At 39.3% G+C, this 288358-nt stretch overlaps 1 protein-coding gene across 2 annotated transcripts in view; it reads left to right on the top strand.

Annotated features, from left to right (window-relative positions):
• Mrpl39 (mitochondrial ribosomal protein L39) overlaps positions 1–8544 on the top strand; it is a 27482-nt gene extending 18938 nt beyond the window's left edge. For both annotated transcript variants that reach the window (XM_036203118.1, XM_036203119.1), the window contains exons 8-10: positions 5165–5318; positions 7333–7380; positions 8441–8544. In XM_036203118.1, the coding sequence (XP_036059011.1) occupies positions 5165–5318; positions 7333–7380; positions 8441–8491 (253 nt within the window). In that variant the 3' untranslated portion in view covers positions 8492–8544. The remainder of the gene's footprint in view (positions 1–5164; positions 5319–7332; positions 7381–8440) is intronic.
• Positions 8545–288358: the final 279814 nt, after the last annotated feature.

The raw sequence follows: 288358 nt of genomic DNA, 5'->3' as shown, positions 1-288358 counted from the left end.
TCTTATCAGTATACTTGGTCCAGACAGAGCTGACAGATTTAGGAAGCCTCTCTCTGGTCCAGATGGAAGCTCTGGGTGGGATGGGAGCTCTGGTCCAGATGAGAATGCTGGCCAGATAGGAGCTGGGGGGCTGGACTCTGAGTCTCAGGAAGTCCCTGGGGTCTCCTTATCTTGTCTAGATGGGAGCTTCCTCTTATCCAGATGGGAGTTCCGGGACAGGATGGAGGCTCTGGTCCAGATGAGAGTTCCGGGGTGGATGGTAGCTGGGGGCTCTCTGGTCCAGATGGGAGTTCTGGGGGGGGATGGGAGCTGGGGGCTGGTCTCTGAGTCTCTGGAAGTGGCTGGGTTCTCAGGTAGATGGGTGTGGGGGCAGAGTGTGGAGATTGCAGGGTCTGCCTGCAGTCTTGGAAAAGGGGAGCCTTCCCATAGGCCCGCCGAATGGCCGGAAACTGGGGCCAAGTTGGGCAGGTCCTCCCAGGAAGGTGCCCAGGGGTGGGACCCAGGGGCAGTTGCCTCTCTGTCTATAACCCCAGGCACTCACCTCTGGTCCAGATGGGAGTTCTGGGGCAGGATGGAAGCTGGGGGCTGGTTTCTAAGTCTCTGGTAGTGGCTGGGGTCTCCTGCAGATGGGTGTGGTGGCAGAGCGTGGAGGTTGTAGGGTTCACCAGAGGGTCTTGGAGAGGGGGAACCTTCCTGGTGGGAATGGGGGGTCCTGCCCTATGTCCAGAACCTGGGGCCCAGTTGGGCAGGTCTTCCCCAGAATGGCTGGTGCCCAGGGCTGGGACCTAGGTGCGGGCCTCTCTGGGTGTGCTTTTTTTTTTTTTTTTTTTTTAAACCTTTCTGTGTTCGCGTGAGACAGGGTCTCCTGTAAACTGGCCTCAAATATGTGATGCTCCTGCCTCAGCCTTGTGAGTGCTGGGATTAGACATATGCTACCACATGTGATTTTATGATTTATTTTTATTCAGTTGAAGATTTTTGATTTTGAAATTGGGCAAAACATTCAGATAGGAATTGGACCTGCTAGTTTTGTGCATAGAACCGTGAGTGCTAATTTGTTATTTATGATTCATGTAAATCAAATTGGACAGTATTCTTTGATGCAAAGATGAAGAAAATCTACTGCTTATGTTGATGGTTTCCCATGGCAAGCAGTTTGCAGAGTGGGATGAGGGGCGGGAAGGAAAGAGGAGAGAGGGAGACTAGAGGCCTGCAGCAGGAATCTTAAATGGCCTTATTAATAAAATCAAACCTGGAGCCAGTTATTGGGGTCAATTCTGGAAGATCAGAGAAGCAGAACAAGCCATAGCTACCTCACCTCGACAGTTCCTCAGCTGATGCTGTTTCCTCGGACTGGAAGCCTCTGAGTCCTCATCCAAATGAATCTCAGCTGAACTGCTGCTCAAAAGCCTAAAAGCTTAATCAGCTCTGTGTAGTTGGAGATTTCCTGCCTGGCCCAGTCAGGACAAATCTCTCTTACCCGCCAGTCCCACAGTCGCTCAGACCCAACCAAGAAAGCACACAGAGACTTACATTGTTTAGAAACTGTATGGCCATGGCAGGCTGCTTGTTATCTACTTCTTCTCTCTTAAATTAACCCATTTCTGTTAGTCTATACTTTGCCACATGGCTTGTGGCTTACCAGTGTCTTTACATGTTGCTTTTCATGGCTGCAGCTGGTGGTGTCTCCCACCAACCTTCTACTTCCCAGAATTCTCTTCTCTCTTGTCCCGCCTATACTTCCTGCCTGGCCACTGGCCAATCAGAACTTTATTTACACAGAGCGATCTCCACAGCACTTCCCCTTTTCTTTTTTTTTTTTTTTAAGGAAGGTTTTAACTTTTACATAGTACAATTACATATAACAAAACAATTATCAAGCAAGAATTACAGTTATAATATTAAAGAAGATATCCTATCTATCTTATATTTGTGTGTCTAAGGTTTTATATCTAACGTATCTTTTATCATAACTGAGGAAATTATAACTATCTAGTCTTCAACCACATCAAAGACCCCAGAAGGATATAATATCATCTGAGAACCGGGAGAAGGATGTAAGCATTTTTCAGGAGTCTTGCAAGAGTAGACAGAGACAGCTGGCAGCCTGGACAGTCACCTAATGTTCCTTTGTAAAGTTGGGGCATCTGTCTTCAGCCCACAAGGGCTAGAGTCTCTTGGTCACTTCTCTTAGGGTCCTGTAGAATGTCTGGCAGTTTCCTCTGGGAAGCAGGAACCTGAAGGACCATTTTGTCAAGCAAAGTTCAGTGGTCACCTTTCTATGGGTCCTGCATGTCCAGTTGATCGAGCAGTCCAGGCAAGAACAGTTTCTTGCCCAAATGGCTATTTTTGCCAAGGTGAAGATAAACTCCATATGAAGTGTCTTCAATGCCCATCCTCCTCTCTGAAGTAAATCGGTGCTGCCAGGAGCAGACATGTCTCATGATCCAGAAAGTCTAAATTTTAAAAATATTTTAAATGCCATATTCTGTAGGTCTTTGAAGTATTTGAAGATTACGTATCTATCTGAAATATCTCTATGTATATCTAGAAGACTTAACTAACATGGCTATGAGTATGATTATCATAGATGACTAATTATTAATCTATTTTTAATTATCCATTTCAATTTAAAATGAGCTATACAAACATAATACCTTAAACACGAGTAGAAATATGCACACAGTATAACAAAATTAACTTTAAGTTTGTATCAATAGACTAAAATCTATACCAATGTAAAACATTTTAAATGAGTTGTTGCTCTTTAGAAGTAAGTTCATTAGTCTACCCTTTCATCCTATCATATCTATATCATATCCCCTTTTTTCTTTAGAAAGAGATTGCATTTATAATCAACCTGTTTTAAATAAAATAGTGGTTTTTCTCTGTCCCATACCAGAGGGCTCTTCTGATTTGGGACACAAGAAACTCTTAACCTTTTCTTATAACAATGTGCCTGGGTTTAGAGAAGGAGTGAGCCAATTCCATCTCCAAAGCCAGCTGGGAATTTGGGCGTAGTTTCTCTTACTACTTCCTGCTGGAGGGGGGCGCTGTATCTTATGGGGACATAAAGAAAATTTTAGGATTATGGAGTAGTCCATGAGGGTGAACCTCTGAGCCAGTTGCCTTGAAACCATTCTGGATGTCAGATCATCTGGGCCATGGTGTCATCGGAGACCTTTCAGGTGGTCTTGGCTGATCAAACCTGATGTATCTTAATCTGGAACAAATCCACAGCCTCTGGCTTTCTGTGGAAACAAAAGCAGAGACTCTTTTCCAAAGCAACATATCCTTATATCCAAATTTTGAAGTCAAGGTACCTTTAAAATTTACATATTTGTTTAACTCAACAGCTTTTATGATCAAATCTTTTTCTGCAGTTAAAAATCCCAAAGACAACATAAACCAGATTCTCTGTGTAATATCTATCTTTGTAAGACTGAAACGCTGTTGTGGCTGCTGGCTCCGCCCACCTCTGCTTCCCAACATGGCCGTGGTACAGTTTACCGCCAGCTCTGGCTCTGGAGCCCTGTGTACCATCAACTATCAGAAGCAGTTCTATCAAAGCAGTGCATAGCCCAGAAATCTTTTTTTTTTTTTTTTTAAACTAGCAAAGGCTAAATCCACCACGCAGCAGAGTAAAGTGCCGCTTATAGATTCCTCATTCCTGCCACACTGCAGGTCAGACAATCACACCAGGAGCCCGCCATAGTAGCTCAAACCAGCAGGCTGCCGCTAACTTGAGAGAAACAATTAGGAAGCTCTTTTTAGCTCTGTTTTAGAATCTTTTTTCTCAGGTTTTAGGTGGAAATTCTTGCCAACACGTTGGACGCCATTTGTAGTTGGAGATTTCCTGCCTGGCCCAGTCAGGACAAATCTCTCTTACCCGCCAGTCCCACAGTCGCTCAGACCCAACCAAGAAAGCACACAGAGACTTACATTGTTTAGAAACTGTATGGCCATGGCAGGCTGCTTGTTATCTACTTCTTCTCTCTTAAATTAACCCATTTCTGTTAGTCTATACTTTGCCACATGGCTTGTGGCTTACCAGTGTCTTTACATGTTGCTTTTCATGGCTGCGGCTGGTGGTGTCTCCCACCAACCTTCTACTTCCCAGAATTCTCTTCTCTCTTGTCCCACCTATACTTCCTGCCTGGCCACTGGCCAATCAGAACTTTATTTACACAGAGCGATATCCACAGCAGCTCTGGTTCCTGGTCTTCATGTCTTATATACCTTTCTGCCTCCTGCCATCACTTCCTGGGATTAAAGGCGTGAGTCACCATGCCTGGCTGTTTCCAGTGTGGCTTTAAACTCACAGAGATCCAGATGGATCTCTGCCTCCAGAAGGCTAGGATTAAAGGTGTGAGTTCCATCATTTTCTAGCCTCTATGTCTATCTAGTGGCTGTTCTGTTCTCTGACCCCAAATAAGTTTATTAGGGTGCACAATATTTTGGGGAACACAATATCACCACAGAGGCACTCCTGGTGCAAACTCTTTCAGAGGTGGACACTGAGAGTCTTCTGTTGGTTGCTCTCTGCCTTGTCCCCTGAGAAAAGGCTCTTACTGAACAGGAAGCTTGTAGCTTCAGCTACACTGGCTAGCCAGTGCAGTCCTGGGATTATCTGTCCCTGCTCCTCATGTAACGGGAGTTAGAGGCATGTGTAGCTGTGCTTGGCTTTTGTGTAGGTGCTGAGTATCAAACTCAGGTCTTTAGGCTTGCACATCAAGTGCTCTTATAACTCTGAGCCTTTTCCCCAGTTCCAAAGTTCCAGGGTGTTTTTCCTTCTAGAGATAGTCCTTTTTTTCTGCATTCAGTCTTTCCTGCATACCGAATTTTAGACTTGGCTGTAGACAATAACTGGTGGGTTATTGTAAGATTGTAGGGTGTCAGTCTTAGACAAGTTGGATGTGCTTGATAGCATGATGTATTCCATAACTCTCAAAATCCTTTATATTTATATGAATCCTAGTTAAGAAAGAGATTTCTCTTCCAGTTTCCAGTTTCTTCTCTTGGCATTGTATGTCAGGGTTGTTACAGATAGATTGGGCAGATTGTTTTTGCATTGAGATCCAGCAGGAAGGAGAAGTTGATTCTTTTAGGCTACTGTGATCTGATATTAATGCTTTCTTATGTATTTCTTTTTGTATCAAACCAGAATTGGAGACTTCATTGATGTGAGTGAGGGCCCTCTCATCCCAAGAACTAGTATTTGTTTCCAGTACGAAGTGTCAGCGGTCCACAACCTTCACTCCTCGCAGCCGAACCTCATACGGAGGTTTCAGGGCCTGTCTTTACCCACCCACTTGAGAGTAAGTAAAGCCGAAGCGCCACAGCTTCTGGTTTGGGGATGGGCTGATTCTAGACTTTATTTTATATAAATTTGAAGAACACACAGTTTCATTTTCCTTGGGTTCTATTAATAATTTTGCAAGCTCCTTTATAATGTAAAACAGATTTGTTCAGGAGCAAGGTTCATTCAAGTTGAGTTAGTATTTTTAATTTTCCAAAGTAGCATTTTGTGGTAATGATAGTTATAAGAAATAATACATGTCATGCACCTGTGTCTGGTTTCTTCAGTGGTAATACAGGCAGGGTATGGACATGGCTATAGGAAAAATCTGCTGGGTGGGCTGCTTCTGGGGTTTCATTTCTGTTCCACTCATCACATGTACCCATCTCTCTTCCATACCCACAGTATTATTATTGTAGCTATAAATAGGCACCGAATAGGGTAGAATAATTTGTTCCATTTTATTGTTCTTTGTCAAAATTGCCTTTTTATTTTTAATTTTTTCAATATATTTGTTGTTTGTTTGAGGCAGGCTCTCTACATACCCCTGGATATTCTGGAACTCACTATGTAGACTAGGTTGGTCTTGATACTCACAGGTATCCACTTACTTCTGCCTCCAAAGTGCTGAGATTAAAGGCATGTGCCATGATACTTGCCAATATGTTTTTATTAATTAATGTTAGTAATATTTCATGTATACAATGTATTTTTGTCATATTCCCCCCCTCCCCTAAGTCTTCTCAGACCCATTATTTTCTACTCCTTTCCAACTCTGGCATCCTTTTTATATTTCCTACCGGGTCCAGTTTGTACCACCCGAGTTCTCATGGTCTGAGGTCATCCATTAGAGTGTGGTGGACTTACCAGGGCCCCACCCTGAAAGGAAACTGACTCTTCAGGTATCAGTCTCTCAGCTGGGGAAGAGGGGCTGTAAACACGTGATAGGAAGGAGAAGAGGGCAGGCATGGGAGGCTGGGGTAAGTGGGAGAGGGATGGCAGTGTAGGGTGTAGGAGGAAGTCGGAGGAACAGCTTACTCTAAGGACATTTGGAAGAGCCACATGGAATTCCTTTTATAAGCTGTGTGTGTGTGTATTCACATAAAAATTTATCTACTGTAATTCCTTTGCACATCATTTAACTTTAGTGTAATCTTTTTGGAATGATAGCAGGAATTTCTCTAAGCCTCTGTAGTAGTTTGGAAAGAATTGTTACCTTTAATATGTCTAGTTTTCTAATATATTAATATGGAATATTTTTTCATTTATTTAAATATTTTTTTATTTAAATTTTTTTTTTTAGCACATATAGCCTAAAGTTGAACTGAAGGGCAGAGGAATTACAATAGTTCAAACGGTTTTGGTCGATGGCAACATGGGAGGCATCGTCTTGACTTCACAGCCTGTTTGTTTGTTTCTACCTGCAGTAATCTAGACTGTGGTATAGTAAGGGCAGGGCAATAGGACAGAATCAGGAATCCACTCTCACCACTTTAGTCCTGCATATCTTCTTACTTGGTTTAAAAAGCTACAGAAAGGGACTGGAGAGATGACTCAGCAGGTAATAGTACACACTGCTCTTGCAGAGGACTAGAGTTTGGTTCTTAGCACCTCCACAGGGAGGCTCCAGCCACTTCTAATTCCGGCTGCAGCGGATCTGAGGCCTTCTTGGCCCCTCCACGTGCCCATGCCCATATATGGATATACACATACACATGACTTGAAAAAGCTAGGTAAAGATTGGAACTTCTACAGAACTTTCTTTGGGGGCTGGAGAGAGGGCTCAATAGTGAAGAGCACTTGTTCTTACTGAGGACCTGGGTTCAACTTACAGCTCCCATACGATGGCTCACAACAGTCCTTAACTCCAGTTCCAGGGATTTGATGCCCTGTCTGACCTCCACAGGCACCAGGCACAGATATGGTGCACATGTATACATGCAGGTGAAACACTTACACACATAAAAATAAAGTAAATCTAAAAACTCCAGCTTCCTTCTGCATGTCATTCATAGCAAATTTTTTTTTTTCAGGCACATTTTACAATATGGGAAAAGTTATTGGAAAGATCACGGAAAAAGGTAAGTTTTCATTGCAGGAATTTCCTTTTTAGAAATTAAGCAACAACGAAAAGCCAAACCAAAACAAAATAAAACAAAATACCAAAAAAACCAAAAGCCAACCAACCAAACAAAACCCCACCAAAACAGGGGTAGGGGCTGAAGAGAAGAGAAGCAGAGCAGAGAGTGATGATTTGTCTTGCTAGTAGTGGTTATCACCTGATGGTCTTCTGGCAGGAATAAAGCTATTATTTGCCTTTAAATTTGCCAGTAGCGTACAATGACACTATAGAACCGGAAGAGAAATGCTATGATAGTAATGGTTTTGTAGCTGTGTTAGCCCTAATTAAGTTCCCACCCCCCTTTAATTTTGTAAACTTAATGAGAGTTTGAAAAATGAAGGCTTATGCGATTTAAAGTTGCTGTGACTGTTAAATGTTGAGTACCCAGGAAAGCTCGATTGAAAACATGGCTCTAATGTTTAACCTGCACAAGTAGAGTGTCACATTTCTTGACCTGAGCACTTCCCGCTTTCACTCATGTTGTCTGGGAGCAGCCCTATGAGACCTGCCTCAGCTCTTCTGACTTACTCAGTCACTCTGTGCACAATAAAGGAAGGCTACCCAACAAACACCATAAGCACATGACCAGTTTATTTTCAAGTTGCATATTTCTTCATGACAGTTCTGTCCATGGAATAGGACCATGGGGTGTGCTGTACCTATTTTCAGTGGGTCTGTAACACAATCTGTTCCAAACAGAAATGTACCCACACAAGATACATTGAATAAGAATACTTTGTGTTTCACATCTGGTGATTTTTCTCAAAGTAATGCTTTTGTTCTACAGACAGAATAAGGTGAGAAACTTGGGAAGCCTACATTTAATATCTCTGATTACATAGTTGTAAGTGGGATACACTTGGAGATTTATATTGGCAACTTGTTTTTTAGATCTTTTTTTCTTGTTTAGCTTTTGTAATAATCACTGAAGGAAAGTGGGACAGGTTGGAGGGTTGAACTGTGGGTAAAGGGTGAACTGAAAGAGCTGTGAAGGAGTAAAGCTGTTGATGTCTTTACAGGTAACTGAAGATGCAATCAGACAGACGGAGAACACTGTATCTACCCAGTAGCCTTCTAAAATTTAAGTATGTATAGTAAATTAAAATAAAAGCTTTTAATATAATGTGTGTTCGCTTCTGCTCCGTGCATACTTCAGCAAGGTCCATGTCCACGACCTCCACGTGAAAATACACTATATGTGTTGCCAATTTTTGCTTTTTTAAACAGTGGTGTACTAAACATCCTTGTTCAAAATAATGTGTTTGTAGATGGAAGACACCGTTAACTATATAGTTACTGTGCACCAACATGCTAAGTCCCCCACAGAAAGCTTTTCTCCTGTTTTGTTTGAGACAAGGTCTCAGTTTATAGTTAAGCCTGGCCTGGAACTTGCTATCCAGTCCTCCTGCCTCAGCCTCCAGAGTGCTGGAATTAGGGTGTGAGCTTTTTATTTAGTTCTCACAACTTGGGACAGATTTTCCGTTCCATAAACAAGGAAACCATTTGAATGCAGTGATTTCACTCAGTCTGTTCTACTTTGTGCTGCCTGTCATTGGAGTGCCTGTATAGGGATGCAATTCTGGTAGTGGAGCTACTGTTAGGTGCTGCCAGATGCTAGCCTCCAAAGGTGTGTTTTTAAATACACACACACAAACACACGGAGGCCATGGAGTGTCACATCAGACTTTCATGCTTTAACTACTGAATATATTGGTATGCACTTAACTACCACTAAATGTGAAAAACCCATGACAGTATTAGAGCCAGAAAAGAAATTAGCTTTTCATAATTCATGTCTATTACTTGCATTCAGGTTTTGACAAGGGATGTTCTCAACAGTGACTGAAAATACCTGCTTCCTCACACCTTTGAGCAGACTTTGATTATTGATTTTTTTTTTTTTAGCAGCCTTTGCCAAAACAAAACGTTTTTCCTATTCTGAACACTTCTGGAACTGGTGCCGTCTTTGTCTGAAGACTGTTTTCCCTGTGTAATATCTATTCCCCTCCCCCAGTCTGGTGTCCATTTCATGCCCAACTTTCATTTTCCTGGAGTTGATCTTTCCAGTCCTTCCTACAGGAAAATCACTAAGGGACTTTTCTCTGTACTTACCTTTGAGCAGCTGCTTGGTTAGATACAGAATTCTATTTTGAAAAAGAGTTTCCTATCAGCACTCTTTCTGAGTCCAGTCGGCATCCAGCAAGTGGCCCTGCTGACAAGACTGTTCTTGTTGGATTTTGGAGCTGGAGCTCTGCACCCCCAGGCCCCGGCGCATCATGGACAGTGCTAGGACCTTGCTTTCTACAGCTGTGTCAGTCTCACGCAGTTTTTCTTGGGACTTAGTGGGTCTGCTTAACAAAATTTAACTGTATTTTATTTTTATGTGCCTGCATATTTTGCCTGCATATCAAGTTCCCCTTTCTCTTCCAGTCTCCCCGTTCTCTCAGGTACTGTCCATATATTTTCAGAAAATTTCTAGTATGTATGCCACATTTTCTTTGCCTCCTAGCTCCCTGTCCCCGCCTCCTCTGCTAGTATGTTTATGTAGTTGTTGATGGTGAGTAGGGAAAGCTTAGTTTCTAACTCAGCAAATGTCTGGGAGAGTGGCTGAGTGCCCAGCGGAGTCATTTGATGCCCTATATAATTTAGTGCTTTATTCACTTTAAGTCTTTTGGGTATAAAACTAGGTTGCTATTTCCTTCCTCAAACCCCAGAAAAGTGCCCTTCATTTAAATCAGCCACAGCCACATTAGCACACTCAACTTCCTCATTACTTACCTTCCTCTCCAAACACACCCAGCCTTGTTCATGCCCCAGGAATTTTTGGAATGACCGGAAATGTCGGTCAGGAATAATCCCATCTCTGATGAAGATTGGTCGACAAATAGCAGTCTAGGAGAGCTGGGCATCAGAGAAGACCCAGAATCTGGGCCACATCTGGGCTGTGTGGACTGTTACAGTGGGTTAGAGTTGGAGAGCTAGAGTGTTAGGGACATCTGCTGTGGTAGATCTCTTGACTTAGACAACAGAAATGGAAATGGTCAGGGTTTGTATTTAACAAGGCTGTAGACACCGTGCTCTATCCTGTGGTATTTCATCTAAGCCTACTATCTTTAAAAATAGACAAGTCATAGAGATACATACACTGATGGAGAAACTGAGGCTTGGGTCAAGTCACTTGCCTAGGCATGCAGTATAGCCCAGAGCTCTTCGAAGAAGGCATTAAAATGCCTTGTGATGTTGAGAACTTTTGCTTGGAACTTCAGGAAAGTAATGTAGAAAACCCAGTCCATTCCTAGCGTGCTGTGACTGTGGCTGTAGCAGCAAAAAGGATTTTAAAGAATTAAGACTCATAACAAGGAATCGTGAAGCTAGACAGTGGTGGATGAAATAACCATCCAAAGCAGCACCTAGAGCGTGATTCACCGCCACAGAACCTCTGGGGAGCACAGGGTCAATCCAAGGGTTAAGAGGAGGAATTTATCTTGGCAGCATACACTGCAGAAAGCAGTGGGGCCATGGGGGGCGGGGTGCCCTTCCACAGGAATACTGTGTCCTAGCAGGCAGGAACATTCTCCTCACCAACCTTATAACTTTTTCCATTGTCGTCTTTTTGTATAAATATCTTCTGAAATTACACTCTGTACTTTGCAAAAAACAAAACAAACAAACAAAACAAAACAAAACAAAAACCACACAAATGTATTCTAAGCCAACTAAAGACTCATGAAGTTTATTTGTCTATAGTAAAGTTGCTTGACAGAATGTTCAGGAAAACTATCAGAACAGGTATACATTAAATAATAAGAATACAACTGTCTATATATACTTTATAAGTGATACTGTGGAGAAAATGAAATTCAAATATTGTTTCTGTAAAACAAATCATTAACTATAACAAAGCATCAGGTAGAGTTTTAGATTAACTTTAAGAGACCATTAATGTGGTACTTTATTATCTTACAAATAGTTCTGTATCTCCAGTAAGCTGCACACCAACCTCGTAAAGTTTCACCCCTTTCAGTGCATGAAGAAATAGAAGAAAGTTTTACTGTGTGGCTCAGCTATTGAACTGGAACCTAGATTTGGGGTTTCATTTCAAATGAGATGTGTTCTAAGTTAAATTTTTGTGCCTTGTGAAGGAAATGCGGGGAGCTGTCAGGAAGCATTTATCATGTCGTTTTTTAATACTTTATTTTATCTTATTTTTATTTTTTTGAGAAGGGTTTTTTTTGCATAGTCCTGGCTGTTCTGGAACTCACTCTGTAGACCAGGCTGGCCTCGAACTCACAGAGATCAACCTGCCTCTGCCTCCCAAGTGCTGAGGTTAAAAGTGTACACCACTACCACCCAGCCAATACTTCTTTTTTAATACTTCATTTTAAAAGTCATTCAGTGTTGTCTCAATTATCCCTTAAAATAAAACACAAATTAAGAGTTATGAATCAAAGCTAAGAAATGGTAACATGGCAAAAAAAATGCCAACTCCAAGTCTTAAAAGAGGTATTTCCAGATAATCCTTGATGTCAGTGGAGGATGGTAGCCCTGAATTTAAACTACAGAGATACTATAGAAATGTATTTTATATGCAGTATATTCAGCCTGTATTTTGGTTGAATCATCGAAAGTGCTTGAGAGCATAATTTTGAATGAAAAATGATACAAGTTTCATTTTCCATTAAAGATAAAAATAAACATGTGGGCTTGAAGTTGAAATGTTGTTTGGGATACTGATGATAAATCTTTTAAATGACATTTATGTTAACACAGTGGAACATTCTAGTAACCAGATTATGATTAGTACACTAAGAAATGATCGAGTGAAGTCTGCACTCATCCAGCAGGGTGACTAATGGTCCTGTCATCCTCCGCAGCCGTTTGTTCCATGCGAAGGCTAGCAACAGGCATGGTATCCTGTTAATGCTAACATGTAGGAGTCAGTCAGAGGCAAAAACCCCTATCACGATTAGCATTAACAACATACAGCCTCCAGCATCCAGAGGATGAGGCACAGCAACTTAAACCACACGCTTCCCCATCCTGGGCTGCATCACCTGCAAAGAGAAAAAGAAATAGATGTGTATGCACATGCAGTTCTAAAGACGGACTGACTGACTATAAGTCCGAAGGCCAGGTAGACTTCAGCTTTGAAAGGAAAGAGCTGGCTAAAAGCTCGTGTTTTTGGAAAAATTCTGAAAAATTTGCCATTAAAAGGCTAACTTTAAAATTACATTATAAATTCTGTTCATAGGTGGGAATAATTTGTACACATGTATCATCTTTAAAACAAAACCACTGTTCACAGTTCCAAAATGCTAAACTTCAAAGGCATAGCTTTAGATCCAGTGTGGTGGTCTACTCTCTGATTTATATCCTCTGGATCCCTAGACAATTTGAGAAGACTGCCCAGATATTCAGAATAGCACTTTATGACGTAGGAGACTTAAAACTCAATGAACCCATTTTCATTCTATAATGAGTAATTGAGGTTTTCTCTTTCTCTCTCTTTTTTTTTTTTTTTTCCAACTAGTATGATATAGACAGCACAGGTCTGCCCTAAAAAACGTATCTGAAAATGTTCCTGTTGCTCTCAGGATTCCTCTGGGGAAAGTACAAGCCAGTGACTTCAGTCTGCTCGATGTCCAGGAAGTGTGACTTAGAGCACTGACTCAAGGGACCCGTCTCTAGCAAAGAGTCGAAAAAGAAAACGATGAATTTGCTGTTTCCTGTGAGAGTTGGATGTAACTCTCTCAGATAAAGTGACATTTCTCCCACAAGTTTCTGGTTTCGGTGTTACTGTAGGCGAACCTAGAAGTTAGACCATCATTCAAGGCTGTGGTTCCCTTCAGGACCGGAGGGGAACCACCTTCTCTTTTATTTAATAATGAAACCAGCTAGATGTAAAACTATGATTAAGTTCAAAAGAAATGTATTAAGTGAAAAATTCCCCAGTGAATATATTTTGACAGGGCAGAATATCGTGGCTTGGAAATTTCCAAACCAAGGAAATATATCATACTTACTGATAGTATTTTTTTTTTAAACTTTGCTGTTTTCTCAGATGAGTTGGTTTCATGATGAAAATCTTTGAATGAAACAGTTTCAATCCAGAATTTTATTTTACAGACATTCAGCCAAAACATGACTGTAATAATACTTTCCCCTTTGGTAGTGCACTGGGTATAGTAATTGCTTGGCAAATATATTAACATTTTATTGTTTGTTCTACTTCAAGCAATATTATTTGACCCATTAGGGAGAATACACAGATGTGCATGTACATGTGCATGTATGCGCACAATTCTATTACGTGAATAGCTTTGGTATCTGTAAGTCTTACTTTTTAAAGATAGCATCTGAATAGAGGAGTTAACATGAGTATATTTAGTATACGTAGCCAAGGCTGCCCTATGTAACCCAGGCTGGCCTTGAACTCAAGACCTTACACTTCAGTCTCCCAAATTCTGGGATTATAGCTGTACACCACCACATCTGGCATATTTTAGCAATAAAAAAGAAAAATATATGAAACCTAAAGTTCAATCCCCAAGTCCCACATTCACTGGACACTGTAGTGCAGGCCTATGATTCCAGGACTTAACAGGGACTCAGGGGGATCCTTAGTTCAAGATTATTATCAACTACTTAGCACCTTTGAGGTCAGCTTGGGCTACATGAGCTCTTGTCTCAACAAATAACAAAACATAACACTTGGACTGGCTACTCACCATTACTGAAAACAGCTCTTTTGACCTTGGATAGAAATCTAGACCAATGTTAAGCACTGAATAGTTCAGACAAATAATAATATCTGATAGCCTTCAGTGAGTGGCATATTACTCTTTCCCTGTAGTATGATCTAAACCTAAGGAACACTCCAGGAAACGTTAATTAGGCTTTTCTGCCTCATAATTTTTTGAGGTCTGAGGAAAGCATAGGATTTCACAATCTTTCTAGTCTTACCTTGATTTGCCAGGGATAATGTTATCAGCTAGTCTATTCAAAGAAGGATATGGCCTAGACTTGATTTTTTTTTTTTTATTTTCAGTAATTTCTATGTGGTAAAATGTATACACAAAGTTTGCTCTCATAACCAGCTTTAAGTTTCTGATTGAGTTATCCAAGCCATTTGTAAATGTTCTCCATTGCCACTGTTCTTCTCAAGTAGCTCCATTCATCTTGTGAAGGTCTCATTTTATAAAAAAAAAAAAACCCAAAAACATGAGTTCTAGGCCAGGTATGGTGCTACACACCCTTAATCTCAGCACACAGGAGACAGAGGCATGCAGATCTCTGGGAGTTCCAGGCCACCCTGGTTTATGTTGGGACAGACTTTGTCTCAGGGAAACATATAAGCAAGGTAGCAAGCAAACAAGAAAATCACGAGTTCTATTCTTCCACAATTATATATATTTTCATATTTTCTTGTTTTGCTCTTTATTCTCAGCACCAACCATTTAATAGTTATTACCAAAGAAACTGCATGTTAAAAAAAAATTTTTATAGGAAGCCAGTGGTTGCATTTATAACCAAAGTCATTATGGGACAGTCCTAGCTATTCAGTTTGACATATACAAATATTTAGAAACTGACTTTGATGTTCTGAAGTGAATGTACAGCCACTTCTATGGAAAGCCATGGTGATGTTTTGGTAGAGTAACACAAATTTTATTTCTGAAGCCACTAGGTGAAAACAAAGTCATGGTTTTGAAAATTAAAATGGTTTAGTTCAGATGACTTTACCTGACTAATTTCTCATGCTTTATTTATTTGTTTGCTTATTTATTACCTTTAGAAACACAAGGATGAAGATGGAATTCTGAGTTGAATCCTATATGGATTTACTTACTAAAATCAGCTGCATATAATTGCATCTGTGGCGTATCTGGCTTTCCCACCAGAATTTATCCTGAACTTAACTAAGTCTTCTGAAGCTACAGTTCTAGGTTAGATCAGGGAAGTAGGAAGTAAAGGTTAATGCAAATGTGTAAAAAAAAAAAAAAAAATCAAGAGCTCCTTAACTAATGTATTGGTTGCCTTTTGACCTAAGATGAAGATGACTGAACATAATTGATGTCTTCAGTGCTGAAGTTTTTCATCAGCCCTGGGCCTGGTTTCAGTTCTCAGTCTGAGTCTCCGACTGTCAGAACCTTCCTTCAGGGTGGGAGAACTGGGGGCTGGAAAGGCTTCAGGAATTAAGTTCCTAAACTGCAGTGAAGGAGGAGGGCTGGGCTGGGTTTAAGTCGTTGTCAACTTGCACATACTAGGCGAGTTAGCTCGTCCTGGTGCAAAGCAGAGGCTGCGCGCGGAGAAAGGACCCACATACTGGCAGATAAAGTTTGAATGGGAATAGAGAATGACTTGGACAAAGAGTTACAAATTAAACTTTTGAGTAGTATTATCTAAGCTTTGGTTCTCTGTATTTCAACCTCTCGGTATTTTAAACATCATGAGAACGTATTTCGATAATGTTTCATATAAAGACCAATTTTTTTTTTTTGTCTCAAGTAATATTTCAATTTCTGCTGTTATAAAGTGTGTTTATGTGAAGTTTGTGGCTTGTTTTCTGTAGGACATTATTATTTGGTATCACATTTCAGTAACTGATTTTAAGGATAGGTCTCCTCCTCTCTGAGGAAATGGAATAAATAGTATTCTATTTCCTCTTAAACCCATGAGTTCCATTATTAGAGGAGGATGTGTGGTGTGCATCTAAGGCACAAATGCATCTTCTAAAGGTAAAACGATTGCTTTATAGATCCTGAACTCAGGGTGAATTAGGTAAGATTACATTTCATTTCATTTTTTTTTTCATTTAGGAGGAAAAAATCCCTGTATAAGCCACTTCTGGGGGGGAATTATTAATTCCTCATATCATAATATTTTCTTTCATAAAATTCTTAATTCCTTCTCTGTTCTTATTTCTTATTAAGAGCTCTTTATTGAAAATGTCTAACTTTTCTAAATTAAGAGTTCCTTATTAAAAGGAGCTGCAAGGACGCTGAATAGCTTAAATATACATGCCTTTATGTATTTTGAGAATTTGCCAGTTAGATCAACATGTGCAAGCAAAAATATGGCATACATTTGAACTGTCTCAGAAGAATGCCAATGTGTTATCTTGGGAACACTATGGAAATATAATACTGAGAGAACATTTAATTATGAATGCAGAAAAGAGAAAGAATATGGGCCTTAGAAGATTCTGTCTTTCTCAGTTTTACAACTAGAATATTTTTATAAAATGACCCATGGAACTGAAGTAACCTTCCCAATAGTTTTATTATGGGGTCATAATTAATATCTTCACTCGTCAGATAAGGATGTGGAAAAACACAGGTTAGGATTTTTTCCCCCTAGAGTCTGGGAGTGGAGTAATAAGTAGCTAATGTTGAGTGGAGCTAGGCTGGGTCCAGCTTTCTCCCCACATCAGTGCATCCCAGGGAGGGACTGACTTCCTTACTTCAGTGACTACCTCACTGGCTTAGTGAAGGCCCAGAACACTGCTAAAATATGAAATAAACATGGGAAAAACAGAAGACAGGAAGGGGAGAGCTCATTGGTGAGATAAGCTATGGCCTTATTTATATTTATATATCCTTATGTCATATTTATGCAAAAGTTTGTACTGGCAATATTTGTAGTGCCATAACTCCAGTAAGAAGATTTGAATAACTATTTTCTTCTTTTTACTTACAATTTCTTTTGGTAACCTTACCTTTTTCTCCATCTTGGGAAAAGAAAATGTATGGCAGTTATTAATTCTATAGTATTTTATCACTCTTTAAGGGTCACCTCTTCATAAACTTCCTCTGAATACTTGGGTTCACATATTGTCAATAATTTTAATAAAATTCCCCATTGAAATCTATATGTTATCTATTAGTTATCACCACGTTTAAAACACCTTGATAAGTAACAGTTCATGTTTTTTCTCTTCCCATACACTCTAAGGGTTCCAAGTATGTAATAATTTATATAATAAGAATTATGTTAGGTTCTACAATAGAAGAATTTGCTTCTGTCTTGTTAAAAATTAGTTGTGTGAGGTGATTACTCTGAACTAAAAGGCAAAATCCATACCATTTACTTTATACATACTATAGCATTTTGCCAATGTTTTAATGAACCAAATGAGGATTATAGTTTTTGTTCTCCAAGATGTCACTATGAAACATTACTCACTTAGGCAGTAGATACATGTATTTCACATGCTCAAGTACAGACTTCCTCACCTTGCTCTTTTCATGGTCTCAAGTAGGACATTCCCAGAGGACAGCCTCTGCTTACTTCTTGATGTGACTATCCTGCCTTTTCCCAGGTGATTCCTTCTCCCTTGACCCTCTACCAGAGAACAGATTACATTGCTTGGTAATTGGTGTTTGCATTTCTGCTACTAACCAGGTTTGTATATGAGGGCAGAAACTGGGTCTCAGTGCTTGGTACAGAGCCACTCAGTCCACAGTAAACACTAGGCGCTCTTTAAAGGCATTTTTCCCTGCACAGTGGGCTTAGATCGACACTGCAACATTCCAATGGGATTTAAATAATAGGCATGTTCTTGAATTAGTGAGGTGGGAGCTTGTGGTGAAATATATTAATAAATTTGTTGGCATTCCAAATGAGAAATCAATTCTGTACTGGGATCTCAGTCCAGAGAGTAGTCATTATAGAGTAAAGCTGGAGAATCCCAGTAGATGTCACCATCTGACTGCTGAGTGAAAACTGAGTTCCATCTGGACTTGGGGAACCATACTTGAGTGCCATCATCCTGAGTTTTTGTTGTGGAGGATTATGCTGTTCTTCTTAGGGGATATGTCTTAAAGCATTTAGGGTGAGATGCCATGTGTGCCGGTAGCTATAGATACATGGAGATAGGGAGGTAGAGAGGAACAGGGAGATATTCAGCAAGTGGAACAAAAAGTCTACCTGAAAGGTCTAGGCGTGTTCATCATTCTGCGTGAAACTTGAGTTTCATCCATGACTTCACCAAAGCTGCCAGATCTTTGGTATTTGGCAAGCTTATTAACTTCTCTAAGCCTTAGCCTTTTCTTTAAAATCAGACAATGGTAGAGATTGCCAAAAAAAACTCATTGTGCATTTTAAGTGACATTAGTGTCAGTTTCCAGTCAGGGATCAAAGGCTATCAGCTGCTGTGCTGACGACACCAGCTATCTGAGCATTAATCTCATGCCAACAATGCCATTTCATTTTATATGGAGCTGGGGATTGAACCCATGGCTCATGCTTTCTAGTCAAGCCCTCTATCACTAAGCTATTCTTGAGAACTTGGAGACCTTTAGCCCTGATATTTTAAATGTACACATGCAAATATATTTACCACTGGATAGCTGAATCCTTATACCAGCTGTAGGTGACACAAAAACCTATCTAAAACAAATTTTAAAAAAATATTTTTTTGCTTTTCTTGATTTCTGAAGTTATAAAGTAGTTGTCAAAAGGTCAAAATATTGCCCCAGAAAAAGTTTTCTTAACTATTTTATTAGTTTTTCTTTTAAAGAGATGAATGAATTTTCCAACTGTTAAAAACTTTAACACTTAGTGATTTTGTTTTTTGTAACCATGTCAAGAAATTTTAGAGATCTCTTTGTACCTGTATTCCTTACAGCCCCAGACTCTATTTGCATCTTACTTTCCAAATTGGTTTGCTGAAATATACAGCTCATCCACTTATACATAATAACAGCGAGCACCCAGGCCTGCCTGTGTGGCCAGGACCCTTGTGATGGACAGTTTTACTCCTCACCACCTTGGGAATGAGCACCTCGCGTGTGTGCACAGGGGCATGAGGACAGGCAGCTTATCTGATTCATTTCATGTCAAACAGCTGTGATATGCACCTGGACAATCACTCACAGCCGTTCACTTGTCCACTCTTGGCCCATATGATGATGCACAAGCAAATAAATGACCACATCTCTGCGTTAAGACACCCAGGAAACAAAACTTAAACGGAACATCCTTATTTATGGAACAATGGCTGAAGTGCTATCCCAATGGCAGCTTCGCAGTTCCATTAAGTCAGAAGTCTGATATTCTTCCCACATCTTCGGTGCCAGTGTCTTAACCTTGTCCGTCTACGTGGGTCACTGTTTATCAGGGCCGGCATAAACGGTTACAATCTATGCTAAGCTACAGCTACTTAATGGATGTTAAGTCTCATTTTGGGGTGAGTGTGCCATTGTGTTCAAGGGTGGTAATTTCAGGAATCAAGTGTTCTTTCACATGGCCAAGAGCCTTGGGGTTGTAAGGATGCTGATGGTTACGACATATGTGCTAATGTGAAGGTAAATGTTCTTTTGAAGTGGTTTTCTTTGTGGTCTTGGATATTGTAAGTTCAAAGACACTGATGGACAGGCCTTTAAAGGTTTCATTATAGGTAAGAATTATAGAGCAGATATCAAATTGAAAGCATTGCTTTCCCTAAGAGTCTTAGAGAGAAGGGATGTATGTGTGCATGTTATGCTTTTTATCTCTAATATAGCTTTCATATGGAAATTGTAGCCAGTATATTGAGAATAAAAGGGGATTAAAAAGAGGTTCTGGGAAAAAAAAATATATTTTAGAGCCAAGAAGACCAAGAGAAAGACAAAGATGATTCGATAATGATGCATTCGATAATGGCTTCCATTAATGACCACTAGAACTCTTTGGACAGAAAGGATATGAATGTACTAAGCCTAGCTGTGTCTTAGGAGTTACACAAGTTAGACTTTGATGGTCTCCGTGGAATCGTTGAGTATCATGAGTTTAAGAGATTTCAGAACCAACTCAGTCCCAGCCACTTATCTGAGACACAGGGGAAATGAGGACAGGACTGTTATGTACAGGTGGCTCAAAGAACATTGGTGGGTCTTAAGCTCTTTCTCCACGTGGAGGGCTAATGCCCAAACAATAAAGCTGTTAAAATCAATAGCAATTGCTCAGGGCTCAGAAAACAGAAAGTCAGGACAGAGGTACCTAGTCAGAGTGAAGAATCCACAAGCCACTTTGCTCTGCTCAAGCCCTTTAGTCCTCCTAAGTCCAAAACCGGGACTATGTAAATGGACCACCCACGAGGATCATGCTGAGCACCACAGGAGCCTCAGGCTTGCTGATGTGAAGTACGGAACTACGTGTGGAACTCTCTGCCCCCCTTTTTTAATACTCATTGGAAGAAAGTCTGTACAATTTCTATGAGAATCCAAAAGATGTATAAAAGAAAAATGGGGCTTAAGGACTATTACTCTACCCTGAAAAAGACTTCTTTAAGTTGATCATTACATCTTGGTTACAACACAGATAACCAATGAGAAAACTCCAGAGGCTAAAACCTGGGTCTTTTAAAAATGGGCTTATTTAGAAGGCTCATTTGTTGACGTATGAGGACAAACATTACAGTTCTGTCACACTAACACATGGGAAGTAAAGACTGTCAGAATTCTCGGTGCACTCTCATTAGCTTGGGTGTTTAAGGTTACCAAAGTTGAAATCATATCAAATATCGTGTCAGGGTCCTATTAGCCTCTGTTTCCCCTTTGCAACCATGAGGGTGGTGCTGTGTCTATCTGGATCATTTGGGTCTCTGACATCAAGCACAATGTTGTGTCCTGCACTGCAGAATATAATTAAGAGCCATCCCAGAAAGAGAACATAGCATTTCTCTTTTATGGGGTAAATGAATAAATTATGGTCTGTACATGTTCAAGCTAAACCTATGGCAGGTATTTGGGCAATGACCATTGATCTTTCTGCCTTGTATCTCTTGGGAGTGTCACAGGGCTGATATTTTTCTCTCAACCTGTGTGGTCAGGAAGCTAGGTTCTGTGGCCATGGCCAGCTGACCTACTCTTGAAGGAAACTCTTTATTATAATCCCCTTGAGGAATCAGCCAAGGTACTTAAAATGTGCTTTGGTCCCTTGGCAACAAACTACCATGAAACTCACCCTGAGGATCAATAGCATGCTGCTTGCCTTCCAACCCTGTCACCACCCATCCCACATTTTACTCAACTGTAGACTCTGCTTTAAGGAATCTGTGATCTTACTAGAGAAAATCCAAATTCTGAGTCCTCATTGTCAAAAATCGAGATGATACTAGCTACCCTGCCAATCTCCTGTCATTGTCACTACCCAATTGGATGGTAGACGGGGAGTTACTCTGAAAATTAAATAGCATATATTACGGTTCACTTGAGCTACTTTACACACACCTACTTTAAAAGATGAATCCTAAGGTTATTACTTAGATTATCCACTGTGTTAGTTAAGAAAAGAGGTGGTACTTCTGAAGATGTAAGCTGAGGTACTAGTTACGTTTGCTTAGGAATACATGTATAACGTGCACTCCCCTTATCCACTTAACACAAAATGTAAATTACGATCATCCTCAGGTGCCTCTCGGCTCTTCAAATCACAGCTTGTCCTAGATCTGCTGTGTGATGCTGGAGAAGTAGCTTCACCTGTCTGGTCCTCTGCGTCCCATTTTTAACAGAGACTGGACTTAATTCTTATCAGCTTTGTGATTTACAAAGTAGGCTGTACTATTTATTAATCACCCTAATATCTCCGCCTTAGAGGGTACAAAACCCAAAAGACCATTTCCATTCCTGAAAGCTGAAAAACTACAGTTACAGGAGATTTCTGAGAGAGAGAGAGAGAGAGAGAGAGAGAGGGAGAGAGAGAGGGAGAGAGAGAGAGAGAGAAAGACAGACATCTAAGGTGCCTCAGGACAATCTTACCTCAGCCCGAGAGGAGCAAGCAGGCACAGCAGCTCAATGGGTTGGTGGGCCGGGCTTCCCTGGCTTACAAAACCATAGGTAGGACCCTAAAACTCTGTTCCCCTCGGATGGGTTATTTATCAGCTGAAGCCGATCCCCGTCCGACACCCTCCACTCACACACACACCCTAGCCGGCCTCGCTAAGCCGTCCCGGGCCAGCTCCCAGGTGGCTCCCCTGCAGCAGGTTTCCTGCTCCTCCTCCTCCTCCTCCGGCCACCCCGACCTCGGTCGGCCCAGGTCCCCCGGCGGCGGCGGCTGTCGGCGGGGCGGGCTCCCCGGCCACGTGCGCCGCCCGCCGGCTCCCGCTGGGACCCCGCCCGTCCCCCGCGTCCCCCGCGCCCCCCGCGCCCCCGGCTCGCCCTACCTGCGCAGCTGTCCCCCGGCCTCCGCGTCCCCCGCGCCCCCCGCGCCCCCCGCTCGCCCTACCTGCGCAGCTGTCCCCCGGCCTCCGCGGCCCTCGCGCTCCCTCCGTGTCCCCAGGCGCCCGCGGCGGGCCGCGCACAGGAAGCCGGCGCTCCGAACCGGCGACCCTTTTATAAGCCGCGCGTGACTCATAACCGACCAGCGCCGGCTGCAAAAGCCCCCGCCTCGCCCCCCTCCCGCCGGTTCTTGGAACCTACGGCTCGAAAAACTTTTTTTTTTTTTTTCTTTTTAAAGGAAAAGTCGAAAAAAAAAAAAAAGTCCAGCGCCGCGAGGACCCGGTGTTTCCCCTTTCCCTTCCTCGGTGGGGAGGTCACTGCGTGTTTTCTCTGACACGCTCCGTGTACTTTCCTGACCTGCTCCGCGGTGCTTTATTCTTAAAGGAAACGCATTCAAATGACGGCGGCCAGACTCGGCCCAGCCGGCTGGAGGGGAAGTTGCTAACTTCGGGCAGCAGGGTGGCAGGGCACACCACCCCAGACCCAGGTGGAAGGCTTCCCCAGCTCTCATCAGGACAGACAGGGCTACAGGGCACCCTGGCTTTGGCCCCTCCTTCCCTCCTGACCCTTCCAGACCCCGGACTCGGAATGTGCAACAGGTCTGAGAAAGTTTGTGCCTTGCTAAGTCCTGCATTTAACACTTTGGGGATCCAAATATCAACAACTTGGATAGTCTTTAATTTTGGCCTCACCAATACCTTCCTCCCTTCATTCCACTCACCCGCCCCCCCCCCCCCCAACCCCCGGCTTTATTCTTTACCCTCACCCTTCTTCACTCTACCAAAAAGAAAGCATGGTCTTAGAGCAAGCAGATCACGTGGTGGCTCCAGTGGAAATGAACAAAGGTCACCCTAGCAAGGTTATAGACTGCAGGCACGCATGAGGAACACCTCTATTCAACTGAGTTCGACTTAAGGGAAGAAGAAACAAAGGGAGCAGAGGATGGAGACAGAGCTAACCTCAGCATCATGGACATGTATATAATTAAAGATAAAGTGAGTCACTGCATTCCAGCATGAATGTCCAACACTTAGACCTTCCACGCGAAGGTCAGAAGGTCAGAAGGTTAGATTAGCGTGTGAGAGTCTTAGTTTCTAAACTGAATGAGTGCAGAGTTGGAAATTACAGTTAACTTACAGACTGCCCAGGTTGGTTAAGGAACTTGTGAGCATTTTTAAGAACCTCTAATTTGAAGGGCATAAAATTTCCCTCTTGTATATTTCAAAGAGTGACCATGTTGGTTATCACTCATATTTATAAAGCATTTGACACAAGTCAGGCCTTCCCCTAAAACTCCACATACGACTTTGCTCTTTTGGTCCTCAGGACATTCTGAGAGGAAGAAAATGAGAGATTAATAAAACCAATTTACATTAGCCCGTAGAGACGGAACAAGCTGAGGATGAAGTCCAGCTCCAGCCCAGGGAGTCTAGCTGTACAGTCTAGTCTCGCTGGATCTCTGTAGCATCCGGGAGCCCAGGAAGAACCAGGCTGCAGGACAAACTGGCCTGGGTATGCAGCAAGGAGGGCTGGACCGCACCCGGGCAGGCCACACCCTCTGCTAGGTAGAGACACCTGTGAGGCCTGCGGTTAGACTTAGGTGAACCCTCTTTCCATCTCTCAGGTAACGAGTTCATATCAGACTGTGTAACAGGGGCAGAGTTTGTATTTCTCAGTCCTCTCTCTCTCAGAGGAAAGAAGTCATCACCTGCAATCTCACCCTTCACCTCTGCTTTAGTTCCTAATAGGACCTCTCAGCTTGGCAGATGGAGAAATGGACTTCTGGGGTCAAAACCACTTGGATTTTATGCTAGTTCTGGTTATGGAGATTGAGAGTTAATTTCTCTACCTGCCTGTATCCTCATCTGTAATGAGGATAATGGGATGGTTATGAACAGAATTGTCTAATCCTAAAATATGAACACTGAAGGCTTCCTTTTACCACTCAGAGTTACTCTGTTTGAAGGTGGGGCCAGTAAGCAGCTGGATAAAGTTAAATAAGGTCCTAAAAGTGGATCTCAAAAGTGACATTACAGGAGGAAAGAGCACCAGATTTATTTCTCTCTCTTTCCTGTTCCTTCTCCCTCTCTACAGAGAGGATGCCACTCGAGTGATATGGTAGTTGCTTATAAGCCAGGGAGCAAGTCCTCCCTAGAAACCACACTTGCTGGACCCTGCTTGGGTTTTCTATCCTCCAAACATCAAAATTCTGTAAATCAATTTTCAGTTGCCCGGTGTATAGATATTTTATGCCAATACTAGCTGACCAAGAGAAGGATGATTATTGAACTCACCTTGATTGATACAGAGTAACTGTTCCAATGGCCACCTCCTTGCTGGAACATGTTTATCCCATGGACATGGTTGTGGGCATGAAATTTCCCTCTTGTATATTTCAAAGAGTGACCATGTTGGTTCTAACTCATATTCCCATCCATGTTAAAGCCCCAGTATGTATTCCTTGGGAATGTGACTCTATTTGGTAATAAGGTCTTAATGGTATAATTTGTTAAAATAACATCATTTAAGTAGGGTGTGCTCTGCATCCAACACACCTGGTGTCCTTGTGAAGAGGACATGGCATAAATGTGTGCCTAGAGCTCATTTGGCTCTGGTTTCTCCCCTTCCTCATGACTCCTTAATGCTACCCGTAGCCTCCCCGATAAAAGTGGTGATTGTTGATATTGCTTATTATAGATTGGATGAACCTACTCTAGATTATGGCGACTGGCCAGCTATCTAACAGTGAAGAATTCTTGCTAGAAATAGTCTAGCAAGTCCATGAAGTTCTGCAGAATTCATGATAATCATAGGAACAATTAGAAACCAGCCTCTTGTCTTCTTCCTCAAAAAAAAAAAAAATCTTTTAAGGTTAACTAAGTGCTAAAACTCAGGCCTGGTGATTACCAAACTCAACTTGCAAGTTGGCACTTTGGAAGGATATGAGAGGGACATTTCTCAGAGTGTATAATACATTTTAGACTGTGGGTGAAGAAACAGACCCGGGTGTCAGACTTGGCCAGTCTATTGAATGAAGCCCAAGATTTCAGCTCAGTGCTAACTCGGTTGGACAATAACATGGATATTATTAATTATTCTGTGGACTTGTAGATCCTCTCTGTCCCCCAGGATGAAGCAGGCTGAATCGGCTTCCTCTGGACTCCATCAGTGGAGCAACCATAATTGATGCCTGAAGCTAAAAATGTGGCCTTCATAAGATGTTCAGACTTAATGGTGTTCATTTTATTTGCCACAAACAAAGCATCGTGTTTATTTTCCTATCATAATTTAATTTTTCTTGCTTTCGCTGTTTATAACAGTTTGGATGCCCAAGTCTGAAGTCTAAAGTTTTATGTTTTTCAGCCACATTTCCCTTGTAAGTGGGTCACTGGTTTAGAGTAGTCTGTGACCCTCTTAGATTCTGGGGTACCTTCAGAGGATAAAGGGGTGGTCTTCTCTCCCCACCCCTGCTCTCTGTCCACCCAGTAGTTGAAGTTCACACATGAGGGAGCATTTATCTTTCAACCTTCTCTTTCCCATTCACCCCTCTTCAAACAATAACAGAATGGAGTCAGATTTCTACGAGGAGAGAGTACTTACTGCAAGGGGTTAGTTGTTGAACTAAGGTCTCTTAAGATCCTTCTGTGCATACACACCTCTGTAGACAGTTTCTTTGTAAACTTTATGTTTTGGCTTTATGGGGTGCAGAGTTTCTACTTTTGTTTGGCGCAAGGCATCTTTTTAAAGTCTTGGGAAGCCAGGTTGTCACAGTGTTAAGGAAATTTTCCTGCACTGAAGGAAGAGTGCAGCTCTGGGAAGCGAGACTGAAATTCTCCGGACATTTTGGTTCATGAGCACCATGGGAAGGGAAGTGTTCTTGCCTTAGGCTCTGTCATGACAACATACAGAGCAAATTCCTCTGCGTGCCCCCCCTCCCCAACTTATTCAGTGTCTGACCCCGTCACACTCTTACCTCAACTGGCCTGGTCCAGTGTTCTCAGCTTCACTTGGTGAATGATGAGTCATTTGTAATAAATTACTCTCCACGGTCTTTTTTTCCCCTTTCTCCATGAAATAGTGGGGAGAATTCTCTAACTACCAGCAATGTCTGTTCTGGATTCTGTTTCTGCCTGAAGACCAGCATCCCATGGACCATGCACTAGAGCCTCCTCAGAACTCGAATGTTGCTCACTCCCTCTCTCTTCCTATTCTAATAATGCCACTAATTCTATTGGATGAGGGCACCACCTTTGAGACTTTATTAACTACATCCTAAAAGTCTTATATATTTACATTGTGCTTAGGGCTTCGATATAGGAATTTAGGAAGACCTTAGACCTTAGCATTTTGTGCCCTCCCCAAATTGCATGTCCTTTTCTCATGGGATATATCATGCCAGTCTCCAGTGTCTAAGCTCACTCCAGCATCAACTTTACAGTGCATCCTCTTGTTTGAATACCTTCTAAACCAGTTACAGAAGAGACTACAGGAATTATTCACCCTGAAGCAATTTTCCTCTCTGACTGGGAGCCCCTGAAACCAGACAAGTTATTTGATATTAAAATATAATAGTGGGATAGGACAAATATTCTTATTCAAAACTGAAAAGAAAATAGGGAAGAGGAGGTGGCCTGTTGCCAGGTGTTCAAAAGCTGGCAAGTCATGTTTCAGTTGGTTGTAACGCTTGAGAATAATCTTTGGTTCAGTGCTCTGCCTTCCTGGCCTACTGGGTGGCAGAGCACCGGATTGTCTCCAGGAGGAGATCCTGCCCTAACGCTTTGGTGGCAGGTCAGCTGCCTTGTGAAATCAAGGCAGTGGTCCTGATAACCTCTGAATTACCATTTAAACCATTTTTTTTTTTTTTCGTTCTTGAAGAACAGAGTATGCTTATAGATAGAATGCTCAGTTGTCTTATCAGGGCCAAGGAGTTGGATGACCTTCCTTTATTCCATCTTTCCTCTGTCCATTTCAATTCAAAACTGAAAATGTTTTACTTATCTAATTGAACAGGCCGCTTGCTGAGCTGCAGTCCCGCGACACCTTCGTGTCCTCTTCTTATTTTTGCAACAGGCTGGCGGTTTTTCAGGTCTTCTTGTTCCTTTTGGCTGACAGCTCCTTCAGTCTTGCTTCCTACTTTGCTGCAATCCAGACACTCCTGCAACCCGGCTTAGATAAACCCTCAGCGAAACAGCCAGTTCCATCCTGTTGGAGCTCTGTTTCTGTGGCTGTTTGTTTTGTTCCTTAAGGCTCTATGCCATAGGTACACTTGAGGCAAGTTCTTTGGCACTTGGTAACAGGGGTGGGTTTCCTCCTGGTTTTTTGTTTTTGTTTTTCGAGACAGGGTTTCTCTGTGTAGCTTTGCACCTTTCCTGGAACTCGCTTTGGAGACCAGGCTGGCCTCGAACTCACAGAGATCCCCGCCTGGCTCTGCCTCCCGAATGCTGGGAAATGAATTCCTCCTGTTTTGAACAGCTTAAATCCCACTTCTGTCCGAGACCTCACTTCAATAGCCTTTAGCAGACATATTTCTATCAACAGTTTCTTCCACAATGAGATGCAGTCTTTCTCTACGGCTCTTCTCCTCTCCATTTTATACGTCACTAGAATCACCGTTAGCCCCCATGTTTCCAGCATGTATGTTGAAAATGTTTCAGGCTCTGTATGGAACCCAGTTCCAAAAGCTCCTCCTGTGTTTAACACTTTGATGTAGACACACTCCATTTCTTAACACCAAGGTCATTATTACTCCGCTAAGGTTACTCTCACAAACCACCAGAGGCAAAGTAGCTAAACTGACAGAATGTTATTTCTCACAGTTCGAGACCTAGGAAGTCTAATCTCAACTGTGAGACCTATTAGATGCTGGGTGCTCTTTTCCTGGCTTGCAGAGGGCCACCTTCTTACTGTGGCCACATGTCCCTCCTTGCTGTGTGCATGTAGAAAGAGATTTCTTTTTGCCTCTTCATACCAGGGCACTTGTTTATTGGATTCAAACACTACCCTTATGACTGTATTTAACCTTTAATTATACCTCAAAGCCTTATCTCAAAATAAAATCAGGGGCATAGCTCTGTCTACCATACTCACTGTGGTAAGGATGTTAGGTTTTCTCCTTTTCTTTATGTAAATAATTCCAGTCTTTCTTTCCAAAATCATTGAACTTTCTTCTGCATCTTCAGACTTTTATTTTTTTCTAAAGAATGCTTTTCTACTGTTAATTCTATTAGGTGCTACCAAGAATGACCCCAGTGGGTTTAGAGTGTGGGGAAAAATAGATTCTAAGGACTAGCATGAAAAGTGGCAGTAAACAAGAAGTGGGAGCTAGTCTTGAGCTACAAGGCTATCATTGTTATAGACAAAGTGGGTCGTAAGAATAACCCAAGAGGTGACTTAACATTGCTATAACTAATAGAAAACATACACATCTAAATGTGTTCCAGGCTCAGTTTTCTCTGATGTAACAAAATGGTTTCTGTTACAAGGTAACTATATATGGTGGACCTCATTGCACTATGATTACAAAGAAGCCAGAAAAGGACTGTGTGGTTCTTCCTTTGTAGAAGTGGCTGATGTCATTCACATCTTTAGGTCTCTATTCTGTTCTCTATCCTGCATTGCAAACACAGCATTTTGTTGGCATTCTATATAGTCATTCTTCTAAAAAGTTCTCTGCCGGGCGGTGGTGGCACACACCTGTAATCCCAGCACTCAGGAGGCAGAGGCAGGTGGCCACATTCCAGAAAGACTGGAATTATTTACATAAAGAAAAGGAGAAAACCTAACATCCTTACCACAGTGAGTATGGTAGATAGAGCTATGTCCCTGATTTTATTTGGAGATAAGGCTTTGAGGTATAATTAAAGGTTAAATACAGTCATAAGGGTAGTGTTTGAATTCAATAAACAAGTGCCCTGGTATGAAGAGGCATAAAGAAATCTCTTTCTACATGCACACAGCAAGGAGGGACATGTGGCCACCTGGTCTACAAAGCGAGTTCCAGGACAGGCTGCAAAGCTACAGAGAAACACTGTCTAAAAAAGTTCTCTGATTTTTTTCCGAGTCTTCAAAGCCAAGCTTTCTGTTCAACCATGGCACTAACTGTCCTATCATTATTATTGTTGTTGCTTAATTTTCATGGTTCTGGGGACTGAATCCAGGCTCTTGCATATGCTATGCCAATGCTCTACCACTGAGTTGTATCTTCAGCTCCATGTTTTTCTATTATTAAGCTTTGTACTTAATACTTTCCTTGATTTCATCATGTAGCTGCACTATCAGTATTTGGTTGTTACTAGGAAATGTTTCTAGGAAACAGAAGATCAACAAAAGAGCAACAAGCACATCTGTTCAAAGATGTAGCAGGAATTGCTCACACCTGGAACCTCCGCACTTGAGAGGCTGAGGCAGGAGGATTGCCATACATTTGAGGCCAGTCAAGGCTGTAGAACAAGACCATGTCTCAAAAACAATAGAATAAAAACCAAAACCAAGCTTTCCTGAACAGGGATGTAATTTTGATATAATAGATTAAATATCTATTAAGGTCGATAATATATTTAACATCTACTAGACCGTTTAGTATGTTTTGATATGAACCCCTTCCTTAAAGAATATTGTAAACTGCTTTTCAAGTTGGCAGTTGGTGTAACTCTTACTTTGTGAGATCAGACTTACTCCTCTCCAACCTTGGCCATCTGAATAATTGGTTCCACCATCTATTTCATTAAACACCCCTGATTTCTTGCTTTCTCCTACTGCACATGTCCAATTCATCAAGAATTCTATAGAGTCTACCTTAAAACCACATCCTACCACCATCTATTTCTGCCAATCTATTCTGTTGCCACAATAAAGCCACTAATCCTCTTGAATGAACTGTCGCCCCACCCCACATTTTTTTTTTTTTTTTTTTTTTTTGAGAATGAGTCTTACCATTTAACTCTTGCTAGCTTGGAACTCACTGTGTAGACCAGTCTGGCCTTGAACTCATAGAGCTTTGCCTGCCTCTTCCTCTGAAGTCTTGGAATTAAAGATGTATCTGACTATTTCCAGCCCAGAGCAACCCTTCAAAAGTTGAAATCAGCTGTCATGTCCTTACACAGAGTCTGCAATAGTTTTCCATTGGAGTCAGAATAAATTCCAAATTCCTAATCTGTTTTGTGGAGTTCTGTAGCATCTTGATCCTACTTACTCCCCAGATCCCATTTATTCATGTTCCATACCCTCCATTCTTAATATATCTCAGTTACAACAGCCTTAATTTTTATTCCTGCAAATTAATGATCCTCCCCCATTTACACTATACTATATGATGACTACTGTGATTATTCTTGGATTTAGTTTCCCTAACCACTAAGAGAGAATTTTCTAGAAAAATATCTAAGAGTGTGTGACAGGTGGTTTTGCTGTACTTGATCCTCTAGAGGGATGAATTGCCCTGCTCCTGGTCAAAAGGAATTACTCTGAATAGTTGGCTAAACTGGACCAAAAAGTCACATAGCCTCTCTCAAAAGGTAACAAGCAATTCGTTGTACCTTTATAATGAATTTATCTTCTTTATGAGGACGTGGTGACCCACAGCAGTACAAAAACAGTGAGAGCAGTGTGAGGATGTAGCTTGACAGACTGGAACCTTCTCCTCCCACATGTTCCTTTCTCAGAGCAGAATGGGTAAACAGCCATGGTGCTCCTTCCCAGATGCAAGGTCAGTGCTTTCTCAAATGCTGGCCTGTCCTTCGTATCTTGCACACTGAGGACTGTATACGAAGCCCTATAGGCTATGTAGCTTGATATAGAAATTACCCCTCTGTTTATAAACGATAGTTTTTATGATGTGAACCTGCCCTAGAAGCTGGTGTCTAAAATGTTCAGTTTCCTGAATACATTTCCTGGGGTAGTGGCAAGATAATATATATTATATATTACTACTCTTTCTTAATGCCAATTATGATGTTCAGGTTGAACTGCAGTGTTCCTGATTACACTTGATTACATGGTAGTGATGGGAAAGGCACTGCTGGTGCATTTGTGCTCACATGAAGGTTAACTTTCTTTTCTGGTCAGAATGGTCTTTGGTGATCTCCACACTGTACACCAACATCATACTAATAAAATATTAACATAAGTCAATAGCACAAAAAAGGCCAAACTAAGGTCAAGTCTTAGCAGATGGCCAAATGGGGAGGCATGCCTTATTTCAAGGTGCTTTGGTGATGTTGCATTGTGATGACAGCTTTGAAGCACCATGTGTGTGTGCATATACACATAGAAAAATATTTAGGGCCAGGGAAGCAGGGTAGGCTAACTGCGGATCTTCACCACTCCCTCCTCTTCTTCTCCAGATCCATTCTCCCAGTGTTCTCCACCCTCTTCTACTCAAACCACCTGCTACAGCCTCCTCTCTTTCTCCCCTTTTCCAGGGGATCGCATAGATCTTCTCCTTCAGACTTCCATTCCCTTACTCACCACTTTATCCCAGTTCCCAACTCCAGCAGGCATTCCCTGGAAACATAAGCTAGGGGAACAGGTAACCTAACAACGGATCTTCACTGTTCTCTCCTTTCCTCTATACCCATTCCCCCAGTCTCACCCCAACTCTGTAGCAGACCACATGTTGCAGCCTCCCCTTCCTCTCTGTCCCAGTTTCCAGAGGATCACGCAGATCTTTTCCAACATCGCTCCCCACTCATCCTGGTATCTCAGCTCCCCACTCCAAAAGGTCTTCCCTGGGAACCAACACACAAGTACGCAAACAAGGTGGGCAGGTGAGCTTCAGATTGCACTTTCTTTCCTCTCCATCATATCAAATCCCCAGTCATGTTCCCAGCTCATAGTAGACTCCTTGCTGTGGCCTCTCCTCACTCTCTGCTCCCATCCCCAGGGGACTGAATAGATCCTGATGGAACACCCAGCTTTCCCCCATTCTGTAGACTCCCTCAGCACTCACCTTCCTAGCCCATCCCTAAGTGTCAGTCCCCAGTATCTAGAAATACCTGTTACCTGGAACCTCCAGTAGCCAAAACTGGCAGGATCCCAGGAGAATTCCCTACCAGGCCACACACAGCCCACTAAGAACCAGAGAGGGCAACAGAAACCAAGGAACAGAACACCCACCCAACAATCTCAAGAATGGATATCAGCACATGGGATTATAATTTCCCCAAACCCAGATGCCTACAAGCCAGCATAAAAACATGATAACAGCCAGGACAATGTGTCTCCAATGGAGTCCAGCAGCCCTACCACAGGAGGCCCTGAGTATTGCAGCATAGCTAAGGCACAGGACAAAGACATTAAAATAGCCTTTATGTATATGCTAGAGGTCCTTAAAATACTTTAAAGAAATCTATAAAACCACAAACAAACAGTGGAAGGAAATGTGCTGTGGGGTGTCTTTCTGTATGCTGTGACTATGTGTTGCTCTCACTGGTTGATAAATAAAGCTGTATGGCCAATGAAGAGACAGAATAAGGTTAGGCGGTACATTCAAACTGAAGACAGAGACAAAGAAGGGTGGAGTGAGGAGAGACACCAGCCTGTCGTCCAAGGAGCAACAAGATGCCAGTAGACTGGTAACACTACAGCCATGTAGCAACATATAGATAATAGAAATTGGTTAGTTTAAGATGAAAGAGCTATCTAGCAAGAAGCCTGAGCCATAAGCCATACAATTTGTAATTAATATAGGTTTCTAAGTGTTTACTTGGGACTGAGTGGCTCAGGACACGAGAAAACTGCCATCTATAGAAATATTTCAAGACCTGAAAGTAAAAATGGAATCAACAAAGAAAACCCAAAACAGAGAAAAATCGGGAAACGAAAATTTAGCAACTCAAATAGGATCCTCAGACTCAAGGCTCACCAACAGAATACAAAAGATGGAAGAGAGAATCTTGAATACTAAATGAAGATATGATAGAAGAAATGGATACTTTTGTCAAAGAAAATGTTAATTCTAAAAGAACCTTGGTATATACAGGAAATCGTGGACAGTATGAAAAGACTAAATCTGCAAATAATAGGAATAGAGGAAGGAGAAGAAACTCAAAGGCACACAAAATATTTTCAACAAAATCACAGAAGAGAAGTTCTAGCCTAAAGAAGATAATGCTATCAAGTCAAAAAAAAGATATAGAACATCAGATAGACTGGATAAGAAAAAGAAATTCCCCTCATCTCATAATAATCAAAACACAAAATATACAGAAAAAAAAAGAATACTAAAAGCTGCAAAGGAAAAAGACCAAATAACTTACAAAGGCAGACCTATTAGAATAACACTTGACTTCTCAATGGAGACTCTAAAAACTTAGGCTTGGATAGATGTTCTAGAAACTCCAAGAAACAAGAGATGCCAAGTCAGACTACTATACCCAGCAAAACTCTCAAACACAATAGGTGGAGAAAACAGGACATTCCATGATAAAACCAAATTCAAGTAATATTTATCTATAAATCCAGCCCTTTAGAAAGAGCAAGAAGAAAAACTTTAACCTTAAGAGGTTAATCACATCCAAGGAATGACTAATCCTAAACCAGCAAATCAAAAGAGAGGAAACACACACCACCACCACCACCACCACCACCACCACCACCACCACCACCACCACCAAATAATAGGAATCAACAAAGATTGCTCATGCTTATTGGTCTCTGTCAACATCAATGGTCTCAATTCCCAAATACAAAGATACAGACTAACAGAATGATTGTGGAAACAGGATCCATCCTTCTGCTGTATCCAAGAAACACACCTTAACACCAAGGATAGACATTACTTCTGGGTAAAAGGATGGAAAAAGGTATTCCAAGCAAGTGGACCTAAGAAGAAGCTAGTGTAGCCATATTAATATCTGACAAAATAGACTTCAAACCAAAACTAATCAGAGGAGCTGGACAAGGACACTGCATATTTATCACAAGGAAAATCCACCAAGCAATTCTTTTTATTTTTTATTTACTTATTTTTTTTTGGTTTCTCTGTGTAGCTTTGGAGCCTTTCCTGGAACTCACTCTGTAGACCAGGCTGGCCTTGAACTCACAGAGATCCACCTGCCTCTGTCTCCCAAGTGCTGGGATTAAAGGCATGTGCCACCACTGCCCAGCTCCACCAAGCAATTCTTAATGTCTATTAATGTCTATGTGTCAAACACAAGAGCACCCACAGCTTAAATCACGTATTGACCCTCACACACTGGTAGTGGGACACTTCATTATACAGCTCTTGGCAATAAACTGGTGATTTGGACAAAATCTAAACAGAGAAATGCTGGTGCTAACTGACTTTATGAACCAAATGTACCTAACATATATTTACAGAACATTTCATTCAAACACAAAAAGAGTATACCTTCTCTCAGAACCTCAGGGAACTTTTTCCAAAACTTAGACACAAAGCCAGTCTCAGTAGACATAGGAAAATTGAAATAATACTCTATATCCTATCTGACCACCACAGATTAAAGCTGGATATCAACAGCAGAAACAACAGTATTGTAGATACTGAATAACTCAGTGATGAATGAAAAATGGGTCAAGACAGAAATTATGAAAAAAACCAAAGACGTTCTAGAATTGAATGAATACACAAAATACCCAAACTTATAGATACAAAGAAGGCAGTTCTAAGAGGTAAGTTCATAGCACTAAGTGCCTACATTAAAGAAAGTGGAGAGGCCTCATATAACTTAACAGCAACCCTAAAAGCTCTAGGGAAAAAAAAAACAAAGGAAGGAGGAGGAGAAGAGGAAGTAAAAGAAGAGGAAGGAGAAGGAGAAGAAGAAGAGGAAGAAGAGGAAGAGAGGAGGAGGGAGAGGAGGAGGAGGAGGAGGAGGAGGAGGAGGAGGAGGAGGAGGAGGAGGAGAAATCACACCCAAAAGGATTAGATGGCAAGAAATTACCAAAGTGAGGCTGAAATCAATAAAATAAAAATAAACAAAAACAATACAAAGAATCAATGAAATAAAGAGTTGGTTCTTTTAGAAAATTAGCAACATTGACAAACCCTTATCCAAATTAACTAAAAGGTAGAGGCAATTAAAGACCAATTTCTCTTATGAATATAATGCAGAAATTCTAAATAAAATGCTTTAAAACTGAATACAAGAACACATAAAAAAGATTATCCACCATGATCCAGTAGGCATCCTTGTAAATGAAAATTTAGTTATCTCTAGGGAGTCTCACTGGGGAGACAAAGAGTAGACTGCATGCTCAACAGTAGATAGCCAAGAGAAATGAACCAAATGGCTTCTTTGGTTCCTTGTCTTATAATCTCATCTCAGGGAATTTTTAAATGTTATCTTATTTTTTATTATATATAAAAACTATATACATACATATATATATTCCTACATGTTATTTGTGTATATATGATGATATATTGTGGCTTTTAGTTTAGTGTTTTTGTGGTATTCCTGAGTGTTCAAAGTAGTGGGTATTTGCATCTATATCTTCTTCTTGTGTCTTTTCTCAGGCTCTTTTGTTTTGCCTAATTCCAATGTGTTTCTTTTTTCTATTCCATTCTGTTCCATTCTGTTCTATTCTATTCTATTCTATTCTATTCTATTCTATTCTATTCTATTCTATCCTATTCTATTCTACTGTAATCCCTTAGAAGGTTGTTTGTTTTCCAATGAGAGACAAAAAAAGGGTAGATCTGAATGGAAGGAGATGTGGGAAGGAACTGGGAGGGAGTAGTGGGGGAATACTATAATCAGGGTATATTATATGAAAAAACCCTATCTTCAATAAAAGAAAAAATAAAAAAGAAGAAAAATAGAAAGGAAACATTAAAATACATTTCTAGACAATACTATAAATAAGAAGGTAATGAACTCCTCAATGACTCAAAATCTTATTAAAACAAATGAAACTTGAAACTTGCCATGACACCAGTAGTGCTCCATTCCTTAGGATAAAAACCATGTTTCTTACTTGATTAGTGAACATATAACTCTTCAATGTGATTGGGTAGGTACATTATTAGTTCTGCTACCCTGACTAATAAATCACTTATATTCATAAACCTCACAGCTAGGATAAACTAAGTTGACTTATACATCCCATTTAATGGTTACTTTTATGTATTAACTAAGTAGCTGTAAGAGGCAAAACTATCAAAGGATAAGACTTTTGAAAGAAAAAAGGTGATAAGAATATCTGCACATTGGAAGAGAAGAGCCAAGAAGAACAAGGCCTTGGATTTGAGCACTAGCACCACATAAAAATAAAAGAAGGAACCAAAATAGACATAGAGTTAAGACATAGTTTAGAAATGACGATTTAGCAATATCACTAAGGATGTAGAAGAAGGATTAGATTCATAGCTCAGGGAATACTGGACTTTTTTTGGGTGGGGATTAAAGTACAGATAGATAATGACTTAAGAAGCCTGAGTGTAACTGAAGTAGATACTTATTCTGGGTATAGATTTGCCTTTTCTGTGCATAATTCTGCCCAAACTATCATCCATATACTTACAGAATGCCTTATCTACCATCGTGGTATTCCACACCTTGGTTCTGACCAAGGAACGCACTTTACAGCCAGAAAAGTGCAATCGTGGGCCTATGACCATGGATTCCACTGGTCTTACTGCATTCCCTAAGATCCTGAAGCAGCTGGCCTGATAGAGAGATGGAATGGCCTTTTGAAGACACAGTCACAGAGTCAATTAGGTGGCAACAGCCTGGGGGTCTGGGGGCCTGGGGCAGAGTTCTCCAGAAGGTGATATATGCTTTGAATCATCATCTAGTATATAGTATGGTTTCTCCCATAGCTGGGATCCACAGGTCCATGAATCAAGGGGTAGAGAAGGAAGTAGTTCCACTCACTGTCACCCCCAGTGACCCACTATGAAAATTTTTGTTTCCTGTTCCTGTGACCGTAAGTTCTTCTGGCCTAGAAGTTTGTAAAGGCTAAGATTAGCTGAACTAAAAATACATCTAAGCTTATGTATTTTTTAATATGAGAAAAATGTTATTTTCTGTTAAAAAAGGAAGTACAGAATGTGAAAATACCTAGCAACTGTCTAAATACATGACCTGAGCTCACAAGAAGAACAGAATTAATGCTAGCAAAGGCAAGGATTCAGCATGTGCTGGGATCAAAAGGATAGCTAGTTGGTTTTGACTAACGCCTGCTCAGCTTCTGGTTTCTGTGTAGATGACACTTTCTCCATGACACTTTCTCCGTCTCTCCTATGGATGTGTTACCTAACCATCTGTAATGGTTGATCTCAAGTGTCGACTTGATGAGATTTGTAATCATCTCAGATTCAGATATCTGGGCATGGCTGTCAGAATTATCTAGATTAGTTTAATTGAGATGAGGATACCTACCCTAACTGTAGACAGTTCCTTCCATAGCCTTGGGCCCTGGACTTTATAAAAAGAAGGAGGTGAACTAAGTACAAGCATTTGTTGCTTCCTGAGTGTGGGTGCAATAATATGACCATCAGTGTCCTACTTCTGTGTGTACCTTTCCTGCTGTGACAGTGTCAACAAAGGAGCCATTCCCTCCTTAAGTTGCCTTTCCCAGATATTCTGTTGTTTTCAGCAGATTTGGATGGTAAGTATTTCTTAAAGATCCCTGGGGTAAGTTGTGACCCTCCCTTTGGTGATAGTTGGGGGTGGGAGGAGGTGTGTCTTACCATTGAGGTATGGGGAGGGGAATGCTTTGGCGGGCGGTTGTGGGACATAGCTCTTCTTCCTCTTTTCTCCCACTTTCTGGCCATTAAGCAAACTATTATAGTCTGCCATATACTTTTATCATACTGCATTACCTTGCCCCCAGCCCAAAGCAACAATTGGTCATGGGCTGGAACTTCCAAAAGTGGCATACACAACAGACCTTTTATCTTTTGAGTTGATTACCTCAGTATTTGCCATAGTGACAAGAAACTAACACGCTTCTCTAGTAACTTCCTCTTTAATAACGTGTTACAAATACTTATTTAATTGCTTATATTTCAATGAAATTTTATGTCATGTAGGGACTGATAGAGATTATCTTTTTTTAACCTAATATGTCTATTTCATCATAGCAGATGGATTTGAGTGAAGGGATGAGGATATTTGTTGATTGAATAGATGAGTTTTACTCTTCTCTAAACTATCATAAAATATCAAAACAGCTATGAATAGAACTTTAAAAATGACAAATTTTCCAATTAAGACTAGCAAAGATAGCTAGAATATATTACTTATAAAAATAAGTAAGAAATTATTTAAAACAGCACTAATAGTTACAGTTAATATGAAATTGCATGAATTGTGTCGGAATTCAAATTTCTGTTAAAAGAACAATTTCATGTAGTATTTTAAAAGTTAAAAAAGAAGATATTTGGCAAAATCACCTATTGATTTGAGGCACGCTCTAAAAGGGAATCTATGCCTGATATTGTAAATGTGGTAAAAAATAGAAACCAAATTTTCTGAGGAACTTCTAAACTGACTTCCAAAGTGGCTGTGCAAGTTTGCACTCCCACCAACAATGGAGGAGAGTTCCCCTTGTTCCATGTCTTCTCCAACCTACCACAAGACCCAGCTATACTGCTCTTGGCCATATAACCAAAGGATGCTCAGTCATACCAAAAGGACACTTGCAGCTTTATTTGTAATAGCCAGAACTTGGAAACAACCTAAATGTCCCTTAACCGAGGAATGGATAAAGAAAATATGGTACACTTACACAATGGAGTTTCACTCAGCTGTTAAAAAACAAGGACGTCAAGAAATTTGAAGGCAAATTGATAGAACTAGAAAAAAAAGATCATCCTAAGTGAGGTAATCCAGACTGAGAAAGGCAAACATGGTATGTACTCACTCACAAGTGGATATTAGCTGTAAAAAAAAAAGGATAATTATCTTACAAAAAATAAAAATAAAAATACCCCCCCCCCCCAAGGAAAAAAAACACATGCCAGGGAGACCACAGGCTGAGGGGAACTGAATATTGTTGTTTATAAAATTGACACCATCAAACTGCCTTCTAAATATTTGTATTTATATCCATAGATATATATCAAAGACATATACTACTCCCAGCCTCAACTGGAGAAGTCTCTAAATGCAGACTCACGGCTGCTCAAGGTGTTGACAGTAAGTTGTGAATGAACAGTTAGCTCTAAACAAGACATTTATTCTCTCCTCTCTAAGACTCAGGAAACATTGAGGAAAAGGGGCCAGGTAGAGTGTCAGAGCCAGGAGACATGTTTTCTCTTGAGCAAGACACAGCCATTGCAGTGACAACTCATAGCAGCTATGGATGCCTGCACTGGGCCCATCAACACCCATGGATGGAGAAGGGACTAGGAATTTCTACCCCACACTGCTGGACTGTTCACTACTGATAGAGTCAGGGAGAGGGAACCATTGCCTTCCATTGTGTACCCTCTGATGACCTCATCAGTACTGCATAAATAATTTGGTAAGGAATTACTGCTTCCACAATAATGAATCTTCATATGCTGTACATGAAGACTGTCGTGACCACAAATGTATGAAGATTTGTTATTGTAATAATTCCTTCCCAAGTTACTTACCCTATGCTATTCTTCAATTAAAGTATTAAACATTTGAGGGGCAGGAAGATTTGATGAAATAATTCTATAAAACTAATACTTTGTAAGGTTAAAATAATTAAAACAGCATTTTCTTAAGCGTGCTGATATAGAAACATCTTTTAAAGAGTTTGGAAATGATAAATGCAAAGTCAGGGGTAAGTTTTCTCTGGGATGGAGGAAGATCTGTAGCTGGTGTCTGTGTACCCATTCTTGTGCTCTGTTGTTAAATAATTAGCACATGCCAAGTAAGCATGCACGCCTATTCCAGTAATTATGACTGACCAAGAATTACAATGAGTCCAGTTTAATGTACTGAGGTCCGTTATAAAAAAGGAATGAATGAGAGTGGATATGTGGGAAATTGAAATAGAAGAATCAAATGGGCTTGTAAGGGGTGTTGGGAACATGTTTGGGAATTGAGATGGTGACTTGGGCTGGTGAGAGGTGCTTTGCCACCAAGATTTATTATTTGAGTTCCATCTCTGGGACCCACGTGGTTGAAGGAGAGAAGTATCCTGCAAGTATTCCTCTGGCCTCCACACAGTCATTATGACTTGCACTGCATGTTCACATGCATTAAATAAGTGAATAAATATATAGATAAACGTAATTTTAAAAAGAGCTTGTTTCCTTGCAGTAAGGTATAGGATAAAACTGAAAACAAAAATACTCACAGAAACAGTAGGAAATCCAGAAATTGGTGTATATTAATTATAAATGACATGGCAAAAATAATTTAGTGAATCACTTTCACCTGATTCTCCAGAAATTTTTATTATTTTCATTTCTATTAAACTGATATTTCACTAAAAGATTATTTTGAGACAATTGCTTAAAATTTTAGCTTTGTCCTGTCCTCCCACAACTAAAATAAATAATTCTAGGTTAATTTCACTTAATTTGAAAAAGAAAACATGGAGATATTAAAAACGACACAAATCAATATTTATATAGGAATAAAAGAATATAAAGGATTTTCTTAGTGTCAAGGAATACAGATGTGTTTCTTGTGGCCATCTTTGTTCTGTGCCAGTAATTTACTCTGCTGTCATATCTGTCATATTTCCTGTACCTTAAATATCCACCCATTAAGTCTTTCCTAATATTGTTAAGGTCCTCAAATTGTTTTATTAAACCTGCAATCTCTTGGGTTCATTCATTCATTCTTTCTTTTTTTAAAAAAATCCATAGTTGATTTTTCTTTTGACTAATGTTCTACATAACTAGATGCCCAAGTGGGAGGTGGAGAACTTTCATTCTTTGAGGCACATTTTCCTGTTTTTTTTTTTTTATGAGATGTTTCTTCCCCTCTTTTCTTTTCCCTTTCTCTCTTACATTATCCCTTTTAGTGTGGCTCCCATGCTTTCTGGTTGTGCTTAGGAATTTGATCTTTTCTGGTAGACTGTGGCCAGATTCTTGCTTCAGTGTCAATCCTTGACGTATTTAACCTCTCCTGTGTTCTATGATTTTGGTACAAGGCATTTTATGATCCATTCACTTTGTTGGTGCTACCTTTGTTTAGCACCAAAACATAGAAGATGGCAGCTAGGAGGCAGCTCAATTCATTAGAATATTTGCACTCTGCAGTCTCTTCTAAACTGTAAACTAATATCCAATCTACCCAACTGGAGCTTTGCTTCTCTCCTACCCTACCTTACCCTACCCTACCCTACCCTATCCTACCCTACCCTACCCTATCCTACCCTACCTTATCTTACCATATCCTACCCTACCCTACCCTACTTATCCTACCCTACCTTACCTTACCGTATCTTACCATACCCTACCCTACCCTACCTATCCTATCCTATCCTATCCTATCCTATCCTATCCTATCCTATCCTATTCTATCCTATCCTACTTTATTCTATTCCGAGGGAAAAATAACTTGGCACTGGCTCAGTTAGAATGCACAGCTCTGGGTCTTGTCCGATGATAGTTTTCATCACCTCCTCTTTAGAAATCACTCATGGCCTTCCTGAATCAGAAGAGGAGAAAGATGATATGGCCATCACTTTTTCATTCAGACGTGAAATGAGGTAGGCATAATGTCCTCTCTTCAACCCCCTCCTCTCAGTGTTGGCCTGATCCAAGCTTCTAAGAACACAAGTAAAGCAAAAAGTGGAGCAAGGGAAGAGTCTTTCTTTCATTGCCTGACTCCTCGAGTTGGAACACTGGACATACCCTGCTTTGAGACTGAAATTTACACCACCTGTTTCTCTAATTCTTCCAACTTTGACTAGAACTTATACAGTCAGTTCTGGTTCTTAAGCCTCCAGCCTCAGACAAAACTACATTGACTCGCCAATCATGTGAATCAATTTCTACTATCTCTGCCGCCGTGGCTTTCTTTGTCTGTCTCCATCTCTTCCACTTCCTTCCTAATGTAGCATGCTCATATTTACATATGCCTAGAATATGAATACTTTTCAATTTGTTTGTAGCTTATACTGAAAACAGTTAGAGATGTAGTTCAGTAATAGAGCACTTGTTGCACAAGGCCATGAGTTCTGTCTCTAGTACTGCAAAAGAGGAAAAGAAAAAAAAAGAAAATATGGATTAGAAAATGTCTTGATTGTCCTGCCAGAAAGAAATGTTCATTAGTAGCACCCTCTTAACTTTGACTACAAAGGAGTAGCTTCAAACCTTTATTTTGGTTACATAGAGATCAAAATTATAATGCTAGGATGAATTGCTGAAACTGTTGAGTTTGTATTAGTCTTTAATTTTTTATGTCATAGAAGTTTTCTTGGAACATGTACTTTCTGTCAGGCACATTATTAGATGCAGTGGAGTTTATAATGAGCAAGAAACATATTGTCCCTGACTTTTTGGTGGAGTCATGACAGTAGTCAAGTAGAGCAAGTTTGGTTGAATTAGACCAGCAAAGGTGAATTTATGTTGCTGGGAGTAAAGTTGGACCACGTGCTTTCTGTAAAGCAGTGCTATGCTAGCCTCCCAACTGTCACCTACCAAACAAGTGTTGTGAAGTAGATGAGTGGAATTAAATGGGAAACTGAATTTAGTCAGTAGCCAAGAAGGCTTTGTGGTGATACTTTATTTGTACCAAAATGTGATATTTTATTTGTATGTTAATAAATAAAGTTTGCCTGGAGATTAGAGGTCATAGCGAGCCATAAACAGAAGTCAAGTGGTGGTAGCACACACCCTTAATCCAATCACATGGCAGACAGAGTCTCTGTGTGGTCAAGGACACAGCCAAGCGTGGTGACGACACATGCCTTTAATCCCAGTACCAACCATAGAGACCTGGAGGTCTGTATGGACAGGCAATGACGAGGAAGTGATGTGGCTGGGCTTAGAGCCAATGAGAAGGCAGAACAGGAAGGCAATAAAAGTGCAGGTTAGACAGGAGGAAGCTCTCTTGGGAAACTACAGCGAGGTGGTAAGATAAGGTTAGTGGGTGGCTATTCGCTATTTCTCTGATCTCTTCAGCTGCCAACCTTGTATTTGGCTCTGTGTTTCTTATTTAATAAGACTATTTAGAAGTTCATCTACAAGGCTTCTGTAAGGAGCACTGTGAGATAAAGTGTGAGTAAGGGCTATCCAGGGGACAAGGGGACCCAGAAGTGATCCAGGAGATAAAGAGCATGAGTTGGTGGGTGACTGGAAAATGTTTGACATAAAGGTAGAATAATAGTTTGAATGGGAATGACCCCATAGGCTCATGTATTTGAATGTTTGGTCCCCAGCTGGTGGAACTGTTTGGGAAAGATTAAGAAGTGTTGGAGGGGGTGTGTCACCGTAGGTGGGCTTTGAGGTTTCCAAAAGCCATAACATTCCCAGTTAATACCCAGTGAAACAGCACCCTCCCATCCTAATTACCCTGATTCCTATTGGCATGTAATAATGTGGCCTAGAGCATCGGTAGTTCCCAGGAATAGGAACGAGGGCATCATCAGGGACCATCTGTACGCCGCATGATCCCTAGGAATCTGTTTCTTGTTTTTCGTTATTGGGTGACATAAGACTTTGATTTCTTGTTTTCTAGCTGATGTAGAGCTGGTGTCTTGTCCGTGACATCCTGCTCATCCTTGCTTCCATCTCTGCTTCACCTCACAGATGCCTCTCTCCACCAGCCAGGCTGAGTTCCAGGTGACAATTTCTGATATGCGTTCTCTGTGGTCTATTATTAACTGAAATTTTCAATTCTAGGCACGGCTCACTTTGTCTCTCACCCATTGACTTCTTCCTGATGTTGGAGGCTACGTGGGTAAAATGTGGAAATCATGTCGGTGAGTGAGTGTAGCAAAGCCCTTCATGTTTCAGCAGTGAGGACAGACATCGCTATCTGCCTGGTGCTCTGTCGCATGAGCCACTCTCTTCCAAACTGCAAGACTGGCTCACACATCCCTTTATTTTTCAATTAGCTCCAGCACAGGCAGTTACAGATTTAGAAGACGCTCATTATCATGTCATGTGTTAAGCGAGAAAAGGGTTTAGAATCAAAGAAGCTACATTGATTTTCTTCTGTAGGAAAGTTAGCATAGAAAAGTAATCTGAAAGAAAAAAGGAATGCCAGGCAAGCCATCAACCACATGGGAATGGTGAACAGCCTGTCCACTTATACTTGCATTCGTGAAAAATGCACCAAACATCAGAAAAAAAAATCACCAAGCTTATGGACTACACTGCTAAGAGAGTCTCAAAGGCAAAAGAGATATTTTGTTAACATACGTAAAATGTTTTATTTAGCTCTATTAGAAGTCTTGGATTTGCAGTACATGAGAAAAATGACCCAAGAGCACTGTGAGGCAGCCAGCTTTCTAAAATGGCAATATAAGCAATTTAGGTTTATTCTGTTTAATGATAGCTATTACTCACTTCCTTAGCACTTTCCTCAGTAATGAAATATTGGTGTTCCTGCCTACATTAAGATAAAAATTCCAATTCTTGCAGACTAAAATTAAATAGCTAGAAGTGTTCAAAATGTTTATTTTTCTCTAAGTAAATAATCCACTTTCAAAGGTCTTTACAGTGTGAAATATTTCAGTGAAAAGTAGGGAGTGATAAAAGTAATAAAATAATATGTATTCTCAGTTTTGGGAAAAAAATCTCTATTTTTAGAAAATTTATTTGATTTTTATGCAATCGTGAATGTGGGAAGTCAGAGGACTTTCAGAAATAAGTTCTTTCTTCCAATGTGTGAGCCAGGGATCAAATTCAGGACATCAAGTTTGCATAGCAATCGTTTCCCACTACTAAGCCATCTCACCAGCCCCCCAAATTTCTATTTTTTCACTTCTCATATTATCTGTAGAAACAACGTGTACATCTTATTAAGTATTAATTAAAACAAACAGACCAGGTTTATGTCTTTGAAATCTGATCTGAAATGTAAGAAATACCAGTGTTCCCTATACTAACGCAGTGGCAAAGATGGACTCAAATTGCTGGTATTTAAGAAAGAATGCAAGCAGTGCACTGAGGGGGATTTTGGTTTCACACTGTGTCACAGTAACGAGAAGAATCTTGATCACATTTCCTGTAATGTCCCAAGGTTGAATGTGACATATTTAACTTTAGAGGCAGTGCAAGTTGAGAACAAGAAACCAACATGTTTTCTGTGCTAAGGAATGGGAGGGCTGGTTTGGACTTTGAGACATGCTTCAGAGAACAATGTGGGTGGGGAGTTTTTGTCTACAAAGAGTTATCCACTTACAATGTGCTCAGAATTATTATTATTTTTTTAACCAGGACTGTCCCTTGATTTTAGTAAGGCATGGGATTTTACACTTTCTCTGAGCAATTCAGAGTTTCTATTCAGTATCTCTGACTGCTCTAGCCTGAACTGTATCGTGCCATAAATTGAAGCATTTATGGGCACAAATACAAAGCAACTCTTAGAAGTAAAGGAAAGAAAGTTGCTTTGGTAATAAACCCCTTTGGCAAGATTTGAAGATTTATATTCCCTGTAGTACTCATGGGAGGAAAAGCCTTCCTAAGTAAATAAACACCCCACCCCCGTAGGGTACCTGTCTTTGTGAATTTTTGGGAACGTGCATTAAAGCCTTTTATACTAGAAGATGAGTAATTAGCGACTGGAGTTTGACATTAACTAACCGAGGACTGGTCAGATGTCTCAGTAGGTACAGGCATAGGTCACATATGCCTGGTAACCCAAGTTTGATCCCTGCCACCCACATAAATGTGAAAGGAGGCAACTATTTCTGCTAAGTTGTCTTACGACTGCCACACATGTGCTGTGGCGTGTGTCCCTGCTCCATCATGCACTCTTTTGTACATAATAAATAAAGAAAAAATGAAAAAGAAATTAACTAATTGAAATGACTTTTCCTTAGGTAATTTAAAAGTGAAATATGGATATTATTCACTTTAGTGAGTATTCAGAAAGCAGCACAGAAGACAACAGCCATGGAATGAATAACTGGAGAGGAATGATGCATTGTTTCGTATCAGCACAAAAATCAGGCACAACCACCCAAAGCATAGAATGTATTGGATCTTATTTTTGGATCCCTTCACTAGCCTGTTCATTTGAAAAACAGGTTTCAATCTTGATCTTCTTCTAAATAACCCTTTGATTTGTATTTAGTGTAAACAAGCTTTGTTAGATAAAACCTTGTTAAAGAGCTGTGTTGTTTTAACTAAGATAATCAGGTTAAGCAATCACTTTGCACTTGCTACCTTTTCCCTAAAGTACCAGACAGAAAAATGCTTCTGTTCATAACAGGAATTATTTCTTTACTTGAAATATTTACTTTGTAAAAGGTCAGTTGAATCTACTCATAAGCGGTATTTTAAAATGTACTATCTATCTTATTAGCGAGCATGAGTCAATGTGGGTTTTTATAAATTCTGTAGCTTGAAATGACTTTTCACAAACTGAAATACACATGGCTATAGATATACCCCATGCCCCACTTAAACCCAGAAAACAACAACAAAAAACAACCCCGTCTAGACATAGTTACTGTTTGATGTTTTAATTCCTGGAATATAGTCACAATATCTACCATCTCTGTTGGACCACTGCTTTAAGCCAGACACACTTCCAGAAACTTTCTTTAATTTTCCATTTAAGTCTCAAAAAAAAAAAAGGATCATTACCCTCTCATTGTAGACAGAGGAAAATGAGGTACCTGAGGGAGGCTGATGACACTTCTGTGTCACATATCAGATTGAGAGTAGCAGAGGCAGTATCGGAATAGACAGAGCTGACTTTTTCTGAGGCCTGGTTCTGTTTTGGCACTGGCTGCCTGTGCGTGGCTGAGACAGTTCCAGCTTCAGGATGGCTGGCTGTTTCAATTTTCACAGCAGAGGGGATTCCTGAAATGCAGAGCTTTTGAAGCTAACCTGAAACAGTCCCGGGCAAATCCACACTAGTTGATCACTTTGCCTGTGTGTGGTCCTTCCAGAAGTTTCTGTGCCAGCTACACCATTGCCACTTGGTGAGGCCTTTGTTCTTACCAGGGAGGGTGAGAAGTGTGATGCCGTGTCTGGAGAGTTTGTGCTGGTCACTGTCCACTTAGGGGTTTGAGCTGGCCATCTACAAGTCTGTTCTGATCTTCAGCATAACTTCAGAGCTCTTCGATCAAAATGTTCAAAACATTTTTTTTTTCATATTACAAGACTGGTATCAAGTTAAAAAGACTATAATGTAAGATTTAGGCACATGCTTTGTGTCTGATGTCACCGCACCTCAGTGCTCTCCAGTTAAAAGGCTTCTCTAATTAATATAGCCTGTCACTTTACTGTTCAGTCTCACCTTTTTTCCTTAGTGAGATTCTTCACATTCTTTCCACTCTCCCTCCCCAAACCTTTAAAGAGTAGAATCAGCCGGGCGGTGGTGGCGCACGCCTGTAATCCCAGCACTCGGAAGGCAGAGGCAGGTGGATCTCTGTGAGTTCGAGGCCAGCCTGGTGAATTCCAGGACAACCTCCAAAGCTAAAGAGAAACCCTGTCTTGAAAAATCCAAAAAAAAAAAAAAAAAAAAGAATTATAAGTTTTGTGATGGTAGAATATCTGCCTTTAGTAATCATGAAATGTAAGACTAATAGCCACTAATTCTAGCTATTTTTGCTCTGAACAAGAGTATTTACTTTCTCTTTAACTGGTTTTTATCATCTAGAAAATAGGGGCCATAGTATTCCTTACCTTGCAAGGTTATTGTAGGTATAAACACTTGGCTCAAAGAAAGTTCTAGGAGCCAGATGTGGCACAAACCTCTAACCCTAGCAGTTTGGAAGCTAAGAAGGGAATATCACCAATTCAAAGGCAGCCTGTGATGCCACAATAACCATAAAGATGCTGTAGTGACACACAGAGTAACCACCAGCTCTCTAGCTGAACTTAATACCTATCTACAAGAGGGAAACAATGCCTGGTACCGGAAGCCTAGTCAACTTCAGTACCCATACTAATGAAGTCATGGATCCTGGAGAGTACTACAACCATCACTTTCTTAAATCAGCACAAGTCCCTAACTATATTCTAAATATTTGTCCTTACACTCACAGATAAGTGTAGTCCTCACCACTCAGCAAGAAAACTTCTCTTTGTAGTAGATGGAGATCATTACAGGAAACTACACCCAATAAAAATACAGAGTTATGGAGCCTCGACCTGACTGACACATCTACCCCTGCACCTGAGGCTCAGGGATCATTGCAGAAGATGGAGTGGAAATATTGTTAAGAGTCAGGGAAACAGGGAGCTTACCGTGAGATGTGTTTCTAGGAATGTCAGCAGCTACACCCATAAAGTGTCACCAACATGACTTCCTAAACATGAGCTGAACAAGGGCAGCAACAGCAGACATGTTGATATGGATGGGGAAAAGCTCCTGAGGGCACAGCCCTACACAAAGAACTCCAGGCAACTAAGGAACCCCGAGAGCAGGAGAAATAGTTTTCCAAGGGAAGAACACACAAACTGGCTATCCAATACCAAATGAGTAGCCCTGAAAACATACGTAGGAGTAACGTTATCACAGACTGAGCAGGTTATATTTAAGTATTTAGGAATATATACTAAATATATACATATATTAGGTAATATATACACATATATGTATATATATGTATATATATATATATGTATATATATATATTACCAAATATATGTGCATGCATGTAACAATTATGAAAAAAGAGGCCAGGAATTTTAAAGAAAGCAAGGATGGGGTAAATAGGAGGGGTTGAAGGGAGGGAAGAGAAGGGGGAAATGATTTAATTGTACTATACTCTCAAAAACTAAAATAAAAGTGAAATGACAACAAACAATACTAAAACAAAAGGTTCTGGTCATGTCATCTGTCTGCCATTCCCGGTCTTGGACAGTGTGGTGCTCTTCCCCCCAGGATACCCAGAATCGCACCAGATGCTGAGGCCAAGGCTCGGGGTGCTGGCAGAAGAGGACATTGCTGTGGCTTGGGCGTACTTGCCCTCTGGTGGGCGCTGAGGGTTTCAAAGGCTTTTCCTAAGCGGCAGGGATTTGTTTGTGTTCTGACTTTGAGGAACAGGTTTGGCAGATTTCCATCACTGTGACAAACGTGCCCAAGGTAAGCAACTTCACAGAGAAAAGGAGTACTTTGGCACATGGTTTCAAGGAGATCAGTCCCTGGTGCTTGGTGCTGCTGCTGCGATGCATCCTGGTGGGAAGCTCCTGGCAGAGGAAGCCCTTTGCCTCATGGAAGCCAGGACACAGAAAGATGGAGAGGAAACCGCTGAGTCCTACCTCTATCAAGGATTCCCTCCACTCCTGCAATGACCCAATCGATTTATATCCAGTAGGCCCCACATCCTTAGAGGTCACACATTATGCCAGTACTGCCACAGGTCAGTGCTGTAGGTCACAGCCCATCATTTTGGGAAAGTCGGGGAGGCAGGAACAAAGCAGCTGGTCACACACACAGTCCAAAGCAGGCAGAAACAAATGCTTGTGCCCTGCTATATATCTATGTAATATATATGCTATATGTACTCTAGGATCTAATCCCAGGGAAAATGGTGCCCACAACTTTTAGGCTGGGTCTTCCCACATCAATTAACATAACCAAGATACCCCCTCACCACTGCTAAACCCCAGACATGTCCACAGGCCAAACAGATCTAGATACTCTCTTTTGGAGACTCTCTTCCTAGGTGATTGTAGACTGTGTCAAGTTGACAGCTAAAACTAACCATCACATCCTCATAATGTGCTAATAAGTCTTTTGGTGGATTGGAGAATTGCTGTCAGCACTCAGATAGGCAAGGGCCTTGAACTTGAAGCTGGAATGCCTTTCTAGCTACAGAAACTGAGGGAAAGTGCTTTGGGTTTTTGTATTTTTTTTGGGGGTGTGTGTGTGGTTCTTTTCCCACTTCTAGAAATTATTAATGATACAAAATATTGAAAGTAGCTTTGTTCTAAGAGAATTTGCCTCCCGATTATTTAAGGTATACTTAGGCCTTCATATTTATGTGCCTTTTAATCAAGTGGACTTGGGTCTCTGAAGTAGTGTGAGGTTGCGAAGTAATGAGCCATGGTGGTAGTCCGAAAAGATTTACCTATTTCATGAAAGTGCTTCCATTACAGTGTGAATTTTGAGTGAGAGAAACTATCATTATAATTTTGCTGTCTATTACTAGCACACAATTTAGGATATGGGCCTTTTAAATAGCACCTGATTTTTAAATCTCATGGCAGCAGTAGCTGGCCATGCCCATCACACTGTGTCCATGATTCAGAGTATTTACTGATAGGGTGAATTGGCTGACCCTTGGTTAATTAAAAAGCTGCAGTTGATTTCAGGTGGAATGGCATGGTAGGATTTACAGAAAGCATCTGGTTTTCAGTTGCAATTGAAAAGTGTAGGTTTCAAAACAGGGAAATGGGGGACCAGAGATGGCTCTGTAGGTAAAAGGGCTTGCCACACAAATCTGACAACCTGAGTTCCTTTTCCAGAGCCCACAGAGTGGAAGGGGAGAACTGATTCCTGAAAGTAGTCCCCCAATCTCCACACACAAGATGTGGCACAAGTGTGTGCAATCACGTTTGTACGTGTGTGCATGTACCAACAAACAGGGGCACAAATTTGGAGAAGTCCACATGACTTCTTTCCTCTTTATAAATTTCTCAAATATAATATTATTAACAATTACCAACTTTTATTGTGTACTAAACATCATACTACATAAGTTAATGTCTTCGTTACTTGGATCCAAAGGTTGTGTTCAAGTCTATAAAGTGCAATTAAAAATGTAAAACACTGACACATTTTTAAGGGTATTAATTTGGTTGAATGCTTATTTAATGTGTGTGTATGTGTGTTTTGTGCACATGTGTGTGCAGGTATGGTTGCCTGTGGGTGAATATGTGTGTAGAGGTTGATGGTGGCTGTCTTCTACTACTTTTCCAACTTATTTTTTTGAGACTGGGTCTCTCACTGAACCTGGAGCTCATCATTTCAGCTAGACAGGTTAACCAGAAATCCATGGATGACCAGCTTGCTTCTGCTTCTCAGTGATGGGGGTAACAGATGCACCTCTGTAGTGCCTGGCTTTTGTGTGGGTGCTGGGAATTCAAACTCAGATCCCCATGCACTGCAAGTATTTTACCCACTAAGCCATGTTTCATGACAAAATGTTATAATGGGAATATCAATATAGTTTTACTAAAAATCAGAACTTCACCTAATGTTATTAAGGCTTCTTAGCCTCTTCAAGTAGGTCATCACATTAAGTGCAATGTGGTGATCTTGGGATATGGAGGAAGTATGTCTATAATATAGAGTATTTGGGGTCAGTGTCACTGACTCAAATACCCATCCCAAATTAGTGTTGAAGGTGCATCGATGAGACTATTAGTAAGTACTCTGAGGTGTCTATGAATAACATCACTGTTCAGAGCTGATTAGATGCAAAGGCCTACTCTGCTTCCTTGCTTTCCTTAAATTCTGTCTCTAAATATTGCTTTTTGGTACTTGGTTATCCTTTTATTCCCTGAGTGAGAGTGAACAAAATAACTATGGGAGTAAATTGAGAATTTAGTGCCACTTAAGTGCAATTTTTATAAGTCTCATCCTAAATAATTTCAGTATACATAGTTAGTGATACACCAATTTGTATCTCCTTACCAGGAACTAGTGAAGACATTCAGTAAGACCCATAGGAAGCATGACCGAAATGCTTCAAGAGTAAAATAGCCATTTTTACAATCATAACGATGCTAGGATTTTTTACATTAATATCTGAAACTTTCACACATGTACACCATACACCCTGTTATGCTGTTTTGTTGGTTTCCCACTCCTGCAGACATTTTTCTGTTCCCTCATGTGAACCCTTTTAGTGACACACCTATGAAGGGAATATTGCTTGTGCAGCCACCCATGTATCTCTCTAGGCTTCACTGGGGGCTCATATATCATACACCCTTATGCAGCAGCCAGCATCTGCTGGACAGTTTCCACTTTCCACTCTCTATAATTTAGAAGTGTTACTTCACTGTAACCATGCTCATTCATGTCCATGCTTGGGAACCATGTCAAACAGCAACATCTCAGGTCTTATTTTTGTGTCATGTCTTTTTCAGGCAGTGATAGGTGCTGGAGATTCTGCAGGGGAAAAAAACCACACATATGCAAGTGCATATAAAGTGCAATTTTTCCTCTCTTTTCTTTAGAATTTTGGTTCTATATACGTGCACATTATGCAATGTGGCTGTAGATTTTGAACCTCTTAGCATCACTGGAAGCTGGAAGATGTTAGCAGTTCAAGTTCTGGAACGAAATGTAACAACAGGGAATTCATTCCCTCTACCTGTAAGAGGAGTCTGGTTTCTCTGGCCTATCAAGGTCCTGTCTGTAATCTTCCTGGGAGCCGCCTTGGCAGAAGATTCCTTTTGGCTTTTGAAATGTTAGATAAAAATGCAAGGATGGATTTTAGAAAGGACAATAACCTTGAAGGTAAGTAGGAAGAGAAAGGTTTGATACTCCCACTGTGTTTCAGGTAAATGTATGTAAAAGAGGTGTGAGAGCAGCGGTAGCATACGAAGAAAGTGGGGTTGGGGTTCAGAAGGAGCATGTGTGACAACAGGTAATGGAGTTTAGATGTTTCGTACGGTATAGAGAGAGCCAAGTTAGCATCAAGATTGGAAATCAAGTTTCTTTAATGTCCCCAGCCCACTTGCATGCATTAGTGGTGTGGGTATGATTCTGGCCAGTAGTAAGTGTATATGGAAAAACATATTTCTAAATTAAACTTTGCTAGAAGGAAATTCTTTTATTTCTAAATTTATTATTTTGTTTTCAATGCATCCAGACCTGCAGTTTCCCCTTCCTCATGCCTACCTGTCCCTCCCTCATCTCCCCTCTCCCCCAGATCCACGTCTCTTCTGTTTCCCTTCAGGAAAGAGCAGGCTTCTCAGGGATATCCACTGGACAAGGCATAATGAGATACAATAAGACTAGGCACAAACCGTCATATCAGGGCTGGGTGAGGGAGGATGAAAAGGGTCCCAAGAGCAGGTAAAAGAATCAGAGACACCCCCCCTCCACTCCCACTGTTAGGAGTCCCACAAAAACGCCAGGTTAGAAACCATAGCACGTGTGCAGAGGACTTAGCGCAGAGCCATGCAGGCTCTGTGATTGTTGCTTCAGTCTCTGTGAACTCCTATGAGCCCTGCTTAGTTGATGGCTGTGGGTCGTGTGTTCTCCTGGTGTCCTTGATGCCCCTGGCTCCTATAATTTTTCCTCCCCATCTTATGTGGGGTTCCCCAACCTCCAAAGAGAGAGAGACCCGAAGGAGATCTTCAATTTGGACCTTCTCTAGAAGTTCTGCATCATTCCCTCCTCCCCTTTTAAAAAAGATTTGTTTTTTATTTGTTTATGAGTTTTTTCTGCACATGTATCTGTGTACTACAGTGAGTGCAGTGCCTGTGAAGGCCAGAAGAGAGCATCAGATACTCTCCAATTGGAGTTACAGATTGTTGTGAACCATCATGTGGATGCTAGGGACTGAGCTCAGGTCCTCTGCAGGAGCAGTAAGTGCTCTTATCTGCTGAGGTATCTCTCCAGTGTTGATCCTCTCTCTCTTTTTGTTATTAAATTATTTATCTCCATTAAATTATTTCTGAAAAGTTACCACAGTGTAATTAAGCCATTCAATCGAACACAATCCTATCTGTTACAGGAGAGGATAAATGACTGATTTTTATTACTGAGTCTTAATTCCTTGATTAAATGGACACAATGAGTATATAGTTATAAATTTTGTTCTATTAAAACACACAGGGCAACTTACCAAGAACACAGTTTCCTTTAACATAGTGTATTTTGGAGTCTGGTGCATTTTGGAAGCATGATGATAAAAGTCACATGCAAAGGATGGCAAAAGAGGGATGCAGATGCAACCTTATGAGTCCTGCGGGAACCTGGATTGATTATCTCTGGGGAATGTGGAGTGAAAAATCACAGCAAGCACTACTGATAGATCCCCTAGAGGCCTGGCATAGAGGGGGCATAGAAAAAGGCAATTAAAACATTTTAATGAAGAGAAAGAGGTAGGAGCAAGAGCAAAGGAAGTATACTAATCAGGGTTTTCCAGAGAAATACAGTCAATAGGAGATTCCTAAAAAGGTTATTTTAACAAGTTGGCTCACAGAATTGCAGAGGCTGGAAAATCCAAAATTTGCCACATCGATGTCCTAGTCCCTGCTAAGGGGCTCCGAGAAGCTGGTGTCTTAATTTGAAGGCTGTCACACAGGGGAATTCTCTCCTACTTGGACGTGGGGAAGTCGGTCTTTTATTGACACCCATCCACATCATGAACATTGCCGGCTTTGCCCTTTCCATGATTTGAATGTGCGTTTCATCTGGGAACATCATTGCAGAAGCATCTCAAATCATGCTTCACTAAGTATCTAGGCATCTTTTGGCCCAGATAGGTTGCTGGTACATTTAGTTAGTCATCACTGGAACTAACTAACAAGAGACCTCCAGGAACTAGAAATGGTGGGAAGTTTAAAGGTCTTAGTGAGAAAAGTGTTCAAAGGAGTCATCAAGTGCTTGAATTATAGAAGATAAATGGCCTTAGATGACTTGTGGCTTTACAGAAAGACCACCACAAGACCTACAGCTCAGCAAGTGGGGGTGGGGGTGGTGACTACCCAGTGAGGTGAGAGACACCGTGGAAAATAAACATGGGATTCCTTTATATCTAAGCCTGAGAGCAGAAGAGCTTGGTGCTGCTGTTCATGCAGTTAGCTTCTGGGGACACAGAGCAAGGCTGAGATTATAAATGGCATGAGACATTGAGGTCAACCTGTACTCATTAACCATTTAAACTGCACTTTGCAAACAATCTCTCCATTAAATTATTTCCAAAAAGCTACCACAGTGTAATTAAGCCATTCAATCAAATGCAATCCTATCTGTTACAAGAGGTGATGAATGACTGATTTTTATTACTGAGTCTTAATTCCTTGACACAATGAGTATATAGTTATAAGTTTTTCTCAATTAAAACACATAGTGCAACTTACCAAGAATACCATTTCCTTTAACATATATTTATCAAGTGACTTCATCTCATTCTTACTGAATTTTCTCATTCAGACAATACCATCAATATGGGAAAATAGGTTCTATATTATTTTAGAGAATGGAAAAGTAATATCTCTGTATTTGGTAAAAGAAGTTAAACAAATATTTAAATAATACTTGTTTTAAGAAAAATCAAATTACTAGCTTTGTTCAGAGACTGAGTTTAAAGTTCTAGTTCCAGCCAGCATCAGGGATTAAAGTATTTCTATCATTCGAAGATGGAGTTTGGTCTGTGGTTGGTGACTTGTGTTCCAGCTTTGATGGTACTTCCTGGAGATGATTGGGGCAAAGGTCTGGCTCGTTTCTGCTGTAAGCATCAACCTATGAGGCAGTATCTGGGTGTTTAGGATTCTGGCTGGTTCCTGTGGGTCACAGTTTGGCCGAAGAAGGAGCAGGCAGCCGCCTTGGTTTACTTGGTGCAGACAATGAGCTGAGGACGCTGGCCATTCTGCTTGTGGAAAAGTGGCAGTGTTCCTTATGACCCTACCACTTTACCTGGTGGGTGGATAAAAACATCAGTGTAGTGGGGAGCTGTTCCAGCTTTGACCTGGAAGTACTACCCCCACTGAGACTTCCGGTATCTCTCACGCCTTCTAGCCAGGGCTGAGACAGGAGCCTTTAAGACCTGAGATCCGGAGATCCGGATGGGCTCTCTGGTTCCTGGATCTTGGATGCTGGAGGTAGACCGAGCAGAGTTCTCCCAAGAACACCGCTGGACTGCAGGTCACCTCTCCCAGGCCCTGTAACCTATCCTTTCACTTGTAAGTTACCCCACAAAATAAACCTCCCATTTAACTACATGGAGTTGCCTTAATACTACCACCAAGACATCCGGTCAGAGCTCCTACGTGGAATTGGGGATGGCTAAGTACTTATCTGGCTCTGCCATGACTAACATTAGTTAAATGATCTTTAAACACGTGGGTGGGACAGTCAAGGATGTAAACCAGCCAATGATCTGGATTACAGAGAGAAAAGAACTGTACTGATTCAAAGCTGGCAGTATTGTGCATTGTTGTAAAGAGATTGACTCGGAACAACTGGGGCCTTTTCCAGAGGCCAAGAGGATTTGGTGGAGATACAAGAATCCTAAAGGGTGTGATAGCCCCCTAAATCAAAATGGAATGGCTCTGTAAATGTACTTAGTAACATGTCAAGTTTTTTGTTGTTTATTGTGAGACAAGTCCTCGCCATGTAGCTCAGGCTGGCCTAACACCTACTCTGTAGCAAATGTTGGCCTCAAACATGTGGCAACTCTCCTTCCTCACCCTTGACATATGATCTGTAAACTCAAAAACCCGGCTCTGTTAACAGATCATTATACAGGCGCGAGCCTAGATGCAGAGAGTGATTTCTTTTAAGGATAGCATAACCAGTGATGGATTCTTAGGGACTATATATTTCACAATGAAAGTTGGCAGGCAGGATTGTGGGGAAGAAGAATATGGAGTTAATCATGAGATTCCAGTGATTTTCAGATATTAAAATTTAAAAAGATTTTATTTGTTTATTTACTTGTTTGTTTTTTATGTATAGTCATGTTTTGCTTGCATGTATATCCATATACCATGCGCATGCAGTGACTTTGGAAGACAGAAATGGATGTTAGATGCCTGGGAACTGGAGTTACAGGTAGTTGTGAGCTGCCATGTGGGTACTGGGAATCAAATCCCAGTCCTCTGGAAGAACAGCCAATGCTCTTAGCTGCTGAGCCATCATTCCAGCCACAATATTAAAAATTTTACATATGATTGGAAATTTTTCCGCATGACATTCTCTTTTTTTTCATTTTGCTGTATTTTGAAAATTTGCTTTTAATTTCATAGAATAAAAAGCTGTGATTTTTTTTGCAAGGATGTGAAAAGAATAACTTTGTGCTAAATATTAAGAATTTCTGGTAGATACTACATGTATAGTTCATAAAAGGCCTCTGTATCTATCTCTGTATTTCACCTGGACACTCAAATGATATGTTAGACATACTTAAAAATCATATTAACTTCTTAAAAATTATTTATTTTTTTAGTCTTCTCTCATATATTACACCTTGATCACAGTTTCTCATCCCTCGCCTCTTCCAGCCTTTCTCCCCAATCCACTCTCCCTCCACCTCCCTTCAAAAAAGAGCAGACGTCCCAGGAACATCAACCAAACATGGCATAGTATGCTACTATAAGACCAGGCATCACTTCAAGGCTGGGCAAGGTAGCCAGCAGGAGGGAAAGGTTCTACCTACCATAAGTAGGAGGAAGAGTCAGCAACCGCCTCTGCTCCCACTGTTAGGAATCCCAAAAGAACACCCAGCTACTCAGCCATAACATTTATGCAGAGGACCTAGGTCAGACCCCTACTGGCTTCCTGATCTCTAAGAGCCCCTTTAGTCCTGATCAATTGATTCTGGGAGCCATATTCTCGTGGTATCTCTGACCCCTGTGATTCCTTCGATCTTTCCTCCCACTCCTTTGCAGGACTCCTTGATCTCTGCCTGTTTGGCTGTGGGACTTTGCATCTGCTCTCATCGGTTACTGGATGAAGTCTCCATGGTCTCTTTGATGAGGATTATGCTAGGCTCCTGTCCCAGAACACATTACAGTCAGGACAAACTGGAGGGTGAAGATTTTGTGGCTGGGTTGGTGTCCTAATCCCTCCACTCGAGGCCTTGCCTGGTTACAGAAGAAGGCTAGTTCAGGAGTCTTTGCTAGGGTTACTCCTAGTAGATTTCACGGGGTTTCCATTGCACTAGGTTTCTACCTCACCCCCCAAATACCTCCCTTTTCTTGTCATTTCCCCAGTATCTCTGCCCCTGACAACTTGGTCCCTTATGTTCCAAACCCATTTCCCCCCAATTGACCCATGAAATCTATTCTATTTCTCTTTCCAAGGGAGATCCTTCTATCCCCACTTAAGCCCAAATTGTTACTTAGCCTGTCTGGGTTTGTGGATGGTAACCTGATTATCTTTTACTTTATAGTAAATATCCACTTTTAAGTGAGTACACACCATGTTTGTCTTTCTGGGTCTGGATTACCTTACTCAGGTTGGAAAAATCATGATAACTTTCGTTTGAGAATAGAAGTTAGAGAAAAATATATTCATAATGCCCAGTGCACTCTTTAAAAATCTCCTATTTTCTATGATTGCTAACCTGTTGTTCCATAGAACACTGTCACAAGCCAGTCACTGAATATACCGATAACTGGCTATTTCCTTTTGAAGTTCTGTGAGCCGATGGAATTGGCTGAGTAACTCTGCCTTGTGTTCTTGACTGTCAGAGGCCACTGCAAATTGGAGGCTCATTTTACTGAAACACTCAAGGCAACTCACAAGGTTGACCGTTGGTGCTGACTTCCAGGATGAACTGTCACAATGTCTCACATTTTTGTATCATGTATCCCAAATAGGCTTTGCATAGGGTGCAGTCCAGGGGCCTCATGCTTAGGTGAAGGGCAATCTTACCATTAGCCACTGTACAGAAGCCTGATTTGATGTTTCTCCACACAGATGAAGCAAGGCATGTTCTATCCTGTACTTTTCTTCCCAGTACTGAGCAACACAAAAGCGTGAGATATTTGGAACATGGGTTTGGAGAGAAAAGAGATGGACATTGTTGAGGTTTGCATGGCAATGTAGTGAGTGGAGCCAAGGCTAGCCATGGATTTCTGGGGCAGTTCCAGACAGGGTTCAGTGCAGAGGTACTGGGTGATGGTGTGCAGGTTGATGGCTCTTAGCCAGTAAACTCATTTCTGGGAAGCTGGCCCCACTGGGACTTTAAGTATTCAGTCTTTTTTACAATAACCTAGTGATAAGTGCATACCCACATTTAAAATGTCCATAAGAACCCTATCTATGCAGTCATTTAGCAAGTATTTCAAACAGTTACCCTTGTACAGAGACCAGAGGAAGGAGAAGGCTCTGAATTGGATGTCTCGAGCTGTCCTTTGGTCTAGAAGTTATTTAGCTCGTGTTGAGATGCTTTCTGTGTGTGAGCAATCATTTATTCCTTGGACTTTCTGAGCCATTGGTTGATACAGGTTTACATCATATGGTGCACTTTAAAAATCAGTCTTCAAGTTTCTACTCATTTTTTTGTGATTTTTTTTTTTTTTTTTGGTGGAGCTGAGGATTGAACCCAGGGTCTTGTGCTTGCTAGGCAAGTGCTCTACCACTGAGCTAAATCCCCAACCCGTGATTTTCTTATGACAAGAGTTCATCCTATTTCCTTGATTCACAGGTATAATGTGTTCTGGCCTTTGGAGACTGCTCATAAGCACCAGAACATTCCTGAAACACCTGGACTCAGAGGGAGTGTCAAACCCTAAATGATTCATGGTGTAGTACCTGATAGGCTAGATGTCTTTAGGGGAAAAGAAGAAAAGGGCTTGTAACTCTGAGGTTAGTCACTACCCTGTATTTTCCTAAGGCCAGAGACTCACTACTGTCTGTCATAGTTTGTCCATACTGAGTTCTAAAGTACAAGTGTAGATTAAAGGAGCCTTCCTAAAGGGAGTGACATACTCCATGGGTTGTTGCTGTTTTGACTGTCATAGAATATCTATCACTTTATTTTCATGATGCCTGTATATTATAGAGTCAATAAAACCTGACATGGTTCAACAAAAAGACCCTTCTCTGATTTTAACACCAGCAACACACAGGTTTTGCATATTGGGTCATCAGAATAATCTTAAAAGAAAAAAAAAGTAAGTGGGACCAGAAGTAAGGAAGATGGTACAGTTCCATGTGTACACACTCACATGAATGGGTATGATTATACTCAAAATGCATACATGCCATGTGGTTGTTCCTGGAATCAATCAGGGGAATTCAGAGTGAGGGCTGAGGGAGGGAATGTTTCCTTGGTTTACAGAACATTGAGAAATAGGAAGCTTTTCAACATAGGGAAGCATGGGTTGCACATAGCAGTTTCCTGACTATTCCTTGGAGAAATTAAAACCCAACAGAAGAGTAACAACATATTCTTCTAAGTTTTTTCATTTTTTTGCCTGTCATTTGAACATGAAGAAGCAGAATAGAGAGAATTATTTTTCATTTTTTTTCAATTGGAAGCTTCTAAATAATCAGGGAGTAGGAGGAAATTGTATATTTGTTGTTATTGAGAATGGTGAGGTTGTTCTGACAGAAATACCCACAGTTGGCAAGAAATGGCACTGAAGGAAATTTTGGTCTTTTGTGTTTCCTCAGTAAGCAATAATGCAGATTTCAGAAGGCTTCATTAGGAGGAGAGATGTAAGGTGCCTGAGAAAAGTTCAGTCATTGCTATGGATTAGAAAGGATCACATTTTTCACAGTATGTGGAATGAAACATAGTGTATGTTAATTTGACAAGGATCTGAGACTGGGGGAGGGCAGGTCTGGGTGTGATATTTTTCAGGGAGCATTTTGAATTACTAGAGGCAAAGTTGCATCTATTTGAGGTCTAGAGGGAGTGGGATGGAAGCATTTTGAAAACTACTAAGGGAAGGTAGAACAAAGTTTTGACTTAACAGCTTTGTTCAGAGTAAACCTTGAATGTTTTATTTCTTCATTGTATTTCACAAATTACTTACAAATGCTTTCAGTCTGCTAAGAATTTCAAGCCCTTAATAAATATTGACCCTGTTAGACTCCAAGCTGGGAGGTGGAGGCTACTAATAATATTGTGATGCAGGTAGGAAAACTGAGTTGGAAGGAAGAATTTGTGTAGGTGATGTAAGTGGCTGTACTTTGAGTGTTTTCCCCAAGATTTCATGGAAATTGAATTGATAAATTCACGTGTTGATAATACTTGGCCATGGGACCAATGGGAGATAATTATGGTTACTGGAGTTGTAGGGCCCCTATAGTGAGTGGTACTGGTGGCTTTATAAGAAGATAGAAACTCAAGCTAACAAACGTTCTGTCTCAGCATATGATGTCCTCTGCCCTGCTATGAGGCAACAAGATGCTAGCTAGCACATCCTCTTGGACTTCCTAGCTTCAAGAACTGTAGCCAAAGACACTTCTATTCTTTACAAAGTACCAGTATTTTGTTACAGCCACAGAAAATAAGCCATGGCAGTCACTCTCCGACTAGATCTCTAATCAATAGCCATACTTCTAGACTTGATGATTTGATTCAAACACATCCCAAATGACAGCATCCAGAGAACCATGATTGTTCTTACTCTGTATCTTTTTTTTAATTTATTTTTTTTATGAGCTGAGGATCGAACCCAGGGCCTTGCGCTTGCTAGGCAAGCACTCTGCCACTGAGCTAAATCCCCAACTACTCTGTATCTTAACTTTTTATTTTAGAAAACCTAATGATAGTGGCTTAGATGTGTCCCCTGGCTGTCTTAAATGTGTCTGTGCTCATTTGTGCCATTACCTAATCCTCATCATTCATGGTAGGATGGATGGCATTTCCTTTAGTGCTCGCCTGTTCATTCCTATGTAGAATGCCACTCTCTCACTAATTCCTGACCTATGAAAGGTAAAAGACTTGCTGACTATCTATGATGCTTCAGTTTACAAGAGGTGTAGAGTTTGAAACAGAGTAATCCACAAACTATAATTTAGTCAAGATTTATAGAACACTTAGTATCTGCTGGGCACTGGGCTAAGTCCCTTGAAAGATTTGCTCATTTAACCCTTGTCCCATGCTTATGACATAGCTGTTATTATTGCCTTAAAAATATAAATGAGAATGAGTTGAGGATTAAAGAAGTAATCATAAAAGATGAGAAACATTGAAAACAGAACACCAAGAACTTAGGAATTAACAAAGCCAAGATTTGAGCCAGCACACTGACACCTACATTAGAGTCCTAGATGAGTATTCTTGGCTATAGAGTGAGGATGCTATTGTCTCATAAGCAAACAGCCCTTTGCACAAGGGAAGACTAGTAAAGATTGTCTAATGGATATTTTTCAGCATGGTTGCAATTATTATGCCTAATTTTGGGTTTGTAATTTAGTTTATTAAACTTCAAAAAATTAAAGCGTATGTCTGAGGATGTATGTAGTTCAGTTGTCAAAGTGCTTGCCTGGAATCTACCAAACACTGGGCTTAGAACGGGACATGGAGGTACATGTCTCTGATCCTTGTATTTGGGAGGTGGAGGCTGAATGATCAGAATGCTCAAGGTCATCGTCAACTACGCAGTGAATCTGAGGTCACACTAGCCTGTGCTGCTTAAGATTTTTCTCTCAAAATAAAATATTTAAAATACTTACAGAGGGAATATATCCTATTGTGTTGGGCTCACTGAGTTTCCACAAGTTGAATGCTTCTATTAATCAGCTCTTAGATCAAGTATAAAAAAAGCTAGAAGATGCAAACATTGAGACCTGGTTTCAGATCTCTCAGAATGCCAATTGCTGGGAACAGCAACACATGCCTGTAATCCTGGTGCTGGGGAGACAGAGGTAGAACTTCTGGGATTTGCTGGCCAGCCAATCCGATTGAATAAGTAAATTCCAAAGTCAATGATAGACCCTTGTCTCAAAAAGTAAGTGGCAAACAATTTAGGAAGACATCTGATGTTGACTTCTCATGTACATGTACACACACACACACACACACACACACACACACACACACACACACACACACAAATGGAACATGGCAGGTACCCCTTTTACCACTCAAAGACCTGCTGATCCCCAAGGGTGACTGAGAACCTGGCATCTGACTACATCGGTTTGCCTTCCCTTGTTTCATGCTTTATAGAAATGGAATCACAGAGTTTAATATTTTGTTTGTCAGACTTCTTCCACTAAAGTTATGTTTACATGATTCATTCATATTGTTGTATGCAATTAATCTTGTTAATTTTTATTGTGCTTTTTACTGTAGCACTTTGTGTAAATGTACCATAATCTATTGGTCCATTTACTGTGGGAAGACATTTGGCTAGCTTTCTCTTTAGAGCACATTCCAATAGCTCTGCCTTACAGCTATGAACCCTGTGAACTACAGCAGTGTCTGGGCTGGCAAGACATTCTCAGTGGTACAATAGTGGGAAAAACATCGCGAGAGTAACCAACTACTTCTAACACACATCTTTGTTGAACCAATGTTCGTTATTTTAATTAACCACTATGTAGACAATGCATCATAATGAATAATTAGAAGAAATATAAAAAGGAGACACTGAGTTTTATGTGTTAGAAACTAATGTCAGGAGTGTGAAAATATGGTAAAGAAATGAAAGTCGGAGCTCAGTTAAGGTAGCCATCATCTCTCTGCTTCATGCCCTATTGTATGAATCTGTATCTTGAAGTAAAAAAAAATAGATGCACTCCACAGCTCACAAATAACAGAGGGGATAATGGGTAAAAGTAGCTCTTATTAATGTTTCTGTGGATGAGAATTTGATGGCAGCTCTGAGTTGAGGGACATACACAGTCCGTAATAGCATAAGGTAAGCTGATCATGTGCCATGCTAATCTGGGTGGGGCATGATTAAATTTGAGAGTGTGTAAGGCTCACCCATTCAGTTCACCATAGAACACAAAGCTGAGTGGAGCACAGCCTAAATAATTTTGGGTAAAGGCAGTTCGTGAGAAGACCATAGTTACAGTTGTAGATAACTCTAGTCTGACAGCTTGGGTGCTTTTCACATGGAAATGGACCCCACAGTGGGAAGACAGGGCAATTTGCTTTTGATGATTTTAAACTAACTGTACATTATTAACAGATTTCCCCTACAGAAGTTTGTATTGGAAGAGACAGTGAATATGAAAACTAAATATCTGGATATAGAAAGATTGATGATCTGAGTTTTTAGATTTAGAAAATTTTGGAAAATCACAGATTTGAAATGATGAATATTGGGGGAAATATTCTAGGTTAGACTTGTTGAACAAATCATATCAACCTATAGTAATTTTAATTGTGAGAACAAATACATGGCCGTATTTGTCAAGCTGACTAGTATATTATACAGAAATAGTTCACAAAAGTAAATACCAATGTAGAAGAATATGAAAAAGGCATCTCATCTTACACAAGGAAAAGACATTGATAGAGGCCTAATTTTGTCAAAATCCAAGTATGGAGGGTGGATGTTTTTCTTTAAGAAAACAACACCCCCTTAAGAATTTGTTCTTTATATTTTGAGATTATAATTATATCATTTCCCATTTCTGTTTCTTTCTTCCAAATCCCTTTTCTCCATACCCCCTTTCATATCTATGGCCTCTTTTTCTTTGATTGTTGTTACTTTTATTCTATGTATATATTTATTCCTAAAAATAACCTGCTCAGTCTGTTTAATGTTCCTTTTATGTCCAAGTTTTCAGGGATGACTCTTTGGCATTGGATTACAGTTTGTATCCTCTTCCTATGGAAGGTTTTCCTTAGTTTTCTGTAGTTCTTTGTGTAGGGTTGCGGCCTCATGAGATCTCCTCCATTCATAGTAGCGTATCGGTGTCATCTTGTTCAACTCATATTTGGACAGTAATGTTGATGAGAATTTATGTGTGTAGCTTCCTAGGAGGTACAATCTCACAGCAAATTCCCTGTTTCCCTGGCTGCTACTATCTTCCCACTGCCTCTCCTGCAATGATCCCTGAGTGCAGGAATTGTCTATCAGTTGGGACTGGGCTCCACACTCTACATTTAATCAGTTGTAGTTTTGTAATGGTCTCATCTGTTGCAAAAAAATTTCTTTTTTCTTTTTTTGGTTTTTCAAGACAGGGTTTCTCTGTATAGCTTTGTGCCTTTCCTGGATCTCACTCTGTAGACCAGGCTGGCCTCTAACTCACAAAGATCCACCTGCCTCTGCCTCCTGAGTGCTGGGATTAAAGGCATGTGCCACCACCGCCTGGCTCAAAAAATGTTTTCTTATTGAAGGATGAAAACTACCCTTATCTGTGGGTATAAGCCAAATTCTTAGAATATAGCTAGAAATTATGCTGGTTTAGTAAAGTGGAATTGTAGGTTCTCTTCCAAGAACCATGACTTAACTAAACCTAGGTCGTTGGCTACGTTTCCAGTACCAGGCATGGTTTTGCTCTTGTTATGCAGGTCTTAAGCCCAATTGGAGAGCTCTTGGTTATTACCAAGGTATTTAAGCCATACTCTTAGGGTTATCCTGCCTGCTGTTCATTGTTGTGATTCATAGGCATCATAGTTGGGCAAGACTGTTGGTTGCTTCCCTCCTTTGGAAGCTTGCTTGATGCCTTCTGGTACCATGAAAGCTAGTCCTCAGGGAGGAGATTTTCAGATCAGATCCAAGTAGGGATCTCTGGGCCTTTTGTCTGAAGTGCATGATGTCTTCAGGCACAGGAACATACATTTCATTTTGTGGGGGTGGTGTTGGTGGTGGCAACCAAGGGCAACAGCAATAGCCTATAATGTTTTGAGAGTCTCTTTGACAAACTTGATGAGCAACTCAAAAGAGAAGGCTTTCTCATAGCTGGTGTTAAGGGACTTCACATTCTACTTCACAGACCCTTTTTCAACCATGTCCATTGCTGGTCTATTCACAACAGCTGTGAAATGGAAACAGCCTAAACTATCCTTCAACTGATGATTAGATAATAAAAATGTGATACATACACCCAGCTGTAAAGAAAAATTAAATCTTGAAATTTGTGGGTAAATGGATGCAACCAGAAAAGATTTATTGAGTGAAGCAACCCAGATCCAGAAAGACAAACATTGTGTGTTCTCTCTAATTTGAGGCCCCTTGCTCCAAATCTTGAGATGTGAGTACATAACCTGGGCTCACTGTGGAAACCAGGAAAGTAAAAAGAGACAATTGCAAGGAGAAGGTAGGAGCAATAAAATGAACTGGAGGGGGAAATTGGAAAAATGGAGTGGGTTTTAATTTGGAGATGGGGAAGGAGATAAATACAGAAGGAAGAGCAAGGGGATAAAATAACAGCTAGGATGTCTGAAAAAATCATAAGCAATCATACTACTGTCTACCTAAAGTACCTATAATACATGTAAGTCAGTATATGAATATACAGATATAGTTTAAATAAAATTTCCCATCTGGGCTGGCAGTGCTCTCCCTCCTCCAAGACAACTCTTTTTGTCATTATTATTTATCTTTTTTTTTGGAGCTGAGCATCGAACCTAGGGCCTTGCACTTGCTAGGCAAATGCTCTACCACTGAGCTAAATCCCCAACCCCTATTATTTATTTACTGTAATAATCAATAGAAAAATACCTCCACAGGCACATACAATGTGCATTAGCATAACTATCCGCCCATCGTAGATTGTTTCCTCTAACCCACAGCCAATGCTTTCAAAAATCCCCGGTAATCTCTCTTCTATTTTCAGGATGACTTTTTGGTTGTTGTCATTTCCACAGATGGGAGGGGACATGTTATCCTTGCCTCCTATCTATGTCTGGATTTTTCTAGCTAACTCAGTATCTTCTAATTTCATCCATATCTTTTTTTTTTTTTTTTCTGGGCAAATGACAAGATCTCATTCGATATGAGCGCATAGTCCCTCATTACACACGTGTGTTGCATTTTCTCACTGCACTCATCTGATGAGAGGCACCAAGCTACTCCATATTTTAGCCGTTGTTGAGTAGCTGTATAGGAATAGTACTTTGACTGGTGGATGCTGACTGTTTCTTTACTTTCGAGAAGTCAGAAAAGTCAATAAAGGTTTAGGAAATATTCAGTATTTAGAGAAACTAAAATTTTGTCTAACCTGCTCATTTCATCGAAAACAAACAAACAAGAAAAAGAAATGTGCAGAGGCTAAGCCAAGCTTTTGAGTATCGTACAAATGAGAGGAATAAAACTTACTTGTAGGGGTTTATATGGCAGAGTGCTTGAGTAGCATGCACCTGGTTCAGGGTTCAAGCCCACCACAAGTACTAAACCTCTGTAAGCTAAAGAAATGTATCATACATGATCTCGTCTCAGTATTTTGTTATAGGAGCAGAAGCCAAACTATGATTACAGACACGCAAAAATTTCATTTAAAATAGTGAATTGACAAATTTTATAATAGAATCATTCAGTTCTTTGAAATATGGGGAGCTGAGAGAAAGAAGTATAGAAAAATGAAAACGAAGGTAAACACAGGAGTAAAAGGTTGTTGTCCTGTTGTGGGTGATCTATAGGACATGGTAAGCTAGATAGAATTCTGGCTTAAGAACACATAGGAATCACTTATGCACCTCGATCTATACCACGGTGTCTAATCTAGACATTTCCTGGCTTGGGCTAGCTGTGGAAATCTGGATATAGTTTAAATATATTTTTTTCCACTAAACTTTTCTAGATTTCAGCTATTTCTCTAAAAAGTGCCCCTTGGCTGAACTGTGAAATAGAAGGAAAAAAATCTCCAGGACTCATAACGCTTTGGCATGGGACATTGATCTATTAATGAGTATTAAGGAGTTGTGAAACTGTGTCTTAAGAATCTGTCCTCAAATATGTGGGAAAGCTCTTGCTTAGTTTACAAAGTCTCATTCTTCTGATCCTAACTCTTTAGCAGGAAAGGTATGTTCTGAATGTATCTGGCACATATGTGCATTCATGACACATAACTGGATTCTTTGAGGTCTTCAGTGGGTAAAAGAGAGAAATGATTAAAGCATCCCTGGGGAAATAAGACAAACTCTTTGAGTCAGAAAATTACCCCCAAATAGAGTGTGTTCAAAGGGACTTTTTGTCTGCATGGTGAATAAAACTATGTATTTTTTTTCATGCAAAGTACATAGACTGTTGCAATGGAGAATTTAGCAACCCATCTCCACCACTAGACATTGGGAAGTATTACTGCCCCTTTCTTAGAACTTTCACTGTTCCCTTTTCTTCTGAAGGCTGTTGTTGTGAGTGTATGTGTCAAAAATGCTTTCTGGGCCTCAGGATAAGTCTTGGTTCATGTTATTCAAAATCTTACTGCTATGAGGACTACATTGAAAACTAATTTATGAGTTGACATGATCAACTGACAGAAGGGATTTTGATTGTTTAAAGTTGCCTCACTGAGTTCCACAGCAATTTTTGTTTAAATGGTTTTCAACTTTAGTTGTATTTCTCATGAAGACTGTTCATTTGAAAACAACCAAAAAAGTAAATTAAAAATCTGAAGTAAACATTCTCTCTTTTTTTAACCCTGAAGACAACAGATAACATAGCAATACAAATTATGTTTCACACAATTGTTGTGCTTTAAAGGAGCATTTTCCCAATCAGCAGCATTTCAAAGTTGCATATGCCAATCACATAATATTCTCAAGCCATAATAACGTGCATTTAAGTGATGTTGAAAACAAGTGTTTCTGTTCAGAGAAGTGGCTTCTAAGGAACAGGCCGTGCATCTTGGAAAAACCTGTGAGCATTCCTTATCTTTTCCCCTTAAATCACGAATCTGAGTGACCTATGAAAGAGTATCAGTGAATGTGAATGAATATTTAGTAATATTCAAGGAAATAATGATTATTTGAAGGAAAATGTGAAATATAAAGATAGGAGAACTGTATCAAGGTCGGGTTTAAGTCAGTAAAAAAATAAACATGAGAAAATATTGACAAACTTTTACACTTATTTCCGAAGGCCAGCGTTTTGCTCTATTGTTGTTGCTCAAAAGGAAAAGGCTGCTTTTGGTAGGAAATAGAACAAAATAACTCTTCTTTGTATCCCTCCTCTCAGCTTTTCTTCCTTCCTTTCCTTTCTTCTTTTCTCTCTTGATTCCGAGCTGTTGAACTTACCTGATTCACTGTGGCTAAGTATGGGTCGTACATGATTAGCACAACAGCCTTCCTGCTCCTATGGAGCTTGGGACCTAGTGGGAAACCATTGTGCACAGACACCAGAGAAGTCCCTGCCTTTGTAGATTTTCCCGTTCATGCTGTGTTCTGTCTTTCAGTGGTCTATTTCTGTCAGAACTTTTGTATGTGAATGGTATCAATATGCGACTCAAATATTTTCTAAAGCTTTTACCTTCATTTTGACATCTTTTCTGTTTTTTTCCTTTTTTTTTCTTTTAAATGAACAAGAGGAGTAACAGAGTGAGACAACGATGCAGTTTGTAATTCTTTTTTTTTAAATAACAAAAAAAATACTTTACTAAAACATAAGATTTACAGAAGTTTCCAGACAAGGCATACAAAATGGTCACAAGCTTTTTTTTTTTTTCTTCTTTTGGGGGGTGGGGCGGAGAATCTACACTTGACAGCAAAGTCACAGTGTTATTAGTGAGGGCTGTGATGTTTATTTAATATTCCCATTTTGGTTCAGACAATCAAGCTTGTACATCTACATCATGTGAAGTTAGACTTGGCTAGAGAGCATATTCTAAGAAACTGGTTAGCTGCATTTAACCACTGCAATTAGATCCCATAAGAGGAGGGAGGGGGAAAGGAGACCATAAAATTAAAATAAAACCACTTTCCTCCTAAAAAGTAAAATAAAAGCACCCCTGTTCCTGGCAGCCAACCCTGACAACTACCTTCATTCACACTGCTTTGTACTTAAACCATGATGGAGAAATGAATCCAAGCCGAGTCGCTGCTTTCAACATTTCACAACAACCCAGATGATGCTTCACAAAAGTGAATCAGGATAAGACAGAGATTTGCTAATGTGCATATAATCACCAAAGATTGCCTGGGCTTTTATTCTGTGATGTTTCTAAGACTGTGTCCATTAAATGCAAACAAAAAAAGGAAGTGTCTTGGCAGAACAGGAGAAGTGATGTACACTCTATGATCTGATCGACTTCAATATTATTCATGGCATATAGCCTAGTCCATGCTCTCACTGTTTCTAATTCTTACTTGAAAGAACAGAAGACATTGGGAACTACGGCTGACTGGAGCTGCCTGTGAAGGGCACACAGGACAACTAGAGGGCTTTCCCATCCACTCAGTTCCACTCCACTGCCACCTGGGTCCATGCTGCTTCCGGGTTCTGTCAGTTCTGCCAAACTATAATGACAAAAAGCTCACAGATGCAAATTACTGAAAACTTGACCACAAAGAGACAAGAAGGGACTGAGCAGACAGAAAGCCAAGGATGATTCTGCTTCTTTTGTTTTTGCTTGTTTTGATTTTGAGATAAAGATCTTGCAATAGTGCCCAGGTTCATCTAGAACTGCATAGGTCAGGCTAATCCCCAGCTTGTAATGATCCTTCTGTATCTGCCACTACCTTTCTCAGGCTAGATTTTTCAGGCATGTACCACCATGTCTGGGCCTGTACTTTTCATTTATGTATGTATGCATGTATGTATATATGGGCACACATTCACGTATGTGAATGCAGGCATGAACATGCCGAGGTGCCCATGCGGTCAGAGGACAGACAACCTTGGGTCCTGGTCCCTCCATGCACCTTCTTTGAGACTATCGTTCTCTCTTTTACCCCTGCCCAGCAACAGTCCACAGGCTAGCTAGCCCAGGAGTTTCTGGGAATTCTCCTGTTTCTAGTCTCCCTATAGGAGCGTTGTGATTATAGACACTTGTTACGCTCCCAAGTTTTATATAGGTTCTTCAGATTTGAACCCTGGTCTTCATGCTTAGACAGAAAACAATGAATCACCTTCTCAGCTACCTGTGTTTCTTAATACAGGGTCTCTTTTTATTTATTTATTTGTTTGTTTGTTTGTTTGTTTGTTTATTTATTTTGGTTTTTTTGAGACAGGGTTTCTCTGTGTGGTTTTGGTGCCTGTCCTGGATCTTGCTCTGTAGACCAGGCTGGCCTTGTACTCACAGAGATCCGCCTGGCTCTGCCTCCCGAGTGCTGGGATTAAAGGCATGTGCCACTGCCATCTGGCAGAGTCTCTTTTTATAAATGAAAAAGAAATAATATTGCTTAATCTTTCTGGGTGTTGGTTTTAGACCAAAGACATGGCAAGCCCTTAAACTCATAAATAAATAAACTCACAATGTACATTTAAAAAGATTCAAGTCTATATTTTGATAAAGTGTGTAATGAAGGTCAAATATATATATATATATGTATATATATATTCATAGATACATTTAAAAAAGAGAATTTGCCTTAAACAATGTAAAATATACACATGAGAATGTAATTGGCTCTATTTTAAAATTTAGAACAAAATGAAAAGCAGAGAACAGAGGGAACTGTGGCATGTAGGGAGTGAGGCCTGAAGGAAGGATACTTCTGTAGTGTTGTGCATCGAAGTCCGCTGAATGGAAATCTTCCTTACTGTAGAAGCCCATCGGGACTCAGGAAATAAACAAAACTGTCAAGGCTAAAACAGGGAAAAACTCATAAGTCTCAGGAAGTTTTTGACACTTATAAAACTCACAAGGTGTCTCTCCAAGTTAAGAGAGGGGAGACTCTACTGCCAGTGAACTGCCTATAAGTCATGCAAAGTACTCCAAGGATTAAGCTTTTATGAACTGTCACCCACGGTGTCGTGAGTTTTTTGGTGATGCAACTTCCTTTGAGTTCTTGGTGTTCCTGTGAGCAATCCTTCACCCACTCCTGTTACTTAAGCTCAATAAACTCATGAGTCACTAAGCTAGACTAAGGTGGGATGGTTCTTTGGTTTGTTATCAGTGCCCTATCTAGGGTAAATGGATGTTTACTCACACCTGCCAGGAAAATTCACACAACATGTAAGTTAAAATAACTTTTGAATATATGAAATCAATTTCTGTGGATTTTGATGGGGGGTTGATTTTCCTTATCAAAGGAGATAATATTAGCACAGACCAGAAAGAAGGATATAGTGTTTTTTAAAAACAATATTGACAAAAATAAATCTTTGGGAATACCAAGGAGAGATGGAATTTCAACTTGGGATGAGTAGAGAGTTCACAAAAATATCAACATATATATTCCTGAGGTAAAGAAAAAGTTCTAAAGAGTTATAGGGGGAAAACAATAATCTAAGATGTTGCTTGATACTCTTGGATAATGTGTGTAGTCATTAATGTATTAAAAATATTTATTAACTTCAACTTCCTAATTTTTATTGGGCAATGTGCTTGGCTTACTAAGAGTATTGTGTGGTTAAAGATTAAACAATAGATAAGGAATCTGAGTAGACAGGATTGGAGAAAGTTGGTTCAGGTTTTCTGATTTGTGTTTAGATTTCAGTTTTAGAAAATCTTGCTTAATGTTTGTTAGTACTTTCGGATTTTATTTAAAGCATGAAAAGATATTAAAGCATGAGTAGAGAGTTGAATTGCTGACAATATAACTTATCAGCTTGTTTACTTGTTTATTTTAAAAATAACTTCCTGTCCATTACTATTCTTCTCCTGCCACCCTTATTTATCACCAAGAGAAAGATACATGACAGAGGATGTGGAACAGGATCATTTGTTTAGGCTTGGGTGATGAGATAATAGCAATAAGGAAAACGTTAATCCTGAGTACACAGTTTTCTTCTAATTTTGCTTTGTTTTGTAATTTTTTGTTTTTGCAGTACTGGGTATTGAATCCAATGTCTTGTGCCAACTAAGGCAAGCACTCTTACTGAATTACACCCTTAGCTTCTTATTCTTTGATGCTTTATATTCTTGTTTCTAATTTTAATAATTTCTCTTTTTGTTTAAAAGTGATATATCTGATTTTAGACTTCATTCCATTATAGAAAAAAAATCACAGGTACTCAGAAAGCCAAACAGAAAATAGTAATAGTCCAGAGTAAAGGGATAGAGAAGCAGGGTGTGCCACATATCCTCAGTACCAGGATTCATGGGTGGTACAGATAAGATGATAATTACAATGACATTAAGCAACATTTGGAGATCAGAGTCCTAGTCATTTATATAAAATGTATAGCTGCTCCTGTGTTTCTCATTTAACACAGATTTCTCACTGATGACCTGGCTAGTAGAGGAATAGATGCTTAAATTGTAAGGATTCAATATTTTTTCTGTTGGTTAATCAAATTTGGGTTACCATTTCCTTAGTCTGTAGATTTAATAATTCTAGAGCACCAAACATTATTGTGTGCCATGTCCTAGCACTTATATGATGGGAAATCCCTATCTTCCATATCCAGAAACCTGAGCATAATATTTTATTGTACTTTTGTCTCTTTTTAAGTAAAATTTAACATACATAGTGTAAATCATGTGATAATACTTTAGTGTTGGGCTTATTGAAGCTTTAAATGATCTAGAAGAGAATACATCACATTTTAAGCAGTCTTTACATTTACTTCATGACTTTTCTTAGACAGTAACCCTCTTTGCTCAGTATCATTGATTATTTTGACTTCTATAACTCTATAACAGTTATATCTGCCTCTGACACTTGTATATATAGATTTGTCTTGAATGTACACATTGTGTTTACTTAATTCAATATAATGACATTGAGATTCATATATGTACTGTATTATCTTTGATTTATAAAATTCCAACATATTATTTGACTGAATTAACATGACAATGTTTATATTAATAATTTTGAGTCATTTACTATTCTATTATTACTTATTTTGAATAACGCTGTGGAACAATCCTTTTCTACACTATGAATATATATTACTCTCATTGGTTAATAAAAAGCTGACAGGCCAGTAGCTGGGCAGGGAGTTAGGCAGGAAACTCAAACAGAGATGATGAGAAGAAGGAGGGTAGATTCAGGGAAGACACCAGCCATCCAGCCAGCCACTGAACAAGCAGGGCATATAAAAAATGAGGTAATAAGCCATGAGCCATGTGGCAAAGCAAAATAGAAATATGGGTTAATTTAAATGTAACAGTTAGCTGGTAACAAGCCTGGGCTATTGGCTGAGCATTTATAATTACTATAAGCCACTGTGTGGTAATTTTGAAAGTGGCTGCTGAGTATTTGGAAATAGGTGGTTGTGATCAGAAACATCTGATTACAGAATAAAGCTGCATTGGATATCTTTACATTGTCTTTTGTTGGGCATACACAGATATCTCTTGGCCACATTCAGTTATACATCTGCTGATTTAACTAACCTTGGGCAAAATATACTCAGAAAACAAATACAAGAACATGTATTTTCTAAATAATGAAGCCATTGGTTTGGCATCTATAATGCAGAAAGTGTGATGAGTAACCTAGAGATGATTTAAAACACACTGAAGAATGTGCACAAGTAGCATGGAGTTACCATGACTTTCTCCATGAAGGGCATGAGATGGAGGATGTTGGTATTGGTGTGTGGTACTGGAGCCAGTTCCACATAGGTACTTGGAGATCACTGCATACAACCACATTAGTGAGCCTGGTGGGAGTGGCACACGCCTTTAATGCTCAACACTTGGGAGGCAAAACCAGGCGAATCTCTGTGAGTTCCAGGCCAGCCTGGCCTACAAAGTGAGATCCAGGACAGGCACCAAAACTACACAGGGCAAACAAAATAAAAGAAAAAACTAAAACAAAACAAAACAAAAGTACAACTAGGTTAGTGTATATGAATATATATAGCTTTAGTGGGTTTCAACAAAGTGGTCTCTTTATACACTGCTGTTAATATTTGAACATTCCATTTGTACTATGTCCTTGCTAGTACCTTACATGTATTTTTCACTTTATTATTGATATGTTTACTTTGTATAATATCTATTATATTACACATAATTTAATATGTATTTTATATAATTTAGCAATTATATATAAACTGTATAAATTTATATACATTATATAAAATTATACTACATATAATACATTAATATTATATACAAAGTATATATAAGCTATATACTATAGAACATACACTATCTATAGAATATACACCAATACAGTCATTGAATTTGGGAGATGCATATGTAGATATTGGGGATGGAGAAGCTATTATTCTGTTTACTAAAACCTAGATATCAGTATTTTTTAAAAATATTTTATTTATTTATTATGTAAATATCATGTATGATTGCAGGCCAGAAGAGGGCACCAGATCTCATTAAAGATGGTTGTGAGCCACCATGTGGTTGCTGGGAATTGAACTCAGGACCTCTGGAAGAGCAGTCAGTGCTCTTAACCTCTGAGCCATCTCTCTAGCCTGATATCAGTATTTTTTTATGGTCAGAATTTATGATAGTTTCTTTAAGAACTTTGTGGCTATCTTAATGGTCATGAAGATATGCTCCTGTATTCTTTTTTTTTCTTTATTATTATGTGTTTTAAATTTTATACATCAGCCATGGGTTCCCCTGTCCTCCCCCGTCCTGTCCCCACCCCCACCTTCCCCCCAGCCCCTCCCCTCCATTCCCATGTCCTCCAGGATCAAGGCACCCCTGGGGATTCATTTAAACCTGGTGGATTCAGTACAGGCAGGTCCTGTCACGTCCTTCCAGACGGAGCAAAGTGTCCCTGTGTAAGCCCAAGGTTTCAAACAGCCAGCTCATGCACTAAGGAGAGATCCTGGTCCCACAGACTGGGTGCCTCCCAAGCAGATCAAGCTATTCAATTGTCTCACTTATCCAGAGGGCCTGATCCAGCTGGGGGCTCCACAGCCTTTGGTTCATAATTCTTGTGCTTCCATTTGTTTGGCTATTTGTCCCTGTGCTTTTTGCAATCTTGGATTCAACAATTCACGCTCTTGCAGACCCTCCTCTTTCTCGACAGTTGGACACCTGGAGCTCCACCTGGGGCCTGGCTGAGGATCTCTGCATCCACTTCCTTCAGTTATTGGACGAGAGTTCCAGCACGACAGTTAGGGTGTATAGCCATCTGATCACTGGACTAGGTCAAATAAGGCTTTCTCTCGACCATTGCCAGCAGTCTACAGTGGATATATCATTGTGGATTTCTGGGGACCTCTCCAGCACTCTGCCTATTCCTGTTCTCATGTGGTCTTCATTTATTATGGTCTGTTATTCCTTGTTCTCCCTTTCTGTTCTTGATCCAGCTGGGATCTCCTGCTCCCCTAAGCTTTCTTTCCTTCAAATCTTGCCCTTCATTACTCCCACTGTTGTCCAGGTTGTTCATGTAGATCTCATCCATTTCTCTGTCATTAGGTGATCCTTGGGTCTTTCCTAGGGTCCTGTTTTCTAGGTAGTCTCCCTTGAGTTGTGTAGCAGTCTAGTCATCTTTGTTTTACATCTAGTATCCTCCTATGAGTGAGTACATACCGTGTTTGTCCTTCTGAGTCTGGGTTACCTCACTCAGGATGATTTTTTCTAGATCCATCAATTTGCCTGCAAACCTCATAACTGGATGTCAATGTGTAGAAGGCTGCAAATAGATCCATATCTGTCACTGTGCACAAAACTTAAATCCAAGTGGATCAAAGACCTCAACATAAATCCAGCTACTCTGAACCTGATAGTAGAGAAAGTAGGAAGTACTCTTGAATGCATTGGCACTGGAGATCACTTTCTAAATATAACACCAGTAGCACAGACACTGAGAGAAACAATCAATCAAGGGACCTGTTGAAACTGAGAAGCTTTTGTAGAGCAAAGGACATGGTCAACAAGACAAAGCGACAGCCTACAGAATGGGAAAAGGTCTTCACCAATCCCACATCTGACAGAGGGCTGATATCCAGAATATATAAAGCACTCAAGAAATTAGACATCAAAATGCCCAACAGTCCATTTAAGAAATGGGCTATAGAACTAAACAGAGAATTCTCCACAGAGGAAGTTCAAATGGCTGAAAGGCATTTAAGGAATTGCTCAACATCCCTAATTATCTGGGAAATGCAAATCAAAACGACTCTGAGATACCACCTTACACCTGTCAGAATGGCTAAAATCAAAAACACAGAAGACAGCTTATGCTGGAGAGGATGTGGAGCAAGGGGAACTCTCCTCCACTGCTGGTGGGAATGCAAGTTTGTACAGCCACTTTGGAAATCAATATGGTGCTTTCTTAGAAAATTGGGAATCCATCTCCCCCAAGACCCAGCTATAGCACTCTTGGGCATATACCCAAGGAATGCTCAATCATACCACAAGGGCATTTGCTCAACTATGTTCGTGTCAGCTTTGTTTGTAATAGCCAGAACCTGGAAACAACCTAGATGCCCTTCAACTGAAGAATGGATAAAGAAAATATGGTACATATACACAATGGAGTACTACTCAGCAGAGAAAAACAATGACATCATGAGGTTTGCAGGCTCCTGTGTTCTTAACAAGAAGACTGACTAAATTATTTGGTGAGTATGAGAGTTATTGTTCTAAAGAATGCTTAGATTTTCAGAAGGACTTTCCTTTGCCATGTAAATTGAGTTCTGTCTACAGTGAAGAGTATGGTCACTGTTTTAGTAGTCATTCTTCTTTATTAACTTGCCAAAACTCAGTTCTTTTTCTTTTTGGTTGTGAGCCTATCACAGAAGATATATTTGTTTGGTGTGGAGCATTGAACCTCCAATGTCTCTGAGTAAATGATATCAAAGTCAGTCCCTTGGATGAGGCTTTCAAAGAAACTTCTAGAGAGTCAGGAAAAACTTATTTTTTTTTTCCTTATTTCACCTGGATCCAAGAGAAGAGTAGCATTTTTTCTTTTTCATCTATAACATAATAAATGTATATTACAAGTTGCTAAGTATATTAGTTACTTTTTGTGTGATTGTGATCAAATGCCTGGCAAGAAGCAATGTGAGGCAGGAAAGATTTATTTTGCCTCATAGTTTGAGAGGACTTGGTCCACAGTGGTGGAAAGGGAATGGAACAGACGTATCCATGGCAGCAGGAGCATACCACCAGGACTCTTCACAAAATTATATCTTGGTAGAATAAGAAGTAGCAATAGAGAAAGAAAGGAAGTGGGTCCAGACAATAAACTGTAAGTCTAGCTCCACTAACTAGTGACTTCTTCCTATTGAACCATCCCTCCTCAAACACCCCCCAATAACCCCAACTGATGGAGTAAAAATGTCCAAACACAGGAGCCTATGGTGAAGATTTGATATCTGGACTATAACATTCTATCTTTGGCTCCAGGAAAACACACACACACACACACACACACACACACACACACACACACACACACACATGAGTCCAAAGTCTATCATATCTTTTGAGATTCAAGACAAAATCTTTGTTATAAGCTTTTGTAAACAAACAAACACATGATCCATAGCAACAATAATGAAACAACAAGAAGTCATAGTCTAGACTGACTGAAGGCATCCACAGGCCTGCCCATCACTGTATGTTTCAGGCAGGTAGGTGCCATTATGGTGAGCAAACATATGATGGAGAAATGGGAGGGAATGCAGAATGGTTCATGTGCTGTGGAAAGAGGCAGAACTGAAGAAGCAAATGTGGTAAGGAGTAGGCTGATGTGGATGGGATGTGGGTGGCCTGCTTGCCTTCCAGGGTCAAGGTGACATCTGGGCCCAGGCTGTAGCCAAGAGCCATGTCTGGGTCCATGGTCCTACTGCAGCCTGGGTCTCTGTTGACATCCATGACCCATGTTGCCACCAAAGGCCACAAGGATGCCCAGGCTCTGAGCCACCACCTATGGCCATGTTGGTGTCTGAAGACTGTGCTGCCACCCAGAGCCATGATGACATCTGGGCCTGAGCTGCTACATGTCTGGGTTCATGACTTATGTTACCACAGGGGGCCATAGGAACCATATTTGTTTAAATTGGAGCGCTTTGCTAAGCTCTTCCTCCTCACTGGACACTGCAGCAGGACAGTGGAGAGAGCTGGGCCCTGTACTTGGGAGAGATGGCCTTGCCCCTCACCAAGGGTGTGAGGGAACTGGCCCCCGTTGCAGGGGAATAGCCACAGGCCTCCCATCACTCAGGTCAACAACAGGACATCTGAGAGGTTTGGGTCAGGGTTCAGTGATGATGGTGTGCCAGAGGCCTTGAACTAGACCAATGACTCACTGGAATGACCATTTGTGGGGCTGATTAGACAAAGGGTGTACTCTCTGACACACGGCAGCTCTCAGCGCCACTAGTACAAATAAAGGGGTGTTGGAGTGATGGGGAAGAAGAAGGAGACAGATGATTTTTTTGTTTTGTTTTGGATTAATTTTTTGGGGGGTTTCTTTTGGGGGGATGCTGTAGGAGTGAGGAACAGATTTGGAGGGACTAGGAGGAGAGTGAGATTAGGGTTCATGATGTGAAATTCCCAAAGAATCAAGAATTTTGATATAGGTATGTATATGTATGTATACACACACACACACACACACACACACACACACACACACACACACACATCTATAAAACAAAACCACAAATATTTCACACCAATTTCCTCAACTGTTATACTGTTTTGCTTTTAGTGTTGGATGAAACAAAATAAATTTGAAGATCTCTAGAAATAAAAACAAACAAAAACACAGTAACCCAAAGCAATAATAGCAAAACAAGAAGTTACCTACCTCAAATACATAATACCACAAAGTCCCGTTAAAAACGGGGGCACAGGAGAATAGCCATGGAAGACAGGCCTTAACCGAAATGAAACCCAGCAGTGCCAGGTACCAAACCCTGTCATGTCAAGCAGCCCATGGGGCTCTTTGTGACATTTTCTGGGCTCCAGTGGACATAAGCAGCTCTCTCCTTTCAGATTTGTTCTCTGTTTCATGAGTGGACTCTGTTTTGGGCTGGCTCTACTCACTGCCTGAAGCTTTTGCTGGCAAACTCCCAATGTTTCTGGCGTCTTCAATGTTTGGGATCTCCACTGGATATGTTTCCCCTTCCTAGCTGAATGCTCAGCCGGTGTAAGGAATCTGACTGCTACATAGCATCCACCTTCAGCAACTGTCTCAAACATTGGTCAAACTTACATGACCCCCTTTGCCCTTCATGCTTGCGAAACCAGTACTGAATCCATGAAGCTAAGTTCTGCCAGCCGGAAACATAGCCTAGTCTTGAACGAACCCAAACTATGCTAATCTCCATGTGCCTCTGTGGCCGAGCCTGAGAAAATGCTTCCTTTGGCATCCATTTTCAAGAACCATACCACCAATACTCTGTTTTTTGGGACTTTCTTTCCAACAGATTTTTACTGCTTGTAATGAGTGGGGTCTTGAGCTCATCTTAAAGCGACTTTTGCTATTGTCCATATACCAGAGCCAAGGTTCTGCTTTACTGGTACCACACTGCTGATTTCTTCCTTCAATGTCTTCACATCCCTTTCCTCACCAAGCTGCCCATTTTTTTCACATCTTTATTTACATTTTACACCCTTTTCCACTGTAAATCTGGACAAATCTAGTGAGCAATAACTGCACTATAGTCTGAATGTTACACTTCATCCTCAGATATCTCCTGCTACACAAATTATCAATTACTTTTAAATGCACTCACTCAGCTTTCATGACACAGGCAGAATGTAGACAGATTTTTTTTGCTAGAATTTAAAATAAATGGCCTGTAGTGAACTCCATGCCCCCCCCCCACCCCCATGCTCTTTCCATCTGAAACTTTGTGAGCAGAGTCTTTATCGTCCATATTTCTATCAATATTCTGGCTTTCCTCATTTCTGTGAGAGCTTCCCAGTAAGCTGGATATATATATATATATCGTCACAAGCATTTACTAGCCCAGAGCTCTGAACTCTCACATGTTTTGTGACAAACCTATTCCAAAAGACTTTCATACCACAAGGTCAGGTTTCTCACAGTAACAGCAAGGACTTCTCATCACCAGTTTCTGTCTGTCTGCTTTTTTTTTTTTTTCATTATGTTGCCAAATACCTGATGAGAAACAACTTGAGGGAAAGGCAATTTATTTCGACACATGAGTTTAGTGGTAGGGAAGATATGGTGGTAAATAGTTCCACAGTGACAGGGGTATGTAGCTGGGATTTCTTATTTCCTCATATCTTAAGGGCAAGAAGGAAACACACGTGTGTGCATGCACGCACGCACGCACACACACACACACACACACACACACACAAGAGAGAGAGACAGAGACAGAGACAGAGACAGAGACAGAGAGAGACAGAGAGAGAGAGAGAGACAGAGAGAGAGAGAGAGAGAGAGAGAGAGAGAGAGAGAGAGAGAGAGAGAGAGAGAAGTGTTCAAATGCATTAGCCTGTGGGGAATATTTTATGCCCAAACTTGAACACGGGGCACAAAGGTGGAGTAAATTTGAGTTAATGGTGGGATTGGGAGCTCTTCTCTCTGACCTCTGCATTAACTACTGATTTCTTATTGTGTGAGAAAAAAAATGCAACTACTAATTTCTTTGAAGCACTAACCTTTGGAATTGAGCTGAATACAGTCTAAATTAATTTGTGTGTTGGAGGGTAGGGAGAAAATATTGGGGAGATGTTTAAGTGACAATAAAAATACTATAATAGAATACCCCAAATACTCAAGCATATGTGACTAGCCAAGGGATCTTGTTAACAAAAATTCTGCGTTAGTTTGTGTGGGTTGATGCCAGTACTTTTGTACTGTACTCCTAATATTTCTTAGGTAGTCTTGTAGTTGGTTGATGGACATTCAGTACTTTATCAGGGATATAGAACATTGCTAGGTCAATGCACCAACAACTAACATTGATTTCCTAATGATACATTTACTTGTCTTTCTTGTACCTCACTTACCTGAAAGGTAGCACTGACATCTGTTTTCTGCATCTTTCTTTCAAATGTAATCATAGCACAATAAAGCAGAAAGAGAAAATGGGTTGAAAGAGTTATCTACTAAAAAGGACATTTCCCCAATGAACTGTGAATCACTAGGGGTCAATTTCAAAGCAAAAGGATTAGCATCTCTCAGTGTGGGGCTAATGAAAAGGAAGCTTAAGTACCTCTTTGTAATACAGTTCTCTGCATAGCCTCATTGGAAGTGTCCTCTTGAGGTATTAATAGCATCTTTTTGGATGTGGAGTTTTCATTGCTCTTCTGCCTTGAGAATACTGAAGTCTCCTTTGCTCAATTATATTTGGGACATGCTCTGAATGAACTGCCAAAGTAATTTCCCCTTTTATGATTGCTGGCTGCTCTTTGAGTAGCGAGATTGGTCTTCTAGAAATGAGTGGCATTTCCAGAGAGCATAAAGGCTAGTAATTGCCTGAAACATCACACCCAAGGAAATCTAGGGTCATTTTCAATTCTCATTTATGTCCTTTGATGAAATGTTTCATCCTGGCTCATCTTAACTATGATTCTCTGAATATAATGATCCATTCCCATGTCTCCATCTTATAGTTCACTATTTTCTTGGCACTCCCCTCCCCCCCAACAGTTCATGTCCTCCTATAACCCAGTGTGGGACCTTGTGTTAATCACGTCCTGGATTATATATGTTATCCAATTTAATTCTTGTGCAAGCTTATATGGGGTTAGGGACTGTGTGATATGTCATCCTTTCTCTGAATTCAAATGGTGAAGCCCTATTCCACACTCCCAGAGGATGGTGTGTAGAGGTAGGCACTTTGTGAAGTGGTTAGGTTAGGTGAGGTCATGAGGGTGGACTCTAACCTTTGTCCTGTGAACTTCAACAGCAATGGAGCCTTTGCATCTTTAGGATCTCCTTTGAGTTTCTCCTGTTAAAATGCTGTCCTATGCCAGTCAGTACAAGAATTGGATGTTGAAATGGACAAAAATATAAAATGTACACATCTAGATTCTAGATACTGAAATTTCACTTCCTTTGTCTCTTGAAGCCCAATTGTACCATAATCTTTGACATTTTCAGAGTCAGTAATATCATGTTTGGTTCCCTGGGCAGTGGATGGACATGAAACTTTTTCAGCTCAAGCATCTGCAGTGGTGAAAGGGTGTTGAGGGTTGAGGACATGGCTCTGTTTAAGCTTTAATTCCACAGGAAGCTTTTAAATGTTACAATGTTTATGTTTAGGGACTGAGTCTGATTAATGAAATTTGAGGGATAATTTATACATAGAATAACAGATGGTCCTAATGAGGCAGTGGGTATGTGTTTGATAAATGATAATGTTATTGATACTTTTTCTTACCCAGTAGCTGCAAACATCCAAGGATTAAGAGGAGATTCTTCATCTTAATTCTCATCTTCAAATGAGAAGGAATTATTAATAATTTCCCTGAAGTTTATGAAGTCATTTTGCCATAGTCAAGTAATTGATTTTTTGAAGGTTATATGAAAGTACATAAACAAATGCTTTATTTTGTTAAAATAAGACTTCTTTGTAGTTTATTATTATTACATTTATCTTTCTTATCACTGCATTTATGATTATGATCATAATAGAAACATCAGAAGACAAAGACCAGGAGAAAGGACCTAAAGTTGGTGATTCTTTGATCAAATACTTTGGATATTACATTGCAATCTGTTTTCCCGCTTCTTTTTTCTTGTAAGAGAAAGCATGTCATTATGTGGATACCCACTAGCTTAAATAATGTTCTTTTTTTGTTGTTTATTTGGGTTATTGTCAAATTTTACTGTTGTGCATCGTGTTACAATGACCATTTTTTATAGCTTCTGGGAATTTTCTGATCTTCCATACTGTCTATAGGAGCAGTACAATTACAGATAAGTCCGATTGCATCTGGTTCATGTAGGTTCTGGGATTCTAACTCAGACCTTCATGCTTGAACAGCTGAAAGTTTCCCCAGCCCTGGGAAGACATTGTAATATAAAATTTCTGTTTTTTTTTTTTTTTGTTTTTTTTTTTTTTTTTTTGAGACAGGGTTTCTCTGTGTAGCTTTGTGCCTTTCCTGGAACTCACTTGGTAGACCAGGCTGGCCTCGAACTCACAGACATCTGCCTGGCTCTGCCTCCCGAGTGCTGGGATTACAGACATGCGCCACTACCGCTGACTATTCTTTGAAGGATATGCTGAAATTGGACAAATATTAATAGAGGGGGTAGATGTAAGCCAATCACAAAAATACAGGCAAAAAATGGACCAAGCTGACATTAAATAATATGCAGCCAGATCCTGGATATCACTTGAAGATAAAGAAAGGATTTGCTGACAAATTCTATGTACTGTGTAAGAGAAGGAAAGATGATGAGTGTGATATCTAGATTGACATTTTTATTACTCTGTTGCTGTGACACGATACAGGAGACAACCAACTCGGAGGAAGAAAGGGTCTTTTGGCTCACAGTTTCTGGGACTTCCAGCTGTGATCACTTGGGTCCATTGCTTTGTTTCTGGGGTGTTGTGAGTGAGAATGTTATGGTGGGAGAATGTGTTGTCCCAAAGCTGTTCATCTCATGGCAGCTGGTATGGAGGAGGAGAGGGAGGGTGGGAGAAGAGGGGGAGGGAGAGAGGATATCTTAGAGTTTCTATTGCTGTGACAAGACACCATGACCAAGGCAACTCTTATAAAGGAAAACATTTCATTGGGACTTGCTTACAGCTTCAGAGGTTTAGTCCATTATCTTCATGGTGGGAAGCATGGCAGCATGCAGGTAGACATGGTGCATGAGAAGGAGCTTAGAGTTCTACATCTTGATCCCCAATCAGCCGGAGACTGACTTGGGCTTCTGAGAACTCAAAGCTTGTCCCCATAGTGACACATCTCCTCCAGCAAGGCCATGCCCACTCCAACAAGGCTATACTTCTCTATGGGCCAAGCATTTAAACTCATGAGTCTGTGGGGGCCATTCTTACTCAAGTTGCTCCACACACTCCACTCCCTGAACCACATGTGTGTATCCATAATGCAATGCGGAAATGCATTCCGTCTATTTTCAAAAGTCCCCACATGGAAAGAAAACAACAAAACGAAACAAAGCCCCAAATAGTAACAAGCTTGGCAGTAGTGGTGCACACTTTTAATCCCAGCACCCAGGAGGCAGAGGCAGGTGGATTTCTGTGAGTTTGAGGCCAGCCTGGTCTACAGAGATTTTCCCGACAGCCGAGGCTACCAAGAGAATCCTGTCTTGGGAAAATAAAACAAAAACCAAAAAACAGTAGCAAAAGTCCCCAGAGTCTATAACAGCCTCAAACTTGTTTACAAGTTCAAAGTGTCTTCTGAAATTCACGAAATTTCTTAACTGTAATCCCCTGTAAAATCAAAATAAAAAAGAAGATCATATGCTTTCAACATATAATGGCACAGGATATACATTACCATTCCAAAATGGAGGAAATGGAGCATGGAAGGGGAATACTGAACCAAAACAAGATCAAAAACCAGCTGAACAATTTCCAAACTCTGCATCTTCATGTCTGATGTCAAAGCTCTCTTCAGATCTTCAACTCCTTTCAACTTTGTTGACTACAACATACTTCTTTCTCTTGGGCTGCTTCCCCTCCCTGTTAGTAGCCTTTCTTGGCATGTATCTCAGGGCTCTGGAATCTCCAACATCTTTCGGTCTCTAAGGCAATCCAGGCTTCTCCTTCACAGCTTCATGCAGTGGCCTCTCTAGGCCTCCATTCAGGGACACCCCCGACACACGCCTGGCCTCAGTTGTACTTGGTTGGTTTTTACTCTTTATTCTTTGGGGGGCTGCCACCCAGCTCCCAAGTAAATACATGGAGGCTTTAGTTTGGCTTGTCCCTAGCCAGCTTTTCTTAACTTAAATTATCCTGTCTGCCCTTTGCCTCTGGGCTTTGTCTTTCTCTATTTCTGTATACCTTTCTTTGCTTCTTTCTCCAAGGCTTTCAGTGCAGCTGGATGTCTTCCTTTCCTCTTCTATCTTGCTCCTCAATCATTTCTTCTCAGGCATCTCTTCTTATCTATTCTCTCTCCTGCCAGCCTTGCCTATCTTTTTTCCTTGCCTGGCTATTGGCTGTTCAGCTCTTTATTAGACCTATCAGGTATTTTAGACAGGCACAGTAACACAGCGTTACAGAGTTAAATAAATGCAGCAGAAAAGAATGCAGTACATCTCTACATCATTAAACAACTATTTCATAGCATGAACAAATGTAACACATCTTAAAATAATATTCTACAACAGTCAGCAGCTTTCATTAGTTGTGAAGCCAGATTCCAAAACACTGCTCTTCTATCCTTGATTCTAAAACCAGAACCTCATAGCCAGGCTGAAGCTGCCAAGTTCTGCAACTTGCTGGGGCTGGAACATGGCCTTCTTGATAAATTACATCTTCACCAACTTTCTGTTTTCTTCACTGTGGTTTCCTTCACTGCCTAAGCTTGGCTGTCCTGAAATTTTCTCTGTACACCAAGTTGGCCTCAAACTCAGAGATCTGCTGGCCTCTGTTTTTTGAGTACTGGGATTAAAGATGTCCATCACTATACCTGGACCTACGCTGTTCTTTAATTCCTTTTCATAAGTTGGGAGCTTAGCTTGGTAGGGTCTTGCCCTGAGGTCACCACTCCCTTTATTCCATTTTAAAATCTGTTTTATAGTATTTGCTCTGCCCATGACCTTGGGCTGTAGGGCCCAAAGAAGGTGGTGCTTTCTGCCATTGCCTGGTGACCTCTTATAGGGAAAGGGAGAAGGGTCACTTGCCTCTTCTCCCTGCTCCTGCCTGTGAGGTGGATTTGTTCCTGTGTCTGCTGTTTACTCTGTTCTGCAATTGTGAGTGTATTTCCTCAATTTATATCTTAATAAATTTTGTTATCCATTTAATAGACTCACATGGATTGATCATAATACTGTTTATCTCCTTGAACAGAGGACTTAGCTCTATTCCACTTCCTGGTGCTCCTTTTTTCCCACAATTTGTACATTTTGTATTTTTACTTGCTCAACTTGCTTCTTTTCATTATAAATCTTCATAGAGTGAGCACTAATAACCACATGATGGAGTCAATACTAGTCTGTTTTGAGATTTCCTCTCCCAATGGAATTAATCCAAAATTCTTTACTTTAGCCTCAGGCAGACTCTTTAGACAAGGGCAGAAAAGCAGCCATATTCTTCAACAGACAAAAAGAACTGTCTCTAGGCCATGTACTAACATTCTTCTCTTCTGAAACCTCTTGAGTCAGGCCCTCACAGTTCAAATTACCCTCAGCAGCACCATCTTCCCTATTCCCACTAGGATGACCCATTAAGCCCCACTTAAAGCGTTCAAGTACTTTTCTTTTTTTTTATTTAAAAAAAATTTTTTTTGTTTTGTTTTTCGATACAGGGTTTCTCTGTGTAGCTTTGCACCTTTCCTGGATCTTACTCGGTAGATCAGGCTGGCCTTGAACTCACAGAGATCCACCTGGCTCTGCCTCCTGAGTGCTGGGATTAAAGGTGTGCGCCACGACTTCCCGGCTCAACTACTTTTCTAATCCACAGTCCTAAAGTCCATATTCCTCCAAACAAAAACATGGTCCAGCCTATTACAGCAGTATCTCAGCCCCTGGTACCAACTTCTGTCTTAGTTTGAAATTTTTTTTGCTGGGAAGAGACACTGTGGCCATAGCAATTCTTATAAAAGAAAACATTTAATTGGGACTGGCTTACAGTTTCAGAGATTTAGTTCATTATTGAGAGTTTTACATCTTGATCCACAAGCAACAGGAGACTGTAAGCTACAAAGGGTGCAGCTTGAGCTTATAAGACCTTAAAGCCCACCCTCACAGTGGCTTCATTCCACAGGGCCTCTTAATAGTGCAATTCCCTATGGGACAAGCACTCAAACACATGAGTTTATGGGGGCCATTCCCATTCAGAACACCACAGAAGGGGAGGGAGATGGGCTTTTTATACTCTTCAAGAACTGACTATGACCTCCAGCTAGGCCTTATCTCCCAGAGTTTCTACCACCTCTTAGCACCTCTCCAGCTGAAGATCAAACCTTCAACATGCAGAGTTCCTTTCTCGGAGAAGGGTGGAGTGGCATTGCCTTATCTCTGGAATCAACGCTTGGTCTCATACGATGGTGGGTATCTGGGTGAGAGTCCCGTCTGATCTTTCAGAGACTTTCATAATGACATCGGTCACTGAACCCTCAGTTTGACAATCACCTACAGCCCAGAGCACAGTCAAGCATCAGTGAGTCACTTTGGTTCTGTTACTCTGGTAATGTTCTGTTATGGGCATAACAAAACTAGTTCATTGGTGGTGCCTAAGAACAGCATGTGTCAACAAATACTCTATACACGGCACAAAGGTAAAAGGTACAAACAAATTTATTTGAATGTATATTTTAATGTAAAATGATAAAGAATAAAACTCAGAACTTCATTTTTGCTGATTTTTGTTATAGAAAAAAGTGACCATTCTAATTCATGAGGTCATAATTATGAGTAAAAAGGTGGATAGTATAATAGACTCAACTTTCACATTTCTGGATTTTCCTTTTCACTCTGCAGTCCAGGTTAGACTGGAGATCTCTGTGTAGATGATCCTAGACTTAAACTTGTGGCAATCCTCCTGTCTTTGCCTCCCAAATGCTGGATTACAGCACCACACGCAGAATCATGCTAATTTTTATTTTATTATATGTCTGTTTATTTTTATACATTTTAAAGTAACATGTAACTTATCCTTTTTTCTTTCCACCTTCTAGCCCTTCCCATGTCTCCTTCTTCCACCTGCTCCATTGCCCCCCCCCCCCAACTCTCCAAGTGATAGCTTCTTTTGTCTATGATTAATATTGTTACATGTATATGCATAAGTATATCAATGTAACTCAACTATACAATGTTGGGTCTGCTTTTGTTGTTTGTATGCATATGGTTTCTTTCCTCCAGCTTAAGGTTAGTGTGATCAGGAATCTTTAGATGATGTTCCATTTTCTGAGCTGAGTATTTTACCCCTTAGATAGAACAGATCAGCACATGGATCACATTATTTGAAATACTACCCTTTACTTCTTAGGAAGAATTATTTCCCCTGGATTTTGAAATAAAATTAAGAAAGAGTTAAAGATTTATACTTGCACCAATCTTTTGTGTTTTTGTAGTAAACTGGACGTGGCCATACATGAGGATGTTATGTGATTGTTTAGCCACTAGTTCTGAAATCATTAGTATCATGGGGAGCTGAAAGTAAGATCACAGTTGACATTTCCAAGGCTGTCCTGTTAAAGTCCCAAATTAGGAGTGAAAGTTCAGGAGACCCTCTGAGTTTATTAACACTGGGTCTGGCTTTGTCCTACTAGTATCTTCCATTCTACTGTGACTGCTATATTTAAAAAAAAATGTTTCTGTATTTGCTCCTTCATTTGTTGTAACCAGGAGACATGCCTTTTCTTTTTATTTGGGTGTGTCAATTGCCTTTTCTTCTAATAACATTTGGCATAACCCTGTTGCAGGGAGAAATAAAACATTTGTAATGAAAACATTAGATGTTTCCAACTTCCTCAGGTCTCTATGGAGGAATGTAAATCTCAAACTGGGGTCTAGCAGAGAAAGAAGAATACCAATATGTACAGTTAAATATTTCAGGTTCTCAGCATTTTTTCTTTTTGGGATTTTGCTTCATCCTATTCAGATACTAGACTGACAAATCTTTTATTCTAGGACTTATTGATAAGCATTGCTACCAAATACTCAGGGATATGATAATCCTCATACTTTGGTAGTAAGAGTATGAACTCCTAAATTTAATTTGGCAGAGAAAAGTCAATGTCTATTAAAATTAAAACCACTCTATGTATAATGAATCAACTATTCATTTTGTATTAATGAATAAATTCCAAGTTTGAAAACTGTAACATATTTAAAAAGTTGTACGTGATAAAGTACTTACCTAGACATAATGCTACTTATAGCATTAATTATTGTCAACAAACCAGACGCAATGCTGAGCATTTATCAGTGGGCAATAAGATAAACCACAGTATGTGTGTGCATTCACGCACCCAATGGAAAAGAATGTGTTTCTTCAGAGAATCCACTAACCATTCATGTATGTATTCATATATATGCTTGCATGTTCACAACATGAAGTGAAGTTTTTAGAAATTTATTCAGAACAAGGGAAATATAATCTGCCCATACCATCAGACCCACTCTCCTACAATAGGCTATGTGATTGACTAGAAAGTAAATAGGGTTAAGCATGTATTCAGTTTTTTCCCATGTGTGCTATGGGTGCTATGGGGTGATGTACCTGTGGGCACTATGGGGTGATTTTCAACGTCTACTCACTCATTCATTTATTGTAACAGAAAACAGATGACACAAAGGGGAAAGATAGGGAAGAGATATATAACTCTCTTGAAAGATGCTGGGTGGGAGGATGGCTGAACATCAGTATGACAGCTAGACTCACTAGGGCTTCCTAAGTGGGAGCTTGGAGCTACCTTGATTGAACACATATATTTGTAAAAGGATGTTGGTTGAGGAAGAGGAGAATGTGGCTAGAGCAGGCTAACATTACAAAAGCCCTCTTTCATGTACAGTGGCTTTAAATATGCTCAGGGGAGGGATAGCCCAGCTATATGAGATTATAGCAATATCCTGTCTCAGAAGATGTTCTGCTCTTACTCATAAATGCTCAAGCTCTTGGAGTGTGGAGGATGAGAAGAATCAAGGGCTGTTTATGGATGACTTACTCCACGTGTGAGTAGAAACTTCCACGTGGGTCATGAAATCTGCCAGGTGTTCAGGTTCCCTTCCTCAGCCCACCCCCAGTTCCAGCTGCAGGTTTGCAGGTGGGAGTACAGTGGTTTACTTGGAGACTGTGGTGTAATGGCTGGACTTAGTAATTCATGCCTTTCCTTCTCTTTATGTATCTCTTCCTCTGTAGCAGAGAGTGTGCAGGTTATGCTTTTGGTTGTTAACAGTCTAAGACTGAAAGGGAAGGCAAACAATACTGTGAGAACTGGAAAAATGAAGGATTTGCATTCTGGACATGTTGGGAAGTGAGTTTCCTCAGCTAAGTAGAGATTCCCAAGGGGCTAGAGAAGTAAAGTCATGAGGAGCAGAGGGGGTCAGTGGGTGCAAGCAGATCCAGTCATGGTCTTGACTTCCCACTCCAGAGAGAAGAGGGTGGTAAAACCCCAAACTGATTTTGGTCTCCTGGCATTGGGGCAAAGGAAATGTAGAGGGCTGATTATCTTTTTCCAGGGCAGACTCTGGAATTATAGAGCATTCTATTGTCCTTGTCAAGAGGTTTTCTGGACTTTATGCAGAATTTGCTGGGTCATAAACTTCAACGCATTAAATATTGAGAAACTGTTTTCCAAATTACATGAATTTGTTCTCTCCAAGTTATTTTATTTTTTCAATGTTATGCTATGCTTCATAGGGTAGAACATCAAGGTTCATTAATCATTAATAATTAACATTATGAATTTGAAACTTTTGTATCCTCATTGTGACTTGTCACTGTCAGAGTTCTGAAAGAATTTCCAGTCTAGAAGACATGAAAGAATATTCCACTTTAATTTGTATGTTTCTAGTCACAGCTATTTTTCTTTATAACTTTATTGTGTTGTTGTTTTTTTCTGCCCTTTAATCCTGGGGATTTATAACCACATACTTACAAGGTTTGTCTTCTTTTCTTGTTTCTAGGTTGTTAAAATATATTTTAGTTTGAATTTATTGTTCAAACATCCTGTAAATATTTTCCTTCTTTTCTCTCTAGCTTGCCATTTAGTTGTGTTTATAGTATTGAGTGGGTAGACATTAAAATTCTGATGTCATAAAACATATTCCATGATTTAATTTGTACTTAACAGTTTGCTCTTTTACTTTTTATAACAAGCCCTATTTTTAGAATTTTTTAAAAGCTTCATAGTAAAATTGAGAACATAGAGATTTTTCTATTTTTTGCTCATCCTCATCCACATACATTTTCTTTTAACTTCCTCCTTTTAATGTTTGAAAAGAGTCTTGCTATGTAGTCTAGGCTATCACCGAGTGAGCATGTGTCCCTCCCATCTAGCCTCCAAAGTGCTGGGATTATCGGTACATACCACCATGGCTGACCTAATAATTTATGGGTTTCTATTCTCAAAGTCTGTGAGCTTCTAATTACTCTAGGAAATGGGAGGGATTTAATTATTTGATACATGTTGAAATTTATTCCTCCATCATATGGGGTCTGTCAATCTGACTGAGAGAGTCATCTGAAAGACCCAGAATAATGAATTAGTTGCTTACAGGTGTCAGGACAGAATTTTGGGGTTAACTTATGTATGATTGAGCCTCAAAGGCCAAGGGGCAAATGGAGATATTATGAGCATTGGTGTATGGAGAGAGTTCTAGTATCTAATGAGTCAGGGACATTGGTTCACAAGGGACTAAGGGTATACACTCATTGCAAAGGGTAACAGTGGCCTTGACTCACAAGTGGATGTAGAAAATGTTACCCAAGCAACTACCAAACCAACCAGCAAACAAAAGAGCCAATACGGCAAGCCTGACACCAACAGCACTTTCTTAGCAAATGTAGGGTTATTCATCAGGAAACATTTCTTCTTTATGCAGCTGGAACTGGGAGTGGGCTGAGGAGGGGAACCTGAACACCTGGCAGATTTCATGACCCACTGAGTTTAACATATAAAACCTGGAAAGTTTCCAAAGAGCTTCACTATAGTGGAGAGAAGAGAAATCCTGTACTTTAATGTTTAGTTGGAAAAAATTACGATTTATATCTATTTCTGTCTTTCAAAGAGTATAAACTAAAACCATTCAATTTCAGTAACTTGAGCAGAGATTATAGTTTATAGTTTTTTTCTATTCAAGACCATAAGAAAAATATTTTCTTAGGATTTTATGATAGATATAATTTGGATAAGTCCTCCAAGAAAATAAAAGGAAGCTTTACATTGTATTATCATTATTAATTTATGCTTACAAGTGAACCTGGGGCTTTAGCTTGTTAAGTCAATGGTCCAACACTGATTATATCCCCAGTCATTGTAGTTTGGAGACAGGTCCTTACTGGGTACCATAGCTGGCCTTGAACTTGCTATGTAGCCCAGTCTGGCCTAGAACTTGTTATCCTGGCTCAGCCTTCTGAATCGTGAGTTACAGGTGCACGTCTCTACCCTTGACTTGGTGCTGTATTTTCTAAGTCAGAATCCCAATGTACATTTGTCTCAGTTATGGGGATTAAGAGTAATTCAAAGTACAGTTGTAATTTCTACGATAATTGTCAGTGTGAGGATTTGAAACTTAGATTGGTCTTTGTGAAAAACATTTTTTTAATATAAAAATAATTAGCTGGGAATATCCCACCTGTTATCTAAATCCCCAAATGGCCTGGGAAATTTCTCTCTCTCTTCAGCGGCCCTAGCATTCTTTCTTTGAATGACATCAGTCTGGAAATACCCATGGTTTTCTGAGTTATAAATGGGTCGCTAACCCTAAACTCCTGCGTGCATTATGATTCACACTTTCACTTCTGTCTTTTTCAATACTATCAGTTTGAAAAAGTGAAACCGAAAATGAGTCCCAGTGCCAACAGCTCACAGTGCTGAGGAAAGAGTGGGTTTGATGGAATAACTTAGAAATAGTCAAGTAGTGCTGATTGACAACAGCGTAGGACCCGTTTCTCAAGGAGAACAAGATGCAGTGTGACACATCGAAACCCCCTTAGACAGCTGCTGGAGGCTTGGTTGTCATGCTACACATCACAACACTGCTTGAGATATTGTATAGTGTTTGTTTATTTTTAATGTATTAATCAATTCTTCATGACTTTGAAACACATTTTTTTCTCTTAGTGGAAACAGGGTATAAACTTCATCTTTAGGACTTATTCTCTTAATCATTGCACTATTATATCAGTTTAAGGAGAGGGAGGAGAGGGAGGGAGGGAGGGAGAGAGACAGAGGAGTGGAATAGAGGGAGACAGGGAAAGAGGGAGTGAGGTGGTGAGGGGAGAGGGCAGAACTGACTCTGTAGGTTGGAGAAGTTTTATTCATACTCCAAGTTGCCTTTGGGCAAGTGCGGTGCCTGTTCAGAGCCGTGTCTCTGTGCCTCCCTTCCTGGTACATAGCAAAATTCGATAAACAGTTGCTGAATAAAAGAAAACAGTATCTTAAGAACAAATTCTTGTACTTAACATGCCCCGTGGAAAGCTACGGGGAAAATTTTCTCCTGAGATTTCAGTATTCTAGCAAGTGTGTAGGAGCGGGAATCTTAGGAAATTCTCCCACGAGATCAGAAAGAAGTGTCAGCATTATGAAGTATGCGATGTGTGTGCCTAATGTTTTAGTAGAATCTAGTTCTTTAATTGGACTTCTTGAGTGGGAATTTTGTCAGGGCTAACAAACCCTTAATAGAGTTTGACATCATTTAAGAAGTTGTTCGGTTTTTAATCTTTCCATTAAGAAGAAAACCACCGTCTCGGGCTGTCTATCACCCAGCTGTTTCCACCAAAGAATTACATTGCTATGTCTTTTCCTATAAATGTATTAATTTCTCACCTCCACTTATTTCCTCCCCAGTTTAGAATTTTTTCTTTCCTTCCTGCTTTGGATTTTATTTCATGTTATCAGCTCTTCTAACTGAAGATGTTTAAGTGAAGGGACGTAAGAGAAGATGTCACCTTTTAGTTGCATAAGATGGGATGTGAGGGCCATCTGCCTGCAGCATATTACCCTATTGACCTGCAGGGTTGATTTGGCTTATCTGGTTAGCTAGAAGGATATCCTCTTTATCCTTCACAGCTTCACGTGTAACCCTCCTGAAGCTCTGAGCTCAGCTAAAGAGGACAACCTTCCCCAAATAAAAGAGGACCAGTCTTCTGTTAAAGGTATAAGAAGTAGCTACATTCCCCCAATAGAACCTCCAAACAAGCTTTCAATTGTATGAGATGAATTTTAAAAACTTAGTTAGCTGGGTGGTGGTGGTACACACCTTTAATCCCAGCACTCAGGAGGCAGAGGCAGGCAGATTTCTGTGACTTCGAGGCTAGCCTGGGCTACTGAGTGAATTCCAGGACAGGCTCCAAAGCTACACAGAGAAACCCTGTCTTGAACCCCCCCCCCCAAAAAAAAAAAAAACTTAGTTAATTGATACATAATAAGTGTACATATGTGTGGGTAGTTCAATACATATGTGTGATAGTTCAATACATATTCAAAGTACATATCCCATTTACTTATATTAAGAACATTCTAAATCTTCTCTACTAGCTACTGAATATATCCTTAAACACTTTCCCTACTGTGCTTTCTGATTTAAACCATGGCACCATTTCAGCCAGTCACTCGAGATCTAGACGAGTCAGCACACAGAAGAAGGAACAGGGATCTGTGTGGTAAGCAAGAGAAGCATCTGGCTGGTATGATGTACAATGCGTAAAGAAGATTTAGTTGAAGATATGTTACTGCTAAAATTTGTCAGATGTGACCCAAACACCATTTAAAAATATGAGAGCTTAGACCAGTGAGATGGCTCGAGGGTAAAGGTTATTCCCACTAAGCCTGACAACCTGAGTTGGATACCTGGAATCCTAAGATGGGATCAACTTACTCCTGAGAGTTGCCCTCTGACTTCCACATGGGCACCTTGGCATGCTCCTACTTATCCACACACCTACATTACCACCCACCAATGAATGATAAATAAATAACAGATGTAATGAAAACAATTTAAAATGTCAGAGTATAATAGTGTTGGCCACACCAATAACCTGAGATGAACATACCACTAAAAATGTAATCTAAATGTTATTTGTTATTTTTTTTTACTCTTTGATCTTAGGGGGCCGCCACCCAGCTCCTAAATAAATCACATGAAGGCTTATTATTACTTATGAATGCCCAGCCTTAGCTTGGCTTGTTTCTGCTAGCTTTTCTTTAATTATCTCATCTACTTTGGCCTCTGGGCTTTTTCCTTTTCTTACTTCTGTAATCTAACTTTCACTCTTACTCTGTGGCTCATTGTGTGGTTGGGTGGCTGCCCCCTAGCATCCTCCTCTCCTTGTTCTCTTGCTATTTTTTCTTCCCAGATTTCTCCTTCTGTTTATTCTCTCTCTGCCTGCCAGCCCTGCCTATCCTGCCTTGCTATTGGCCATTCAGCTTTTTATTAGACCATCAGGTGTTGTAGATTGGCACAGTAACACAGCTTCACAGAGTTAAACAAATGAAACATAAACAAAAGTAACACACCTTAAAATAATGTTCTACAACACTAGATAGCAAATGTTATTGAAGAAAAGCTTAAATATACATCTCATTTGGTTGTTTCTCTGGAGAGCCATGACTTGTACACCAGATCTTCACATTATGACACATTACTAGAGATTTCTATTTTTGCTAATGAATTAGTACTTTTATTGCTTGTTTGTTTGTGGACTGTACCTGGAGTTCTGTACATGGTGGGTAAGCATTCTGCCACTGAGCTACATCCCCAGCCAACTAAACTTGAGTTTTCGTGAATCAGGAAAAACGTGTTTCTTGATTTTTTTTCTTAATGGAGATACATCCTCATCCCATTAACACTTGTCAAATTTACCCAAAGTAATGGAAAATTACACTTGGAAATGAATTATAACATCTGCTGTCCTCTTGTGTCAGAGATGTCTGTGGCTCATCTTTCCTGGGTTGCTTCCTTTCTGATGCTGCCTCATTTCCTATAATTTAACAGCCTCTTCCCCTGAGTATCCAAACTCCAGCCTTGGCTCATGTGTTTGCTGGACCACCCATCATACTTCCCAAACCTCTAAAGCTTGCAAGCTTTGCCAAAGTGTTTTAATGGTTGATTTATTAAGGGAAAATACAAATCACAAGTGAGTATAGCCACAAAAGTAACATAAGACCATTAGTTCCATGAACATTTATTCTTTGTCTACCATTGTACCAAGCTGGGGGAACATAGATGAAACCAACATTGACTCTTTGAAGAAACAGGCAGGAAAACACATGTGAAGACTCACTGGGAAAGATTTCTCTGGTACTATTGGTATCTCCACCATTTTCACAGCAGCTTTCCAAGGTGCCATCATTCCTTTTCTATGCGTGAAAAATCTAAGGCTCATAGTGGTCCTCCAGGTAGGAGTGTGGACATTTTGCCTAGTATCCACCACACCTCAGTGAGAGGCTGGAGTTCAAACTCCTGGTCTGTATGATGTCACACTTTCATATTTCCACTTCGCCTTGTTGCTGTGTCCTTGACCGATATGGACCAACGCCATGGCCTCTTGCCTGTGTAACACTCAACATTATCATGCACTCAGTCCAAACTACACTCAAAATCAATCAAAGCCTTGTCATAAAATAGAAGATACCTCACTAATTGACATTATATTGGTTATATGTAGAAATTGTGACATTTTTAGCTACATTCAAGATTTATGTGAATATTGTTACTAAGTGGAACCTAGATTGAAAGGATAAATCAGAAACTTCATTTATTTGCAATCCAGAATTTACCAGTCAGCTTTCTGTCACTGTGACAAACGGCTTAAAAGAAATAACTGTAGGTTGCAGGGTTTGGGGCTGGGTGTCTTCATCAGCGTCTCCCAAGGCCCAGGAATTTATGAGGAAGAGGGAGGTAGAAAGATTGTAAGAGCCAGAGGTGGTGGACGACTCCAAAAAACCAGTGTTCTTCAGACACAATACAACCGACACATGCAGGAACTTACAGAGCTTGTGACAGCATGCACAAGTCCCACACACATCTAAGCCAGACAAGATTCCAGCTCTGAGGAAGAGAAATGATACAAAGTCCTATTCCTAACCAAGAAACCATTTGTAATTGATACCTGCTGGGTAAGGAAACCAGCTTTTTCAAACAGCATTTTATGGAGTATGTCAACCACACTCTTGGCCAGGCCCCATGCCTATTGAATAGTTGGCCAAAGACTTCAGATAATTTTTGGCACGTGTACTTTTGTTTTGGTAATTATTATTATTATTATTATTATTATTATTATTATTGTTATTATTAGTCTTCTCATTTTTGTTTTAGTTTGTCTATTTTGATTTTTTTTTGAGAGAGAGGAAGAATATGAAGTTGAGTGGGTAGGGAGAATCTTAGAGGGATAGGGATATAGGAAAGAATATGATCAAATTATATTTTGTAAAAACAATTCTTTAAATAAAAATTAAAAAAATAAAATAGGTGACTTTAAAGGAGTGAAAGACTTATTTATTTTTGTTCATTATTTTAGCAGGGGAGGGAAGGTCTCAAAGACAAGGCTGCACTCCTTGGCCTTCTTCCTGGGCATCACTTCCTAATTACCCATTTAGTTATGAACTAATCAATGGATTCATCCAGTGATGAAGTTAGTAGCTAGACCTTCATGATTTAATCACCTTCTAAGGCTCTACCATTGAGCACCGTCACATCAAAGACCAAGTTTTCAATAGGTGAGCCCTTGGGAGCTATTTGATACCCAAACTGTTATAAAAAACATTAAAAAGTCATTCATATAAATTTCCCTTTTGAAGACATCTTTCTATTAAGGCATAGAAAACACACTGGGGAATATTATGAATGTATTTATTTTTTTTTTTTACAAGTGGATTCATTGTCCTTCACAAAGATTGAGCTGAGTTGAAGCAGCAAAGATCTGAAATCAGAAGACTTTTCGTTATTTCTAAGCAGAGCTTCTGCTCAGCATTTTAACCTTGCATTTCCTTATCTATGGATAAAGACAGCTGGGGTTGACCTACATTTTATTTTATAATTTTTTTGGGGGGGCTTGTTTAGAATAGTTATCTTCATCTTTTTTTTTTTTTTTTTTGGTTATCCTTAGTACCAGATGTCAGTAGGATCCAGAGTCATTTTGAAACTTGACTAAGGGTAAAGGATGAGTATAGAGATCGCATCAAATCTATAAGGACACTGTGTCTGGCTTAGAGCCCCCAGGACAATAAGTCAGAGTTAGAAGCAAAGGCTGTATTTGAGGGATTGCGATTCTTATCCCTGGAAAGTACCAAGTTGCATTTGAAAGGATATGGATTTTTTTTTTTTTCTTTTCTGATTTCAGAGGCACTGAGCCTGGAATGAACTATTACGGGATAAAAGCTCAATTCTTTATCAGAATGTGTGCTTTAGAGCCGACCTTGGGACTTTCGCCTCGCGCCTCCCTCGCTAGTGTCTGCACTTACACAGCACTTCCACTATCAGTAAAGTGACTTAGGATTTGGGAGGCTCCAGTGCCTCCTTGTCTGCTTTCATTCTGTGACTTCATCAGACCTTGCTGTCAACAAGGGAGCAATGGTGGCTAGTGCACATGCATTTTAAAAAGTCTGCTACATAACAGACAGTACACTTTGAGCAAAATGGAGTAAAGCTATGTCATCTGATTGTATTTGAGTCAGGATGCTAATATTTTATTTTAATACAAAGATATCCTAAAGAGATGGTATTATTGAATATATTTTATAGATATAGAGACTAGAGTTCAAAGGGATGATTATGACTGGCCTTCCAAACATATAATGTCACTAAAAGCATTTTCAAGATTTAAATCTACATTTATTTCATTACAAATCTGATGCTCTTGAACAATAGTCTTTACTGCTTCCCTTTAAGGGAAATTCTAGTCATAGTGGTAAACTTACTGGTTATCATTAAAGAAGGTTGTGGTTAAGAGGTCATAGACTCTATGAGGCTGTTGGGAGAGACACTCAAGCCAGACTATGGAATAAGATATAGCATCTCGGATTAGGCAACTGTGCTGTGTGAGTAAATGTTGGTCAATGGCTATGGAAGGAAACTGTATTTCAGGCACTGAAAAGGACATTAGCAAATGCTGGAAACAAAATGCTATTTTTGTGAAGTTGGAACCCAGACTAGAAAATGGAAAGTGATCAAGATTTGGTGTATGGTAGGGACCTTATATGGCATCACTCATAGTATCCTTCAAGGCCGGGCATTTTCTTAAAAATCAACAAGAAGACCTTGAGGATATCATGAATGAGTAACATGGTCAAATTTGAATTTTAGAAGTGAAATTACACTTGAAGTTAGCAATACAGGAAGCAAAGAAACTAGACCTCTCTGTTAAAAAGCGCTTTATGCAAGAAGCAATCCATCCCCCAGATAACACACATTAAGAGGGTAAAGAGAACAAGGGTGTTTGAGGCATATTTGGAAACAGAATTTACTGAGTACATTGATTGACTTGAAAGTAAGGAAAAGATGAATAAAGGAAAAAGTCAATGGCCACTTTTCTGTTTTGACAATCATTCAGAACATGCTGGCACACCTGTGTAGAACACGCAGCAGGTTTAGACTTGCATAGTCAAATGAGCTCAGTGGAGAGGCCCAAGGAATGCCTATCAGCAAAGGGGTCAGGTCATTAGAGAGGATGGATTCCTTTAGGGCCAGCACGAATGGGATGAGCAGAAGAAGTCCCAGCACTCAAAAGTTGTGTAGAAGATGAGGCATCTGACAGAGAAGACAAAGCCAGGAAGCAGGGAGGTAATTCTAAATAAACTATAAGTCAGTAAAACACAAGGAGGTGAGAACGTCATATTCTCCAGGGAGGTGAGGAAACACTACATGATCATTGACTGTTGATGTTCCTTTTCTAATTTTGCTCCTCTGGCTTCTCCCTGGGTTTGGACTTAGAGATAACTAGAAACAAGAGAAGGAGGGGCTTACACACCACTCCAGTGTTCATGAAGAGATGGCATGGTGGGAGAGTCGCGTTTATTGTTATTCCTTGAAGTAATTTACTGAAAAGATTTTAAACAACTGTTCTCTCCCTACTCCGTGGCTTGTCCTTCTGGAGTTCCAGTTGCCTGCAATGAGCTGCAGTCCTACGTCATGAAATGAGTCAGTTTTTAAAGACATTTATTGTACTATAGTGGTGAAAGTGTCTTAATTTTTAACGTTTTTGAGACACGGTCTTATATTGCCCAGTCTGAACTAGGATTTGCTATGTAGCTGAGGGTGACCTTGAACGCCTAATCATCCTGCCTCCATTTCCTAGGTCTGGAAATTCCAGGTGTGCGCTGCCGTGCTCGCTTTGACTTTCTATGATTGTTTCCAATTTATTACTATGTGTAGCTTAAAAGTTAGAATTTCTCTTAGGCGTGTTTGCGCAGGAGAACAGATGGTATATGGAAGGTCTGTGCTGTTTGCAGTTTGACTATCCTTGGAAGATACGGGGTTATTTCTCTGTTTGTGTACTTTACCCAAAGAAATTATGAATGTCTCCCACTGGAGACTGTCATCAAGAAAGCCAATTTAACAGATTCAAAAATGCTACAGGGGATAAAGGAACACTTATATACTGTTTATGGGAATGCGGATTAGTGTAGCCACTTGTAAATCAAATGGATCATAAAGATCTGAAAAAAAGAAAATAATCTACTTATTTCTCTCTTGGGTACATGCCTGAGGAATCAAGGTCAGCACACACTGGAGATACCTGTATCTCCATGAATGTTGTGTCATCATTTGCAATAGTCAAATTATGGCATCTACCTGGCTCTACAAATGAGTGGGTAAATAGAATGTGGTATATACAGGTAATGGGGTACTAGAGGATACATAGAGTATGCCATATGTATGTGAAACAGTGAAACATGCCATTTTGTGCAGTTAATATGTACTAAAGAACTTTACCTCCTTCTACCTTAATAACTCAATCTCAACAATACATTCAGCAAATATTGAAAGAGCTACAATTTCAGAATAAGATGCTATATACATCAATGTATGTGAATTTGTTGATTACTTTTAAGTCCTTGTGTACTGACTGGTTTTGTGTATCAACTTGACACAAGCTATAGTCATCAGAGAAGAAGGAGACCCAGTTGAGGAAATGCCTCCATAAGACCCAGCTGTAAGGCATTTTCTCAATTAGTGATCAGTGTGGGAGGACCCAGGCCATGGTGAGTTGTGCCATTTCTGGGCTTGTGGCCCTGGGTTCCATAAGAAAGCAGGCTGAACAAGCCAGGGAAAGCAAACCAGTAAGCATGGCTTGCTTATGGCCTCTGAATCAGCTCCGGTTTCTGGAATCCTGCCTTCTTTGAGTTCCTGTCTTGACTTCCTTCAATGATGAACAGCAATGCTGAAGTGTCAGCCAAATACACCCTTTCCTCCCCAACTTGCTTTTTTGTCATGGTGTTTGGTTGCAGCAACAGAAACCCTAACTCAGACACTGATTGACGTATTTGAATTTGTTGATTACTTTTAAATCCTTGAAAGTCAGAATTATATTTCTTGCCTTCTGCTTTCTGGTCTTGAACAATTTGTATGAAGTAGGAATTTTCATTGGTTGAGCTTAAAATTAGATGGGTCTGTGTTTGGACACAGCCTCATGCTTTCTAGGTGGTCTTGGTAATTTACTAAATTTCTTTTGGTTCTAGTTTTCTTATAGTTGAAGTGGAAATGAGGAAACCAACCTCATAAGAGCTATATAACATCAAGGGGAGCATTGTGAACAGAGCATGTAGAAGAGTTCTTTGCACAGGTCATTTTACACTAAGTGCTAACTGCCATTATTTCTATTGTGTTCTCTAAAGCTAACATTTACTGGCATTGAACCATGCTTAGCCACGGCTTTTGAGACATTGCTCCCACATACCGCACTCCTCTATTTTGGGGGTTCACAATCTTTCCCTTTTGATCTTTCCTACTATTAATCATTTACAAAGGTCACTTGAACAATCCAACCTTTTTTCTTTGGTTGCTTATGCTGGTTTGAACAAACTTTGGATGCATTTCCTTCCATCTCATGACTACATCTTTTCACGAATTTTTATAGTCCCATTTTCATTTTTTTTCACCATGTGTTCTGTTTGTAAACTTGGCATTTAAGTCAGCCTCATGAAACTTTGGCTTTCAAAGTTGATCATCAGTGATTTAGTACACGTTTCCAGGAAAAACCATGGCCTTTCGGAAGCTTCCTCCTCTTGGGCTGTTCATATGATCTTGTTGAAACTCATTCTTTGGAAAACCTGGTGTCTTTTCTGAAGCACCACAGCATCTTCAATCTCATCAGCACTGGTACCACTTTCTCTTCCCCCATCCCGGGCACTGGGACTTCTCAAGAGTTGGTCTTTGGTTTGCCTTCTCCTTTCTGCAGTATGTAACTTCCTAGCAGAGTTTTTCTCCTTAATCTTTTCACTGTAACCTTACCCATGTGAGGTATCAATCGGCACCTACCCTGTGGGGATTCAATGTGTAGCCACTTAGTTGTTTTCCACTGTGGGTGCTCTGGACTCCTGGAATCCTGGAATCCTGCTATCCCCTAGTCGCACTGGTCTGTGGGCTCAACTCTCACCTCTGTCTTCAGCTTTATGCTCTTCCTGCCAACAATAATCTCCCCTTTCCATTTTTTTGGAAGCGTCCAAATTCGCAACTTCTTAAGTGTATGAAAATACTGTTCTTCTATAGGAGGTACTTTGAAGACAGTATCTATATTGATACTTTTTGTATGAAACTTAAATATGTCATAATTGAAGACAGTGTTCACTTCCCCAAACCGTCAGGGTTGTAGAAGAAAAACGAAGGGTAAACATCAGAGTAGAAATTGTGTGTTTGAAACAGGAGAGTGGTGTAATACTTACTGGCGAATTTATGTTGTCAGGTTAAGTTTATTTAATAATATTAATAAGACAATTAAAATTTGAGATTTAAATGCATTAAGTGTTAAGAGTCATATAAAGCAGAATAAGTAAATATTTTTCTTCTCTTGTGTTAATTATTTAGCACTTGAACTTAATCTTATTTAATATATTTCTTCATAACTTTGGTTAAGAAATGAATGGGAAATAGTTTAGTGGAACTATTAAATGGGATGTTTGGCAAATATTTTATGACTTACAGTTTGAAGAATGTTATTCACAATATAATTATTCTCATTAAAATCTATGACAATCATATTTGTGCAATTAATTAGAAAATAATCCTTGGTTGTTGAGTTCTGTGCTGAAGAAATATTTGTTTTTGTGTGGTATTGACCAAAGTTTCCTTAAACTTTCATATTTTTTAAAAAAAATTTAAAAGATTTAAACTAATTCCCAAATCAATACTAGGTTCAATAAAAACAAATAATTGTCCTGATACTGATCTACATAAAAGGAAACAGTTTTTTCCTTGTTTGATTTTTTTTTAATTAGGAAGGAACTTCTAATATATTTGAACATAAGAAACACATATTCCATATTCCCATCTATGTGCAGCCTGGTCTCATAAAAAGCATCAAATGTTTTGTGAATTGTCCAGTTAGGGACTAAAATTCTATTCTTATTGGCTGAGGTCACAGGGGAGACTTCTGAGGCCTCATTATCCTATATGGGTCTCTATGTCAGGGAGTTGAAGGTCCAACTGAAATTCTTGCTAGTACCTATGCCCCTGCAGTGCCCTGAAAATGACTTTTAGCTCAGTTTCTTGATTATAAATCAAAACAGGGTTTTAATCAAAATTATAAAAACTTGTTTAAGAATGAAAACGTTACAAGTGAAAAAAAAAAGACTGAAAAAAAATAATGGGATCTTTCAGGAATTTTTCAAGATGAGAGCTAAGTGTGGCTGAGTTACAACTGAGGTAAGTCTGTGGCATCTATAGTTTGTCTTAGTCTACTTAAAAAATTGTTCCTAAGAGGGCATATATCCACCCTAGGCACTACCTTTATTTGTTGTACTCTCACAGTGATTTCCTTTATTTCTTCCTTTAGCCTATCAAATGATATGCATTAAATACAAATGGTGTCATGAGTGCCAGTGATTGGAGGGTCACTAACAAGGTGTGTGATGAAGATAGAGCTGACCTTTATTAAGTCACTGTCATTCACAATTTATCCTAAGATGGGGAAAATCTTTAGGAAATGCAAGATGAGGCTTTTATGATTCTGGGGACTGTTGACCCATGGATATTGTAGTATGTGGAGATATTATTTCTGGCTTATTTTATTTTTTTATTATTTTTACTTCTGGCTTCTTAAGTTACTATACATTCTCCCATCACCACTTCTCTGGGCAGGAAACACCAAGCAAAAAAGGAACTCAGGGTATCACGGTAGAGACAGGAAGTCTAATGCTGACTTTAAACAGCTCAAGGTTTTCTTGAAGAGGGAAGTTGGTCACTGTTGAGTTTCCAGGGCATGAATGTGAGGGCTTCTCAGTGGACAGTGGCATAGTGATGTGTAGTGTCTTCTTAGATGGTAACCCAGCCTCAAAAGAAAGCAAGCACGGCTCCCTTTTAACAGTTTTCCTATTTTAATGGGTCCCAAGGGCTTGTCCCTTTCAATTAGTAGACTAATCTTTACAGAAATGGCTTTCACAGGCAGGTCTATTACTTTTCAAGTGATATTTTCCCCAGTGTTTTATATTTTGTTTTTAAAATTTCTCTTGCTCTCTTTAAAAAATTAATTCTGTGCATTTTTAATAGATTCTCTCTCCCTCCTTCTCTCTCTCTGCCCCCTCTCTTCCTTATGTGTCGAGTCTATACTTATTTTACACAAAAGTTATAAAAAAATTAAGTGGTTTATAAAAAAGCCCCCAAATAAACAGCACCATGGTGTCTCCTTTTATAGTTAGGTCATGAAAATGTGGAAGATCATGCTTGGTTAGTTATAGGTTGGTTCTTTGAAACTTGGAGGTAGGAATGGGAGGAGAAAAAAGGATTTGTGGTTTTTTTTTTTTTTTTTTTTTTGTGTGTGTGTGTGTGTGTGTACAGGTCAGAGATTGACCTTGTGTATCCATCATGTGCTGTATACCTTGTAAGTTTTTGGGACAGGTTTTCTTACTGGTGTGACACTCAAGGATTATGCATCAGGGATCTGCTGTCACTGTCTCCCTAGTGTTGGGAATACAGCATATCCCAGAATGCCCCGCTTTGTTGTATGAGCTCCAGGAATTGAACTCAAGTCACTGAGCTTGCAAGGCAAGCAGTTGATTGACTGAGACACTTCCCCAGCACTGGCATGGAATTTCTTAGGAAACAGAAAGTTCAAGTATCTCTTATGTAAGCAGTAACCTTTTAGAATGTTCCCTTGGGCATATCAATCCTTGTAGATTTCTGTGACCCAGGATGTGTTAGTGTCAGAGGGGAATTTCCTTATCTCAGCCTTTCAGTGACCTTCTAAATAGAAGGAATGGAGGAACAGAGTTGTGAAAAACCACTCAGTGCATTCTGGCAGCGGCATGATACTTAGGCCATCTACATGCAAGAAGCTTGTTACCTCAGGAGCCAATTTGAAATGTGTCTGTGGAAGAAACAATTTGTGTTGGACAAGTAGAAATTTCTACACTTTTCCCACATATTCAACATAATTGAGGAAAAAGGATACAGACGTGTAATTCACAACTCCCCCTTTTATACACGCAGGGTGGAGGTGAAACCGAGCAACTAATGGTAGAAGGCCCACATATTTAGGTTTGTTTAGTTGCTTTCTAAAAATGTCTACTATGGATAGTCATCTAGAAATGTTCTTAAAATTTCCATTGATTTTATTACGTTGAAACAGATGTCATATTCTTTTTCTAAAAAGTGAAATAGGGAAGTGACTGAGAACAAATGTTCCGTGGCTCATTGATGGCGGGACTCCAAAGACTGTATGTGGTGTGCTGCCTGAGAGACAGACAGAGACAGAGATAGAGACAGATGGGGGAGAGGGAGAAGGAGAGAGAGAGAGAGAGAGAGAGAGAGAGAGAGAGAGAGAGAGAGAGGAGAGGGAGAAGGAGAGGGAGAGAGAGAGAGAGACAGAGACAGAGGGGGAGAGGGAGCCAGAGACAGAGACAGAGATGGGGGTGAGGGAGAAGGAGAGGGAGAGAGAGAAAGGAACGGGGGAGAGATAGGCACAGGGAGTTTTGTCTAAACTTAAAACATAAAATGTAGCCAAAATCATGTTTAAGAAAAAAGAGAAAAGAAAAGAGGCTGCGACGGAGTGCTCTTGAAAAAGGAATTCATGGGGCAGGATTTTGTTCCACCAGTTTAAACATTCTATGGTTAGATTTTAAAAATGTGTATTTTGTTATTGAAAACATTAATTAACTAATTAATTAATTAATTATACATCCCAGCCACAGTTTCCCCTCCCTCCCCTCTTCCTAGGCCTACCCTCTGTTCTCTCTCCCAATCCACTCCTCTGTTTCTGTTCAGGTTAAGGACAGGTCTCCTATGGATACCAACAAAACACGGCATATCAAGTTGCAGTAAGACTAAACTCCTCCCCATGTGATGAGGCTTGGCAAGGCAACCCAGTATGACTAGGGGCCCAAAAGCAAGCAAAAGAGTTGGAGGTAGCCCCTGCTCCCACTGTTAGGAGTCCTGCGAGAGGACCAAGCTGCACATCTGTAACATATGTGCAGAGGGGCTAGGTCAGTCCCATGCAGGCTCCCTGGCTATAGGTTCAGTTTCTCTGAGTCTCTATGAGCTGAGATAATTTGATTCTGTGAGTTTTCTTACACTGACTTTGACATCTCTGCCTCCTACCCTCTTCTGTCTCCTCTTATACAGGATTCTCCCAAACTCCGCCTCATATTCATGAGTGTAATACCCAAAGAGACCAGAAGAGGGCATTGGATTCCCCTCTTGCTATAGTTACAGGCTGGTGTGAGACACCTGACATGGGTGCTGGGAACTGACATCAGGTCCTTTGCAAGAGAAGAAAGCTTTCTTGACCACTGAACTATCTCTCCAACCCCTACTGTTAAATTGTTATCCCTTCTCTGCTCAAAGGTTATATGGTTTGATCACAAATTTTTGCCCCACTCAGCCTCTTGTTTTAGTTGGATTTAGGTTTTTTCCTTTAGCTAATGATGAAGATACCATAGTGTTGTTAAAAAGGATTCTGAAAAGTTAATGTAAACCTTATAATAATTTTAGGTCCTTGAATTAGATCAGAATAATTTTCAAAAATATTTAAAGTAGTTTAACACAATTCTACTCAAATATTTTGACATCAAACAATGAAAAACAGGACAGCAAAGAACAGCGCTGAGATAATGCCAGATTTAAGACCATTTCCTTTAGATTGGAATTTATAAAATCACACTAACTTTCTCACAGGAAAATAAATTTTCCACAACAAATGTCTTTGCATTTAAAACTTGAATTTAGTTTTGAGATTGACTTGTGAGGACATATTATACATATTAATAGGGTACCATGTGAAACTTTGGTACATGTATTCATTGTATAGTAGGATTACACACATCTATCCACATCTATCTCTTTAAAGATTTCTCATTTCTCTGTAGGGAATGCATTAAGACTCTTCCCTTCTAGGATTTTCAGAGAACTAGTATTTGTTCTACTGGGTAATAGCACACAAACTTCTTACTATCATCTCAAGAAGGCTCCATACTCAAGGAAGAGCCTTCTGTTGCTTTCTATTTCCTGCCCTCCCAACATTTTTAGACACCCTATATGATTTAACTCATGTAGAACTTGTCTTTTTGTACCTTATTTCACTAAATATAACTACCTCTACTTCTACTATGCTGATTCAAACATCTGGCTCTTATGACTAAATACCACTCTGTTGTGTACAGGTCGCAGACCTTCACTGTGATGAGCATTTCTGTCTACTTATTGGCTACTGTGAGTAGTGCTGCAGTAAACACGGATGTGCAGACATCACTCACACACTGGTTGCATTTTCTTCCAATGTCTGTCCAGGGCCTGGAATGAGGGATCATTTGCATTGTAACTTAAATATGAAATGTCCCCCATAGGCTCATGTGTTTCAATACTTAGTCTCCACCCGGTGGTGCTGTTGAGGGTAGTTTGAGACTCTTTGGGAAGTATAGACTTACTAGAGGGGGTATATTCTGGGGTGGGCTTTCAGACTTTGCAACCTGGTCCTACTTTCTGTTCTCTTTCTGTCTCTAGACTGTGGATGCAGCATGTGGGTTAGCCTCATGGTCTTACTGGGATGCCTTCCCAGCTGTGATAGGCTGTATACACACCTCTGGAACTGTGAGCTACAATAAACCTTTCTCCCTTAACTCACCATTGTCAGAGTATTTTATGACAGCAATGGAAAAGCAACAGACAACATGGTAATTTTATCTTGTTGACAAAGGTCTGTATTGTGTTTCATACCAACTGTCCCAACGTACTTTCCTAGCAGTATTGTTCACAAGCTCCCCTTCTCCACATTCTTGCCTCCGCTTGCTGCCTTTTGTCTTTCTCTTTCCTTTTTCTCTAGCGTGGGGGGACCTGAGAGGACAGTGTTTGACCAGTGGACACTTTTCAGTAGACTGCTCTTTTGAAGTATATTCTGATCTTTTTCTATTATTGTGTTTTGGATAAAGTTGCTTGCTACTTTTGTAACTTATGTGAACCTTTATTTCAATTCCGTGAACAAGAAGCGAAGAACCTGGAAAATTTTAGTGAAGACCAAAGGTAACAGAAGTATACTGCACATTACTTGGTATAATTCATGTTAGATAACAATTCACACATAAAGATTAAACTTTAACAAAGTATGCAAAAAGAAGAAAGAAAATATCAAAATATGCTATGGTATACTTGAAAATCACCAAGAGTAGGTTTCAGTTGTTCTCACCACAAAACATGTGATGTAATTTATTTATTATCTCAATTTAGATACTTCACAAGGAATATACACATCATTGTGTCACAACAAATACCTATAATTCTTTATTAATTAAAAATAAATCTAGAGGGAAAAGTGAGTAGAATAGCACACAGTGTGGTAGTGTATTGTCTCGTGCTATTACAACATGATGCCTGAAGTTGGGTAATGTATAAGGATAAGAGGGTTTGAGCTCAAAAGTCTAGTAGCTTGAAAATCCAAATAGCACACTGCTATTGACTAGATGACATCACATCAGGAACACATTGAAGTCACATGGCAAGCCAAAAAACTAGAGAAAATGAGGCAAGAAATATGAACTCACTATAAAAATGTATGCTCATGGGATCTATCCCATTTCTAGAGGATCTGATCTACTTTCAAGAGACAACATCGATCCATTTATAAGGCTGGAATTCCCATAACTTAATTACATTGACTAGGCCCACCTCTTGATACCATTGTTTTTGATTCTGGTTGTCGTGTGACCATGAGCGTCAAGCTCATATCTCCTTGACTTCCTTCCTACAGTGGACTGTACTCTTGAACTGTGAATTAGAATAAACCTTTTTTTTTTTCTTCTCCAATAAGTTGCTTTATTCATGTATTTTATCACAGCAATAAGAAAAAGAAACTAAAAGAGCTTTCCATTTTGATTTTTGAGTCAGGGTATCTCTCTGAACCTGAAACTTGCTGACTGAATAGACCAGCTGGCTACTAAGCTCTAGTGATCTTCCTGCCTCTGCCTCTGCTCTGTTGATATTACAGATGTGCACCACTGCACCCACTTTTTTTATGTGTTTAGCATCAAACTTGGGTCCATAGGCTTACATGGCAAATGCTGCTACCCACAGCATCTTCCCAGTACTTTCTTACAATGCTCCTCTATAAACCAATAGGACTCTGATGAAGACTTCACTAACCAAGGTGACATTCTGCAGGTTGAACTAAAAGACCTCTCCCAGTGTCTTGTCCCCATGTGTGAACTTTCTTTTCTTTGAGTTCACAAAATTATTAAAAATTCTATTTCATGTGTCTGTTTTCCCATCCCTCTTAAGGAGAGTGACAGATACAATCCACCTGTAAATCAGTGATTTGCTAAGTGTAGTTAGTGTTTTCCTGTCTGGCCCAGTCAGGACAAATCTCTCTCACCCACCAGTCCCATAGTTGCTCAGACCCCACTAAGAAAGCACACAGAGACTTATATTGTTTACAAACTGTATGGCCATGCCAGGCTTCTTGTTATCTACTTCTTCTATCTTAAAGTAGCCCATTTCTGTTATTCTATACTTTGCCACATGGCTTGTAGCTTACCGGTGTCTTTACATGTTGCTTCTCCTGGCAGCGGCTGGCAGTGCCTCTCTTCCCGGCCTTCCTGTTCTCCACCTCCTCCTCTTCCTTGTCCCGCCTATCCTATCCTTCCTGCCTGGCTACTGGCCAATCAGCACTTTATTTATTTTAACCAATCAGAGCAACATATTTGACATACAGACCATCCCACAGCAGCTAAGGGTTGAATTCTTAGAGAAGGAAAGATGAAGAGGGAAGAGCCAGTCTTCCTAGGATCAAGAAGACTGGATTGTGCTCTTAAAACAGCACTAGCTTACTTGTGGGCGATGGGAAGAGGATGTCACATGAGTGCTGGATTGGATGTTGCACTGGGCAGATGACTTTGGTTTCCCATCCCTCTTCCTCTCTGCCTACCTCTAATTTCAGTCATTGTGTTGGTGGACCTTTCCTGAGGGAACAGACTGACATTTTGCTACTGGTCTCCCGTTTCCTCAGAACTGTCTTAGTTAGGTGCAGACTAGACATGGATGAGATTTCTGTTGCTGGGGCAACAGTTATCCAAGGATACTGGGATGGTCTTTTAGAAATGTCTCAGTGGTGTGTCTTTTGGGTGGGTGGGGAGTGGTTTTGTGGGTAACTGGTTTACTTCTGAGAGACTGCAGCAGAATCAAATGCCCATCTATGATTAAAAAACATCATATGTATGCTTCTCTCTTTCCCACTTTTCACTTCCTCATTTTTGCTTCCCAAGCTCTTAGTCCAAATAACCACCTGAACCCACATGCCATGTCACACTCTGCCACCAGAGAGACACAAGCCAGGACAAAAGTGTCAATGGCACAGGCTTGGAGTAGATGTTTAACATGGCCAGCACCCTTCTGCTCTAGAAGGTCTACGTAACACTCATACAATATGATTTCTCACACAGATTTCATGCATTCCCTTATCAATGGTTAGTTCCAGCCAAGAATATTTGTTTGCTTGTTTGTTTGTAGTCTTAGAATATCTTTCCTCTATTTGTTTTGTAAGATTTATATGATTTTGGTTTTAGTCTCACTTTTCTTCAGAGAACTCTGGGCAGGAAATGAGAACAAACTCATACAATAACCTCAAGGACGAGGGGGCCCAGGTCGTGCAAACCTTTCCACTGCCTGGTGGTAGTTACTTTAAGTTGTAACAGTTTAAGAATTCTCAAGAGGAAGAAATATGTGATCTGAGTATTTCCCCTGTCTTTTCAAAGAAAAATTTAGTATAGGATCCCCTTACACAAATTCAACAAATCATTTAGTATATTTAATATATACTTAACAATGTATTTTAACTGATTCTTTGAGACTTTTATGAAATGGATCTTGACCTCTCTTTCCTGCTCCCCACTTTGTGTCCTCTTTTTTTTTTTCTTTTTTGACTACCTCCTTTCAGCTGATATCATGGTCCTCTGGTTCTTTCAGTACCTGCCTGTACTGAATCCATTAGGTTTAAATGAATCCCCAGGGCAGTCTTGGCCCTGGAGGAGATGGGAATGGAGGGGAGGGGATGGGGGGAAGGTGGGGGTGGGGGGGAGGGGGGAGGACAGGGGGAACCCATGGCTGATGTGTAAAATTAAAACACAAATATAATAAAAAAGTTTTAAAAAAAAGAACATAAAATGAATTGGGATGTTCTGTTAGAAAAGAGTTTTTTTTTTTAAACTTACATTTCCTATTATCAAAATATTCAGCTTTGAGTTGGTCTCAGGATGGATGCTACAACTGTCTTCCAGGTGATGATGCACCAAGATGCCAATACAAATGTCCTGAAGTAAATGGGACCAGCTTCTGAGGATGGGTGGGATGAGAAACAAGGAACTGTTACCATGAAGTTAATCCTTCATTGCTCTCTCTGACCACTTCTCCAGCCTCACTCTGCTTCTCCTCCCCTCCTGGAATTAGTATAACATGAATGTTAGACATTTTGCTAAAGCCATATATATATATCCCAGAAGGGATATTTATAGCTTTTTTCTTAATGTTTACCCATTTACTCTCTGCAAATTAGGATGTTGCTATTATTTTATCTTCAAGTTCACTGATTATTTAATCAGACTTTGTCATTCTGATGTTGAGATAATAATTTACTTTTGTTTTAGTTATTTCTCTCTCCCTCCATCCATCTCTTACACACACACACACACACACACACACACACACACACACACACTCCTTCCCAGTTTCTTTATTATATTTTTAATTAAGAAAAATCTTAACATGCTTGATATTCATATCTTCTGTTGAGATTTCCTATTTTTGCTTGTTTCAAACATGTTTATAATTACATTTAAATATGTCTTGCTTTTAAAAAATATTATTAAATATTTCTACCTTTTGTAAAACTGTAGTTTTGGTATTTATTATATTTGCCATTAATATTGAGCATGATGAACAGTATGGTGAAGGACTTCTGTCTTTGTTTTGTTTTTCACTGTTGAGGATTGGACCCAGGGCCTTCTGCATAATAGATAAAGACTCTTATACTGAACTCTAACCCCAACCCAAGATAAGTGAGTTTTTCATCCACTCTACATGCACACTTGTAATCTAGGTTGCTCAGGTAGCTGTGTTGGGCAGACAGAATAAGGCCAGTGTGGCAAATGCAGTGACTTCATCTTAGGTCAACAACAGAGTAGGTATCTTTGGACACCACTGGTGGGCAAACACAAGCACTATATTCCTCTTGCAAAGAGGGGCCGCAAGTTGACTCCTGAAGCAAAGGACGTTTTGTACTTCCAAACAACAAGAAACAACCATCTCTGTCGCTGAAACCCCTATTGTGTGTTTCCATGGGTTCTAATGCCAGGAAGGAACGAGAAATAGAGTAGAGCTAGAAATAGATTCACTATGCTGTTTGAAACTGGAAATCTACTTTCTTTTTATTATTTTTGTATCCTCTAATAGTCTTTTGTTTCTTTTACAAATAATGAATTTTTAAGAACTTGTAATTAGTAGGAAGAATAGGTGAAAAGCACATCTTTTCCATTTGTGTACAAGTGGAAATATCTGATAGTTTTTTTTTTTTTTTTAAGATGGAGTGAATCTGGAGTCTTTGGACCCACATCCGATCTATGCAAGATTTTGGGGTCATGGAGTAAACTCTGACTAAACTAACTGACTAGTTACCTGAACCACAGAGCATCCAGCTGTGTGAAGGCCATACCTTCAGCTTCCCAGGCTTCTGTGTTCCCACCTACATCTGCATCCATTGACCCCTATCATAATATTACTTTTCATGGACATTCTATATCTCTTTTCCACTGTCCAGTCCATCTCTGGGTTATGTAAACATTAAATAATTATTTTTTTTGTATTCTGGAAAAGAAATACTAAAAAGGATAAAATAATTTCCATTATACTATAAATCAGCATATTTCTTCATGACAAATCTAAACTTGTAATTTAATGACTTTGGTTTTAAATAGATTTATTTTAGCCTTACAAAGTTACTATTATTTTTAAAAGAAAAGTTTTGATTTGCTTTGTAATATAACTATTCTTTTGGTGAGTGTGTGTGTGTGTGTGTGTGTGTGTGTGTGTGTGTGCATGCTATATTGCTGAATAGTAGAGAAAAACTAAATAAAGTTGAGCGTAATAAAATACATGAAAAATTCAGCTTAAATTCTGTCTCTTTCTTATTAAAATTGCTTGTATAATTTTTTTAAGGCTAGAATTCTCAATATTCATCATAAGCACTGTTTTTCCCTAATACTGAGCCAAGAAAGGCCAAACAGAAGGAATGCTAACTAGAATGCTAACAATGCAGAAAGCATTCTTAACCACAGACCCATAATACTAATTTACTAATATCATGGCATGATTTTCTTTCAAAAATAATTTCTGTCCTCTAAACTATCTTTAACAAGCTACATCTTGCTACCAGCCATGTCTCAACGGATGTGAAATGACTGGACACTTTGAACATCTATAAAATGCTTATTGAATTTTTGAATAATGAGATTATTCATTAACAATAGGAAATCATCATTTTCATGTTTGTTGAGCAACTGCTCCTACTAAACCACATACTGAGGCTAAGGAATTCAGGAGAAAGAGGCCAGTACAGTAAGTTTCTGCATGAATTATACATACTGTGATAGAAAACAAACAGCAGACAGAAGCCAGCCAACCAGCCAGCCTCAACTGAAACAAATTGAACACAAAACAAGTTCATTATATGGTAGAGTAAGTCCAGTGTACCTGGAGGGAAAAGAGTCCTGACAACAATGTGTGTTCAGCACAGTTCCTTCTGAGTGGTTTATTTTACCGGTTCTCACGCCACTATGCTGCTTAAACTCAGGATGGCTTGTGGGGAACAGATGATGTATTAGTTTCAGTTTTCCTTCACTTGCAAAGGAAATACCCTCTGTGCAATAGGTCACCTAAACCTATTTCTCCAGTCTGACTGATTTTTACCTTTTTAGTTTTTGAGATTATAATATGACACACTCTCCCCTTTCCTTTCTTTCCCTCCAAATCCTCCCATACATTCTCCTTGCTCACTTTCAAATTCATGGACTCTTTTTCTTTAATTGTTGTTACACATATGTACCCAGACCAGAAGGTACCTGTCAGACAGAATCCAGGATGAGGGGATCCTGATCTCACACTTTAAGTATCTGGCGATGTGAGAAGCAAGGAACCTAGACTGTGGTCTTGTCACAGAAGCCTAGACTGACTAAGACACTCCTTGTGTCACAAATGCCCCCTCTAACATGGGGTGGGAACATGGAGTTAACACATTCTCCATTCAGTACAATTCAAATCAACATTTGGGAAAATAGTTACCAACCACGTCTTTATTAGGTGACATTGTTATTTCAGTGGATGTGATGGATGGCCTCTGTCTATCTTTCTGAGGATCTCCTCCCTCATGAGCTGGCTTCTTTCTATTTCTGGCTATGCGGTGTTCACATTGTTTCTTCCTCTTGTGTTGCAACACTGCCTTATAACAGCTTCCCTGGTTCTATGACTATGTTACCTCCATAATATGGGAAAGATGTTCAAGGAGGGTACTTTCTCTCCTTCCTACTAAGCTACAATTTTTTTTCTAATTGATCTTATGACAGAAAGTACTTACATAAAGGAAACTGTGTTCAATGGATTCAGAAACAAGTATTTTATGGGAGAAGAGTCCTTAGTGGCTTAGGCTTTGGGATGCTAGATTGTAGAGGACTTGGGAGTGGCTAGGTGGTGGGTTACTGAGCATAGAGGTAACAGATCCTCTTGAGAAGGGAAAAGAGCGATAGGTTAGCACCTAGAGGGAAAGAAAAGTTTAAACATTTCTGGTAGAGTACTTGTGGAGGTTTGAATAAGAATGGCCCCATAGGCTCAAATGCTTGAATGCCTGGTCCCCAATTAGTGGTACTTATAACAGGTCTCTCTTTGTACTGCCAGTTCCTGAATAATGACACGGAGGCTTCTTATTAAGTATGAAAGCTTGGCCTTAGCTTAGACTTGTTCCAAACTAGCTCTTAAAACTTGAATTAACCCATTTATATTAATCTACATTCTGCCATGCGGCTCATTGCCTCTCCTCAGCACCTTAAGTCCAACTTTCTCTGTGTCTAGCTGATGAATTCCTCCCCCCACATGCCTCATATTCTTCTCAGGGTTTCTGTCTATGTCTAGAAGTCCCACCTATCCTCTTCCTGCTGAGATATTGGCCATTCAGCTCTTTATTAAACCAACCAGAAGGTACCTTAAGTAGTCGAGAAAGGACAGAGGCATATCTTTACATAGTATACAAAAAGATTATCCCAACGGTTACTGGTTAGGAATGATTAGCAGATGTGGTCTTGTTGGAATAGGTGTGCTCTTATTGAAAGAAGTATGTCACTGAGGGTGAGACTGGAGGTTTTGAAAGTCCATGCCAGACTCAGTGTTGTTCTCTCTCACTTCTGTCTGTGGCTCAATATCCTAGCTACTGCTCCAGTGCCGCATCTGCCTGTCTGCCACTATGCTCCCTACTATGACGATCAGGGACTCACCCTCTGAAACTGTAAGCAAGCCCCTAATTAATGTCTCCTCTCATAAGTTGCTTTGGTCATGGTGTTTCATCACAGCATTGAAAGAGTAAGTAAGACAGCCAACTATTTAGAGAAAAGTATGAAAACAAGAGGAAAGACATTTTCCTCAAATGCTATTGATGACATTTGCTTTTCTCCAAATTTCTTTCAAAGGTAAGCAGAATACTTAAGTGATAACTAGAACCAGACAACTTATAGGAAGAGTCTAGATGTATCACTAAAATAATTTGGTTTGAGGTGACAGCTGGGGTAGAGTGGACAGTCCATTTGCAAGGTTGTGTCTAGGGGCCAGTTTGGGCTGGAGGTTCAGAATGGGAAAAGATCCCAAAGCTGGCCTCCCTCCTCTATGCCTTCAGTCATTCACTTATCCTAAGTCTGTGATTTCTGTTTGGACAGCAAGCATCGTGTTGAACCTCATCCTTTTTGTGTGTATTTGCAAAGAGAAAGCCCTATAAAACATTTAGTGTTGTTGATATACATAAATAGATGATAGTTCATATAAAAGATGGGGCTTGATGGACAGAGACTACCCTACTGTCATCCTCCATGAATAGTAAATGCACTAAAAACTGGGAAGCAGAAATAAATGAGAGAAATACAGACTAAGAAAAAAGATTGAGGTTGAAAGAACATAGACTATAAATAGGCCCGCAGGGCATGAGCCAGCCATCCATTCCTAATTGTAAGAAGCAGCTTATAAAGTACAATTTATTATATAAATATTAATTTTCTCCTATGGCAGGTATACATTTCAGTATGGAAAAAATGAAGGGTATAAGAAAAATAACTTTAATTTTCTGTTCTTCAACCAAACTTCTCCTTGACTGTTTTATTCCTCCCGATTATACTACAATAAAACTATATTTCTTTTTCCTGGTTGTACTGAAGCTCAAGAGAGTTTCAGAATAGATAGGCATAGTGAGCCATCCTGCCGCCAAGTCCCCTGTGCACATGAACACCTGCTGCTACCTGTGCCTGTCCTCAGTCCTGGGTCACTGATCTGGGTGTTGTAAAGCTCAGATGACTCCTATTCTTTGCCACCGAGAGCTTGAGGTCTACTTCAGGTCTTTTCTGCTCTGCCGCCACACTTGCAAACACGGTCATCTTTCTGTTTCTTCTATGGTAGTTCCTGGCATCGATCACTGGGATATATCTCTGATCCCGTTTGCTCTGAAGCCTCATGTGTGGTCTTGTCATTGCTTGTGGATTAGTATTTCAGAGGAGGGGCAAATATCCAAATTTGTTCTCTGTTTCCTATTCTCATCTGGGAAGAGCTACCATTGTCTCTCTGAATTATCACACTCGGTCTTCTGATGTCCTCGAACCAGGCAGTGTCTTTTTTTTCTAGTCTCCAGGGAAAATCCCTGCCCTTTTGCATCTTGAATGTTTCCCCGCTCAGATTCATTTTTGCCCCTTTAAGCTAGTGAACACATCAACCAGAGACACATAGGAAGTTTTGGCTTTCCACCCTACGCTGTCATACCCACATCCTCAGGAAATAACGCAGAGTGGACTAATTGCCTGAAGTGGCTGCACAGATGGGAAAGAGAAAGTGGGAAACTCGGGGAAAAATATCCATTTGCATTTTAACCACTGGTGGCAATGGTAATGCACGGGGTTAGCTTCCAACTTGCAAAATGAAGAGCATGTAAGTGAAGATCTGATGCTAGCCATTTCAGTTTGGACACCCTTCCAGCAGCGTTCCTGGTACAGCTGCACCCAGATGCCTTCTTCATTCTCACTGAAGAAAAAGTTCTGCACACATTCTCCTAGCTCAGCTGATGAAAATTCAGATTCCTTGGCAGAAATGTCCGTGTGTGGCCATCATAATCCTCAAATCACAGGGACAGCATCTGAAGGATGGTCACATGGGCCTGGCAGCTCATTTTTACAAAAGAGACAACCTCAATTTAGATTTTTCTTCACTTGGAAGAGTACAGAAAATTCAATATTGATTCTTGCCCCAGGTTTCTTGGTCACTCACCAAGGACATGAAAATCATTTTTGGAAGAAGTGGTATAACAGAGACCATCTATCTTTACTTAAAATCTTATTCAATAGACAATGTAACAGGCTTAGAAGATTTCCACTTTTAGTTAGTGATTTCCTGGGATAAATCTCTGGTCCATGCTGTGTGAAATGAACAACATAGCAGGATAAGTTCTGCATGGAAGCAGATTTTCTAATATGAAGATTATTATATAGGTTTGTAGTTGCTTTTATCCCCCAGGAAGATTCACTACTAGATATTGTCTCCAACATGGCTTTAAGATTAGCATCCTGTAGAGATGCTGAAGGATATGTTGCAGCATCAACATTTTCAGTGATGCAACAGAGTAATTCTGGTTGACACTCAAGATGTGAGTGTTCACTACTGCTTTTCTTTCTGTCTACAAACATATTTGGTACTAGTCTTCAGATTCAAACTTTTAGAGCTATGTGGAGGACTTCATAATTAAGGAAAACACAACCCTCTGAGAGGGCCATGTAAAGAGGCTTGTGTTCTATAACAGTTGTAAAAGCACAAGTGGGAAGCAGTTACAGGACTTCTTGTTGCCCCTGGTAGCAGCTGAGACATTGTTGAGCAACACCCATGCTCAGTGTATTCTTGAACAATTGATGCCTCCAAGCCATCTGGCACACTGTGGGTAGTCACTGCGTCGATGCCATGTGATGAAGTGTCAGGCACAGGAAACTGTGGTTTATTGCATTGTTTTCTGCGAAGAAAGTCTCAGAAGTCAGTAACTGCTTGACAGTCCTGAAAGTATCCTTAAGTTGGAGATCCCACACAGACTATAATGAGAGGATCCAGCTGTAAATGCATGCATTGGATACTGTGTGTGTGTGTGTGTGTGTGTGTGTGTGTGTGTGTGTGTGTGTACACATGTATGCTCACAGTCTTGGAACCATCCCAGGGATATGTGAAGGCCTAGTTTTATTTTAGAGTTGGTGAATCACAAAGTAGTAAGACTGTCAGCAATAACAGTATTTCAAGCAGATCAAGATTTCACCATGTTAGTTCTTTTTTGGTCATTCTGTTTCCTAGTTGAATCAGACACATGCCATGTACAGTGAGGGAGACCACATGATCACAAGCCTTTACATGTGTCTAATCTTACTTCTGAAGTTAGTCACTCACTGAGCAATCCACAGCTGGAATCCCAAGTGTCTGGGCTTTCAGAAACTCTAGAAAATTCCAGGGAACACAGAATTCTGAATTGCTTACTCCAGAGCGCCTCTCACAGGTGTCAGCAGTTTGAATGACTGCAACAGCATCTACAGTGACCAAAATCATTGATACATTTAGGTCAGAACTATGATTGCAGGCTGTCCCGTACACCTGTGTTTAAAGTTAGAAGGACATAGTTCAAACTGTAGACACCAGCGTAAGTTTGGACCATGGCACTAAGTCTGAATATGGGTAAATTACTACGTTCACTTGGATATTAGTTTCCTAGCCCAAGATAACTCTTTTTAAAAATTATTATTTTAAAGATTAATTGATGAATTAAATATGCGATCACTTGATATAGATTTTGGATTCCATCAAAGTCATACTTCAGTATCAATGTGGCTTTGGTTCTAGGACCCATACAGATAATAAAACCTTTGGACACCCAAGAATTTTACATAAAATAGTGTAGTATGTTCATTTAAACTATGCAGTCCTCTCATATACTTTATCTGCAAATGACTTATATCTATAGCTCAATCTAAAGATCATAGAATTAGATGGATTGTTTTGGGATCAATGACAAAAATTTCTGTATGTATTCAGTGGACGTGTTAATTAAAAAATGTCTGTTGGCTAATGAGATGGCTTATCAGTTAAGAGCACTGGCTACTTTTACAGAGGACTGAGACTCTATTCTCAGCATCCACACAACAGCTCACAACTCTCTGTAATTCCATTTCCAGAGCATGAGGATCCAGTGCCCTCTTCTGACTTCCATGGCACCAGGCATGCAAGTGGTGCACAGACATACCTGCAGGCAAGATACCCACACATGTGAAATGAAATACAATACAATACAATAAAATTTATTAAAAAGTCCGATCTTTGCTTGATTATGTGGATAGAAGGCTGGATATATTTATAAGTCACTCTTTCTACTTCTCAAAAACCAGTCTAGACACACATTAGCACATACAGTCCTTTTTCCAGGAGTGTGTGTGTGTGTGTGTGTGTGTTTTCTTTCTTCTTCTTTTCAAGATGCCTTACAGAAACACGTGAGCTGCTATTGATGGATACCAGCAACAGCCTTTACCAGTCCATTTTTAATTGAATATTTGCCCCACATGACTACGACCTACCTGATGTTTCTAGAAACCTCTGTAGGTTTTGGGGACTTTTTTTCCTTCACATAGGAGAGATATTTGATGACATTAACATTTTGATAAACTTGGTCCTGAAGGATTGCCATATTATGGGCTTCCAATTTTAGAAACCATGTTGTCACTTGAATCTCCAGTCATCCATTTACTCATGTATTCATGTCACTTATCCCTACAGCCGTCTCTACCAACAGTTTTTCTTTTAAAAATTACTTTTTCTAGGTATTTTTATTATAAGGACATAATCTCTCTCCTCTCTTTCCTTCCTCCAAACCCTCTCTTATATCCACCCCTCCTTGATCTCTTTAAAATTTGTTTCCTCTTTTTTCATTGAATGTGCTATAGCTTTTTTTTTTAGAACTGTAATGCACAGGAAGACACCTGTTTTGCCTTACATATGTTGGCAGTAGAAATTCAAACTTGCCTGTGTGCAGGATTTCCATCACAATGACTATCTTTATTTAGTTTTCCTAAAGTTACTCCCATGTAGAAAGAACAAACTTAGATGTTTAGTAATTTTAAGCAGCTTCATTAAAAATATCCCTCTTGCCCTTTGGTAGAGAATATAATATATGTATCTTTAATATCCCACCCAGAAGTATGAACAGAAAGAGACTGTCAAGCATGCTGGTTTTACTCACACATCATTCTTCTTTTATGGCTATATCATATGTAATCGATTTAATCTGAGGTTTTCATTAAAGCTAATCCTTAGCTCACTAGCTTGTTCTTTCCAGGGACCTTCTGGGTCCACTGCTCTCACTGTTAAAGCCCAGGTCCTCACATGGGCTTTGACTCCAAGCCACAGGTCAATGATTCTGGAATTTAAAATCATTCTTCCTTTGAATATAGCAGAGCCTTATGATTGGATGAAATAACTGTGACTTTGGTGGAATAGTGCTTAAAATGAGACTTTGTGTTAGCTCATATGTTCTTTCACCAAATTGTGTATATTTATGATGTTCAATACAGGGTTGTGGAATATGTACATATTGTGGTATATTTAAATGGAGAGAATTAACACATATGTATGCTCAAATACTTTTGTGTAATAGTTAAATGGAGAGATGTGTGTAAATTTAAATACTTTTGTAAAGTTCATGTACATATTATTTTTGTGATGTGAGCACTTAAAATTGACCCTCTTTGCTACATTCAGTACCCAATAAACTGTTATTATTAACCATAACTATAGTTACCATATAAAATAGGAGATCTCTCTCTTTTTTCTTTTCTTTTCTTTTTTTTTGTGGGGCACAGAGTCTCCCTGTGTAGCCCCAGCTAGCCAGGACCTCACAAGATAGACCAGGGTGGCCTCAAACTCACAGGACTTCTCTTGTCTCTGCTTCCTGAGTACTGAGATTAAAGGTTTGTTCTACAGTGCTTGACTATAACAGATCTCTCGAATTTATTCCTCTGGTATGATTGACATGTCTGCATATTCAATTCCTAATAACCCATTCTTTTTGCTTCCATCATTTTAACTGTTTTGATTCCACTTACAGGTGAGATCATGCAGTATTTGCTTCTGTGCTAGGCTGTAGGAATTTCATCTATGCTATGAGTGACTTCCACTCCAAATTATAAGCAGGGGCAAGAGGAGTTTTGGGATGATGAGATGCGTGCCTTAGCATTAAGACTGCTTGCCACCACACCTGACCACTTCAGTTAAAAACCCGGAACTCACTTGGTGTGAGAAAAAAATTGATTTTTCAAATTGTCCTCTGATTTGCAAATGACATTCCTATGCACACCTACTCACTTATCCAAGCATCCTCTGGGTATCTTTGTTCTTTGTGATGCCTTCTCCCTTACCTAGTATTCATCATTTACAATCTGACTACAAGATTCTATGTTCTTCTCTGGCCAACCACCTATTATAGGAAAATTCTCCTTTAGATATCATTTAAACACACAATGACCCATTTTATGTCTTAGTCCAGTTATTATCTTCAGTGATTTTTTTTTTCACTTCAATTCTTAGAATTCTTGTACCCTTATTCTAAGGTATGTCTTTAGGACTCAGTCATTAGCCTTCCTTTCTAACTGATGTCCTATGTTTCCAGGAGGCAGGTATCTATCTAAGTTTCAATTTGATTGTTAAATTACAGTGAGATGATTATTTCTGAAATTAGTTATAGTCAGTTCATGTTAAAAATTAATCAAAAGTCAAATCAAAATTCTTTTTAACATAGAAGATTTAAATTATAATTTAAAAAGTTTAAATTAGTAAATGAAAGTAAAGGTTTCAAAAATAGAACATTTGTGGGCTATGGATACAATTCAGATTGGAACACTTGCCTAGCATGAACATAAGACTCTGGGTTGGGCCTAGCAACACAGAAAACAAGAAAGGAAGAGAAAAAAACTAACACCTTTTCTATGCTAGACTATTAAAAGACTACATTGTAAAATCAGTCAGAGATGTAAGTGTAAGTTGCAGTTTGGGTGTTATTTAGTTGGACAATTTTATAGTTTAGTTTTCCAATACATATAATTCATAACATATTGATATATATCATGCATATGAGACACCATTTGTTCCAAGTTTGTAAAGGTCTGGAAAGAATCCATGTAATCTTTCCTGTTGTGGAGAGATGTTGGCTTGAATTCCTATCTTGTATCTTCACTTAAAATGCTTTATTTGATAAGATTATAACTCAGAAACTGTTACATTGCATTGGCTAGAAAATTATCATATTTTTGGCCTGGGGAATGGTACTGAGATTTATTTTCAACAGTAATGACTTTTCCTTTTGATTTTACAGAAATGAGGCTTGTGAGTTTTATTTCTATAGTTGAGAGACAAGGCCCGCGATAGGTCAGCTCCTGTTGAGTAAGTCTGTGACTACTCAGGGTAGCCTTGGAGCCTGAGGCTGCATTTGTCATCAGATGTTTGCACCCTGCATGGGGGTCACTGTCAGAGAACGTCTCCGTGGACAAGGAGAGACTCCAGCAGCTGTATCACCACATGCTGTGCTGCCATCTTTTTTGATGGGGATGATGGTGGATTAGAGGGTCTGAAGGCATGATGAACCCCAAGTGGCTCACAGGGAAGGGGCCAGCAGGACTCTCAGATGCTTCTTCTGTAGGTTTCCTCTGATGCTCTTGGAAGACGGATCAATGCCTTTTTCAAAAGTGATCTGATACAGTAAGGCATTTGCATTTTCAAAAGTCACGAAGTACCCCCAATCCTGTCTAGGCATTGTACTGGAGTTCTGCCCCTACCTCGAATAGTGTATTTACTCCCCTCTTGGAAACCAGCATGACCTCCCCTTGCAGTTGAAACCTGGGAATCTGTGCACCTCTATTTAGATCTTTCTCCCAGTTTAACCATGTATGTCTCTTGGTGTCCTGACATTAACTTCTCCCAGTTAATGTTTATATTTTTATATTTTATATATATTTATAAGTTTTAAATTTTAGGGGTTGGGAATTTAGCTCAGTGGTAGAGTGTTTGCCTAGCAAGCGCAAGGCCCTGGGTTTGGTCCTCAGCTCTGGCAAAAAGAAAAAATTATAAATTTTATTTTGAAAACTATAAGGGCTTGGAGAAGGTTCTTATGCCATAATAAAAGATTATAGCATCTCATTTGAAAAAACTTCTTAGAAGAGTAGAAACCAACCAACCAACCAACCAAACAAACAAACAAACAAACAAACATACAAAAACCCATCCCAAAACAACAACAAGCAAATAAACAAAACCCCATAAAATTATTTATATTTTCAATTAACCAAAGGAAATCATAAGTTATGTTTGTTTGTTTGTTTATTTTTGAGACAGGGTCTTACTGTTTTCATTTAAATTGCTCCATTACAGTTTGTAATTGGATGTTTCCTCTCTCACTCTCCTGTTCTCGAATACTTGGCAGCTGCTTCCCAAATAATTGACTCAGAAGCTTATAACAATCATAAATACGTGGCCAATAGCTTAGGCTTATTACTAGATAGCTCATTTTAAGTTAGCCCACTTTCCTTTTTTACGCTCTGCCACATGACAGTACTTTTATTAACATGGCATATTCATCCCCTGCTCCCTCTGCATCTGGCTAGTCACTCCTAACTCTGCCCTTATCTTTCCCATCATCTTTAGTTTGGTTGTCCCATCTATACTTCCTGCCTGGCTACTGGCCAATCAGTGTTTTATTAGACCAATTCGAGTGACAGATCTTTACAGTGTACAAGAGGATTAATCCACAGCAACAGTTCCTCTGCTTTAGTCTTTCAGGCTCTAAGATTACAGGCTGTGCCACCACACAAAGCTTCTATGTATTTTCAATCAAAACTTCTCCATCCCATACCTTCTCCCCATACATGTGTCCCATATCTTTTTTGATGGATTTTATTATATATTCATAACTTTAAAAAGCCACATGTAGTCACTGGAGATCACTTGGCAAATGAAGAAGAGTACAAAGAAGTAAAAATGTCCCTCACTAATAATATAGATGATCTTTGCCCCATGAAGAAGTTACATTCCAAAACCCTATCACAAGTTGTACATGCATCTGATACACCAGGTAGCATAGCTTACCAAGTATCACACAGTACACTGTAGAATTATGGATGTTCCTCTTATGATCACATGGATGATTGACAGCTGTGGCTTGCTGTTGCTGCCCAGCATTTGGAGACAGTACTTACTTTATATTAAAGCCAATGAAAAGACCAAAATTCTAAATTCAATTGTGTCTACTACCAATATACAGCTTTGCCACTACTGTGAATTCTAAGTGTCTCACAGCAACCATTATAAGTCAAAAGTCCTCTGCATTTTGATACATTTCCTTAAAATAAGTACACAAATTCTTGAAGAAATAAAATTACTAAGTTTCATTCATTAAACTATTGAAGACAGGACAAGATAATGAGGTATCACCTGGGAGATGATGGAGGGTTAAGAACCTGATCAGATACTGAAGTTTTTTTTTTTTTTTTTTTTTTTTTAATCAAGGGTTGCTATCAGTCTTTCCTATGATACTCAGTTTTTCATATCTCTGATAAATGCCCAAGGAAAACAACTGAAGGAAGGGAAGGTTCATTTTGATGCAGAGATTCAGGTACATGCAGCCGATATACCAGTAACATCATGGCAGATGGCAATGGAGTAAAGTTGTTGATGGCATGATAGCCAGGAAGTAGAGAGAGAGATGGAGGTGGAGGCATCAGCAACAAGATATAGTCTTCAAAACCATGCTTCCAATGACCTTTCTCCTCATAGGCTCTATATCCAAATAACCCATTCAGTTATGAACTCATCAGTGGGCTATTCCATTGGTGTAATTAACATCTTCATGATCCAGTTTATCTGGAAACCAACCTCTTTCATTGACCCTCTTTTGGGGACATTTCAAATATAAGCAGTACCATCATTAAAAAATGGATTTTATATAAAAAAAATAAAAACAACAAGAAACACAAAAGTAAACCAAAGCAAAACAAAACGCCAGTTTGGTCTAAGAGAAGTCTCAAGAACTGAACTAAAGCTTGGTCAAGCAAAGGAGCTGTCACAATTCTGGTTCATTTGCAACTAGTTTGTCTTTCTGGGTCTAGATCACTCAGGGTGATTGTTTCTAGCCCTACCCAGTTTTCTTTCTTTCTTTCTTTCTTTCTTTCTTTCTTTCTTTCTTTCTTTCTTTCTTTCTTTCCTCCCTCCCTCCCTCCCCCCCCTCTCTCTTTCTTTTTTTTTCGAGACAGGGTTTCTCTGTGTAGTTTTGGTGCCTGTCATCCTGGATCTCACTCTGTAGACTAGGCTGATCTCAAACTCACAGAGATCCTCCTGCCTCTGCCTCCTGAGTGCTGAGATTAAAGGTGTGCACCACCACCATCCGGCCTGAGTTTCATTTTTCTTAGCAGCTGAATAATAAACATTTCATCTTAGTCAAAACCTTTTAGTGAATATTACTTATGAAATCTTTATGAAATAAAATGAAACTTTAAAGAGGGATCCAAGTGTTAATTTTATTTATTTTTTAATTGAAAATAGATTCTTCTTTGATACACTATATCCTGACCACAGGTTCCCCTTCATCCTTGCCTCCCAACTCCCCACCACTTCTCTTGTCATGATCCAAGTTTTTTTTTTTTTTTTTTTTTTTTTTTTTTAATGATGACTCCAATGTTATTTTCTGAGGAAATAAGGCATGTGAATCTTTGAGAACCCTGTATCCTGGATTGGCTTTGGCTTCCTCTTTCCTCAGAAACATCTCACACTGAAGTCATGCTTCTATGAGCATGCTACTGTGACACTCTAAACACTCTAAGGACAATGCTTGTCTCATTTCCTTTTCAGCTAAAAATTTCCTGCAAAATAGGTTTCTGGAGAAACATCGGAAGATTTCTGCACCCCAGTGGTAAATTGTGCTTTCTTAGTTCTTCCACAGCCATCTTAAGTGGCATTGCTTCTGTTTTCTCTACACCCTAAGCTTTATCTACAGCTTATGAAAACCATCCCAAAGCACAATTATTATTCACATAATGAAGATGTTGCTTAACTACTAAGGGCAAGGAATTTAACAGACACATTTTCAATTGTTGCTAAGAAATAAGACTGAATGAATTGTTTTGATATTATTGGTTGGCAAACACCCTGAGCATTCCTGGTCTCCCTCTGGAGTAGAGTTTGAATTCAGGATGCAGACTACTCATAACTGCTTCCTTGTACACATCCGGAAGACAAGAAGATGTCAAAAATCCCATTTTCTGGTTGTGTTTTGGCCAAATCAAGTGTCTCTGTGATTTTCCAAAGAAATCCAGATTTTCTCTGGACTTGCTAATCCAAAATTATGAAATGAATGAAGTTACCAGCTTAGAGAGGGTTCTAAGTGAGGATTAATTTATCTGATTTTCTTCCTGATTAATAAGACACTGCAAGTCCTCTGAGGCGAAGTGATGTTCTTGTCCATCATCATCTTCTGTCTCCTCCCTCTTCTCCTTCCCTCTCTCCTTCATTCCCACTTTCTCTCTTTTCCATGTGTTCTTTGTCTTTTCCTCTCCATTCTATGTCTTCTCTCTTTCCTTCCTCCACTTTCTTTCTGTCTCCCTACCCTCTTCTTTCCAATGTTCTCTTTGTCCTCTGTTTCTATTCCTCTTCCTCCCTATTTCTTTCTCCCTCCATTCTACATTTTTCGTATAATCATTTAAAGAGGACCTTGAAGGCATACTATTAATATGTGCCTAGAAGAGTTTTTCTTGGTCTGGACATTCAGAGTTATTTCATTTACCACTTTGAGCTTAGATTTAAAAGAGGGTACTTGCTGGGAGTTAAATTTGTTTTAAAATAAACATGCTCCATGTCAAAGGATGGAATATTGCTTTTACACTAAATACCAGCTCCTAACTCACAAGAGACTTTGTGAGGCAGCCACAAACCTTGCATGTCTTTCCCCAGGCTGTTTGTGAGTTCTGCCACTTATTAACATTGAACAGGAGATGCTACAAGGTGGTCTACTGGTAAAGTTAAAGAAAAACAGCAATGCAGGAAAACATGCAGAGATTAAAGAGATGAAGGTGTGCTTCGTGCAGAAGCTTTTGCAGTGGTAGAGAACGGGCCTCGGTTTAGAAGTAGGCTCAATTCCAAATACAGCAAGGATAAGTGGGGAAAACAAGAGTGTAGGCTGGGGATGGAGGGCCACTAGGAAGGAACACCAGAGGGAATGGGGCTTCTGACAACCTCCCTGAGAGGATCTTGCTGAAGGCAGGCCAGGATGCTCAGATACCTAATCTGGGAGGAAACAGGGGTTGAAAAATCCAACCACACACTAATGATGGGAGAGGGCCTCTCAGTAGAATGATAGGATTGTTACTACAACTGGGTAACATGGGTCCAGCAATAAATAGGTGCAAGGCGGGAAGTGTAGAGGCTTAGAGGCTCATCTAGAGTTATGTCAAGGAAAATCTTTTTAAGAAGCTTGGGATTCTTCCTCTCTGAAGGACTGAGCCATTATTTTTCCTAGCAGTGAGATTTTTTTTTCTAGGCTGGCATTTTGATGAATTACACAGGCAACTCAATGCCCTCAATATTCTCGTGGGCTTGATTCTGTTTTTTGCCAGTGAGTAGCGATAAAGACTTTAATGATGTGACAACAATTTGTCCTGTGATTAGTGAGCAATGTGAGGGAGAAATAAATCTAATGCTTTCAGGTATAGGGCTGGTGTAAGACACAGAGGATTTTACAGAGAGCAGCTGAAGGGCTTGATCTCACACACAGCAGCCCTTACATGTGAGCCACAGTGGAGGTTCTCTCTGTCTATTGCCTTGGGAAACATCAAAGCTTTCCAGACAGCTTAAAGTTTTGTGAAAAGGAGAAGATGGCAGAGTGTCAACACAGTACTTTGCATCAGGGCCAACACAATGTCTATAGCTTACTTAAGATAGGAGTACTTTTTCATTTCAGAATCTGGCCCAAGCTAAGGTGACATGTCACTGGCCTGCTCAGGTTCTCACAGAAGGGAAAACAGCTCTGATGAGGGACATCATTAATAAGCTTATGAATCTGTCAGGACTTCTGAGGCCTGAGAAGTTCGACAACTTGAGATATTTAAATGATTCATGGGTATTCCTGGAGTCTTCATTAACATGCATTGCCATAGCTCACTCGTGTGGTTCAGAGGGAGTTTGGAAGTCTGGGGCAATGACTATATAGAAATTGAGAGCTTTCACATTCCTCCTTTGGAGTGTTAGCTATAGGTAAAGAAATACAAAACAATACAAAACTAGTTTTGAAAGAAGATCCCAAAGATTCATGAACTCAGTGCTAGAGAGTTCTTGGTTTCATTTCTTGTCCATGAGACACTTATAAGAGTAATTAGTAAGGGGAGTATTATTATTCTCTAAAAGGGAATGTTTAATTATGCAGAAGCATGCAGAAGGCAATTTAGAGTGACACCCAGAAAAGGATGCTAAACTGAGGCTACTCCAGTTATCAAGGCTTTAAACTAAAGGGCAGTTCTAGAAACTGACCTGTAGACCTTTAAACATCAGGTGAGACATTATCAGATGCTAGAAGGAAATCATCCATTTGTAGAACAGAGGCTCCTTGGAGGCTCTATCTGACTTGAGCCCCCATCCGAATTAAGGGTACCAAGAATGACCTTATGTAAATGAGAGCAAATCTTACAGTATGGGTGACAGCAGAGCCGGAAAGGCCAAGATATCAATCAGGCATATGGGAAGAGAAGTCCTGGGGGGTACTTCCAAGAGGACTACAGTCAAATTCCCCAAGTACCAGAATCTATAAGTGAAGGACATCAGTGATACCTTAAATACGACTTCTTCTCTGGCTTGGCCACAGCCCTAGTGACAGCTCATCTCTTCATGGTCTTGGCTTGACTCTGTTTCCTAATTACTTCAGCTTATCCGACCATGTTATGAGTGTTCATGTGTGACATGAATGCATCTGCTTTCCTCTGATTGACAGGCTCCCTGGCTACTTCTGCTCTCCTAGCCAGATGTAGTGGGAAGTAAGAAATAGCTTTGCAGTAGTGATATCAGGAAGGTTGCCTAGACAGGATTTGGTAACATGTTAGATATGTCCATTACTGAGTAGGGAGGAAGCATGGCTAATTGGGGCCTTAGTCTTTAAACTCTCTTGTTTAAAGAGTTTCTGGCCAGGTGGTGGTGGTGCATGCCTTTAATCCCAGCACTCGGGAGGCAGAAGCAGGCAGATCTCTGTGAGTTCGAGGCCAGCCTTGTCTCCAAAGCAAGTTCCAGGAAAGGCACAAAGCTACACAGAGAAACCCTGTCTTGAAAAACCAAAAAAAAAAAAAAAATTTCTGCAAGAACAGTTGATGTTCTTCTGGTGTCTTCCATCCTTTCTGACTTCTGCAATGTTTCCTCTCTCTTCTGGTGACTCTTTTTCTTCTATTGGGTTGCCTTGTCCACTCTCAAGGCAATGGGGGCTTTTGCCTGGTCTTATTGTATCTTGCTTTGTGGTGTTTGGTTGTTGTCTCTTGGAGACCTACTATTTTTGAAGGAAAACAGAGGGGGAAGAGATCTGGGGGAGAGAGGAGTTGGTTTGGGAGAGCTTGGGCAGTGGAGGGAGGGGAAATTGTGTTTGGAATGTATTATATGAGAGAAGAATGTATTTTCAATGATTAAAAAATAGTTTGTTTAAACTTCTAGAGACACCCTCACACATGCATTTATCTACTGTTTTAGGAGACTACTTAATCTTGTAATTCAAAGTTGGGAGTACTTTTGTGGACAAAATGCTTAAGAGTTAGACAGAATGACAGGGAGATCGTTCTAATTCCTCCATAGTAGAATAGTTACAGAGACTAACTAAAGACATATTTAGGAGCTACTGCCAGTGACAAAGAATTATCAGAAGGAGGAACTGAGATGTATGTGAGACATTAAGGAATATAGGGGACAGTACATTTTGTTTATGGATGTGGTCAACCTGAAGAACTTAGAGGGCAATTACAAGTACATTGAACAGATGGTTCAGGACGCATTTGGAGGCAGGTGATTCCACTTAGCAGACAAGTACTAGCCTCATGAACCTGATGCCCAGGGTTTGATCAACAGCGTGGAAAAACAAAATAAAACAAAAAAAACCAAACAAACTAAAAACCAACGACACATTTAGAGAAAGTGTGTTAGACTTACACTGCCTAATGTGGTGACCATGTGGTCATAGAGGACATTAAACAAGGTGGCCAATAATGTCTAATATGTGTGGTTTCAGGTACACATTCAGTTTTAAAGACATGTTCAATATCGATTGCATCTGAAAAACCTTAATATTTAAGATACTGTGGATGATGGTATTTCATTGACTTCATCTATTGTTTCTAATTTTCAAAAAACATATTTATTCTATTTGAAGTTATGTCTATGCAGGTGTGTCTGCTTGTGTGAATCTGCATGTGCATGCAGATTCCCATGGAGGCCAGAGGTGTCAGATTCCCTGGGGCTAGAGTTAGAGATGGCTGTTAGCTACAACCGGGTTCTGGGACCTGAAGTCGAGTAAGAGCAGTGTGTTCTCTTAACCACTGGGCCATCTCTCTAGCTCTGTTTTCTATTTTAAAAGTTCAGCTGCTAGAAAATTAAAGTATTCCTATGCTGCTCGCATTTGCAGTTGTTAAAATCTTTCTACTGGGAAGTTCTACTCTACTGAGCGCTCATGGTTCGATATCAAGGAGACTTTGGGGCTGAGGCTGTAATTGTAGAGGATGTAAAACATACAGAGCCAAGAGGAGGAAGAGGCTAAAGAGAATTGGAAGACAAAGGCAGAGAAAGTGACTCTGCTGTCTCAGGGGTGTCAGGAGTCATGGCAGTGACTAGGATTTTGGTAATTAATTGGGCTTTGTTCTACTGGAAAATACAAGGGGAATCATATGCCATCTTCCTCCAGAAAAGCATAAGACCAACTTAAGATTCTAAGAATAAAATAGCAAAGGCTACGTAGAGTTGAGAGAGAAGCTAATGTCCAGGTGCCCACTTAGTAAATCAAGAAGTAAGGGGGAAAAAATTCCATAAGTATCTACAAAGCTGAATTGAAAGGCAACAGTTTTACTTTGAAAAAGAACTTTTGACTTTATTTTCTTGTGGTGAAAAATGAGGAGTTTTGAACAGTGAGATTCTGGTAATTTAAGCCATGCATCTCCTGTTTATAGAATCTAGCAAAATGGTTTGCAGTGAAAATCACTGTCACAAATGATTAAAGATGCATTGTGAGGGGAAAAGAAAGATGCTCAAAAAACGAAGGACGCAAAAATTATAGGATTTCTAAGAAACAAAAGTTGCCTCTTTGTACCATTGTCCTATTCGAGGAAAAAAGAAAAGAACATCAGTCCCACCCCTGAGTACATGACAGTAGGAAAGAATAGTCTCTAAAAGGAGTTTTCCTTAAGGCTCCTGGCAGCATACCTTGTGACCATTCCGGGTACTTCTAAGTGTTTACCAATCAAGCATATTATATCTTACAAGGTCCTTTTGCCAGAAACTTGGGCACTTAAAGTGATTTCTTTAGAGATGGGTTTAGGGAAAAGAACAAATTGAAGTTCTACCAAGTCTCTTCAGGGTATACGTGTGCTTTGGAATTATTGGGATCCTGCTGGAACTCATAAAATCTTAGCTGGTTTCACGTAGAAGGAGAAAATGATGAAGAAAGATAAATCAGGGGAAGTAAGCTTGCACGCACAACGTCCCAGCAAAAAAGAGAATAAACTGGCCAATGAAAGGCGTTTGGAAAACTGACCTAGATGGAGCATTAAATGAGTGAGATATTATTGTTAGAGACTACATGCACACAAGTGTAGACTCCATGTTGGTTGTGTTGTAAATCCCCACTATGTGGATCCCAAACCCATACTTCCAAAATCTTTGCTAAGCAAAGCACAGGGCAGGAGAGCAATGTAGCAATGTTTTAATTGACAAAAACTGAGGACTAGCTTGACTGAGATCTGGAAGAAAGGGATAGCTCAAACAAGGAGTCAGGAACCATGGATACAGTGAAGGCTGATGGTCATTCCAGCTATCAAACTCAGGAGTGGGTTTGATATTTGAATGGGGAGAATCCAATCTTTGAATTCTTCAATCTAGGCCCCTTGTCTGCCATGAATTCTTGAAAATATACTATGAAGGAATGGGCACTAATGTGTGTAAGTGAGGAATGGTTATAGACATACCCATGTATTAAAGTGTGGTGGATTTTGGTGTCTGTAAGTACATCTGTAGGAATTTAGTGATTATTAGGTAAACCAATGCAGGAACTTAGGTATACCAAATGCATTTTTAAAATGAGAGAACAATTTAGTTCTTTGGTAATGTTAATTTCAGCTTTAATTTATTGAATACATTTCCCATTTTATGCAAGTAAATTAAAGACTCCAAGTCTAACAACTGAGGACATTTCAAAAGAGGCACACATTGTTCTTGGATATGATGCAAGCCAGTAATAATCACTTTTCAGAAATTAGAATGGAATCACGTCAAGTGTAGCTTAAATACTTGAGGAACAAGCAGTTATTTTTTCTTCTAAATACTAAAATCTGTAGCAACTATAAGTTGGAATACTTTTGCAGTGGGAAGAAAAAAATGGTTTAATCCATCATCCATGGACAATAATTCTAAATCTTTACATATAGTCTTTTCCTATGTTGGTATAAAAATTGTGTCATGGCAGATTTTTAAACCTTTAAAAATCCTCAAGCTTTGCGGTAGTATGTAATTCACTATACACCGTCTTCCAGGTTGCAGCAAGCATATATGACTTTTGTACCACAGAACGTGTCATCGTACAGAATAAACATCATCTAGTCCACTACCCTTTTCTTACGAATTTAGCATCTTCATCACTTGTTATTAATAATGATCCTGCTTCATCAAATCTGTATAGCTTTATATTTGTGTTGTGCCACATGAAGTTGATGGGCTAAGGTTTATAAAACCGCTGTCTGTGTAAACTGCCTTATAATTTTCCATCTTACAAGAATATGGTAGTACACAGTTCACTGAACTTCATTACTTTAGGAATTAGATTGTGAGTTCATGTAAACTGACTAGTGTGGTGGTTGATTTCAACTTCACACAATGTAGAGCACACAACCTGGGCAAGAAGTTTCAGGAAGGGATCTAGATAGTGCTGGACTCTGTGGCATGTCTATGAGGTGTTTTCTTAGTTGGATTATTTGAGGTGGGAAGGCTCATCTTGAAAGTGAGTAATGACACCATTTCATAGGCCAGGTGTTGGGCTGTGTGAATGGAGAATGTATACTGAGTACAAGTGTGTGCGTGTTCATTTTCTTTCTTGACCAATTGCTTCAGGTTTTAGTGACCTTGACTTTTGCACAATGATGGACTGTATAACCTGGAATTGTAAGCAAAGATCAATCCCCTTCTTCCTTAATTGCTTTGGTCAGAGCATTTTTATCACAAGAATTGGAATAGACACTGAGGGCAACTAGTTAATATAATAAGAAGATATTCTGTGTGAATGTGTATGTCTGAGTGCTTGACTGTGGCCCTGTGTACTTATTTACTGAGCAGAATGGGTCATAATTTATTCATTCACTTATTTTTCCATTCAGTCACCCGACTGACAGTGTGCCAAGCACTGTTTTTATTTCTGAGTGCATCACAGTGAGGCAAGGTAAACAAAAATCTCTATGCTCTTGGGTTTTATACTGCGTGTTAGGAAAGAAAATGAATAAAAATGTATTAAAGATTGCATAGCTCATTAAAATGCTGTAGCTGCTATGGAAAAATCTGGCAAGTGGAGAAGAATCAGGGATTTGTTAGATGTAACATAGCAAAATTTGGTGTTAGGTGAGAAAAAACAACCAAACAAAGGCTTGAAAGAGGAGTGTCGGATTGGGGATTTAGCTCAGTGGTAGAGCACTTGTCTAGCAAGCGCAAGGCCCTGGGTTCGATCCTCAGCTACACACACACACACACACACACACACACACACACACACACACACAAAGAGAAAAAGAGGAGGGTCAGAGTCTGTGCCCGTGTCAGAGTATCACATGCTCTTCAGAGACATCAGATTGTGCAAGGCTGTCTTAGAATATATATGGCATGGTAGTCTGGCTTGGCTAGAGACAAGAGAGATTTGAGACTTTTACTCTGAGGGTGCTTACTCTGTAGGAAGAGAAGAAGGAATAAAAATCTAATTGAACTCAACAGAGGAAAAAGATCTGAAGAACGAAGTTGTCATCAGTCCCAAAGATTAGCTGATATAAAAGGAGAAGAAAACCACAAAGCCGAGGACCGGATCCCATTAGTTCAAACTCAGGCACGTGGCCAAACTCTGTTAAAGAATAGCACAATAAAACTTTAGTTGTGATCCTAGAAAGAAGAGGCCATTGAGGGGAAAGCTTGTACACTGTGACGCATCCAATCTAGAATTAACCAGCGCGCATCATTGCTAACAATTGGCAATATTTCCCAGTCCTTTTCCACACACAGGGATAAAAATAGGGAGAGATGGGCCCTATGGTGTGTTTATTAGGGTAACCTTGTTGGACATTTATAATTGGCCAGCCCAGAGGGAGTAGTCTGTCTTTTTGAGAATAATATACATTAGAACATTTCCTTAAAAACAAAACAAAAATCGTTTAAAATAGCTGTTGCTATAGCACAAAACACCCACCAGGTGGCAGAAGAGCTCCATTTCTGCCTTGGAGGCTCATTCTTGATTGATCTTTAGTCCTCCACCCAATTTTCCTTGAATTTTTACCATTTTGTTGGTTTGGAAATATATATAGCTTAGGTCCTTTAAAAGAGCCAGTGTTAACATTTTTAAAAAGTCTGCAGTACCAAAAATTTACAGGAAAAAAATCAGTGAACTAACTCAATAAACTCTGTTTGAGATTGATAGCTTTTTTGATATATTCTGAATGCAACTAAACATTATGAGGTAAGACTGTTTTAGTAGTACTAAGCACATGTAAAAACATAGATTTTATATTGCGATATTAATAATACCTCTTGCATATTCTTAATTTATTCTTTAAAAATTATCTTTTTTCTTCCATGTTGTTAAAAATCTCCATTAATTCTATACATCAAAATGAATGAAAAGTTATGTGCTGGAATTCGAAGCTAATGGATTTAAATAGATCTTGTATGGACTCTGGCTTCCTTGGGTAAGTTCTCTAATATCTCTCATCTTGTCCTGTGATGTGGAGGTAATAATAATCTCTAATCCACATGGCTGCTTCAGACATCACAATATGCATGACAAATTCAAAAGACAGTGCAAAATAATAGAATTTATTATTTATTCCTTTATTTCAAACTTTCATGTTGTTAATTGCTACGTGTGTTTTAATGGAAGTGAGAACGCTAAATCTACATGCATCTAGCAGATTAGAAATTTCCATACAGTTGCTCAAAAAAAAAAACAAACCCAAACCCAAACCCAAACCCAAACCAAAAAAAAAAAAAAAAACAGGCTAAAAGGTCTCCAACTCTAAATCCTGTGTTCACTGTTCTGAAACATCTCCCCATTTATTGTTAGGAAACATGGTATTCTTTGCAGATCGGATGTTTGGGCTTTGTTCCTTATAATTATAAATTTGCAATGGAAAGTATCTACTGTGCTGTTCACCACATTGTAGAAAGAGGAGAATGAAGAACATGGTTCATTGACAGGCCGTGTTGCCCTCTTTATCCTCAGATGTGATTTACCAGGAGCTGACAAAGTCAGTGCTCAGAACGCGACTCACCACTCCACACTGCAGAAGGCCGAGTCTGACATTGCGACTCTGCGCTCTAACCTGGGTCCGTGTAAGAAATCTGATGAGGTTACAGTGCACATATTTCATTTCTACACTATGAAGGAATGGGGTTACTTACAAGAAGGGAGCATAAAGCTGTGTACTCGGAACAAAGCTACCGGCAAAGATGCTGTGAGGATGCTTAGCAACACAGTATGCAGCTTGGAAAGGGTTTTAGATCTGTCTTACATATTTGGTCTTAGGCAAGAAAGACATGAAAGCACATTTTCAAGAGAATGTCTGAGAAAACGAAACAGGACACTAGGGATCAATACAGGAAGATTTCATCACTGCAAAGGGCTGCTTATCTGAAATAAGTGTGGTATTTGGATATAGCTGCATGTACTTTAATTGTAACTATGCTTTGTAATACACATCTTTGAGAATCAAAAGTCTTTAGAGGATTTAAACCTCCGAGTTAGTTTTTCTTCAGTATCCTGATGGACATGGACTTCCTGGGTTTCCTAGGCCCATTTGATGAGCTTGAAAAGCAGGGATTTGTTTTCAGACTAGCTCGTGTGCACATTTGTTTCCCACCTCTGTTTGCTCTGCCAACGGTCCTGCAAGTGGACATGACCTTGTCCACATGCTGGGGATGTTGTGAATGTGTTGCTCTGATTTATTGATAAATAAAATGTTGATTTGCCTGTAGCTAGACAGGAAGTATAGTGTATGTGAGATAAGGAGAGAGGAGAATTCTGGGAGGTAGAAGGCTGAGTCAGGAGATGCTGACAGCCACTGACATGAGAAGTAAGATATAAGGTACCAGTAAGCCACAAGCCATTTGGCAACGTATAGATTAATATAAATGGATTAATTTAAGATATAAGAACTTGATAGGAAGAAGCCTGAGCCATTAGGCCAAACAGTTTAAATAATATAAATGTCTGTGTGTTTATTTGGGTCTGAGTGGCTGTGGGTCTGAGCGGGACAGGAGAAAACTCCAACTCCAACTTACCTAGAGGCCTGCTTAATCATAACTGTAAAAAGACCGCTATATTACCAAGAGAGATAGAATCTTTGCTCCTGCAGCTAGGAAGCCTGGATTAACCCTTCTGCCCCAGCCCCCATTGAAGATATTGCTCAAGGTCTACATTAGCTACTTGCTATGTTGCTATGATAATAAAATATCAATGAAAGGAACTTGAAAATGGAAGGACGGCTAGTTCTAAAGATGTCCACCATGGGAGGGAAGTCACAGGAGCAGGAATTTGAGGGTCTTGCTCATACCACCTACAGTGAGGAAATGGAGAGGAGCTGGCAAAGTCATTATTATGCAATTATAATAAATATGTGATTAAATACATGGTATAATAATTCCCATGTCATGGAAACAGCCATATTGGAAGTTTTGCCATTTAAACCAATTCCTAGTTTGTGATTTGGTAATAACCACATCCATCCATGTTTTAACAGAATCATCACCACTGTACAGTTTCTTCTTTTTGTGCTTGAAATTTGCGGGGTTTTCTGGAAAAATAAGAAAATCCTATTATTTGTGAGTAGTTAGAAATTTAATTATTCCTCCTCAATTTGCATACCTTTTCTTTCCTTCCTTGCCTAGAATGTCCAACATTGTATTGAACAGAAACTGGATGAGGACTACACAGTGTTCCCTCATTCTGCTTACATGATGTAGCTAGAAGAGTCACATGCCTAGAGACAGAAGAACAGTGTTTAGTAAGGGCTTTGGAGAAGAGGTGATGACAGCTATCAGCTTGAAGTTGTGAAAACATTTTGAGCAATTTTAATGAGCTTCTGCCTTCGGCTCTGCTTTCACAGGAAAGCAGTCAGTCTTGTATATGATGATCCTTTGTCTATGATTAGAAAACAGTGGCCAGCTTAAGCCATGGGTAGAGAGGTAGGCTTGGCTTAGGTGGCTTAAGGAGAGAGTTTATGACTTTTCAGGGTATAGCACATCTATTGAGACTCAGTAAGGATCTACTGGAAGAAGCTTTACTGTGTCAACTCACTCCTGGGTCCAACTCACAGAGATGGTGGTATATTTCTGGTGGGGCAGTTGAGCCCTATTTTTTTCTTTCATTTTTACCCATGGAGGTACCCCTACTGTTATTTAATGGTCATAGGAAGAAATGGTGTTTGGTATTTGCATATTCAGTATTCAGTGGTGGTGTCTTTTACTTTTATTCTATTTTGACCAGTGACAGCTTTGAACAGGCATGGGTAATGTTAACCTAACCAGAACAAGATAAATGAAGACTAAGCTTTCTAGAGGACAGAATTCTAGGTCAAACAGAAAAGCCACCTTGAGCTGTCAAAATAGTGGCCAAGGGAGACTGAAAATAGACGATGAAGGAGATGGATGGTGGATGCCAATCACACCCCGGGTTGGCTGCAGCAGCAAGCACTGCTTCATCAATGTTTAGCTGTTGGTCTCTGTAGTCGCTGGCTTGAGCTGCAGGAAAGGTCCACCGGAACTGTGTAATCTAGAGGAGGCTGTTGGACATAGTGTTATCTTCTATTTCTTCTACCTCTGGGATAGCCAGCTGGATGCAGGCTTTAACTAGCTGCACAAATCCAATATGACAGAGCTCATAAATAGTATTGTCCTTGAGGACCTCTAACTCTTTGCCTTGGGCTTTCCTGAGGCCTTGATATTGAGTGTCCTTAGAAACCTGCTCAGTTCACCTAAGTGTAAAGCCTGAGTATTCTGGGGAGATAAGGCCCTGGTAACACTTCTACCCCCAGGAGGACGAGAACCAACTGATAAATGCTTTCTCTTTTTTTCTTCCCAGAGAGAGAAAGAGACTGGTGAGGAGAGAGATTGATTCAGAAATGTTTGATGAAATTCCTCAGATGTTTCAAGCAGATCCAACACTAACACTAACTTGATAAAACACCCTTGTATTGACTTTTCCTTTTGCTTCCCAGGAGGCTCACTTCCCAAATAAAGCACTGCACTGAAGACTTTGACGAAGGATCGGCCTCTCACGGATCGGCCTCTCAGGGGTCACAATGTAAGGCACCACTGAAACATCCTGCCAGCTAGGGAAAAATGACAGAAACAAAAGCAAAAGATTGGAGAGAGATGGGAGATTCAATACATGGCGTGGTGGGTTTAATTACATGAATGCGGCAATGTGGAGATTAAAAAGCCATTTCCAAGATGCAGACGAATTGCCTGTCAGTATCCCCATGATGCATCTGGTTTTCTTTCTTTTTGGGTTCCACTTTTTGCCATTAAACCTGTGGCTGAGCTAGACTTAAGAATATCCAGTATGGTAAACAAGAGAAATTTCATGCCTATTTTGAAGGTATTAATCAAGATGCAAGGATGTGTGGAAACAGCTTTGTCATTACATCCCTCAGATGGATATACAAGAAGGAAATAAACATAACGGTGCGGAAGCAGGAAAGGAGGACTGTGTCAGGCCAGCACACAAGGTGTCAGCTTGTTAACCTCTTCAAGTTCAGGCTCATTGGCTAACCCAGTGGAAAGATTCCTCTGTAGACATCTTTACACGCAAACCCTGGCAGTGGGAGAGACAAGCAGAGCTCTATCTCTGTGGATACAGGTGGTAGTGGGAAGTCAGGCGAGGGTGCAGAGCATGTCCATGAAATTGCCAGCATCAGATGGTTCCCCCTATGTGTTTGGATTTCATCTAGATCCCAAAGCGTGGTCTCTGCATGAAGCTCCTTATATATGGCATGTGTAGCAATTTTCTGAATCTGGGAATGTAAATAAGACACTAATCAAAAGCTGAATAACACAGTCCTAGCTGAGGGCAGAGAAGTCTGGAGTTTGTTTGGGGACGATCTTGCTGGACCCCAAATAAAGCAAGGTGAGCAAGGCTCATTTGGAATTTCCAGGAGAAACCAGAGTGCATAATCCTTCACATGAACATGATTTCATGTTGGCACAAGCATATAATTTTTCATGAAGTACAATATAAAAATGAATTCCTTAGGTTCTTTTTTTTTTAATGGGGACAATACTGTTTGTCAAACACTTTGCCTTCAGAATACTAGAAATGATGCAATATTTATTTAGATGCTATATGTACAGAGTGAAATCTCAGGCATATGCAATGATCCCCCAGAGAATAGTTGCTGCAAACCAGTGAAGTTTGGAGCATTCCGTTCAAGGGAATTCAACCAAGTAGGACAACAAAATACTCAAATGAATCCGTGTTCTTGGAGCACTGTCTGAAAAGTGTGGAGCATCTCTGTGGTTAGGACATGATAAGCAGAATGTGATAACAGAAGTTGATGTGAACTCCTCAGTGCATCTGCCCTATCTACGCCTCCCCATCCCCATTCGAGGCTGTTAAAACCCTGGAGCCCTGTCTGAATATGGAGAACCGATGTTTTGGAAGGATTTTGTGATTTGGGGTTAGAAAACACTGTGATTTTCAGTTCCTGCTATGCACGAAGCCAACTGTGGGACCTCGATTTACATAACCCTTTGTGCTTCTCTTTCCTCATCTCTAAAATAAGGCCTCTTAAAATTCCTGTGTCATAGTGTAGAATATCAAATAGTATGTGTGAAATTATTTATAAATAGAAAAGTGCCATCCATCTGCAAATTCATGCAATTTCTTCTCTTCCGGGGAGAGACTTGGAATCTCCACTGTGGCGTGAGATGGATGTCACAGATTGGGAAATTTACCTTTCCTGCCGCCCGCCCCTTGGTCCACATTATTCATCTTTGTCCCATTTGGAGGGCATGATGCCATCCAACTGTGCATGGCTCTACACCTCAGTAACAACTCCAGAGAAATTGAACTTAATGTATGCTGCAACACGTGTCTGAGGATAAATGGGCTGTGAGACGGGAAATGCCAGTTCTCCCTCACTCCTGGGGAAGTCACGACGAGACAGCTGCGCCTATAAATGAAGCCATTTGAGGAGTTAACATGGAAGAAGGCACCACATAATCACCAAGTTCTGTGGAGCTACGCACGGACCATGCTTTAGAAATTAATAAAACCACCGAAGACGATGGGAAAGATACACAAAATGAAAACCAAATGAATGGATTCGCTTTCCTGCGTGGTTCAGCAAGTCTGATCCAAAGGCTGCCAGGCTCTGCTGGGCTGTGGTTTAAATGGTATTTCTGTGTGATTTACACCACAGCCATGTAAGAAATCAAAGTCAAGCAGGGTAAAAATGAAGAAAGATCACACTTTTGATTCTAGTGGGTAAAAAGTACATTGGAGGTGGGAAAGAAGTTGGTAAATAAAAATGTTTTTGTCGTTGTTGTTGATTTAAAAGCTAGTGACTTATCTCCCTTAATATTTTCAGCATTCATTTAATTTCAAAAACCCTCTTGCTCACCTAGATTCTCATTCATTCATCCAACCAGCCAAAAATGTTGCAGAGCTTTTCCTGTTTACCTGGAACCATGTTCGGGGCTCATAACACACACCCGACTTAACCCTTACAACAATAATTTCCCACAACAATAATTTCCCTCAGTTATTATTATTAATCTAAATTTTCAGTCAAGGGATGTGAGGTGCCTAGGCTGTGAGCAACACATCATTATGATAAAATAATTCGGCCATAGAACTGGGCTTCATTCAGTTTTTTTTCCCTCTTCACTGCACAGTAACTTTTCCCACTATAACATCTGTATGTACGTGTATACACAGATGTGCTCACCTGTGCCTAGGTTTGTTGAACCCAGAGGTGGACCTGGTATCTGCTTCTAGTGTTATATCACTATATTTTATTTTGATGTAGGATCTCTCACTGAATATTGAGCTTGGCATTCTGACTACACCGGCTGGTTAGCAAGTTCCTACGCATTTACCTGTCTTTTCCCCAGGGCTGGGGTTGCAGATAGGTGTGGCCACTTTTGGCGTTTGTGTGGGTGCTGGGACCTGGTGCTTCTGCCTCAAGCACTTTACCCATTGAACTAGCTCTCCAGACCATAAGGTTTTTTTTAAAAAAAATTTATTATTTTTCTTAGCAAGATTTGTAGCTCCTGAAAATTGGAGGCAGCATAATGACATCCTTAGATGTACACTTAGAGTGTACACAGTGTGAGGGATGGTAGGAAAGGTAAAATTATGTCTTTGAGACATTAAGCAACTATTTATTATATTCCATCCTGCAAGGTGGAATAGAACATATCTTCATCATTCACTTTGAATTCATGCTCTCTCTCTGTTTTCTCACTGGAAGGCTATCTAAGAGTTGCCAGAGGGAATTTTCAAAGGACAGATTTCTAGGTTGCATATCTGCCTATTGAATGGGGGCTGATGAGGATACTTCAGGCAAGGTAGATTTTTAGCCAGCAGACCATTTCCTTCTGACACACAACAAAATAGGAGGAGTTACCATCCCAGACCATGCTAGCTACCATGTGGATGGGAGCATGGTCGTCCTTTTGATAGTTGGCTGCTGTGGACAACTCCTTGCCCCATGTCAAGGTCCAACCATGCTAGGAGACCTTTCTTGACTACATCTCACGGGTCTGTGTCCCAGCATAGCCTCTCTCTACAGTTCTTACTTCATGATAACTACATTTTTACCCATGCCCAGCATAGGGTTCTGGACACTGTGTGAAAGTGGAAATGGACACTAACAATGTGGTTGGCTTCTGTGTGTGTGTGTGTGTGTGTGTGTGTTTGTGTGGTCTAAGTATGTGTACCTGTTTACGTATACATGAACATCTGTGTGCATGTGTCCGTGGAGGCCAGAGATCAACATTGGATATTGTTCTTAATGGCTTCCCATCTTAAATTTTGGCAGTCTCTCACTGAACCTGAAGCTTCCTGATGGTCTAGACTGGTCTATCAGTATGCCCCAGGTTACTTCTGTTTCCATCTTCCCAATGTAGGGATTAGAGATGCATGCTGCTGTGTGTCTTTTTGTGTGGTTGCTGGGGATCTGAGCTCATACTTGTCAGCAAATATTTTACCGAATGAACCATCCTCCTAACCTACAGTTGGCTTCTTACTAGAAACTTGTTCAGGCTAAAGTCTTTTTTTCTGTCCTCAGTATGTACCCCAGTGCTATTTTCCTGCCCTCATATCTGAATTATTTTCTGGTCAACACTGGTTTTTAGTTTTTGAAGCAATCTCTCATGCCCTCGTGATAAACTAATTTCTTTCTGGTTGGTTTAGGTCCTGAAATTAAGAGATGTAAAAATATTTATTTACTTGGTTAATGATGAATTAGTGCCTTGCAGGAGTCATGATTAATCATGCCCCACCTGGAAACCAGTGCCAAAATGTCTCCGCTAATAGAATCCATCAACTGCTGAAGTAACTGATTGCAGTGAAGATTGCTTTATTATGAGTTCCTTAATTTGACATTCTAGTTACTCATCGTTCCCTAATAAAAATTGTTCAGGTTCCTTTCTGCAACATTTGGGGTGCGTCTGGAGGAGATAATTTACATTAGCTAAGCATGGAGTCACAACACTATTTCCATTACTCTGGAAAGGTAAAACATTTTTATTTTATGAGATTTATATAACCGCTTAAAATGAGCATTTTTTTTTTTTGAGCTGAGGATTGAACCCAGGGCCTTGCGCTTGCTAGGCAAGTGCTCTACCACTGAGCTAAATCCCCAAGCCCTAAAATGAGCATTTTTAAAACAGCAAATGTAGTAATCAAAAAAGATTTCTTTTTAAATTATGCATGTGTGTGTGTGTGTGTGTGTGTGTGTGTGTGTGTGTGTGTGTGTATCTGTGTGTGGATATGTACACATAAATGCAGGGCCCTGTGGAGGCCAGAAGAAGGCAATAGATCACCTGGAGGTGGAATAACAGGCAGGTGTTAGCTACCTGCCCAGTGTAGGTGCTGAGAATTGGACTTTCTTCCTCTGAAGGACCAGCAAATACTCTTAATCACTGAGTGATCTATCTTCCAGTCCCAAAGTAATAACTGCTAAATAAGAACTGTAACATTGTATAAAAGCACACTGAGTTATTAACCAAAATATTTCTTTGATGCTTCTTCATTCACAGACAGACCAGCGTGTTGTGTGAGCAATGGCATGTACAAGGTAAGGGTGATGCTTCAGAAGTGACTTTCTAACCCAGAAAGTGTTTTTGCTGCCAATGCCCATCAGGGGAGCAGAAAAGACCTTCACTACTCTGTGCTTCTGTGATAGCTTTTGTACAGCTTTAGGTTCCTAATGGCAACAAGGACAAGAGACCCATGCCCTGGAAAGTAAGAGATGTGGAGATTGACTCTAGACATGTTTGATGGAGGGGGATTTTTAAGTATATTTGCTTTCATCTTTCAGTTCTAAGTCTAGCAGGAATGGAATGAATGAACACAAACTTTGGAGTTGAAATGTTGCTGAATCCTGGTCTTTTCTAACAGAACTTGGGACATGAACTTTTCACTCTTCTCTCATTAATACCTTGAGTTTCTCAACTGCCCATGGTACTTTTTAGCTCCCATAAGGATTATCTCTTGGGTGCATCCATCTATATCACAATTCTACTCAAATGTTCATTGCTCTTAGAAGCTTGCTCTCAATTTTGTTGTGAGAAAGTTGACACTTCCCTCCATATTTCTTGATCCTCATCCAATTCTAATTGCTTATCTACTTCTGTTACAGCATAAAAATGTAAATAAATACTTGTAAAAAATTGGATGTACTCAGTGTGGACATAAAAGTTACCTGTTTTAAATGTGATCATTAGAAGAAGGTGGTGACAGTGGTTGTAATGTTCCTGGGACAGAACAGACAATAAGTTCTACATTGCAATTTCCTCTTGGTCCCACCAATAGTGAGCCCCTGAAGACTGTCTTTTTGTCTTCGCTCACTCCAGTAGTTTTACAGCCAACCCTGCATGACCTTTCTCAGGCCAACCTTGCTGTTAGAGGCTCTAGTACACACAGCAACATTTGTTTCAGCTTGAGTTGCCAGAAAGCAGCTGCTAAACCTAGGTTTGCAGAACTGCTTAGTGTAGTGATGCATGCCCGTAATGTTAGTCCTTCAGAGGCTGAGATGGGAGGGCATGGAGTTCCAGGTCAGCCTGGGTTACCTAGTAAAATTCTATCTTTAAACATCCAACCCAAATCCCTAATCCTAAACCTCTTAAAACAAAACAGCAAAACCCCCAGGAGAACAAAAGATTTAGTGGACAAAAGTGACTGTCAAAGAAAGAGGAGGAAGCATGGATTGAGAAATCTTGTCATCCCAATGGGGAGCCCTGGAACCATGATTGATCTGTGTGGGGTGGTCAATGGTAAAAGTGGCTGATGTCCTTTATAGATCTGCATAATCTATGCCTTATCATGGGCAAGGCATGCTCTGACAAAGACCTGACTGTACCTCTCATCAACTTGCACTGTTTGATTTTCCTCAAATTCTGAACCAGAATGGGAAGAAGCAGGTATTGCTTGCAGCCGAATAGGTTGGCCTTTGTTACTGCATCTGCTGCAACATCTCTGGACCTGCTGCAGTTTAATGAATGTTTTAGGGTAAAGGTCCTTTAATAACACTGTGGTTTTGTAGGATCCTCACGAAGACCAATTGTAGTGGTATTTGCTCTGCCTATGACCCTGGGCTATAGGGCCCAAAGGAGGCCATGCTTGCTGCCGTGGTACATGACCTCTGATAAGGAGCCTGGAGAAGGGGTCTGCAAATACCACTACAATCAGGAAGACCCACAAGTCATAAAATTGGCCTTTGAGACACTGTTTCACGGAGGATATCTGGGCTGGAAGCATCTCTGTACCTTTGAGGAGTTCATTTAACCCAGCTGTTGCCAAAATTCAAACCATAGTCATGCATGTGCCATCTGTGAGGGATTCCTTTTCCCTCACTTGTGACTCCCGAGACTGTTGAGTATAAGGTCTAGTTGATTCACGTTGTATAAAGGAAGAAAGATACATGGCCAAACTGGTTTGTGGTTATAAGCAAGGGTTATGAAACCCTTGTTCTTTCACCCCGAGCAATTAGGAGCCTTCAATGTAAAGGACAAACATTTTAACATTCACAGTGTGTTTTGTAAAAAAATAAAAATTAATCTTTTTGTCATATCAATACTCAATGATGGTTCTCCAAATGAAACTGAAAGATGAGATTCCAAGGTCTCGGGTAAGCGTGTTATTAGAAACTGGGGAGTAGCTGGGAGTGGGGAAAGGAGATGGAGGTCTGGGTACAGAAAAGAAGGTGCTGGAGTTCAAGGCACAACAGCACACACCATATACCTCAATATAAACGATGAGAGGATTCTGCACTCAACACAGAGAAATGATGACAGCTTCAAGTGATGACTGAGTTCTTGTAGACACACACCCAAATCAAAACACACACTGTACGTAAGAAGTGTGTGCCAACACCTTGTGTTACTCTAAAATATTTTAAAAAGGCAATTCTTACTCTTGATGAAAATGAATTGCATCCCAATCTACAGTTTCTGAGACAATTTGCCACACATTTTAAATTGCTAAAATAAATATGGCATTATAGATAAATCTGAAGTGCCCTAAAGCTACCATCGCTAATTTATTCTCTCCCCTTCTCTTGAAGAAACTTTAATGGCAACTTTAACTTTTATCCTACCAGTGTATATTCCCACATTTTTTTTTGTGCAGCATATTTGTGTGTAGTATAAAATATATCTTAAATATAATTTAAAACTCTATGCAAATGACAATGCATTTCAGCATTTCCCATGGTGCTCTCCCTTCTTATTGTGGGCTTATATCTATGTTGATTTATTTAGATCTTTCTTTAATTGTCCTTAGAAAACCCATCATATGATGGGGCATATTTTATTTCCTCATCTTTGCAATGGTGGAACATTAAAAAATAAAGCATTCTACTTCTTGCTGTCAGCATTTATTTAAATTTATTTCTGTACAGAACCGTGGTAAATGTTGTTAATAAGAGTGTATTGCATAATTGGAATTTCCAAGAGTAGGTTTTTGAATGCTTGCATGGTAAAAGCATACTGTGATGTCACTGATGCATTAATTACCATGATCTAGTCATTTTACAATGTATACATACATCAAAACATTTTAATTCACATAAATATATCCATGGGTTCCCAATGTGGCAGAGTTGGGAGAGATGGAACTCTTAAAAGGTGGGGACCTAAGTGGAAGGTAACTAAGTCATGCAACACTGTTTCCAGAGGGATTAATGCTAGTTTTATGAAGTTAGTTTTTGTGGTAATAGATTGTTATAGAGCTAGGTCATTCAACATACTTGGTATTGCTTTTCCATCATGTTCTAACACAGGCCATTATCAGGATAGCAACACAATGCTGGCTGGATTCTCTAGCATTGGAATGTGAGAAAGTAAACCTCTTTATAAATTATTGAGCCTCAGGTATTTTGCTGTAGCAACACAGGATTGACTATATCTATATAAAATATAGATATTATAGAACATGATAGATATTATGTATATAATCTTGAAATGTTTACTGTGTTTCTATTTTATTACACCTCAAATGACTGAAAGCTATTGTAAAATATTATAGTATACTTATTTTCAAGGAAGAAAATAGTTTTGAGGGTGGTAAATGCTAATTCTGGTAATTGGCTATCATTTTGCATGTTCTTTTATTAAAAATATATCAGAGCAACAGACCCTAGAGTGTCATGGGAAGACAGTATAAGGCTAACTTAAAAAAAAATCCTCAAAATATGAGATAGAATAAGTGGGTTGGCTCTATGGCTAAAATTAGAAACTTTTTAATACTCTCTCATTGGCTTACCACATGCCCCAGGTAGTTTTAATACCAAAGACAAGTTTGCATTTCTTTTCTTTCTGTAGCTCTATGTTTTCATTTATGGAAACAATTAGAGGTTGAGCTTGAAGATTCATGGATTAAGAAAATCTATCCCCTAGGCAGTGGTGGCACATGCCTTTAATCTCAGCACTTGGGAGACAGAGGCAAGCAGATCTTTGTGAGTTTGAGGCCAGCCTGGTCTACAGAGAGAGATCCAGGACAGGCATCAAAACTACACAGAGAAAGCCTGTCTCAAAAAAAAAAAAAGAAAAGAAAACAAACAAACAAACAAAAAAGAAAATGTATCCACAGGACATGCTGTGCAGTTACTGCACAGCCGTTTTAGCCAACCCCAGGCAGAATACACTGTATGGTAAGGTTGAAATGTATTAGGTATAATGTTTTGTGGTATGGATTGGCTGTTATTCAGTAACAGATTTTTATCACAGGCTGTCTCGACATCTAACCAACAGACATCTATACTTTGTATAGATGGAGTTGAATATTTTAACTTAGGATCTCTAGTATTCCAACAACACAGACAGAGTGATACCTTTCAAAATATGTAATTATATGAAAGTTGTAGATGTGAATGTAAAGGCTTTTCTAGTAATTATTTTAGAGTTTCAGAAATGTTCCTGGTAGGAACTTATATTAGATAAAAAGTTAATATTCTTTTAGAACATAATGCATTTGCAAAGTGTGAAAGCACTTTCCATTATCTTTATACACAGGGGACCTAGGTAATGACATTAGGTAGACAATTTTATGCCAATAGAAATAGTATAACTGTAGACACCAATGATAAGAAAGACTCAAGAGGTACTTCAGCACATTAGTATAAAAAATTGCTATGTATTTTAAACTTCTTATATCTGTTCTAATTTGGATGACTTAATAATACCACTTTTAACAATTTCTGAGGAAAAAGTTTTGAATTTTTAGTTGAGATATTTTTCTTTTTACCTCAGGTAATAACCAGAAATTATGTGCCCTAAATTAGAAGCAATATAAACTTTGGAGGGATGTTTGGAGGCTGGCTCCAGGCTTTTTTTCTTTCCATTAAAGGTATTATTCATATTACTAAGTTATGGGGACACAATGCCAGCTAGGTAACCAGGTGAGCTTTTGTGTGTGTTGACAGTTGACAGAAAGACTACAATGACTATGAAAGTCATTTCTACTCCTATAAGGGGCCACATCCCATCTTCTTCTGTAGGCATTTTGGTCATCTGCACAAGTGGGTGTCACAAGTGGCCCCTGACTGTGACCAAACATGGTCCAGCCTAAGGTTAGGCCAAGTCTCCTTTTCTTTCTGTCTTCTGTCTCTTCATGGCTGCTCTTTAACAATCTAATATATGGTGTCAAAGACCCGGGATGGGAAACCCGAGTCTACTAATGGCTCAAGCCCATCCCTGGCTCTCAGATGTTCCCTGGAACAGACCCAACAAGACCCATTTCTCTCAGGCAACCTTTCTTCTCACTCCGTTTCTGCCTTTTCTCTTTCACCTTGCTGTCTCTCCCTGACACAGTCTGGCTTTTTAGGAGGGATGCCGCACTGCTTTTGAGTGGAGCATGCACGTAACATAACAGAACACCAGGGCAAGGTAATCCATTGGACTTAACTCAGAGATGCTTTTGCTAGGTTTGGTAACTCACTGGAACTTTCTTCTGTATGTCTTAAGACTCACTCCTTTGAAGGCACCAGGGACTTTCCAGTGGCTATCAGAATGACTGGATCAGAAAAGCCCCGAGAACCTTCCTCTCTCTGGCCCTATGGATTCTTAACCCACTGTGTAGGTTGGGGACACCTCCTTACTTTTCAGGCATGATTGATCATTTTGAGACTTAGAGGACACTCTAAGTGACTGGATATTGACCTTGCTGTGGTGATTTGAAAGAAAAATGGCCCCCCAAGGGAGTGGCACCATTAGGAGGTGTGGCCTTGATGGAGGAAGTGTGTCACTGAGGGGGTGGGCTCTGAAGTCTCTTTTGTTCAAGCTTCCCTCAGTGTGACTGTCAGTCAACTTCCTGCTGTCTTCTGGTCAAGATGTAGCCCACATCACATCTGCCTGCATGCTGCCATGCTCCCTATCATAATGATAATAGACTGAACTTCTGAAACTGTAAGCCGCCACCTCAATTCAATGTTTTCTTTGTAAAAGTTGCTGTGGTCATAGTTTCTCCTCACAGCAATAAAAACTCTAACTTAGACACTCATTTTTATCTTGATCCTGTGTAGCATGAATCTTCAAAGTTCTTATTAATAAAAACAAACCTGGGGCCAGGTATTGGGGTGAATGCTGGAAGATCAGAGAAGCAGAACAAGCCACAGCTACCTCACCTGGCCAACTTCTCAGCTGATCCTGTTTCCTCAGACTGAAAGTCTCTGTGTCCTTATCCGAATGGTACTCAGCTGAACTACTTCTTGAAAGCCTGAAAGCTTAACCAGCCTAGTTCCTGGTTTTCATGCCTTGTATACCTTTCTGCTTTCTGCCCTCACTTCCTGGGACTAAAGGTGTGTGTCACCATGCCTGGCTGTTTCCAATGTGGCCTTGAACTCACAGAGATCCACAGGGATTTCTGCCTCTGGAATGCTAGGATTAAAGGTGTGAGTGCCACGAGTTTCTAGCCTCTGTATCTAGTGGCTGTTCTGTTCTCTGACCCCAGATAAGTTTATTAGGGTGCACAGTATTTTGGGGAACACAATACCACCACAATTCTAAGCCGTACTACAGAATCCAGTTTCTACATTACAAAGTTTACACCGTCAGCCTGGCTGCAGGCTAATCTGAAAACTTCACTTTGGAGAACTCATACTGAGTTCATTTGTTAGCGCTTGGTCCAAATCTGGCCTCAATATACATTGGACAAATGGCCACACTGCTGTCCTAAATTTGGAATCTTTGATTTTTAATATCTAAACCGGTTTAGGTTACCCCACAAGATGGAATGCTAGTGTGGTCTGAGCTCCCTTCTTCATATAAGTCACAGTTCAGTTTAATCTTTCTCATGACTCTGGCTTACAACCACATCCAGAATTACTAAGTTATTTAAAATGTTAAAGATAATTAAGTTATACGAGTTAGTACTAGCAGTTATGTTAAATGCAAATGTAATTTATTTACAGAGACAAGCTTGGAGGGAGAGAGCAGTTTGTATTTTTTCCATTGTATACTCTCCCTTATCTCCTATCACATAGTATTATGTATGTTATTAAAATTAAGTCTGAAGCAAGTAAAACAAAATGAGTTTAAAGTAAATTTTAAGTTTGCTTAATTTAAAATAATATCCAAAAATTAGTATATAAAAATTGACTGTTTGAGTAAAACATGTTAAATTTACAACATACTTCCATAGGGGGAACCTCCAGGCTTAAGCAGTTCTCTCAGAAGGAACACAAGTTACTAGGGATGGAGCACCAGCCCACCAGAGTAAGTTATGTGCTTGTTTCCTTATAGGACAAGGATGCACAGGAAATAAGACCTGCCAGAAGTCTAGGGTATAGGACTGACCATCTCTGGCTGCATAGGCCTGACCACCCCTGACTAAATAGATGTGACAAGTGCTGGCTGAGTAGGCCTGACAAAATTCAAAACAAAACAGCAGAAAGCCATTCTTATCTAAAGATGAATTTCTTCTCATGTCTCATGTCTCACATGATAGGGGGATGGATTCTCTTGCCCAGTGGAGCATCTCAGAATCTGGACCCACATCCTAGATGTCTCAAACAACAATGAAGCGAATAATAATTATTGCTCTGCCCTTAATGTCTCTTGAACTGACGTATAACTATGCTGTGAAAAAGGAAACTTTGCTTATAAGCTACATCCCAACTAGTATGGGGCATGCATGCTAGTTCAATTGGTCATGCCCTTTACCCTGACATCCAACTCTTCCTCTTAGCAACAGCTAATTCCAAGGTCTATACTCTAACAACCCATTAAAGGAGGGTGTCAGATACTTTGTCATCAAACTCACAGCTTTGGAAAGTTCTTCAGTTCTATCAGCAAAGTCCTTGATAGTTGACATATCCATAGAGTCAACGAATGATTCTATGATGTGATATATCAACCTTCAGATTCTTCAGGGGGAGATGGCTTGGATGAAGAGCCACTTCTGTGAACTAGCTTTGAGAACATAAGCTAGTCTCTACCCAGAGAGAGAGAGCTCCAGGGCCATTGCCTACACTCTCACCTTGAAGCCTAGAAGGAGCACACAGACTAGAGCAGGGATGCTTGTGGTGTTTTCTAAAACATCCCCAAAGCCAATATTTCTTAAAACTCATTTAATTTGATTATCTTGCTTTGCAAATTATGCCTCTAAACACCCAATCTATTTTTGAGTAGAATTGTGTTAAGAACCATGCTTACTGCTGTGAAGTATGTGGCAAGGTAGAGATTTGACCACTGACAGGAGGAGTGAAGAGTTGGCTTTAGCCTTCATTGCTAATTCAGCCCATGTTGCATGTAAATTATTTGTTACAGATTTGACATGACTGACTGTCTTCATCTTTCATCTGTTGGTTGAGTGTACGGAATGAAAATGTAGAGGTTTTTTTTTTTGTTAAAGGTTCTGTTAATAGTGTTAATTTTAGAAAAACATTCTGGTTGTTCAGTGTAGACTTTGTAAAATGAATCATTTACTTTTGACAAGGCATACAGTGTCTCTGGCAATATGTTTTTTTTTGTATTGGAATTAGAAATAATTTCTTTTCGGGGTATATGACTTAGAATTAAAGTGTCTCTTTAGGTAGTTTGACAATATAAAATATATTTACTGTGTAACTTTGGAGTATAGATAAAGCAATTTAATGTTTAAAATATATTGCCCTATTTTAAAATACTAGATATGGCCATTTAAGGGAATGCTCCCCATTTTTATTATTATTTTAATGAGAAAGTATTTTAAAAATATTTTTTTTACAACCCCCAAAGTTTTCCCCCTTCCTTTCCTCCTGGTCCCTCCTCCATCTTCCTTTCTCCTCACTCAATCCTTATTCTCTGTGTATCCTAAGAAGGTGGGCATAGCAAGTTGCAATGAGGCTGGGTGCCTCCTCTTCCATTAAGGCTGAAGGAAGTGATCCCATAGAAGAAAAGGCCCCCAAAGCAGGCAACAGAGTCCGAGAGAGTTCCTGCTCCCATTGTTAGAAGAATGGTCTCAAGTGGCCAAATAAGGAAATAGACCTTGGTGGCTAGGTTTAGGAATGTAGTCCAAAAGTTTTTAGTAAAGGGAAAAGGGAAGGACAAAACCTGGCAGCAGCATGTTAGCCACACTCGGGCCTGCTAGGAAGTCCTTCAATGTGTGTGATAAAAGGGCGTCTCACTGCACACAGGGACTGCACTAATGTCAAATGTTGCAGTGTGATGTACACTGTAGTTGCATGAACTACAGTCACTGGAGCAACTGGATGAAGGATGCAGGGGATCTTCCTGTGGGACCAATTTTGCACTCATGGCTACCTTAATCCCTAGCTTCAAGGTATCTGTTAACATTGAAGTACACTTTCTGTCCAGATTCATTACTTGGGTGCTGACTTTAGCTGACTTCTTTTACAAAGCTTCCAGGTACTTGTTTCTGGTGCAAGTATCTGATGTAAACAAACAGCTAATTACAGTTGCTTTATTTTTCTGCAGAACTCTAGTGCATGGTCCAGCCAGTTGTACAAGTGCATGTTAGTCTTGATATAAAAGTTTTCCTCATGTAACTTTGTCTCATAATTTTCCCCACCAAGTTGTACAGTGATTTCCTCCTGACTCATGTTCTGGATCTCTATCAACTGTTGTTTTATCATGGCCCCTTAAATGGACCCACTTCTGAGACCCTCCTCCTCACCTTTCTGTCAGCTTTGAAGCAGTTACCAACAGATCAATGCCCCCAAACCCCTAAAAGCAGCTCAGGTGACCTCAAAAAGGGGACTAATGGGCCATTGGGCCTTCTAACTCTTCAGCTTTCTTACTAGATGTCTGGCCTTGAATGCGTCACATATTCTCGTATACTTTACCAACATTAAAACCAATCCTGCTTCACTTAAACATTGTGAGTACTTAATGTATTACTGAAATAACACATGGCAAAGGCGTGGGACACACAAAAGACTTTGTGTTGTGATCAATCTGCATTTCCCATCTCTAGCTAGTTCGATCACTTGTTGCCCGCCAATACTCTTCTCTCAATGTTTGCTGATTTTTTTACCTTCCCAAAAGCATGACTTCAATCACCTCATCTGTCACTCATGCAAAGCTTTCTGCAATGCTCTGCACTGAAAGCTCACAATGAGCTTACAACCTGCAGTCTAACAAGCTAGACCCCCACACAGCTCCATTCTTGCCACTCTGGACATTGTTTTGGGCATTCAGAATTAAAACATCTGGATGGAAGTGTCATTCCTGAGACAAAACATCAAGGTTCAAGAATTAAAATTCACTATTTGACTAACATGTCCAGTCAAGATTTACCAACTCACCTTAGCACAGACTCCTCCTTTGTCTCCTTAAAAACCCACTCTGGCAGAAATGACTGCTGCTGCTGCTGCTTTTGTAGTTGCCCCCCATCTCCCCACCTCCCCCCCCCCCCCACTTGTCCTTCCAGCAAAATAAATATACTTTGTGCCAAGAACTTGGTGTTTGGGTGTGTCTGTACCAACCCCAAGGGGATTTTCTTCCCTCACATTGGATCATTACTTAGCTAGGTCTATAGGACTCCCAATCCAGTTCTCGCACTTTCTGGAGGAGCCAATGCATGTTCACTTCTTCCAATAGCAGCTAATTGGTGAGTTTTCCTTTACTACCCATCCTAAACATTCCCCAAGACATCTGCTGATGACTATCGAGTGTCTGGCATCCCCGCTCTGTCTTTTGAGGAGGGGAGAACACACCCCTCAAAGCCCTTCAGCAGCTGTTTTCCATACCCTTGGATGGCCAGTTGGCACACTCCACTCAGCTGGGATTGGTTGGTAGTTTTCTTTTTGCTTTTGGTGATTTCTGCCGAAATCTGGTGTTCATTATTAACTGTCCAAAAATTCTGTCGACAGGTCCCAAATTTCTCCTTGGACCTAATGTGTCACCCCTCTGTGTGTCAGAGCTTCCTCACAGAGACCTTCTTATCAGACACTCGAAACTCAGGGAATGCTCTTGTCTTTTGACTCTGGCTCCTAGCCACTATTAGCAAAGGGAATCCTCTCTCTCATCCCTACTGAAAACTTCATCAAACACCCAATATTACTGATGCATACTAGCACTCAAAAGTAGACTTTATACCCCCTAGAAAACCAAACAAAATGACAATCTTTACACTTTTATGGGCAAAAGGACCAAAGGAAGGCGATGTATTCCCTCCCCTTTCCCTCTCTGGGATGTCCTGTGCCTGCTTCTTGCCTGCTTCTCAGCTCTTCCCGTCTTTCCTGCTTTTCTGCTGCTCCAAGATTTTCCCTTGTATTTGGAGAAAGGATAGAAGAGATTTAGCATTGGAATGAAATGCATGTCTAACTGTCATGTTTCATTGCTATGGACAGAGAGCTTACCTTCTTCAAGAACATATTTCAGTTAGGATTTATTTTCAGTGTGGAGTACAATATTGGACAAGTAGCAAGTCCTCTATACATTTTGTGGGGAGAATAAGTGGACACAGATCTTTTTATTTCTAGGAGTTTGTAAGATTTGCAGTTGTGTGAATGGAAACATGCTAACTGGCCACCGAGGGAGAAACTTGGCTCATGAACTTGATACTGCTGAGACTTAATGTATTAACTCTGAGATTCTTTGATTTCTATGTTCCAGGTGAGTGGCAGCAACTACGAGGTCAGGTAGAGACTCATAGGTTCTGGTTCATAGTTCAGGGTTCCCTATATGTTAATGCTTGGGTTCTCAGTTCTCTTCCTAAAGGGATAACTTGGCTCCAGCCATTGGCCTAAGGAAGTCCTGGGGGCTTGTCTCATGTCTTCATATTGGCCATTCAACTAACTTAATTCACACTGGTTGGCAACATAAAAAATTGTCTTAAATTGGTAATTTTACATTGACAATTTGTATTATGTGTGGTAGGAATAATGAGGTCTTAGAGTATTTTATTTTCCCAAATCCTATCTACACTTTTTTAAAGAAGAAAGAAGACCAGGAAAGGATAACCCGCCATCAAAACAGATAAATTATTATTTCAGAAAAGGCTTGTGAAAGTAGCCATCTCAGGCCCTTCCCAATTTTGCACTCATGGCTACCTTAATCCCTAGCTTCAAGGTGTCTGTTAACATTGAAGTACACAAGAATGGAGCTGTGTGGGGGTCTAGCTTGTTAGACTGCAGGTTGTAAGCTCATTGTGAGCTTTCAGTGCAGAGCATTGCAGAAAGCTTTGCATGAGTGACAGATGAGGTGATTGAAGTCATGCTTTTGGGAAGGTAAAAAAATCAGCAAACATTGAGAGAAGAGTATTGGCGGGCAACAAGTGATCGAACTAGCTAGAGATGGGAAATGCAGATTGATCACAACACAAAGTCTTTTGTGTGTCCCACGCCTTTGCCATGTGTTATTTCAGTAATACATTAAGTACTCACAATGTTTAAGTGAAGCAGGATTGGTTTTAATGTTGGTAAAGTATACGAGAATATGTGACGCATTCAAGGCCAGACATCTAGTAAGAAAGCAGAAGAGAGTCTAGAGCACAGGATGCAGCCAACCACAGTGATTAATTAGTTTTACTTCTGTTACTAATCCTTGACCAGTGAGCAACAGAGAGCATACAATGTTGATTGCTGCAGAGTGCATCCCAGTACTTTGATTAAGGATTGTATCATATAAAAATATAATATTCATGAAAGTTAGAAGAGCGTTTTAGTGTTTCTGGGCTGCTAGACCAAAATGGCATAGACCTGGTGGTTGAAAGTAGTAGAAATTTATTGCTCATAGTTCTGGAGGATGAGAAAAGATCAAAGTAAAAGCAGTGGCGGATTCAGTGTCTGGTGAGGTCCTATTGCATGTAGACAATGCCTTCTATGTGTGCCCTTGCATGTGAAAGTGTTGATGAAACTCCCTTGATTCCCTGTTAATAAATATATTACACTAATCCTATTAATAAGTGTTCTCCTGATGTAATAATCTCTTAGAGGGCCTTCTTCTTAATACTATTACTGTGGGGGTTTGCAAAATACATGTTTTGGGAAGGTGCATAATATTTGGATTATCTCACAGATTTTTTTTCCCGAGACAGGGTTTCTCTGTAGCTTTGGAGCCTGTCCTGGACTAGCTCTGTAGACCAGGCTGGCCTCAAACTCACAGAGATCCACCTGCCTCTGCCTCCCGAGTGCTGGAATTACAGGTGTGTGCCACCACCACCTGGCTCTCACAGATCTTTTATTCATGGATATATTTGACCACAAACATATTGTGAACATTGATAAAATAATATCAAGTAACACATATATCTCAAGTTGTCAAACACATTGTTTTATGTTTTATTATATACTGAGTCAGGTAAACAGGCATAATACATAAAATAGTACAAAATAATGAATGAGTCTATGGGTACACAAGTAAGGTATATTTTGAAAGCCCAGCTGCTGTCTATACACATTTGTCCATTGAAGATCTACTCAGAGTATGCAAACCATAAAAACCTCATTTCAATTTGTGCTCTATCTCGGTTAATAACAGTATCTAGTAAGACCCTCTTATAAAAGGCTACAATGTTAATTTAGCAAAATGATTCCAATTGACCCATATGAGACATTTTCCTGTCCGTTATATGCACACTGGCACCATAATAGATGTCTTAATTTAATGAGCATATTATACTAATTGAAATAAAGACCTAGGGGTGGAAAGAAGCAGAATAACACTTGCTACTCACCACTGAAATATTAAATTCCTGACAGAGGATCACCTCAACTATTATAGAATTAAAGAAAATACTCATTCAGAGACGAAAAACACTTTATGATGAATGACAAGCAAATGGGATTGATTTAAATACAGTTTTCCAGCAATACATAATAAAATACTTTTAAAAATTGGACATCCCTGAGACAAAACTGTTGTTGATGTATTGTGTACCCCAATAAAATTATCTGTGGATCAGAGAACAGAACAGCCACTATATTAAACATAGAGGTCAGGCATTGATAGCATACACCTTTAATCCTAGCATTTGGGAGGCAGAGATCCCTGTGGATCTCTGTGAGTTCAAGGCCACAGTGGAAACAGCCATGCATGGTGACACATGCCTTTAATCCCAGCACTTGAGATCTCATGTCTTGCTTGGGAAAGACACATGTCTCTAATCCCAGGAAGTGATGGCAGGGAGCAGAAAGGTATATAAGGCATGAGGACCAGGAACTAGAGGCTTTTAAGCTTTGAGGCTTTTAGCAGCAGTTCAGTTGAGATCCATCTGGGTGAGGACTTAGAAGTTTTCAGGAGTTGTTGAGGTGAGGTTGGCTGTGGCTTGTTCTGCTTCTTGACTTTTCAGAATTCACCCCAATACCTGGCCCCAGGTCTGTTTTTATCAATAAGATCTTTTAAGATTTGTGTTAAACAAAACCAAAAATTAAATGAAGGTGAATTCAATTAAATTCAAAGGGAATAGCTGACCCAAAGTCTGGGGTCTGTTGTAGAGGTGCAAGCTTGTAACCCTAGCTTTTGGGAGCCAGAGACAGGGATATCTGAGTTCAAGCCAGCCTACACAGGCTTCATCATTAGGTCCTGCCTAAGAAAATAAGCATGGGTAGACATAGTTCAGTGGCAAAGCCCTTTCTCTAACATGTGTAAGGCCCTGAGTTTGATCCTAAGCTTTAAAATAAATAGCCAGTTGATGAAATCAGCTGTTTGATAAGAATGGAGTCTTTGGAAGTTATCTGTTCCATACATTTGGAAAATTATTACACTCCAGGAACTCCGCTAGTAACTGGGAATAAAACAGCCAGGTGTTTTTTTTTTTTTTTTCCCAGAAATTATGAAAGTTTAGAAATAATAAGTAAAATCATCATATAAAGTGCAATAAGGAATATAAAGTATTTAATAAAATGTAAATAGTCAATTCAAGTTTGAAAAGACAGGTATATAATTCTTGGGCGCTCTGGTTTAGATTGAGAAGAAGAGCATCAAATGTGAGGAAGATGAACAGGGTGAGCTAGGAGGACACTGACAGTATTTGAGGCAAAGGATCGGACTATTGTAAGAAGCCCTCAATGAACAACCAATTTGTGGGCCCGGATGCCAAGGTGAGCTTTGAGGATGCTGTACTAGTCAGTGTTCTCTAGAGTAACAGGATGTATAGATCAAATCTCTCTCTATATAGGAAGGATTTATTAGAATGACTTAGAAGGTATGGTCCAGCTAATCTAACAAAGGCTGACTGTGAATGGACGGTTCAAGAATCCAGTAGTTGGGCTGGAGAGATGGCTCAGAGGTTAAGAGCACCGTCTGCTCTTCCAGAGGTCCCGAGTTCAATTCCCAGCAACCACATGGTGGCTCACAGCCATCTGTAATGAGATCTGGTGCCCTCTTCTGTATACATAATAAATAAATAAAACTTTTTTTTTTTTTAAAGAATCCAGTAGTTGCTCAGTCCACAAGGCTGGACGTCTCAGCTGATCTTCAGTTTATGCTGGAATTCTGAAGAAGCGGGCTCTGATGCCAGTGAAGGAGCAGACTTGCTAGGGAGGGCAAGAGCAAGCAAACAAAGAGCAAAAGCTTCCTTCTTCCATGTCCTTATATAGGCTGCCAGCAAAAGGTGGGTCTTCCCACTTCAAAGATCAGGATTAGAAGTGGATCTTCCAACCTCAAATTAAGTAAAAAACCCTCACAGGTGTGCTCTCTAATTTTGGGTTTTAGTTAATTCCAGATGTATTTAAGTTGACAGCCAAGAATAGCTATCATCTATACCATTACTCTCTTTTTAAAATTAGGCCATAGATTATTTTAATTTTGAAGGCTTTGGCAGTCTTATCATGTACTAACTATGTATTTGAATCAGTATGTTTGGAACATAAATCTCAAGTTTCTTCCTTTTTTTCCCTTCAATTTTTAAATTCTTTGACAGCTTCATGCATGTATATAGAGAATATAGTCACTTTCCCACACTTTTATCACCCCCTCTCATCCCCTGCCCATTGCATTAGTTATTATTTTGTTACCATGATGAAAAGCAACTCAAGGAAGAAACAGTTTATTTTGATTTATGGTTCCAGAGGGGCAGAGTCCATCCTGGTGGTGATGGTGTGAAATGGCATTAGGAGCAGGAAGCTGGATGCTCACATTTTATCCACATGCAGGAAGAAGAGAGAGACATAACAGGAAGTGGAACAAGGCTATAAACCTTCAAAACCTGCTGCCTCTGATATACTTCCTCTAGCAAAGTTCCACCTCCCCAAAATTTCATTGCCCCTCTTCCCCTGAAACAGCAGCACTGGTGACCTAGTGTTTAAATACCTGAGGCTATAGGGAGTGTTTGTCATTTAAACCACCACACCCACTTAAGTCCTTCTTCATATGGATGAGTTTCCTTTCTACTTTTATGGTGGTGGTAGTGATGGTGGTGGTGGTGGTAGTGGTGTGTGTGTGTGTGTGTGTGTGTGTGTGTGTGTGTGTGTCCCACTGAGTTTAATTTTCAAGTTGATTGCCTATGGGTAGGAGGTTATTTATTGGAACATGAGCAATTTATCAGTGGCTACACCGCTGAAGAAAATCACATCACCCCTTCAGTGATATTACTTCATTAGGGATGGGGTGGAGGGTTTATAGGCACCTCCTCTACCCATGATGAAATGCTGACTGGCACATTCATGTAGAGGTCATGTAGAGTTTATGAGTGTAGTGTCCATGCCGTGTCCATAAAATCATGTGTTGCATAGATCCCTATCCTCTGGTTTTATGTTCCTTCTGCCCCTTCTTTGTGATATTCCCTGAACCTCAGAGGAGATAATATAGCTATCTTATTTAAGGCCACAAACTCCACTGATAGTTATTCTTGGAGCTTTGTCAAGTTATAAGTCTCTGTCTTAACCACTGTCTGCTGCAATAAAACAAACAAACAAACAAACAAACAAACAAACAAAAACTTCTCTGACCAAGGATGAGCTCAACATTGGTCTATGGATATAAACATGAATATTTAGAAGGCAGTTGGACAAGATTAACATTCAGCGAAACAATAGTAGTAAGTTTGTTCCCACAACTTCTAACTACTCTATGCTTATAGTACCAGATGTGAGTTTTCTTCTATGGTGTAGACTTGAAATTCAAGTATAAAGCAGTTGGTTACCACCATAACAGTCATGTCACTGATGCACCAGAGAGCACATCTTTTCTGGAATATTATTCTTGAGTGCACAGGAGTCACAGATGGGTAAGAATGTTGATAATTCTTCTTCCCCAGCTCCTTCTGGCACTATGAAATCTATCCAGGAGAGAAGATGCTTTCAGCCTGGTTCCAGCTTGATTTTTCTATGTACTATGGCCAAACTGTGTGCTATATTAAACAACAGGGTGTTATCATCCAGTTCTTATGGGGAACATTGAACAATTGTTATAGCCTTTGTTGTTCTTGGGGCCTCTGTGGATTACTTGATCAATACCTTTTAAGAAGGCATTGCATACATTTCACCTAGCCCTGGGATTGTTATTGAAAACTTATTGCTTTTGGGAGGAAGATTATCTACCCACAAGGTTACTACTGTTTGAACTTATTTTTTAATTGTATTTTAGGGGTTAGAGAGATTGCTCAGTGGTTAGGGGCACTTATTCTTTTTACAGAGAACCTAGGTTCAAATCCTAGCACCCATATAGGGACTTACAACTGTTTATAACTCCAGTTCCAGAGGGTCCAATGTTCTTTTCTGGTCTCCAGGGTTACCAGGCATGGAAGCTGTGCACAGACATACATTCAGGTGAAACAGCCACACATAGAATTGAAATAATTGAAATTTTGTTTATAAATTAGTAAATCCCCACAGGGGCTTTTCGTGGTTAGTTTTGGTCATCCCCCTCCTTTCCTCCTCCTCCAGCTCAGCCCTTCCACCACCCTCTTGCCCTAAAGCATCTTCAAAACATTAAAACCAGTTGTCTTTTACCTGAGCATTCTCACATTTGTTGAGTTTTCCAGCTACCTTGGGAAGAGGAAACAGTAGAGAAAGTGAGTTTTGGTTCTTCTTTGGTCCCTATATGAAAAACTTCAGCACTCTTTGTAACAGGTCCCTTGTGAGCCCCTGACAGATGAAGCTTGCTCCTATACAAGTTTAATATTTTGTACCATGTAAGTCTGGAGCGTTGGCCGAGATCTAAGTAAATGTGTAGGACCTTGACCTTCAGCACTTGGTAGCCATCCACACGTAGGGTTGGTACTGTGAGAAACATGTTTTTCTGTGAATTAGACCTATGAACATATTTTCAGAAAGCAAAGTTAAATGGTACTTTTGTGAATTGTTTAGTTGATTGGTGAAATTTAGTTAGTTCTTGGTTTGTTTCTCAGCATTGTTTTGGGGACACACATAACTCTCATTCCTCCCCTTTCTGAAGTCCAGTGTTCCCTGTCTGTCTTAAGTAGACACACTAAACTAAAAGTGAAATCACAGATCTTTCCTTCAGATCATATTTACACTTTCTTTTGGCTTATGAGGAAAATTAAATGTTCTTATTTCACAAATTCAGTTGTGACCTCCATTGTATAATATCACTGAGTGGTTTCATGCATTACTACTTACGTTTTATACTATTTCACTCAACTTTACTTTTGTTCTTTTCAACACTAGATGGCTTTAGCTATGTGGTGGAGACGGGGGATAGCATGTGTCTTCACACCCACACTTCTGCACACAGTGGCAGTGGTAGGATTGCAGCATGGGATGCCTGGACACATTTTGCCCATGGATTAGATACACATGTTCTTACTGAGACTAGATCCATCCCTGCACTTTCTTGCACTGATGGGATGATTTCATCTTTATGAATCTCTTCTTCACAAAGTGGGAACAGTTCTACCATCATCCTTCATTTTTTGAAGATATTAAGTGAGATTCCTGAGACACTTGCACAGTGTACAATGTACATTTGGTGCTCAGCAGACATCCTTTTCATCCTGTGGTGATGGATCAAAAGAACTGTAAGGGATTACTCTGTCTTTCTGAGAACCCTGGCTAAGGAAATACCTGCATCTTCTTAACATTGTATTACATGTTTAACATCGTAATACAAAGAGGCTTTGTGTTAATTCTGTTCTGTTCACTCATGTTCTCAAACATCAGAGCCATTTATTTCAGCAAGGTTTTTGTAAGCACTCTTCATGACAATTTTTATGGCTGTATATCTGGAGATATACAGACATTTTTATCAAGCAAAGTTAATTATTTCTCTAGTTACATTAAAAAGGGAAATACTTGGGAGGTAATCTTACTTCTTAAAATGCATAACTTTTTGCAAGATAAAAAGACATGCATATTTATATGCATGTGTCTATATGTACCAGATCATTTACACAGACCTCAGGGATGAATGTTTTTTAAAAGACCCTTTGGAAATGGAACAAATATTTAATTATCTTAAAAAAGCTTCCTTCCTTCCTTCCTTCCTTCCTTCCTTCCTTCCTTCCTTCCTTCCTTCCTCCCTCCCTCCCTCCCTCCTTTCCTTCCTTTTCTGTTGTGTTCTTCGCCTGGCTCCAAGAACTTGACCTGACTGTGGTAGCACGGGAATGAAGAAAAGACAAACACAGGACACATCATCTGGGACAAGGTGATCTGGGTTCTGGGTTGGAGAAGCTGCACATCCTTGAAGCTCAACATGTTTATTGTATACAGTCAAACAGGGAGGTGGGCTTAGTGCATAGAGCTGAAACAAGGAAGCAGGTTTAGCTAATTTCTGCAGGACCAGTCTTTGTAGGGAATCAGTCTTCAGGAAGTTAATATCCGTGGCAGGGGAGAAAGCTATGATGGGCGTTTTCTGCACCCACTCTCCACATCCACACTCAGACCAGAGGAAGATGTCACCATCCTTCTGAGCCACACTGGGGAAGGCTTTGCCACTCCCGATGAGCTAAGGGATCGTGGTCTTCGACAAGGCTTTGTCCAGGGAAATAGTTGTATTCCTTAGGACTTCCCTCATTCACTACACCCCTTCTTTTTTCTTTATTCCTTGCTAACCCCCTTTTAAGCTTTCTTTATCACAATACATGATAAAACAATCTGTTTGAGGTTTTACTAAATACATCAAATGAAGAACTTCTCAAGAAATTTGGACTTACGGAGTTGTGAGAAGACTCAGTTGATCGAATGTTTAGAGATTATGCACAGCATAATCCTGAAATAATAATTTTCAGGGGTGGGTAAGTGAGATCTGAAGTGTTCTGTGTGTTTGAAAACCCTAAAAAGCACATTTTTATTCCTTGTCTGTTTCTCCCCTAGGCTGATATTATCTTTCACAGTAAAGCTGCCTTGTTAATTGTTAGGGTTATGTTTTCTTTTAAAGTATTCTTCGTAAACATTTGCAGCTCATTCACAAAGCTGCTTATGGTTTTTCAAGGACACTGAATTCAGAACAAGCAGCCATGAAATGTGTGCTATAAGCAGGCATACTGTTTCTGTCTTGCTTTGGTATTCTCTGCAACACTTAGACATTATTTATCACCATAATTCATACAAATTTATACTAAACTATTCTCGAATCTGTCTGAGTCAAAGTGAATGTAGTGTTAGAGAGCTAGACGTTAAAGGCTATAAAAGGCAAGGGGTCTAACCCAGTGATCCTAACAGCTCTTCCAGGATGGGTAGGAAGGTCCACACTAGGCACTGCTGATCACACTGCCACCTCTCATCTCTTCAGCACACTGCTTGCATAAGGACTGTCATCACTTCCTTGGTAAAAACCAGAAAGCCAATACTATGTAGACACCAAGGCTGTGAAATCATCACTGCTGTTGAACTCTACCTTTAGAAACTATAGAGGACCTATGATGCCTTGCTTCTCCTCAGATCACTGTATGAAACCTACCCCAAGGCCCATGAAATGGTGCAGTGGAACTTTGTTCTGGGAATTTTTTTTCCTTTTTTAAAATTTATTATATTTGTGTTTTAATTTTACACATCAGCCATGGGTTCCCCCTGTCCTCCCCCCTCCCGCCCCCACCCCTACTTCTCCCCAGCCCCTCCCCTCCATTCCCATCTCCTCCAGGGCCAAGACTCCCCTGGGGATTCATTTAAACCTGGTGGATTCAGTACAGGCAGGTCCTGTCACGTCCTTCCAGACGGAGCAAAGTGTCCCTGTGTAAGCTGAAGGTTCCAAACAGCCAGCTCATGCACTAAGGACAGGTCCCAGTCCCACAGCCTGGATGTCTCCCAAACTGTTCAAGCTATTCAATTGTCTCACTTATCCAGAGGGCCTGATCCAGCTGGGGGCTCCACAGCCTTTGGTTCATAATTCATATGCTTCCATTAGTTTGGCTATTTGTCCCTGTGCTTTTTCCAATCTTGGCCTCAACAATTCACACTCTTACAGTCCCTCCTCTTTCTTGACAATTGGACTCCTGGAGCTCTACCTGGGGCCTGGCTGAGGATCTCTGCATCCACTTCCATCAGTTATTGGATGAGAGTTCCAGCATTACCATTAGGATGTTTGGCGATCTGATCATCAGACTAGGTCAGATCAGGCTTTCTCTCAACCATTGCCAGTAGTCTATAGTGGATATATCATTGTAGATTTCTTGGGACCTCTCCAGCACTCTGCCTATTCCTGTTCTCATGTGGTCATCATTTATCATGGTCTGTTATTCCTTGTTCTCCCTTTCTGTTCTTGATCCAGCTGGGATCTCCTGCTCCCCTAAGCTTTCTTTTATTCTGGGAAAATTTTGGTTAGGGTAAAAAAGAATTTTTTTTTTCCTGTTTCTTCTCACATTTTCTTCTCCTCCAGATTAATCAGGCAGATCTCAGACTAAGGCTTTGTTCACTGTAGGTCTGTACATTATATTTGTCACCTGAAATTTAATGGGTAAGGTGTTTCTATTTTAAGTTCCTACTGTGAGTTACGAGGTAACGGCACCTGGAACCTTGCAGGGTCTGAGGCTCCAATGCCAGATTTATTCAACCAGACAGAAACTCAAGGCCTTCATGCCTGGTGAGGGTGTACACATCCAGAGAGGTGCAATGTGTCCCCGGGGTACAATTTAAACTCCTTATTTTTCTTTAAAGCCTAGGGGAAGGAATTTGAGTTCCTATAGACTTAATTTAGGCTTACTTTGGCGCCCCCACGTGGTCGGACTGGTTGTAGCTAGGACCAATGAGGTATCCTGATAAAGATGTGAGAACTGGGGAATAGTTGGTGAGGGGAGCGGTGGGAGATGTCAGGGAGGTGAGGAGAAGTAAGGAGTGAGAGTGGGGGCCGCTCATACCACAGGGATGCTTCCACGTGTTCATGTGAATGAGGTGTATTGCAATAGAATGCAATTTCTCCGTGACTCCTTTAAGAGAAACGTCTCCATTTACCTTAGTGATTCTTTTTTTCAAATGGCTGAGCAAAGGTTCTCCCAAACGAGGACCTTACTAAAATGCAAGTAAAAACGAACAACACATTCAGGGTGTGAATGGACTTTCTTCCTTTCCTGATCCCCGTCTTGTCTTGCCCGTTTATAGTCCGGGTACCGCAGAGGCTGGGCTGGAAGATTGCTGGTAGCAATTTGAGAGGCCAGCCTGGGTGGCAGAGTTAGAATTTATTTGAAAATTTCCCCTAGTTTCATAAGTTCTTCATAAGCTCTACTGTCATTCTATGTGCTTAAAACAAAGTCAAACTCATGCAATCATCAGCTGGACCTTAGAGTAAATCAGTACAACCTAGGAATCATCATGATTGAAATACGGGTGTGTACCTGTAACCATTAGCAACCAGCCATCTCCCAAGTGTGTGTTTGTGAATGGTGCACGCGACACTTAACCTTGCCAGTTTGATGGGGTTTAGAATTACCATAGAGACAAATCTTTCAACGTGTCTATGAGAGATTTTCTAAATTAGGTTAACTGAGAAGGGAAGACCCATTCTAACTAAATGTGGGCAATAAGATTTTCCCGACAGAATAAAAAGAAGGAAGTGACGCTGGCATCAGTATTTGACACTGTTTCCTGACTGTAGATGCAATATGGCCAGCTTCCGCAAACTCCTGAAGCCATGCTTTTTTCATCCCAATAGCCTATGTTTTCTAAAATTGCCATGCATAAAAAACCCTCCTTCAAGTTTTTTTCTTGGTTATTTGGTCACAGAAAATAATTAATACAATGCATATGGTAATTTTATAAGCTATTTTTCCAATTGTAACACATATTACCAATTGAGCTATCTCTCCAGCCCTTTCTCTTAGTATTTAGATTAATAGAAAAAAAAAGCCAAGTAAATAATCATTAATCTGAAAATATACCATAAAAGCATACTTAGCCCTATGCAATTTCAAAATGTTTCTCTGTTTTATCAAATATTAATTCTGAGTGTTATAAGAATCCCAGCAAGTTGGGAGACAACATTCTCAGTATGTTGTTAAAGACGAGAAAGTGGAATTTACAGAAGTTACCACTTAATATCATTATTCAGTGACGAGACTTGCACTCATGTCCTATGTGTCCTGTTTCCTTTTCTCTCTTTTAAATCACATTTGCCTGGAGGTCATGAGATTAGTGTCCTGAAATCTATTGCTGCTTGTCTTCTCAAACTAATGTCTCTCTGATGGGACAGCAAAATGATTTAACTGCAGTGCTGTGGGATGGTCTGTATGTTAAATGTGTTGCTCTGATTGGTTAATAAATAAAACACTGATTGTCCAGTAGCCAGGCAGGAAGTATAGGCGGGACAAGAGAGAAGAGAATTCTGGGAAGTGGAAGGCTGAGGCAGAGAGACGTTGCCAGCCACCACCATGACAAGCGAGATGTACGGTACCCGTAAGCCACAAGCCACATGGCAAAGTATAGACTAGCAGAAATGGGTTAATTTAAAATAGAAGAACTAGATCACAAAAAGCCTGTCATGGCCATACAGTTTGTAAGAATATAAGTCTCTGTGTGTTTACTCGGTTGGGGCTGATTGGCTGCGGGACTGGCAGGTGAGAGAGATTTGTCCTGACCATGGGCCAGGCAGGACTGTAGAAAACTTAAGCTATACTGCAATTATAACCACACACTCACTACTCTGCATCATACTCAGTCCAACTTTCTCTTGATGCATTCATATATTTTCCCAACAATTCAGTTTGCAAGAATTGCTATTTAAACATAATTTTTGTGTTTGTGATAAACATTATGCACACCCTCTTTCTTACACTATTTGGTGGGTACTGAAACCCTTCTTCTTTTCTTTGGCACTCAGTAAGTCTCCCCCTCCAACTCCTACATCTAGTGGGATGCTGTGGCTGAGCAAGTGGTACCATGCCCTAACCAACTGGGCACCAGCTAGCTTCCACTGAGTCCTCGATGGCATGAGAGTGGAAAAACCTTTGCACACAAGCCAACTACTCATCTCAGTGAACATGTTTCCTCCTTGCTTTTCCCTTGTACCACTTGGTCCTGGGCATGCCGGTAGTTTATATGATAAGGATGTGTCAGATAGCTTTCCGTTGCTGTAACAACAACAACAACAACAACAACAACAACAACAACAACAAACCATGAGGAAAATAATTGTGAGGAGGAAGTTTCTTTTAATTCACAGTCTATAAATGTGGGACCTTTCCTTGAAAGCTTATTGTGAGCCTGGAAGAGTCATGGTGGAAGAGTGTAGTGAGTGAACATGGATCATCTCATGACAACCAGAAAGCAGGGAGACAGAGACAGGGCCAGAGCCAAGGAGAGCAAGAATGAGGGAAGAGAGGGCAGGGGAAGAGAAATGGAGCGGGGAGGAGCAGAGGAGACTAGGGATCAGGTACAATCTCTAGGAGCATGCCTCCCAGGATCTCTTTCTCTAACTGGATTTGATCTTAGTTTCTGTAGCTTCCCCGTAGTCTGCTCAGCTATGAATCTGTCAGTGCATTAATCCACTGATGAAGCAGAACCCTCATGATCCAACCACCTTGAGAACTGCTACACTGGAGACTAAGCTTTCACCATATTGGCCTTTGGGGGATACTTCATATCCAAATGGTAACAAAAGACAGAATCAATTCCCTGGACCACAGTGTCTTCAATGAAAGAAGCCCAGAAGAGCTACCTGCCAACCAGGAACACCTGCCTAGGCTGTTATTGAGCAAGAGGCAGAGCCTCTCCATGGGTTTATTTGCTATGGTGGTTTATCTCACAATAGCACTGAGCTTTAGAACAGGGTGTTTAATGTAGAATGCTTAATGCAGTAGGTTTTAATTTGGATTCTTTAGAACAAGTTCTTCCACATTTGACAATCACTTATGTATCTCTGTTGACTTTGTTTTGTGTTTTTTTTCTTTCTTTCTATATCTGGGCTGCTTTTGCTTCATAGACTGGTGGGCAAACCAATATTTAAATCTTACTTCCCATCACATTTAATAGGAGAGCCTCTCACAGCTTTTCTGCTTGCCTACTTATGGTATTCTGCTAGGCTTGCTTAATGTACTGATTTGCACAGTGGGATAAGCTAGAAAACATATTTTAAATCTGAAAGCTTATATTTTGCTGAACATAGCAAACATTGTAAAAAGGCACTAAAATGTGCCAAATCTGTCAATTCTCCACACCCCTGCATTGTAAGCCTCTTGTTAAAAAATCTCAAAAACGGCAGAATGTAGATTGTGTTGACAGTCATCTCACTGTGTACTACAAGCAATATGCTCAATGCTTCTACCCAGAGCTCATATATGCTGGGCATTAGTCCCTCTAGGAAATAGTTAGATACACTTCACCACATTCATATTCTGTATATGATTTGGAAGTCCCTGACTATTATGGATTTGTGAGAGTGAACACATATATAGAAATTGCACACACATATTCGTTCTGAAACACCTATGGTTCTGTCAACTTGGCTCTCTGAGATATGATTCAGAGCCCATTCTCAAGGTTGAGAATGTCTTCCTGCATGAAGCACAACTTTACTATGTGGGCAAATCTTTGAGGCTATATGATGCTAATCCCAGGTTTACATAGGTCAAAATAAATTCCTCAAAATCCCTTGGTAAATTCTTTCTACATTTCAAATCATCGTTATATAAATTTCATGAGGCTAGAGGTAAGAGAGTAACAGAGAAAATAGTGTGTGTGTGTGTGTGTGTGTGTGTGTGTGTGTGTGTGTGTGTGAGAGAGAGAGAGAGAGAGCGCCTGTTTCAGCACAAAGTCAAATATTGGGGATGGATGCCACCCATCTAAAGTAGAAGTATATATTATATTAAAAGTAATGTTATTGTATTGCATTGGATCTTTAAAAATCTTGTATCCTAGGTAAATTTCAAGAGAAATTATGTAGCTTGCTTTGAAGTACTGCTGGAAAGATAAGGGACTAAAATTTGGGTGTCTTTGCTCTTCTGCCCTATCCTCTTGCTGCATGTTCCTTCTCCCAGGTGACAGTTTTCTCTTTTCCAAACCTTCCTAATTAGGGAACCAGAGCACAGCAGGGACATTTTCGGTCAGCCACACATGTCTACTTAAAAATCTCAGAGATTCTGTGGGTCCAGCTATCTTGGGACCAGTTATTAAGTGGGAGGAAAAGGGTCTAATGCAGAGAGGTACGAGGGAGAAGAACAGTCTGGTGGCATGCCTTCCTTAGCTCTTGATGACCCAGTGTGGGGTTCCATTGCTGTGGGATGAACATGTTTGTTCCTCTAGAATTCCTGTGTTGGAATGTAAGCCTAGTCCCACTTACTTTGAGTAGGAGAACGTCTGGTGGAGTCTTAGGGTAGAAGCTTCATAAGCAAGACCAGTGTCGTATGAATGCAGGCCCAAGGGATCTTGTTTGCTTCTTCCATCATGGGAAAACAAAGCCACAAAACACTGTGTGTGCAGCGGTCAATGTCTCTTCTCTAGGCACCTAACTTGTTGGCTTCTTGATCTTGGACTAGCCAACTTCCAGGACTGGGAGTTATGGGTGAAATTATTAAGGCCACTCCACGCAGTTAAAAGGGAGGTTTATTTTGTGGGGTAACTTACAAATGAAGGGATAGGTTGCAGGGCCCGGGAAAGGTATGGCACAGTCAGGCAGTGTTCTCTGGAGAACTCTGCTTGGTCTACCTCCAGTGTCCAGGGTCCTGGAACTAAGATATCCAACCCATCTGGATCTCGAGTATTCAGTGTCCTCCCTCAGCCCTGCCTTGTGGGTGTGACCATTACCAAAGCCTCAATGGGGGTTGGAACTTCCAGGCCAAGGCTGGAATGGCTACCCACTACAGGGAGTGATGTGTTTCGGTTGCTTGTTAATTACTCAGTCTACCGATGTGTGTCATAGCAGGCAAACGAAAGTAAGACAACACACAAAATTTCATTTCCCTCCAATTATTTTCTTAGTTTTGATGACTGTGGTGCTGTACACAATGAAAATAATAATAAAAAATACCACTACCATTGGGATTCACAGAAGCCTGTGTCTTAGTTTTGATGACTAAAATTTTGTAAAACAGAAAGCTGCAAGCATGCTCCCCACACACCCCCTCTTGCACATAAATCATATCCGCCCCTTTACTTACCCCCTTGTTTTGCTGATATCTGCTGTAGCTGTGTTTATTCTCGCTTGATTTCATTATTTATCAAAATCTCAGCTTGAGGATGTGGGATATTTCATTTTTGAGATTCCCGTCCATGAAGAGCACGCTCTGTTGTGAACAATTTTAGTGGTCCTGGGAAGCTGCAGTCTTACTCGTCTTCCCATATCACATCACCAGGAAATTTTTTTGCACTGGAGACTCAATGCTAAGGCAGAATTTAAAGCATTTCCTAATCAAGTCTCTATCTACAAATCTTCAGTCCCCAGCAGGGCAACACAACAGAGGAAACCACTGTTGATTGAATCTCAAAAGTGTTCTTGGAGGTCCAGATTTTAAAAGGGTAACAAAAAGCATGTGCACCAGCTAGGATGCCTGCAGGAATAATCAAATGGAAACTCATTTCAGAGTGCTCAAAGCTCGAGAAAGTTTATTGGCTCATATAATCGCAAGTCCAGAACGTTAACCATCCTGTGGCTCTGGCTGCCTTTCCTTGCTCATTTCTTGGCTGTATTCACCTCATGGCACCATTCCTGAGGAGACTTCTATAGTTTGGATAAGTTGCATGGCATAGTTCAGAAGGAGGAGTGAACAAGTCCACCTACATAGTTCAAATTTGACCATAAGGAAATACTGAATATGGCTGGTGAATTAAGTGGATTTAGTTTGAACTAAAAACAGTCTAGTTCTACAGCTGGGCTGGAGGGTGGCAGAATTGGCTTCTGAACTACAGATTGTGTGTGGGAATAAAGAGACCAGTGCATGCGCACAGATGGCAGGGACCCTGGGGCATTTTATGAGAATCCCGGAACTAGGGCTGTGGCTGTAGCTCAGGGTTACTATTGCTGTGATGAAACAGCATGTCCAAAAGCGACTTGGGAAGGAAATGGTTTATTTCATTCACAGTTCCATGTCACAGCTCATCATTAAAAACAGTGAGAGCAAGAACTCAGGCAGGGTGGGAACCTGGAGGCAGGAGTTGATACAGAGGCCATGGAAGAGTACTGCTTGCTGTCTTGCTCATCATGACTAACTCAGCCTGCTTTCTTACAGAACCCAGGAATGCCAGTTCAGGGATAGCCCCACCCACCACTGGCTGGTCCCTCCCACATCGATCATGAGTTAAGAAAATGCCATATGGTCTTCTTGCCTGCAGTGGGATTTTACATAGGCATTTTCCCATTTGAGGTTCTCTCCTCTGTCATGACTCTTAGCTCGTGTCCAGTTGACAAAACTAGCCAGCACAGGAGAAAAGCACTTGCTTAGCATATGTAAGGACCTAGGTTCAAGCCCAGTATGAGGGGTAGGACACCAAAAAGTACTGTGGAAGGAAATATAGAATGGTAGTAGACTGAGGACTTAATCACAGAGCATGGCAAGGCTTGATGACTATCCACAGCCATGACTAAAGCATGGTTGTAGGGGAGGTCTGCCGATTAATCTTTGCTAAAAAATGTACCTCTAAAAATTTCTCTATGAATTTCTAGGAATGAATTCCTCCATCTCTAATAATCATATTTTTCATATTCTGATATATTATTTAATACCACTTTCATAATGGCTTAGATAACTGTTTTATATTACTATAACGTAAAAAGTACTATATATTATTTTAAGCTGACCACAGACTAAAACTTCTGTTTAATATGAGATAATATTTTTCTCCCCCCTTTCCTCCCTCCCTCCCCCCCTCCCTCCCTTCCTTCCTTTCTTCCCATTTTTTATACTATCTCATTTATGTTGAAAGCCACATATTAGAAAATTTATGCTACTCAGTTATAACTAAATTAGCATTTATTTAGTCAATAATTCTAATAATTTTAGATTATACTACTCATTAACAATCTGTTTGCTTTTAATTTATTTAAGTTTGCAGTTGTATCTTACTGTTTAATGTTTTCATTACTGCATATTAATAATGCATAATAATCAGTTTCATCACATTTTAATATACATATATACTGTATTTTGATCATATTCATCTTTATTCATCTTCCTCCTTTGTACCTTCACACTCCCACTGATCCTCTTCCTCCTTCTCATTGGTCCCCTTCTCCTTTCACATCTTTTGTCTTTGATGACCCAATTTAGTGTTGCTTACTGGAGCATGGACTAGGGAATTCCTTACAGGAGCTTGGGTGTTTTACCAGTAACTATACCTCTAAAGAAAATGTTTCCCCTTCCACCAAACAACCATTTATGGTTTACAAATCCTTAGGGTGGGGTGCAGGGCCTTGTGAGCCCTTCCTTCTTCCATGATGAAGGTTGATAGGCTCAATCTTATGCATGTCTTCCTTGGGTAATCCACAGTTGCTCAAAGTTCAAGAGTACAACAATCACCTCATGCTTGGAGGACAACATCCCCAAAGGCCTTTCCCCACTCTCCAGATCTTACATCCTTTCCATCTTCTCTTTCATGATGTTTGGAGGATCTTAGAGTAGGGCTATATATCCTATTTAGAGTTAAGCCTTAAACAATCACTTATTCTCAGATCTTTGACTTCTGCACTAACCACCACCCACTGCAAAAAAGAAGTTGCTTAGGACTAAAGCTGAGAGCAGCACTAATCTATGGGCAAAAACGTAAGTATTCTGAAGACAATTTGGTGGACATACATGTTCATCTGACAACAAACAAACAAACAAACAAACAAAAAAAACAGCAGCAGCTTCCCTGCTAGGACCTATGACATCCTCAGTCATAGGCTTTTGACTAGGTTTAAGGTAGCAGATATAAATTCCTTCACCTGGAGAGGGCCTTAAACCCATTCAAGAAGCAGTTGGTTACACCACAGCAATTATACCACTACTGCACCAGTGGGCCCATCTTGCCTGGTGGGGAACATAACAAAACACTTATGTCCATAGATAGGTCAGTAGTGGGTAGTCATTCAGGAGCCACAGTGGAGTAAGATTATTAGTGACAATTTTTCCCCAGCAGTCTGCACAGTACTTTTCTGCACACCAAAAGCTAGTCAGTGGCAAAGAAGCTTTGCAGTTCCATTTGGATTTTATATGTCCTACAACCATGGAAGCATGTGGTGCTTCCAGCAGTAAATATCTTATTTATGATAAAATATCATTGTATAGGATAGTTGTTGAGTTCTTAGATATGAGATATTTATTGCCTTCAAACATGAGCAATTGCTTCCCTGGCAATAGATTTCTTGAGTTCAAACTCCTGTCAGAGCGCAGAGAACTCTGTGGGAGAGGAGGTAGAAAGAATGTAGCAGCCAAAGGGCATGGAATACACCAAGCAAACAAGACTCTCTAAACCGACATAAGCAAAGCTCATCTGACCTCATAGAAACTGACACATCGAAGCATAAGGCCTGATGGATTTTCACCAGGTCCTCTGCATATATACTATGGCTCCAGTTTAGTGTTTTGAGGGGATTCCTAAGTGTAATAGTTTTTGTTTTATATTTTATTTTGCATATTTAAAAAAAAATGAATGAATAAAAACTAAAACAAAAGAAAAACCCATAAATCCCTAAATGAAACAAAAATCAGTACTTAACTTTATAGATTTTTAATAGCTTGCTTAAAATATAGAATCATGAAGGAGAATTATGATATCTATATTTTCTCCTTTTCTGTGTTGCATGATTTCCTATCTAAGTTGGGTGTTCTTATAACTATTAAGACCTGTTTTTCTATTTTCTATTTTTAAGATTCATTTGTATTTATGTGTATGCATATGTCTGCACATGTGCACTTGAATGCCCACAGAGGCCAGAAGAGGGTGTCAGGTGCCCTGAGCTGGAGTTAAATGTACTTGTGAGTCACTTGATGTGGGTCCTGGGAACTCAACTTGAGTTCTCTGGGAGAGCAGGAGGCTTTCTTACTTATTGACTCATCTCCTGTTTTATCTTTCCTTTTTCACAGATTTTGATTGGTATTCAAGCAGTTTCACCTGCTTTCAATTCTCAGAACAAGCCTTTTTATTCCCTTTACAATTCTTCCTTCATCTTCTGCAGAGTGGTATTCTTCACTAAATTATTGTTTCTGCTCTTATGACAAGCCCTAGGGAAACTTTGGCATCAACCATTGTCTTTCTATTTCGGGTTTTCACCATGGTCACTTACTACTTCATTTTAGTTGTATAAATACTTGTTGAAGTCATATTTATATTCCCAGCACCCACATGGCAGCCTGCAATTGTCTGTAACTCCAGTTCCAGGACATCCAACACCCTCACACAGACATGAATGCAGGCAAAACACCAATGAACATAAAATAAAAATTAAATAAATTATAAAAATGATAAAATACTGAAAAGAAGGGAGATATTTAAAAGCTGCTGGGGGGAAATATATAACAATGGGGGGCATAAGCCTGATGGGGAGAATGGGAAGGGTGCTGTGTCCAATGGTGTCCAGTCTAGCTCAGGAACAGAGCTAGTTCATGACAGTAGCTGCCTCCTCCATTTCCTCTGGCCCTCCTTCCTAGCTCTACCTTTAGAATGGAGAGCGGTAAGTTTTTCTTATTTATCTTTTGTGGACCTCATCTCTGACTTTGAACCAGTCCAGAATGGCCACTTATAAGCATTACTAATGTCACAAGTCTTCTTTATCTTCTTTTGATTCACAATTCCTTAATTGGCAATCTCAGGGACAGACAGCACTGTCTCTGGGAGCTTCCTTCGAACTATAGAAAGGACTGTGAGAAGATAGGAGTGCCGACTTAAGCAGATTAAAGCACAGTTGTTAAATCCATAAGAAGACAAGATCTGTGAGTATTAAGGATACCCTGGAGCTGCGGAGCTGCGCGCGAGCTTACTTTAGAAGTGTCTTTGCTTTTGTGCCGGCAGGATTTTGTTGTGAAATTTGTTTTTTTTTTTTTTTTTTTTTTTCACTTTCCATTTAGAAATTGGGTCATTAAGAATTGTCATGCTCTGAGAAGTTAACCCTAAATGCTCTAAGTGCCTCAAAATCAGGTGCAGTAGATTTCTTAAAGGATGTGAGTGGAAAACGTTTAGAGAAGAATGAAACGTTTAGCACATTTCCAAAAGATGTGTTGCACACCTCGCAGCTGCAAACAATGCATGTGCATGAATGCCCTCAGCTGAAAAAACTGCCTTTGTCAAGTTCCGATTGTGAAGCTTCTCCCTGAAGTGCAGCAATTGGTTTAACCTCCCAGGCAGGAGGAATTTGACAACAGACCAAGTCTGATATTGGTATCACGGCATTCTCTATTCTTTTTGTTTTTGACAATCTCTCTTACACTTGTCATAAGTACTAGGTTAAATAAAAATATGGCAAAGGTGAGGATCCATTTTTTCCTCTATCTCTTTTGCTGAATCCTGATATAACTGTGAGTAAATGATTATTTTTGCTTAGCTGGGGAATACTGTTCCCATCTTGGAGGCTAGCAACACTCTTCATGAAGAGAACCATCCATATCTTTTTAATAAAGTTTCATATCCTTTTTGTGGAGCTATTTTTAATTCTTAAACATTATATAAATGTATGTTCAATAGATGAATGGATGAAGACTAAACCAGTTCTAAGGCTGAGAATAGAGAGGAAGCAGGTACCCATCCGAAGGAGGAAGGTTCATGAGCGCAGAAACGCAGTTTACTCTAATAGCTTTTGGTGGAATGAAAAAGAAGATTGTTGTTTTTGTTTTGTTTTGTTTTTTTACAGCAAGCATTAGATGGAGTTTGGGGAATCCTGCAGAACAGGGAAGAAAGGACCGTGACAGCCAGAGGGGTCAATGATATCACAAGAAAATTCACAGAATCAACTAACCTGGGCTCATAGGGGCTCACAGAAACTGAACTTACAACCAGGGAACCTGCATGGGACGGACCTAGACTCTGCATACAGGTTACAGTTGTGTAGCTTGGTCCTCTTGTGGGACTCCTAACAGTGGGAATGGGGCTGTCTCTGACATTTTTTTACTGGCTTTTGGGACCCTACTCCTCTACTGGGTTGCCTTGCCCAGCCTTAATACATGCAGAGTTGTTTAGTCTTACAGCAACTTGATATGCAGTTTTTTTATTTTTTTAAATTTTTTAGATACTTACAGGAGAGCTGCCCTTTTCCAAACAGAAATGAAGGAGGATTGTATTGGGGGATGGGAACGGAGTGGGTGGTGCTGGGGGGGAGGGGCTGGGAGAAGAGGAGCTAGGGGAAATTGTGACTGGGATGTAAAATAAATAAATAAAATTTAAAAAATAAAAAAGTATTTTTCTGTTATTTTCCATAACTTCAGTGAACATCCATTATAGCAGGAAGAAAACAAAGTGATTTATTAGAAGGTTTGTAGTTAAAATTCTTAAGCCTCAGGATAGACAACATGAGTTAAATGTTTTCTCTTTCTCCAGCTCTGCTTCACCCAGCCTCACTTCCTCCCCCAGAAGATTTCTCCTGACATCTACCATTTGACAAAAAACCTCCAATAGCTTTGCTTACTGGCTTCAGCAAATTCATTGCCAAAGGAAACTTTTCTTTGCAAATAGAAATATTCTTCCCTTAAGGTAAGGAGGAAAAATGACAGGGTGTGAATTTGGGGACTTTGTGAAAATGTACACAGTTCAAGCCTCTCATTTCCAACTTTATATTATCACCATGTTAATTTCAAGACTAAATATCCAATTTCCTAAGGATGATTAAATGTTCCTGCAGAGGGCAAGGTTAAAGGAAAATTTGAAGCTTCCAATTTACCAGTGGATTATTTTGCTGTGATCAACATAAAAAAATGCAGTGACTGAAACTCATATGGAACGACAAGTGAGTGGCTCCATGCTGACTGATGCAATTGAGCCAAATCACAATTCCTGCCCAAAGTTCTGCTGAGATCTATCCGGGTAAACATACAATTTATGATCTTGGAAGCAATTCCAATTAGATAATCCTATGGACATACACTGGGTTTCTACAATACCTACACTTTGATTGAATGTCTTCCCATTTCGAGCCTCAGGAGATGGCTCTATGAAAGTACACACTGCGAAGGCATGAGTACCCCAACACCATGAACAAAGCTGGGAGCAGTTTTAGAAGTAGGAGATAGAGACAGGGGAATTGCTGGGGGCTGTTGTCCATTCAGCCTGGTGTCATCTTTGAGCTCCAGATCCCAGTGGGAGATCTTATCTCACAAAACAAAGTAGATGGATCCTGATTAAGGACAGCTGAGGTCAACCTCTGGCCTCTGCACACATGTGCATGCATGCGTATCGCCGTTCTTGTTCCTACACAAATGTCTTCCTGCTTCTATTTTACAACAAATGAATCAGAAGATCCACTTGAATATTTTTTGAAGAAGCATGAAGTACTTATTAAAACAATAGTATTCAGATTTGATATTTGGTCATACAGATTTCAGTATCTCCACCTTTTTGGGAGAAACAAATATTTAATGCCTTATTGAAAACAAGCACTTTTAGCATAGGAAATTCAGCCATTCTTCTTGTCCATTTGGTGGTCGGCTAGCAATTTTCAGTTAATTGAAACCTCCTTTTTGTTTATAACATTTATCAAGTGGATACAAATGAGGCAAAAACCAATTTTACAGCATTCGTTCTTTATGAACTTTCATTTTGTGCGTGGAATTACATCTACTGTAACATAATCAGAGTGTCTCAGTTAATCTCATTCACGTTCATGACATGCCATTCTGCATTTTCATGGGAGGATGATGAAGCAGAGAGTCCATTATTTTATTTGACTACATTTACTTTTTACACTCTAAAGCCAAAAATCTGTATCGTTGTGCGGCCACTGTTGACCAATAACCAAGAAAGCTATGAAGCATCATTATTCAGTATAACTGTGATACCAATAAAGTGATGTTCCAATGCATTGATGAGTCAATCATTTTTCCTAAACATAATAATCATGGAGTACTTACTGTGTACACTGTGAGTCATTTCACATACATTGTATTCTTTAAAATCAAACCACAAACCATTGCCCTACTCTACACATCAGTTGGAGGTTAGGCAAGAAATAAGTTGGTTCATTCATCATGATTGAATTGTCAGCGCTTTGGTGAAAAAAGGGACTGTTTATTTAAGGGACAGAATATCAGAACTGTAGTAGGGGAAGCATACCATGGTACAAATTCCCAGGGCTCGTAGTCAGTGGCCATTCCAACTTCAGGCTTGAAGCATAAAGGGGGAGGGATGGCTTATAATATTGAGAGGGACAATAGTGGGAGATGTAGCTTCCAGAGATGAAATCCATTTTATAAGAAAAGTGACATCCTTCCACTCTTCAGCTCTCTGAGACTTAGCTGGCAGCGTTCACTGATCAGTTCCACTCATAAACATCCTTCACTTCAGCCTGTGTCATGCTGTATTCATTTAATCCCAACACATGGGAGGTATAGTCAGGAGGGTTAAAAACTCAAGCACAATCTTGGCCATATGGCTGATTTGAGGCCAGCTTGAGCTACAGAGGACTCTGGATCAACTACAGCAACAATAACAACAGCAATAACAATAATAGCAACAGCAACAAAGAAACTTTTCATTCAAGCACATGACATTCTCCTAGCTGCAGGAAAGAAAAAGGTGAAAAAACAAAGAGCTTAGAAGGCACTCTTTCTAGCTTCTGCAAGCTCATCTTCAAGCTGCATCTACCTCATCTTAGGCCCAGCTCTCAGATCGATTCACTTGCTGCTTTTTTCCAGTGCTAACTTTGCTCTAGTCTTTCATATCTCCTGACTGTTAAAAGACCACCCAACTGGGGCCTTCAAAATTATGACTTACATGCCCAGAATATTTCACTCCAAAATCTGGACAAGTTTGGGTCCCTCCATCTGTTTGTGCATAGTCTCAACTCTTGCCTTTTTGAGAAGCCATCTTTGACCATCCCTTGCCTAGTCACATTCGAAACATTCCCTTCCTTCTATGTTTCTCATAGCACATGTCATTTCTTGAACATTATCTTGTTTCTTTGTGAAGATCTAAGTTTATTGAACAAAGTATTTTCATGTTTTGATAATTGTATTTTAGTTTGTTAGAGCAGATGTTGTTATATGGAAACAATTCCTTGATATCAGAAATAGGATATGATAGCCATCAAATAGAATCTGTACAATAATCTTCTTCTTCTTTTTTTTCTGTGTAGCTTTGCGCCTTTCCTGGAACTCACTTTGGAGAGCAGGCTGGCCTAGAACTCACAGAGATCCGCCTGGCTCTGCCTCCCGAGTGCTGGGATGAAAGGGATGCACCACCAATGCCCGGCCAATAATGTTCTTAAATATGAAGACATGAGGGCTGGTTGTTCCTGGGTTCTGGCTTGTTCATTTTTTATTTTTTTAAAGACAGGGTCTCATCATGTAGCCTTGGCTGTCATTGGAATAAGATACGTAGACAAGGCTGGCCTTGAATTTACAGATATCTACCGGCCTCTGTTTCCCAAGTGCTGGGATTAAAGATGTGGGTCAAACAAACATATATATCCTTCAACACAGTAGATCCAAAGCACTGTTAGGAGGCCTCATTAGGTTAGTGGAAAAATTGTGTTGGGGTTGTTAGTTATTTATTGGCGCTCTTACCCCGTGAGGAACACGTCCCAAACACGACAAATCCACAGAAGAGCTATTTATTAATATAGGATAGAGGATAGAGGTGACAGGCCTGTGTAAAGCACACACGGGAGTGAGGAGAGGAGAGGAGAGAAGAAGAGGAGAGAGCTGTGCAACATGGCGCATGCGTACAGGACCGCATGTGGCTACTCCACACATGTGCTTAGATTACATGGCCACACGCACTTTACACAACCGTGTAAAGCCACGGAGTCCTAGTCACGCGAGATGTTCTGATCTGGAAATGGCTATTTTGAACCAGAAATAACTAGGCAGTCCGCCGGGAAAGCCCAACCGTGTGGACATGTTGTGATTTCCTATCAGGGGTTCATGACCTTTCATAGGTAATGGAGTTTTAAAGAATAAACTTGGGTTGGGGATTTAGCTCAGTGGTAGAGCGCTTTCCTAGCAAGCGCAAGGCCCTGGGTTCGATCCTCAGCTCAAAAAAAAAAAAGAATAAACTCTTGAACAGGAAGTGGTTTAGCAATATAGAAGCTGAGTCAGTGATAGAGCAGACTAGGGACAGAATTTAGAATTCCTAAATCCTGGTTAAACAAATCTGTATCATGGTAGTTTCAGTATATTTCTGTGGATGGTAAACATTTCCCAATCTACCGTATTTCAAACCAAAAGCAACTTCTGCTCTCCATTGCTTTTCATGATGGCTGGGAAAACAGAAGCAGCCTATTTGCTGAAATGTTAGCTGTTCTGATTTAAAAAAAAATTAAGAAAATGTAAATTTCATTCTTGTTGAAAAGAAAAAGCACAGTTTATATCCTTTTCTCATTTTATATTTCAATTAAGCTCACTCCTCTCTCCGCCTTCTTTTCTTGCTTTTTGAATCAGATCCAGTTGGAATGCAGAGAGTAATGTCACTTCTGGTCAAAAATAGACATTTTTTCTTTTGCGTTTACATAATAATTTTCACTATTCTTCCTTGGCTTTTGTTATACGAAATGAAAACAAAAGCTGATAAAGATGTTGGCATGAGAGGCGGGAGTGGGAGGCCGAGAAATGGAGATAGGAGAATGGGAAGGCACATGCGTTTCAAGCATTCAGAGTGGCATTGTTTCCACATTTTCTTTTTATGTTCAAGATTTTAGCAGGTGTCCTTTCTTCCCATATGGAATTCATTTTTTCACATCCATTGCTTTGTGCTGCATGGGAGGCTATGTGCAGTGGAAAAGATAAATACTACCTTAACTATCAGAATTCCTCACCTTGTCATTTCCTCTCACAATTCATATATTTTGTTTGGGTTGGTCCTGAACAATAAAGAATTTTATCCCTATAATTATTCTCCTTTATTTACTTGTTTATTTTTGAGTCCTAACCTTCTGTCTTTGTACCAAGGCTGCATTTTTGTATTCTTTAGTTCCAAGTCAGGTTACTGGTCAATAGATATTTACATATCCAATAGTAAATGCAAGGCCCCAAATCACCCAAAACCTTGTCTTAGCCATTCATCGTGTTGAGGGTTCTTCACACACATTTGCATAGAAAAACTCATTCTCTACACAGTGGCTGCTATTTTCATAATGAACAGGACCCTAGTCAAAGATTTTAACATCTCTTTATCAACTTCTTAGTGTCATTAAGTATATTATGGTTCAAACAATGCATTTATTATTTTAAACATCACAGATGTCAAAAGACATAATAACAATACACTTAGTTAAAAAAATCTTATGGGCTTTTCTTTGCAATTCTAGAGTTAAGGAATTTCTCAGCCTAAAAAAGTGAACGCTCCAGTGAGCTGAGCTGCAGTTCTGTTCTCTAGCCAGGAAAAGACTCATGCAAGCAGAAACAGAGGACACAAACAGATCAGTAGTTTAACAGTAAGAGTTAGAGGGGACTTCCTTATTATGTTAGCCATTATTGGGTTTAAAAAAAAAAAAACAACAGAGTTCTTTTGTTTTTGGCTCAGGTAAATGCAACCTTTTTTGATTGGTTGTTGTGAGTCTCCACTTAGAAAAGTTTTTCCCTTTTTCAGAAGCTAAGTTTGGTGACAGGCATCTTTAAGGAGTGCATCTTCTGGCTTGATTCTGTGTATGGGGATCTAGGAGGCAAATACAAAACAATGCCCTCACATTTTATTTAGTATGTGTTGCTTTAAAAATGACTAAGCCAACATGGCAGTGAGTAAAAGAGTATATGTTGACCTATTTCACTGAAATGAAATCTGGAGTGAAGGTAGTCAATAGTTTCACCATCAGTAGCCAGTAATACCAGCTTCCTTCATTGAGATAATCATAAGTCATCCATATGTATGTTATTTACTTAAAATTCTAGGCTGGACTGGGAATTAAATTTAAAAAAATGTGAATTTAAAAATTGCTTATATGTCATCTCAAACAAAGGGCATAATAATAATAATTGTAAAAATATTTAGGAAAACAAGTTACTGTGGATGGAAATTTTCAGAAATTTATGGCCTTGTGATTGATCTGCTGACTGTTGGAATATGAGACTAGAGTTCTTTGTAAAGATTTTGGTGATAGCAATTGAGACATGAAATAACTTGATATTGGCCTGACTGACTAGATGTGCTGTTTTCAGAGATTGTCACTTAACACTTTGCTGTTGCTAGCCTTGAACTTACCTGCAGGAGTGGTGAGCGAGAACATTCTGCATCCTTCTGATTCGATGGGGCCGTTTTGTAATACTTTACTCAGCCACTAAAGCTTCTTCGTGTCCAGTAAGTACAGTTCTTGTGTCTGACTTGAGTCCTGTTATTCAACAAGGCAAGTAAGTAGCCTCAATCAAGAACAACCCAGCTTCCGGTAGGTTTTAGATTCAACTAAAGAAGATGTGTGATAATGAGAACTTAGAGACTGCTGGTCCATGTGAACATTGAGAGAGCCATGGTCTAGAACACGCAATGTCATCCATACTATCATAATTGGATTTGATTTGTGAATGTGCTTTCATTTCTTTGAAGAGGTGGCAATGGATTTCTGAGTGGAAAAACCAAGAGAAACCAACTTCAGCAGAAACCACGTCAGCCTCCTTCTTAGGGCTTAGGTATCTGTGTTTGTCTTTGTTTCCCACTCTGACAATGTATCAACTAAAAGGAAAAAAAAATTATTTTGGCCCACAGTTTCAGAGGTTTCATCCCATTGGCACAATCACTTGTGAGTCCACCATGAGGCAGAGTGCCATCAAATCAAGACTGTGTGATGGATAAGGCTCCTCATCCCAGCAAGGCCAGAAGCAAAGAAATAACTCATAATAAAGCTCTTCCCCAAAGACTATGAATGGTGAATATGTAAGTCGGTGAATCCATTCACAAGCTCAGAACCTCATCATCCAATCACCTCCAAAAGGCCACTCTCTAAACATTGGGGTCCTGGTTTGAAACTCATGAGCTTTTGGGGGACTTTTAAAGATCCACACCAGAATAGAGAATAAGGAAGAGTTTGCAGGGTTGAGGAGATAAGATATGCTTTCCTCTTCTCAACCTTGTTTCTTGTTCCTGTCGTTTACATTCTTGAAGCCTCTCATAGCTTGCAGCAGATGATAGGAGGGTAAATCTTGCGGAAATGTGATTGGAAGACCTCTAAAAAGATGGTCTTTTCTCATTTTGCAAGTTAAGAAATTGAGTGCAGAGAGGTTAATGTGTTTGTCACGAGCCTCACAGGCAGTGTCAGGGGCAATTCCACAATTTGTGTGCGTCCATCGCCTACATTTTCAACACAACACTGTATTGTCAGTCCTACTAATGAAGAAATCATGCCCTAGTCACTTTAGTGCCTCATTCTTTATTTGTATATATTATATGGCCGAGACGAGTTCATAAATAAGAGATGTGGCTTCAGCCTCATAAGGGTGGAACTGGGAAGGGACAGGCCATGGTCAGGAGCCATCGGAACGCCTGGGCAGTTATGGTCACAGGTGTCAATCTGATTTGTCTCTGAAACCCATAATCTGGTCACTGCATACTCCCATGTATGATCTGAGGTTTTCTTAAAACTCATCTCCTCAGGAATAACAAGGGCTGTACGTGTTCCTGTTTAAACTCACATTTGCAATCTAGCTTAATAAAGTGGTGATTGAATATGGATTTCACACAGTACGTCCTAATGGGAAAAGTAACTTAGATTGACTGCGTGATTCAGAGAGCTCTTAAAACTCCCAGAAGTCATTTCCCAACAATTACTCTGTTACTATATAAAGAGAAAGATGCACTATCCGGTGAGTAGGATATCATGATCACATTGGCATGAAATTTTAGTCATATTGCTACCAGTTGTTTTTCAGTTCCACATTAGTTGTAGCCAGTGACATTTTAGGGTGGGCAGATACAGCAATTATGATTTTTTTTCAGTTGATTTCTGTGTTGAGTGTACATGGCTTTAATGCATTCTTGTCACTAAAGCAATGTGCTTTGTTCCCTGTTTAACAAAATAAGATCAGCAGGAGGCCTTACTTTCAGAAATGCTTGATAAAAGTATCCCTCTCCTTGAGCTGAGAAAAAGCAATGGATTCCCCGCTTTGTGAGCTGATGCAAAGTTCACTGTTCTTATATGACTTTCTCACTGCAACCTGCTCCCCCTTTTTCTAGTTCTTTTGAATAATTCTCACAGCTCTTGGGGAGCTGCTAATCATTTTAGACTGTGAAATCCAGGATGCAATAAAGTACATTACTGATGCAGGGAGATGAGCCTTTTATTTTTAAGTAATTCAACACGGTTATTTGATACCCCTTTTCATTTAGTAAGAGCTGAAATTCATGGACAAACTAAAACTGTTTTTGCTTTTTTTAATATACTAATGCTAATCAACATAAATTAATATTAATATGCAGGACATACTGAAATTAAATATAAATGCTCAGGATATACATTCAGGTTTACTCTCAGGCTGTTTATTAACATGTTGGAGATATTGTACAAAAATAGCATAGGGTTAGGTTGGCAAACACCCAGGCTAGCATCTTGGCAAGATTTTGGAGTATGTTTTAATGTAAGCCCTGAGTAAATGGCAGGCAGAAGAATCATCTTCACCTATAGGTCTTTATAATTACCCATAGTACTTGGGGACTATGTTCATCTCCATCTCCATTTCACAATTTGCTTTTACTGAAATAATTGATTATGGTTGAGGTGCTGGCAGTCAGAAGCAAACAAAGAGTCTTGAAATCTTAAAAAGAACAACTACAAGCCAAATTTCCCATAGACTTCTGTCTGTGTGTGCAAGGTTGAACCTCTTTCTTCCATGAAGCCATTTCTCTGAAGGAAAGCACAGAACATGTTCAGTGATGGATTCCAAGGACATTCCAGGCCTCAGCTGCCATCCTATGATGCTTTACCCCTGGAACTGAGGAGCTGTGGTGGCTTAGCACCCTGTATTCTTAGGAAACAGTCTTCTAGTATGAGCCTCATTTTCCCAGAATGAAAAGTTCTTCTACTATGAGCCTGATGTTCGGGGAGTGAAAAGAATCCCTTCTCTGGTTTAAAATTTTGCTAAATAAATGTAATGTAAAGGAAATATTTGTGAAGATCACCCTTTTCTTATGATTTGAAGGCAACTTCAAGAGGCTGCTTCCAATTTTAACAACTGCATTTCCCCCATGAAAGTAGAAGTCAAGTATTTTTCTTCATGGAGCCTATTATGATAAGAACACGCTAAATAGAAAAAAAAATGTACTCTGAATTTTGTCTCATTTAAGAAGATTTTTGTGATTAGTATCAATGACAATTACATCTAAATTACATGTCACACTTACTCTCCATTTTTAAGTTGTGAAGAATTTATTGAGAAGTAAGATTGTGGAGAAGTTATTTTAAAACTGGATTTGTTGAGATTGGAAGTTAAAACAAATGAAGAGAGGAATTACTTCCAACTTCAATTCCATCAGGATGCAGATAGTCTCAACCTGTGTCCGTCTTTTAGGTTCTTTCTCTGCTATCTATCCATATAGCTAGTGACAAGAAAACCAAACAGCTTAAATGACATTGAAAGCAGACATTATTAAGAAAGGAAAAAAAAAAACATATAAATTCCTCTGACCTCTCTAGAGAGAATTCTCTTACCATCAAAATCAATATTCTTTGTCAACCTAGAGAAGGAAATAAGAAATATTTGGGTGCAATGGAGGGAAGCTATGAATTTCAAAAAGGAACAAATTGGAAATTTTGCTCAGGCATATATATATCTGTAGGCAAAGAATCCTGAACTCTAGGGGGCTCAGCTCTGGTGTAGCGATTTGAACTTTTCAATCTTATCTCAGTTAGCTTTGCGGGGATAAATCTCCAGGGACTTCAACAGTGTTCAAAGGCTTCTTGTGATCATTACAAGTTTGATTGATCTGCACTTTCCAAATCAAAATGTATTTATTTGCAGAGATGTAGAGCACATTTCATTCCTGCTTTTGATAAACATACAGCAACAGGACTCATACTCTGATGTTAATATCTTGCTTAACCGGATGAGACATGTGCTATCATTATCTAAAATTTTCAGAAGAAAAAGGCAAGGATTGTAGGAGATTAAGTACTACACCTCAGGCAATGTAACTAGGGTTTTATTAAGTCTATCTGACCTCAGAGTCCATGTTCCTTCCTGCTTTCTACCACCTATGAATAAGGCTGAGCTATGGAACTATCTAGATACTGTTTGTCACATTGAGAAGCCTCTAATTCTTGAATATGTTGTATATGCTCTTGAAATATTTGAATAGAAATATGTAATTGCCAGAATGATTTTGATACTGCATTCTGCCTCCTAAAAAATATGAAGTTTGTCACAAATATTCAGATAAGTGTGCTTGTTAAGGTTATCAATGTATTTTATATCTTTTCTAATTTATTGTTTTTATTTGTTAAATGCTAAAAGGGGGAACTTTAAAGTTCTGAACTCTGATGTGCCTTTGTTTGAGTATTTTAGATTCCACACACAAGTGAGAGCTTGTGGTATTTATTTTTCTGCTTCTGACTCCCTTCCCTTAACAGAATGCCCTGAGGTCACTTATGTCTCTATTGGTAGGGTTCTCTATGCTAAGATCTGCCTTTATTTTGAAATATGTGCTTACCAGACACACATGTTTGGCTGACAGTGGTTTTCTTATCAGCAATTTGAAGACTTCATTTGGTTTGTTCCTGGCCTCCACAGTTCCCCATTATCGAATCATTTTTAGCCTCTAATGGACCACTTTCTTTTCCTGCTTTCAAAATTGCTTTTAGTCAACTGATTAATTTTGATGTGCTTTAGTATGGTTTTATTCATGTTTAATTCAACACAGCCTTATTTGACTTTAATTTTAAAGTCATCTACATTAATACAAATTATTCCAACCTTAAATATGATCTGAAAAAAGTATTGTGGTAAATATATCAAGCTTAAAAGATATCAGAAGCAGAAGTGTAAATAATTTTCCTGTCATCTACTGATGGATCATGAAAGTAAGATGAGAGTTGTCTAATGATCAGAGCATCATGGTACGACAGAGGTGGAAGTGGATGTCAAGGTCATGTTGTCCACACTATTCTGAGTTCCTTGCATTCCAGCATGTAAGCCATTTCAAGTGGTATTTACTCCTTCTGCTCATCAATGTGTGTAATGATAGAGTTCTTTCTGCTAGTATCTGGTATCTGCTCATTAGTGCCAGATTTTCTTATCCTATTTAATTGCTTTTACAGTAAACATGTCCCTAGTACTGTCATTACCATATTGTGCTTATTTTTTTCTTTTATACACAGAGCAATACTAGACCAAGATCTTCTTGGATGTGGATGATAAAAGCAGATACTAAAGAAGCAGTTATGGGATGCTCTCAGTACTTCCTTCCAGGCACTTTTTAAGTATCTTCATCGACTCAACTAGTTCTGAGTCTGTAATCAGGCCTTCTGAGTATAAGACTGGCCCAGAAAAACTGACATTGATTTAAATTGCTTTAATAATAGCAGTTCTTGCACAAAAGAGAGCATGTAATATTGTTCTCTCACTTAAGTCAAAGGAAATTTCACAGCCAGCACTGATGGTATTTTTTGAAGCCAGCTTTAAATTTATGACATTTTGGCAAGTGGAACAATGTGATATTTGCTGTTCTTGAAATACATACAGATGGATGTCACCAAACCACCAATATTTCCCCAAGTCAGGGTCGCTTTTAGTGCTCAGTGTGAGACTGTCCTTGTCATTTTCCTCTTGCAGTCAAAGCTTTCATCCTCACTGAACCAAGTTATGAGTGTCAGAGTCAAGGAGGAAACAAAAGAAACTTCATAAAATATTTGCAAGTAACGTGGAGCAATAGCAGCCTGAATTCTGATAAATAAATTATAGTTTTCTTTAAAAATGAATTACTCTCAGGGGAAAACATTGACAAAAGGAATGCTTCCATACCTGGTGGGACCAGGGAATCATAATACACTGAGAGCCTAAAACAGAAACTGGCTTCAAAGCCACCACAGGAAGAATTTAGAAATACTGTGGGGAAAATGTAACCATGTCTCAGCAGTCTCAAACAGAAACTCCATTTCCCCAAAGTAACTGTTTATTATTAGAAAATAAGATGTAGAATTAGAGAAATATATACAGCAAAACCTATTCTGACATTATAAGCAACTTAGTGGTTTGGGGCTATTTTACCACGGCCATTTCGCTCCTTTGCTCTATGGTATTTTCCTTTTATCTTCATACACAGCCATTGAAAAGGCATCTAAGGCCAAACCTGAGGTCCAGTGGGGTTTGTTGAGAGGCAGAATGAGACAGAAGTAAATGCCCACACCATCTTTCTTTTTCCTACCCTGGGGACCTATCTGGTTGTATGCCATCCCAGAAACAGTTTTTGTTCTCCCAGGATGGGCTGTGGCAGTGAAAACAGATACATGTGTGGGCCAGAGGAGCTCTGTAGCATTTTTACATTTTAGCAGATGTGTGAGAAATAAGGTTCAGCCTTCTTCCTCAGCTCATTTTTCTCCTGATGACTCCACAGAAGGATTTCAGATTCTCTAGAAGGTTTTGAGTTAAGGTTAACAGGTAAAATACAATGCATGGGGCAAAACTTTATTTCCAATAAATACTGACCACTGCTGCTTGATATAAATATGACCTAAATGTTGTATGGGGGATTTTGATCTTAAACATCTTTTATTACTTGTCTGAAATTCAAATTTGAGCTTATATTATTCTGTAGCTCTTTCTACCTTCTATCTGGTTATTCCTTCTGAGCTAGAGACATTTCAGTGTTGGGCTGGATCTTTGTTGTAGAGTCTGGTCAGGAGCGTACAATGCAGTGAGTGTAAACGTGGCCTTGTAGGGATATGGGAAATGACACTTACAGATACTGGAGGATGTCCATTGCCTCCTGATTCTGACATTGGTTTGAGCTGAAAATTGAACTTGAATTTTGTGACAGAAACTAACTGAATTTCTAATGTTTATTATCAAAAATAAGGTAACACAAACTCAAATGCTTATTTAAATACTTGAATTATCTCATCTCAAGTAGCAGTTTTGGTTAAAGAGTTTGAGTTATTTGTAGATATTGTGGTGGCTAGTGAGTAGAATATGATGTGCAAAGTACAGACATGGAAGCTTTATATCTCTGTCTTTAATTTCACATCCAAGAAGTGTGGCTAGTTCACCCAACACTGTGCTGGTGAGTAGTAAATGAACTGATCTGGGTAGAAAATTCCTATTATACCTTTAAACTTTCTCTGTATCTTTGAATAATTTCATGCAATGAAATATGATTCTATCTATCCATTTCCTCCCTTTAACTCACTCACTCCATAACTCCCAAAAATGTCCCACACCTTTCCAACATCATGCTCTGCCTTTTAAATGAACAACCCACTAAGATAATTTAATGCTGCCCTTATTATGTTCATGGATGTGGGTCCATCCAATAGAGCATGTAAAACTTGCCAGAGGTCACATCCTAAAAAAAAAAAAAAAGGAAAGAAAGAAAGAAAAGCAATGAAAAAAGGAAAAAAAAAAAAAAGGATTCTTCTCCCCCTAGAGAAGATCCACTGCCTCCACTGCCTAGATTCTTCAGTAGAGGGTGGGTGGGGCCTGGAGATCACCTACCAATCCATGCTGGGATTTTGACTAGCTTAATCTTGTGCTGGCTTGGTGCAGGTAACCATAGCTACAGTAAATTCATGATTAACGTATGGACTATGCCATATCCAGAAGAAAGCTTTTTCAAAGCATTCCTTTCCATCCTTTACATCTTTCCTTGTTTCCACCTTCACTTCTGTGATGCTCCTTGAACTTGAAGTGTGTTGAGGGGACAGGTAAAGTTGAACCCACTTAGGACCGAACATTCAGGGTCTTATTCTTAGCACTAGAATCAATTGCGCATCTCTCCATTTACTGATGTCCATTGCAAAAGAAGCAAAAGAAGACATGTGCGGCCCATGTTTATGGATATGAATATAAATATTTAGAAGGCGTTTAGGAAGCATGGTGATTTTGCAAAATAGCAATAGTAAGTCCTAACTTAGGGCCTGTGATCTCCCCAGCTATAGACTTTTGAGCATAATTATAGTACCAGGAATGAAACTCTGTCATGTAAGCAGGCCTCAAATCTAATCAGAAAGCAATTACTTACCCACGACCATCATGCTTCTGTTGTACTAGTAGGTTTATCACACCCGATGGAGCAGTACTGCAGCACCCAGGGTTTTGTACTAGATAAGACCATTGATACTTTTTCTCTCCTGGCAGCCTGCATAGCACCTTCTGCTATTATGAAAGTCATTAAGCAGGGAAGAAATTTCCTGGTCAGTTGAGATTGATTTCTTACATCCTGTAATGTGTGATGTCTTTAGCAATAGGATTTTGCCGTGTATTTATAGTGCTTTTTTGATCCTTAGTAATGGAAACCCTGATGTTATATATCAAAACTGGTCAGGCACACACACACAAAATGGAATGTCTGAATTTCCCCTCTCTCAATCCTGTAATACCTCAGATTGATTGACTTCTTGCCTTTTTTAACCTTGGAAACATCATAACATTGTTGAACCCTGACAGTCTTGTTTGAGTAGACTGCTTGGGGTTGTCATGGCTCAGAAGCTGTTGGGGTTTAGTGGTTTGGGGAAATGGCATTTTGATAGCTATTTGTTGGAGCTCAAAGAAGATTCTTAACTATGTTAACTGCCATTTATTTCTTTGAGTACATAAAAAAAGCTTATTGTATTTGTACAAGTCTTTTCTTCTGTTGTTGTGTGTGCTTGAATGGCCCAATAATTTATCATTTTCTCATTCAATTTCCACAGGTTTGTCACATGGGGTGGGTCAGGAGATAGAGGCAGAAAATGGTCTGTGATAAATGTTCTTAATATAAAATTTTTAGATCAGCGATGGGCAATGCAGGACAAGATTTAGGATTGGCTAGTTGGAATTTTTCCAGTGAGTTCTAGAGCACAGAAACTACCCTTCATTGTCTGGCAGCTGGCTATGAAGACATTAGGGTACATGGATGGTGAGTAGGTATTGTAGAGCCTTAAAGGAAATGGTTGAGGTGTGAACTCTGGTCATGTTGGTTGGCATCGGTAAAGTTCATTCACAGTCAGTTGCTTTATAATCACATGGAATGGGTTAACAAAGTTTCAAGAGTTCACACCATCATATTACATGTGATAAAAGACTTGATTAACAGGTGGAAAAACTGTGACTTTTAAGGCCATAGTTAAATAGTCAAACTTACTGGATACAAAGAATAAAGGAAACATCTGAAGGGAAAATGGAAAAATACAACTGTCTTTGATTTGTTTTGAAATAATCTAACAGAACTAAGGAGCAGATGTAGAAAATATGTTTCTTCCATTCAGCTAGTAGAAATATCTGCCATAAATGATTGTTCATTCCAAATTTCATTTCCTCAGTCTTCAGGTGGGAATAGCAATAATCCCCACACAGATGATGAACCAGAGAGAACTGAATTGTAATCACAATGAACAGTTTTAGTGAGTGGTCTTCAACGATGTGTGGTATCTTGGTGTCTGCTGTGCTCATGTCTGTTCATAAACCGATGTGAATAGAAAACATTTGTTTAGCAATCATCAAACTCAGAACCCTTCTGTGATTGGGACCATTGGGAAAACTTTGTAATGTGCACTGATTTTCATCAAGGGCTTCTTCCTATGCCCTCTTGACTCTTCTTTTAGCCAGGAAGTTCAGCCAATTAACTTATGGCACTAAGTGGTGATTTCATACCCTGTGAATTTCTCTCTTAAAGTTGTGTCTATTCATTTTTTTTCTTTGACAATTTCATAGACACATGCAATGGGTTGTAATTATATTCGCTCCCAGTTATCCTCTGGGATCTCATTTGAATTGTTTCCTCTTCCTGCTGGTCCCATAGTGGCTATACCATTAGAGAAAATGACAACCATTCCTTCAGCAACCACTAAATCTACAAGTTCCCCAGAAAAGGATGGGACCTCACAGGCTCCTTCTCTAACTATGGTGGACAGTTGAAAAAATGATCATGTCATGGTACTGCTGAGACAGAATATCATGTGGGAAAGGCCCCTATTTCATAAAAGAGAAATGCCCCCCTAGGGAGAATAACAGGAACCACCACGAATGGGGGGGGAATAAAAGCACATTTCTTGAGGATCAGCAGGGGGCACTAAGACTCCATAGAAAAAAATAGTATCCCTACAACATTTACAAATCAATTTTCGTTTACTTTAACTCCAAAATTGATAACACCGTAAACTCTGTGTTTTTATCTTCATTATAGCTGATAGTATATCAGTTCTTTTAAACTCTCAAAATGTAGCCTGTTAAAGAAATTTTTTTTAAATCTGCCAATTTAACAAACTTCCTGATCTGAATATGTGGCTGCTTCTCATTCTGCATTCAAATGCAATGCTGTTTCCTCCCTTTGACAAACATACAGTAATTAGGATTTTTCACAGACAAGCGATTACCTAATAAATGACCTTCTGTGGGCAGCTCTGTTAAAATGGAGCAAAGAGGATGTTTACTACAAGCAGTGGCCAGGAAGGAAGTTACAGGAAAATGACAAGCATTGCATAAGCAACAGCTTCTTCAGCTCTAAGAAGAACCTAATGAAGGTGTTTACTAAACCAGTAGATTTGTCTTAAAAATAATTATAAGTCCGACAGGACACCAGACTGTAAGTTGCAAGTTATTGGCCATTGGAATGCCTCATTAATTCATGGGAGTGCAATGATAAATAATAATGCTCATAGTAATGTACTGTAAAAGCCAAGAAAAGACAAAGCACAGTGACCAGTTTCTCATATCTTGTCTCATCCAGGTTGAGTTAAAGGGTGAGGAGTAAAAGCCTGGATGATAAGTGGGATACCTTTGAAGTATGTTTTTGTGCACTTAACTGTCTGTAAACCAAATTGCTACTGGTTCTAGAATGGAACATTGGATAGAGCTGTGTAGTTTTGTCTGCTCTCTTATTTCTCATTTATGCACTATATTAAAATAATGACTTAAACACTTTAAAAGATCTTTTTCTTTAATTGTTGTTCCAAACATTAGAGGCTACGAGGTTGTGAGTGAGCAAAGGGGTGGTGGTGCTGAGAAAGAGCTGGAGGGGGGAAAGGGAAACTGCAAGATGATAAATTATATTTAATTTTTAAGAAACAACAACAATAAATAATAAACATACAAAAACAAATAAATAGATAAAACGTAAAAAAATGAGGCTTTGCTTTGGTTCTTCCATGCTATGGTTTAGGTAGACTGTAAATTCTGGGTAAACGATAGACGACTATAGAACTGCTGTCCTGGGAAGAGTACTGTCAGCAACTGCAGGCAGTCTCCTCCTTCTGTACACGAGAAAACGGTGGGCATTGAAGGGCCACTAGGTGGGCATTGAAGGGCCACTAGCAGGTTTTTGATATGGTAACTGCATTTGCAGTAGTTTTATGTTTCCTGGTTCCATGATGGGCACCACTCCCCACCTCCTCCTTTTCTATGTATTTTATTAACTTTTTAAATTGACAAAAATCATCACATACTATATCTTGCTTTGAAATATAGCATATAGTGTGGGCTATGATTGCATTCATTAGCTCACATGCTTAATGTTTTATACAGTTAGACTCTTAAAACCTGTCAGTGATTTTCAGGGACATACATGTTATTAACTACATCAGCAGGAGTTGGTAGATCTTTTGAATTTATTCCTGTTGTCTGATACTTTGTATCCTTCAACCAGTACCCTGTCACCACCATTCTGGTACTTCTATGAGTTTATCTTTGGAAGACTCTGCAAGCAGGAAATTTGGCAATGTTTACTTTTGTGTGCTGGCTTGTTCCAGCTCCGAAATGTCTTCCATGTACATCTACATTGTCATGAATGTCATGGATTTCTCAGACTGACTAGCATTCCATTTTGCATATATTCTACGTTTTCCTTATCCATTCATTTGTTGATGGGTACTTTAGTTGATTTCATATTTTGGCTATTGTCAACAGTACTGCAATAAACATGGGCATGCAGGATGAACACACATTTCCTTTTCATTTGATATACATGCCATAGTGGCATTACTAGTTTGCTTCTGCTTTTTAACTTAGAGAGTATCACATTTTTTCTCATAAATTCTATACTAATTTTCATTTCCACCAACACTGCATATTTTCTTCTCTTTAATCCCTCTTCTTCTTATTTCTCCTTAAATACTAGCCACATTAATAAGAATTAAATATTCACCGTAGTTTTCATTGTATTTCTCTGGTAAGGGAAGTTAAACAATTTTAAGAATGTTTATCATCAAGAATTACTATTATTTTGCATGGGTGTGGAGGGCAGAGGACTTCAAGTCTATTCTGTCTTTCTACCATGTGCCTTTGGGGATTGAACTCAGGTTGTCAGACTTGGTGGCAAGCACCTTTATTTGCTGACCCATCTCTTCAGCCCATGTCGAATATTGTTTCATATAATTATTGGCCATTTTTTAATACCTTGTTTTAAGTAGTATCTACTTAGGCAATTTACTCATTTAAAAATTTTAATTAAAATATAATTACATAATTTCTCCATTTCCCTCTCTTCCTTTTAACCCATCCCATAAATCCTCCCTTACTTCTCTCAAAGTCATGGCTTCTTTTCCTTTGATGATGATGATGATGATGATGATGATGATGATGATGATTTGGTTTTTCAAGACAGGGTTTCTCTGTGTAACTTTGTGCCTTTCCTGGAACTCACTTGGTAGCCCAGGCTGGCCTTGAACTCACAGAGATCCTCCTGGCTCTGCCTCCCGAGTGCTGGGATTAAAGGCATGCGCCACTACCACCCAGCCCTTTGATTATTATTGTTACATATGCAGACATAAATGTATAAGTATATTAACACAACCTATGGAATCCATTTAGTGCTGCTTGTATGAACATGATTTGGGGGTTGACCGCTTGGTATCATTTAGCCAATTAGAGTGCTCTTCTCTGGGTAAGATGAATTCTTTCTCTCTCTGCAGTCAATAGTTGTCTGTAGCTCTTCATCTAAGGGCGGGGACCTGAGAGATCTCACTCTTCCACATTCACATTGTCTATTGCTGTTGTCATTGTTCAGGTCTTCTTTTGGTAGCCGTATAGTTGAGGCATTGTGAGTGTAGCTTCCCTCTGATTCATAGGAGATGTGATCTCACAGAAGATTTCCTGGACCTCTGGCTTTTATAGAATGTATATCCATTTTTCCATCATGCTCCCTGAGCCTTAGGAGCAGGAGTTGTGTTACAGATGTATGTCCACTGGAGCTGGACATTCATGATCGCTTGTTCTCTGTGTTTTGATCAGTGGTGGTTTTTTGTGACAGTCTCCATCTGCTGCACAAAGAAGCTTCCTTGATGAGGGGTGCACTTCTCTGTGTTTTAAGTGCTGTAATCTAGGGGTGTGGGGTCAAATATCTAGACTGCAGTGAGAAGTTATCTTCTTCCAACTCCTGTCTGCCTGACTCCTCAAGTTCATGTCCTCTTATTCTCTTTCTCTTAGTCTAATTTAGTTTGTATATAGTTTATCTTTTTAGAGAAATAGCACTTAGGCTCCTCGATGATTGCTATTTTCTAGTCTCTCATTTATTTCTGTTCTAGTCTTGGGAGGCCATTGTTTAATTTCCAGCTCTTTGTGATTTTCTAGAATTTTCTAGAATTCCTCTTGTTATTGTTTTCATTTTACATACCAGTGTGATTAGAAAGGATACTTGATATATATATTTTTTCTTGTACCTGATCAGTTCTGCTGTTGGTTTTCTATTTCAACTCTCAAATTCAATTAATTTTTTTCTTTCAGAGTTTCTATTACAAATATTATGTGTATGTATATGTGTACAAAATTTCAATATCTGTGTTAATTTCCCTCTTATTTATTTTTTCTACTGGCTTATGCATGTCCAGTATGTACCCTGCCCCTACAATATACTCACAGTGTAATCTTAATACTTTCTGTTATCCTAAAGTTACCCATGAGTCTTTAAACTAGTTCCATTGAATTCTTTGCTAGGCAGCACACATTTGTTTGTTTGTTTGTTTATTTATTTATTTATTTATTTATTTATTTATTTTTGAGATCAGCTAATGGAAGATTATGGCATTCTTTCTGTGCTGTTATGGATCCTCCATTTTTTTCTATTTTTGTTGCATACTAATGTGTCTGTATTTGATGTCTTAGTTAAGTTTTCTATTACAGTGAAGAGACACCATGACCATGGCAACTCTTATAAACAAAAACATTTAATTGGGGCTAACTTACCGTTTCAGAGGTTCAGTCCACTATCATCATTGCAGGACATGGCAGAGTGCAGGCAGGTATGGTGTTGGAGAAAGAGCAGAGAGTTCTACATCTGAGCCATAGGCAACAGGAAGTGAACTAACTGTGTTACACACTGGATGTAGCTTGAGCATAGGAGATCTCAAAGACCACCCCCACAGTGACCCTGCCTCCAACAAGGTCATACCTCCTCCAACAAAGCCACACCTCCTAATAATGCCACTCTCTCTGGGGAGCATTTTATTTCACACTACCACAATGAAGTAGGAATTTGTGTCATTCTTTGTAGATTGTCTTTGTCTGGGAAATTCCTTGTCCAGAGACTTAAAGAAGGCCATGAGCGGATTTTCAAGGGTTCTAGAAGCAGGTTGGCCTGGCACCTGGATCAGCAGTTTGACAGTCCTGACACCTCATCTTTAGGGTTGTGTCTGGTATTTGTATCTATTAATTGGGACTTGTTTGTTTGGTTTGTAGGGCTGATCCTGGAGTCTGTGTCTTTAGGGGATACCCTGAACCTGTGTTCATAGGATTTAATTTGTAACTGTCATAGGGACAGAACCTGAATCTTTAGGGATGGTCCTGGTGTCACAGTCAAGGTTTGAAATGTAACTAGGACTTAATGGGCTGGGCCTGGACCCTAGGTCTACCTAAGCAGTTTCAATTCTGAATACTTTGGATTCAGGGACCATGGAGCCTAGACTGGAGCATGGGGGCCACTTGTCTGATAGGTAGATTTAGGTTCTGGCCTGGAGACTGGGTTCATGAAAGCTGTTCATGGCTTAGGTACGCTCCCTTCTCATTTGACATATAACCTTAATTACTCAATTATATATATGCATGTGTACCTTATTTTAAATGGATTTTTTTTACCATATTAATACAAAGGAAAACAGGGAAATGTATGTCCTATGTGCGATTGATAAATGTCCTTAGAGCTTATAAGAAACAAATATTTTAGTCTGATTCACAAGAATGATTTCAGTCCAACTGTATAACCTAGATATCTTATAAACAATGGCTGAAAAATCTCAGATGAAGGCAGACATAGATTTGGTACCTGGGGATAAGATGTTTCCCAATTTGTAGTTTGTGACTTACTGTGTTCTCTCATAGTGGGAAAGGCAAACACACTCTCCTGGGATTCCTTGATAGGGTGCTAACTCCATTCATGGGGGTTCTGTCTCATGTAATTGTCCTCAAACCACCACCTCCTGATGGCATCACCTTGGAAATATATTCAGTTTTAAGAGATTAAAAACATTCAGATAAGAGACAGTTAAGAAGTGACCCAAATAAATGAACACAACAGTTAATTGCTTTTTTTTCCTGTTGATTTTCAGTAAGAACAACATTGCTACCTATTAGGACACCTGTTAATAGCACAGCTAGGGAGGAGTATGTCTTCTCAATACAGAAAGCACATTACTTCCCAATGGTAAGTTTGAGTTGTCTGTCTTCTTTGTATTTGGCTGACAGAGCCAATCCAGTTCACCCCACTGCCTTCCCCTCAATGTAATTAAATCAGTTTTATTATGCTGAGTCTGTGGTGACTCAGTGTGACTGTGTTAGCCTCCAGTGGAAATGGTTTGTTCACCACATTTCATGCTGATTCTCTTTCTATTAACAAAAATGGAATTTTCAGGCCTCATTACAAGATTAAATTTCTGATAGAATTAAAGATTGTTGATCCTTTCTCAACAATTTTCCTTTTGGGAAGTAGCACCCTGAAATGAGGTTTCCAAAGCACCATTTCTCCAGGGATGATTTTCATTCTGCTTAGAGGGAAAAAGCTTCACTGTGTACCAGTGACCTTGACCGAGGAGATAAATAATGTGTAAATGAACAATTTGGAATAAATGACAAAACATCTTACAGAATAGAGGGTATAACCATCTCAAAATATCTGTGAGCTACAAGATTAACTGTGACTCTAGAGATGTGAAGTCTTGAGACTTCTGTAAAATGATGAAAGATACTTTTGACATTTATATAACAATGATTTAGTTTTGCCCTCTGGGTACAGAAGATGCAAATAAATTATCTTTTGAATAAATGAGAGACTGGTACTTTTCTCCCTTATAGCAAACAATCTTTGGAAAGCATTAAATACTTTATTCATCCATTCATTTTGACTATACATGTTATTAGTATATTTTTGTCATAGATTATCAAGGAACTCAAGAGTCCATATCTGAGAGAGAGAGGAGAGGAGAGAGAGAGAGAGAGAGAGAGAGAGAGAGAGAGAGAGAGAGAGATCCTAAAAATGTGAAAGTATAAACTACACATTTCCGAGACAGTTTAAAAATATTTATTTATATTTATTTTATTTGTGTCTTAGTTAGGGTTTCTATTGTTGTGAAAAGACACCATAAACATGGCAACTCTTAAAAAGGAAATTTTAATTTAATTTAATTGAGGGGGCTCACTTACAGTTTCAGAGGTTCAGTCCATTATCATGACGGGGAGCATGTTGGCATGCAGGTAGACATGGTGCTGAAGTAGTACTTTAGAAGCCTACATCTTGCAACAGGAAGTTGACTGAACCCTAGGCAGTATCCTGAACATAGGAATCCTCAAAGCCTGCCTCCACAGTGTCATGCTTCCTCCACCAAGGCCACACCTGCTGCAACAAACCACACCTCCTAATAGCACCACTCCCTATGAGATTGTGGGGGTCAATGACATTCAAACTACCACAACATGTATGGGCATTTTGCCTGTGTGTATGTCTGAGTAACAGGTGTGTACAGTGTCCACCAAGATCTTTGGAGCCTCTGGAACTGGGGATACAGATGATTGTGAGCTTCCATGTGGGTCCTAGGAATTGAACCTGGGTCTTCTGGAAGAGCAGGTAGTGCTCGTACACGGTTGATCCAACCCTCTAGTCACTCCCAGACAGGTTTGATGAACATTTCCTGTTTCCCTTAGGATAGTTTTCCTTCTGGAAAATTACAGTATTATATGTCAGATCCAAGGAAATACTTTGACAGCTTATGCATAAAAGACAACTCATTAAAAATGAGGTTGAAAATTTCACCAAAAAATAAATGCTAGTTTTTGAAATCCTACTTTTAATGAATGGTTCTTTTCCAAGGAACTTAAAATATAGGCCCTCTAAATCTCTTTTAGATGGGCAGGCTCTGTGCCCAAATCCCCTGGGTTCTTCCCTTTTAGGTTCATTCATTTTTTTTTTCAAAGTGTGAATTAGTACACAAGGGAAGTTTGATTGATGTTTGGTATGTATATTCACATTGCATAAAATACTCCATGAATGCTTCATGATGCATCTGTAGTACAGCGTGAAGTTAGAGTGGTGATTTGGCCAGTCACACAAGAGTAAATTTCAGAGGTAAAATTTGCGTTTCTGTTTGTTTGGTGTCAAAATCATATTGCATGCTCCCATTTGTTTAATTCCATGCAATGATAACTCTTTTAGAATTGAAAGCTATTTTACAAAATACTAATTGTTTCTAAGACTCTCCATATGATTCTAATAAAAATTTCTGAGACCTGAGGCCAGACAAGGGTGTTGGACTCCCTCAAGTTGGAGTTATAGGAAATTATTAGCTGCCTTATCTGCATACTAGGAGCCAAACCTGGATCTTCTGCAAGAGCAGAAAGTGCTCCTAAGTCCTGAGCTGTCTTTCTAGCCTGTTTTTAATTTCTTTCTTTCTTTTTTTAACCAGGAGATTTACAGTGGAACATTTTAGCCTCTTCTTTCTGGGTCTGTTTCTTTTATTCTTGAATTTAAGGAAGTCTTGAAACTTGCTTTGGCCAAATAAGATGCAGGATTTTCCTGAACCTATCCAAGGTGTGGGTCTCAGGACACCTTGGAAGCAATTTTGCTCTCTATGCCTAAGCTGTCTTAGGAGAAAGCCCAGATATGCTGCTGAATTTTGAGAGACACGTGGCCCAGCTATTCCTATAAGTCCAACCACACATTAAACATGTGAACTGGGTTGTGTTAGAACAGCCAGACCTCAGCTGATATGCACACACATAATATACTCATCAGAGAGAAAATAAACATGGTCCAACCAGCCTGTGGATTCATGAGAAAATACCATGGCAAGTCTCTTATTGAAATCTCTCTCTGAAGAGATTATCATATAGCAAGGTTAGCAAGGATGAAGGTTAAGGAACAGGACAACTGAACACTGTATAAGGTAGAACCAAAGAGAAGCAATTCCTTAGAAACTAGGGTGAATAGAAATAGAATTTAGGATTGGAAACAAAGGAGCAAGTAAACTGGAAATGTAGTTCACTAAATTAGTATGTGTGCTTCATTAATTCTGAAGACTAAGATAGTTGAAGATATGTACCCATATCTAAGATCAATAAAAAGTGCCAAAGGATATCAATACTAAATAAAAACATTTGGACTTCTCCTTTGACTGAAATAAAACCCATTCCTTGCATGTTATTGGAATTTAAGTGGCCTGGCCTTAAGCTTCCTGCTATTCCCTGCCATAAGTTGTTCGAAATGGCTGAATAAAGTAAATCATTTTGTTTTGGTATATGAACTTTATGTTACTACTCTCTTTTGAGCTGAAATGAGCAGTGGAAAATAGCATTTCTGTGAAGTTAGGTCTTTAAAATATGCACCAGTGTTCCAAACAGCGAGCTAATTTTCGAGTTCATCAAATGTGTATTTATATGGTGAGTGTATCTGTCACATAAACATTTTGTCAATCACCGCCTTCCTTCTGTTCTGACACAGTGTGCTGGAGCACCATCTAAAATGTGATGAATACTGTGCTCGTTCCAAGTGAGAATTAATCATAGCGACGACAAGAGTGCTATGGAAGCCACCCATACTCCACGACAATGTTGCATTAACAGAAGCAGTCATTAAAGTCTCAAATATGAGAACGTACATACATGGGTGTAGCAAGCCCTTTAATTCAGCTCTTAAGGTAGTTTATTCTTTACTGAAATTTTGCTCGAGTTAACTCTGAACAGAAATAACAGTCGTAAAACTTAAGTCTGAAGCTGATGGCAATGGGAGGAGACATGTTTATATGTCCAAAGATTCCTCCAGGATTTCTACCTCTGTACTTGAAGTTGAGTTTAAAAATTAGTTTCATTTATTTTCTTAAGTTACAATGTACTTACACTATTTTCCCCTTTTCCCTTCATTCCTCCAAACCCTCCCACATAGCCTTTCTTCTTCTCTTTCAAATTCATGCCTCCTTTTTCAAAAGTTGTTATTATATATATGTACATGTATATACATTTATATGCCTAAATACAAAAATATACCTGACTTAGTCTTTTTAAATGTTACTTGTATGTTTTGGGAGCCCACAGAGGTTTCCTAGTGAGATCCGAGCTTGTTTTACACAGTAGGGCTGCATAAGGGGATGAATTGACCATGTGTGTGGTTACCAGGTGTTTGGAAGGGTCTGTACTTGGCTGTGCTAGGGGGAGGTCTTTTGCTCCACCACTTGGCATTTCTATAAATTGCCCTTTAGAAGAGACAGAAGGGGCTGGTGGGTTTTGATCCAGGCCCTCCTGAGGCTATCCTGTGTTTCTATCTATCTGTTTTCTCCTCTCTGTATTTCTATCTAAATATTTCCCATTTCTCCCAACTGAAGGGTATGCTGGGGAAAATTGGGGGCATGTTTCCCCACAGTATGTATGTTTTCAGAGCTGACCTTTTGTTATTGGATAAGCAATAGTACGATATTCCCAGGGGAAGACTATTTCTCCAGGTCTCAGAATTCCTTAACTGCCTGTATTTCTTTGTGTAAGGTCGAAGCTTTGCTTTTCCCAGTCCACTTGAGCATGTTGTGTTTGTTCTTACTCTGCTCAAGTTTAGGCAGTTGTTTCTTAAAGCAACAATGACACTGATGTAGCTTGAGAATATGGAACAATTCAAAGAGGATTTAAAGAAGATTTGATCCACACCATTTGAACATAAATAAAGATAAGCTTCGATATTTGATATGTTTGCAGTGCAGCATTTTAGAATAACTACTATATATCAGAGCTTTACATTCACTGTTGACTTATTTTATTGAGCATTGGCAAGCACCTGAGGATGTTATTGTAAAGCAGTTCACACTGCTAGATGCATATGACTGGATGAAAAATATCATTCTACAAGTATATTGACAATGATAAATATTAGGCTGGACAATTTAAAAATAACACATGAGTGTCTGAAGAATGTTACATTATATTTGGAGTTCTTACTTAAGCATTTTTGTCTACTGCAGATTTTATCTGAGTTACTACCCCAGACTCTTTGTACAGCTACACTGAAGTGTAGGACTACTAATTTCTTTCCACCTCTGGCAGTTTGCATAGCACCATAGGGTACTATGAGAGCTATTCCTCAGGGAGGAGGCTTCCTTGTCAGTTCCGGATGGGTTCCTCCAAGGCCTGTGTCCAAAGTGTCTTCAGCAATATGGGCTTATGTTCAAGTTTTGAGAGGCGAAAAAGGGTGATGTGTGTTTGTGTGTATATACAAACATATATATGTATGTATATATAGCAACAATAAATAAGAGGCTATGGATTTGAGAGAGATAGGGGCTATGGGAAGAGTTTGAGGGTAAGGGGAAATTATAAATAAAATACCAATGTATGGAAATCTCAAAAAATTATTAAATTAAACAAGTTATCTTTTGAACATGTACGACCTGATGACTGTTTAAAGTATGTCAGTCTGGAGATCATGTGTACTAGTCTCCCATTTTTAAATTGAGTGGGGTGAAGCCTGTCATTCCTGTTCTTTCAGGTCACACGGTAGGTGAGTCATCATGCCCCCAAACTTTTCGTTTGAATAAAACTTGGAGTCTATAAAGACTAGTGCTGAGAGCTTTAGATCAAACCCCTGGTGTCTTGCTCACCCCCATCCTTAGTAGGAACAAAACCAGCTCTTCAGGACATAACATAAGTCTAGATTCAATTTTACAGGCTGCTCAGCCAGAGGACTTCACTATATTTGGTAGATTATGAGTTGAATTATATATTATACCTGAAATTTGGTCTCATTTTGAAAATAAGTATAGGTGTGATCTGGTTTAGAAATAAAAGGTAGAGTTTGAGAGATCTGTATTGGAGGGACAATTCATTTTTTTCTAGGACAAATATCTGTAATGCTATTGCATCCTAAGGTTATCTGACATTTAAATTAAGAATTAATGATGTAATGAAACAATCAGCCATCTATAGAAATATTTCAGTGTCAGTATCAATAAAAAAATGTATAGAATGCCAGGGTATACCAAGAAGATACTTGACTGGATATTGCCTATATAAAAAAATGAAAGAAAAGTTACAAAAATCAAATGAATTAAAAATATGATTTATGGCATTGTGTTTTATCTGAAGGAGAAAACTGACAAATTTACATTCAAAGTGAAATACAATTATAACTTATACAGGTATAGCAAATATACCTCTAACATTTGAGCCAGAAAGAAGATTGTCTCAAAAGCCCAAGAACCTGCTTACAAAAGCTTATACACAGTAGTCATTGCTTGTGAAGCCAGTATAAAGATCACAAGGCTTTCTATCTTTCTTCTGCATTCACATTTGCCAATCAATCTTACAACTGTGGTGGTATTGTGTTCCCTGAAATATTGTGCACGCTAATAAACTTATCTGGGGTCAGAGAACAGGATGGCCACAATATTAAACATGAGGATAGGCAGTGGTGGCACATGACTTTAATCCCAGCACTCGGGAGGTAGAGCCATGTGGATCTATGTGAGTTCAAGGTCACATTGGAAATAGCCAGGCATAGTGACTCACACCTTTAATCCCAGAAAGTGAGCCTTTAATCCCAGGGAGTGATGGCAGAAAGCAGAAAATATATATAAGGCATGAGGACCAGAAACTAGAAGCATTTGGCTGGTTAAACATTCGAAGCACATCAGCTGAGATTCATTCAGAATGAGGACTCAGAAGCTTTCAGTCAGAGGAAACATGATCAGCTGAGGAACTGCCGAGGTGAGGAAGCTGTGGCTTGTTCTGCTTCTCTGGTCTTCCAGCATTCACCCCAATAACTTGCCTCGGGTTTGTTTTTTATTAATAAGACCCTCTAAGATTCCTGTTACACAACACACTGTCTTTCACTGCTAATACATGTGCTCACAGGTAGACATATCCTAAATATGGATTTGCACACTTGCTTTCCTGAGCAGTTGGACTTCTTGATATAAATTAACAAAATGGTATCTGGCTTGGTTACTATTACTCTTTTCCAACAGTGACATTTCATTGCAGCCCATTTTTTAAGAAATACAAATAATTGAAAATTATGGCTTTTTGGAAGACATAGAAGATTTAAAGTCTGATTAAAAAGCATGAGTAAAGCTTGTCTCAAAAATCTTTCCACAAGTGTGATAGCCAAGTGGTGGTGGTGCATGCCTTTAATTCCAGCACTCGGGAGGCAGAGCCAGAAGGATCTCTGTGAGTTCAAGGCCAGGCTAGGCTACCAAGTGAGTTACAGGAAAAGGCACAAAGCTACACAGAAAAACCTTGTTTCGGAAAAAAACCAAAACCAAATCAAACCAAACCAAACCAAACCCAAACCAAACCAAACCAAACCAAACCAAACCAAAACAAAACAAACCAAACCAAAACAAAACAAAACCTTTCCTGTTTTGGAAAGAATAGAAGTCATGAAAATCTCTTCACCAAGAAAATCTTATCAATATTTTCACTAACACTTAGAGCACATATAAAAACTCCCCTCCATCAGCCAGTTACTCTGATTTTGAATAAATTTCAGACTTTGAAGATACTTCATATGGTTGACTCATTAGATTAAAATCTGGAAAAGCTTTCTATAATCACTGAATTTTCATGTAATTCAACTGCAAATATTAAGGTGATTTGTCAGTTATTTAAAGGCTCTACAAACCCCCAAACACATAGTATTATCTCAGTCTAATTTCTTCTTTCCAGAATTGTCCTTTACATGAAAAAGGTTTCTTAGCATCTTGAACATTCATGAGTAATAGGGTTCTATCGAAGAAATTATGATAAATACAAGATTAGCTGTAGAGTAAATTGAGTCTGGCCTGGAACTCTAGGGCATAACCTTAGAGTCCTCAGCTCTAACCAGTGTGTTAGTGATCATCATAGTAGTTTTGCAACATTTTCTTAGATTTGCAGATGTGTTCCAATAATAGAAAGGTGCTCAAGTAGAATTTAAGTAGTAGTTGCTCATAGTTAATAAAGTTAAAGCAATTTATTGTGCTATCTTCTTTGTCTTGTATAGTTTAATCACACGTGTTGACAGATGCGTAGATTAATATGCAGAAAGCTAAGATGTTCTAGAGTGGATTTCAATTTGATATCACTGTAGTTGAAATGAATCATTAAGATTTTAAAGCCTTCAAACAGAAAAATTTAAGGCAAATTTATTTAGCCTTTCCCAAACTGTGAAACATAACACTTTAGTCTTCATATCTCTTGGGGTAACCTTTTTTATTTATGCTAACTCTAAAGAAAAAATGATACTGATTATCTGATTGTTTAATACTTTAGCTTGACCACAGACTTCTGTAAAATTTTAGAAGTCATCTGTTGGTTTCAGAGTGGGTGTCAAGGGCAAGAAAATGTTTTGTACTATATCAATACAAATGGTGAGCACAACTACATCGAACTGTTTCTCTGCCTGTGGCCTGATAATTTCCTGGTAGTCTGCTTCCTCGTCCCCGTGTGGTACATATATTTGTATAGCCACATAGATGCCAATAGTTAACATCAGGTGTCCACTCAATTTCTTCTCCACCTTCTTTTTTGAAACAGGGCTTTCCATAAAACCTGGAGCTCACTGTTTAGACTAGACCAGCAAGCCCCAGAGGTTTTTCTCGTCTTCACCTCATCAGCCGTAACATTCTAGACAAGTGCTGCTGCTTACAGTTTTTTATTTTTAATGTGTGTGTTCTGGGGATTCCAACTTGGGTTTGCTTGCTTGGGCAACAGTCACCTTACCCAGGGAGCCATCTCCTCAGATTCCTTGCTTCACGGTTTTAGAACACATGATGCCATAGTCTTCCTGAGTGGGGAGGGAGTGATTAGTTCCCGGAACAAAAAATATCAGAAACATTGGGGGAGTTGTCCAGATAACTGTGCCTCCTAGGTTAAAGAGAAACACCAAGTAGATGATTTAGATGTAGCTAGAATGGCGGTTATTTACTAGTTTTTCATTTCCTTATTACGACAGTACACACCATGAACTTGACAGCTAGACCTCTGTTCTATATACTACATCAGGATGGTCACTCAATCACACCACAAACTTATTGGGTTCTTACTATGCTGTGTGGCTTCATTCCTTGAGTTGTAAAGTCCAGAGGAAAACTTCATAACACAATACCTGCCATAACAGCACATGTAATATGCTGGAAGATGATGGCAATGATGAGGATTATTGTAGTTAGAGTTTTTTTGTCTGGCCCAGTTAGGACAAATGTCTTTTACCCGCCAGTCCCATAGTCGCTCAGACCCAACCAAGAAAGCATACAGAAACTTATATTGTTTAGAAACTGTATGGCCATGGCAGGCTTCTTGTTATCTACTTTTTTTATTTTAAATTAACCCATTTTTGTTAGTTTATATTTTGTCATGTGGCTCGTGGCTTATCAGTGTCTTTATATGTTGTTTTTTATGGCGGTGGCTGGTGGTGTCTCTCTAGCCTTTTACTTTTCAGAATTTTCTTTTTTCTTGTTTTGCCTATATTTTTTGTCTGGCCATTGGCTAATTAGAACTTTATTTACACAGAGCGATATCCACAGCATTTCCCCTTTTCTTTTTTTTTTTTAAGGAAGGTTTTAACTTTTACATAGTACAATTACATATAACAAAACAATTATCAAGCAAGAATTATAGTTATAATATTAAAGAAGATATCCTATTTATTTTATATTTGTGAGTCTAAGGTTTTATATCTAACTTATCTTTTACCATAATTGAGGAAATTATAACTATCTAGTTTTTAACCACATCAAAGACCTCAGAAGGATATAATAGTACCTGAGGACTGGGAGAAGGATGTAAGCAGCTTTTGGGAGTCTTGTAGGGTAGACAGAGACAGTTGGCAGCCTGGACAGTCACCTAATGTTCCTTTGTAAAGTTGGGGCATTTGTCTTTAGCTCATAGGGGTAGAGTCTCTCGGTCATTTTTCTCAGTGTCCTGTAGAATGTCTGGCAATTTTCTCTGTGAAGCAGGAACCTGAAGGACCATTTTGTTAAGTAAAGTTTAGTGGTCACCTTTCTATGGGTCCTGCATGTCCAGTTGATCGAGCAGTCCAGGCAAGAACAGTTTCTTGCCCAAATGGCTATTTTTAGTTTTCCTGCCTGGCCCAGTCAGGACAAATGTCTCTTACCCGCCAGTCCCATAGTCGCTCAGACCCAACCAAGAAAGCATACAGAAACTTACATTGTTTAGAAACTGTATGGCCGTGGCAGGCTTCTTGTTATCTACTTCTTTTATCTTAAATTAACCCATTTTTGTTAGTCTATACTTTGCCACGTGGCTCGTGGCTTACCAGTGTCTTTATATGTTGTTTTCCATGGCGGCGGCTGGTGGTGTCTCTCCAGCCTTCTACTTTTCAGAATTCTCTTCTCTCTTGTTCCGCCTATAGATTATGATGATAGAAAATATTTTCAAGTGCTCAAATTGGATACTGAAGAAATGAGATATTAAGGAAAGCATAAGCTAGAGCATTGGACAGAGTTGCATATTACTTTGGAAGAGAAGAATTGGTCACTCTGATGTAAGGCCATGGGGAAATATAGACATACTTGGTATCATCTTTAAAAACTCTGTGGTATGATTTTACATGCTATGAAATAATTCAGGCTGTGGCTTTGCCACAATTTTCTTAGTCATTTCCTTATTAACCATCTTGCAACACCTATCTTAGTATGTAAATATTTATAAGTTTAGGTTTGAAATCTGCATCGATTCTCAGAGGAAAATTTTTTGTTTCAAAAGGCATAGTTAGTTCTATGAGTGTTTAGCTATACCATCATGTTGATTTCTAGAAATCTGCACTACTTTATGTTGAAGATGGCAGTATATGTTGACGATTAATGTAGACGTGAGTGACTAAAATGGAAAATGAAAGTCACAACTAGATTGTACTGATAGCTCCAGCTCTGAGCACAATGCTTTCACACTTATTACATTACTTAAATATCACAGCTGCTCTGTGAAACATTTTGTGGTTGAAATTAAGACTAAAAAAAAAAAAAAAACCCAAAACCCAAGAAACAAGCTTGACTGATACACAGATATTGGAAAAGATGAGACTAACCAGGAAGTACCTTCCAGACGGCAGAAACTGTTCGAACATAAAGTTGTTAGAAAATATAGTTTTGTGGTCTTTGAGGTGCCACCAAAATAGAAACCTTGATCTTTCTGTGTATTCTGTACCAAATGAAAGATGAAGACTCACAAGCAGAAAGGAACAAAAATGCCCCTTCTGTGGGTAAAAACTAACATCCTAAAATGAGTCATCAAAGGTCACTGTCCCATTTCAAGCTCACTAACTTCATTGTTGCTCCACGTAGTACCAGAAATCTTGGAAATTAAAAATATGGAATTTAGGAAAAAAAGGATTATATATGTGTGTCTGCAATTAGACCAAAGGGAGTTATACTGTCTGTGGATCATTTCTCCTGTTTCAGTAATTAAAGTATTACTGTTGGAACAACGAATTAATAAGAGGATGAGAAGACTCATTTCACTTTGTCTAGAAGCCTTCCTTCCATGAAAGAGACAAAATCATGAGGAGTCAGTTGTGACTTCCTACTCCTGGACACCTGCAGAGTAGCAGAGTGGCCAGTCAAGTGTCCTGTGGGTGACTTCTAAAAGGCTGAGCTGTGGCCCTTTGTAACTACCGCAGGATGATGTCTGCTCTGGTTTTCAGGTGCTACCGATGACTCCCGAGCAGTAGAGAAGCAGAATAAATTCCATTTTTTTAATGTGGTCATCCCAGTGACTGCTCCGTTTGTTGAATTCCATGCTGGTGGATAAGATACAAGTGTTTTTGTTTACTTTTAATTTTAAATATAATTTGATCATATTTGTTCCCTCCCCCAAGTCCTTTCAGATCCTCTTTCCTTTCCTACACACCCAATTTTAAATTCCTTCTCATAGAAACAAAAACCCAATACAACCCCCTCAACCACGAAAACAAAATAAAATAAATCAAAAGATCCCCACCCAACCAAATAAGAGCACACAAAAGGCAGGAATTCATTTTATGTTGGTCAACTACTCCTGAACACAAGGCCTGCCCTGGAGTGCTGGATATGTTCAGTGTCACTTCATTGGGGAAAATAGAAACAATCTTCCCTCTCTCAGCAGGTATAAATTAGCAGTTCAGTTGTTAACCTTTACCCTAGTAGCTAGGTTTTCATTCACTCATTCACTTATTCTTTATACTAAGATAAAACAAACACTGTCATATCAAAGTTGGATTACTATAAACCAACAGAAGAAAAAAAGCCCAAGTCAAGGCACAGGAATCAGAGCCACACTCATTCACACACTCAGGAATCCCATAAAAACACTAATCTGGCAGCCACAAAATATATGCTGGGGACCTGTTTCAGACCCTTACTAGATGGTTTTGTGTGTCAACTTGACACAAGCTAGAGTCATCAGAGGAAAGAGCTTCAGTTGAGGAAATGCCTCCATGAGATCAAGCTGTAAGGCATTTTCTCAATTAGTGATCCATGTGGGTAGAGCCCAGCCCATGGTGGGCGGTGCCATCCATGGGCTATTGGTTGTAGGTTCTATAAGAAGGTGGGGATGGCTTGCTCAGCCTTGATGTGAAGGGAGGGGTGGCCTGGGGGGGGGGGCTTGATCCCACCTCAACTGAATGTACCAGGCTTTGCTGACTCTCCATGGGAGCCCCCACCCTTTTGGAGGAAGGGATGGGGGTGGGTTGGAGAGAAGCCTGAGGGGGGAGCAGGAGAAAGGATGAGAGGGAGATATGTGGTTAGTATGTAAAATAATAAAGAAAATTTCTTAAATTAAAAAAAAAAGGAAGATAGGCTGACCAAGCCGTGGGAAGCCAGTAAGCAGCCTCCTTCCATGGCCTCTGTATGAATCCTGCCCTGTTTGAGTTCCTGTCCTGACTTCTTTCAGTGACGAGCAACAATGCTGAAGTGTCAGCCAAATAATCCCTTTCTTCCCCAACTCGCTTTTGGTCATGGTGTTTCATTGCAGGAATAGAAATCCTAAGACAAGACCTGTGCAGGCCCTGTGTATGCTGTTTCTGTCTCTGTAAGTTCATACGAGTTTTGCTCAGTTGATTTAGAGGGCCTTGTTCTCCTGGTGTCCTCCATCCGCCCTGACTCTTATACTCTTTCAAATTCCTCTTCTGAAGGGTTCCATGAACTCTGAGGGGAGGGATTCGGTGGAGACATCCCATTTAGGGCTGAGGAGACACAAGGTTTTAAAGAAGGGTTTCAACATTTCTTGCACCAGATGCTCCTTCCAACTGGCATTCTTTCTTCCCTATGTTCTGCTTCTATGGGCCATAATTATAGGCAGTAAGAGAAAAGTTGGCAGTGAAATAATCCTATCACAGAAATGATTCTAAAATTATGCTTCAGAATTAGGAATATTCAATAGCCAAAATATGATAAAATTACCAATTTAATCTTTAGTGTGAGGGGGTAGGGTGCCTCTTTTGAAATGCTAAGGTAGTGCCATCCTTATCCCAATGTTATTTTGTGTCTTCCTTGTCATTTCTCAGCCTTCCATCCCCAACAGCCACTTTTACCTTTGCTGATGCTTCTGGGACTGTCCATGACCTTGATCATGGTCCAAACATATTATGTAGTGTCTGGAAGATACTGCTGGGCCTTGCAAAGCAGATGTTACTAGGCAACTCTAAATCCCTCACTAATGGAACACCTCTCCCCTCTTGAGCACTGATGTAATTATGTTTTTTGTCTTAAAAAAATGCTATACTCCTGAGCTTGGGCACCAAGAGACTCAGCCGGCTTTTGGTCTGGCCATTAATAAAAAGGACTTAAAACTTTCAATAGGCTTAATCAGCATTGCTTGTTAATAACTACCTGGTATGGATCATTTCATGTGCACCAAATCCTTACTGTTTAGGTCATCGTCAAAATCCCTTTTTGAAAAGAGATGATTCTATTGACAACTTGCTCAAGTGCAGTTCTTAGATCAGAAGCATAGATTATGCCTTTAGGGCAGAGAAGCTGTGCAGAACCAAGAAGCATCTGTAGAAATGAAAGTGATGCATACTATCAATTTCACTTAAAGAATAGAACTGCCATAAGCAGCAGGCAATGTCTTCTTCATATAGATGTCTCTTAAAGAGTCAGATAAGGGCTCTTTTCCAATTTATAAGTAACAGTTCTAAAATGCTTCTGTGCTTTATGGTTTAATTGCAGCCTTTTGCTACATACCTCATGCTCTATGATTCAGATTCACTCTGAAAATAAAAAAAAAAAAACAACAACAACAACAAAAAAACAAAACCTTGTCTGAAGTCACAGAATTAGAGACCTTCCATTAACATACACACAGAAAGCTAATGAAATGGGCTTATTACATAGCAGACATTAACATAAGCTTTGAATTTTGGGAGAGAGTCTTGCAAGGCTAAAACAAACTGATCAGAATGGTTAGATGTTCCACTGGGCACACCCAGCTCGCTCATCCGATGAAGGGCACTAAACATCTTACCTGTATTGATATGAGGGTTATGTGACTCACAGGGCTTAAAGTGCTGATGGATAACCTGCTCAAGGAGTTGGGGGGATAGCTTAACAATCTTTATTTTTTTCTTAAGAAAATTTTTTATTCACTTTACATACCAGTCAAAGATCCCCCTCTTCCTTCCTCTTGCCCCTCCAGCCTCCCCCTCCCAACCCATCACCAATCCCCCCTACAAGAAGGTAAGGCCTCCCATGGGGAGGTACTGTGGTTGTTAATAACTACCTGGTGTGGGTCATTTCATATGCACCAAATCCTTACTGTTTAGGTCATTGTCAAAATCCCTGTTTGAAAAGAGATGATTCTACAGACAACTTGCTCAAGTGCTAGGCCAGTTTGTTCCTGTCTCAACAATGTGCTGTTTTCACTCTATTTTGTAGCTACTCTTGACAAATACAAGCTACAGAAGAGAACTGGGGTGGTTCCAGAGAACCTGGGGAAGGTCTTGTATGTTCTCATAAATAATCAACGGTACATTGCCAACGATTTTAAAACACTGTTGAGTATGGTCGAGACTTTACTTCCCTCTCTGGATTAAACATGCTATCCTAAGACTTGGGTTTATTGCTATGGATAATACAAGCCAAGGGATTCCTTCATGGAGTTAGTCTTTGGAGTGCCTGCTACCCTGTTGGGCAGATGAAGACAGCTCTGGGAGTTCTGACAACAGGTTTCCTTCAGCGGGAACAGCTGGAAGTGGAAGCGGCTCTGAGGCTCCTTTACTGCCTTCCTGTACTCAGATGCAGGTCTCTGCCCCTTTTATACATGGATGCTCTCAGTAGATGACAGGATTGTGCACATCTGCACTTTGTGAGTATCATTTGCATTCCCCCAACAGATTTAACTTTCATCTGCTGTTTTCTCGGTACTTTCCAGAACCTTGCTCTTGGGATCCAGTGTATTCCCAGAGACCCCCAAACAACAACTGCTCTCTATCACAGAACATCAAATGGTGTGTGGTTCATAAGCATAATGATCACAATCTGCTGCAAAGGGCCACACTTCCTTTCCCCTTCCACTGTCTCCCATTCTTCCTTCTACTGAGAGGAACAAGTAGACACATTCTTTCTCATATCAGTGCTATCACTGAACATCACTTTCATAGGCTAGCTAAGAAAATGGCAGAATTTGGATACATTTTAATATGAGAAGGGCAAATATGAAAAACTGCAAAGAAGATATTTTTAAAATTTTGGATCTTTTGTTTAGAAAGGCAATTAAATATTTTTATTTGATGTTTGTGGAAAGACAGGTACCCATACAGAAATTTGGGCCCCATGAGAAAGAAGCCCCACAGATACTCTTGATTTGGATCAGGTCAGTGCAAACTCTGAAATTTTTTCAGTTGTGTTTCCCTTAATGACAAGGATATAATACCAACACCTGATCTTTACATCTCATCACACAAGAGACTCCAAGAAGGCCACAGAGCTCCGAATCCTTCTTTTGTATTGCAATTACAGGAACACCTGTGTTACCACGCTGTGTACTGAGCCCATGAAACATAATGTTCCGAGCTGTCAAAACGTCTCATTTCTTGCCTTTAATTCAGGGGCTTAATTGTGGCTGATCTGCCTATTATGTCATGCTATGCTTCATTTAGAGGCATACAGCACAAAGGCTAATAATGGAGATTGTATTCAAAGTATTCAAAGTGCTCTTCTCAGTATCCACTGAGCTCTGGGTAGCTTTCTTTAAATAAAACTTATGGCATGCTTGCCAAAGGAAAGCAGGGTTTCCATAATGCAAACTAATTCCCAAATCACAATGATGCTTGAGCAGAATGTACTAATCTGGACTCAAGTTCAAGGGCTTTTACATATTCTAGCTTTAAAAGCTGACTTGTGTAGTTTGACTGCCTCCCAAAGAAGAACAGCGTAAAATGTGGTTTGTTCACTGACTGGTATCACAGAGTGCAACATCTGGACCAATTCACAGCACCATCTGTGTTTTGTTTGTTTGTTTATTTGTTTGATGTTTTTAAATTCCAAATCAGATCCAGTGATCTGGAAAGGGTACTGCCTAGTGAAAGAAATATTTTATTCTACCAATTTAAAAAGGTAGGTATTTTAAATTACATGTAATGTATCCTGATTAATATCGATAGCTTCAGATTATGATTTAATTAATTCATTTCACAAAAATGAACCTAGAATCATAAAAATCAACATTTTTTTTTTTTTTTGGAGCTGAGGATCAAACCCAGGCTCTTGTGCTTGCTAGGCAAGCGCTCTACCAGTGAGCTAACTAGGGTTGGAGATTTAGCTCAGTGGTAGAGCACTTGCCTAGCAAGTATAAGGCCCTGGGTTCGATTCTCAGCTCAAAAAAAATCAACATTTTCCTGTGATACCTTTAGAAATAATGTTTGTTATGAAACTGGGAAATGGGGCAATAAAGCCAGCTTACAAAAAGATCTATATTCTATGATGTCAGGTGTCTACTAGCTAAGAGACAAATATTAAAAATTTAAGGACATAAATACCTATTTTACATATTCTTTTGTTGAGGCTAGAGCCGTGCTTGGTCTTTGCTCTCAGCCCCCATAGACCACTTGGACGAAGGCTTTAGATATAAGGTAAATATATTGAATTAACACAAAATTCAGAGTTGATTCTGTAAAAATCTCAGTGGTTCCATCTGACTTTTAGACACTTCATAGACATCTAGTGAAATTATTGGATGCACATTCAGTGAGCTCACACAATAAAGATTCAGTTACCCAAGGCTCTCAAGAGACAGCCTAATACATTTCTATAAAGCAACTCCAAAGTTTAAAAAATGTAACTCCAACTGGAAAATTCTAAAAAGCTTTTCATAAAATGAAAGCATAGAATAAACTTGTATTTGAAAGTATATAAAAAATTCTAAAGTGGAAATTAGGAAGCCAAACCTCAATTTTGTCAAGAAACAATGCATTGTAGATAAGGAAAAATTTATTTATACAAGGTAAGGACAATGTTAGAAGTTCCCAACATAACTAGTTTTGAGGCTAAGGGAGAACACTAATTTTATGGAATGACCATGGGCCACAACTATGTTTGATGAAAGTTAATCAATTAGAGAAAGAAAACTATTAGTAAAAAATTAAATGTAACCAATTAAGTGGACATGAAAGAAGACCCAGAAAGGGTGAATTTTATCAGAATTGACTAAAGACAGAAATGGTAGCAATTACTACTGATTTTATTCAACTTTGTTTCTAACACCCACTCACAGGTATCGGCTGACTAATGCTTATCATCCAGTGCTCTTAGACATGAGGATGTGACTGTGAGTCAGGAGCAACTCCTGTTCTTGTTGAACTGGTATTCAACAAAGGAGAAAAATGGTAAGTAAATGACAGTGAGTAACTGAGGGGGTGATGAGGGCCATGGGTAAGAGTCCTGCATCATGACGGTGTGAGGAATATTTCAATTGGGGTGATTAAGAGATAGGACATTCAGCAGAGACCCGAGTGAGGTGAGTAAAGGGGCCATGATGGAAAGGGAGATACTTCCAGGTAGAAGAGATGACAAGCACTGAAGCCCACAATCAGCACTGACCATTCATTATTTATCTAGAAACACCAACAAAGTCAGTGCAGGTAGAACAGAGTGACTCAGGGATAGATGGAGGAAAAGTGAGACCGCAGAGTCATTATGACACGTGAAAAGACTCCAGATTTCATTCTTGGGTAAAGAAAGACCACAAATGTGGCATAAAGTGTTCTTTTTTCATTTTTTAAATCTCACTGTATGGGTCAAAAAGGAAAGAAGAGAAGCAAGGAGAGCAATTAGGAGGCCAGTGAGTAACAGTAGAGTGTAGTAGAAATGACCAATGTCTACAACTGCATCTCTTTAATCTACATCATCCATAGCTATCTATAAACTGTTTACACACACACACACACACACACACACACACACACACACACACACATTGAACCTATGAAAAGCATTTAATCTGGAAAGAAAAAGGGGTATGTGCGAACTCAGTCATGCAGACTCAAACTTTAGAGGACTGGGAGAGGAAGAAGAGCCTGCAAAGGAGAAAGAGAAAAGAAGTGAGGCTGGAGGGAAAAGTGTGGAGAGCAATCCATCTGAGGCTAAGTGGAAACAGTGCACAGCAAATGAAAAAGCATTCCGCTGTGAAGTGTTGCTGCTGGTTAAGAAAGAAGAGAAGTGAAGCTCTGCCATCTAATTTTAAGCCGGGGAGATTTCCAGTGCCCTTACTGACAGCAGGTTTCAATGTAGCGTGGGATGAAAACCTGTCTGTCCAATGGAGGTTCGGAAAAGAATGGGAAGAAAACAAATAGACAGTAATCCTCAGCCATCCCTGAAAGCAGCACAGTCAATATTTATAAAAATAAACTCTTTTGTTCTAATTGTTTCTGTTTTCAATTGCAATATGGGTCAAGGTGATTCTCCAAGGATTCAGAAGGTAAAATGTCGGAGAAAGTAAGGAATTACATGAAATAAGCACATGGAAGACTGAGCGTGAACTAAACTGAAAGATGAAACGAGGCTGTCAGGAAATATTGAAGACATACACAATACATTTAAAGACAAAGACGACATTTTTCATGTGTATTAGTTTATTAGTGGGCTAGTCAAACTACCAAATTTATAAAGTTAAAACTAAAGCAAAGTTAATTATCAGAAAAAAAGCTATTTTAAATGACATACACATATTCTTAGAAAATAAAAGACTCTAGCACATCAAAGGCTTGCACAATTTTAAGTGTCAATTTAAAAAAAATACTTGCTAAATTTATTAGAACTAATGAGATTAGCAAGAGTTCTCTCTACATAGTAAACATATGAAGTATTAGCCTTTATACCAGTAATCATGTGTAAAATAAGAAAAGAAATAATAATACATTCAAAAATAAGTAAATTCTACAAAACAGTCTGGTAAATGTAAAAGTTTCTCATATAGGAAGAACTCTTTCTCAAAAGATTAAAAACAAGCTCTGAGTTAGACTGTGTTTTTCTCACTTGTGTTAGTTTCTTTTCTTGCCATTGTGGCAAGATATTTAGCAGCAACACCTTTGGAGAGGAAGGACTTGTTTGGACCCAAGAGTTTGACCATCATGGCAGTGAACACATGGTGATGGGCATGGTTCAGCCCTTGTTCATGGTTGACCACTGTAGCAGGTCACAAAATAGTGGCCAACCAGGAAGCAGAGAACGGGACTGGAAGCAGAGCCTGGCTTTATTGTGCAAATGCTGGTCCCCTACCATCTATGCCTCTGACCCAAAGGTACCACAGCTTCCCAAAGAGCATCCCTATCTGGACTATGTTCCAATACATAAGCAATGGGGCAAGTCTTACAATATAAGACTTACATGATCAAGATATCAATATTTTTCTAATAAAATATGTGTATATGTGTTTAAAATTGATACTATGACTAAAACTACCAAATTTCCTAATTCTAATTGATGAGTGGTTGTAAAATTTTCAATAAACAAATTTATTTATTTATTTATTTATTATTATTTTGTTTTTGTTTTTGAGATGGGGGCTCACTGTGCAGACATGGCTTAACTGAAATTCTCTGTGTAGATAAGACTGGCCTAAACATCTAGAAATCTTTCCACCTCTTCCTCCTGAGTGCTGGGATTAAAGTTTGTACCACTATACTTATCTTAAGGTAATTTTAAAAATAAGAATTAGAGACTCTTTTTGATAAAATAATACCCCTCTGTCTATAGCTCCATCTGTCATCTGTCTATTAATTATCTCTATCTCTGTCTCTATGTATATATAAAATATCTATCTGAATCTATATTTATCTTATATATATATATAATAGATAGATCCTACTGAATAAGTTAGAAAAACATTAAGAAGTATAACAAAAATGTATGGACGACTCTTGTAAGGTGGAAACAGAGTGCCAAAAGAGGTGTTTTGCCTCTGTACTTTTTTTTTTTTTTTTTGGTTTTTCGAGACAGGGTTTCTCTGTGTAGCTTTGTGCCTTTCCTGGAACTCACTTGGTAGCCCAGGCTGCCCTCGAACTCACAGAGATCTGCCTGGCTCTGCCTCCCGAGTGCTGGGATTAAAGGCGTGTGCCAACACTGCCCGGCCTGCCTCTGTACTTTTAAATAGTTTAAATTTGACTATCTTGCAACTTCCTGATTTTCTCAAACAAAACTGCTGTATGCCAAATATTTTTTAAAAGATTATAAATACTAAAGATTAAGTAAAGGGGAGTGTGTTAGACCTGTGCAGCGATCTTCCTAAGCAGTTTGGCTGTGAAAACCATTTCCCTAGAGTTTCTTTTGTGTGTTCATGATGGTGGTGATTACCTTCCCACTTGTAAATCGAGGATGAGCCAGAAACAGTAGCTCTGCGGCCATAGCTTGTACGATGACTTCTAGACAGATGCACCTGGTCATGGCCAAGAACTTAAAGAGCGGTCCCTCACTATGAATTTTCTTGCTGTGGCTTAAACCTTGCCTTGAATTCTTATTTAAGCAGCCGAGTTTACTCACTAATGTAATTTTCAAATCATAGGAAAGGGGACACCTTAGGTCAATCAGAGATGAAGAGGGCTAAGTTCCCATGCCTTTACTCATATATGCCTACTTATTTTAATGTTTGACTTCTCATTGGCAGTGGAGAAATGTTTCCATTTTGAAATTAGGTATATTTCAACAAAAGACAAGTGATGTGATTAAAAATATTAAATGAATTATAGTAGAGATATGCTATTGCTTTAGAGTTAACTGATATCATGGAGCACAGATCATCATCATTCCCATTTTCATGTTGTCTTTTGCATACTTCACATGTGAAAATACTTGGTGCTGCTACTGTATTTACATTGCTATGGTGTTGACAATCTAAAAGACTGAGCCTGGATTTCCCATCCCACTTCTTGGTATGGATCTTCAAAATAGTGGGCTTTTGAATCCTGATTTATTGATGTTTTTTATATTTTGGTAATAGTAGAAACTATCACAATGAAAGTGTTTTTTCTCAGTTGATATTGCTATGAAAATGAATACTTGCATCCATGTGTACAGTGCATTTGATCACATCTACCTGTCACTACCACTCTCTTGCTCTTCCCTGACTCCTGAGTTCTTTCAACTTCAGATCCTTTTCTTTTAAGTTCAATTTGTGTTGCCCATATTAATTTGAATGTGGGGCCACCCACTGTTGCATGATTGACTACCAGCAGTCATACCTCTGGAGAAAACTCTTTTTCTTCCAACTGCTAACAGCTCCACAGCTGGTGTGGGGGACTATGGGCCTCTCCCTACTCCATGCTGGCATGTTGACTGACTTGACCTTTTGCTACAACTGCTGTGAGTTCATGGAAGCAAAGGTCCTGTCATGTACAGAAGACACTGGACTTGTGTCTTCCAGAATCTTTCCACCTCTTTTAAGGTATTCTCTGAACCTTGAGGGGAGCAAGTGTGATACAGATGTAGTGCTGAGAACTCCATGGTTACTTATTCTAATATAAGGAGCTTTCATACTTAGGATATTAATCATAGCAAAGGAGATGTTGGATTAAATATATATCAATATATTTTCAGACATAATTTATCAAAAATGTAGAAAAGGTATATGGTTCTTAGAATGTGAGTATATAAAGTCAGTGGATTATTTTGAAAAATTATTGTGTTCAAGAAAGAGTTAGACACATTGCTTCTCCATGTTGGATCTCTATTATTTTGTTTCCATTAGATACAGCTCTAAAGCAACTTGCAAATGTCCCAAAATAAGACAAAGCCACCTGCCCTCTACAGAAACAACTGCTTCTGTTGTTTACCACTAGGGAGAAGTAATGCCTAATTAGAAACAGAAGTGAAATTAGGCACTAATTTTTTCCAGTTCAGTTTTTTCCCCCTCAAGCTACAATATCGCCATAACGCTGGACTTGATTTTTCTTTAATTCAGAGAAACTAAATCATGCCTGTGGAGATTGAAACCATGACACCAGCCTTCCTTGCATCATTTCTTAACAAACTCACCTTTTTAAAGGATTACACCTAAAAGAGCAAGGTGAAATCATTCCTGATAACTTCAGGTTCCTCCTCAGATGTCCTAATACTGTGGTAAATTTCAGCTGCATGCTTTGTCTGCAGATGAATTTTGAATGTTGCACCAATAACAGCACCATGTTATTAGTCTGGTGCTGAGATTAAAGGCTTTTTATGCTGTAATGAAAGCGATACCCCACATGTTTTCTAATTAAAGGACCTGATTTGGCCAGAAATAAAATTAAATCCATTAAATAGATAATGCTGGCAGTTTGTGCAAAATGCTGAAATAATTAGATTAATATTAACACACGTTTCTAAGTACAAATGCAGAGGCCCTTCCTGTGTCCATGGGTTTAATACTTCTCGTTCATTACCATTTCTGTTCAGTTCCCCATCTTCATTTTAGGCTTAAGAAACACATGCTCATTCATGCTGCTTTCAATTTGCAAGTATGTGGTGAGAAGTGAGGTAATTTTAGAGCTGTTCTTGAAACCATGTACTGGGTAAAAATGAATAGCTTATTAGGTTTGTGGAACAGCTATTTGAGTTCAAGGGAAAATGACAGTAAACTGCTGCATGTAAGTCTTCAGTGGCCCACTGAGGATGAGTCCTGGACTCTCATCTCTTTCCTGTCTTCTACACCAATCACCTCCCATTTGGGCTTTGGCCAACTGAAGGTTCTGTCTTCCACTTACCTCAAAGTTCCTGTTTCTTTAGGCCCTGGGCATTTGGATATTCTCCTCCCATTGCACCTAGGATGCTCTGTCTTGTTGTTGCTTAGTTAACCCTCTCCTTCCTGAAGCGCCAGTCTAGAAGACTTTCTATAGGCACGCCTCTTTATCTGCAAAGCTTCAAGTAGGAGCCTACAGATGAATCCTCTGAGGTGTACTGTGATTTCATAGTTGCTGCATTCACTGCCTATCGACTTGCTTCTTTCTTACTTCTGATGTTCTCACTAGATTCCACACTCTCAGAGAGAAGGAACCACGTCTTGTCTTCCTTTATTAGATTGTATAACCTGTAGCAAGTATACATGATAGCTTACATCCCTTCCCTCTGTGCTTTACAGGGGATTGAACCTAGGGCCTTCATCATGACACACCAGCACTCTACCACTGACCTACAACTCCAGCTTTGTTCCCTGCATTTAGAACACACTCAGTAAATTAATTCTTACAGGAATTAATTATTGAATGCTTTCAAACCATTATAGCTACTGAGGTTTTCTTTTATTTTCAGAAAAGTTTTGATCACAAATGCAAGTAGTTTAGTACGTTAGATGCTTAATTATTGCCTTAATTGTGTATATTAATGCAGCATTTAGGCAGAAATTACTTTTTTGTAACATTTCTCTCTCTCTCTCTCTCTTTCTTGTGTTTTTTTTTTTTTTCCCACAGTGTTTCTCTGTGTAGCTTTGGTGCCTGTCCTAGATCTTGCCCTATAGACCAGGCTGAACTCACAGAGATCTGCCTGGCTCTGCCTCCCGAGTGCTAGGATTAAAGGCGTGCACCACCATGGCCCAGCTCCTAACATTTTCTCTAAATGGCTGTTTTTATTGGTGTAAAATAATTCTATAAAAATAGTTTCATAGTGGCCTTTTCATTCATGTGTGTAATGCTTTGACCATCTTCTTGTTACTGGATTCTTGTTCCTCCTGCTTTGACCCTTTTGTCTTCCTAAAGAGTATTTTTCTAGGAGCCCCCATGGACCTGGAACAGGTCCTCTGGATAAGTGAGACAGTCGATTAGCTTGAACTTTTTGGGAGGCCCCTAGGCAGTGGGACCTGTCCTTAGTGCATGAGCTGGCTTTTTGGAGCCTGGGGCCTATGCAAGGACACTTTGCTCAGCTTGGGTGAAGGGAGGAGGGGATTGGACCTGCCTCGACTGAATCAAGCAGGCAGACCTGAATCCCAGGGGTGTGCTTGCCCTGGAGAAGATGGGAATGGGGGGTGAATTGGAGGGAGGGTGGAGGGGCGGGAGGAGGGAGGACAGGGGAATCCGTGGCTGATATGTAAAATTAAATTAATTATAAAATTAAAAAGCTGGGCGGTGGTGGTGCATGCCTGTAATCCCAGCACTGGGGAGGCAGAGGCAGGCAGATCTCTGAGTTTGAGGCCAGCCTGGTCTACGAGTTAGTCCAGGACAGGCTCCAAAGCTACAGAGAAACCCTGTCTCGAAAAACAAAAACAAACAAACAAATAAATAAATAAATAAAAAATAAAAAAAGGTACTTTTCTTCTTTCATGTCTTTTTCTTTTTAGTCTAGATTCTGACTCATGCTAGTGTTTTGAACTTAGAAAGAAGGAAAAACCTTAGTCTGAATCTGCCATTTGCCCAACATTAGTACTTAATATTACCTTAGTAAAATTAAGTGATACCTAACTATAAATTGCCCATATTTGTAATTTGACACAAGAGATATGCTTATCCAAAGACAGAGGAATCTCATCACTAAAAGCATATCCCTCACAGGTGATACCCAGGTTCACTCAAGCATAGTGATAGACTTAAACTTTTATGCACTTAACTTCAAAATTTATAATAGCTGAGTCACATTTAAAAAGACTTTCATTATGATTTTACCATGTGAATTTCTGCTATAACAATGGCAATGGCCATTGTAATGTGGAATTTTAAAAGAAGGAGGTGAGACACTTACACTATACAGTGTATTTTTTTAAAAAAATGTATTCTGGGCAATCATGTTTGTTTAGCTACTTGATGGACCATTCAGTATTTAGTTGCAAGTGGAAGGGTAAGTTTGAATTCCTGTGTCTCTTTAGGGTTTCTTTTCATCTAGCATGATGATGACATGCCACAATTACTAAATATATTAAATGAGCTTTTTTTTTTACCTGTTGGTTTTTGCAGCATATAACAGAGCTCCATTATACAACTATAAAATTGTGAGATTTCAATTATGTTGATATTAATTTTGTGTTTCCTATGAAGTCATGGGTTCATTGTTCTTAATGAAGTATTATATTTTAAGTACCAAGAAAGGAAAATTCCAGTCACTGAAGATAATAACTGACCAATAAGAAGTGGAATATTATGAATTTTAATATAATTTCTTATTGGTAAGCATAAAATATTTGATACAGTCTCTACTGTGTGTTCAGGAAGTTAAATTGTTATTAAACAATTGGCATTTGGATTGCTCTCTCTCTATGTGTATGTGTGCATGTGTGTGTGTGTGTGTGTGTATGTGTGTGTGTGTGTGTGTGTGTGTGTGTGTGTGTGTGTGTACATACTCAGGAAGCATATATATTTAAAGGACCCAAGTTACCAGTTTTCCACACTATTATATAAATTAGAACATTTCTTGAGCTGTGAATCAGGAAACACGAGTGTCTTGAGAACTGTTGAAAGGTGTTTTGGGAAAAAAGGGGTCCTTGGCCAAATTAGATTGTTAAATGTTGCAAGAAAAATCACTGTCCCAACCATTAACAATATGTACTAGTATCTTACAGGCTCTGAGAGCAACCAAAGAAGAGAAATCTATTTAATTGTGTTTGGCCTGATTACTACTACTCTATCGAGATGTTAATCTATCAGTGATCAAACATTATATAAATTCATGAGATCACACAAAATGCACAGTTGCAATGAGTTATACTCTTTGTAAAAGGTGCACTCTTTAATAACCATGATCCAGGTCAAGAAACAAACCATTCTAAGACATCTCCTTCCATACATTTCTACTCCTAAACCTCACCATCCCCACTCCTACCATAATGATCCCTGCCTTGGTTGGTTTGATAATTTGTTTCTTCATTTCCTGCTAACACAAATGTCACTAAAATTTAGTTTTAAATGTATCTATCTATATCTATATCAACTAAAGTATTTTGAAATTTGTCCTCTTTCTCACAAAATAGTTTCTTCACACTCCCAGTGACACTTTTCTTTTCCCCATTACATTTCTACTTCTATCTCTAAGGTCCAATTTTCCTATTTATATTTTGAATCTATTAACTTAGCAGACAACTAGCCCTCACCAACTTTAAAGCTAAGAATATCATCGGATAGCATATTGGGCCTATAGACAAGCTTCCCCCATCTTGCTTTAACCTCCTCTCTGAATACTCACTTTGGTGGTTTCAATGAAAAACAGCCCCCATAGGTTCAGTGAATGACACTATTACAGGTGTGGCACTTTTGGAGTATGTGTGGCCTTGTTGGAGGATGTATGTCACTGGGCGTGAGCTTTGAGGCCCCAGAAACTAAAGCTAGGCCTGACGGCCCACTCTCTTCCTGCTGCCTGCCTGACATAGAACTTTCAGTTACCTCTCCAGCATCATATCTACCTGCGTGCCCTCATGCTTCCTGCAAAGAAGATAATGTACCAAACCTCTGAACTGTAAGACAGCCCCATTAAATGTTTTCTGTTATAAGAGTTGCTGCAGTCATGGCAGCTTTTCACAGCAATAAAACCCTTCTGTGACACCCACCACTTTATTTTATGTTTGCCTTGATTTATGACTTTCATGTTTTGTAAAACTATAAGAACTTCATGAGATTACTTCTATATTGGGACATGGAATTTGTGATAACACAAATCTTTGTTCCCTGGCTGTGGTTACTCAAAATGGCCGCAGAACAAAATATTTCTTACCACCTTGGAGCTGTGGCTTTTACTTTGTGGTTATTGCTACCTTTCTTGCCTACCATCCACGTTATTTCTTATTGGAAGACAAGCTAAATCTGGCTTAAAATTTTACACCAATGGAGAAGACAGCTCCAATCCTTCCCTTTAACTTTAGACCAGATTTTTCCCTGACTCTAGTTCTCAAGAAAACTCTAGGAGTCTCTTGGAGCAACTGTTTTAAAAAATCTGCAATTGTAAATCAATTCTGTCCTTTTCTGAGATGCAAATCTACTTAAAAGCCTCTTGTCAGTTTTACTGCCTAAGATTGTCTTAGTCAAGGACCTGCCTTGAAAGGTAAGAGAAGTTAGAGTCTCTGCCTGCACTTTCTAAAGTTATTAGGAGCCCAAGTACAGACTTAGGATGAAGTACAGAGTCCTAAGTTGTAAAACTAGCTCTTGCCTTAAAAAGGGAGAAAGTTGACTTTTCCATTGGCTAAAAGTAATTAGTAAACCCAGGAAGTTTAATACCATTTTGTCCTAGCTCTAAAATAACTGTTTTAGATAGACGATTATCGGAATTTAGTCTGTGTGCTTTACTTTTCATGCATGCAAATAATTTAGGAACAAAATCAGTTTCCACTCAATTGTGTGGTGTGAGTTTTCTTTACTAGTATTTGTTGACACTAGTCAACAATGTTCATAAATCTGTAGTATTAAAATTTGAAGCATCCAGTTCAACATGTGTCTAAAACTTGCATTTTACAATCTATGTTTACCATAAATACATGTGACAAGATCTTGTTTATATACACAATAGATTAAGATATGGAAAATAAGCTTAGAGCAAGAGGTATGTTTGTTCGTAGATTAAGGTAAGAAATACATTTGTTAGTAGAGTTGAGAAAATGGGCAAAAATCTTGATTCAATGTCATGAGTAATGAAAACAAAACCAAGAACAAGGAACAACTTGTTAAAACTTTCAGGGAAGTGTTTGACCTGCATTCTTCATAGTAAGTACATAACTCTTTCACGTTAACACCTTTCGACTGGCAATTCTATAACCCTCACAGCTCACAGGGATCATTGCTGCTGTTTGGCAGGTGAGAAGAGGAAAATCTTAAGTAGACCTTCCAAGGTCATATTAGCAATGGTGCTCTTGTTCTAAGTTCCATCAGTTGTAAGCTGACTCAATGACAAAGTTCATCTAGAAAATAATACATCAATATGATGCTTTGGAGAGAATCATTTACACAATTAAGGAAATAATTTTTTAGATCAAAGGTGTAGGAAAACTCAATGATAAAGATTTCAAATATATGTACTGAAAAACAAGCCAAACCATATTTTCTACCCCAGAGTATTAGAAGTCAATTTTCTACCTAATCATTCCCTCTCATTTTAAAATTGCTTTTCTTGATTGTTGTTTCCTTTTATCCCCCTGCATCTCCTCTCTGATGTGCTGATTAGTTAATGGATGTTTATCCCTGTGTACACACTTGAGAATGTTTGCATTGTTGAATGACAAGTCTGTAGTCTTTCGATTGAGCTGCAGATGTTAGGATTGTGGAAGGGATAATGACCTAATTAAGTTCTGTGGATACATTTCTAGGGTAAAGAACTAAGAACTCAGAATATAAAGCTTTTTAAAAAATAGAAAAGAGGATATTATTTGTAGATACAAACCGACAGGTATCGTGAGATAATTGCTAATGTTTTATCATAGCCATGGTTTTGGTATTTTCACTAGAAGTTAATTACAGCTTTACTCACTGTCAAGGTCTAAGAAGATTAGTTTATAATACATCAACCTTTTCAGAATCATCTGATAAAACTTAGTCTTGAAAATCAATGCACTACCTGTGGTGCTTTGAATGAGAACCATACCCTATTGGCTCAGATAGTTATGTAAAACCCACTTATAAAATAATCACACAGACACTTATATTATTTAAACTGCTTGGCCATTAACTCAGACCTACTATTGTCTAGCTCTTACTCTTATATTTAGCCCATTTCTATTAATCTATACTTTGCCACGTGGCTCGTGGCTTACCAGTACCTTACATCTTTCTTGTCATGGCAGTGTCTGGCAGTGTCTCCCCACCCCAGCCTTCACTTCTCAGTATTCTCCTTCTCCTTGTCCCACCTATCCTATCCTTCCTGCCTGACTACTGGCCAATCAGCACTTTATTTATTTTAACCAATCAGAGCAAAACATTTGACATACAGAACATCCTACAGCACTTCCCCTTTTCTTTTTTTCAAAAAGCAAGGTTTTAACTCTTATATAGTAAAATTTCAGATAACAAAACAATCATCAAGCAAGAATTACAGTTACAATATTAAAGAAGATATCCTATCTATCTTATATTTGTGAGTCTAAGGTTTTATATCTAACTTATCTTTTATCAAAATTGAGGAAGTTATAACTATCTAGTCTTCAGCCACATCAAAGATCTTAGAAGGATATAATATTACCTGAGAACTGGGAGAAGGATGCAAGCAACTTTTGGGAGTCTTGTAGGGTAGACAGAGACAGCTGGCAGCCTGGGCAGTCACCTAATGTTCCTTTGTAAAGTTGGGGCACTTGTCTTCAGCCCTCAGGGCTAGAGCCTCTTGGTCACTTCTCTCAGTGTCCTGTCTGGCAGTTTCCTCTGCGAAGCAGGAACCTGAAGGACCATTTTGTCAAGCAAAGTTCAGTGGTCATCTTTCTATGGGTCCTGCATGTCCAGTCGATCAAGCAGTCCAGGCAAGAACAGTTTCTTGCCCAAAGGGCTACTTTTGCCAAGGTGAAGATAAACTCCATATGAAGTGTCTTCAATGCCCATCCTCCTCTCTGAAGTAAATTGGTGTTGCCAGGAGCAGACATGCCTCACTGTCCAGAAAGTCTAAATTTTAAAAGTATTTTAAATGCCATATTCTGTAGACCTTTGAAGTGTTTGAAAATTACCTGTCTATCTGAAATATATCTATATATACCTAGAAAACTTATCATGACTATAAGTTTGACAATCATAGAAGACTAATTGATCTGTATTTCTTAATTATCCATTACAATCTAAATGAGTTGCATAAACATAATACCTCAAACGAGAGTAGAAATATATAAACAGTATAACAAAATTAACTTTAAGTTTGTATCATTTGACTAAAATCTATACCAATGTAAGACATTTTAAGCAAGTTGGTGTTCTTCAAAAGTAAGTTCATTAATCTACCCTTTCATCCTATTAGATCATAGATCATATGCCCCTTTTTTTCTTTAGAAAGAGATCATATTTATAATCAACCTGATTTAAATAAAAATATTGGTTTTTCTCTGTCCTACACCAGAGGGCTCTTCTGATTTGGGACACAAGTATCTCTTGACCTTTTTTTTTTTTTAGCAATATGTCTGGGTTTAGGGAAGGAGTGAGCCAATTCCATCTCCAAAGCCAGCTTGATAATTTTGGGAATTTGGGCATAGTTTCTCTTACTACTTCCTGCTGGAGGGGGGGTGCTATGTCTTATGGGGACACAAAGAAAAATTTAAGATTATGGAGTAGTCCGTGAGGGTAAACCTCTGAGCCGGTTGCCTTGAAACTATTCTGGATGTTGGATCATCTGGGCCATGGTGTCATCGGAGACCTTTCCAGGTGGTCTTGGCTGATCAAACCTGATGTATCTTAATTTGGAACAAATCCACAGCCTCTGGCTTTCTGTGGCAACAAAAGCAGAGACTTTTTTCCAAAGCAACATATCCTTATATGCAAATTTTGAAGTCAAGGTACCTTTAAAATTTACATATTTGTTTAACTCAACAGCTTTTACAATCAAAACTTTTTGGAGTTAAAAATCCCAAAGACAACACAAACCAGATTCTCTGTATAATACCCATCTTTGTAAGACTGAAATGCCTCTGTGGCTGCTGGCTCCGCCCACCTCAGTTTCCAAAGTGGAGGTGGTATAGTTTACCACCAGCTCTGGGTCTGGAGCCATGTGTACCATCAACTATCAGAAGCAGTTCTATCAAACCCTCCCCCACTTTTTTTAAACTAGCAAAGGCTAAATCCACCATGCAGCAGAGTAAAGTGCTGCTTGTAGACTCCTCATTCCCGCCACACTGCAGGTCAGACATACACACCAGGAACCTGCTATAGTAGCTCAAATCGGCAGGCTGCAGCTAACTTGAGAGAGACAGCTAGGAAGCTGTTTTTAGCTCCGTTTTAGAATCTTTTTTGTCAGGTTTTAGGTGAAAACTCTTGCCAACACATTGGGTGCCATTTGTAGTTGGAGACCTCTCCAGCCCCCCCCCCCCCAAGCCCTGTTAATTCAACAACCCACTTATAAAATAAACACACAGACACTTATTTAAACTGCTTGGCCATTAACTCAGGCCTACCATTGTTTAGCTCTTACTCTTATATTTAGCCCATTTCTATTAATCTATACTTTGCCACATGGCTCGTGGCTTACCAGTACCTTACATCTTTCTTGTCATGGCAGTGGCTGGCAGTGTCTCCCAGCCCTAGCCTTCACTTCTCAGCATTCTCCTCCTCCTTGTCCCACCTACCCTATCCTTCCTGCCTGGCTACTGGCCAATCAGCACTTTATTTATTTTAAACAACCAGAGCAACACATTTGACATACAGAACATCCTACAGCACAAGCCTAAATACATTCTTTCTCTATAAGTTGCCTTGGTCATGGTATTGTATCATAGCATCAGAAAAGTACCTAGCACTTTGTGTCATCATGATGTGTAAAAACAAAAACCTGCACATATTTAATGTATAAATTCAAAATAAATTTGATGAATTTGGATACAGGCAAATATTCCTCATGCTCTCATATCAAATAACAGAGATGGTTAACACCTTCCCAAATTTCCAGTGTTTTCCTTTTATTTATTTTCTTTCATGATAAAAATGCTTAGTTATGATATTTGTCTTCTTAATGGTTTACATAATATTCTTTTATACTTAGGAGGATAACCAGGTAACTTTTCTGCATCTTTAACTTTCATGTCAGTTGACTTTGCTGTTTGGAAAACTGCTCATCGAAACTGCCTTTTATAGAAATTATTTCAGAGACTTTTTACTTTCTCGCCTAGTATAGCACTAGTTACCGAAGCTGAGATGTGGGAAAGACCTTAGTGTGTGGATAGACAGGTAAAGAATGTGCACAGAAAAGCCAGGGTAGGTCCTCAATATCTCTCTGTCTTCACCTCTGAGTCCACTCTACCCTCTATGTCCGTAAAAAGAAGGAAATTTTGTCATCTGTGAATGTAATAATGAACCCAGAAGTTATCACACTAATTAAAATAAGCTAAGCACAAAAGACAAATATTGCAAGACTGAAGTATCAGTGGAATCTAAGGAAGTTTACCTCATCGAAGCAGAGAACAGTGATTGCTGCTTCTTCGTTTATTAATTAGGGAAAATAATGAAATACTGGTCAAGGGAGGTGAACTTTCAGATATGCAAGGAGAATGTGTTCTGGAAATTTAAATGTATAGTATAGTGATATATGATGAGGTTAATTAATAATACTGCATTTTTATACTTGGTATTGACTAAAAGAGTGCTTCTGACATGTTATTACCACACACACATATTTATAATATTAGGGATTATATGTGTTAATTAACTTGATAATGGTATCAATTCATAATGCATATACATATATTAAAGCACCATCTTACACCCTTAAAATGGCAATTTCCATTTATAATTTGTATCTCAATAAAGCTAGGAAAAACATACTAAAAGTAAGAAACCAATAAGACAAAAAAAAGCTAAAACAAAACAAAGGCCCACAAAATCAACCATGGAGTTCGTTTTGCATTGACTGACTATTCCTGGGCATGGAGCCTGCCCTTGAGTGTGTGCTCTATAGCCAATGATCTTCCATTGGAGACAACCGAGTTTCCTTTCCCAGCAGGTATCAATTGCAAATAATCTTTTGGTTAAGGAAGACCCCATGTCCACTTCTTCCTTTCAGGGCTGGGACCCTGTCTGGCTTGAACCTGTGCAGATCTTATGTGTACTGTCACAGTCTCCGTGAGTTCATATGTGTATCACTCCCATTGTGTCTGGAGGATGCTGCTTCTTGGGAGTCATCCATCTCCTCTGACCCTTACAACTTTTCTGTCTCCTCTTCCTCACAGATCTCTAGGCCTTGAATGGAGGGAAAATTTGTAAATAAAATATATATGTGATGTTAAAGTTGTGATATCCTCTTAAAATATCCACATATGTCCTTCTCTTCTAGTTCCATCTATATAGAGAGATCTGTTGTTAATACAGGCTATAACTGAGTAACAACCTTTGGTCAATGAAAGCGAGGAAATGATATGTGACATTCGCACCTGGTTTGGAAAGTTAAGTTCACCAGCAAGCTGTATAGAAATTTGGGAGCTGGACAGATGGCTCAGTGGTTAAGAGCATCAGTTGCTCTTCCAGAGGACCTTGGTTCAATTCCCAGCACCCACATGGCAGCTCACAACTGTCTGTAAGTCCAGTTACAGGGGACCTGACACCCGTGGCTAAATACCAATGCACATAAAATGAAGTTAAATTTAAAAAAGGAATTGTAGTAGCATCAATTTTTATTCAGGCAGTGTTAGACAAAAAAGCCAGAAAGTAGAGTCCACATGGGGTTGGACAGTTGCCCTGGAGAGTCAAAATATCTGCTAGAGACTTTGCGAAATTAATGAAAACTATAAAACAGGTTATATAGAAGAAAGAGATTGAACAAGACACGAGAAGACAGAAAGAACTTCTGTGCTCATGGTTTGGCAGAATTTGTGAAAGCAGTGATGTTACTGAAAGCAATCTATAGATTCAATGCAATCTCCATCCAAATCCAATCTTTACAGAACTAAAAAAACAATGTTAAAATTCATTTGAAAACACAAAATGCTCTGAAAAGCCAAAGCAATCTGGACAGAAGTCAATGCTGGAGATTGAATAATATCTGATTATACTATGGAGCCATGGTAAACACAACAACAACAATAACAACAGCAGCAGCAGCAGCAGCAGCAACAACAACAACAACATTATCCTGCCTTCTAACCAGCAAGCAAACCAATGGGATGTAGAGGGAATACAAATAACCCATATAGCTAGAGCCAATCTGTTCTTGACTATGGTGTCAAAACATGTTTGAGGAAAGGCAGTCTTATAACAGCAAAAGACCGAGGAATACAGAAACTAGATACCAATGTCTCACACAAAAATGAATTCAAAAGACACTCAATTATAATCTTGTTACTTCAGCATAGCTTGACCTGTGTCCATTAAGGTAGTAGAGAATAAAAGAAGTAATCAGTATGTATCAAGAACTACCAATGTTAACAAGGCAACTTACTCAAGTTTAATGAATGTCGACAACTCCTCAGGTCATGGGTGAAGGACTCTGCCCAGATCAATGTCAATAGGCAGAGTTCTAGCATTTGTACCAATTTTTGGACCCCTGATTCAGAAGACAGCACTAGCAAGATATGTGTGTGTGTCTGTGTGTGTGTGTATTATTTGAGAAATACACTACTAGCTCCACCTTCCATGGTTATGAGCTTATTTAGTGTTGGAAACATAAGGAACTGTCTTTAGCTCTCTGAATATGTACTTCTATGTATGTCTTTTAAAAAACTGTCTTGCAAAAATACCACCAGTACTTCTGCTTATAATGTGTGTCCAGAGATGTGGGGCACTGTATTGGTAACAACCTGAAGGGGGAAGATGGATTTTGGCTCACAGTTTCATAGGAGGCTGCTCCATCATGTAGGGAAGGCATACAACATCAAACTTCACATTAAAGCAGGCATGGAAGCCGAGATTTCATCAGAGGCCCTGCCTATGGGATGGTGCAAGGTAGGTCTTCTCCCTCAGTACTGCTTCATATGTCAATCCTTTCTAAAAATGCCTTCACAGATACACTTTCAAGTGTGCTTGACTAATAATGTAATTAAGCTGACAATAAAGATTAGATATCACGTATACCTACCATCACATATGCCTCCCAATAGAACCTTAGGTAATTACCTAATAAAATATTATTTACTCACAAATACATACTAGGTATTTAGTATATGTAGTAGATGCTCTATGAGACTGTGGAAACTGAGAAACCCAAACTGAAAACTGGTATTGGGTGGCTGATGAGATGGATCAATTAGTAAAGTGCTTGCTACCCAAGCATAAGGACCTGATTTTGATCTCTAGGATCCATGAATGCCTGTAATTCCAGGGCCGGGGAGATAGAGAGAAGAGGCTTTCTGGAACTCACTAAGCATCTAGCCTGACAATATTGGTAATCTGCAGGTCCAGTGAGAGGCCCTGTCTCAAAAAATAAGGGGAAGAATTGATGAGGAAAGACACTGACATTGCTCTTTGGCTCTCCACACATGACACATACATGTGTACACACTTATGAACATGCACTCAGATGCATGCATGTAAGTTGATCCTGGAAAGTGTGTTACTGTACCTGAGAATCAGTGAGGGGTTGGATTTGGGATCTTTCAAGTACACAAAAATCTGAGTATTCTCAAGTCTCCTATATAAAATGCTATATTATTTATACATAATCCAAGAAGATATTCTATATACTTACTTTAAACTATATAAAGATTACCAAATATAGCTTAAATTATGTATAAATCATAGTTACAGGGCCATTTATGAAAGAATAAGAAAGTATATATGTGTGCGTGCATGTGTGTGTGTGTGTGTGTGTGTGTGTGTGTGTGTGTGTGTGTGTACTCTGTATGTATTCAAAATTTAAAAAATATTTTTAGATTGTGGGTAGTGGAATAAACAGATGTGGTGCCTATGGATACAGAAGACTGTATTCTGCTATGTATCCAAACAATAAATATGAGGTTATAAGAACCATTTTAAAAAGAGGATAACAAGAGCAGGTACAATTAAAAAATGAATAGATAGAACATTGGGGTAAACCTGAGTAATAGGAAAGAACCCTTTAGGTGTAGATGTGGGTTAAGGAAAGCCTCATGGCCTTCTAAGCTTAAAATTAATTATAGGTGCTCAAATATTTTGTTATATAATGGTGTCACAATCACGTTCATTCTTATAAATAATGGTATAATGAACTCAGCTTTTACCATGAGCATAAGTTCTGCCATTATTTCCATTTACTGACAGTTACTATAACCACAAACAGTGACCATAGAAACTTGACATATTTTTTTTCTAAAGATTTTTCATGCTGGTTTAGGTCAGTGAAGAGGGAGGTGGTAATGCTTAAGCAAAGGACAATGATGTAGTAAGCAGATAGAAATCATACTGGTAGCAAAAGCTAAGATTCTAATTTTCAGGTTGTACTGGTGTCAAGATTTTGCCAAATAAGTGGATCCTGAGTAGGACTTTAAAAGTCAAAGACAAGCAGATGAAAATACAGTGGTCTGGACTCTTATAAGAAACAGTAATTGCCAAAAGGTAACAACCCTGGAACTGCAAGAAATGAGCAAGGAACAGTTAAATGTATCTTTGCTGGCACCATTTAGGAATCAGATGATGACTGGATGTGTTGATGGTGAGAAATGGGCCTGGGAAGAGTTAGTAAGATATAAGAGATGAACAGAGAATCTCTGAGTTATGTGCACAAGACTCACATGCCATCAATGGATATCCTTGTGGGTGGCAGAATTTATCTTAGCATGAAGCCTAGTGATTTTTCAAGAATATCATTTGGAAAATATATGTATATGCTTCTATCATTTATGAAATATTTTAGAAAACTAAATACTGACAGTGAGGTATAGCTCAGGATGCTGCTCTGGCTTGTAATATCATGGAAAGATGAACATACTGTAGACTGGCCTGAAGGAGTACGGCTTCATATCAGCTGAAGACAAATTTGGAGAGCTACAAAAAGCTATGTTATAAATTTTGGCTAAGGGTTGAGCTGGCAATAATTTAGGTGAAAATGTGCATTGGTGCTGAGGAATTGCTCAATACTTTGTTGGCACAGATCTCTTGTCCATGCATCTTTTATGAAAAAGCAAGACATGGTCCCCACTTCACTATCATCCTAAGACTTTATTAAAGAAGAGTCTGCATTCAGGGAAAATGGAGAGCAAAAACCAATCCATGGCTCAGGATTTCCCACCATTCACTATCTGTGTTATCCTATGGAAAAAAAGGCATTGTTTTTGTGAGAAACATATTAGTAGTGAATGTTAGGTCATTGGTTATTTCTACCTTTATAAATTGTAGCAGCTCTGTTATGCTCCATTGGATAGTTATTTGAAGATGTATCTGTGTTTATCTTGATTCAAGGCAACTAGATATATAAATCCTATTATTCTGAATACTCCCATTGCCTTGGTATAACAATATGAACACACATCTCACATTTCCCTGTTTAGACTAAACATGTCACCCTGACCTAGTGTTAATTTCAAACACCCCACACATCTAGGCAGTTGAGCAATTTTATTAAATTTTTAAATTTTTGACATTCCAATCTTTTAACTAAAGATTCCAGACCCATTATCTCCATTTGACATTATTTACAATTTTTTTCCTTCTCCAAACAATCTTGCTTTTTTCATTGAGTCCTACCAATATATTTCCTTAAAATGTGGTAATGTCTTGTTTTTTTTCTGGAATATTTGTGAATGCATGAATATGTGGTCAGGTGAACATACATGTGGCTGTATGTCTAAGTGTGTGTCTGTGTAGGTCACTGGACAAGGTTGGGTGTTTTCTTTCAATAGGAGAGAAGATCTCTCATTGTTCAGAAGTTCAATCACTAGGCTAAGCTGCCTGGCCAGTGAGGTCCAGGGCTTCACCTGTTTTGGCATCTCCAGCATTGGGAATATAAGCATGAATATGTTTTTTTCTTTTCCTTTTTTAAAAATTTTTACTTGGGTTCTTCTAAGAATTGAACTCATATTTTCCTCCTTGTGGACAAGTACTTTACCCACCAAAATATCTCTCTTCAGCTCCTGGAATGCTTTTAATTCTCAAGATGTCTGCCACTGTTATCCTTAGCAATACCTTTAATCGGTATGTATTTAATGTTTGTGTTTTATCAGAATTCCTATGCTGAAGCACCTAAGTACTGATTGTGATGGTTTTGGAAGGTGGGGCTTTTGATGGGTGGTCGGGGTAGACGAGAGTGGTGCACAGTGATGGGTACTACATTCTTTCAAAAGAGGAAGAGAACTATTCTGTCGCTGTTTGCATTGTGTGATGGGACAGTGGGAAAGTGGCTGTTTGTAAGTGAGGAAGAGATCTGTCACCCAGAATCCACAATGCTGACACCATGATCTCAGACTTTCCAGTACATGAATGGTGAGAGAAGAAATACATTTTGGTCAAACCACCCAATCTTTTGTTATGGTAGCCCAAGCTGGCACACTCACCGACTTATTCTACATTAAGTCAAGACTAGATACCAGTCCACACAGGGAAGCAGGTAGACTAACTGTAGATTTCCACCTCTCTTTCCTCTCCTCAGTCTTGTCCTCACTTCTGCAGCTGACCATCTGCTGCCACCTGCGGCAGCCTCCCTTCCCTCAACCTCCATCTCCAATGGATCACATAGATCTTCCCCTCTAAACTTTCTTCCTCCCACTCATTGCTTTTTCTAAACCCTCAGCTCCAGCAGGCATTCCCTGGGAACCTTCAGGCCAGTCCAGACAGAGAAGCAGCCAGGTTATCTGTATATCTTCACATCTCTCTAGCAGGCTATCATTTGGGTCACCAACCAGCTCCCAAATCAAGATAGGGAGACTTCTTATTAGTTAGGAATGCTCAATCTTATCTTGCTAGCACTTATAACTTAATTTAATCTGTTTATTTTCATCTACATTTTGCCTTGGAGCTTTTTACCTTTCATTATATATGTCCTACTTTTCCTGTTTCTTCTGTTGTCTGTCTGGTTGGTCATGGGCATCTCCCTCTTTTTCTCTCTTGATCTCTCCTCTCTTTTCTTGAGCCTAGATTCTGTCTCCTGCTTATTCTTTCTGCCTGCTATCCCTCCTTTGCTTAGCTATTGGTCTTCTAGCTTTTTATTAGACCAATCAGACGCCTTAGTCAGGCAAGGAAAAACAGCAACACATCTTTACTTAATTAAACAAATGAAACATACACAAATGTAACACATTTTTACATTATTAAACAAATGAAGCATAAATAAATGTAACACACCTTTACATAGTTAAAGCAATATTCCACAGCATAAACAAATATACCACATCTTTATGTAGTAAAGTATTCTACAACATTTCCCCCTTTTTGTCTAAATGAAAGGAAGAATTTAATTTTAACAAAGTAAGACTATATACAATAAAAAACAATTACCAAGTAAGAACTACATTTACAATATCCAGTCCATTTGTATTTGGCAAGTTCAGAGAAAATACTTCATTATTTATCCTATCTTGGTGAGTTCAAAGTTTTGTACCTAATTTACCTTCTGTCATCTAAGGAAAACTGTAACTATAACTATCTAGTTTTCAACTCCATTAAAGACCACGGAAGGATATAACATTACCTGAGTAAACAGGAAATGTAGTGTAAACCACATTCAAAACTATAGAAATGACAGAGACATCTGACTGCCTGGACAGTCACTCAAGTTTTCTCTGCAGTATTGGGGAATCCATCTTCAACCTATAATCCTAAAATATCTGGGAGACTTTTCTATGAAGCAGGAATTTTGAAGGACTGTCCTTTCTTTTCTTGGCATAGTTCAGCAGTTTTTTGTCCTTTGTGTCCTGCTTGTCCAGTTTGTTCAGCATACTGGCAGAAGTCAAAGTAAGGGCAATTTCTTGCCCAAATAGCTAGCTTTGCAACAATGAAAGCAAAATCCATATGGAGGTTCTTCAGTGCCCATCATTCTTTCTGAAGTAAATTGGTGCTTCTTGGAGCAGACATGTCTCACTGTAATGAAAAGCCTTAGGTTACTGAACATATTAAATGCTGTATTCTATAGGTCTCTGAGGCATTTGAATATCACCTATCTAAATATTTCTGTCTAAAATATTTCTGTTTAACCTTGAAAAAATACCTAACATGACTACTAGTTTGATTATTATAGATGACTAACTACTAACCTGCATTTCTTAATTGTACATTATATTTTAAAATGAGCTTCATAAGCACAGTACACCCCAAAAGAGTAGAAACATGCAATATAACAAAAATATCTTTAAATTAATGTCAGTAGAGCAAAATGAATACCAATGTAAAATAATTGAGGTTAATAGTTATCTTATTATTCTCTATTCCTATATTCCCCCCCCAACAAATGACGACCACCCACCCACCCCACCTTTTAGGAATGTGGGTGTTGTGTTTTCTAGACTGCTTCCTCTTGTCTGGGGATGACAGCATCTTTATGGGACGCTGAGAAAATTGAGATAATGGTCAAGTTCTAGGAAAACTAGTTGTAAAATTTGTTGTCCATTTTCAGAACTATTCCCATGCAAGAGATCAATATATATGTTACCTGTCTTATAGTTTTTCTTGGTTTATTTATTTATATTTATAGCCAAAATTCTCAGGAGGTCTCTCCTGATCAAATCTGGTCTTTATTAACCTTGAAGGAATCCACAGCCTTTTGTTTCCAAGCATAACCTCTCCCCCAGTGCATTCCATTTTAAAGTTAAGATATTCTAGTTTAATTCAGAAGTCCCTTTTACAATCCAATGTCTCTCAGCAGCTGTCATTCACTCATCAGCATTCAAAAAATTCAAAGTCAACACAACACTACATAGGATCCAGACTCCCTGTGTATTTCCCATCTTTACATGGCTTATTCTTTTTTATATTACTTTACTCTTTCTTTGAAGACTTTACTTGTTTTTAAACTATTTTTTCCCTATAATCATATACCCATTGTCTTTTCTTCTTTAAGCCAAGACACATTTTTAAACACACTGTAACCTGTTTAGAGTTTTTAAAAATCTGGATCTCTCTTTATTGCATGTATCTATCCTTTCCCAACTGTGTTAGCCAAACTTCAACCTTCTAAACAGTAGCTATGCCCTTATTAGCTCAGCCCTAAATGGGATGCCTTCATCAAATCCTTCCCCTCAGGGCTCAGGGAACCCTGTGGAAGAGGATGCAGAAAGAGTGTAATGGCCAGAGGGGATGAAGGACACCAAGGAATCAAGGAAAAGCAGTATTGATGCACACATGAACTCACAGAGACTGAAGCAATATGCACAAGGCCTGCATGGATCTGTACCAGATAGTGTGGCCGAGCTGAAAGGAGAAGTGTACACATGTCCCCATCCCAAACCCAGAAGGATCTCCAATGAGAACCACTTACAAATGAAAAACTAGTTTCTTCCAAGGGAGTCTTACTGGGGAAACAAACTATGCTTATAAGTAGGCTGCATGTCAGCAGAAAATGAAATATTTATGGAAGGTTCCTTGTCTCATAACATTGTGTCAGGCTTTTCCTTTTGTTTTCCCCCTTCTTATTTCTTATTTTTATTCCTTTGCACATTCATTTTGGTTCTAGTTTAGTGTCTTTGGATTGAGTGGGTAAATGAGTGGGTCTATCTCTCAGGTGATCTTCCCTCTCTTTATTTGTTTCTGTCCTATTCTGATGCACTAGTCTTTGGTATGTTATATTTTATATATGTATATATTACTAAATATGTGAACACAACCTGTTCAGCCTGTATAATATGAACAGTTTTCTTGTTCAAATACACCCCTCTCTTAACATCAGTGCTATTCCAATTAACCTGACACAATTATGTAGAAATAGCTAAGTAAAAGAAGACATAAGAATTTTTGTTAGGAGACAATCTCATAAATTCTAGACTAGCCTCACACTAATGACAATTGTCTTGATTTGGACTTTGAGTGCTGGGATTATAGGTAGAAACTACCCCCACTCAGTTTAAGATTCTTTTTCATTGTTTTTGTTTGTTTGCTTTTTATTTTGAGATTGTAATTTCATTGCAGTTACCTCTTTTCCCTCCCTCCAAACATTCCCATACACTCCTCCCTGCTCTTTTACATATGCATGGCCACTTTTTTCACTAATGTTATTGCATGCATGTATGTATTTGTATATACATATATATTCCTGAATCTAACCTCTTGATTACATATGTTATGCGAATGTATGTTTTCAGGGCTCATCATTTGGTACTGTATGACCAATTGATATGTTTTTTTTCCTGGAAAGGGCAATGGATAGTGTCTTCTCTTCACTTGAGAAATTATTTTTATGCAGGATTACAATTAAAAGTACTTTTGAGTTGCCAACACCCTCCTTCCACTTTTCATAAAATAAATGAAAAAGAATGTTAATTTTTTTTTGCTAAATGTAGTCTGCTGGAATAAAAAAGAATTGTATCTTTAAATTATATCTACCAGGAAATAATTTTGTATGGAAAAAGATCCTAAATTGAGTTTCTGGACTCTTAGGACTATAATTTCAATTGGCTAGTATCCTCAGTGTTCTGCAACCACATTTTTCAACTATTTAGGTTTTGAGTTTTGACAAATAAGAATTAGCAGGTGAGATCAATTTAAAAGAACCATATGGCAACTGAGTAGTGTTTAAGTTACAGATGAATAACAGCAAATGAATTAAATAATCACTCCATAAAATAACCATGCTCAATCTTGTTTTTTCCATTTTGTGATGGAGGTAATTTCCAACTCTCTTTGATGCTATAGCAGCTTGCTTTGTGCAAATCTTGAAGGTCTCACAAACATAACTAGATAAGAGATAATGAAATTTTACTCTGATCTCTCTCCCAGATCTCTCTACCTTTTTTTGTGTGTGAAAATCTTAAGTAATTTTATTTCTTTTTATATTGTATGCAATCCTTTTGTTACAAAGTAAGAAATTCCAATGCTTTTAACAAAATCAAATTCTGTAGCAATAAAAAACTTTTAAATAAAGAGAAAACTGTAAACAGCTCCCAAAATTAAGAGAAACTGATGATAATTCTTGGTTTTGTTGATATATTCACATGTAGGGAGAAGTGTGAGTCTCACCACTTTCTAACATTGTATCTAGAAAGCATGCATATCTTTTTTCAAACATAAATCCAATAATAAAAAATAAAACTCAAAAAAATTTGATTGCTTTCCATTTTGAATGCTTGTTATTTCTGATATTTTATGCTGAATGTCTGATCTCTGCAGCAACAATATTATCTGATAAAACTGCAAAAGAATCAATATTTATTTTGTTGACTTAATCAACATACAATTTCTTATTGATGCACACGCTGCCTGTTATATTCTTGCAAGATCCCAGGGAAAATATAATGTTGATATTTCAAGAGCATAATTATAAAAACATTCTCTGTGTTAGTTTTAGAAAGTAAGATAATTTTACATCTGCCAGCCTTTATGAGTGAATGAGCTATTGTTTCCTGGAATTTATTTTGAAAGAAATACTTTTGCATGTGTATGTATTTGTGTATGTGTGAAGATATGTAATGAATGTATGTGGGTTCTGAGCACATGTAATTGTGTGTGGAAATGTGTCTACAGGATGACATTTGTGTCTTGCTCTATTAGTCTCTGCCTTATACACTTAAAGCAGGGTTTCTCACTGAATCTGGAGCTACTTTAGTTTGGCATACAGCAAGTCCAGAGGGCATCCTGTCTCTGAGTGGTGCTTTCAGCACCAGGAACAGAGGCATACATGAGGTAGTGCCTTTTTTTTTTTAATGTGAGTTCTGGGATCTGAACTTGGGTTCTCTTTCTTTTGCATCAAGCATTCTTATCCACCGAGCCATCTCTCCAGCCTTACAAAAATACTTTAAAGGATATATTTTAGAAAAGTTGAAGCAGGTACTTTATGAGGTTAGATACATGGTTTACTATAATTCATATTTGGATGACTATCTTTACCACCTGTGAATAAGATTTGACTTCATATCTTACATAATTTAAAAGTTTGTGAGAACTGGAATTCAAACACTTCTGTTTGCACAGGTGATGCACAAGTAACCCACTCATGCTTCCTTGATATTTACTTTGTTATTTGGTCTGAACCAAACTCTCCCCTTTTGCCTATGTACCTTCCACCTTAAAATATGAGGTAGCACATTTTAAAGCTAGCACAACTTCTTTCCTTAAAGTGGAAAAATGAAAGAATTCACCGCATGGCATTTTATTCTTGACACAAGAATGCTATAGTTCAGTTCACCATCACCCCAGGAGGCAGGCTCAGAACAGTGTGAGCTGTGAGCTTCCTACCCTCAAAGCTGGAAATACCCAGCTGTTGCTCTGCAGGTGGTCTGGAAATTATACTTTCAGATAGCGTGTCTAGCTGTGATGAATAAGAAGTTAGATTCTGAGGACTTATAATTATTTGATATTTTCTTGTGCCCACTCACCATGATCCCCCGCAGCAGGCGGATAGGCCCGCATCCTACCTTCTTTCAGCACTGTGTTCAAACGTCCCATGTGACTCAGGAATTTCCCCTAGTTTCTCCCATTAGTGGACTGAGAAAATCCTTGTTGAACTCCCACAAGTAAAAAAGGATTAAGACGTATGAAGATGTGAAGGTGTTTTTTTTATTATTATTATTATTTAGCTCATTTGGCCTGTTTAAAATATTCCACATAGAAAAATGAAAATATTGACTATCTTTGTCTTTCAAGAAGAACCTCTCAATTTTTAGACCTCCCCTTTGCATCTGATTCATGACAAGCAATTATAACTAGCTGGCATTTATTGATCATTTCCTATGGGTCAGGTATTATTTATTTGTGTCACTATTGACCCTGCAAGAGAAAACACGAAGTACAACGAAACCCACTGTAAGAGTTTCTATTAGGGGAGAGTAAAGAGGGAGCATGCAATAGACCTACTAGAAATGAACAGTCTGGAAAAGGGGGTGGGGGAGTGGGTGGACTCTGCTTTTATAGGTCCTTCCCCCCCAGCATGCACATATGGGCTTATGTAGCTATGCCATGCATGTGTGCAGATTATGTGATCATGCAGCTCACAGATTACACAGGACATAAGGCCCTGGGACTGCTAAGCTTTCCGCCTGACTGATGGACAGCTCATGCATGGTCATGTAGCTGGGGGCAGGGGGAGATGGGTGGTGACTGGGAATTATAACATTCCACACACCTTGCTTTCCTAAAAAAGAAAACAAACAAAAAACAAAAAGAGGTTGGGATGGCAGGTGAATGGGAACTGGGGTGCCCTGTCTCCCAGAACTGCTTCGAGCTGACTTGGTGGGTGTCGGTTACTTTTGGGGGTAGGGAAGGGTTTTTTTTTTAAGATAGCCAGATGATCTGAGGTTGCTGATTGTCTCCAGCTGTTTTTAGGCCTTGTGGAATGCTCCATTGCAGCTTGGATCTGGCTCTTTGGATCTGACAAGCTGAAGTGGATCTGACCTGTCCAGGTAGATCCAAGCTGGCTCTGGAGCTCAGAAGGATTTTGAAGTTCATGAAGGAGATAAATGTTAAATATATTGAGAAGCAACTATAGGGAATTTTAAATCTTGAGCTGGTAGCCATGATATTATAATATTTAGTGCTCTGCTATCAAAATTTTATTGGTTAGTGTGTGTGTGTGTGTGTGTGTGTGTGTGTGTGTGTGTGTGTGTGTGTGAGAGAGAGAGAGAGAGAGAGAGAGAGAGAGAGAGAGAGAGAGAGAGAGAGAGAGAAGAGAGAATCTGGAACATGCTTTAGTATTATTATTTTTAATTATTATCAATTATGCTTTTTATCCTCATCTGAGACAAACCTTAAGGCATCTGTTTCCTTTATTATTTTAGCATCCAGGATATGTAAGTGATAAATTGATGAGGGCATTTAACAGTAATGGATTATTAAAGTCTTTTTTTTACAGAGTCTAGACTCTCTTGAGCCTGGGGGTGTGAATACCTCTGGACTGTCACTGTTTCTTACCACCTGGGTATATTTTGATGGTCCTTGATTGGGGAGCAAATGAAATAGAAGCTCCTACCTTTGCAAAAGAAATCTCTTTCCACTAGGAGCACAGGGCAGATTGGAACAACCAAAAGTGTGTGGGTGAGAGTAATACCCCTGAAAATACAATTAAGTGATGGGGTTTGGTGAGGCAGGTAAGGCTGTCCCTCTACCCCAACAATAGGGTGATGAGGATAGATGGGACCCCAAAACTTCCTCAGGATTGAGTAAATGGCTCCAGTGTCCAAAAAGAAAGGAAATGGATCACCCCAATATTATAATGGTAATCCAAGCTTCCCAGTGAGAGATGACTGTTGTCAGGACAGGACCTGAGTACCTCCAATTGTCCATTGCTAAGCTTAGGAGATCAGCTGGAGGGTGATCTTCATTTGATGTCCCCATGCCACAAGGTGCACGGGGGCAGTCAGCTGATCAATGTCCCTCTTGGTGGCATTTTGGACAAGGCCCAGGTGGCCCACATGGGGCAGGGCAGGCATAAGCCCAATAGTTTTCTCTACCACATTGAAAGCCAACACCTGGAGGCCTTCTGTGCCAGCATTTGGCAGTCTTGTTTGAGGGCTTTCTCATCTCTCTCATGGTATACCTTAAAAGTCACCACTAAGACTTCTGCCTATAGGGTCAGGGGCCCTTTCTCCAGATGCTTAAGTTTGGCCCTAATATCAGGGAAGCTCTGTGAGATGAACTGGGTCATAAGGAGCTGTCTGCCCTCTAGGCTTTCCTGATCTAGACTCCTATATTGTAAGAGAGCCTTTGTAAGTCATTCTAGAAAATGAGACAGGTTCTCCTACTTACCTTGAATTATGTCTTTTAGCTTTTCATGGTTTACTAGTTTGAGGGCAGCCTTATGAAGGCCTGTGAGGAGGCAGGTTGTAAAGCAATCCCTAGCTTAAGAGCCACCTAGTGTATTATAATCCCAATGTGGGTCCTGATTGGGAACTGCCTCCTCTCCAGGAAGATGTGCTGTATTAGTCTGGTGGGCCTCATCTGCATGTATTCTAGCCTGTTCCCAAACTCACATGTGCTCCTCAGGAAGTAGATTATTAGCTAGGATCATTTATATATCATGAAAGGTGAGACTACAGAGTTGAGTAATATATTGGAATTGTTTAATGAAGGAAGTAGAATTAGAGGTATAAGAACCCAGTTTTTTCTCTATCTGAGAAAGTTCTGCCAGTGAGAAAGGGACATGTACCTTAGCTAGTCCATCCACCCCGGCTACCTCTTGTAAAGGAAGAATGGCTTTTGGGTTGGCCTGACTCGGGTTGGGTTCCTTAGCACCTCTAGAACTTGTGACAGGTGGAGTAAAGGTGGGAGGCAGAGTCAGGCAGTTGGAAAGCCCGAAATCGAAGAGGAGGAAGGAGCAGGCACTCAAGGAGCAGGAGTAGGAGGTAGGTAGGATAGATGGAGATTCATTAGCAGGGCCCAGAGCAGTAGTAAGAGATACCTCAGGTTCTGGTTGTATAGCTAGAAGCACGTGGGCAGGAGAATAGGAATCAAGGAGAGTGAGTTTGGAGTTGAGATAGAAAAAAGTAGTTGTAGGGTAACTCTTTCCATTTGCCCATTTGCAGGCAGGTGTTAGAAAATTTCCATAAAATATCAGGTCTAGTGAGCCATCAGGTGGCCATTTTTTAGTGCAAAGGCAGAAAAGCTTAGAAGTCTTTAAGTAAGGCATTAGAGGGTTTCTAAAAGACATCCCAGGGGAGATGTGGTTGGAAGTCTTGTTTCCCATGGCTGCGGCAAAGAGACAAAAACAAAACAAAACAAAACAAAACAAAAAACAAAACAAAACAAAACAAAACAAAACAAAATACCATGTGATCCAAGGGCTAAAATCTCAGGCATCCCGGAGATCCATTTAGGATTGGCGATCGGCACAAGTCACTCAGCACTTTGTCAAACAAGAAGAGTGAGGGCCTGGGCAATGTAGCCCGAGGATGAGGGTCCAACAGATAAGAGATGAGTGAGAACAATATTTCAGTCTGCAGTTGTGGGGAATGGCTAAGAATTATAGCATGTGATGAGGGCCAACCATAGCTGATGAAGGCCATGGATGGGGGTTCCCCCAATCCCAAGGACATCAGAAGGATGCCAGATGATCAACAGTAATTCCTATGTGTCCAGGGGACTGTTTATGCTGGCTTGTAAAGGGAAAACTCACCAACTGAAGCAGCCAGTGTTGTGCAGAGTGATCCAGTGGCCAAGCAAACAAAGTGGGAAGTTGTAATGAATGATCCTCAGTACAGAATCTCAGGCACAGGGCACCAGAAGAGCCTGCTTTGTCACACGGCACCAATGTCATTTATTTGCAGTGGTATTTACCATGTGAGAGAAAACACGCGGTTCACCAAAACCCACTACAAGAGTTTTTATTAGGGGAGGGTAAAGAGGGAGCATGCAATAGGCCTAGAAAGGAATGGTGTAGAAAAGGGGGCAGGGAAATGGATTGAATCTGCTTTTATAGGTCCCCCCAGCATGTGCATATATGGGCTTACATAGCTATGCCACATATGTGCATAGATTACATGATAATGACGCGCTCAGATTATGTGATCATGCAGCACATAGACTACATAGGACACAAGGCCCTGGGATGACTAAGCATTCCACCTGACTGATGGACAGCACATGCACAGTCATGTAGCTGGGGTGGGGTGTGGGAGGGGTGGCTGGGAATTGTCATATCAAGTACTGACTACTACTTCATGCAAATTATCTCATTTACACAACACAACTGTCATATACCTAAGGCTCTATATTTTACAGAAGAGAACATTGAGGATTAGAAACATTAACGGTTTCAGCCAAATTTCAAAATCCAGTAAGTAGTATAAACTTGAACACTGAACACCATTAACATACGATTGACAAAGATGGTAGGCATCTAGGGTGTAAATGTGATAGTTTAATCATCCAATTAACATATTGTCTTGTTGAAGGACTGTGAGTGGGCTTTGGGGTTCAAATGCTCAAGTCAGGCCCAGTGTCTCTCTCTCACTGCTGCCTGTGGACCTGGATGTAGAACTCTCAGCTAATCTCCAGCACCACGTCTGTCTGCATCACACCCTTTATTCCACTACGATGATAACGAGCTAAACCTCTGAAACTACAAGTAGGCTACAATTAAATGCTTTTTAAAATGGAAGTCGATGCAGTCAAGGTGTCTTCACAGCGGCAGAACACTGACTAAGACTTTATTTAAAATTATTTTTATTCTTTAAGAACTTCATATATGTATATAGTATGCTTTGATCAAATACACTCCCTCATTCTCTCCCCTCCAAGACTTCCCTACTCTCATTAGCACTACCCCCTCCAAATTCCACAATTTTTCAAAATCCAGAGTCCACTTAGTGTTGCCTTTATGTGCGTGGGTGAAGGACCACTGTTGTAGCATTAGCAATCCCTCAGAGGTCGTATCTCTGAAGAAAGCCGGCTTTCTCCCCTCTAAAAGTCATCAATTACCAATAGCTCATCTTCTGGAATTAGAACTTCATAAGCCCCCCGGCCCCGACTTACCCATTTTGGCATTTTGGCTCGTGATGGTCTTGTTATGCAGTCACAGCTGCCGTCAGGTTATGATCTTTCAGTAAATTCTATTTTGCTCTTGATATCCATTGCTTCTGGTCTTTAGAACCTTTCTGTCCCATCTTCTGTGATAATTCCAAAGTAGAGGGAGAGAGAGAGAGAGAGAGAGAGAGAGAGAGAGAGAGAGAGAGAATGAGTGTGTGTGAGATATGTGCATCATTTAGAGCTGAGCAATCCCTAGCCTCTTATTCTTTGCATACTGGCCAGTTGTGAGTTCCTGTATTAGCGGTTATCTACTACAAAAAGAAGCTTCTCTGATGAGGGTTGAGAGATGTGCTAATCTTTGAGTATAATAAAAAGCCATTAAGAGTTGGTTTAATACAATGGTCATTGGCAGAATAATAGTACTAGGTACTCCCCTAGAGCCTATGAACTAGCCAGTCATTGCACTTTAGCTCAGTTAACAGTACCAGGCATAAATTCTATCCTATAGAAAGGGCTTTAAAGCCAATCATAAAGTGGCTGTTTGTTCCTATAAATGTCATGCCACTGTTGCATCAATGAACCTATCTTATCATGGCAGTCATTACTATAGCTTTCAGGGTTCACAGCTGAGTAATAGGGTTGATTATTTTTCTCTCCCAGTGGTGTGCATGAGCACTTACAGCACTACTGAAGCTAGCCAGCAGGAATGAGGCTTTCAGGTTGGGGACCAGTTTGATTTCTTCAAGTTCTATGGCTTATACAGGTGTTGCTTTCAGCAATAGGATCTTACCATAAAGTTCCGTGAGGTTACCAAGAGGAATAGAAATGACCTGTAATGTTTTGGGGGCATCGATGAGACCTTGTTGACTATCAATTTGAAAAGGGTTAACCTATACCTGGCACTGAGCTTGTTTGGCAGCCTCTGGTGTTTAGGAGAAGCATTACCTTTCTTGTAGCTTTACTCTGTTTAACTTCCTTTTGTATGTATTTGTATGTAATTTAGGAGGCATCTCCAGGAGTGGTTTCCACAAGGACTTGTGAGAGGTCTTTTGTGTTAGGTGTTCTTCCTCAGGCTCCCTCCCTCCTGAATCCTGCCCTCCCACTCCTCACCTTATTTCGTCATCCTTGTTCTACTATTCCCCCTTCTCCCTTCCTACCACCTGTGTTCTATCATGTTTCCCTTGGAATTCCTATTCCACGGCCCCTTACTAGTTTTCTGACCCCTGCGAGTATTCCAATTAAATATGCAAATCGAAATAGTCAAAGCTACCATGCATATGACAGAAAGCAGGTTGTCTTCTTGAGTCTGAGTTACCTCATTCAGAATGATTATTTCCAGCTCCATCCCTTCATCACTTCAAATTGTAATCCTTCTTTACAGATGAATAATATCCCACTGTGTTATGCACTGCATTTCTTTATTCATTCATCAATATTTGAGCATACAGGCTGTTTTTCTTTCACGGCTATTGTGAATTAAACAGCCCTAAACATGGGTGAGCAAATATCTCTGTGGTACAATACACAGCCTTTTGGGATATGCCCAGGAGTGGTAGAGATGGATAATATGATTGCTGTATTTCTAGCTTTTTGAGAAACCTCCACACTGACAGGGTCTTACCATATATTCTATGATAGCTTCAAAGCCATTATGCGGCCTAGGCTGTCCTTGAACTAATGCTGTGTTAGGCTAGCTTCAATCCTCCTGCCTTAGTCTCTTGAGCGCTATGTTCATAGGCATATCTACCCCACAGTTATTATTTTATTGGGCAGCATTTGAGATCTACTTTCAGCAAATTTAAAGGAATGAATCCTTGCTGACAGCTGTGGACATTCTGTGATACTTCAGGGTTCCAGTGTTTCTTCACATCGTGCTTTGTACCCTCTGACCAGTATCTCTGCTTTTCTTCTTATTTCACAACTTTTTTTAAAATGAGTTTCATTACAAGCAATATACAAGTAAAATCATGTAAAATTGATCTGTGTTTGTCGGGTGCATTTCATTTGGCAGAATGTCTACAAATTTTATCTAAGATAGTACAAATGGAAGAATTTATCTTTCAGAGATGAAAAACCTGGTATATATCACATTTTCTTTATGATTGGCATTTGAGCTGTTTCCGTTTCTTGTTTGTTGCAAGGGAATACTAATATAACAGAAAAAACACATTGCAAATGGACATGGCCTTGGAACAATAATGTTTTTCTTAGGATAAATTATCTACAATAGGTTAGCTGACTCGCATGATATTTCTATTTTTTTCAACACTTTTAAAAACCTTGGTACTGTTTTCCATATTTGCTATACCATTTACATTCCCACCAAAGAGGTTCCCTTTACTCCATATCTGCTCCGGCACATGTTTTCTGACTCCACCATCCTATGTGATTTTGATCAGCATTTCATTGATGGTTCATCACTTTTTCATATACCTCTTGGTTATTTGTTATGGTATCTTTGCCAAAATTTCTGTTCAGGTCTTTTGGTTATTTTTATCAGACCATTGTCTTTTGCTGTAGAATCAGTTCCTCATATAGTTACATTTGAATCTCTTAAATATATATTTCTTTTAAGTTTGCAATGCCAAAGCTCATGTTTTAACATCAAGATGCCTTTATAATACAAGGTCCTAAGTAGATGGAAGTTGTGGATGTAAACGTTCAGAAAATCATACTTATGAAAATATCCAGATGATGAAAGTAGGAGAGAAGATGTGAGAATATTTGTGCCCAGAGGTTGACTTCAGGGGTGATGGTAAAGCAGCATTAGCAACAGCAAAGATTAAAGCCAAACTACTGACAAGTGCTGATGCATTGATGAAAAAGCCCCAGGGGAACTGAAGCAGCCTTTCTCATTGGGAGCCAATGATATCATATTACAGGGTTATTGGAGAGCAATCCATAATTATATTCGACAAAAATACAGAAGTACACATGCACATTTAAAACATGGTAAGATTATACAATTGCAGTATACATGATCAAACACTATTTAAGATGGTAAAACACAGCAATATAAGCAAAAGATATATTTATCTTATCAATGCTTCTAGAAATAATTACTAGGTTCATTTATGTTACTTTTATGGGGACATGGAATGAATTCCAACTGGAAGATTATAAATTTTACTTTCTTCTATCTGAATTGCATCTAAAATTAAAGTTTTTGCTTTTCGTGAGGAGGAAGCACCATTGCAATTTTTTAAAAGAAATAACAAAAAAGTTGAATGAAGCTCAGACTGGGAGAAATGTCATGATGTCATGGTACTGATAATATTCATATAGTGACAGGATGAGTGACATCCAGGGATCTGCTGGCAGATGCACTTATCTCAGGTTGCCAGGCTAACAAACTGAATTACTACCTAGGCTGCACACATATTACTCCAGCCTCAAGACTCTGCAGTAGTTCTGAAGCCTGTTAGATATTAGAACAGGGAAGCCAACACAACTTATTGTTTTGTGTGGAATCTGACACTCATACACATCCCTTTATATTTTCCATGTGGATGCATTTTTATGATAAAAGAAATTAAAGGAGGAATTTTAAGTTCATTAAAAAGACTCTACATTTTGTAAAAGAAAATAAAGACATGGTGATCCCATGTTTTGGGTCAAAAATATATTATATATTATATAAAAAAATATATATATAGTAAATAATTGGGTCATTATTTTCTTGTAATGGGTACATCAAGGAGACAATGGGAGGAGAGATGTGTCACAGAGGGATGTGAGGAAATAGGGAAGGATGATGACCGTGCTTATGTCTTGATTTTAGTGACTGACACATAGGTGAATTCATATGATGAACTCAAATTTTACAATTTTAATACCTGCAGCTATTATACATTATAAATTAATACCACCGCTTAAAGATCTCTATGAACTATGACAGATGAACTTCATTTCTCAGTCCAATTTATTCTGCTACCACACATATAGACATTGTTCATATATCTGTCACTCCTTCTTGCATTCAAGAATGACACCACAATTTGCTCTTTCTATCTGCTTGTTTCCTTCAGCTGGTTGAGGGTCAGTTTGAAGTCTTAAAATATGAATGCATGGTTGAGTAATTGCAGATTCAATTGGGAGTTCACATTCTCTTGGTGCTGGAGAGAAGATTGCTCCGCAGATAAGAGCACAATTCGCTCTTGCAGAGCATCAACATTCAACCTTCAGAATCCACACGGTGGTTCATAACCATCTGTAGCTCCAGTTCCAGGAGATCTGATGGCCTCTTCTGACCAACAAGGGCACCAAGCGCATACAGGGTACATATAAATACCTGGAGGCAAAGCACTTAAACACTTAAAATAAATGAGTGTAAAAAATTAAAAAAAGAATTCACATTTCTTTTTCTCGTTCTTTCCTCCCTGCTCTCTCCCAGCTAACACCAGTTGTCTCCACAATATTTCAAAATGCTTTTAAACATGTCATTTAATTTTATTTGTAATAATAATGTCAGTTATTACGTGTATCTGAGAGAAAGTTTATTATTCACTTTTCAAGTAAATTGCAGACATTCAGCAGATTTGAGCCACACCAACAGGGGCACACTGCTTGGCTCACAAGATTGTTCATACAGATGTGTTTCCTCTTTTATATACCCTCAATCTGACATTGACCTCTAGTCTCATCAATGGATTATTCATTAGCATTAATATCTCCAGCATCTGGAGCCTCAGATAACTATTTTCCATATTTTAGCTTTTATTATAGCTGAGTGATGACAGCCAATTAGCAAATGGAGAAAGCAGTTTTGAATAGCTTGTCATTATGATAAGACACTATAAATGGAGCTGATTATTTTTTTTTCTCTTTTAAGTAAGAAAAGAGAAAACTTTGGTTAAGAATGCTGGAAATCCACCCAGCTGCACATGATTCAAAGAGTGGCACCAATTTTGATCTTCCATCTTACTTTTATCTGCTTTTTTTTTTGGTAGTTGCAAAATGGGTACCCACACTTAAAAACTGTAACATTACCATGTCATGATTCCACAGAACAAAACAAAACTTCTCGTTGCTCCAATACATTGCTTGTCTTCCAAATTTACCCAGTGTTATCTTTTTGAATAGTTGTTAAATAGCCTTAACCTCTTGGTCACCAAGCAATAAACCGTGGATGGCTCTTCTTTATTATTATTTTTTAAAGGTTTTCATTTCAAAATAATTCAGACTCACAGAATTGTTTCAAAGATAAAACAGAAAATTTAAATTTCTCTACTCAGTTTTCTGTGATGTTAGTATCACACATAATACTAAAACTAAGGACTTAACGTTGGTTTAGTATTATCAGTAAGATTGCAGGCTTTGTTCAACATGTTTACTCATGGTTCAACCCTGGTACATATATGAAGTAATTCTAGAATTTGTAAAGAGCACTGCTATGAGAAAAGTTTACCAACTATAAAGCAATGTTTGTGTCTTTTTTTCTGTCTTTTGACTTACAACATCAACACAAGACATACATTTTCAAAGTAATGTAGGAAATTTCTATCCCTTCCATAAAAGTGTGCAGTGCATTTAGATTCTGGTTATGCATGCTTCATTATTTTTTGTATCTCCTCCATATCTTGGATGGCTAGTATCTTAAAAATGTACATACTGAAAATACGTAAAATGAACTATTTTGTGTCCAAATAGTCCAGATAACCCCAGAGTCAGACATCCCTGGCTGCAGCCTCTTTCTTATCTCTCACCGCTGGCCTTTCTAATCTGTCTTTCTTGGTTCTGTGTTTTCTGATGTGTCACATAAAGTCATACACTTGTAGACATTTCCTGACTTCTTTTCCTTAGAAAACCATTTTGAATTTGTCCGTTTGTGTGTGCGTGTGTGCACGTGTGAATTTAATTTGTACTTGTAGTGATTGGAATGTGATTACTACCTCCAGCCCCCACAGTCCCAGGCTTTAGAATACTTGGCCTCCTGTTTGGCGAGGTTTAGGTGTTTTTTGCCTTGGTGAAGAAAGTTCAGTTTTTAGGGGTAGACTCTGCCATTAAAGGCATTCCCTACTTCCCAATTGCTTTCTCATACAGTAACCCACATAATCTCAGTTTACTGCTCCCGTGATCATGCCTGACTCTCCATGCCATTCCACTACTCCAAGCCAGATTTTTTTCTTCCTTAAGTTGCCTTGGTCATAGTGTTCCATCACAACAATGGAAAAGTAATTAACATGCTTCTTTTGTGTTTTAACTGTATGACATTGTAGTACTACATTTTTCTTTTGTCCATTAACATATTGAAGAATGACTAGATTGTCCCTGTTATTGGTGACTGTAAGCAAACTGCCATCTCTATTAGTGTGCGAATTTTGTCTTAAAGCAAGTCTCTAATTCACTGTGTTATAGAGAAGTTGCTTGGCTGGATTGAATGAATAGTACATAGCTACTAGAAAGCTTGACATCAGCATGGGAGGAGTGAAAATGAGGGGAAAACAGAGGAAATAATCATATTATAGACATCCAGCCCAGAGAAAATAAAATATTTTATAACGATCATGATTAAAAATGATTAATTATTTAATCATTTAATAATTAAAAAATGATTAAAAATCATTTTTGGGGGGTCACGAACCAATGACTTCAAAGTGCCTTGGTGACTCTTTAAACTGAATGAGCAGAAAGGGTTGGAAATGGCCAACTTTGAGCAGAAGAGTGAACAAGTGTTTAGGGTGCAGTGAAGAATGACTTTCAGCATGCCATGTGTGTCTTCAAAATCCACTCATCATTAAATGATATCTACCCTCTTGTGACTAATTCCAAGTCAGTGGATATCACATAACTGAGCTTGTGTTTGATTTCTTAGCCATTATGTAAGTTGATAACGAAGATTTCAAGTTCAGGATTGATGAAATGTAAAGGCCATGTTTGAGACAGAATGTAGGTTGAACTTTGTTTTAAAATTGTGAAAAGACTAGTTTAGTTTCAGGTTCTTGCAAGTAAGAAATCTGGATAGAACCATGACATATATACACAGCTTTAATGTGCATAACAACAGATGTAGAAAAAAAACCAGAAATGAATATTTATTCAATGAATAAAAGAAAACAATTTAAAGGAGCATGTTTAATAAAATCTAATAATTTATACATATGATTTAATAGCAACTGAAGCATATGTTATTACTCCAATATCTTGTTATGCTACATTTTTATTTATTTCTGAGAGAATCTGAATATGGTCTGACAGTTTTTTCTCTATGGAAAGGATTATGGGGGGGTGGTCAACTGTGTGAAGTGCATAATTTTAATTGGAGGAATGAGTCTGATCTGAATTCATTTCCAATTTTGAGTCTTCTCCACACCTTTCTTCTGTCTACAACATAAGAATTAGAATAATATCAATCTCAAATCTGAAGAGCAATGAAAGGTTCAGTTTAAAAAGAAAACCTGGGCAGGTTTTCCATACATTAATTCTTACAGTTCTTACTATATTACTGGTCCAGTACCATAGTTGTCTTAGCCGCATTGGTTGACATGTACATGATAAAAGACAAATCATCAATGAATTTCTCACTGGGACTTTGTGGGTCCAGGAACTCATTTGTGTCATAGCTAGTTCTGGCTTAAATATGTTCCTTTTTTGGTTTGTTCTTTTCTTTCTTTCTTTTTTTTGAGGCACTTAAAAAATTTAGCCAGGCGGTGGTGGTGCATGCCTTTAATCCCAGCACTCGGGAGGCAGAGCCAGGCGGATCTCTGTGATTTCAAAGCCAGCCTGCTCTCCAAAGCGGGTTCCAGGAAAGGTGCAAAGCTACACAGAGAAACCCTGTCTCGAAAAACCAAAAAAAAAAAAAAATTAATTTTTATTTTACATACCAACCACAGTTTCCCCTCCCTCCTCTCCTATTCTCTCCTCCTACCTCCTTCCTATTCCCTCCCAAAAGGGTAAAGCCTCTCATGGGAGTCAACAAAACATGGCATATAAAGTTGAGGCAGCAGCAAGTTCCTCTCCCCTGCATCAAGGCTGAGTGAAGGGAATAGATTCTAAAAAGCCAGCTCACGTGCCAGAGACAGGTCCTGGTCTCACTTCTAGGGGCCCCACAAACACACCAAACTACACAACTGTTACCTACATGCAGAGGACCTACTTTGGTCCCATGCAGGCTCCCTCGTTGTTGATCTAGAGTCTGTGAACTCCCATGAGCTACAGTTCAGCTATTTCTCTGGGTTTCTTCATCATGATCTTGACCCCCCTCCCCTTGCTCATATAATCCCTCTTCCCTTTCTTCAACTGGGCTCTTGAAGCTCAGCCTGGTGCTTGGCTGTGGATCTCTGCATCTGCTCCCATCAGTTACTGGATGAAGGCTCTCTGATGACAACTAGGGTAGTCACAAATCTGATTACAGGAGATGGCCAGCTCAGGAACCCTCTCTACTATTGCTAGGAGTCTTAGCTGGGGTCATCCTTGTGGATACCTGGGAGTTTTCCTAGCACCAGGTTTTTCTCTAACCCCATAATAGCCCCTCTATCAAGATATCTCTTTCATTACTCTCCCTCTCTGTCTGAGCCCCAACTCAACTCTTTATTTATTCTTTGGTTGAGGGGAGTCTAGGTTGTTTCCAGGTTCTGGCTATTATGAATAATGCTGCTATGAACATAGTTGAGCAAGTGTCTTTGTGGTATGATTGAGCATCTTTGGGGTATACACCCAAGAGTGATACCACTGGGTTTTGAGGTAGATTGATTCCCAATTTTCTGAGGAACCACCATAATGATTTCCAAAGTTGCTGTACAAATTTGCACTTCTACAGCAATGGAGGAGTGTTCCCCTTACTCCACATCCTCTACAACATAAGCTGTCATTAACATTTTTGATCTTAGCCATTATGACAGGTGTAAGTTGGTATCTCAAAGTCATTTTGATTTGTATTTTCCTGATGACTAAGGATGTTGAACAATTCTGTAAGTGTATCTCGTCCATTTGAGAATCTTCTGTTGAGAATTGTCCGTTTAAATCTGTATCCCATTTTAAACTGGATTATTTATTATTTTGATGTCTCACTTGTTGAGTTCTTTATATGTTTTGGAGATCAGCCCTCTGTCAGATGTGGGGTTGGTGAAGATCTTTTCCTATTTTATAGGCTGCCATTAAATATGTTCTTAATTAGTTCCTTAACCATATAGAAAGTAAGTGAAGGCTGAGAATATTGAACAACTATGAATGGCAGGTTCTGACCAGAGCAATCTGTTAGATGTGGCTAAAAGGACCATTCTTTTTTTTTTTGAGCTGAGGATCGAACCCAGCACCTTGTGCTTGCTAGGCAAGCACTCTATCACTGAGCTAAATCCCCAACCCAAAAGGACCATTTTGAAGTGAATGTTTTATTGTGTGTCTCCTTAGGTGGATCTAATTAGTATGGGAAGAAAAACTATCTTTACAGAAACAGTCCAAGTAAGAACATTTCTAAGTAGATAAACTCTCCATAAAATGTATTTTTCCTGCTGAATTAAGGATAAATTAAATTGATGTATGTGTCTCTGTGTCTTTAAAATTTAAAGAGAGCACAGGAATATGAGCTGCATGTCATTTTTTATTTTTTGTTTCAAATATATAGGAAATACAGAAAAATTATAGCTCTACTTTTCTGCTCCTCCAACACCCCAAGCAAATGTTTAACTTGTGATGATCCTAATGATCCATTCATAGCTAGTCTTTTTTTTTTTATCCCCTACTGCTTTGGGAAAATACAATATTAGAGTTTTTACAGATTTAAGAGTTTGTCCTTTTCCCCATCTTTGCTAAACAGAGATCCCTTTAAGAGATGTTTGTTTTCAAGATTCACAATATGGTAGTGAGCTCTAACATTTTTCAGCATGTTGTAAATTAAAAAACCACACATAGTAGTGTAGCTAAAGGCTTTAACAACATTTTACAGGAAAAAGCTGTCTTACAAGGCAACTCATCATCTTTAAAGCAACTCTCTGGTGGCAATCTACAGTTTATTATGACACATCAGCTTCACGTAAAAGGTGAGTAGAGTATATCTGAGCTGCTATATTTAAAAATACCTACATATTGATTAAATAAAATACATTGGAACATAAAGAAATCAACCTATCTGTAAATACTCTCTTGCCTGTAACTAGAACACACCATTCTTCTTCCCTCAAAAGCACACAGTGAGGTAGAAGATCAACTGTTTTGACTTTTCATTCTCTGATCATATTTTCCTGGTTATTAATCATTTTGGAAATCTCTGTCCTGGATGTAACTAGATTTCATTTTGGAATTTAATGAGATGAATCTTGGTGATATTATTTATACTAGGAAATTATGGAGTCCAGAAATGCATAAAGCTTAGAGTTAAATATTTGGGCAGGATAAATTATGGCATTTATATTTATTTGTAGTATTATGTATCACCATAGAAAGAAATGAACATTGTCCAAATAGAAATTACTCTATATAGTTGGGCTTTAATGGAGCAAAGCACTACCTTGGAAGGCATAGAGATTTACTGCTCTCCAGCATGACAAAAAGTGAACACATATGATAAACTAGTTTATTTTAAGCACAAACTTCAAGAGTTATTAAATGTTATTTCCCAAATGCTCAGCATTTGATGAGATTTTCAAAAGCAAAAGCTTCATATTTGAATTCATATTCATCTTCATTCTAATCAATTTCTCACTTTGAGGAAAGATTTCCATAACTATTTATTATTCCATGTTCTTGTGTGTGTGTGTGTGTGTGTGTGTGTGTGTGTGTGTGTGTGTGTGATGAAAAGGATTCATTTCTTTAAAGATTTCAAGTAATAACTTAGTGCAGAATCTCCTCACTTAGCCTGAAACCCCTGCTAAGTTCCTTTCTTTGTGTAATTTTGATTATAAAGAATTCATTACTTTTTTTTTACAGTATGAGAAAAAGAAAAATGATGATTTTAATAAATAAATTAGAGTTCATGGAGGCTGTGGCATATGACCTGGCACTACAGAGCTTGCCTAGGTAGGGAAAAGCCCTACAGTAAAGAGCTGATGAATGCCCTAATGATTTCCAATATTTTCCAATTTCATTACTACTATCATTTTTGGATTTAGTGTCTGCTATACAGCCATAACTGGCCTGGAACTGCCTGTATAGTCCAGGCTGGCCTGAAATTTGTCTTGCATATGCTTCAGTATCTAGAATGCTCTGATTATAGATATGAACCACCACGTTTAATTATTTTTGAACCAGTTCTTAAGAACTGCATTTATTTAAAAATTATGTTAAGCTTAACATTCTCTTTGAACTAACTTTTTAAGTTAATATGGAGGGGTCTCTACATTAAGTAATTACTAAAATCCTATTTGTTCTTTAAAAATAAAATTTCTATAATTTATACAAGCTATCTAAACTACTAAAATAAATACTGTATCTACAAATGATAATTTGCCTAATAAAAAGCCAAAAACAGTTTTAGAATGTGTGAGGATTGATAAGTGATTTTTAATGTTTCTTTAAGGAACTCAGCTGCCCTTGTGTTTGGTGCAATGATTACGGAATTATAATATACTCTTGGCACATTTTCCTTTGATGAGTAAGCAGTATCTTTTCTATCTCTAGTGGTTAGTTTTGGTTTGAAGTCCATTTTGTCAGGAATTAAAATGGCTAAATTGGCTTGCTTGTGGAACCATTTGCTTGGGATATCTTTTTCCATCCTTTTACACTGAGGTGATGGCTGTCCTTGATGTTAAGGTGTGTTTCTTAGATGCAGCAGCAGGATGGATTCTGTTTTTGTATCCCATAGGCCAGTCTGTTTTGTTTTATTGGGAGAGTTGAGACCACCAATGTTGAGGGTTACCAATGAGCAGTGGTTTTTGAGTCCTATTATTTTGTTGTTATGGTGTGTGCCCTTTCCTCCTCTTTGGATTTTTTGGTCTGAGATTATTACAAAGCTGGGGAGAAGACCAGGGGATTAGAATTGGAGGGGGGTTGGGAGAGTAAAGATTGCCTACCTGATTCCCTGGCTGGTGTGGCTGGTGGGTTCCCAACGAACACCTATGGGAGTTGACAGCTTAGACAAAGGGAGGAGGTGGTGGATAAAGGCTGTAGAAGAGACTTTCTTCTTCATTATTTGCTAGGAATGGGAGCAGAGAGGTCCACACTCATTTCAACATACATCATCTCACAGGATTGCTTAAAACATTTATTTATTTATTTACTTATTTAATTTTTATTCATGTTTATGTATATCATGTATGGTGTGTGGGGGTGCCATGGAGGCCAGAAAAAGGATCCCAGTTAGAGGTAATTGTGTGCTACCTGAATTGTTGTTGGTAACTGAACTCTGTCCTCAGGAAGACTTACAAGTACTTTTCACTGCAGAGGCATCTCTTCAGCCCAATACTCCTTTTTTTTTGTTGTTTTAAAATCTTATTTTGAGTAAAAATAACTCATTTTTAACGCTGTCACTTGTTTCTTCCAAGAGCAAAGTTCCGAGACTGTCAGATTTTCTAAGCAACTCATGATGGTCCACCCCATCTCTTTACCTTATTGACTTTCCATTATTATTCAGATTAGGAGTACCCTAACTCTATAAACTACTTATGATTGCTCTTACTTTGGGGGATATCAGACCTCACTTCCATCTCCAGAACTGCAATAGAGTTCCTCTGCCCATGGTTTTGTTTCTTGTGGACTTTTTTGTTACCTCCAGCTGACTGAGCCACACAGAATCCCTCCACCAGCCACCCAGTCCATTATGAGTGTTTCCTCTTACAGAGAAAGGGCAGAAATCAAATGGAAGCTTGGGAGTGGCAATTGACCAATGCACAGAAATAGGCTTTGAATTTTCCCTGAGGCAATAGTGGGGGATCATAATACAATACTTTGTAGATGTAACCGGCTTGTTAAATAAGAAACACAGAACCGATTGCAGAGTTAAAAACCACGAGGTCAGAGCAAGAGTGGAAAACCATACCCTTCAATGCTTCTGCTGTTCTTCCTCTCCGCCAGAGACCTACTTCTATGTGTCCTATCTATTTAAAATATATCTGTTTGATCTTGAAAACTCACCAAGTTCAATTGTAATGTCTAACCACTAATATTCATTTCTACAATACTTGGAAGCAAGACTTAGATGCAGAGTACTGAATAGCACTGCTTAATGTAAAGCCTGCTTTCTGGGTAAAACAATTATGACAATGTCAAAGAGAAGTTTCATTTTGTGATTGACATGGAAGTGGGGAAATGCATAGACAAGAGGCATAGATAAGTTGGCTAGCCCTTGATCATTGACTATAATTCCTTGACTCCATTATTCATTCAGATTATGAGCTGACCCATGCAGGTCAATTCTATATCCATCATTGCTACTTTTAAGATAGATCTCTTTGGACTCCTTGTCAACTCAAGGAGATCATTTTCTTGCTCCATTGTCTGATGTTGGATTTCCGGATCTATTGTGGTATCATCAAATTTCTGTAACTATGTTACACTGAAGGTTAAACAGTTTGTTTTTGTAGGTACTGTGAAAGCAGGATGGCCACACTGTATTTGTCATTGACAATTTGCCTTTCTCTATCCTATAGGAATTTTTAGTCTCAGTTATTTTTTTTAATTATTATTTCCCATTTTCTACTTCAGGAAGAAGGCAAATTGAGAAAGATAATGCTATGGTCTAAATGTTTGCATCCTTCCAAATTCATTTGTTGAAAGATAGTTACCTTGTTATGCTCTCAAGAGATATTTTGATAGCTATTAGTCTGTGAGTATGGACCTATAAAGAGGAAATTAATGCTTGCAGAAGAGGCTGTAGGGAGTTGCTTTCTTCATTCTAACATGTGTGGACACAGGACCACAAAGTAGGTTCTGAGCAGACATCAAACATGCTAGTGTAATGATTTTATACTTCTGAGTTCTCAAACTATGAGATAGGATTTCTGTTCTTTGAAAGCTGTCATATATGGTATTCTATTATGACAGACCCAAGTTCATTAAGCCAGGTACTTTCTACTTCTAAATACTTCCAACCTTGGCTGGCTGCACAGTTCTTTCCCGTGCTCATGTTAGGATAGTGGGCAGAGAGGTGCCCTTTTCTTAGGGCTTCACAAATTGATTTATCATTTGTTTATGTTTTCTCCTAACTTTCTCCATTCTAACTCTGGGATTTAAAAAGAAATCATGGCTGGAAGTTTCAGAACCCTTCCTTGCATTCTCAACATATTTTTTTTTACTTCTCTGTATTGTTGAAACCCAGTAATCCTTTGGTTTCTTCTAAAAGGCTGACTGTGTAAACTCAAAGCACGGAGGAGAATGTTTTGTGGTGGGTATTGTGTTCCTGAAATATTGTGTGTTCCCCGAAATAAACATATCTGGGGTCAGAGAACAGACAGCCACTAGAACAGAGCCAGAAATGGTGGCTAGAAAATGGGAAGAGTAAGCCGTAACAGAAGTTGGGTGGTGGTGGTACACACCTTTAATCCCAGCACTTGGGAGGCAGAGCTAGCCAGATCTCTGAGTTCAAGGCCACTTTAGAAACAGCTAAGCATGGTGACCCACCCCTTTAATCCCAGGGAATGGGGGCAGAAAGAAAAAGGTATATAAGGCATGAGGACCAGGAACTAAAGAGGAAAAAGCATGTAGTTAGTTAAGGATCTGGTTGGTTAAGCGTTCAGGCTTTGGAGCAACACAGTTCAGCTGAGATTCATGGGGAGGACTCAGAAGCTGCAGTCTGAAGAAACAAGACCAGCTGAGGAACTGGTGAGGTGAGGTAGCTGTGGATTGTTCTGCTTCTCTGATCTTCCAGCAATCACCCCAATAACTGGCCTCAGGTTTGGTTTCATTAATAAGAACTTTTAAGATTCCTACTACATCGTTTGTTTCCTCTTTTTGATTTATCATCTTCTTTGGGACAAAAGCAACCTAGACATGTAAAGAGGGATGAATAATAAAACTAACTGGAAGCTACAAACAGGTATTTGGGAATGTTATACAACAAAACACCTACCACAAATACCTTCCCACTTCTCTGTCAGTAGCGTTGGGAGGCAGAGGGCAATTAGCATGTGCATAAATTACTATTCTGAAATACTTAGAAAATTGATTTTTACTCTCTTTTCCAATATATTTGCACTTATGTTTGGCTAGTAGATAAGAATAGAATATCCATGTGAGTGGTTCCTTATTGCTTGATATTTCAACAAGAGGAAGCCATTGTCATAGGAAATGGTCTACTGTTTAACAGAGTTGTTCAAAGAAAATTATTTTTCACCAAAATATTTTTCAGGTATTACTAATAAGCTGTGGGATATAAAAATGTGAAACATCATTGGATGTTTGAAAGTGCCTTAGGATTGCTTTTAAATGGTTAGTTCCTATTTTGTTTTAAAAATGAACTGGTTTAGACTTAAGGAAGAATAATTAAAAACTATTATCACAAACATAGGAATTAACTTTGCTTTAGCCTCCAGCTCCTACAATATTGAGTTTAAACGTTCTCCATTCTTGGGCAGTGGAAGTTTATATACATAAAAAAATCCACACAACAGCCCCTCATTTCTGCCTCCTCCTCCTAATAATTCATGGCAGGTATTCAGTGTGTGGATTTTTACGACAGAGGCAGCTGCACAACTCATCCATACACTGAATGTTGAACAGCCATTACAATTATTTTGACAAATTTTCTAAGGTATTTGGCATCAATTTTGACAAATGGCCACGATGAAGCTGATTCAAGTGGATGACAGACAACTGTACTGTGGTTCTATTGACTGCTTTTTTTTTGTCCTGAAATGATTCAAAAGGCTAAAGAAAGAGTTAATCTGATCTGACAGCAGGAGATCCATTTGTACCAGGAACTGTGGGTGATGGTTTAAGGCTGGGAATACTCAGTGTAGGCTAACATTGCCTGCAAATTGGGTAATTACCGCTGCCAACTCCCTACCTAGAACAAAGGTTATTGGAAAATTCTGGGTTATGTAACTGTTGAGCACTGAAATTATATAAAAATAAAGATGGGCTTTACACTCGCTTGCTCATCATAAAAAGTGAATTAGCCATGCCATTAGAATTTCTCTAAATAGGGTCTATGTATGTAGACTTCATACCTGTGGGAGAGTTTGTACAGTGGGAAAGAATTCATACATTTTTGAGTAATGTTTTACATAGTCAGAAACAAGCAGTCAAGTAAGCCCTAAATAAATCATGCAGAAATATTTTCCTATAAACACAGATTCTTAATTATCTTTGTTTTCAGAGAATGTTTCAGAGAATGGTTAGTATTAATTGTCAATTTTCCACAATTTAGAATAACCAGGAATAGAGTCTCAATGAGGGATTATACCAATCAGGTTGTGTTAGGGACCAAGATATCAGGAACCAAACATGAACCATGGAAAGTACTAGCTATGCCAGGGAACAAGCCATAAACCCACCGCCTTCCCTCCTCCCCCAGGGCAGTAACACCTGTTTACTAACCAGAGGCTCCCAAAGATAAGAACATTCCACAGTCAGGTGCCATGGCAACCGAATGTAAAGAGCATTCCATGGTCAGGTAGCCTAGCAACAGAACAAATGGCCCCTGACCAGTCACCTTAGCAGACTTCCTGCAGTTGCACGACCTGCACATCTCCCATGTACTGCACGCCTTCCACGTCCCTTCCCCTTCCCTCCTTCCTGCCCCTTCCCCTCTTATGCTATATAAGCCATGTGGTGGAAAATAAAGTTTGGCGGCTTGATCAGAATACTGTCTTGCTGTCCGTCTTTTTGTGTTGCCCTGTCCTTTCATTCGCTCCCACAGGTGGATCACCCTGAGAAACCCCCTGGCTGGGACAAGGTTGGTTTGTGGGCATGTCTGTGAAGGATTGTCTTGATTATGGTAATGAAAGTGGGATTATCCTCTTTGGGTAGTACCATTCCATAGGCAGGTGATTCTAGCCTGTATGAAAGAGAAAATGAGCCGGGTACAAGGAAGTATGTAGGAATTATTTTCTTTCTGCTTTTCACAGTTACTTCAGGTCCTTGCCTTGACTTCTTTGCAATGACAGAATTAACCTGGAACTTTGAGCTATAAGGAACCTCTTTCTTGCTAGTTGCTTTTTGTGAGGGTACGTTTGGTCACAGAAACAGAAATGAAACTATGTCACTATGCCGTAAGATAAATAATAATGAACCCAGTTACAAAACATACTACATCTGACTGTGGGTTTTAATATATATATATATATATATATATTAAATTTTCTCCTCAAGCCTCTAGTTTTTCCATTTAGTGGAAGTACAGCTCCCACTGAAAAAGCACAATTTAAATCCTTATTTAGTCTGATAGGAATTATTTATTAGGATCTTGCTTTATATAAAACACAGTGTGCCTTGAGGATAGACAAAAAAGCATTATGAAACTCTTGTATATATTGCGAGGGGGACAGTCTGCCAGGATATTATAACATTATGAAAGCTCTAGACGAAATGTACACATGTAAATAAATAGTAATAGTAATTATTTCTGCAAGGTCTGAGGTAAAACTGACATAACAAAATATCATAGGCAAGGTGGCTTACACACGGTAGAGATTTATTTCTCACATTCTGGATCATAGAATTTCAATTTCAAGATGCCAGCATGGTTAAATTCTGTTAAGGGGGTCTTCTCCAGGTTTTGGAATGCAAACTTCCCATTATTTTCTCCCACAGAGGAGAACAAAGCAAGGCAGGATGCTCCAGGGCTCTGATTAGGTCTCTTCTCACATGATCTCATCTAACCCTAATCACTGCACAAACCCTCTAATATTATGATTTTTTGAGGAGTAGTTTGAATGTGGAAAAATAAGCATTTGTTGCATAACAGAGGTACTCAGAAGCAAATTGAAAGGTAGTCAAAGTAGCTAAAGTAAAACTGTTTTGATGTCTGAGGATGATTTTGTTGCCTGAAGTGGGGTTCTGAGTTTCCTAGGGAAACAAAATCTGTGCCATATTGGCATGAGGTCATAATCTTTGAGTTTTGTTTTCACCCATAAATAAACTTAAGACCAAAAAGTTACTGAAAGAGTTAGGAAAAATAATTAGATTGTAAAAGCCATTAGAGATGATACATTTAAGAAATTAATACTTTGAACTTTCTGTCAATTATAAAATTTATCCAAATGTTTATTTGAGTGGTCTGTTCCTAAGATTCTTGTGACCTGAAAGTTAATTTCAAAATTCTTTTGGTTTCATCACTTATTAAAATGTCTTAATACGTTAGGGGGGAGTGCACTGTATCTTTTTACTATCTAAGGAGGATGCAAGCATCTCAGCTTTTTTATATACTTATTTGTAAGAGATTATTAAGTTTTACTGTTGCATGGCATGTTACCTCTGGGAAACACAGCTTAAAACATTTGCTGCTTAACACTTTTGAGTATAGGTTAGCACCTCTCCACAATGGTGTCTTATGGGGTGGCAGTCAAGGTGTTGGGTATGGAAGTGAGGTCTCACTGGAGTGATCAATAGGTTGTGGGAACAGACTTGCCTCTAAATGACTTTTCTTTCTCCTAGGCTGTTGGACAGAGGAACCTATTTTTTTTATTTGTCTTTATTAAGAAATTGTCTACTCACTCAACATGCTATCCACAGACCCCCCTCCTCCCTCCTTCCACCCTCCAGCCCTCTGCCCTCTTTCCCAAGCCACCCCACATCCCCACATCCCCCAAATCGAAGTCTCCCATGGGGAGTCAGCAGAGCCCAGCACACTGAGCCTAGGCAGGTCCAAGCCCCTTCCCATCACACCAAGGCTGTGCAAGGTGTCACACCACAGGCACCAGATTCCAGATGCCTGCCTATAGACCAGGGACATCCCGATCCCTCTGCCTAGGTGCTCCCCAAATAGTTTGAGCCAAACAACCATCTTCCATATCCAGAGGGCCTAGTACAGTCCCTTGGGGGCTCCACAGCCACCAGTCCACAGTTCATGGGCTACCACTAGTGTGGCCAGGAGGACCCTATTTTCTTTTTATTTATTTTATTTATTTATTTTTTTGTGCCAGAGCTGAGGATGGAACCGAGGGCCTTGAGCTTGCTAGGCAAGCGCTCTACCACTGAGCTAAATCTTTTTGCACTCTTAAAGGGAAACCACTCCTAGCTAATATCCTGGTTTCTTACCTGTTATTTCCTAGGGAAGCTGCCATCATGAAGGACAGCTTCTCCCAGAGTGTGCAAGTTAGAGAATGAGAAACCTCAGCATGTGGAAGTCCCACTTAGCTAGCAGCATTACTGCAGAAAGTGAGAGACAGTTTTTGTTAGTCATGTAAGGCCATTGTTTACCCACATCACACAAGAAAAGGCACGTATAGAAGGACACATGAGTCAATTGAAAGCCATTCTTAAGGATGCTTATTGTGGTGGTCTGAATGAAAGTGGCCCCCATAGGCTCAGTGAGTGGCACTGTGAGGAGGTGTGGCCTTGTTGGAGGAGGTGTGGCCTTGTTGGAGGAGGTGTGGCTTTGTTGGAGTAGGTGTGGCCTTGTTGGAGGAGGTGTGGCCCTATTGGAGGAAGTGTGTCACTGGGGGTGGGCTCTGAGGTTTTCAGATTGTCAATCCAAGCTCAGTGTCTTTTCTTCTATGGAAGCATGAGGAATTCAGCCAGCACTTGAAGAAGACAGATACACATAGTATCTACAAACAGAAGGGATACTCTCATAAATCCTGACTTCATTGGTGCCTAACAATCCTCTGATTCTCTTTCTCCTTAGCCTGACCTGGGAATGCTCAGAAGCAAAGCTGAAGATTAGAGGAAGAAGCAGCATAGAATATTATATTGAGAAGGGGACCCCATTGTCCTCTCCTTCAATGGGGTCTTTCAAGCCAGAAGAGAACTCAAGCCTGGGGAAGGGAACACCATCAGTTATCTCGAGTTGGAACACTGAGTGCTCAGGTGTTCTTTTGAAGGTCACATTATAAACATAATGCAAAGTCAGTGAAGGATGGGATAAGGCATGTCCCACATAGACTAAGAGAAGTCTTGAAAATAATGCCAAGAAGAGGGGTAAGACTGTGCAAGAATTTCATCTCCTTGAGGCTGTCTGTATTCTATTCTTTCTACTGCTTGCCCTGCACATATCCTGCCCCTCCTGGATATGTCATTACATCTTTCAGAAATGTTTTCTCTCTGTGTGAAATGGAGATAACACACTCATTGGTTGAGTGTGGATTACAGTTTAGGTTGGCTATAATGTACTGGTCAAATGTATTCTTTGTATTATCAAAGTCATAATTACATTTCTTAGAGAAGATACAATATGATTTTCTGCCTTTTCCACTTGGTCTCATGCCACATTTTGTTTACAGGAGAACTGAAGCACTGTGCCCTTACCTACATCCTTTCTTGTAGTGAGTCTTAAACCCAGAGTTCTAACTGTTCTGAATTATTTGTCAAAATATACACGTTTCTCATTTCCATTTATTCATTTATTGTTGATACTAAATATACCACCAGTATTTTGTTTTCAGCCACATTTCTTATTTTGCATTAATGTTTGTGCCCATTCATACAAAGATTTTTAGGTATTTCATGATAATTTTCATAGTATAAAGTATTGGTTTACTGCTAATATATAAATATGAATGTTTCCTTTTGTGTTAAGTTTTATAATTTCATGAATAATAACTTTCTAAGAGTTATTTATTTATTTTTTAGTTTTGCAGTGCTCAGAATTGAACTCAAATCCTTACACATACTAGAGTGTTTCTCTTTTCCTGAGTTATAACATGGCCTTGAAAATATTTATAACAGAAGTTTATTTGACTATTTTGAGATTTTATTAATCTCATCTATCTAATATCGCAATGGGTGGCAATACATCTTTGTAGTTTTAACTCACAGTTTTTAAATTGTTTTAGAGTATACTGTTTTAAATTGCGGATTTATAAAAATAATGTGTGGTACTTCTGCAAATGAATCATAGAACGTCGGTGGCACTAGAATTGCTGCGCTCCACAGTTTCTACTCAGTTTAAAAATTCTTATGACATTTCAAGTCCATTTTTAACTTAAAGAGAATGAGAAATTGCAAGAGCTCCAAACTCACAATGTGCCTGAGGCAGGGATGGCTCTGAATTCAACTAGTATTATTCATGGTAGACAAAGCTGAAAGTCAAAGTGGTGTTCTCTACGTAGTATATTAAGTGTGCCTTAAGAAAAAGAGCTCATTTTCAATGGGGTGAGGAGTTTTTCTGTCTTAGACTTTCTGCTAAAGTCATTAGAAGATGTGAATAACCTGAATTAAAATTAGTTTACCTTCAGGTTTGAGTCTTATTTTGAAAAATCAGGATGGACATCCACAGCAACGTTTCGTGTATGAGTTTCCAGTTTCAATTTGAAAGGATACATCAGTATTTTAAAACTTTGTAAAACAGTAAGTTAACTTCTTAAATGTGGATTTACTTAATAAAATGCAGTGAGTGTGATGATCATTCGTTTCACAATAAACCCAGCACACTGGGATCATCAGGAAAATGGATCTTACAAGAGAAGAGCTGGATGAATACAAAACAACTGTTCATGGACAATTGGAACCATCAAAATTTTCACAGGCTTACATATTATTTGTTGTCAAGGAAGCAACGCAGTGTGCCTTAAACATGGCTAATGAATTCCTTTCCTACGTTCAATGGCCTAGCTTTGTAGTAGCTACATCCCCCTTGTCTCAGTCTCTTCCACCTCACACGTCTGTGCTGAACTGTGCAGTGCCTGGTCCACAAATACGCAGTTCAGTTTTCAGGACCTCTGTTAATCCTATCTTATTTATTAAGCCCAGTGCATCATTTATCAGTGACTTCCCAGGGCACTGTGACATGAACCCCTCCTTTCTTACTGAAATCCCCCTTCTTTGGCTGTGAAGCTCAGTTTAATTGAGCACTGTTGGCCTGAAGCTAGGAGACCTTGAATCCCATCAGCAATCTTTCTTTGCCGTGTAATCCACACGCAGCTGATTTAAGTCACTGCATCCGGCTGGTTTATTTAAGTACATTATCCCCCAGTGGCTTCATTTTTCTCCAAGGGAAAAGTTACTCTTTGCCCTTTAATTACACGTGTGGCTAAGATATGATTTATCTTCCTAGGGTGGTATTACATCTCTTTTGAACAGAAGACTTTCAAGTTTATCCACTCAGCACCTGAAGCTGTGAAACATTGTGACATCATCCATTAAAAGATTCACGTTACAGTAAAACCCTCTGGTTTCCACTCACACTTGTATCTTTACAGTGGGAATATTGTCATTGCAATGCCAAAATACCATTTATTAATTTCCACATTTGTCAACTTTCATCAAACTTGTGTCAAGAAACATGTAGAGCAGTGAAAACTCAAATAATAATTGAGTATTTGGTCCTCAGGAGATTCAAACCTATTGATAACTTTAACGATATTTGACTCTTCAACATTTATATTGTCTATAAAATAATAGAGGCTAAATAAATCAGGATGCATTATATCATTGTATAGTGTGAAGACTATTTCATGGAAGACTTAGAAGCAGTTGCTTGTTGAATTCATTGTATTAATTTTTTCACTTATATGTTTGATAGTTTCTGTGTTTCTATTGGATACTCATGAGCGGAGACAGACATATCAGGGCCTGGAGAGATGGCTCAGTTGGTAAAGGGTTTGTTTCTCAAGCTAGAGGACCCAAGTTCTATCTCCTGGAACCCAGGTGAAAAGGCTGACCAGGCACACTATCACATGTCTGGAATCTCAGCTCTAGAAGTATGGAGACAGGATGATCCTTTGGGAATGCTAGTCCTACAGTCTAGCCAAACTATAAATTCCAGGCCTGGCAAAAGACTCAGTCTCCAAAAATAAGGTAGAAAGTGATTGAAGAAAGCCTTCCTTGTCCTCCTCTGGTTTCTGCATGCATGTGTACACACATGCACATGTACCTGCACACATACATACAAAGCCTCTCCTAAAGATACACAAACGATGTAAAACATTTTAGTAATAAATAATGCGTATTTAGGAAATATGTAGAACCTGAATTAGATCTCCATTGGAGATAAGATTTGACATAGCAACTGGATAGGTTTTTGGAGCAATCTCAGTGTCTGCATCAGCTCCGGATCCAAGCATAAACACTTCAGACTGGTGCTGACTAGTCCTGATCTGAGTCCCATTCTACATTTTATTCTGAAGTTCTTACTCAGTCTTCCTTAATACCTCCCTGCCTTGTGTGTTGTGTGTGTGTGTGTGTGTGTGTGTGTGTGTGTGTGTGTGTGTGTGTGCTTGATATGCAGGTATATTTACCTGTGCAGGAATGTGTGGAGGACAGAAGTTGACATTGCATTGTCTTCCTCAATCATTTATTCACTTTCTTTCTGAGTTATGGTCTTTCCCTGAACTTGGAGATTGCCATTGCTGGCCAGTGCGAGCATTATTACAGCACGCTGGGGTGATCTCCATGAGATTCTGACTTTTGAACAAAGCCACAGAAGGGATGTTCATGTGGCAATCAAAGGAATTCAAAGTGACATGACTTGTATATGAGAATGAACTGTGTCCATCTTGTGTCATGAGGTGACACAGTTCCACTCAGCAGACATATAAGAAGCATAAGCAGGGCCAGGATGATAGAAGGTGCAGTGAGATCTTCATTTCTTTTTGGACCAATCCTGACAGCAGAAGATAATTTCATGAGCCCTCGCAAAAGTATGAACGTTACAGCTCTCAAAGTGGGCAGGTGGATGATATCACTGTGAAATACTTTAATGAAGCCACAATTATGGAAAATGATTGAGCCAGTGAAAATGATTTTCTCTGTGATTTTCATAAGATGGATAGTCAAAGTAAGTATAGAATTCTCTAGTGACTCTCAAGTACCCTCTGAAGAAAACGTCCAAGAAATAAAATGCAATAGTTATAAATGATTCGAATGGATTGTATTTGAAAAATTTGGTTTCTATTTTTTTTTTTTAAATAGAAAACAAAATCCTAACATTGTTTTGTGGCTGAGCATAAATACACTCTGTTGCCGATCATTCTGAAATCAGTTAAAATGCATTTATGAAATGGAGCCCCCAAATAAAACTGTCATGTTTTCTTCTAGTTTTAAATACAAAACCAAATCATGTGGAAGAGATATCCAGGGAGAAAATGAAAAGTCTGATAAGATAAATGATGTTAAATTATTTTAAAAGGTTAGGTTCACCCGCTATTTATATATGGTGGAAGAATGCTCAGCTGAGTATGATAAGTTACCAAATGAAGGGTGGTAACAAAATGACTATGAATATGCACGAGCCTGAATGGAAAACTCATGTATGTGAGATGGAGTGAGTGTGAATGAATGAATTGAGCCCTGAGAATACTAAAATGAAATCCAAGATAGACTGATAGCCCATTAACTGGTAAGTATATAAGGAAAGACATACAATTTCATTATCTTTTTCAATTTTGAAACGTTCTTCTTGATGAACTCTGTCAAAACAGGCTACAAAAGCCAAGGACTGCATGAGCCTTCTTTCTCAACAGCTGGTTAAATCAGGAAACTGGGCCTCCAGTGTCAGCTAGCACATTCCCCTTTGACACACATTGAGGGGTCCCCGCAATGAGACATGACAAGAGCAGTGGATTTGTATCATACTGAGGCACTGTTAAATTGCCAAACCTTTGCATGCTCTGTTAAGAGAGGAGCAGACGCCAGAAGCAGTTTTCAGGGCAGGGGAAATAAACATGGAGAAGAATGGTATCACGCCAGAACAGATGATCAAAAATTGAAACAGCTGATGATAAAATGCTATGTCCAGATGGCATTTATCTTTGGTTTCCTAAGGAAAATATAAATGATGGACAGAAAAAAAATACAATTCCCCAACGTGACTTAATTCCCCAATGAAAACTTGAGATGCAAAGACAGTATAGGACATATTGTTTAATTTTTAAAAGACTAATATTACAGACACTGAAAGTATTAAAAACCACACTGCGTGCAGCTGGTAATTGTTATAAGTATAGAGAGACAATGATAGTGATAGTGACTAGTATTTTAGTTTAGAAAACTAAGAGCTAATATTGTAGTTTTTCGTGCCTCTCACAAAAACCTTCTCTTCTGACACCTCTTGAAGGTGAATAATGACTAACTCTGGCTATTGAAATGGGACTAGGAGAGCAGATGTCCCATTCAGGTGAAAAAACAAACCCAGCATCCTGAGCAGGATTCTAAATGTGCCTTTGTAAAATCTTGGAGACCGTGAACACACTGAGATGCAGGGCTGAATTCTGAATAAAGATTATGCAAAGCAGAGCAAGGTATAGAAAAATGGTGAATAGTTCAAAGTCACTAAGTTTGGGGTGGCTTATCACCAAGCATAAAACCTTGCCTTTCTAAATGGATGCAAGGATTTAGTAATAATGTCAGGATATTCATTGTATAAAACTAATTTATTCATTCATAGGCTTTTGTAAGATGCTGAGAAACTGTGTAGAATTCTATGTAAGTAAATCAAGCCAATGAACATATACACAATTAGTGGATGAAAGACTATCTGATGAAAATTAGGGAGCACAATATTTTCACAGATATATTATGACAGGGATGCCATCCTCTTTCATGACCAAATAGCTCTCTAGGAAATTGTATGTCAGATGCCCAGAGATTCACAGCAAACTTCTGAGTCTCAGATTTGAATAATGAAATAGAGGTGAAATTTAGATGTGTGGATCCATTCTTGGGTCTGTATTATAAGAAATTCTGGAAAGTGAATCAAGAAAATTGGCCCACAGTCGGGAGATGAGTCATACAGGTCAGTTAAGGGACACAGGATAGGCAGAGGATAGGCATATAGTAAATACAATGAATAATTTTCTTTCAAAATTAGCCAAATACAAGCACCTATAGGTTCAAAATGTCTAGATAACCCTAAATTGAACAAACAAAGCAAGACAATATTAACAATTTAAAAACTGTATTCACTTGAAGACGTAAGAGTCAAACTGCTATTGAAAGAATCCATGAAGAAAGAACTATTAGGACACCCTAGGGAATGATGGGTAAAACACTATAGCGTAGAAATGGATCAGACATCTCATTAGAAAATTAGGCAAGACGGAAGACAGGTGAAAGGGCACCTCTACAATGCTGAAACCACAAGAGATCAACCCATGTTTCTTTCTTTCTTTTTTAAGTTAAAACAAAAACTTATTTATTTATTTTATTAAGAAAATGTTTATTCATTTTATGTACCAATCACAGATCCCCCTCTTCTCTCCTACCCTCTCCAGCCTTCCTCCCCCAAACCACCCCCTATTCCCTCCTACTAGAAAAATAAGTCACGGGGAATCATGCAGAGTCTGGTACATTCAGTAGAGGCAGGTCCAAGCCCCTACCCCTGCCTCAAGGCTGTGTGAGGTGTCCCACCAGAGGTAGTGGGCTCCAAAAAAGCCAGCTCATGCACCAGGCAACCCATGTTTCTATACCAAATGAAAATAAATTTCCCTTCTTTCCCTCTTCTCCCCTCCTCCCCTCTCTCCTTCCTTAAGTCTCTGAGCTAAATCCTCATGTAACTCAGAGTTATATCAATTTGCCTCACAGTAGCCACTGTTAATCTTGAGCTCTTGATCCTCCAAACTTCATCTTCCAAGGGTCATATTACAGGTAAGCACTGCCATGCCTGGCATTACCGAAAGGCATTTTAAAGGTAGAAGGGACAGGAGATGTCAAACTAATAAGCTTCTAGCCAGGAAATGAAGGAATCCTCAGGGTGAAGAGAGAACCTACACAAGGGATCATGCTTACAAAGTATTCTTTTGGGGGGGGACAACAAAAGATTAGTATCTAAGCGTTATACTGCTAAAAGATACTATGCAGGCTGCTGAGGGAGAAAAACCCTTCAACAGTTTTCCCTAGTGCAGAAGTCTGCATACTAAAATATTGAATTGAAGGCAGGTTGTGCCTATTGGTGCAATAGCAGCATGATAATTAGGAGCATGACAATCACTTTCTGATTGGATTTGAATTCTTCTTAACATGAGAGAGTTCATGTTTGATATTGTAAACCTTGTGTAAAGCCCGTGACTGAGTATATCATAGGCCCTAAGAGGAAATCTACTGGTGTTGTTCTAATAAATGACTGTATTGTTAAAGTATTACTACTAATACTTTTATACCTATTGCTTTGTGCTACTCTCAACCTTTGTTTGAGAAGCATAATAATAATAATAATAATAATAATATTATCATTATTGCAATGGGTAGTGGTTAATGAAGAGAGTTACACTGGCCAAAGACTTGAGAATAAGAGACTGTGAATATTTCACCATAGGTGCATCATCTATATCAACATTCCTTCATCCAAGTCTCAGAGAACATTGAGAAAGAATGGATAGAAAGAGCATATGAGCAGGATTTGTAGAAGAGCTGTGAAATTCTATCATCTGGACACAACATGGCCAATGCATACATTAACTCACAGCAGTGGTGGTTACCTACATAAGACCTGTAAAAATCAAGTCAATAAAAATCCACCATTCATGGAAAGAAATGTCAGAGGCCCCACCTCTGTCTGAGGAATGCTTGGCAGTTGGTGGAGGAAGGGTTTGTCTTCATAGGGGTGTAACCAGTGATAGACTGACAGTCATTAAGTGGATGACCCCAACTCATGCACATATGATACTTAGTAAGTAGACTTGAGATATTAATAATAATGATGATTATAATAATAAAAAGGGACTTGAAGTCAGGAAGGACATAGGTTGGTGAGTGCTGGGGGGAGATGGAGGGAGACAGAGAAGGATGGATAATACATTGAATACATTGTATACATATATGAATTTTTCAAAGAATAAATAAAAACTATATTTCTACATACATAAGAAAAATGGATGGGGATACAAACTAATATTCTCCAAAGAAGACATTGAAATGGCCAGCAAGTTTTTGAAAAATTGCTTGACTTTATTAGCAGCAAGGGAAATGCAATTCAAATCTTACAGTAAGATACTATAATTCTAGTCAGAATGACGGTTATGTGAAAGACAAAATGTAACATATGATGGAGAGGAGAAGCTAAAGGAGAACTCCCACTGTTGGTGGGAATGTAAATCTGTGTCACTAATAGGCAACTCATGTTTCTTCTACCTTTAGAATTTATCTGAGTAAAGCCTGACATGCTAGCACTGATGAAAACAGGGGAGATCAAGAGATCAAAGCCAACAGTGGCTATTATTCAGCAAGTTGAGACAAGTCTGAGTTACATGAGACTCTCAAAGATTTGAGAGTAGGAAGAGGAAGGGCAGTGGAAGGGAAAGTTATTTTCATTAGGTATAGAAACATAGGTTGATCTCTGTGGTTTCTGTATGTTAGGGCTGCCCATTTCTTCTGCTTTCTTTCTTTCTGTGATAGTTAATGTTGATAACCAACTTGACAAGATCTAGAGTCACCTTGGAGAGAAAATATTAGACAGGTTGGTGAGAGAGTTTCTAGAGTGGGTTGACTGATGTTTAATGACCTACCCTGAGTATGGGTGATACCATTCCAGGGGCTGGAATCCCAGAATGAATTAAAAGGGGAAAACAAGCTGGGTACCAACAGTAGTCATTCCCTGCTTTCAGAATGCAGATGTAATTTCACCTCATGCTCTTGTCTCTCTGCTTTACTCATAATGATGAACCATGTCCTCAAACTGTAAGGTAATATATATTCTTCATTCCTGAGTTATATTGTGTTACAGACACAAGGTAACTAATTCTTTTCTTCAGCCTCCATTCACTTCTTTTTTCCTTTCTCAAAACATCAGCACATTTCCACTTGATTAAATTACCTTAGCTAGTTCACCTCTGCAAAGTTTCTTGTCATATAGTTACATGGCTTATTCTACCTTTCTCTTCCTTTCTCATCCCAATTTTCATGTTCTAGTTGAACATATTAAATTCAGTTTAAAATTTCAAGTAGATTCTCTTTGTAAAATGATCAAATCTATCTGTCTGTATATTATTGTTATTATTGTTGGCTTACTTTACTATCAAAGTCTATCCAGTGATTGTGCTTTTTTTTTTTTTTTAAAAAAAATAAAACTACTATATTATTAACAATGAGTATTTTGACATATTTTAGAAATTACATACATGTTTAATGAATAAGTGAAAGATTAGATTTTGAAAAACTGACCCAGGTTTTAATTTTAATAACCTCTAAGATTTTAATTTCTCTGTTCTCCAGAAAATATAGATGTTCAGAGAAAGACTTTGCTTTTGGAGAAAACATGAAGTTGACAACAGTATAAATCTTTAATTTGTGGACCTTGGACTTGAGCTGGTAAGATACCAATTCTCATTTTAAGAATAAATGAGCTGGGCGGTGGTGGCGCACGCCTTTAATCCCAGTACTCGGAAGGCAGAGCCAGGCCGATCTCTGTGAGTTCGAGGCCAGCCTGGCCTACAGAGTGAGATCCAGGACAGGAACCAAAACAATACAGAGAAACCGTGTCTCAAAAACAAACAAACAAACAAAACCAAAAAACAACAACAAAAAAAAAAAGAAAGAAAAAAAAAGAATAAATGTTGGCAGGGGTGGGGGCGGAGAGAGGGAGAGGAACGGTGTGGCTGCACAGTGCACCCCTGCTCCGTCTCTTATTTTTCTTCCTAGGTTACTGACATTTATCAAGGAAAAGAAAATTTTGAAAGAGGACATTTTTTTTTCTCTACGGAGAATTTTAGTGTTTATTCTCCATTTTGGGATTTCTTGTGGCAATAGAGAATTTATAGATTCAAGCAGCAGAGAATACTCTTGTGCACTGGCAACTGAACTAGTTTGCAGGATCAGAATCCTCTGTTCTTCTCTTCCCTTGAAGACAGGAACAACCATAGGGTTCTGAAGTAAATAAAGCGTTGTTTGGGTTTTGTCTGTGGGATTTCTGCCAACCTCACCACGTTCCTTGGCTTCTACTTTGCTTCAGTGGCCATCAGCCTGTGCCCACAGCCGGGAGGTTTGTTTTCCACCATGATGTCAGGTATTTCTTAAGGAACAGCTAGAGCCTGCTTCAGGTATAACTAGGTCAAATTCCTTTAGTGTGCCATGTTCCGGTAAGTCATATTCATAACTTGATCTTCTGACAGCTTCAAGTTGTAGACGCACTAAATAAATTTAACAGTCTCTCGTGCTTTAGAAAGGAAGGTGTTTTAGTGAGCAGAATGCTATTTAAAAATATTCTTTGAAGGAAAATTCTTAGAATGTAAGTTAATTACACTGATATACTTTCAATATTAAAATAACACAAATTTTGTTGTTTCACTGGAATGATAAGAACAATTTTCTCCCCAAAAGAATTGAGAAAAAATTGTGGATGTGTGCTCACATGTATGTATGTATGTATGTATACATGTGTGCACTTATGTGTTTTGCTTTAAAAAGACTTTTTTAATTGTATGATGTTGTTTTAAGGAATATTTATTACTTTGTATGTATTGGTGAGTGGCTAAGGGTTAAGTTTTTCAAATTACTACCCAAGGTCATATTAATGTGAGCTGACTAGAGTAACTACTTTTAATAAGGATAACTGCAGAGGCAAACTCAAAACCAAATTCAATATATTCCAAATATTTTGCTTGTAATTGACTGGGATATAGTACTTTCAGAAGATATCATTTTTTGAAATGAAATTAGACAAAGGTGAACTATATATTCCACCTACATATTTCAAAAAAAACTTTAAATAAGCACAAGTTGGAAAATCACAGTGTTTTCAATATTCTTTTTTTCCCACTGGGGAGAGAAGGGGTGCTTTGTTTCCAGTGGTGACTTTCTAAAATGTCTTACTGAACTTAACGAAAATTCTGGAAGAATACAACCAAGAATTCTAATTTATCCGTGAGTGATTAATGGAATAACTTTATATGACAGTTATTTAAAGCTGCATGTAGTTTGCTTTACATTAAAAACAATTGACTTTTACTGTACAGCATGGTATATGACTATGTCATGATTCTACCATCCAAACCATTTAAACTCTGTTACTTTGTCTTTCAAGTCCTACCTTCATGTCTTTAACATACTTGAGCTGGTTTTGCACATGGGATGGCACATGGGCCATATCTCATTATATGACTAGATATTCATTGAGGGGCTGCCCTTCCTCCTCAACCAATCCCTCTCCAGCTAGTAATTCATTCTTAGATTCTAACAATTTTCACCCTTATATTAGTAATTGTCCTGAATATTGTTCATTATTTTCCCTACGTGAAAGCAGCACTGTCTCAAATAGTCCCACTTGCCTTATGTAAGAGACATGTAGTAAATAAAATTGCATAGTACAGACTTTATGCTGGAATGACAGTCCTCCACATGTGTTTAAATTTGACTTTATCCCTCCATGGTTATTGATTTCTAGTGCAAAGCTTTCTAGGTAAGTGTTTTAAACTGTGTTCATAAAAACTTGGACATATTTTCTTTGGTGTAACACTTTGAGGATGTACTGTGTGCCATTCTCTTTCCCTATTTTCATATTTTGTTAGTATTGAATGTATGGGATCAAAGTTTACTTGTACCCTCAGTATGTCTGACTCCATGAATAGTGGAGTCATAATAACCATGTGAGATGAGGGCCATTCACTTGCATCACACAATGGGATTTCTGTACTTAGAGAAAATACCTAGTCCCTGAGACTGTGTTCCATAGTATGACCTGAACTATTATTATTTTTTATAATTGTGGGTTTAGGCTTTTCACAGACAGCAGTACTATAACATTCATTTCCTCAAAATAAGGAGAAAAGATAACTTTCAGATTTGGATTAGCTAAAATTAACTTGTTCTGAGAGTATATCCTTAGTATTGGTGGAACAGAGTAAATATAGGTGAGACATTTGTAGCAATGGCATGTTGGAGGACCTGCTGTCAGCAATGGAACTTATGTCCACTCATCAGATAGCACAGGCACGATGAGTGCACTCCAGAGAGGAACAGCCCCAGGGGGTTGTCTCCAGAATGCCCCTTGCTTCTGCTGTGCCTTCTACTGCTTCTGCTGCTGTGTTCTTATCTGGCATGGTGTGATTATTTTGTGAAAGAATCCCACCGTATCTACTATAGTGTGATTGTTTCATGGGAAAATCCCACTCCTCACTGAGCAGTTTACTTGCAGATCATAATGAAGATGGTTTTTGCAGAGCAATGGCGCTTGGAGATGCTAAATTTGCCTAGTCTGGAAAATAAAAGCAAGGAAGTTTCATGGAGTTATAGACCCAGTAATTCTACCTGTGGAAAAACAGGACGATAATCAAAGAAAACAAATATGTCCCTACACCCTAAGTTAGGTCTGAGTCCCTTGGTCATGTAACATACAGAATTTATCACAGGTTTTGATATGCATCTTGAGAAAACAAAGCTATGAAAGGAAATCAAATGACCCTATTGTGTGTGAAGAAAAAAGAAAAATAGATGGATGGCACTGACCGTGTGGGTAAAGTTTTGTAGAGCAGAAACAGGTTAAGAATCTGCAACAATGAAACTATACACAGCTGCCTGCCAGTGCAAGGAACCAGCTGGAATATACTTGGCTTCTTTAGGACTTTGTTAATCAATAGTAAAAGAATCCTTGCTTTGGGGTGAAGATGTTATGGTGGGAAAATTAATACACAGGAAAATTAACTAATGTGGGCTTCTAAGAAAAGCATGTAATGTGTGACCATAATGTGATTTCTTCCCATAAAAAGATTTTAATTTGTTTTTTTGAAAATATGTAACTTGTGGTTGTGAGATGATTTCCTTCTTATGTAGAGATTTTTGTCTGAGGTGGCATAAAAAGTTTAAAAGAATAATAAAGTGAAAAAAGAGAAAAATAAAGAGAAGAATCAAGTTCTGCCCTCTCAGATAAGTTGCTCCTGTGTGTTTGTGTGGCTGCCGAGTGTACCTCTCCTCTCCAGTGTCTCTGACCTGCTAGAGCTGGACTCTGGCACATTTGCTAAAGTAACTGTGAGTCACTATAAAAAACACTCAGTGTACTTTCATGGGAATATAATGAATGTTCAATGCAGGCTAAATGTAAGAAAGGAATTCAATACATGATTTAAGATACAGGAATGAAATGTAATTTCAGAAATATAAATCAAAGGTTATTGTTTCCTGGTTTTAGATGAGTCAGGATGTTTTGTAATTTAGTCAATAAAATTGAGCATGTAAAGGGGTAAATTCTGATGTAGCTATGTAGGTTAATCAGATATGGATTTTCCAGATTTCACATATTGCAGTAACAGCTGACCATGGTGAAATATGTGTAAAGACAGTAACAATGAGTCTAGTTATGTCATAGTTTTGTTCAAGAGATTCCTACTTCTCCAAGGTCCCTTTCTCCTTACTCCCTCTCAAATTCATCACCTATTTTATCCAGTTATTATTGTTTTATATATGTGCATAATTGTTACCATTGCATAAGTATCCTAAGTACAACCTGCTGGGTCCATTTAGTTCAACTGTAGCTTGTGTATATCTGATTTCAGGGTTGACTACTTGGTAATAACCAATTAATGGGTTTATCCCTAGGGAAGGCTACTCCCAGTCTCAACATTCCTAAATTGCCCGATGTTAGTTCTTTGTTTGTGGGTGTGGCCCTGTGAGATTTCCTCTTTTTCCATATTAGCATGTCGTCGTCGTCTTCTTCTTCTTCTTCTTCTTCTTCTTCTTCTTCTTCTTCTTCTTCTTCTTCTTCTTCTCCTTCTCCTTCTCTTTCTCCTCCTCCTCCTCCTCCTCCTCCTCCTCCTCCTCTTCCTCCTTCTTCTTCTTTGGTATTTCGAGACAAGGTTTCTCCGTGTAGTTTTGGTGCCTTTCCTGGAACTCTCTCTGTAGACCAGGCTGGCCTCGAACTCACAGAGATCTGCCTGCCTCTGCCTCCCAAGTGCTGGGATTAAAGGCATGCGCCACCACCATTTTGCATATTAGATTACTTCTTAAGGGCTTGTTTAGGCAGCTATTTTGTTGAGTTGTCATGGGTAAAACTTCCCTGTCTGTCATTTCTAGGAGATATGTATATAGTCTCACAGTGAATTTCCTGTTCCTCTGGCTCTTACAATCTTTCCACCCCTTCTGGTTTGTTTCCTGAGCCTTAGTTGGAAGAATTGTGTTATTGATATATCTGTTTGGCCTTGGCACCCATGATTTGTATTACACCATGACCAGTTGTGTATTTCAGCATAAACTGTAATGACCCATGGATGAAACAGTGAAACTTGTTTTTTTTTCTTTTTCTATATGTTTATACATCTCCTCATATATCCATATATACTATTTGTAAACACTTTATTTCACACAGTAAATTAATGATGAACATGCCTTTTTGTAATTCTTGGCCATGCCTTTATCTTAGTTAAAGCCACAGAGAGAACATATAAAATAAAGCAAGAGGTGGAATGGAAGGACTCCTAGCCATATCTTTTTTATTTTTATTTTTTCTCCTTTTTAAATTTATTATATTTGTGTTTTAATTTTACACATCAGCCATGAGTTCCCCTGTCCTCCCGCCCCCACCTTCCCCCCATCCCCTCCCCTCCATTCCCATCTCCTCCAGGGCCAAGACTCCTCTGGGGATTCATTTAAACCTGGTGGATTCAGTACAGGCAGGTCCAGTCCCCTCCTTCCAGGCTGAGCAAAGTGTCCCTGTGTAAGCCCCAGGTTCCAAACAGCCAGCTCATGCACTAAGGACAGGTCCGGGTTCCACTGCCTGGGTGTCTCCCAAACAGTTCAAGTTATTCAATTGTCTCACTTATCCAGAGGGCCTGATCCAGCTGGGGGCTCCATAGCTTTTGGTTCATAATTTATGTGTTTCCATTAGTTTAGGAGAGCAGGAGATCCCAGCTGGATCAAGAACAGAAAGGGAGAACAAGGAATAACAGACCATGATAAATGAAGACCACATGAGAACAAGAAGAAGCAAAGTGCTAGAGAGGTCCCCAGAAATCCACAATGATACATCCACTGTAGACTACTGGCAATGGTTGAGAGAAAGCCTGAACTGACCTAGTCTAGTGATCAGATGGCCAAACACCCTAATGGTTGTGCTGGAACTCTCATCCAATAACTGATGGAAGTGGATGCAGAGATCCTTGGCCAGGCCCCAGGTGGAGCTTCAGGAGTCCAATTGTCAAGAAAGAGGAAGGACTGTAAGAGTGTGAATTGTTGAGCCCAAGATTGTAAAAGTACAGGGACAAATATCCTAGCCATATCTTAATGAGTGTTCCAAAAATGATCCAATTTATCTTAAACTTCATTGTGTCTCTTCCTCTGGTTAAGTTAGGTTTGTCTAATTGGAAAAGTGTAAAATTGTTTTTTATATCCTCTAGAACTTATCATGTCAGATCAGACACACCAATTGCAATCAGAGGCATGTGTGTGTGGGCAGTGTACATGCTTCCTGTTTTTCTGGTCCAGAACTGTAACAAAATAGATTAATAAAGTAAGACTATTGATTTAAGTGTTTGTGATGTAAAATGACAAACTTACAAAGTAGATATATTTTTTCCTTTGGAAAGTTATCCTAAATGAGAATCACTGCTAGGGAGTTAAGGTGCTAAGTTCCAATATTTCTAAGCAATAGATTCAAGTCTATTCCCAACTGACAGAAATGTTGCTTTGTTTTTTCAGATTCTGAAACAGAAAGCTGTATGATACTGATTCTTCTTTTCTCTCTGAGTTTTCTCACTATAGCTTTTCATCATATACAGGCACAACTGAGCATATTTATAAAGAAGACAGAGTGTTAGAATTAATCATGCTCCTAATGATACCTAATACATAATATTATTTGGTATGAAATGAAAAAAAGAGAAGACATAGATAAATGATAACTTTCTAAATTATTATTATTATTATTATTATTATTATTGTTACTGAATAGATAGATTCACATAGTTCATTGGACATAGGGAGGTCGAGCTGGTACCTGCATGGAGACTTCACCCCTACATTCTAGACTCTGCAATGGGAAGGTACTCTGCAGGCTATGGAAAGAGAAACCTGGACACCAACCCTGCCACAAAACCCTCTGCCTACAATCTGTTCTGCCTGCAAGATGTTCTAGGGCAATAATGATGGAGCAGAGCTTGTAGGAGTGGCCAATCAATGTCCAGTTTAACTTGGAGCCCATGCCACAAGAGGGAGCCCATGCCCTACAGTACCTGGATAACCATAAACCAGAGACTGAACAGCCCAGAGATCTATGGCTGAACCAAACACGACAGGTAAAAACAACAGCAACAAAAAAGCCCCACATACAAAGTAAGCAAACAAACCCAAAACAAACAAACCAACAAAAAACTTTTTAAAGGGGAAATATGATTTAAATCTTTATTTAAATATTACATTAAAAAGTTGAAATGCTAAAGTATTTCAAAATGAAAAGTGTTAACTGGTATCGGAGTTACCTTTGACTTCATTTTTGTAGTCTAGGCTAACCTGACACTTGCTTTGTAACTCAGTCTGGCCCTGGCCTTGCTGTGATCCTCTCCCTCAGCCTCTGGAGTGCTGTGGTTACAAGCTTGGTCCACTAGAGTGGGTTACCTTTGATTTATTAAGTTAAAGTTGTAATATTAGAATTATTTAAATGTCTTTTTTTTTTCAATTTGATCAGAGAAAAGTATTTTTATTCTGCCATTGCTTCACTAGAGCAACAGAGTATTTCTAAACAGCAATGTCTTTTGCTGTTATTAGCCTACCATTCCCTAAATTTGGTACAAGGATTACCCTTCCCTTCATCTTATTCAGGGTAATGGAGGTTCCATTCTTATCTTTAAATGCAAAAATGATTTAAACCAAAAGTCATATGGTTTGCAGACGAGTGTATACACAAAGCTAAAAGAATCTCCAGGTCTTTGAAAGGACATCTCCATTTTCTCTGTTGATATAAATCAGTTGATTAGGAAATGAGCTCAGATTGAAGAGAAAGGTAGAGGGGACCTGAAGGAGGAGTATGTGAATCCAAATCTCCCTCCACTGTGTTATTTTCACTCACTCAGTAACACAAGCCAATTCTTTCAAAGTTAGCTTCAAAACCAACTCTTTCTTCAAGACAATTTCAGAATCTTTTTCAGTTACATTTTACTTAAAACATTTAGAAAAGCTTAGAACTGATGGTGATATAATTGGCTAATTAGGAAAATACCATTTGAATTATAGGTAAACAAATCTCATCTGGACAACTGCTGTGTTTTTTACTAGGGATACTATTTTTGTTTGTCTTCAGTACAAAAGACGTTTACATATTTTTAGCACGACTTTACAAATTATGGGGAAGTTGAAAGAAATGATGCTTGATGAGTTCGGAAGCAAGAATACTGTTAAAATTGGTGGTCTTTGATACATTTCTTCACGCATAGATGCGAAGAAGCTTTGAGAATTTTGATCTTTAAGGATTAACAAAACCACAGCAAAGGGGCATGCTTAGAATTTTAGTCTTCTATCTTGACTTATGATGACGCAAGCTTTACTTTAACGCGATAGTGGGTTCTGCAGCTTTCACCTGGACCAGCAGAGGCAGGAATGGCAGAAAATGGAGAATCTTTCTTTCTTTTCTTAGTCTTTTCTTCCTTCCTTCCTTCCTTTCTTCCTTCCTTCCTTCCTTCCTTCCTTCCTTCCTTCCTTCCTTCCTTCCTTCCTTCCTTCCTTTCTTTCTTTCTTTCTCTTTATTTCCTTCCTTCTTTCTTCCTTCCTTCCTTCCTTCCTTCCTTCCTTCCTTCCTTCCTTCCTTCCTTTTCTTCTTCTTCTCCTCCTCCTCCTCCTCCTCCTCCTCCTCCTGCTTCTTCTCTCTCTCTCTCTCTCTCTCTCTCTCTCTCTCTCTCTCTCTCTCTCTCTGATTAGAGGGCCAAGGAATGCCGCAAAGTCACACCATGCAACAAACCTCAAGTGACAGATTTATTGGGGTGGGCTGGAGCATACAAAAAGCTTCCTTTGAGCAACAAGGAGGAGAAAGAGAGCTGTTGCTGAAGGTCAGGGCTTTATGAAGAGGTATAAAGCATAAAGCGTGCATATGGGGAAAATACCTGACTGTGGACAGTGGAGATGATGCCATGGCTGCTGGCACTGAGACACTGAAGGTGGGTTGAGGGCACATCTGGTTCTAGAATCTGGGTGGTTTCTGGTTTACAAACAGAAGGTATACACAGTCGTATTGGACTTAATGAGGTGATTCAATGAGACAGAATGGAAAAAAATGCAGTGAGGCATGAAGAAGAAATGCAAGGAATGCAAAGATAAAACAATGGGAATATGAAACTGAGCCGAGGGAGCTGAGTCCTTGCAGTAATTAGAATAACATTATTATTGAGAATAATATCGAGTATAATTCTTGCACTTATGCCTGCATCTTCATTATTTATTATTCTATTTTTGAAAAGAAAAATGATACTTACAGCATACTTTACTATTACATATTCTGTATGTTCAGATTAACTTAGAAAGAAATCAGAGCATGAATAACTAG

This window comes from Onychomys torridus, chromosome 12 (assembly GCF_903995425.1).
Source record: "Onychomys torridus chromosome 12, mOncTor1.1, whole genome shotgun sequence".
NCBI classification, from domain to species: Eukaryota; Metazoa; Chordata; class Mammalia; order Rodentia; family Cricetidae; genus Onychomys; species Onychomys torridus.
This window is presented reverse-complemented; position numbering and strand designations above follow the sequence as displayed.